The 283,308-nt window shown below is 37.3% G+C and overlaps 7 protein-coding genes, 1 long non-coding RNA gene and 1 other non-coding gene across 34 annotated transcripts; 5 read left to right on the forward strand and 4 right to left on the reverse strand.

The window, feature by feature from the left end:
- Window positions 1–5,221: 5,221 nt before the first annotated feature.
- On the reverse strand, window positions 5,222–8,284 carry LOC105355770 (uncharacterized). The gene is made up of 4 exons (XR_013647955.1): window positions 7,611–8,284; window positions 6,639–6,800; window positions 5,500–5,670; window positions 5,222–5,387 (listed from the first exon to the last, which is right to left on the reverse strand). It is a non-coding gene; the product is annotated as an uncharacterized LOC105355770 (long non-coding RNA).
- A 14,591-nt stretch (window positions 8,285–22,875) lies between these two features.
- Window positions 22,876–30,118, reverse strand: nphp1 (nephronophthisis 1). Of its 4 annotated transcripts, none has more exons than XM_078932504.1 (20): window positions 29,766–30,118; window positions 29,354–29,415; window positions 28,770–28,830; window positions 28,324–28,457; window positions 27,968–28,151; window positions 27,170–27,271; window positions 26,891–27,027; window positions 26,691–26,730; window positions 26,503–26,590; window positions 25,957–26,051; window positions 25,746–25,874; window positions 25,593–25,667; window positions 25,411–25,521; window positions 25,227–25,309; window positions 25,050–25,126; window positions 24,866–24,962; window positions 23,868–23,983; window positions 23,720–23,793; window positions 23,547–23,591; window positions 22,876–23,334 (listed from the first exon to the last, which is right to left on the reverse strand). In XM_078932504.1, the coding sequence occupies exons 1-20, from the start codon at window positions 29,829–29,831 to the stop codon at window positions 23,044–23,046; spliced, it is 2,067 nt and encodes a 688-aa protein (XP_078788630.1). In that variant the 5' UTR covers window positions 29,832–30,118; the 3' UTR covers window positions 22,876–23,043. The 4 variants fall into 4 exon arrangements, with proteins under 4 accessions (XP_078788630.1, XP_078788631.1, XP_078788628.1 ...); XM_078932505.1 differs by having other exon boundaries at window positions 23,868–23,980; window positions 24,863–24,962; XM_078932502.1 differs by having other exon boundaries at window positions 26,691–26,733.
- A 1,903-nt stretch (window positions 30,119–32,021) lies between these two features.
- Window positions 32,022–36,170, forward strand: zgc:65997 (C-signal). Of its 2 annotated transcripts, none has more exons than XM_078932506.1 (4): window positions 32,022–32,440; window positions 32,624–32,801; window positions 32,929–33,023; window positions 35,113–35,352. In XM_078932506.1, the coding sequence occupies exons 1-4, from the start codon at window positions 32,114–32,116 to the stop codon at window positions 35,245–35,247; spliced, it is 735 nt and encodes a 244-aa protein (XP_078788632.1). In that variant the 5' UTR covers window positions 32,022–32,113; the 3' UTR covers window positions 35,248–35,352. The 2 variants fall into 2 exon arrangements, with proteins under 2 accessions (XP_078788632.1, XP_004077326.1); XM_004077278.5 differs by lacking the exon at window positions 35,113–35,352 and adding an exon at window positions 35,417–36,170 and having other exon boundaries at window positions 32,045–32,440.
- A 1,769-nt stretch (window positions 36,171–37,939) lies between these two features.
- Window positions 37,940–58,710, forward strand: pank1a (pantothenate kinase 1a). Of its 5 annotated transcripts, none has more exons than XM_023963123.2 (9): window positions 37,940–38,872; window positions 50,257–50,403; window positions 50,548–50,753; window positions 51,401–51,654; window positions 51,907–52,083; window positions 52,831–52,954; window positions 54,759–54,884; window positions 55,069–55,132; window positions 55,172–55,281. In XM_023963123.2, the coding sequence occupies exons 1-8, from the start codon at window positions 38,608–38,610 to the stop codon at window positions 55,126–55,128; spliced, it is 1,359 nt and encodes a 452-aa protein (XP_023818891.1). In that variant the 5' UTR covers window positions 37,940–38,607; the 3' UTR covers window positions 55,129–55,132; window positions 55,172–55,281. The 5 variants fall into 5 exon arrangements, with proteins under 5 accessions (XP_023818891.1, XP_023818890.1, XP_023818892.1 ...); XM_023963124.2 differs by having other exon boundaries at window positions 38,104–38,412; window positions 38,617–38,872; window positions 55,069–58,710; XM_023963122.2 differs by having other exon boundaries at window positions 55,069–58,710.
- On the forward strand, window positions 53,708–53,814 carry mir107 (microRNA mir-107). Its single transcript, NR_107176.1, has one exon. It is a non-coding gene; the product is annotated as a microRNA mir-107 (primary transcript).
- Window positions 58,711–60,914: 2,204 nt separating the features above from the next.
- Window positions 60,915–68,943, forward strand: LOC101175502 (monocarboxylate transporter 12-B-like). Of its 3 annotated transcripts, XM_020709418.3 has the most exons (11): window positions 60,915–61,037; window positions 62,502–62,596; window positions 62,771–63,051; window positions 64,409–64,512; window positions 64,739–64,882; window positions 65,097–65,192; window positions 65,337–65,493; window positions 65,675–66,382; window positions 66,454–66,515; window positions 66,640–66,713; window positions 66,893–68,943. In XM_020709418.3, exons 3-11 carry the CDS (start codon window positions 62,924–62,926, stop codon window positions 66,899–66,901), a joined length of 1,482 nt encoding a protein of 493 aa, XP_020565077.1. In that variant the 5' UTR covers window positions 60,915–61,037; window positions 62,502–62,596; window positions 62,771–62,923; the 3' UTR covers window positions 66,902–68,943. The 3 variants fall into 3 exon arrangements, with proteins under 3 accessions (XP_020565077.1, XP_078788551.1, XP_078788552.1); XM_078932425.1 differs by having other exon boundaries at window positions 60,922–61,037; window positions 62,504–62,596; window positions 66,454–66,713; XM_078932426.1 differs by lacking the exon at window positions 60,915–61,037 and adding an exon at window positions 61,791–61,885 and having other exon boundaries at window positions 66,454–66,713.
- LOC105355772 (uncharacterized) lies at window positions 64,216–219,352 on the reverse strand. 15 transcript variants are annotated; one of them, XM_078932435.1, is made up of 10 exons: window positions 219,114–219,352; window positions 200,023–200,072; window positions 163,782–163,945; window positions 163,302–163,620; window positions 161,382–161,494; window positions 139,525–139,552; window positions 117,490–117,546; window positions 111,172–111,260; window positions 89,653–90,490; window positions 81,312–82,583 (listed from the first exon to the last, which is right to left on the reverse strand). In XM_078932435.1, the coding sequence occupies exons 3-5, from the start codon at window positions 163,795–163,797 to the stop codon at window positions 161,446–161,448; spliced, it is 384 nt and encodes a 127-aa protein (XP_078788561.1). In that variant the 5' UTR covers window positions 163,798–163,945; window positions 200,023–200,072; window positions 219,114–219,352; the 3' UTR covers window positions 81,312–82,583; window positions 89,653–90,490; window positions 111,172–111,260; window positions 117,490–117,546; window positions 139,525–139,552; window positions 161,382–161,445. The 15 variants fall into 15 exon arrangements, 14 of the variants coding, with proteins under 14 accessions (XP_078788562.1, XP_078788563.1, XP_078788561.1 ...); XM_078932436.1 differs by lacking the exons at window positions 81,312–82,583; window positions 117,490–117,546; window positions 139,525–139,552 and adding exons at window positions 64,216–65,469; window positions 88,851–88,933; XM_078932433.1 differs by lacking the exon at window positions 117,490–117,546.
- Window positions 92,959–115,735, forward strand: LOC105355771 (uncharacterized). Its single transcript, XM_011484267.4, has 4 exons — window positions 92,959–93,285; window positions 95,384–95,772; window positions 101,859–101,989; window positions 112,549–115,735. The coding sequence occupies exons 1-4, from the start codon at window positions 93,269–93,271 to the stop codon at window positions 112,711–112,713; spliced, it is 702 nt and encodes a 233-aa protein (XP_011482569.1). The 5' UTR covers window positions 92,959–93,268; the 3' UTR covers window positions 112,714–115,735.
- Window positions 219,353–227,019: 7,667 nt separating the features above from the next.
- On the reverse strand, window positions 227,020–270,012 carry anapc1 (anaphase promoting complex subunit 1). 2 transcript variants are annotated; one of them, XM_011484270.4, is made up of 53 exons: window positions 269,783–270,012; window positions 268,968–269,207; window positions 268,646–268,810; window positions 268,394–268,433; window positions 267,693–267,790; window positions 267,453–267,535; window positions 267,159–267,232; window positions 266,938–267,083; window positions 266,714–266,868; window positions 266,216–266,341; window positions 265,840–266,058; window positions 264,884–264,979; window positions 264,624–264,714; window positions 263,345–263,410; window positions 263,083–263,220; window positions 262,763–262,906; window positions 260,692–260,752; window positions 259,177–259,232; window positions 258,849–258,980; window positions 258,615–258,689; window positions 257,461–257,583; window positions 256,420–256,589; window positions 254,994–255,085; window positions 254,574–254,722; window positions 253,284–253,362; window positions 252,452–252,488; window positions 252,038–252,111; window positions 250,839–251,017; window positions 250,269–250,355; window positions 249,997–250,136; window positions 249,729–249,847; window positions 249,275–249,405; window positions 248,241–248,381; window positions 244,991–245,143; window positions 244,836–244,917; window positions 244,546–244,637; window positions 242,913–243,047; window positions 241,849–241,931; window positions 240,760–240,838; window positions 240,560–240,634; window positions 239,488–239,540; window positions 239,258–239,411; window positions 238,939–239,132; window positions 236,564–236,650; window positions 235,696–235,813; window positions 234,751–234,828; window positions 234,601–234,668; window positions 234,008–234,146; window positions 233,246–233,332; window positions 230,685–230,780; window positions 230,121–230,310; window positions 227,704–227,835; window positions 227,020–227,572 (listed from the first exon to the last, which is right to left on the reverse strand). In XM_011484270.4, exons 2-53 carry the CDS (start codon window positions 269,181–269,183, stop codon window positions 227,424–227,426), a joined length of 5,946 nt encoding a protein of 1,981 aa, XP_011482572.1. In that variant the 5' UTR covers window positions 269,184–269,207; window positions 269,783–270,012; the 3' UTR covers window positions 227,020–227,423. The 2 variants fall into 2 exon arrangements, with proteins under 2 accessions (XP_011482572.1, XP_011482571.1); XM_011484269.4 differs by having other exon boundaries at window positions 238,939–239,135.
- Window positions 270,013–283,308: the final 13,296 nt, after the last annotated feature.

Below are 283,308 nucleotides of genomic sequence, written 5' to 3' on the forward strand. Positions count from 1 at the left end.
TCAAAAATCATTCCTAATGTAGCATAATTTTGCACATCTTTTTAACTTTTGATACTTGATGAAATTTTGCTATGAAAATTCCTGAAACAGTGTTGTGTCTACTTTACTGATATAGTATTATGTTTTATTCATATGAATGGCTTTTATAAGTAACATAATCTGCATATATTTCAGATGACTGATCTGCATTTGCCATGTTGATTTCTAAAATAGTTATTTTTGACGTAATACTTAAGTAATTCATCTTTGTCATGTGCTTTATCGATATCTTATGATTTTTAATTCTGTCTGATAAAAACTGGGAACCGGATATTGATAAATCATGTAATAAAATGGTTATAGTATAACGGGGTGGGATTATATAAGTTTGCTTCCTTCCACTCCCTTTCAAGCAATATTTATTAATGTTTAATTATCCTAAGTATGATTAGTTACTGTATGAATGTATAACTGATGTTTATATTGCTGTTGTGTATTATTTCTACCTAATTGCTTGAAATAACCCATTTCAAATTCAAAAATTCAAATTCAAAATTAAAAAAATTCAAAATCCCGAAGGAAATTTTAAGTGGCCAGCTGCCCATACTTAAAAACACAATCATTCCTAAAACAGATAAAAACACAATAAATAGATAAAAATATAAAAGGATAAAAAGAATAAAAGCAAGTATAAACAATTCCTAAAAACATGTCAAGTTTTCCAGAAATTCAGCTTAATCAAAATCAGAAGCAAGAGTAAAAGCCCTCAACACAGTGTTGTGCAGTCTGATGGCTCGTGGGACAAAGGACTTTCTAAGTCTGTCCGTGGTGCAGCGTTGTGATAAAAATCTGCTGCTGAAGCTGCTCTTCCTTTCACTGAAGGCGTCATGCAGAGGGTGTGTAACATTGTCCATAATTGCCTGAAGTCTGGACAATGTTCGTTGTTCAGCCACCCCCTCCACTGTGGCTAACTTCAGTCCCACATCAGAGCTAGCCCTCCTGATGATCTTGTTTAGTCGGGTCACGTTTCTCTTGCTTGCCGCACCAGCACACCACAGCGTACAGCAGAGCACTTTCAATCACCGTCTGATAAAACATACTGAGAAGCTTGGTGGAGACGTTAAAAGAAGCCAGCCTTCGCAGGAAGTACATCCTGGATTGACATTTTTTGCTGAGCAGGGTGGTGTTCTCGTTCCAGTCCAGTTTCTTGTCCATCACCACTCCCAGGTATTTATAGGACGTGACTGTCTCCACCAGGTCACCGTCTATACATATTGGCTGGGAGAGAGGGGGTTGTCTTCTGAAGTCCAGAATGAGTTCTTTGGTTGATGTTCAGCTGGAGCTGGTTCTTCTTGGACCAAAGAACAAAATCCTGCACCAGATGTCTGTACTCCACCTCCTTGTCCTCCCTAATGCAGGCCACAATAACGGTATCATCCGAGAATTTTTGGATGTGGCAAGATGTGTGCTTAAAGTAAAGTCCCACACCTAGGTGTGCAAAATTTGTTCTCCACATTTGACCCATCCCCTGGAGGAGAGGTGAGCTGTAGACACAGCTGCACTTAGGAACCATTTGGGGGTTCAACCCCCCAATCCAACCCCTTAATGCTGAGTGTAAGAGAGGCATTGGGTCCCCATTTTTTAAAGTCTTTGGTATGACTTGGCCGGGGTTTGAACCCAGGACCTTCTAGTTACAGGGCGGACACTCTAACCACAGGCCACTGAGGTGGATTTTTTTTAAAATAACAATGACATAAAAAAAGTAACATTTATAGTTGGAATTACAGTTTTTAGCTTTATAGCTATTTGCTCTTGTTTGGCTAATGAACAGACACTGCTTTTTGGAAGCAACGAAACTAGTATAGAAACGATTCATACCTTCGAAAAGCCTCTTCATTAGATCCAAACTTACTTTGCACATCCTTTACCATATGATCGACCTGTTTTAGGGAAAACACTACAGGAGCCGGTTTAGCTCGTGCTGGTTTGCGGCGCCTTCCGTCCGTGAAACTGGGGTTCGACTCCGGGCTGCTCCCTGTTCCCCTCTCTTCCTCTGCCGGTTCCAAGCCCAGTTTGAGAAGGTTGCGTCAGGAAGGGCATCCGGCGTAAAACATTGCCAAATCTACCATGCGACTCGTTCGCTGTGGCGACCCCTGATGAGAGAAGCCGAAAGTGGAAGAAGACTACAGAAATTGTGAGTATGTTTAATTGTATGGTATATGATTTTAAATAATAATAACTCAGTTGCTTAATCCAATGATCTGATCAGTGAATGCCTTCTAGCTTATCAATGATAAAATATTTCTTTGTGCTATTTTTCACATCTGCCTGCATCTCCATAGCTAAAATCGGACTTGTTAAAAAGGACAAGTTTACAGGGGTTTACTTTACATTTGTGTACCTAAATGCAACATGTAGACTTCAAATAAAGACTTGTTCCTTAACCTGCAAAACACTGCTTTTCACGGTTAGTTTATTGTCCACGAGAGGGTGCTATTATAAAACACACCTGCTATTTTAGTTCATTCACTTCTCTCTGGACAAGTTGTAACGGTCCTCTTCTTTTAACCCTCGTGCTATCCTAGGCACTATAACATTGGGAGTTGGGTCATCTAGACCCACTAGACAGGGCTCTGAACCTTTTTTCTTCTATGATTTGTGATCTGCACTGGTGTCCATGGATTACATGAAATCTTTCCACCTTTATCCACCTTTTTCATGGTAGGAAGAACACGCCAATGTAATGGTGGGGTCATCTAAGATAGCACAAGGGTTAAGCGGCATCTAGGCTCTATTTTGACACCATAATCACAAGTTGCTAGGCAACATACTGTGGCGACCTGGGGGTTAGCCCCGCCTCCAGCTCCTAAGACTCATGGGAAGTGGGTAATCTTGGAGGTGAAGCTGTGAGCAGAAGTTACGTCCAATGAGTTCTATCGCTAGAGTAGACATCACGTGGTTCCTCATGGGAGGGGAGCACCGCCATCTTGGTGAGGTCAAGTCACTGCTGCAGTGCATGTATGTGAACACATATTTTGCAAAATGCCAGTTCATGGTGCGGGTTTCAACTGCCAATATCAGAGAAACTAGTCCACAAAGGAGAAAGGAATAACATTTCACAGGTAGGTACTATATTTCTTTTCTTTTAAAGCTGCAGGGGCTTCATTAATAGTACACATGTTTTGTTTTAATAGTACACATGTTGACATGCATGATGCTGCAGGGCTATTATCAACATGCTGCATAATGTACGTATAATTTACTGTCGACATAAATGTACATTTTATTTTATTAAACCTATATACAGTATACTAGGACTAGGCTATTATAAAAATAAAGATTTATACATTTGTGACTCAGTGACTAAACTTTTCTTGCAGGTTTCCAATGCATTCAGACTTAAGGAAAAAGTGGGCTTTAGCTATCAAAAGAGCAAACCCAGATGGATCACTGTGGTACCAACTAGCAATACAGTCTGGCTATGTTCAAAACATTTTGTGGAAACACATTTTGATAAGACTGGCCAGACTGTTCGCTTGAAACTCGGCACCATACAATCTGTGTTTTTTAACGTAAATATTTTGTTAACTTTTGGACTTTTTTTTTTCGACTTATTATTATTATTAATATTATATTATTAATATTTATATATATATATATATATATATATATATATATATATAGTTAATTGCCACCAAAGGCAATAGAAAGCATTCTCATATGGGCGCCGACGACCTCACCGAGATCGCGTCGCGCTCCGTCACGTCCATGCTGTTTGTGGGTGTGGTTAAGGAGGTGGGTGTGGTTAAGGAGGTGGGTGTTGATGCCGGAAAAGAGATTACGCTTCCTCTCTTACTTCTGTTTTGCTTACCTCTTCCTCTCAGAGACTGAACTGAGTCGTGCTGTGCTACAGTGTTACAATACTCTTGTGTTACAATACTTTTGTCTAACTCATAAAAATATATTCCCTATTATTCATTTTTATTTATTAAAATAGTTAGATTTTTAGGAATTAAACATTGTTTAAATACAGAAGATAGGCAATGTTAAACGAGAAACAAATGGAAAACGATATAAAACGCTACTCTCCCGTCTTTAGGAACAAATAAATAATGTGCAGTTACCGCCCCCCAGTGGTCTGGAGTATGACATGGCCAAAAACATGTATGCAGCTGCGAGAAAAGCTGAAGTTACACTGATTTAAAATGAACCCTTTTAAAAATTTTCTTTATTGGAAAAACTTAATTTCATATAGCCTTTTTTTAAACAAACGCTATTTTGAAAAATCTTTTGGTTTTCACCTCATCCATATTAGTCTAACTAAACTTTTTTTATAATTAAAAGTAGTATAATTCAAAATATTCAGTTTTTTTGCATTATTTTATCTTACATTTTGTCAAAAAGATGGGGGGGGGGGGGGGTATTAAGCCTTTTGTAATGCACCGTCCTCACCTTAATTGTGTGCGCGTTGTAGCACACTCTGTTAGCCTGTTGCTCCTCGGCATGTTTCACTCACAAGACAGAGATTTTTTTCTCTTTAATCTTGCGGCTCACTTCTGACACCATGTGTTGTCTTGGTTATCTTCAAGTAAGCCAAGTAAGTCGGTGTAGCTGGGTTTCTAAGACCTTTTATTTAACAGTCTCTTTCAACTACACAGTGCAAGGCAATCTATCAACAGCGTCCTAGTGCCCTAGCACTGAACAGCATGTTCACCCCCCCTTTAAATTTGTGTACAGCCTAAAACCGCTACTGCTTGACCTAACGCACACAGCATTAGGATGGCTCAAATTGAGTTGTTTATGGTCATTTTGCTACGCTGCAGACAAAACACTGAGTTCTGACATAAATACTTAAGTCTTCTGGTATCCACGTTGTGATATAGGTGTTTGGCAGCAGCTCTGTTACACCGTTAAAAAGAAGAAACTGACTAAGGTTAGCTGTATGGGCAAATGCCTGGGGCACAAATTTAAAGGGGTGGCTAAGAAACAAAAGAAAAAGTAGCTCTGCCTTTGCTGATTCTATTTATTTTTGTTTTTGCATTGAATATATAGTCACTGATCCTTCCAACCCCTATTGTCTGATTAATATTCAGATATATGACATTTCTACATTTATGACATTGTAAATGTTCTCCTCTAGCCTCCAGACACAAACAAGATACAAGTCAACACAAAATAAGTTTTGTTTTTTTGAATAAATTTATAATTTGGTGAAAATGCATTTTTATCCGTAGAAAAAAAATAAAAAGAAAGTGACCTTTATTGTCTCAATTACAGTTAATGCCATTTTAATAAACAGTGTGCATCTGGTTTTGAGACGAGTTGTTTTCTTTTTAGGATCTCTTCCATCGAATGGCAGAAAAAATCCAATGGACGAAGTAAAGAAGAGTGGCCACAAAGGACGCAACCTGAAAAAGAACAAAGCATGTACTTATGGATAATTTTAAGCCAGACCTTATATGTATGTTCATGTATTAACATGAGGGAAGTTTGTGTGTTAGTGGGGGGGGTAAGATGTACCGTTGCAGCAATCCCCATGTTTTTGTGAAGGTCCGATCCTTGTGCAACATCCACTTGAACAATAGGGAATTTAAAAGAAAGGGAAAGATTGCTTTCCATTTTGAACAGTTGGACCAGAATAATTGATGCACTCAGGTAAAAAACTGCTGACAGAAAATGGTAGACCACGTCCTAGGACAGAAAAAAAGAGAGTGGAGTTAATGTTTTAGGTGATTTCTGCAAGAGTTTCAACAAAAGGAAATGGCACAAACTAAACAATGACTCCAGAAATCAATCTATCTATTTTCAGAATCTGTGGAATCCATATTGGGGTCAGTTGGTTGCTGGAGCCAACCCAGCTGTTGGGCAATTGAGTTTAGTTCAGTTTCTATTTATGTAACTTTTGCAACATTACTGAGCTGCTGACAGAAGCTGTGTAGGTGTGATAAATAAAAGCAATTCTTCCCCAAAATAAAGGTTTCAATAAAAACACGTAAATCCAAAGGCTACACACTACACACCTTTCATGCTTTCCACTTCTGAAGCATCCTCTTTGTATTTTGCTAAGTGCTGTGACTGGTTTGTTCCCAAAAAAACACAATACTTCTGTCTCTGATCTGCCTGCAAGGGTCACAACTGTCAAACACCTTGTGTTTGGAAACGCGCTGAACACGGATTCTTTATCACACTTTTAGCGTATTGCGTTCACACTGGACAGCCAGTTAGGGGTTTCTTCTTCTCTTTTTTTGCACTTCAATGAATTAAAGGGAACGTCATCCATTCATCACTATCTAATCCTAGTCCCTGATTGATCAAAGTTCAACCTGGCTAAACTTGCCAGGCGGAGTTAGTGGTCACGTGTTTTGTACATGGAGCACAAAAACGATCTTTTTTTCTCTCAACGATCGTAAAAACGTAAGAGTTTTGAACACAAAGGCCTGAAACATGCGATTATACATGTTAGGCTTTTCATTGCAAATAGTCTCCTGAACGCACGTTACCAAGGGTGGAGTGAATACCAGGGGCAGAACAAGTTCACTAAAAAGTGACACATCTGAGAGATTTTGCAGAATCAGATGATGCTTTGATCATGATATATTTCTTTGCCTAACTGTCTAGACATTCATCTATTTGACCACCCAAAAAAATGATGAACTTACCACGATTGGCCAAAATCTTTTCTGATGGCGTCCAAAGAAAAAGATGAAGAAGAAAAGTGCCGTTCCAACAAAGCAGAAGACAGATACAAACATCACCCATCCCAATTGTTCCAATGGAATTGTAGCCAATATCAGCAAGATCCACACCAAGCCCCCAAGCACCTGAAATTTCAAACAGGTATTTTATAAGTCGGCATGAAAACAGTTACTGTTCAGCTGTTTTAAAAGTATTTAATAGGTAAGTGCAATTTGATGTGATTATTATTTTCAGAATTAATCTTTAGTAAACCTTTGTTGACCTCTTCTTTGTTTCTGTGCCGACATGGGTTTATGTTTACAAACTGAGCAGTGATTTTCTTTTACTTTTACTCTAAAAATGCTTTTGAAATTCTCAGTCGCCCCCGGAAACCACTTGGTGGTTTAACCCCCCCCCAAGTCTTAAGCAGGATGGCATTTAGAGTCCTTGGAATGTCTCAGCTGTGGATTTAAACTCACAACCTTCCAGTCTTACGACAGACATACACATAAATATGCACTTATATGAATAAAACACATTAGTTATTTATTTTGTGGATACTTAAAGTTGTTGATAATAAAACGGAATAAAGCAAAGAAACAATCTACAGAGCTGTTTGAGAGCTGAAATCCAAAAGAGCAATCCAAAAGAGCTGGCTCTTAAAGAAGAGTCGGAATTCCCATCACTAGATTTGTTTTTGTTCTAAAATAGATTTTGGTCTCTTGCCTTTCTGTTGTTTTGAAAACATGTGTTTTCAAAAAAGAAGTCAGTCTCTTTTCACAGTGCCATTTTTAATAAAAAAGTGGAAAAAAAATCAATGATACTACTTTAAGGAAAAAAAGGATGCAGGAAAAATAACAAAAGAATAAACTCTTTTGGATATGATTGATTGCAATATTGCATGAAATGAGAAATGGCAAAAAAGGTTTGTTAAAAAAAAATAAAGGAAAACTCACAAACTCAGGGAAGAAGAGGACGTCAGGAAAGGTGGTGAAGACCTTTTTTCCCTTTGGTAGAGCCTTACTCAGAGTAATGGAAACCATTGTCCAAATGTTAGTGTGTTGTCACTTTAGCCTGAATGAAGGACAAAACCAGATCAAACGTGTTTTTAAAGGCAGTCTGTGTCTCCTCCTTCAGCACCTCCCTTTGCATCCTGCACTCCACCTACAAATTCCCAAGCAGCCAGGTGCTTTTTGTTTTGTCTTTGGATTGGTGGGTGTGATGTCTGCATGATGTTCTGCGGTCTATTTCATGACTTTTCCTAATTTGAAGGGGGTGGGGAAAACAACTATGCCCGCAAGAACTTTGGTACTTCTCCTGGTGTAGGGATGTGGGAAACAACTTGACTTGTGAACTCCTGCCAAAATAAGGAAGCCAATGTAGGCCTGTGAGTTGATCACATCCAAGTCTTTCCAACTACACATGCCTACCCTCTAAAATGATCATCTCAATGGCAGCCGTGGTGCAGTGATATGGCGGTCGACCTCGGATCGGAAGATTGTGGCCCGTATGGTGAAGTAAAGTGTCCTTGGGCAGGACACTGAACCCCACCTTGCATGTGGTTGAAGGTTGGCACCAGTGTTCGGCAGTGGAACCGGTGAGTATGTGAATGTGTGTGTCAGTGGGTGAACGGTAATGTAACTGTAAAGCGCTTTGGTACTTCAAGGAAGGTAGAAAGTGCTATATAAGTACATGCCATTCTTTTTTTACCATTCAAGTAAAATATTTTTAATTGATGCTTATATGGATAGCTTGAAAAATAACTTTGTCTTCAACATGGCTGACTGTGTGTCTGGTAGGACACACTCTTAGCAGAAGGTCTACCTTGTTTTACCTACCTGACGTTTATCACTTTAAATTAGTAAAGCGCACAACAACAAACAAACAAAAGTTATATAAAATTGAAGAGAGGCGACGCTGAACGAAGCTGAACCAAAATACATCAGTTCTAAAAAACAAAAATTGTTGATAGGTTTTAGTCATTAGTAAAAAAGTTTAGCACATATAACAGGGGGAATATTTTGCCCACTCTTGTTTACAGATCCTCTCTAAATCGTTAGGACTGGTGGGCTGTCACTTGGCAACTTGGACCTTCAGCTCTCTCTATAGATTTTCAGTTGAATTAAGGTCAGGAGACTGGGTGGGCCACTCCATGACCTCAACCCTCGTTTTATCCTCAAATATTACTAAAACATTTCACCCTTGGGATCAATTTGACCCCAGGGATATTTGCCTCCAGAAAATGATTTACAAAACTGAAGTCAACATCTTAAGAACAGGATATACAGTATTCACTATGCATTAGTGATAACGTTATCAACATGAGGGCTTTTAGTATTTGGTCTGATTTGATTTGATTTGAATTAAATTTGTAAAGGTTCCCTTTATTATTATAATAATTGCCATTTTCTTGTGTTTGTTATTTATTAAACCAAAAATAAGAACAATAAGAAAGATATCCCCAAATAACAAAAATTGAACATGTCAATACCAGGTATTTCTAGCATTGGCCGCAATGACAGCTTGACAGCGGCGTCTTATTCTTCTCACTAACCTCATAATTTTGTTCTGAGCCACTGGGTTTCACATGTGCTATACTCCCACTTCCTGAAGTCCAGCTCTGACAATTTTGACTCGATGTGGTGAAGCATCAGGATGCCTCTGAGCGGTAGCCATTTTTCCTGGGTACATTTTCACAAGCCAACTATTTTTTCCTTGGAAAGTCATGTAAGTTTGAGAAACAGCCAAGTCTTGTCAGGACAAGTGGTTGCCCAGCTTTTGCATGACAGTAATCCACATAATACAGAGAAGAAAAAAAAACTTAAGAGCTTTTATAAGCTGCAAGAACACATTCTACAAAAATTTCATAAGCTCAAAAACTGATGTTATTGATAAATTTGTTTTTACTACATCCCAGAAATTAAAACATTTGTATAGATTTATGGTATTTAATTAAAATTATTTGAATGAAGTGAAAAAGTTAGATACTTGTTCATTATCTGGAGCTGTGCTCATCTCTTACTAAGATGCACGATGATCAAATTTAACTTGCTTTTTTTTTAACAGCGTTAAAAAGAGTTTAAATTGTAGTCCTTGACCATGAACACATTTTTCATTAAAACAAACAATTCTTCTAGTTCTAAGTTGTCTTTTTAATGCAAAACTCGATCTCTTTCTTAAAAAAAAATTCTTGATAAATGTTTTACCATGTAGTGAGGTTTAAAGTTTAATTTTCTGTTATCATATTACCACTTTCCCATGAACTAAGTGATGTTTGAAGACACACCTTGCTAGAGTTCCTTGGAATTGGAGTTTGGACAAAGTCAGGTATGCCCACATAAAAGGCTGCTTTCGTTGGAACTGTGTCCCCACAGTAAAAAGTGGTACTGATGTTTGTCTTCTTAAGTTAGTATAGCACACAACAACAAATGAACAAAATACTATAAAATTGAAGATAGGCGACAGATGAAATCAAGGAAGCTGATCCAAAATACATCACTTCTGCAGCAAAATGTTGATCAGTTTTAGTCATTAGTAAAAGTAAGTGTGCATGCTTCGATGTCCTCTGTGATCTCTTCAAAAATAATCCCATTTTAAAAGCACTTAAGTTAGGGATTCTGTGAAGTTTCTGCTTCATCTGGTCCCAAACGTGCTCTATGGGGTCCAGATCAGTGGAGATAGCTGGCCATACCATATGAGCCACTCTCACTTCCTGAAGTCCAGCTCTGACAATTCTGACACAAAGTGGTGAAGCATCAGGATGCCTCTGAACGGTAACCATTTTTCCCGGGGTACTTTTTCACAAGGCAAATATTTTTCCTTGGAAAGTCAATAAGATAAGTTTGAGATACAGCCAAGTCTTGTCAGGACAAGTAATCTCTCTTGTGTTTTACTTTCAATTTAATAATATGTTACAGAACAGGACAAGCTGGATCTTCTGTGCTAGTGTTTCACAAATGAATCATAACAAATTTCTCGCATTGTTTTTTTTCTGTTTTCTGAGCTTAATGATGGCTCCTTTCACCTGCATGGAGAGCTCCTGCAAGCATGAGTTCTCTAATCAACTCCAGGCCTTTTATCTGCTTCACTCATAATGACATAACAAGCGAATTGCCCACACCTGCCCATGCAATAGCATGGAAGTCAATTGTCCAATTACTTACGAGCCCATTATAGTGTACGTAAGTTATTACTTTTTGTATTTATTTATTTTTTGGACATTTTGTATTTGTATTTTTGCACATTTTGAACACCCTTCATTCTTTTGCACATTGCTGTTGTTCTTCTTTTTTCTTTCTCTTTTTTGCACTGAACTGCTGTAGCAATTGAATTTCCCCAACGTGGGATCAATAAAGATCTCTCATCTCATCTCATCTCATCATCTCATGAAATGAAGGAATTGTGTTTGAAATATTGCTTTAATTTTTAACATTTTTATGCAAGCTTTTTGTTCAACCCGTGGAATGAAAGCTGAAAGTCTGTACTTCAATGGCATCTGAGTTGTCTTATTTAAAATTCACTGTGGTAATGTACAGAAACAGAATTAGAAAGAATGTGTGTGTAAATATATATATATGTATATTTATATGTATATGTATATATATATATATATATCACATCTTCCCTCTGTAAGTTGAGCTATGTTACCATCTGAATTTGTCAGTGTACAAGAAAACCAAAATCTTCTTCAAAAAGGAATTCTCAAAGGATTCAAATAACACAACTTAGATCAAACACAGCAAAATTTGCTGATGATTCATTTGTGAAACACTAGCACAGAAGATCCAGCTTGTCCTGTCCTGTAACATATTATTAAATTGAAAGTAAAACACAAGAGAGATTACTTGTCCTGACAAGACTTGGCTGCATCTCAAACTTACATTCTTGACTTTCCAAGGAAAAATAGTTGCCTTGTGAAAATGTACCCCGGGAAAAATGGTTACCATTCAGAGGCATCCTGATGCTTCACCACTTTGTGTCAGAATTGTCAGAGCTGGACTTCAGGAAGTGAGAGTGGCTCATATGGTATGGCCAGCTATCTCCACTGATCTGGACCCCAAAGAGCACGTTTGGGACCAGATGAAGCAGAAACTTCACCGAATCCCTAACTAAAGTGCTTTTAAAAAGGGGGATTATTTTTGAAGAGATCACAGAGGACATCGAAGCATGCACACTTACTTTTACTAATGACTAAAACTGATCAACAATTTTTGCTGCAGAAGTGATGTATTTTGGATCAGCTTCCTTGATTTCATCTGTCGCCTCTCTTCAATTTTATAGTATTTTGTTCATTTGTTGTTGTGTGCTTTACTAACTTAAGAAGACAAACATCAGTACCACTTTTTACTGTGGGGACACAGTTCCAACGAAAGCAGCCTTTTATGTGGGCATACCTGCCTTTGTCCAAACTCCAATTCCAAGGAACTCTAGCAAGGTGTGTCTTCAAACATCACTTAGTTCATCGGAAGGTGGTAATATGATAAGAGAAAGTGAAACTTTAAACTTCAATGGATGGTAAAAAATTTATCAAGAACTCTTTTTAAGAAAGAGATCGAGTTTTGCATTAAAAAGACAACTGAGAACTAGAAGAATTGTTTGCTTTAATGAAAAATGTGTTCATGGTCAAGGACTACAGTTTAAACTCTTTTTAACGCTGTTATAAAAAAAAAGCAAGTTAAATTTGATCATGGTGCATCTTAGTAAGAAATGAGCACATCTTCGGATAATGAACAAGTATCTAACTTTTTCACTTCATTTAAATAATTTTAATTAAATACCATAAATCTATACAAATGTTTTAATTTCTGGGATGTAGTAAAAACAAATTTAACATCAGTTTTTTGAGCTTATGACATTTCTGCAGAATGTGTTCTTGCAGCCTATAAAAGCTCTTAAGTTCTCCTTTTTTCTCTGTACTATGTGGATTACTGTCATGCAAAAGCTGGGCAACCACTTTAAATCCCGACACACTCCCAGTGATATGGCTTTTCAGTTTTAAAACTTAAAATCTATTTGCCAGCCTTAATTTTAAAACACAAGTCACTTATTTTGTGGTTTTATTAATATTAATAATAATAATAATAATAATAATAATAATAACAATAATAATAATAATAATAATAATAATAATAATAATAATAATAATAATAATAATAATAATAACTGATTTAATAATAATCACAATTGACTTCCATGCTATTGCATGGGCAGGTGTGGGCAATTCCCTTGTTATATCATTATGAGTGAAGCAGTTAAAAAGCCTGGAGTTCATTAGAGGACTCATGCTTGCATTTTGAAGATTTTGCTGTGAACAGACAACATGCGGTCAAAGGAGCTCTCCATGCAGGTGAAAGGAGCCATCGTTAAGCTGAGAAAACAGAAAAAAAAGCATGCGGGAAATTGCTACAGTATTAGGAGTGGCAAAATCAACATTGTGATACATCCTGAGAAAGAAAGAAAGCACTGGTGAGCTCAGCGACGCAAAAAGACCTGGGGGGTATTCCAGGAAGCATGTTTAAACTACCCTGACTTTAAGCCTGAACTCTGGCTGAAATCCTCCTGAACTTGCTTATGTCGGTTCCAAAAGACCGGATATGAGTATGAGCGTAATCACGCTCGACTTGGTAACCCTGGGTTAATGCACATGCACATCAGGTACATAAAGACATTCTCAATGGATCGGCGATTTCCCGAGTCACCATGGAAACGCGTGGTGAAAAAAAAAGAAAGCGCTTCAGTGAGACGGAGTCTGAGATTTCAATGACGGCGTATGAAGATTATACGCCCATCAAAAAAGTAAAACGGCTGCATCATCAAAAGAAAGAGTTTCTGCTTGTAGTAGAAGAACAGGCAAAGTAAACGCCCGAGTTTCTTATTTTTTTTTTTTTTTTAACTTGTCCTTTCCAACAGCTAGGCAGGCAGATGAGAGCTGAGGGACTCTTGTGTTGGACATATTTTACTTTAACAAGAGGGGTTATTAATCTTCAGACAAACCAAAGGTATGACTGAACAAACCCCTTTTGTAATTGAGGCCAAACTTTTATTCATTTCAACCATGATTGAAAATCTTTGGTGTTGGACCGGACGGAAAAGGAAAGAAGGGAAGAAGAGAGAGGGACGTTAGAGAGAAGGGGGGGTTAGGAGGGTGATAATAGGAGGGGAAGGGGGATAAGACCATGAAGCAGCATACAGCAGACAGGTTTACTGGTTGTTTATCATTACGGTACAGTTCAAATGTAGTACAAAAAGGGCGGGGCCTGTTCACACACACTCAAATATTATCAACACACCTGCTAGCTGCAAAAAAATGTTCACATGTCAACATGTACACAAAACAGATAGTGTTCACGAACGCATACCTATGCCTTTAAACCAACTAGTGTGAAATCTTTCATTCATTCAATCATGCAAACTATAAGTGCAAAGTGATCTAACACCTGTGCTCAGGTGAGTGTTTATGTTCTTCTAAAATGGATGGTGGAATGTGAAAAGAAGGAGGAGGAGCGCCCAGCCACCCCCACACCCAGACCCCCGCCACAGCAGCAGCGGCAGCCGGAATTCCCCCAACCCCACACGGGAACAGGCAGGGAACGACCGCCCCCCGGGCGACCAAGACCGCCACCCAGGCCAGGGCCAGCAGGACCGCCGCGAGGCCCCCAGAGCCAGACAGCAGGGAGGCGCGGAGGGAAAGAGAGCGCCGCCCCAGCCCAGCCAGGAAAGCAGCCCCCGCGCCGGAAGAGCCCAACGCAGGGCCCCACCGGAGAAGGACGCCCACAGCCCCAGACGAGCACCCCACCACCACCAAGGAGTTCCGGGCATCCCCCCGCCCCAACCCCAGGTACGAGCCAGGACCCCCCAAGGGAGACCCGCTCCGCACTCCAGGCAGCCACCCACCCGGCCCACGGTTGGTCCAGGGAGGAGCAAGGCAGGGGCCCGCCGCCCCCGCCCAGGAGGGGGGAACCCCGGGGAAAAAAGGGTGGCCCACAAGGGGTGTTATAAATATGGCCCGACCAGGCTCGGCCATGTTGGAAGTTTGGCGGGGCCCAGCGCTCAGGGGCAAGGACGAGGACCCACCCCCCAGGGACACGAACACCCCCGGCTCAGGTGTAATATGAACCCCCCCACCGTGCGGAGAGAGCACCGCCGGGCCCATGGAGCCGGCACCCAAGGGACACGGCAACCATCGCCAAGGGGCCCGCACCCCCCACCAGAGAAGGGGTAGGGGACAGATGGACCCAGGTCCCACCTTCCTTGCAAAATGTGTGTGCGTGTATGTGTGAATGAGAGGGTGTGTGTGTGCATGTGTGTGTGTTTATGTTGGAATGTATATATTGAAGGGGGAGGGGTGTGTGTACTAAGGAGAGTGCAGTTAAAATTGGCGAGTAGGGCACTAGGGGGACATCTCCTGATTACTCACAGTGATGTCCCCTCACCCTCCACACCAAGGGGCCTTAAATGTCTAAGGTGCGGTTAAAATTGGCGGGTAGGGTGCCAGGAGGACATCTGCTGCTTGCTTGCAGTGATGTCCAAGCACCCCCCCTACCAAGGACCCTTCATGTCTAAGGTGCAAATAAAACCGAAAGAGGGGGGGCCCACTCCATACGGCAACCATAGGAGGGGGGCCACTGCCAAGTAGCCACCCAGCCCAGGGGCCCCACCCCCGGAGGCGCCGACACCCCAGGCCCGGCACCACCCACCCCACACAGAGAGAGAGGAGCCAGAGAGCGCCGCCCCCCCCCCGGAGCAAGCCCAGGCCCCCACCCCCAGACGCCGGCCCTAGAGGAGCTCTGGTCAGGCCTTGATGGGACCGAGGAGGCCAACCGGCCGAGGCAACCACTGATTGCCTCAGCAGAGACCCCGACCCGTTAGCCCCCCCGACCCGTACCAATAATGCCCCCCCTCCCCCCTAGAACGCCCCCCCACAGGACAGGGCCGACAAACCCCCCACCCCACCCCACCCCAGACCCCGCAGCCGAAGCGGATGACACCCAGAGCGACCGGGGGCCCCGAGAGGGTTGTCCCGTCCCGTCCCAGAGCCAGGGAAGGGCCGCACGAGTTTCTGATCTTATTTCCATTTTCCTTGTGACGCATAAATAACTTATCGAATTTTTGCCAACTTAAATGAATTACTTCTATTGTTAACAAGTAATTGATTTAAATTTATTCAAACTAATGTCTTACTTCTATAAAAATTAGTGTTTATACAACTCAAATTTACATATTTATCTAACTAAATGTCATATTACTCCAATTCAATTAATCTTTTTTCCATCTTAATTAATTCTAGTTCTTGAACTCTCATATGTCTACATTTGAGCTGGCAGTTGTACTCATTTGTATAAAAATAAAAAGAATGAAACAATGTGCAAAAAATGCAAAATTTCATTTAGGAATTTTCAGTCATTGACATTAATGTACTAAATAGAATGGGTGCTATATAAATTCATCATCCTCTCACTCAAGGTGCAGAGACTTAAACATAGTAGGACAAAATAACTCGTCAAAACACGGCAAAACACAGTAAAACAGCTAAAAAACTAAACACATTTGGTCAAAAACCCACACTTAAACCCAAATCCATCCAGACAGGCAAAGGGAATGGTATCCCACAATCCCTTGCGGTGCTGATCTTACAGCAGCACCAAAGTTACACCTACTTAATTGAATTAATTTGAATGAAAGTAAATTAACTGTATGAAAACTACGTGTTATTTTTAAGCTGACCTAACAAAAAAAATGATTTCTCTTAACTGAAGCAAATTATTAAGTTAGATCAAAGTAAAAAAGTTTATCTTTTCAACATCCATATGTGGTCTAATCACCTTCTCATGGTGGAAAAAGTATTAACTGAACTTCTTCCTCCACTAAATCATCTTCAAATGGACACGCCATGCTGCTTCACCTCTCTGTAAACAAACTAACCTTCAACTAAACCTGCTCCGGACCAGGTTATGTTCAGAGCATGAGTTGCCATTGCAACTTGACCTACCCTGAAACATACCTCCATTTCTGGAACCGAAAGCTGAGGTTATCAACTTCCTTAGCCTCAAACTTACCGTGGGAGCTAGCATAACCTGCTTTCTGGAATACACCCCAGGACGTCCATGAAAGACAACAGTGGTGGATGATCGCAGAATCATTTCCATAGTAAAGAGGAACCTGTTCACAACAGCCAACCAAGTGAACAACACTCTCCAGGAGGTAGGCGTTTCAATATCCAAGTCTACCATAAAAAGAAGACTGCATGAAAGTAGATACAGAGGGTACACTGCAAGATGCAAGCCACTCATGAGCCTCAAGAACAGGAAGGCTAGATTGGACTTTGCTAAAAAGCATCTAAAAAAGCCAGCACAGCTCTGTTTTTTTTAATAGCGTTAATAAAATGAGTTTAAATTGTAGTCCTTGACCATGAACACATTTTTCATTAAAACAAACAATTCTTCTAGTTCTCAATTGTCTTTTTAATGCAAAATTCTATCTCTTTCTTAAAAAAGAGTTCTTGATAAATGTTTTACCATCTAGTGAGGTTTAAAGTTTCACTTTCTGTTATCATATTACCACTTTCCCATGAACTAAGCGAAGTTTGAAGACACACCTTGCTAGAGTTCCTTGGAATTGGAGTTTGGACAAAGGCAGGTATGCCCACATAAAAGGCTGCTTTCGTTGGAACTGTGTCCCCACAGTAAAAAGTGGTTCTGATGTTTGTCTCCTTAAGTTAGTAAAGCACACAACAACAAATGAACAAAATACTATAAAATTGAAGAGAGGCGACAGATGAAATCAAAGAAGCTGATACACTTCTGCAACAAAAAATGTTGATCAGTTTTAGTCATTAGAAAAGCAAAAATGAGTGTGCATAAGTTGATGTCAGAGTATGAGCTTGTAATGGACTAGCAAACTGTCCAGTGTCTACCTTGCCGCTGCCAGATAGCAGCTGTGATAGGCTCCAGCAACCTTGTGACCCCAAAAGCAGATTCGAAAAAGTGATGGATGAATTAACCAGTTTTTGAAAATTATCTATTTTTTGTTTAGTAGTTTTGTGTAGATCCAGTTTATTATGGTTTTCTTTTAAACTTTTTCTGAAACATTAAAGTGAATAGTATACCTGTTGATAATCATTTTATGTTAAAGGAATGTTGCAGAATAGTTTGTTTTGTGACTATTTTGTCAGCTAAATGCATAAGTCTTCCCACTTTACTGATGAAACAACCACAGCTACATATTGTCAAATGAGATTTTATTCATCAATAGGTTTGGAAACATAACATTTCCCCATCGAATCTAACTGCATTAGAATCGTTTGCACAATCTTCAGAAAAACATATATACACGGTCTTGGATTATCTGTCCAGCCAGTGCATGATTACTAGAAACCCACTTTTCTGCCTAAATGACTCCTCTTATTCATTCCTTGGCTATCATGAAAACAATGGAAACTAGATATGACTGTTCACAAGTTTGCAGTTTAAATTGGCCTTTTAAACAACCATATTTCTATCTAAGCCACTGCATTGTTCCTACCACAACATTTTTTATATTTAAAAATCTACAAAGGGGTTACGTTAAATATTTAATAAAAAAAATGCACCTTTAAAACTCCACAGGCATTACAAAGAAAATACTTTTTTGATCTTCAGAGACAAAAAACACCATTGCCTTGTTATTAACAGCTCTTGTTCAAAGTGTTCTAGTTCTTTTAAATATATTTTTTTCTCAAAAATCTGCACAAATTCTATCATTCTGTAACGCTAACGTAAGGGTTAATGGCCAATGAAGTATGCATTATCACTCTTTAACGCATGCCGTGGAAGCCTTTTAACGCACTTTGCTTCCGCGAAGTGCGTTAAAAAGTTAAAAAGGCCATTAGCCCGCTAATATCATGGTCACTTACAAAAGAAATACAAAGTAACCAGTCTTTAGTCCTTAATTCTTGTTTTTTCCAATTTGGATCACTTTTCTCACAAAAAGTGAACTATTTGTTACCTGCGGTTATCACTGTGGTTTATCACTTTTTAATGTGCACCCAGCAGCCAATCAGAATCGAGTATTCACCCGGACCATGGTATAAAAAGTGTTATACCACAGGATAACCGCATGGTGAAAAAAGAAGTTCCGGTTACGTAGCTTAAATGATTTGTATCACTGCACCGGATTCTTTAAAACAACCTTTTGCTTCATCATTTAAAAAAAACAAGTGGTAAGAGGAGAACTTTCTCTCTGAACTGATGCTTTATTCAATCCATTGGAAAGATCAGCATATATATATCGCCGAATCACTGCAGCGGTGGTGTGGCGCGACGCGGACTATTTGTTATGTGGTGCGGCGCGAAGTATGCACACTTCGTCGGCAATTAACCCTTACTTAACGCACACCCAGCAGCCAATCAGAATCGACTATTCAGTCGGACCATGGTATAAACTTGTTTAAACACCAATAACTTAAAATGTTCAAACTTAAACGTTGAAACACATATATAGTATTTGGTCACAATACTTTGTTATGTCTCATTTGTTAGCAATAACAGCAGTCAAACGTCTTCACAAGGTTTCCACAAACTGTTGGTGGTATTTTGGTCCATTCCTCCATGCAGATCTCCTCTAAAGCAGTGATGTTTTGGGGCTGTCGCTGGGCAGCACGAACTTCCAACTCCCTCCAAAAAGTTTCTATGGGGTTGAGATGTGGAGACTGGCTAGCCAGTCCAGGACCTTGAAATGCTTCCTTTGAAACCACTCCTTTGTTAACTGGGCAGTGTGTTTAGGATCGCTGTCATGATGGAAGACCCAGCCATGTTTCATCTTTGGCTACGTTCACACTGCAGGGCTTAATGCTCAATTGTGATTTTTTGAAAAAATCTGATTTTTTTTGCAAGGCTGTTCACATTTCCAATTAAATCTGAACTTTTGTGATCTCCTGTGTGACCGGGAAATGACCCAGAAGTGACCTGCATGCGCAGAAGAGTACTCAACAGTGAACGACGTCCCTGTTGTTTGCAGAAGTAGCTAACGTTAGCAATGGATGTCAGCAACATTGTTGTCAAAGCGGCGCTCTTTTGCATTATTATATTCATTTTCACAAAGGAGCCAGCACAATTACAATCTTCTCATTTTAAGAAGGCATTGGAGACAGGATCGTCTGTGTTAGGGAGGAAGGAGAATGGTAATAAAAGAAGGTTTCCCCCAGCAAAACTGCTATTGACTCTTTATCAACCCGTTCTACAGAATCTAAGGGTCAGAACAGGGAAGTGAACCACGGAGGAGGATCCGCCTTTGGTCCCCCGTGCTTCTGACCATGGTCAGAAAGGGAGAAAAAAAAAAGTAATCGCGGGAAAGGTTCAACACCACGCTCGGCCATTTTGCTGGGAATTTTTAAAAATACGCCCGGTTGCAATAAGAGCCCTCGAGTTTTGCCTGAATAGAGCTGTCACCCCAAATATTAATCAAATCGGTGACCTCGCTTCCCTTCCACTGACTGGTCTCAGCAGCATCTTCCACCATGGTTGATGTTTATGTTCTCGTTCCTGCCTACTTAAACGTAGAATGATGACATTTGTAGCATATCAATTACGTACGGGTCGGATACATGTGGCCGGGGCGTCCAGACGGAGGTCACATTTGAAAAGATCGGATACGTATCAGATTCAGGACCACATACCCAACTGGCCTGGGTCGCATTTGAAAAGATCAGATCTGTGTTGTTCAGACTGTCATGAAAAGATCAGATACAGGTCGCATAGGGGCAAAAAAAAATCGGAATTGGGTCGTTTCGGCCTGAGGTGTGAATGTAGCCTTTAATGTCCTTGCTGAAGGGAGGTTTTCACAGCTTTTTGGTCTTGGCCATAGCTAAGTTTCAAGTGTGACTGTTTGAGGTTGTGGGCAGGTGTCTTTTATAGATGACCAGCTCAAACCATTAATACAGACAACAAGTGGAAGACAGAGAGAGGATCCTCTTAGAAAAGAAGTTACAGGTCTGTGAGAACCAGAAATCTCGCTAGTTTTGTAGGCAACCAAATACTTATTTTCCAACATAATTTACAAATAAATTATTTGAATACTTTTTTGACTCCATTGTGTGTGTAGTCAGTAATTAGCATTTGTAAAAAGTCAGGTTGAGGTGTAGTTGGTGGAATTGTGTGTGTATTCCGTATGGTGATTGCCTGTAGAAAAAAGCCACCCTGCTGAGGCAGGGTGACTAACATCAATGTGCTGTTTATTACAAGAGAAATGAAACATGACTCTTTTTTTCCCCCTAGAATTTAACTGGAAAAGGTGCAAAGCAGACTGTGATAAAGGGTAAATATAAAAACAATTCCAGTGAAACGATGGAGTCACCTGGGGGGTATTCCAGAAAGCATGTTTAAACTACCCTGACTTAAAGCCTGAACTCTGGCCGAAATCCGCCTGAACTTGCTTACTCTGGGTATGTCGGTTCCAAAAGACCGGATATGAGTTAGCGTAATTACACTAGACTTGGTAACCCTGGGTTAATGCATGTGCACATCAGGTACATAAAGACATTCTCAATGGATCGGCGATTTCCCGAGTCACCATGGAAACGCGTGGTGAAAAAAAAAGAAAGCGCTTCAGTGACACGAGTCTGAGATTTTAATGACGGCGTATGAAGATTATACGCCCATCAAAAAAGTAACACGGTTGCATCATCAAAAGAAAGAGTTTCTGCTTGTAGTAAAAGAACAGACAAAGTAAAAGCACGAGTTTCTGATCTTATTTCCATTTTCCTTGTGACGCATATATAACTTATCCAATTTTGCCAACTTAAATGAATTACTTCTATTGGTAACAAGTAACTGAGTTAAATTTATTCAAACTAATGTCTTACTTCTAAAAAAATTAGTGTTTATACAACTCAAATTTACATATTTATCTAACTAAATGTCATATTACTCCAATTCAATTAATCTTTTTTCCATATTAATTTATTATATTTCTTGAACTCTCATATGTCTACGTTTGAGCCGGCAGATATACTCATTTACATAACAATAAAAAGAAAGAAACTATATACTGGTACTTGACATGGATACATTTATTTACCAATTTTCCAAAATTACCCCTACAGCACCTGTCAGTAGGGGTGCTATATAAATTCATTATCCTCTCCCTCCCTCACACTCATGGTGCAGAGACTTGAGCATAGTAGGACAAAATAACTAGGCAAAACACAGTAAAACAGTTAAATAACTAAACACATTTGGTCAAAAACCCACACTTAAACCCAAATCCGTCCAGACAGGCAAAGGGAATGGTTTCCCACAATTCCTTGCAGTGCCGACCTAACAGCAGCACCAGAGTTACACCTACTTAATTGAATTAATTTGAATGAAAGTAAAATAACTGTCTGTTAACTACGTGATATTTTTAAGCTGACCTAACTAAAAAAAATGATTATAATACTTAAGTTAGATCAATGTAAAAAAGTTTATTTTTCCAACATCCATATGTGGTCTTATCACCCTCTCGTGGTGGAAAAAAGTATTATCTGAACTTCTTCATCCACTAACTCATCTTCAAATGGACACACCATGCTGCTTCACCTCTCTGTAAACAAACTAACCTTCAACTAAACCTGCTCCGGACCAGGTTATGTTCAGAGCATGAGTTGCCATTGCAACTTGACCTACCCTGAAACATACTTCCATTTCTGGAACCGAAAGCTGAGGTTATCAACTTCCTTGGCCTCAAACTTACCGTGGGAGCTAGCATAACCTGCTTTCTGGAATACACCCCAGGACGTCCATGAAAGACAACAGTGGTGGATGATCGCAGAATCATTTCCATAGTAAAGAGGAACCTGTTCACAACAGCCAACCAAGTGAACAACACTCTCCAGGAGGTAGGCGTTTCAATATCCAAGTCTACCATAAAAAGAAGACTGCATGAAAGTAGATACAGAGGGTACACTGCAAGATGCAAGCCACTCATGAGCCCCAAGAACAGGAAGGCTAGATTGGACTTTGCTTCAACTAAACCTGCTCCAGACCAGGTTACGTTTAGAGCATGAGTTGCTATGGCAACTTGACATACACTGAAAAATACCTCCATTTTTGGAACCGAAAGCTGTGGTTATCTGCTTCTTTAGTCTCAAACTTACCGTGGGAGCTAGCATAACCTGCTTTCTGGAATACCCCCCAGTACTAATGTAAACAAGAACAGTACAAACAGATTCTGAGGCATGTCATGTATGTAGCAAAAGACTGAAGCCACTTACTATCTGAAAGTGTTCTTTAATCAGTCTGGCAACATTTTGAGTTCAAAAAAAAATCTGCCAACAAAAATCTCACTGCTTCTGTCTTTTGTCTGCTATTACAGATTTTAATAATAGAAAAACAATCATTTATATCTCCAAAAATATGATAAAAAAACAGAAGAGACTTATTCTTGGTTAAAGACAGCTGCCTGGAGGAGATCAAATGTCATCTCACTTATTTCAAAAGCCAGATGTTCCTGTGTTGAGTCAGAGAAGATGTCTGCATTTCCCACTTGTCCGCTACTCTGTTGGGAGGTTTGGAGAGTGCTTAGAGTTGAATAGATGACTCTGGCTCGTTGCTCCTCTGAGGGCTGGTCTGTCCAGCAATAACTGGGCAAGGATGGCGAGTGAAGCAGGAAGTATGCAGATGACAAGTAGACTTTAGTGAACTCTTGCTTCAGATATGAAAGATCTCTCTGAAAAATATTTGACAGGCAACAGTCCATCAACAATGCCCAGCAAGCACTGGGATTTTCATTCTGACAGCATCCTCTGCAGGCCTGTGATGTTATTGCACAAACAGGCTTCTACGTTTGCTACCACACTAAATACTAAATGTGGAGATGTATTCCTCCCTGCTGAAAGAAGGGTGTGTATATCTCCTCAATAACGGAGGAGGAATAGTCACCTTCTGCGCTTTGCTCATGCCGTTTTCAGCCTCCAACCAAGCACTCTGAAAGATTTGAATGTGAGAAAACAATTACACTTCCATTCAAATACATTCAAAACTACTACAAATGAATGCATCCTATTTGCAAAGCATTTAAAGGCAAATGGGTAAACAAAGTTCTCCCTTCAGACCCTGAGAGCGTCCAGCAGGTCCGTCTGGTCCAGCAGCACAGGAAAGCTAGAGAGTATCGGACTGCACATCAGATCTGAAACAGAGACAAAGGAGGACCTGGAGATCCCGCTGAGTCGTGGGAATGTGTGGAGATCTGGTATGCGGTACCTGCGTTCTGGATGGAAACGCGGTCCATCAGCAGAGCCTCGGCCAGCAGCTGTCGGTGCAGAGCCAGGAGGTTAACGCAGCTCAGACAGTGCAGAAGAGTCTCTGGAAGCACACTGAAGGAGGAGGGAGAAAAAAGGACTTTATAATTCCATTAACTGTTTAAGTAGTAGTAAGTTTATTTCAAATCAAATCAACATTTACCTGGAAAAAGAAAATATAAGTCAATACATGACTTGGAAAATAAGATTTGAAAGGGGGTTTAAAAGCGTCTTGTCTGGGTTTGCTTCAAATCATTCCCTTAATGTTATCTGATTAAAATAACAAAAAAAAAAACACTTTGACTTCTATGAGACGACATAACAAGTGACTGATGGAACCCATTTGTTTAGAACAGGGGTCTAGAACCTGAGGTTCTGGGGCCATGTGTGCCTCATTTATCCCTCCATTGTGGTTTTGAAGAAAAATGCTAACAGTTTGAAAAAACAATAGGTTTGTCAGTCAGTTAGGTTTTAACATTTATGGTCTGTAAAAAACTTGAAAAATGGCTCCATTTATGTTAAAGATTGCAGACCCCTGGTTTAGATTATATCAACAAGACAACTATATGAAGGAAAAGAAAAGCAGGAAAGTGGAAGAGAACATCTGGGAATGGTAGAAAAATGTTGAAATTAGCGTGTTTGAAAAAAAGTGCAAACTAACGTAGACGATGTTTTTACTATCCTGTTAAAAAAGCCAAAATCTGAGTTGTATTTTGTTGAAAAATAACACATTTCTGCTATGTTGTAGAGTTAGACCAATATAGTTGCACCTAGCTTAGCATGATACAGTAAAAACCCAAAATCGCCTTCCTCTGATCACTGCAATTATTTGGACTCATGTGAGTCAGTAATGTGTGCGGCTACACCTAATAGGAATTTGTTGATCCAGCATCAGTTCCCATGATCTACTGCATGCATTGAGGCTTTGCCGTAGGCTTTTGACATTGGTCCTCCCACCATAGTTGCGTTCTGGTTCGACGATTGGTCGATTTCATCTTTACAACCAGTTTGGGCAGCCGCCTGGCATTGAGCATCTGTTGGAAAACACTGCCAGGGGCTTAGGAGGAGAGAAGGTGTACAGTTTGCACTCATCAGCACAGTTTTTCTGGCGTCATGACAACATTAGACTTTCTGATGCTCTTACATCCTCTTGAGACTGAAGTCTCCAATGTGACATCTTTGTCGTACGGAGTGCCACCATTCACTGGCAGCTCGTACGTCCTAAACACATGAAACGACATTATATGGTGTTTGTGACAAATGACTCATAGCATACGGTTATCATTTAGCTGGTATGTGTTGAAGAGTTTTGTGTTTCTACTTGTTAGAGAGTGGATTTCCAGTCTCGTCGAATAGTTTCAGGAAGGCCCAACCACAACTCAATTCTCCTTTCTCCCCTGTTGACTAAAAGCAGAGCAACATCAGACAAATATGGCTCCACAAAGTCTAATTTCCCAGTCCTGTGGCAAAAAAAATTCTCTTTTTTATTTTGCATTAACTCTTACATTTCGAATAAAAGTGACTCCAAGCTCAAAGAGGATTCCTAGATTAGGAGACACAGAGTTGCAGCGCAAGAAACAGTCTCCGTCCATTAGGACGGGCAGCAAGCCGGTCATCTGCAAAAAAATCAACAAATAAGTACTAATACTCTTTTTAGATGATGGGACATAAAACTGGTTAGACATACCTTTGGAGAAAAGCTCCATGTCTTGGGGTTCTTGGGGTTGTATGCTGCTCTGACTGTGTGGATGTTACTCAAAACCTAAAACACAAGGAGTTTAATAAGGAACATGAATTTCCACTTCTCTGCCACTGAGGCAGGACTTACTTAAAACTCTACCTGTGATCCATCGAAGGCACAGACACGGACGTGTCTGCTGAGGACCTGAACTCCGACCCCAGGAGTGGGAATCAACCTGCAACTCCACAAAGTGAAGCAAACACTGGTCTTGACCTGGCGAGCATGTACCTAGGTCAAATGAAAGCACTATTATGAGCCCCCACATCTCCACATAAACAGAGGAGAAAAAAATGGAGATGGTCACGCTCACCCTGCCGGTGTCTGGGTTCAGGAGGAGGTCTTTAAAGGAGAGCTGAGATTGGCTGAGCTCAGGTTTAATGTAGCGACTTGCCCTGTACGTTTCACCTGCGACATTACGCACATATCAAGAGCTTTGTTACTTAATCAGTTTATACACAGAAGATTCAACTGCAGCGGTGAGGAAGACTGCGGTTATCAACTGAAATGCCTTCACTCTGACTATCTTTCTGGCACACACACATCGTAAGAAATAACTGGAAGTGAATCCAAACACACAGGGAGACTGGTGAACACTTTCTATTTTATAAAATGTACATTAAGGTGAATTTTTAGAGAACTTTTCATTTCATGAAACATCGTCTACAATCGGGCAAAAACACATTAGGACAAACTGGTCACTAGTCTTGTCCGGTCCAGTTTTCTACACCAGAAAGTCGGATATCTGTGGTATTTAAAAAACAAAAAGACGGAAATAGTAGCTATTGTCAGAGTACCGTGATCTGCCCTGGTACTAAGCTCTTACTGCGTTCAAATAGTGCTGTTAGCAAAAGATTACCTTCCTCCTCCAGCAGTTTACCGAGAGTGGATGGTCTGAATCCCGGTGGAATAGCTCCCATGGCTGACAGCACATCAGTTGCATCAACCTGAAGCATGAGAAATTTCAACTTTAATTTTTAACTTTATTTTTTTAAAGCCGCGCCTGTTAGCTCTAAAAGAGGAAAACTAAATTTTTGTAGAGTTTACCTCTTTCAGAGCCTTTCTGACCGTCGACCAGTTGGAGACACTGCTGTCAAAGCAATTGAAGGACAAGCACAGATATTTGTTAGTTTGCTTTTTGACTGATTAAGTAAATGATGAAAACTATAAGAACGTTCTGTTCTTGACGGATACTCTGATTTATATCACAAAAGTTTTCTGAGATGTTCATCAAAGTTCAACTGAACCTGTTTTTGTCCTGTTCACCATTGAAGTCTTTGCCAACTTCTGCTTCTACCTCCTCATCTTCAGCTTCATCTTCTTCTTCGCTGTCTTCTTCATCGCCATTGTCTTCCTCATTGTCATCATCAACACCACAGCCAAACTAAAAGACAATGTTCACCTCCACAGTCTTTAATTTTTGTTTGCATTTCAGTTTATTCTTCTTCTCGGTGAAGAGCAAATATTTATTTAAATATCTAAAACTGTATAAATCTGAGTGAAGGTGTCTGAAATGGACCATGTACCTTCAGAAATGTCTTTGGAACCACTCCTCTGTTGCCTTTCGAGTCCTGAGCGAGCCACCAACCATCCACCGTCTTTCGGATGATCCTCAACACCTCTCCTCTCTGAAAAAGAGACAGCAATAAGACTTAAGGTTTTTGTTGGCCAGGAGCTACGTACAAAACACATTTTCACAGAAGCACATTTTTAAACACTGAATTAAATGAGGAGAATATGATTTTACAACATTAAAAAGGCTATAAATCTAAAAGCATGTTGATGGAAAACCTATTAAGATGGATCGTCTTTCATCTCTTGTGCTATCCTAGACACTTTAACATTGGGAGTTGGATCATCTAGACCCACTAGACTGTGCTCTGAACCTTTTTTCTTCATTGATTTGTCATCTTCACTGGTGTCCATGGATTACATGAAATCTTTCCACCTTTATCCACCTTTGTCATGGTAGGGAGGACATGTCAATGGTAAGCTTGACCCCATAGGATAGCACAAAGGTTAAACAAAGTACAACTATTTGCCATGAAGTGGCTATGGCTCCATCTTCTGATTTTATCAAGTACTGCATTCAAATAACATTCAACATTCAAATAACACTAATGCTCCAATTTTGCCAAGAATCAACACATAAGCAGTTCATTTAAAAGGTGCCTGGAAAGTGAAATAAGTTTTTATATTGCATGCATACATTGACACACAATTTAAGCTGATGTTCTTTTGCTACATTACTTTTAAAAATGCAAAGAAAGAAAAAAACAAATTCATAAAATTAGCTTCAGTCTTTCTGAAAAGGGGGGATTTACCTGAACTGACAGATCTCCTTCCTCTTCTCCTTTGAAATCACTCAGGACAGTGTAGATCCAGAGGTCTGATTGTAATGGTGGCTTTACAGCCTTTTTATCATCTGAGTCTTCATCACTGTCATCATCACTACTGCTTTCCTCATCTTCATTAGCCTCCCTTTGACTCTCATCCTTTGAAACGTCACTGTAGAATAAGACAAGATAGGAAGTTTAAGTTTTCCATCACACACACACAAATATCTCTGGTTCTGGGAGACTCTTGAAGTCTCAACAGCAGCAGGGATAATTGCAAATGGAACTTCTTGTAAAAAATGATGAGTCTGGAATTTGTTTCTCTATATTCTGCTGGAGCTGACCCGGTGTCACGACTGGGTCCAGGTGGTGAAAGATCCAGAGAAAGATCATTCAGACGCTCCACGATTTTCTGCAGCCGTCGCTCTTCTTCCTGTTTCCTCTGATCATAGTTACCCACAGGAGCTGGCTCCTCGGCCTGCAAAACAGTACATCACATTATAAAGTGACATCACTGACTACTTAGACTGTTGTCTTACTTTGCTGCACCTATTATCCCTTGTGCTATCTTAGATGACCCCACCCTTACATTGACGTGTTCTCCCTACCATGACAAAGGTGGATAAAGGTGGAAAGATTTCATGTAATCCATGGACACCAGTGAAGATCACAAATCATTGAAGAAAAAAGGTTCAGAGCACTGTCTAGTGGGTCTAGATGACCCAACTCCCAATGTTAAAGTGCCTAGGATAGCACAAGGGTTACAAATGACAGTTGGAGGCATATGAACCTTTGTGAGCTTTTGCAAAGTCTTTAGTGTCTTCTCTGCTGACATCTGCAGATCTTGACATCTGTTGGGAAATATAAATGCAACACAAGTTTAATTTAACACTTCTTGTTTGCGATAGTACATTTAAACTGAGAGTTTCTTTAAGTATTAATTTACTCTAATAAAAAGAGACAAAGAACTGTAAAATCCAACAATAAAATTGTATTTAAAGCAACATCAATATCCATCCAACTATAAAGATCACCACTGAAGGTAAAAATATGTATAGAGAAAATCTGGACAGACTTCCAGCCTTAAGAAGAGCAGAAACGATGTGATCCAATGATATTTTGAGAAGCTCCTAGTTAATTTGCTATTTATTGTGAAAGCTTTCACAGACGTGTTTCTTGAAAGCATAATGTTTACATTTTTACATGTATAATGGGTGTGGACTCTGTTGTGTACTTAAGATAACAGTGACAAAAAAAGTTAACATTTATAGTTGGAATTACAGTTTTTAGTTTTATAGCTATTTGCTCTTGTTTGGCTAATGAACAGACACTGCTTTTTGGAAGCAATGAAACTAGTATAGAAACGATTCATACCTTCGAAAAGCCTCTTCATTAGATCCAACCTTACTTTGCACATCCTTTACCAAATTATCGACCTGTTTTAGGAAAAAAAATTACAGAAATTGTGAGTATGTTTAATTGTATGGTATATGATTTTTGAATAATAATATCTCGGTTGCTTAATTCAATGATCTGATCAGTGGATGCCTTCTAGCTTTTCAATGATAAAATATTTCTTTGTGCTATTATTCACATCTGCCTGCATCTCCGTTGCTTAAATCGGACTTGTTCAAAAGCACAAGTTTACAGGGGTTTACTTTACATTTGCCTACCTAAAAATGCAACATCTAGGCTTCAAATCAAGATTTATTTCTTCTTACCCTGCCCAACACTGCTTTTTACGGTTAGTTTATTGTACACGAGAGGGTGCTATTATAAAACACACCTGCTTTTTTAGTTCATCCACTTCTCTCTGGACAAGTTGTAACGGTCCTCTTCTTTTAAGCGGCATCTAGGCTCTATTTTGGGTCTGAAGAAAGTCTCATTTGTTAGCCAAACGCCTAGCTTGCTAATATGACGCCAGAATCACTAGTTGCTAGGCAACATACTTTTGTGTAAATCGTTAAAAAATGTTACGTATTAATATTTTATGTATTAAAAGTATATTTTTATGTATTACGCATTGTTTGAATACTAAAGATAAGCTTTGTAAAACTAGAAACAAATGCAAAAATATCTGAAACGCGACTATCCCTGCTTCAGTAACAAGTAAATAATGCGCAGTTACCGCCCCCCAGTGGCCTGGCGTGAAACATGGCCAAAAAATGTAAGCAGCTGTAAGAAAAGCTGACGTTACACGAATTTAAAATGAACCTTTCTAAAAGTTTTCTTTACTGGAAAAAAAATAATTTCATATAGCATTTTTTAAACAAAAAAACCACAGTGATGTTTTTGGTAACTACAACGCCATTACTGAGCTTTCAATTGAAATAAATAATGTCCTTATTGAAAGTGTTACAGAAATCCAATTTTTAGGGGTTGTTATCGACGACAAATTGAATTGGAAGCAACACATCAGACACATACAAACTAAAGTCTCAAAAAGTATTTCAATGATAGATAAATCTAAATATATATTAGAATACGACAGTATATATTTATTGTACTGCACCTTAATAGTACCATATTTCACCTACTGTATAGAAATTTGGGGGAATAATTGTAATACCTCACTACATCCTCTTTTTTACTTAAATAACGAGCCATCAGAAATGTACATAAAGCCGGATATCTTGATTTATTTAATTTATTTCATCGATCTGGACTTTTAAAACTGTATGACCTTGTGGATTTTTACACTGCACAACTTCTCTACAGAGCTAGTCGGGAATCATTACCATTCAATATCCAAAAACAGTTCTTAGGAAGCTACAAACTGAGAAGATTTAGGAACTTTAGGATCAAATGGATAAGAAAAACAAAGAAAAGTTTCTATGTGTCGGTGTGTGGAACTAAACTTTGGAACGGGTTAAGTAATGAACTTAATCTTCAAATATCCAACTATTGAAGAATAGGTATAAAGAAACTTTGAATTCACAATATGAAGATAAGAGGAGTTAAGGATCAACACGTGTGTGAATAATTCCAAATATATGTGTGAACTTGACTGTGGTGAAATAATCATTACAACCAATGAGTATTAATGTGCAAAAATGATTACTAAAATGTTTGAATTACAATCAATAAGCTATTGATTTTCCTTACTTGATATGCAATGTGCAGCAATAATTACTGGTTTAATGTGATAATGTGTTCTAATAATAATCAATTGTTATTACATAATGGTTACCGTTACTGTTTACTGAAATCAAGAATGAATGTTTTCTGAAGATATTCAATCATTACTAGACACTGGATATTGTTCCTTGAAAAGAATCTATCGGATCAGAACTTGATTACAAAAACTATAAAACTATAAAATGAATTAACTCAATAGGGGTTTTTGGCTTCTTTCCACTCCTTTTCAGGCAATAAATCAAGCTCTACTTGACTTTAGTTAATCACTGTATTTATTTAAGCAAATGTGATTTAAGTGAAGTTTTGATTTTTTTTTTTTCTGTCTTTTTAATCTATGCATTTCAACATTTACGTAATGAGTTTGATAAATATGTGTAAATTATATATTGCTTTGACTAAAATGCTTGAAATAAATCAAAAAATCAAAATCAAAATCAATCAAATCGACGTTATTTTTGAAAAATCATTCATGTTTTTAGAATATCTAATTATTTACAAATATTCACTTCAGCCATTTTGGTCTAAATTTAAAATACTATATTTCAACATATTCAGTTTTTTTAAGCATTATTTTAGCTTACATTTGTTGGGGGGAGGGGGATTGTTTGGCCTTTTATAATTCACCGTCCTCACCTTTAATTGTGTGCGCATGCGCAAAATGACAGTTGTGTAAGTCTTTTTTTAAATGACCATAGGGGGCGCACTTCAACTGTTGTGAAACGTGTTGTAGTCAGGTTTACTTCGTTAGTTTCAGTTTTTTATAGATAGAAAGTGGACAATTGAATAATTAGAATATATTGGGTCACTTGTCAGTCTTACTGTCCATTATTTGTGGCAATGAAAATTATTTGAATATTTAATCCATTTGAATACTCTCACTTCTACGACCTATTTTCTTCCAAAAATTCTACTTTACGACTCCGTAGGTGTACTTGAAAGCAGCAAATAGTAGGTGGTACGTCGTTTCACAGTCCCACGTGTTGTTATTTTCTTGACATGGCTGCCCCCATAGCTCTCATTCAAGGTGCCAGCAGAGGACTGGGGCTTGCGTTCTGCAAACATATATTAAAAAACAACCAGTTCGCTTCCGTAATAGCGACTTGCAGAAACCCGGACGGGGCAGACGAGCTGCGTGGATTGATTGGACAACATCCGGCCAGACTCACGATGTTGAAGCTGAACGTGAACCAGGAGGATGATATCCGTGGAGCCGCAGAGCAGGTGAAGGAGGCCTTTGGGAGGCTTGATCTTCTTGTCAACTCCTCTGCTATGCTTCACCCTTCCGGAAAAGGAGAGACCAGCCTGAGGGACGTTTCTGCACAGGTACAGTACTGTACTCAAAAGGGCCATGCAATGTGAATTTCTATCATGATTCATTCATGAAGGGTGGAGGAAGGGAGGGAGCCCAATCAGTCATATAAAAAAACTAAACAAATGCAAAACAATAAAAGAAAAGATTGCTCTCTTATGAGTTTCCTTTATGACAATTGAAACTTTGCTTTTCAGGGGATCGTTTCCACTTTGACAACCAACACAGTGGGTCCCTTGGTCATGGCCAAATATTTCTCCCCCCTCCTGCAGAAGGGTGCTGGCGGTTTTGGTCAACAGCCTTCAGAGAAAGCAAAGCAGCACAGCGGCATCATAGTCAACATTACAGCCAAAGTAGGCTCCATTGGAGACAATGGTATCTACCACACGCATGTGTCTCTGAAGCCCTTTCTGTGGGTGTTTTCTATCTATGCAAACTTTGAGCAGAGAGAAAAAAAAAACAATGACTTCCTTCTGATCAAGTATTATTTTTCTCTTCCCAGGACTTGGAGGCTGGTATAGCTATCGAATGTCCAAAGCAGCTCTGAACATGGCCACCAGGAATTTGTCCATAGAGCTGGGCCGCAGTCGACCAAAGGTGTCATAGCTTTACTGTTTTACCTAAAAAAAAATCATCCATATATGCAGATTAAAAACTATTGGAAAAACACAAATGAAACGTTTAAAAACCAAAGGTAGGTTATTAAAAAAATAAGAAATAGCTTCCCATTTGTCAAAAAGCAGCCACTAACTCTTATTTCTGATTGCCTTTTAATTAACAATGGAATCTAAAGGTGCAATATATTTACTTTAAATATGTATTTCCAGACATTTTCACTTTGGAGTTTCTTATCCACCCCATAATATCAGAGCCATGTTAGCCAATAACAGAATACATCCCAAACTTAAGAAAACGAAAAATAAAATAAAATAATTTGTTACAATGCACATTGCATGCTGTAATATTCATAGTACCAATCTAAAAACTATAAAACTTGTTTGAAATTTGCTGAATACTACTGTTACAAAATGAAAGGAAAAATATTTTTAAAGTTTGTTTTTTATTTTTATTCCAATGCAGGTCATAAGAAAATGTTAGTGAAAGACCTTAAGCTGATTATTTCAGGAAGGTGATGATGATTTCGCTGTTCGCATCGGATGTGTCAGTTTTTGTTTACTTTGCACAGTTTAAATGACTGGATTCCTTCAATTGGCGCCCAAGTCTCCTCAGAGATGTTGTATCTGCAATCGTGATCCTTGACAGACTTATGCTAGCAAAGGTCAACTGCTTTTTGGGGCACAAGACTTCTGCATCCTTCAGCATTTTTCAATAAGTTCACCATCCGAAAATGTTTTGGATGTTTGCTCCAACTTGTTTGCAATAAGGTATCTAGGTGTCACTGCTCTATCACTGACATCACGCTGCAGTAAAAGCAGATGGTTGTTCTTTCAGTCCAGCTAATAGTTAGTAAATCTTCTCTTTTCTTAACTGCAAATGGTGAAGCTTTTTCTTTGTGATGAGTCTCATAGTGATGCTGAAAGTTATATTCTTTGAGCACTTTTTGATGACATACCAAGCATTCAGGTTTTGCATTCAGTTCCGTGAACAAATAAAACATTTATTTTCCTGGAAAGCTCACTTTCACTCCACTTCAACCTTTTTTCCTTTTTGACAACATTTTGGTCATTATGGTGTCACAACTGATCATTCTTATAGCAACATAACAGCGATGAGGCTAGCGCAGAACCAAATAACCTCTTATCCAGACACAGAGCTGTTAGGTTTCGCTTTTGGCACGTTCAAAGATATGCTGTTTCACCTGTTTTGCTTTTCCTTTACTCCCCCTAGTGGCAGATTTGCGCATTTCAGTTATGTCTTTAAAAAATCATAACTCGCCACAGGAATGGACTAGAAACGTGCTTTCTTTTTTAAACATCCTTATAATTTTTACTCTTCATGACTGGGCCGGATTGAACCATCTTGCGGGCCGGATACGGCCCACAGGCCGTATGTTTGAAACCCCTGATCCAGTGGGTCTAGGATAGCACAAGGGTTTAACACAATCCCTTCATTTCGTGGGTTAGTAAGTAATTGGACAATTGACTTCCATGCTATTGCACGGGCAGGTGTGGGCAATTCTCTTGTTATGTTATTATAAGTGAAGCAGATAAAAGGCCTGGAGTTTGCATTACTTAACATGAAATGAAGGGATTTTGTTTAAAAAATGCTTTAGTTTTTCACATTTTTATCTAATCTTTTTGTTCAACCCATGGAATAAAAGCTGAAAGTCTGCACTTCAGTGGCATCTGAGTTTTTTTATTTAAAATTCACTGTTGTAATGTACAGAAACAAAATTAGAAAGAATGTGTCTCTGTTCAAATATTTATGGTCCTGACTGTAGATGTGTTGGACTTTGGTGCAACTTGCGACTGAGAAGTCTCTGATGTTAACAGACAAACTTTCATCAACCCAAAGAAATGCATCCCTTTTATTTAGATTTATAATTCGGAAAGTATTTCAGGATGTATGCTGTAGGTTTGGGTATAGTTTAGCTGTGATCGCTGTTGCGCTTAAGGAAATGGTCAGATAATAGGAGCTTAAAGGTGGGATTGCGTACATTGTTGTTTAAAAATGTCAAATGATATTGTGTGTGGGCAGATTTTCATGGCAGATCTCATATTTGCAGTATGGAGGAGCACCAAGCCATGCTCTTGATCCGTATATCTCACCCAGCAAGTCCGCTTTTTTATGCCTGCACCTTTCTGTCTGCACACAAGGCCAACGTCCCCTTAAATCCACTCCTTGTGGGACTAACATATGATATGTTCAATGAGATTGACTTCATGTCTTTTATTTAAAAAAAAAATCAAATGACAATTGTTTTCTTATTCCATACCGTATATTCAGTAAAGTCTTAGATGATGCATTTTTAAAATTTTGCATCATAAATGCTTATTGCTGTTATTTACCTTATTTTGTTCTTCTTTCAGGTGGTTTGCGTGTCTTTACATCCAGGTACCGTGAACACAGAGCTCTCCAGGCCTTATCACAAAAATGTTCCAAAGGACAAGTTGTTTAGTTCTGAACAGTCTGTGAGCTGTTTAATGAGCATCATAAACTCACTAAGTATTGAAAAAACTGGAAAGGCATACAACTGGGATGGGACCGAACTTCCTTGGTAGAAAAACAAAGTCGGAAAACCAAAAGAGAAGTTACGCTTCTTGAACTGACTGTATAAGATGAGTGTCCTGAGATGAGCTGGATGTCTCAAATAACAGAACTGAAACAGGCTCTGAGTAGAAAATAAATAAACCTTATGTTCTGCCTTAAATATAATAAATGTCCTAATCTTGTTTCTATTCCTTTTGCTTAAAAAAAAGAGCAAAGGATTTTATACTAAACAGAAATACAAAACTTTGAATGGATAAGAAACATGCCTCAGTGACCCCACAGAAAATATACAGTCTCTAATGTTTATCATCTGAAATACTTTGGAAGAATGGGGAGAAAGCTGCATGGTTTATACTGTTACACGCCATCTAGACCTACAGAATAATTAAAAGTACAAACTGAGATTTTCTGTAAACCCCCGATACCTCGTTTTAAAAGTTTTTTTATAGAATGTATGCTGTTTAATTTTTATATTTGTAATCATTACATTTATGCAGTCCTGTGACTCACCAAAAAGTCGAACAGAATCATGTATTTGCATAAGAAACCATTAAAATATGCTGGAGGTTTGAAGTATTTGCTTGGTCATTTTACTAAAAATATGTTTGAAATAGGACTAGTGACAAAGAGGAACTTCCTTGAAAGGCAGCAAATGTTTCTGTTTGCAAAGATCCAAAGTGTGCTTTTACATTTCTGTGGAATAGGATTTGGTGTGACATCACAGTCCAACTTTGGTGGTTTCCAAACAGACGGTAACAACATTTAAAGTTTAACTTATTTCAATATATCAGATTTAAATATTGTTTAAGTAGGAGATATTCTCCCAGCAATTTTTTCTTACACTAATTGGCGTGATTGTTGTGCTTGTGCATGCCATGTGTGCAGCAGACATAGTAAGCTGGGGCTAATTACCAGGGTTGTCACTGCACTCAATCCTGTTAAAGGATGTTTGGATCTTACTGACCTGATTCCCACATCCTTTGGGTTACGGGTAAATACATTGGATTTCCAAAACATTCATTTCTGTCCTTGAACAGTTTAATAGTACATATATCTTTACCTAATGATTGTGTGGCATCAGATATAAAACATAATTCATAACTGCAACTATTTATTGTTTTGTCAATCTAGCTGTGCTTTTGCAAAACCTCATATTCAATCATCTTGCCCCAAATATCAGGACCTGATTTAGCCTGCCTCACTATGGAGTGCAGTTATCAGGGGGGGAAGTCTAAGTGTGCTGACAGTTTGGGGTGTCATATCCCTCCACTCTTCCTCGCGCTACATCCTCTGCATTTACCGGGCTTGGGACAGGCACAAACGGTTTGTGCCTTGTTTGTGCCGTTATTTTTTTTATGTCTGTACAATGTGTCCATCTGTCCATCCTAGTGTTTTTTTAGTCTTTTACTTTATTTATTTATTATATTATTATTATTTATCACAATCTTCCACTTTCGCCTTCTCCCATCAGGGGTCGCCACAGCGAACAAGTCGCATGGTAAATTTGGCAATGTTTTACGCCGGATGCCCTTCCTGACGCAACCTTCTCAAACCGGGCTTGGAACCGGCAGAGTTAGAGAAGGGAACAGGGAGCAGCCTGGAGTCGAACCCTAGCTCCTGCTGGTCTGCGGCGCCATCCGTCCGTGACTCCAGGGTTCGACTCCGGGCTGCTCCCTGTTCCTTTCTCTGCTTCTGTGCCAGTACCAAGCCCGGATAAATTGAGAGGGTTGCATCAGGAAGGGCAACCGGCGTAAAACATTGCCAAGTTAATCATGCGACTCATCCTCAAAGGAGAGGTTGTTTTGCTGTGGCAACCCCTGATGGGAAAAGCCAAAAAAGAAGGAAGCAGAAGACAAAGGCATTATTGTCCCCCCGCCTTGCCCATGTTTATTATCGACCATGTCAAATTCTCAATAAAAGAACCAATAGTGTTTTTAATTATTAATATGCGGTTTCAATCACCTTTATAATGCTTGCATTAAAATGTATTAAGAGTGTTTAGGATATCAGACTTTTTATTTAAAAGATGTATGCTCTACTAAATGTTTTAGTCTAGACAAAATTTGGTCATTTTTACTTAAAATAAAACATTGGGGGGAAAAAATAGACAGTAAAATATATATATATATATATATATATATATATATATATATATATATATATATATATATATATATATATATATATATATATATATTTTTTTTTTTTTTTCTGGTGAGGGATTGTTTTTTTAATTGAACCTTTTCTAATTTTCAATCTGCTTTCTTCACTAAAAAAGGTGACCGACCTTTGTATACTATTGATGGGATTTTTATCTAACGCCATGTTTGCTATTACTGACCAGACATGTGATCGCAGGTTTTGTAACGTTTTATTGGATGTTGCACTCTGGTTCTCACAGTTCACATGCGTGACCGACAGACTGACCGTGGCATGTCAACAGTGCGCGCACATATCACGCGTGGAAAGGACAGCTGGGAATGACTCGAGGATGATGACAGCGAGCAGCGTCGCAAACAAATAAGGCACCGACAGCAGCTGCTCACACCTCAGTCGGCGTCGGACACGTTTTCTGTGTCGACGATACTAGACGAGCTGGGTTTGATGTTGGGTATTTCATGAAGGGTGCAGTAAAAACCGGTCAGGGGAGGTGAACGAGTTCGGGTTACGGTTGGAACGGCTCGCGTGACGTAACAGTCCAACACTGACTGCTGCTGCTGCTGCGCCTGCCAGAACCTCGATGAGGGGGAATGACCGCGAGTGACCTCAAAGGAAACGCTGCATTTAGACGGTTTAAAGTATTCGATTTAAATAAGTAAGAGGAAAATGTACGCTATCATTTCATTCAATCTTTTACGGTGAAAAGACTTTGAGCATTTAATGGTTGACAGCGAAGCTAACGTTAGCTAGCTAAGCTAAAGTATTCCGTGCATTCATTGCTAGTAGCAGCCGAGCTTGTAGTCTTCGCCACCGGTTGATGCTTGGCTTGGCGTAGCTAACATCTCTTGTCATGGATAAGGCCAAGTCGCTGATGGACAAGAAAGGAGCGGGTCCTTTTCATGTGAACAACGGACCGAGCCATAGGGGGTTTCACAGCCATGTCGTGATGCCTGCAAACGGCAGCAGCGCGTATAATGGTCTGAGTTCGGGACCGAGCAGCAGCAGCGCGTTAGAGAGCATCCATCACTGCGGGGATGAAGGGGAATGCAACGGCTCCCCGGCTAAGAGGTCCCGGCTGCGGAGGAGGACGGAGTCGATCAGACGAAACCGACGTCGTAAGTAAATAATAGTAATAATAATATAATACTTTATTTAAATCGTGTGTACTTGGTTGTCACTGTGCTGTTTGTGTGACACATAGCAGCACTAAGCAGGAAAAGCGGAACAATTTATCTTCACTTTCTCCTTTTATTTACGATTTATTGTCTCAAACACAATCTCGATATCTTTTTTTCTGCTCTGATATACCTAAATGATTTTAGCAGCCTTCCGTTGTCACAGAAACCTTCCTATGTGTTTATTAACGCTCGTGTTGCCCTCAAAGGGCTCTGATTGGTCCGTTTTTGGTGGTGGAAAAGCTCCTGATAAGTGGGCTTGGCTTCTTTCAGCCAATTAGCAGGCGACTCTTGTCTACATCAGGAAGGGTGAATGAGCGGCCACACCACCCTCGATCCCGCCCCTTTGCCTCCCGATTGTTTCGGATGATGTGATTGAGACCTATCCTAGTTCAGTTTGCAGAATGCTGAAAAGTCTGGTTTTCTGCGCTCCGTGAAGTCTGCTTAAGATTTATCAAAACTTTCTGAACTGCTGACTAACAAGCGTATTTCGATCATTTTTTTTTTATTTTTGTAAACACGAGAGGGCTGATCCCTTGCCTAACGATGAGGCTTATAACTGAGAAGAAACCTGGTAAGAAATACACTGCACTTTAGGTGTTCTGTCAGTGTGTTGTTTGTGTTTCTTGCCTGCTTGGTCAGATCTCTGTGGGTTGAGACTGAACTGAAGGGATGCCATATTTAAACCACCAACCAAGTGATCTTATCACTAATGTCAGCTGTGGACATTGGAGCCGGTTTATTAAGCAGTTTGACAGCATTGTCTGAAATCCGTCAATGTTTGTTTTGGATGGGTTTTGAAGAAGGTAGTCATAGCAATCATTGTAGGCTCCTTATCTGTCACTAGTAGGGAGCCCCCCACAATGCTGAGCTTTTATCATAGCATTGATTCAGATCACACATGGGAATGGGTTGAATACTTTCTTCCTTTTGTTTGGGGGGGTTATCTCTGCATTTTTTATTTTGCATATCCATGCATCAAGATGCTGCAACTTTCTGTTACATTTTGTGCATTTATACATTTTCAGGTTACTGTTGCAGCATAGTACTTTTTGGGATGGAAAAAAACAATTGTTTAGATAATATAAGAAAAAGCTATTTAGCTACTACAGGCAATATGATCTGCACATCCTTGATGTGTTGCTGTAAGCTGGGACATCAACCTGTTGGAATTCTTTTGCTTTTTTTGCAGCCTAGCTAAAGAATGAAAGCTCTGACAAACAGGCTTGTTTCGAATTACATAATTACGGGACTTTGTATCAGTAAAGTCTGAAATGTCCGGTTCTAGTTCCTGTCCTTTATAGTTGACTTATCGTTGGATAGAGGCCAATTGTCTCCATAAACCAGCATAAAGACTCTAAAGTATTCCTCACCAAAGGATTGCACTGGAAATTGATCTCTTTGAGGATGAGATTTTCTCTTTTGTTCAAAGATTTGCTTTCTTATTTTCTTTAGTTGTAGTGTAAGATTAAAGTTAACCATAAAGTTAGATTATGGTTACAACCTTTGAGATCTGATTACACTTCAGGCAATTGTTCATATTTTACTGTAAATTAAAATAAGAAAAAGTAGTTTTTTTGAGAGAGAACAGAAAAAAGACGCAGAAGATGTATGGTTAACACTGACATCCCTGTTTGAGATCAATATTTGTATCAATTGAACATTTTCTGTGAAAAGTTTGTGTAGATGTTTCTTATTGTCAATGTAAGTTTATTTTTAAAACTGAAGCTTTATACCACATGTGTCAAACTCAAGGCCCGCAGGCCAAATGGTGCCCGCCATGTCATTTTATGTGGCCCGCGAGAGCATAAAAGTTTTTAATTTCTTGGAATAAAAAATAAAAATTGGTGTGTATTTATTTATATCTGGAGGAATCAGACTTGAAATATCACGATTGGGCAACAATACATTAGGACTTAAACACTGTCAATACAACCTAACCTGTCAGAATCAAATTTAAAAGGATTTATGCTAGAGTAACAAGCAAACAAATGTTTTCTATGCAACTGTAATTGTCACTTTAAAAAGTTGAGTTTTTTAAAAATGAGTTTTTAAACGTTAAGGAGTAGTTACAATTATTTTTCATTACAGTTAGTTACATGTTTAAATTATATTTGGCCCTTTGAGGACAGCCACTATGCTGATAAAAAGGAGTTTGACACCCCTGCTTTATACTGTAAAGTAGTGAAAATGTACCATAATCTTCCTGTATAAAAATAAAGATGTGGGTGCAAACACCTTTATTTTAACCTTTGTTTACACCCCAATGAGGGAAGAAAAACTATAATCAGTATTGTGAACACAATGCTGTATTTTTGTAAAATGGGACGCTGTGCCTCTGTCTAGTACTACATCCTGTTGTTATCCAAAACATTACCCGTGAAGTCTGCACTTTTTTTTCTTCCTGTTTTTAATTATCTGTGGAACATGCATAGTTGGGACTAGGCCTGCACAATATATCCCAAATTTATCGTCATCACGATATCAAACTGTGCAATACACACAGCGCAAAAGACGGCAAAAATTGCAATAAATGGTAACCTTAAATTTGCTAAAACAACCTTTTGGCTGCTTGAAGTATTTAATCAACACATAAATCCCTTTATGCAATCATGTTGTTGACCAATCGGATGGAGCCCTTTTATGTTAGATGTTCACTGTATTTAAATTAAACGGTTGCAATGACATGGAAATTATGTTTTTTGTTGTTTTAGTATTTGTTCATGTATCGCAAGTTATATCGTCATCGCAATATTGATCACTAATATTGCATGTCGCAAGTTTTTCTCATATCGTGCAGCCCTAGTTGGGACTAAGTTTCAGACAAAAGTTGCAGATACAAAGACAGTTTCTGTTGGGTGGAGCTGGAGGTGACAGTTTAATTTTTTGGCACTTAAAAAAACAAAAGGTGGAAGGTGAAGAATAAAAACAGCTATTCCTTTAAATAAAGATTACTGAGGGATCTGGTGACTTCTTCAGGTAAAAGAAAACAGAAGGTAATAATCAAGTTCTAAATACACCCAGCTCCTAGTACTCTGTGGCCAGTCTTCACAGTTTGAGTCTATTTAGTAACTCACAAAACCCCACTAAAAAGATCATGTCTCACAGGTCAGTTAAGTCGGTTCAGTTTGATATAGAAACAAACTGTCTCATGCAAATTAGGATAAAAAGATCAACCTGCTTTGCAAAAAAACAAAAACAAAAAAACTATATATATATATATATATATATATATATATATATATATATATATATATATATATATATATATATACATACATACATACATACATACATACATACATACATACATACATACATACATACATACATACATACATACATACATACATACATACATACATACATACATACATACATACATACATACACACTGGAAAAGCCCCTTTTAATGTCTGAAACTCTAAAAGCCATATACCGTAAATTCCGGACTACAAAGCGCACCCGATTACAAGCCGCACCCACCCATATTCACGTGTTTGACTGCTTTTATAGATACACAAGCCGCGTCAGAGTACAAGCCGTGCATGTGTTAGCCGATATTGTCATCCTGACAGATCACGCCCAGCATCCCAGAGTGAGTGCAATTTATTAGTACATTGTGGGTTGTGCCAGTTTTGCCTCTGGGTCATGTATTTGAGTGTATCGATATTTGTCAAACAGCATGGACCTATATTCTGTTCACAAGTCCCTCAGTTATGGTGTTTTTATTTCATTTTTTTTTACTTATTGACAATCTAGGTATTTAACATAAAATTACAAACAGTAACCATATAATCAACATTACATCCCTCAGTTATAATGAGGAAATTTACATCCGCGATTCCACATTTCCCATGAGTCTTAGGGGCTAAAGGCGGGGCCAACGCCCGGCTCGCCATTCTGTTGTACGTGTTTAAGAATTAGCAAGTAGCAGCAGTGCATGGAGGGGTGAACGGGAAAAGCTCTCCTTCCGCTTGTGTCGCAGCAGCGTTATGGGAGTAACAGGACTGGTTAGAAAACACAACGGTAAAATAAAGCAGCGGCGACTGAAAAGCGCGCGCCTCAGCGCGATACGCGCGCCTCAGTGCGGCGCGTGCGTCAGAATTCAGAAGCCTCTGCACTCCGCGGACGCCTCTGCGCTCCGCTCCCGCCCCGCGCGCTCCTTGTCTCCCCTTCCTATCTACTCCGACACCTCTGGCCAGGGCAGCTTCAAGGAGGAGCACTTCGTCCCCGTTGCGCCGGTGGATGGAGCAAATCGTTTCTGTGCAAAGCAATCGGACTTAATACTGTACGTTTTGTGTATGAGGGGCGGATGCGTTGTTACGTGTGGGAGCCATCAGACTGCCATCGGCCCCGCAGCTCAATCAGCAGGAGAAGATGTCTCCAGCTCACACGGAGGCTGTGAGTTTTTCAAAGCAAAATTCAGCTTTTACGGTTTCCTTAGAAACCGTAAATGGAGTGTAAATTCACTCCATGCGCTGTTCTCTCCGTCACGCAGCAAACCGGCTTTTCCAAACCCGTTGGTGACGGTGGACTTTTTTACGCTGCTTTTAACGATTGCTTTTAACTTGAAAGCTTCATCATAATGTAGCGGCGATCACGTGCACGTTGGGTCTAATGCCCCAAAGGATTCTGGGATGCGGCCGGGCATGCGTGTTTCGTTTTGTTGAACCATGACTGAAGTGTCTAAGACCTGAAGTCAAGTCCATGCTGTTTGGCTGCTAAGAGGTGTGTTGAATAAAAATGCCTCGTGCTTGGTGTTAGATAGAGAATTCAAACTATTCACTGAGGTCGAAAGTACGTACATGGCGGCCGCCAATTAAATCCATAAATTAGCCGCGTCACTGAATAAGCCGCAAGGTTGTAAGCGCAGGAAAAAAGTAGCGGCTTGTAGTCCGGAAATTACGGTATATCTATTATGAGAATACAATGTCTTCTTGTTGTGTTGCTGTTCCTAAACTGGTTCAAAAGATAAAGGAAGAACAGATTCCGACAGATAATTTGTTCATGTTACCAGACACTGAGATATTTGTTTTTACTCATGTAAATTGTACCACCAGGTTAAAGTTATGTTGTCTTGTTGAATAGCAAACAAGTTCTTTTACATTTTTTTTGGTTAAAAGTACTGAAGGAATATAAGCATTGATACATTCATCACAGTGGTTTTACTCTTTAAAAAGTCAACCAGAGTCAGTTAGTATTTTTTTTTAACTTATGGTATTTCTTTAAAATCTAAAATGGCATAAATCAAATGTATTTTTGCGGCGCGATCTAAAAATATTGTACTGACTGTTATTATAATGAAGCAGGGATGTACCCTGAAGATTGGGAGTTTGATTAGACGTACTTAAGCACACAGACTCATACACATAAAAAGCCTTTAATGCATAAAAATACATATGTTCGGGAAGTCAGTCACAGAAGTTAGATTCTATAATAGCATGTACTGTACGGTGTTTTGTCTTTCCTTGATCTTGTGATCCATTAAAAAAGATTCAGCAAATATTGGGGATCGCTGGTGTAGTCATCCCCTCTATTGAGGATGGCTGAGAAAGGATCTAGTCACTTTTTGACTGGATCAGAGCAGAATAAAGTAAGTTGGAAAATGTCTTCAAGAACAGATGGAGGATTTATAGAATCAGTTGTCTATTAATTTTAAATTTTGTAACAATCACTCAATTATTTTTGTCTTATAACGGCTATTATCATAAAATTTAGTAGTAACATATTCAATATTTAAAACAGTGGTAATGCAAAGGAATTCATTTAAAAGGAGTATTATGATATACCACTTGACCAGTCTAAAGAGTAAAACGTATAAATGCATGTTAAGAGCACCTGAGAACGATGCCTTGTTGTTTTGTTAAATGTTGATTGTTGTATCTTCTTTGACGTCAAGCTCCATACTGGTTTACATTCTTATCTAATCACAGACTGGCTCTTAGAACAGTACACTAAAACCTAAGACGAACTAAACAACCTAAGATGAACCAAACAACCAAACATGTTAAAGCAACTGTTTTGCTCTCTACTCAGCTGAGACGGCTCGCACTACCAGACTGAATCCATCATGTGGGCACGTTGCACACGCCAACTGTGTGTGGTGGGCCAAAGGCCTTTCACCTACATGGCTACAATTCACTCCTCATGTCCCAACCCTGTTCCTTGTCACTATGACCTTTGGCTGCACGCATAATACACACAGCACATTTCATGGCTTTGAGCTTTTTTATTGCAGATCTTGAAAAGAGACCCTACGTAAGGACTCTAGGATCCATAATAAAGGGGACCTTGCTTAAAAAACACATTTTGAATATGAAGAAAAATCTCTCCTATTTCACAGTTTCTCAGCAGACTAAAATCTGAGAAGAATGAACGACTGGTCATAAAAGACATTAAAAGTGTAAGAAAGAAGAATGGCTTTCCTTAGCACTTTCTAGGAATTTTATTTATTGTTCTGACCATTGTGTTATTTTTTGCTTACTGTTTATTTTTTTTTAATTCTTAAGTGTTTATGTGGCACATTGGCACCGCAGCAGATTCTTAGTCTGTAAAACTGCTTTGTTCACTGATAATGGCAATAAAAACTCTTTGAATCCTTGAAATAATTGGAGAAACCTTCCCATCGAGTTGTACCAATAATTTTGTTTGTCGAAGTGTTTTGGACATGAGCCATCAATTCTTCTTTTACTGCTGTCAGTGTAGAGAGGAATTTTACTTGGAGACCCATAATCAATAGATATCAGAACATCAAATGATACAGTGACAACTAAATCCACACACAAAGATTAATTGATTTACTTGTATATGCAGCGTATCTTCTACTTTTATTCTACCTTTTTTGTTGCCAACATTTAAAAATTTTAAGCTCTAATGTGTAATACTCCAGTTAAAACTGGTTTAGCAAAATGTTATTATGAGCAGAGTATGTAAATGTCCCTTAAATAAATAAAAAAAGAAACAAACAATTGTGCAATTTAACAGTAAATTAAATCTATGTGCCGCTTAAACTGTATGTAAAAACAGCCAAAATTTGGATCAACTCTAAAATATCCAGAAATCAGAGCTTAAATAAAGTATTCCAATGGCATTTCAAAGCACTGATAGTTGCTTGATATTTAACCTTTCTTTCTTTGGAAAGAGATAAGAATTTTACATGCATGTCTCATTTAGAATTGTGTCATCCTAATATTAAACACATTTATTTATGTCAAGAAAAAAAAAATCATACATGTTGATGAGCCAATCATCAATAAGGAATAGAACAGTTCCTCTCCTGTGATGGTAAACTGAGACGGTGGGACTAGTCTGTTTAAAAAATGCATAGTAAGCAGTAACTGAGGCTCTGCTAACATAGAATGTCAACGTACATGGAAATGTACTGAATGTCTCAGAGAGGGCTGGACCTGAGCTGGGGACATGCCTGGAACCCTTGAAGCTTGAGAACATTTTATTTCATCAGCCACAAAACATGCTGTTGTACGAGTCAAAAAACATGGTGGACAACATCGCACACCCTGCACCAAAAGTCTATATTTTATTGTCTTTTTTTATACATTTTTTAAAGCTAGAAGTTGAATTATTTTTGGGTAGAACCATCCAAAGATGACTGACAATTATTATCCCATGACTATTGTTTATTTTTTTATTAATTTAGTTTACTTTTTACTTGCTCAACACTGTTGCAGCCAAACCTGTAAAACTATATAGCAATTTTTTCAGATGACTTGGATTCTAAGCAGATTCTAAGCAGAGCACAGCTCTCCATCTCTGTAGAAGGTTGAATTTTCTTATGTGCAGTGATAACGTGATTACTATCTTTATTCAGCCCAAAACGTTTTGGGTTCAAATTCCTGGAAGGAATTGCCAGAAGCTACTGGATGATTTTCCAAACAAAGCTTTATAACCAAGTTAAAACACAATGTCGGCAATTCATATACAATAAAACAATGTATATGTAAACTGCAAAGAAAAGGAGGGAAAAGGCTTAAGAAAATTAAAATCTTTGTGGTACTTAGTTGATTTTTGTTATTTTTTAATGAAAATATTGCCTTTTTTTCTCATGAGCAAATGCTGCCGTTAGTATTCTTGTTTATTGGCTGAAGTGACTAGAGGAGAGAAAAAGATGCTCCAAACACCTTTTATAATCCTAAGATTTTTTTTTTTTTTGTTAGAAAGCCCTCTGCGATAGACTGGCAACCTGTCCAGGTTGGACCCTCTCTTCGCCCAACAGTAGCTGGAACTGGCTCCGGCAACCCCGTGACCCCAGAAGGGAAATAGCGGGTTCATTGGATAGATGGACATTAGACAGCCATCCGTTTTTGAGCTTTAATGGAAAGCTGATACTTTGAAACTCCTTTAAAGAAGAAGAGCTGAGTTACGTTATTTTGCATGAAGTGTTAGTAAATTAACGCTTGTCACCCCACCGACTATTGGAGGACGGTACACTGTCATTTTAACTTAAGGCGAGCACTCTCAAATCTTTGGCTCTTGAGTTCCCTTACGTCATGTCGTCAAAGTTTTTCTAAGTAGACGTCTAGAGCTGAGAACACTGGCCCTACATGCCACAGCACAGCCTCGCCTCAGCGTTGCTTTTTGCTCTCAAACGTTTTTAGACCTAGAAGGTGAAGCAGCAGAGGCCGTAAGTGAAAGATGTCATGGGAAATATGCCGTCTTGTTTTTGTAATGACACCCAACAATGGAATTCATTTCTTCGCTAATTTAAATACCAAATATGAACATTTTAATATTACATAATCTAATTTGCTGCCTAAATATATATATTCTTGAAAAAAAAACATGCAGTCTAAATATATCCAAAAATGTTAAGCAGTTTGTTTTCTTCTTTGTGCTTCTTCCATTGCAGTTGCTGCGGCATGTATGCTTTTAAATTCCTATTTACAGACACTAGAACAGGACAGTGGGTGAGAGGGGACAGCTTTGATAAAGATAGCAGCGAAGAAGTAAGCAAAATCCTTTTGAATGCAATGATACAGGTGGAGTGAAGGATAGGAGCTGTAAAAGTGTCAATATGTGGTATATAAAAGTTGTAAGATTTGTTAAGTTTTTGTATTGTACAAGTTTGAGTAAGTATCTTTGTTTTTTGTTTACAAAAGTTTATAGGGAATGCATGCTCTGATCCCATTGTTGAGATTTTTTCAAAAGAAGTCTTTTTGGTTTAACTGCAAGTTGAAAAAGTTTGCTTTTAAAACAGATGTCTGGGTTTCAAACTTTCGATTCTCAGTTCATCACTAGTAGAGTTTGTAATGATCAAGAATGTTGAAGTACTTCCACTTTCCTCAAAAAAAATACTTTTAAGTTAGTGTGATGCCTGACCCAAAGGGCTCTGCATTTTACAAAAATTTACCATAGAGGAAAATCTACAAGGAAGAAAAAGCAGAAAAAGCATTGCTTGTGCTTTGCTTCTTCTATCTTCAATGCAAGACCGATTATCTGGCAACCTGCGTGTGCCAAGTATATTTCTCAGTACAAGCATTTTCTCTGTCTCAAATTTGAACATGGACTTTGTGCCAATAAACCAGAAAGAGTCAGCCTGTTCTCTGTAGCAATCAATTGTGAAATAACTGTATCTCTTGATCCTCACGTTGATGCAATCTTAAAGCAAAATGGTTAATGCACCGCAGAGACTTCGTGCAGTTCTAGAGCTACATGTTGGTTTCTATCAGGCACTGTTCAACTATTTGATCAAAAAGGTAAAAGAAAAGTATTGTAGGTCTTTTGCCACTGAAACTCGAAAAAACAAAGTAAAAGTGCAGTGAAGTGCAGTAAACTATACTTTAAACGTTTGAGCTAAATATTATATCAAATAAGTGAAATAGCATACATGTTGATAAAGCTGTCTTGTTTAAAAACATCCTCGATTTCAACCAACCTTGTAAGATAAAACTCTTGATGAAAATAGTCATCCCTTTTAACAGGAAAATGATATCTTTAAATGATAGCAACATTGCAAACAGGAAAGTTCTACTGCCATTCTTCTAAGAATCTTTTTTTTGGACTTGGTTTCTTACTGGAAAAGTACTTAACATTTTCTTTCTTCTTATGGAAATTGCTGTTGTGTTTTGTATTATATCAACGGTGCAACATTTTCCTTCTTTTAGTCACCTGACACCAAAAAAAAGTTAGAATTATGACATCCAAACACCTTCCATGTTATACATTTGTACGCTCATTTATGCTTCAAATTTGTTCAATGTCACCCCTCTGTAAGACTCAAAGTGTAAAGCGTGGGGTCTCAGGTCTACATCCTATCTGACAAAACAAAGACAAACTTATGTTTTCTGAACATTTTTCAATTTTTTTCTCTAAAAAAAAAGATATTTTAATTTAGTTTTTTTTGTATTCATTGGTTTTGGTTTGGATTCATTTAGCTCAATGTCAGTTTTTCTCCTTCTCAGTTCTATTACTTCCTAGGACATCTGCAGTTAAACTTTGGACGCAGGTCAAGCTGGGCAGTGGTGGCTAAAATGTTCTGGAACAGGACTGATTGTACAGTTACCTGTCTGAACAGGTGTTCTGCATAAGTGAGTCTTCTCACATGTAAATAGATTTGGTTTTTAGTGCTCAGTGACGTAACCCCCCCAATAAGCATAGAGGGATTTAGTTACTTCTTAGTACAAACCTTTTATTATCAAGTACTGATTCGATCAGTGGTACAAATATTGTTAAAACAACTGCACTTGGTGTGTTTTTTTCATTACTTTTTTTTACATCACAGGACAATTTGCCATTATTATTTACAATATTGTTGTTACTTTGGTGCTAGCTGAAATGGTCAATCCACTTCAAATTTGAAGGGTAGATTGTGGGATGGGTGGATCAAAGAAGTGCATATGAGACTGCAATTGTGGCAAAGTCACACAAAATTATAAACAAAACAAAAAATAGGAGACTCAAGGCAGCCTGTGAGAAATGGAGGCAAGCGAAGATGATGGAGGGGGGTATCTTGTTTCCATGGCAACTGTGTCTCTTGGTTAGCTGTAGTGACCTTTTTTCCAAGCTCAGTTTTGGAAGATTGTGTCTCCTGACTTCTCGCCTTACTTCTTTGTGCTGCCTTTTTGAGAGTCTGATGGCAATATTACAATCAAAATGATCTTACCTGTTTTTTACAGATGGATGTCTTTTTGTTTGCATTTGAATAACCTTTACATTGATTACTATGCAGTTTATTTTTTTGTACGTAATCTCACATTTTACCCTCAATATGGTGCTGAGCATCACACAAAACAGGTGTATATCCTTTGAATTGCTGGATTGTTGTTTTATCTGTTAAAAGACATGTTTTGTGATTGTCTCATCAGCTTTTCCTTGGTTTGGAATGGACATTGGAGGGACGTTGGTCAAGTTGGTTTACTTTGAGCCAGTAGATATAACTGCAGAGGAAGAACAGGAAGAAGTTGAAAACCTCAAGTCCATTCGTCGCTACCTCACCTCAAACGTGGCCTACGGTATGTGCACTTAAACGTACCCGTCTGTGTGCTAGAAAAGCCAGTTCAGAGACATTTTTTGTGTGTCAGACTGTAAATGAAAGACTAAAGGATATCTATCCTGATCTTTCCTGTATTGAGAATGATTTCTTCTTCTTCAATCAGGGAAAACGGGCGTCCGAGACGTCCACTTGGAGCTGAGAAACCTAACCATGTGCGGCAGAACGGGGAACCTGCACTTTATCCGCTTCCCAACACAGGCCATGCCCCGGTTCATTCAAATGGGCCGCGACAAGAATTTCTCCAGTTTGCACACAACCCTCTGCGCCACAGGAGGCGGAGCCTACAAATTTGAAAATGATTTCAGAGCGGTATGTGCAAGTTCACAGCGCCTACTTTTTGAAGCATTCTTGAGCTGTTTGGTGATTATTTTTTCTCAAAATGTGCAAAAACTAATAATTTCTTGGCTCTTAAGAAGAAAAACAATCATTATTCTTTGACTGAAATTGTCATAATTTGTCTGACCAACAGCCAAATAAGTGACTTTATTTTTCATAGCCTTAAAGTTTAGACATAAACAACTACCCTAACAAATTTGTATTTCTTTGTTGTTAATCAATTGGCTAATTTTAGCTTCAGTTTTGTCAAAATGGACATTGATGTCTGTTTTTATGATTGAATATAGGTGCAGTTTCCATTGTTGTTGAACAGCTTGCCTAAGTTATTTGTTTGATTTTGACTTTATTGTTCTTTGATCTTTGAGATTTGGAGTCTATTTTTGCAGTGCTGTTGTGATTTCAATGTGTTGCCCTTTGGAAGTGAAAACATTGTTTACTTGAGTTCAATCACCCAGTTAAAGTACACGAGGATCAATGAACTGTCTCTGGGCATCTTAGAATGACCCAAATCTTCAAAAATGATTTTAAAATAGCTTTCAACCATCGTTCAACTTGTTTTTCCTGTTCAGTACCAACGGGCGCCCCCCTCAGTACCCTAATCCCATGAATTTGTTCTACAGATGGCCGACCTGGAGCTACTGAAGTTAGATGAGCTTGACTGTCTCATCCGGGGCCTGCTGTTTATCGACCGGATAGGTTTCAATGGTCACCCCGAGTGCTACTACTTCCAGAACCCATCGGACCCTGAAAACTGTGTAAAGAAGTCCTGCAACCTGGACAACCCCTTCCCAATGCTGCTGGTCAACATCGGCTCTGGGGTCTCCGTACTGGCCGTGTACTCAGAGGACAATTACAAACGGGTGACTGGAACCAGGTGAGGATTACTGGCTTCTTTTATCATACTGGAGTCGCAGTTTTTTCTGCCATGTTCAAGAGGTTTTGAAGAGTCCTTTTGCCATGTCACATAAAGGTGCTCCACACTTTCAGTTCCCAACTTTGTGCCTCTTAACAGGGGCCAAGTTTTGTTTTTTACCTGCCTTCTCCATCTCATTAGTGTATTTCCATTCTTTCTTTGGCCTCTCTTGTCGACAGTCTTTCTCTTAATCGTGCCTTGTCCTATTTTTAGTCTGGGAGGTGGTACATTCCTGGGTCTTTGCTGTTTGCTGACGGGCTGTGAGACGTTTGAGGAGGCTTTGGAAATGGCCAGTAAGGGGGACTCTAAGAATGTGGACAAACTGGTGAAAGATATCTACGGTGGAGATTACGAGCGCTTTGGCCTCCAAGGCTCTGCTGTTGCATCCAGGTGAGTGTGTTTTTGTTGATTTCTCATGTTTTCATTCTTTCAAAGACGACCATTTCAATACATTGTACCCACAGGGAAGTTGTGAAGCCATAGAGCATTGGAAGATGCATTTAAGTTTTTTATTTTTATTTACAACAGATGACGGTTTACTAAAAAAGGGGCACAACACTAATAATAGAAAAAGAATAATTACATTTTACCTGATTTCACTTAAATGTCCAGTGGATACGAGTGGTTGAAGTTGTGGATGTTCGTTTTTTTTATAGTCAGAAACTAGATACGCTAACCTTTACTCAACTGTTTGCCCAAATCAATAGATTATGTAAAAAAAGAAACACCTGTTTATACAGTTTTAGGTTTGTCACATTACACAACAACAGCTCAAATAATCAGCAAAATGTATGAATCAACAAATACCTGTGATCTGTTATGCTGTGATAGTCTCGTTTACATTTACACACCAAGCTATCTGTGTGATTAACATTAAACGTGCATGTGAGTTCAGAGGTTGGTCTATAAATCAAAGTCAAAACAAATGTTATCACAGCAAGAAGATTAGCATCAGTTCAGTTTGTTCTTATGGTGCACCTTAAGGTTAAACGACTGATCCTTTTTTAAGACATATCCCTGAAATGCTGTTAAAAGGATATGCATGTTACTATTGCATAATACACATTTTCCCCGCATATTATCTTTATTTTTTAGTAGATGTAATGAAGTGTATATGTTTGTGTTTTTGCTTTACAGCTTTGGTCACATGATGTGCAAAGAGAAGCGAGATTCCATCAGCAAGGAGGACCTGGCCAGAGCTACTCTGGTCACCATCACTAACAACATAGGATCCATCGCGCGCATGTGTGCCGTTAATGAGGTACACTCGCATGCACACGTCTCTTCTTACACACATATCACCAGGATAATATCAGTGTTACAGTATATTGAAATTCTAGATTCATGTAGGATTTTTTTTTCTCGTTTTCCTTTGTTGTGTTCGGAAACAACACTGAGAGTTTAATTCTTTTGTCCAAGGATAAGAACTTCAACTTGTGTTTTTATGCACACGGATAAATCATAATGCTTATTAGTTTTTGTCATAAAATGAGTGGAAGTGTAGAAATATAGCTGCTCTCAGCAAGTAAATACAAACGGATTCATATTTAGAGCTTTTAGAAACTTTTGTATTTTAATCTTGGAATATTTATTTACAACATAAGTTGTACCACATGTTTGTAATTGTTATGATTTTTCTTCTTAACTGACTAAAACTAAAAAAACATGCATGTACCTTCTTGCTTTTTTTGTTGTTGCTGTGTTTGTGAACTATTATGTTGTTAAAAGGAGAACTATAATTTTGTTTTAGGATGCTGAAGCATAAAAAAAACCAAAACTTTAGTTTTCAGCCATTACACTTTAAAAGTTCATCTGTGCTGCACTGTTTGTTTATGCCAATCAGCTGAGAGCTGCCATCAGTTAGAAGGTGGTGAGTAGTAATAGGGATAATGATGGTTTGTTGTGAATTATCATAATAATGTTCGTAAATCTAACTGTAAGTTCTACAAAATGGATCAAGTTAGCCTTGGAAGTGTCCCAGTGGACACAGAGCTTGCTGTCTGGAGTGAAGGATAAATCTCACATCTGTGTGCTGTGAGCTTCTTTACAGTGTTGCCTTGTGGCATGGCGATCAAGCAGCATTGTACAGGGCTATCACTGCATGCAGAACTGCAGCTGGTTCACACTCAGCCTCACTCTCATTTAAAGACCTTGTCACCTTTATTTGACATGATTTTTGGAGGAGTAATGCAAACAACATATTTCAGTGTGTCCTGCATGCAGTCATGTTCATATCAGTTTATCCAGCCAACAGTTTCCTCAACTTGGATTTGAGGTGAAACCAGAACATTTAAATAATAAAATAGGAGTTATGTCTGGTCATGAGCTAAATGTAATAATAATATTTTTACTTTTGCTTCATGTTTTGGTTTATATCTGGTTGCTACCTTCCTCCACAGGTGGTCACAAAACTTAATTCCAACTCTCTAGCACCACCCTGTGGCTGAGAAGAGATTTGTTTCATGTGATGCGTTTGAGGCATTGACGGTCAATGAGAACTAGATCGTGCTTTCCTGCCCTTGCGTTCGAAATAGGAGGTACCTGCTGATCCCAGATTCTCCCGAGATGCTCACTTCTGATTGGAGAGAGTGGTTGTCATAGAAATGTAGACGGACCAAATACAGCTTACCGAGGATGTCTGGTTCCAACATGGTGACGGACAAATTCGCAAAACAATGGCGTCTGAATTGATTCCAGTTGGTTGAAACTGGAAGCAAGTCATTTTCTATGGGTGATGTCATACGCATTTCGTCTAGTTATAGGTCATGGGTTTGGGTTTTTTTAGCGTGCTATTCTTATATTACAATATCACACTGTTAACATGTGACTGAAGTTGTTTTGTTTTTTTTTATGCTTTTCTTTAGCGTGAATTTAGCTCTACACGGACATAACGAATGTCATCAATGTTAGATGCATTAAAACTCTTATACATTCGGTAAATGTGGCTTTAGTTGACTAAAAAGTGAATAAGTTGGTGGGCATGACTTCCTGCAGTAGAGGTGCTTTACATGTTTATATTTTTTAATGTCATTTCTTCTCTTTTTTTCTTCTTCACTTCTTACCAGAAAATTGAGAGGGTGGTATTTGTCGGGAACTTTCTTCGTATCAACACGGTGTCCACAAAGCTGCTGGCCTACGCCATGGACTTCTGGTCTAAAGGACAACTAAGAGCACTGTTTTTGGAACATGAGGTGGGGCTTTGACTAACAGGCTGAATTCTCTTTAAGAGGGAATGTTTAACTAAGTCAAAATGTAAATGCAAATACTACATAATTTTTATTTCTACTTTCAATTTTGCGTCGCAGTACATTTCGTAGGAGCTTTGTTTAAAATCTCATTTAAGTTCATGTGTGAATTTTTGTTTTTCCAACACAGGGTTATTTTGGAGCCGTTGGAGCCCTGATGGAGCTGCTCAAGACAACAGATGACTCGTGAAATAGAGCTGCTCCCGAGAAGACGTCGCCTGGACTCTCTCGACGTCACCAACACTAAAAGCTGTGGCGTCATCCACTTCTGACGCTGCTGAAAGGTCCCATGCCAAGAGGCCACTAAGTGAACACTAAACTGGAGACGCAGACACTGAGAAAAGCCATTTTAATAATTTAACTTTTGTAAATATGAATAGCCTGTAACCGTCTTCTTAATTTCTTCTCTGTCAAAGAGGTCTTAAGTATTTGATCCTTAATTTATGGTTACATGTTGGTTCTTTTGAGTGCTGTCAGGAAACATGGAAATTCTTTTTTTTCTCCTTTGGATTTTATTTTTTATTGGAGAGTATGTGACTGTGTTGTAGCTGTCATACAAATCTATCCTGGGGACAGCAGAACACCGGGTAACTATGCAGTTGCTCTCCTGAAAAAGACTCCTGCTCAGAAAAGAAGACCCTCTCGAATGGTTTTTATTTCCCCACCAGCAGCTTACAGACAGTTTTTTGAACCTACAGAAAGTATGAATGGGGTTGGTGTTGGGAGACTGGCTTACATGTTTGCTGTGCAAAAAGTCACTCTCAGTGCTGCCGACTTTTAGGAAGTGCACTGCAGCCAAGTCCCGACGAGGTTCACCTTCCTTCTTCACTTTAGACCGAAAAGCGATGAAACCCTTTTTAAAAAATCTATTTCTTGTTCCACTGCACATGGCCTTTGCTTTATTATTTGTTCCTTGTCTGTCAAACTGTAGGCAAGACTCGCACTGTTTTATTGCCACACAGACACACACTTACCCAACCTGCTGAGTTCAGCCTGTGATGACGGGACCAACACTTTGTCTTCCAACAAATTGGAGCTCATTGTTGAGTTTATTCAGGGTCCATTCTGGCTAAGCAGCTCGCGGTTGTGATGTGTGGAGTTCCTCCTCTGGTTTCTTTGTTGTTCTATTTTTTTTTTTTTGTCATTTCAGCTAAAATAATGTCAAAGTAATGGGAAAAGTGGCATAAGATAAGTCCAGCCCCTCCCTGTAGATTCACATCATAACAAGCTTAATGAACTACAGGGACCATGGTGCCTTTTGCCTAACATCGACCTTACTGGATCCACTTGTGTTTCATTGCTAGTAGCAGAATCTGTGTAGCCTCTGTGTTCATGGTGCAGGTGTAGAGATGAAAAGTTGTGGTGGTTGTTTCACCACTATTTCACTCAGAAATGATTACTGTATTTGTAGAAACTAATATTTGTAGAGGTGCAACATTTTTGGTCAGAGTTAGCTGAAGAGCAGTTGGTAGAGCAGAAGCTAAGCCTAAAGTCTCACCTTTAGAAGGGTTTCTAAGCAGCTTTATGCCATTAATGCACGTGCCACCAGGGGGCAGGATTTGCAAATAACTGCAAAGAAAGAGCCTCAACCACTTCAACTACAGAAGATTATAGACCACAGGGTGGTAATGAGTATAACAAGAATGGACCACAAGTGTATTTATTCTTTTTATTGTTGTAAGGATCTTGATCCGTGGTTTCCCAATCCTGGATATCTGCCGCCTTTCACTTCTTTAGTCTACAAGCAGCAGGGCTGTGATGCTGGAGCGTGCAGTCTCTGCTGTCATCCGTGCACATGCCTTAGCGCTCCAGTGAGGAAACTCTCTTGTGTCGCCTTTTTCTTTTCGTCAGGAAGCCCATATCAGTTGCCTTGTCACTCTTGTTCAGCCTGCTTGTGTCGATGTTTGTGCCCTTCCCCATCTTTTTTTTTTAAACTTACCTCAGCATTCATATATTTCTGCTTCCTGTCAGAGATTTTTTTAAAATATCAAGTTTAGTGCTGCTGCTGCTGCTGGCCTGGATTCATTTGGAAGATTTCATACATTAATATTGTCAAAAAATTGAAAGTGTTTTTTACATTTTTACATGGTTCTGCCCACATTTTTTTTCTTTTGTCTGAAAGTTTTTTGTGTGTCTTTTGTTTTATTGTAATAATTTTTATTCCATAAATAATTGGGATACTTCTTCCACTACTGGACTACTGCTGTATTGATTCTCCCCTACTTAATGAAAGAATTCCTTTTCACAAACATTTTGGAGTTTGTCTTTGGACAAATGCTTTTTATTACACCCATATTGTATTTTAATTTTCAAAATTGGTGGCCATAATACCCCTATAGTCATTAATACACTCAGATATTTGTTTTTCAAGGCCGCGAAGCTTTCACAGTAATTCAAATCAACCCCAAACCAGTGTTGGTGACACTGAACTTTGTGTACTTGTGGTAGTTGTGGACCTATCTGTTGTACCAATGTGATCTGAGCTTTCCTATTGTCAGCTTTAAAAAGTGGTTGTAAATGTGTCGTTCAAAATGGCTTCAGGCTCCTCGTTCTGAGGAGTCTCGTGAAATCTACCCAACAAGCATAGCAGCAGCTCGCTCATCCAGCTGTCTCATCTCCAAACCCTCATGCTTGTTCAGAATTGCTTTTTTCATTTTAAAGAATATGCAAAGGTTTTAGTATTTCCCACTGAGAAGTCCTGTTTAAAACTTGAGCCAGTCTTTTTTTCCTGTTTTTAATCCTGCTGATTTTGTTGTTAAACCTGCCTAAGATGGATTTTGATGTCAGAATGTTCTGCAGATGTTCATGCTCACAGTTTGGGAAGCAACAGTTGTTTTTGCGTTTCCTGGTCATGGTTCAAATGCAATAATCAAGATCAGACCTTTTCTATACTAATGTATTCATGATTTCATCCTTATAATTATATGTCAATTGAAGCATGGATTATCATCATGCCTCATACGAGATTATCATTACCATGACCGTGCGTGTGTGTGTAATTTTCTTTTCTTTGAAGGTTGTCTTGTACTCCTCCGTCTGTTTGTCTGAGCTTGTCCTGATCTGCAGTATCTGGTGGGACATCCTGCTGCATGATCATATCCAGCATGTAAATCGACTTCTGGAAGGTGTGGCTGGCAGCGCAAATGTTGTCCTGTTTTTTTCCCTTTGATTTTACAAAGATTTGTAAATAACAATAATATAATAATATTATATTTTCAACACCAGCGCTGTGTCCGCTGTTTTTAACTGTTCGGTGACGGCCCAGCACTTCAGACAGTTCTGCTGTAGATAGAAGACGGATCGAGACCGACCACTGAGCCACTGTAGGAACTGATCAAACATCAACCAGAACTTTTTAAATTAGTTGATCACTACTTGAGTTGTATATAATGTGACATAGTTTTCAGGTTCTAAAGATCCTTGCCATCATTATATCATTTTTAGTTGGTTGACCTTAAAAAAAAAATCACACTTTTAGAGATTGGAGGATGATGTGGTGAAGAGTCAAGATGGCAGTTTTTCTGTCTGCAGGACTTCTATGCTGGTTGTTCATCTCAGCTCTCATGGGCCTGGGTGGTTTTGGGAAGTGCTGGTTGTTAGCGTTGGTTTTTGCTGCTGCTTTTAACTTTGGTTTTGGAAGAAAATAAAATATCTGACTTTTTTTTTTAAGAATGGCAGTTTAAAAAAAGGCTCCCTGCCTTGTGCAATGTGTATGTACTGAAGTGAGATTTTTTTCTAACAAAAAAATAAACTAAAAATGGAGAAGTGTGAATTTGAGGGTTTTTTGTTTTGTTTCCCTGCATATAAATGATAGCACCAAACCTATAAATGTAAAAAAAAAAACATTCCTTAAAAGGGATTAAAAAAAGAGGCAATAATTATGTGATGTAGACTTAAAAAAGCACAATTTAAACAGGTTGGATCATTTTTTTAAACTTGAAAAGAACGAAATTCATTTCAAACCAATGTATAATTTCCAAGATAAAACAAAAGTATAAAGAAATGGATTTTTTTTAGTCACTAAATAAGTTGGAATGTTTAGCATGGTGGGGTATCTTCACTCAATACATTTTCCAGCTGTTTTAACATATTTTTCGTTGAACGATGCATCAAATGTTTTCCATAGGTAAAGATCTTTATGGATGAATAGGGAAATCAACAACCAGACTGTTCTAGTGGAAGCCAGGCGGTTGTAAAAACTGTAGTATGGGATTCTGCACTGTCCTGCTAGAAGCCTTTTTTTTTTTTTTTAACCCTTGTGCTATCTTAGATGACGCCACCCTTACATTGACATGTTCTCCCTACCGTGACAAAGGTGGATAAAGGTGGAAAGATTTCATGTAATCCATGGACACCAGTGATGATCATTGAAGTAAAAAGGTTCAGCGCACTGTCTAATGGGTCTATATGACCCAACTCCCAATGTTAAAGTGCCTAGGATAGCACAAGGGTTACACAAATGCTGTCTGGAAGGAGGTATTAATTGTTCTGAAACCTATTAAACCTTTCATAGTTACTTTTAGGGGATGCAAGCTGCCTAACTCATGTGCTTATTCATCTCCATTCCTTCAAGAATTCTGGCCTTTGAACTTACTGATTTCAATATGAAGAGATTTTAGGAACACGAGTTATAATTTATAAAAAGATGTGCAGAAGCAAACAAGTCCATAAATCTTTGGCGTTTAGGTTCTGGGTGATGACTTCTGGTGTGTTTGGAATAAGCTCAGACCATAAAAAAAAACCTCAGAGCCTACAAGCTTGATGGTGGTTGAGGACCAGACTGTGACAATGCATCAATTCTTGTGGAGAAAGGGGTGGAGAAGGACCGGTAAATCCATCTGGAATGCAGAAAAATGAACATATTTAAGGTAGAAAGCATGATGGTGATTGGGTGAGAAGAAAAGGCAGGCTTTTTTTTAACTACCGGTAGTTACTTGGAAAAAAAAACCTCAGAAAAACCAGAGAAGAGCAGCATTTTCTTCAACAACTAAATATGGAAAAGGCAGGAAAGACAACAAAAAGCAGTAAAAAATGAATCATTCAAATGAAAGTTACTTTATTTTTCTGGTAGGAACTCCCTTTGCTGGTGGGAACACAAAGCAGAGACAATCATCAAGAAAATCAGCAGAATTAATACACATACACTCAATAAGACACAAACAATATAAACTCTGACTTGCTGACCAAATAAAAACATTAACCAAATAATAACTTAAAAGCCCAAGATGCCACTGACTTATCTGTTTAGCAGTTGAATTGTGGTTAGTACAAAACTTGATGTAGCCCTCTTTTTCCTGAATGGTTATGATCTGAACAAAGGTGTAGAAAGATGATGCATGATCCACTTAAGGTTTCTATCCCTTTTCCACGTTGTTTAACTATGTTAAGTTTTTTTGCATTAAGGGCGGCTGGGTAGCTCAGTTAAGGTGAAGGATAGCCACGCAGGAATCCAGGGATCGATTCTCGGTGGGAATGAGCTAGCAATGGTCCCTCAGGGGCCCTCACCACCCAGTGAGGCAAGACCCTTGACCTTACTGCCCACCTGTGAATGTGGATGAATGTCCCGGTGATGGTCAGAGGGGCCATAGGCGCCAACTAGCAGCCATGCCTCTGTCAGTCTGCCCCAGGGCAGCTGTGGCTACAACAGTAGTAACTTAATGAAACATTAATGAAAATGTAAAAAAATATTACAAAATGATTTTCTCTACATGTTTTTTTTTATTTTTTTTTATAAAATCTAAATTGAAATCTAAAATGTTATCTTTCCTAGTCCCTAACTGTTAGAGTTGAAACAGTTCGCACTCCATATCTTTGTGCATATCTTTGTTCGGAGCATAGCTATCATCTACAGCAATGAAAAACACCATAAAGCAGAAAAAGTGAATAAATATTGAAACATCTTGTCATATCTGTGCACATATTTGGGGACCTCTCCTCCCCCTGCTGCTGCTTTGCTCCACCTCCTGCCATATCTATAGCTTGCAGTTTGGCTCATTTGTGTTGCAAAGCACCCTGCAGGAAAGCCAGCAGCAGGAGAACTTAGATTTTTAACTGATGGCCATAAAGCTGGGACACAAAGGAACAGCGAGTGAGGCTGTTGTAAGTATGACACACTTGACCCACTTGAGTTTATCTATTTTATTGTTTCATTCCGTTTAGATTCTGAAACAAACATTTCAGAATTTATTTTGCAGATGCGAGAAAATGAGGATGTGGTCTTTCATTCTAAAAGACCAATAGATTGAAAATGATAATAGATATTCCACTAAACTCAGCATTGTTTGGTGTTTGGACCTTAAAAGGTGGCAGCAAAATGGAAACGTCCTGTAGCAAAAATTGCAAGGACTTGTTTTTATTTATAAAGATAAAGAGTGGAAGGTGTCAGGTTATTCAAAACATTAATTTTTAATTTTTCATTCTGGATTTTCTTTTCAAGGGAAAACATGGATTATCACATCAGCATTATTGGCCTCAAATATTGTGTCAAGCTGCACTTATTTGAAAACAAAGAATCATTTGTTAAAATCAAGTTGAGAGTTTTTTGCCACTCTGCTCCTTCCATTCTCATTTTTAACTTTGTAAACGTGGGATATTGAGTGTTAGAGCTTTTTTTATGGATGCATCGTGATCTTTTTTTTTTGTTAAATTTTGTCTTTGCTGCTCGTCGGATTGTATTTGTTGTTTTCTGATGGTAATCTTCAAAAAGATGCAGAATGAAACATTACTGATGCTACACAGTTTAAACTTTGCAGAGTAGCTTAAAGGACAAAACAGATCTTCGACATAAGTTCTGTTCTCCCTAAAAAATATCTGGATGCCTGTATTCTGATATTTAATAAGTCTTTTTTTTTACAAGATGAGAGTTGGATTCAGCTTTATTTCTTTCTATCTTAGATGAAGTTTCTAGCAATTCTACATTCCTCCATGATCCAGTTTCAAGTCATTCGGTAATGCTTTGAAAAACAACAGATTTTAGAGTGCATGCTTTACTCGATCTCAATGGAAAGACATTTTCTCATGTTCTGCTGAAAGCTCGAAGTTCAACAGCGCCCCACCGCAGTTTTCTGCCTTTGGACTTTACACTAAGATTTGCTCAGACTGAAGATTTTCACAATATCATTCATTCTAGATGTTAATGGTTCTTACTCAAGCTTTTTTTGCAAAAAAAAAAAAAAAAAAGTTTGTAATGGTTTTCTTAGCCAAAGCTCAAATATGTTAAGGACATTCTTTAAAAGAGTCACTTGCGTTTTATGGCACAATTAAATGTTCGAAAAAAAAACAGTCCTAAAATTTGCCCTGCCTAAGCTACAGTCAAATCTGCTAATGACTTATATTTAGGTCGATTAAATTTGGACTGTCAGAAGAGAAGTTATTTGCAAAGCCATAAACTTGCGTCTGTTCCGAGTCAAGATTTTTTTTGTATGTTCACTTTTTTTTTTTTGCCCTATGTTTCTGTGGAATGATTGGGATTGTTTTAAGGTTCAGTCAGAAAGGAATTTGATATCTGAGGTGAATAATGACACTTTGATTCTCACTCTAGTTCTGTTTTTGTTTTTTTTCAAGAGACCAAGTAAGCTTAACTGGAAGAGGAGCGGAACAAGCGAGACAACCTTTGGACAAAAACATGAGCAATTTGTTCATTCTTCATTTATCCATCTGTAAGTGATGTTTTGGGGTTTTGACTAACACATATAAAATCTACTCATTTTGTTTTTGTAAAAAGGAAAAGCATGAGGCTGTGGAGTGTAACTGTGCAAGACTGGATGTAAAAAAAAAAGTATTTAGCAAAAACTCATCAATGTTATTTAATGTGTTTTTTCCAAATGATGCAGAATAAGCTTGACCGCAAGAGGAGCATTAAGAAGTACAACACTGTCCTGGAAATAGTAAATGGAGTTAAAAAGAACAAATCCAGCCATAAAGACGGTGCTACACATTGAGAGTCAGGGGGGTAACCTCATCTAACATCTGGGAGGATAGCAGTTATGAAGGAGCAAAAGCCTAAAGGAGGCAAGAGGGCACCTGAAGGCCCAAACGCTCCTGAAGGAGGGTGGGGCTGGATGGTTGTCGCAGGTTGTTTCCTTGCTACCATCTGCATCCGGGCAGTGACCAGGTAAAGTTTCTTTGCATGCATTTCAGCCCGTAAAGTGGGAAGGAGTGGAAAGGTTCAATTTTAAAGCAGTAAATTTCAAACAATCTTCTCTTTGCATAGAAGGATTTATTGTCACGTTTAAGAAAGAAGAAGAATTACATTATATTTTATTATATTACATTACATTACCTTACATTACATTGCATTGCATTGCATTGCATTGCATTGCATTGCATTGCATTATATTATATTATATTGGTGAAATTGACTGGGGAGCCGGTTTAGCTCGTGCTGGTTTGCAGCGCCTCCCGTCCGTGAAACCAGGGTTCGACTCCGGGCTGCTCCCTGTTCCCTTCTCTACCTCTGTGCCGGTTCCAAGCCCGGTTTGAGAAGGTTGCGTCAGGAAGGGCATCCGGCGTAAAACATTGCCAAGTTTACCATGCGACTTGTTCGCTGTGGCGACCCCTGATGGGAGAAGCCGAAAGAGGAAGAAGATATTGGTGAAATTGACTAATTATAGATTTTTATAGTCAAAAAAATAAAAGAAGACTGATCATAAATCTGTATCAATATGTTATTACAGATGTTGTTATTTCTTAAGAAATAATTCCCAAACACAATGTGAGTACAGCATTAACCGAATAGAAACGTAAAAAAAAAGGTCAATATATAGTAATTTTAAAACATGTAAGAGTCATAAAACTTCCATCATAAGGAATCCTTACATAACTGTTTTTCTTCCACTGTGGGTTCAGTTCCTGATAAGAGGTGATAAGACTTAGGACAACAATCTACAGCTGATGTAGCATATTGTTCAAAGTTGTTGTGTTCTTTTCTTTGTTTAAAAAAAAATGTTGTAATTGCAAAATACGTTTAAATTGTACAACATGAAACCACGTGGCACAGTTTATAGAAGCAAAGAAGATTAGATGTTCCTTATAATGTGGCTGATAAATGGTTTTTGTTTCATTGGGTTCTTGCTGGAGCTTGATTCTGGGTGAAAGTGACCATAAAATAAAGTCACTGAGTGCGAGCTGTTCCAGTATTAGATTAAAGCTACAGCCATAAACGTCTGTGAATATCCTTCATCCTTGGTTTGTCAACTAAGAATCACAGTATCATTATGGCATTAGAGGAAGGTTCAAACTCTAAAGCAAAGGTAGCAATGAAATATCAATAAAATAATTTATTGTTGAACTTCTGTTTAATAGCAAACTGGAGACTCAATATTCTTGCCAATTATGACAAATTCTTCACAGGAACTGTAAAAGCTTTTCTAAAAGTATAATACTTGCTGTTTGGAAACAATTTATCAGAAAGATATGTTTGCAAATTTTCATGTTTACATTATTGTAACTGGCAGCTTTCCTTTTTCCAGATGTGTGTCCATGTTCTTTGTGGAGTTCCAGATGCACTTTGAGAAGGATTATTCCACAACTGCTTGGATCCACAGTCTGATTGACTCCACAACTATGCTTTGTGGTAAGAAAAGCATTTGTATTATATTCCACGTATGCTTTTGTATTTATGCTTAAGGTGGATTTCTATTAGATGGGAGACTAAAAGGTATTAAAAATAAAAACAAAGAAATGGAAAACAAGTTCTCAAATATAATCCATCCGTAAAAATACATACAAATGACAGACAGGACAAAAGTTACAAAGTCTTATTTTCAATTGCAAGTAATCCATGGAAACTTTTGTTTAAGCTCCTCTTGGCAGTTTCCTTGGTAACCGCCTCTCCTGCAGAGTGACGGTCATGCTGGGAGGTCTGTTGTCTTCTGCTGGCCTGGTCCTCAGCTCGTTTGCCTCCAGTGTTGAGTTCCTCTACATTTCTCTGGGTGTCATCACAGGTACAAACATCCACATCAGATTTCAAAAGGTTAATTTTTTATCTCTGCATAGGTTTTGCTCATATACAAAACCAAGAATTTAAATATGTCATGTGAATTAATTGAAATGTTAGCATGATGCAGGTGTACTTGGAGCTAAAATGCTAATCAAAAGTAGAAAACAGGTGAAGAATTTCTTAACATCCGTAACATCAGGTTTGTCTGTCCTCTACAGGGCTTGGCTTTGCTCTTAGTTTCACACCAGCCATAGCAATAGTTGGGAAATACTTTGTTGAGAGGAAAGCTTTGGCTTATGGCATCGCCTTGTCTGGTATTGTCATATTTTTTATTGTATTTTCCCATCTCCACTTCTCATTTATGTTTTGGTTGTAACCCTTTTTTATATAATTTCCCCCTTTGGTGCCTTTGTTTGTCCTAAATTTATGCCATGAATTCCAACTCATGTCATCTTCAGGCAGTGGCATCGGGACCTTCCTCCTGGCTCCAGCGGTTCAGTTGCTTATAGAGCATTACTCATGGAGAGGAGCTCTGCTCATCCTTGGGGGAATTGTTTCCAACTTGTGCGTTTGTGGAGCTCTGATGAGACCCTTAGAAGACATGGAAGTTCAAAAGTCAGTATTCAACCAGGAAGTGGTTGCCACATTTTTACTAAAAACAAATATCTTAAAAATGCTCTTTTAATTGTCTGTCACAAGGCAGATTAGGCAGCCAAAACCTCTGTTTAGATTAATTTTAAAAATAACTTTATTTATCTAATTGATTGCTATTCTCATATGTTTTCTGGCTTTTAAGGTTCTGGATGGACGATATGACAAATCTGGAGAACGCTCTTGAAACTGAAGTCAGTGATCACATGAAACCAAAGCAGCAGAACAAAGAGGGCTTCAAAGACACCCAGACGCTTGTTTTTGCTACAGAAACATTTCAAAGCATTGGATTTGACAAAGACAGACTTCAAGAAAACAGAACACTGTTACAGGCAATACTGAATGATCCAACATTAGCAGAGTCCAAGTTAGCTGAATGCATTTTGCTTAGTAACAAACTAAAAGCAACTGTTCTGGAAGACACCAAAGAATCTATTAAGAGCAGTGAGAGCTTGAAACTGCTGGAACAGTTGGAGAACATGAATTCAAAAACTTCATCAGCAAACAAGAACAACAAGACTAAAGACTCCGGATGCAATGAAGCAAGGCCGACATATCGCATGGATAAAATCCTCCACACAGAACCCTTAATAAGAACAAAACCTTCATCCAGATGCCAGAATTTCTGTCTTAAAACCAGGGAGTACTTTGGCTTCATTTTGATACCCAGTTTTCTCATCCTATCAGTATCGTTTTTGTTTCTGGCATATGGCTGCAGCTCCCCGGTTGTTTATTTGGTTCCTTATGCACTTAGTGTTGGGGTGGACCATCAGCATGCTGCTTTCTTAATGTCCACATTTGGAGTCAGTGGCATTGTTGGCAACATCACCTTTGGATGGATCACAGACAGGAAGTAAGGCAATGCTAAAGATTTTCTTTGATAGATACACACATTCTCTAAGCAGGAGACGTTTGTCCCTCCAGGTGCCTGAAGAAGTATCGAATGGCATGCTACATGGTGGCTATTGCCATGGAAGGCCTTTGCTGTATGTTCTTTCCCTTTCTCCACTCCTTTTCACTCCTGGTTCTGTTATCTTCACTTTACGGGTACTTTGATGGGGCCTATGTGGCGCTAATGCCGGTTGTAACCTCTGATACTGTGGGCTCCAGCTACCTCACCTCTGCTCTTGGTGTGGTCTACTTCCTGCATGGCATCCCGTACCTACTCAGCCCACCAATTGGAGGTAAATGTTTATAAACTTATTGTAATCATTTAAGAAAAATCTAAAAAAAGCAAGATTGTGATTTTAGCTTTAAAAAGCATCTTATTGCCCCTGGGACATCAAACAAGAATTAAAATACATCATATTTCACACTATGTTCCCAAATGTTGCTAAAACCAACTGTGTGTGTGTCCCTCCAGGTTGGCTAGTAGACCAGACGGGAACCTACATGACAACCTTCTTCCTCAGTGGTGCTTCCTTCATGCTCAGCTCCTCAGTCCTGGCAGCTGCCGTTTTTTTCAGATATGTGCTAAAGATGTGTGAAAGGACAAATGGTAAAAAGCAGTGCACACCCCCAGTCAATGTATCTGACTTTCTATCTTTCTTTCCAAAAAGAAAGAAATAAACAGATTTAAAGCTTGTTGACATTTTTGCAAGTGTGCCCTATTTCACTATACAGTCACAACACAAGGTGCAATTCAGGGAAACAAAGGAGCATTAAGCGCACATTGTGTTAGTATTTCTACATTATTAGTTTGAGGTTGGAAGCAGTTGTTGTTGTTTTTTATAGTTCCAAAGTGAAATAGTACAATTTTACAAAAGAAATAAACTTACAGGGCTACATGGTGGTGTAGTAGTTAGCCCTCCACCTCACAGCAGGAAGGCCCCAGTTCAAAGCTCAACTGACACATTTCTGTGTGGAGTTTTCATGGTCTTCTTGTCATGTATTCCCCAGCTTCCTTCTACATGCAGTTCATAAAACCTGCTTCATGAGTTGACTGGTTTCTCTAAATTGTCCCTTTATGTGAATTTGGGTCTGTGTATGTGTGTCTGTCCATCCTGGTCCAGGATGCCCCCCCCCTCACCCGACAGTAACTGGGATAGGCCCCAGCAACACCCTAACCCCAAAGGGATTGAAAAGTTTGGGAAAGCAGATGGATAAAAAATGTATAGTTTGTTCTCTGTGTGTTTTTAAATAAATAATCTTGTAAAATCTACAACATATCCAGCAAGTGACCATTCAGTATTAACCCTTGGCTATCTTAGATGACCCCACCCTTACATTGACGTGTTCTTCCTATCATGACAAAGGTGGATAAAGGTGGAAAGATTTCATGTAATCCATGGACACCAGTGAAGATCACAAATCATTGAAGAAAAAAGGTTCAGAGCACTGTCTGGTGGGTCTAGATGACCCAACTCCCAGTGTTAAAGTGCCTAGGATAGCACAAGGGTCAATGAGGTGAGGGTCATTAACACATATCAGTCAGCCAGCTGTTTTTCTCAATTTTTTGTTTATGTCCTCCAGACCTTGCTTGAACAATTGTTAGAACTGCAGGATATTTTTTTAGATAGTTTAATTCCTTTTAGTCTTTTGTTTGCTGCAGAGTGTCTGCAGGAAATGTTTGTGAAAACAAACTAAGCCAACCGGGATGCCAACTGTTTTACCAGTCCACAAGTCAATCTTGATGTGAAAGCTGCCTTAACCCTTGTGCTATCGTAGGCACTTTAACATTGGGAGTTGGGTCATCTAGACCCACTAGACAGTGCGCTGAACCTTTTTTCTTCAATGATTTGTGATCTTCACTGTTGTCCATGGATTACATGAAATCTTTCCACCTTTATCCACCTTTGTCATGATAGGAGAACACGTCAATGTAAGGGTGGGGTCATCTAAAATAGCACAAGGGGTTAAACATAGAGCAGCTCCAAGTGCCTGTGTTGGTATTAATGAAAGATGAGTGACAAGGAGCACTTTTTTTGTGAATGTTGTGAATTGTGAATCTTTATTTGCCAATGAGTGGATGTAGCTTCGAGTGTTAGAATTTTCTGAGGGATTAACCTAAAACACCACATCTGTTATTGAAGCACTGAGCTATTATTTAAATTTTTGGGACAAGACTCTTTGTTCGAACGGACTAACTCAATAACAAAATAGGATACAGGATAACCCTGCAAGCTTGTCCTTTAATAAAAATTCTGGAAAATGTCTGACCCTGCTTGGGGGGCCATCAGATAAGTTTTTACATTTCCCAAAAAGGTGGACTATCTGAACAAACAAACCAAATCAAACCTGCCAGTGTAAAAGTACACTTTTCCATTTTTGTGACTGACTGATGGCTTTAAATTGGTTCCTATAAGTTAAAGGTTTTTCATACGACAGCCTTACTCTGTTTCTTGTCAAGCCTAAGTGAATTCTGTCATATAAATGCCTCTCAAAGCAAAAAGTAAATAAATATGTATGAAGTAATATTGTAATTACTGAGTAAATCAGCTGCTCTCTGATAGAGTCAATGTGATTGCCGGAAGTGCACAAATGTCACCAGAAAGGCTGACATGTGGCTTTGGTGATTGCCTGTTGTGTTTGTACGCTTGTGTATATGTGTACGTGTGTGTTTACTTGTGTTTCTAAAACACAGGTTTCCACTGTAGGTGGGTGCGTGGGAGGCAGGCAGAGGAGAGGTTTCCTTTGAGGTTGGCATCCCCGAACACAGTAAAGAAAAGGACTTCCCCTTGCAATTACACACTCACACACATAGCCATCCACACACACACATGCACAAACACACAATCTGTTATTCTGCTTGACTAAAATTGAAATGAAAATGTGTTAATTGATAGAGAACACACAAAATCACAGTTATAAACTCGTTTGTCTGATTTGTCAATTTTTTAAATTTAGATTAAGGTCAAAACATGAATTGGTTTGCAATAATAAAATATTGACATCTTCTCAATACAGACACAACAAAAGCTGATCCACATGGGGGAGGCAAAGCAGAAGATAGTTTATCTAAGCATAAGAATTTGCTTTCATGCTTTTTACTAATCAGACTTTGTCTGCATGTTTCTCCTGAGTTGTTCTCAGAAACACAGGGACAAATTCGTTATTTAAAGTTTTTCCAGCCCTAAAATAAAACATTCTAGAATGTTTTTTTATCATTGATAAGAGCAGGGAAATGCTCTGGAGATGATAGTCAGTTATATTCAGAAATATGACATTTCTGGTTTTAAATCCAATTGTAATTCCGACTTTAATCAAAGATGAAGAACACTAAACAGCAGCGCTGACGTCAGCCGGGAAAGGGATCTCGTGTGTGCACATGCACATCCGAGACACCTGCATTGTTGGTTTAGACTAGATCTACTTTGCTGATAAAGTCTTTTCAAACTACAGCCAGGTGCATGATGCCACTGCATGTTTGTATGAGTCTGTGTTTTACCACATCAGTTACACTCATGCTTCGGTGGGGAGACAAACACGGAAAAAAAAACACAAGACACTCTAGGGGAAACTTAGTCCTCAAATGTTTATCTTATTCTTTATGTATCCTTTTTTTATCTTTCCAGAAAGCAATTAAACATTTGTGATTTCTGTCAGATTATATAGTCATAGCGCCGTAAATGAGTTAAAGCAAGGGTACAGCAGCCATATCTCAGATTGTGCTTGAATGCGTCTAGGGTTCTCTTGTGGTTTTAGCAAAAAATTCAGGGTTTGACTAAAAATGAATTAAAGAGACGCAACAGTTGAAAATTCCCATTTTACTTTGCACAAACAAGTGTTTAAACGTGTATTCCCAATATGCATGATCCGCTTATAATGTCAATTTTATTATGGTTTGTGTTGATATATAAACAATTTTTTAGGGTTGCTGTTCACCTTTTGGCAAATCCCATCAGGGGTCACCACAGCAAATAAGCTTACACTGATTACCACAGGTGGTTTGGCAGAGATTTTTACGCTTAATGCGCTTCCTGACACAACCCTTTATTTTATCCACGCTGGGGACCAACACAGGCTTGGGCCCTCTTGTGGCTATCTTGTTAGACAGTTGCACAAACGGACTTGCCCAAGGACTCACACTGGATGAAGCTCAGTGCACCCCCTGGGAATTTAACCCTGGTTTCCCATGTGCCTGTCCTGCACTTATTTAACTATAGGGTAAAGCTGTGTAAATGTGCAACACTGTATTTTTCACACTCTGCTGTTCTGCCAGACCTCCGGGAGTTCAAGCCCTGATTATGTCATGCCCTGTTGCTGACTTTTATTTTTAATGTGGGGAAATTGATTATTATTTCGACTTTAAAAGTTTCTTTTAGTCTCCTTTTCTTGCCAGTACTTCTTATTTTATTAAACGACCCAATAAAGAATGTTACTTTTAACGTGTGTTTTTAGGAATTTTCGCATTCACTAGGCTTTGTCATTTTTCACAGGCCATTGTCCCTCCAAGCTATGTTAATGGTTTAGAAGATAGGTGGAGGTGTATAAGTATCTTGGGGTCTTGTTCACAAGTGAGGAGAGATCGGAGCATGAGATCGACAGGATCGTTTGCTGCGGCATCTGCGGTTATACAGTCTTTGGACACAGAGAGATGTTGTAAATGTATTTCTTTTAAATAGGATTTTCTGAACCAGTAGTCAAAGTCATTTGTCAAAAGAAAATTCCCATCAGATTTCCAAGATCCAACATATTGTCATGTTTCTATCTTCTAAACATAACATTGTGCATTTTTATCTTTTACCTAATGAAACACTCTGGTAGTTGTATGACCTTTTTTTTTAAAAAACAAAAACAAAATAACTTTTGAAGAAGAAGCATGGCACATCCCAGCGTGGACTAATCCTAGACTCATTTATACACCTCTGGCAGACTCTGTTGCTCCTAATAAACTCAAAAGTAAAGAATTGCATCGCTGACACAATAAACTCTGCTTCATGACACAGCTGCTCCATAATTCTAAGTGTTATGAACATCTGGGTCATGTTATAGCATTAAAAAAGGTTTATTAATATCTGTCAAATATGAAACATCTTTTGTTTAATGGCGTACAGCTGAGAAGGTTTTTGTGGATCATCCACCCGGCTGGATTGTATATCAAACTTTGAAGAAAAAAAACTATAGAACTTAAAACACTGAGTCAAACCTTTTTCACATTATATTTCACAATATAGCTGTAATGATGATACTGTGGGCTGCATGGCGGCGCAGTGGTTTGCGCTCTTGGCTCATGGCGAGAAGGCCCTGGTTTGAATCTCAGCTTCCTTTCTGTGTGGACTTTGTACGCTCTCCCTGTGCATGCCCATGGGTTTTCTCTGGGCATGCTTCCTTCCTTCCTTCCTTACTTCCTAGGAACCCTGAAGTGTGCCTAGGTGTGCATGTGAGAGTGATTGTGTGCCTTGCAACAGACTGGTGACCTGTCCAGGGTGTGCCCTGCTAACAGTAGGTTGGCAGGGTACCAGACAGATCACAGGGCTCTGGCAACCCTGTTACCCCAAAAGGGATATAGTGGAAGAAAAAAGATGGATAGATTTTTTTTTGATTTTCTGTTGGCAAAGTGTTCAGACAGAGTGATTAAATGACAATCAAACCCTCCATGAGTCATTTTACAATCAGAATTTTTTTTTCTTATTTGTTGCAGAACAATTTCCACATTTGGTCTCATGTTTTTTCTGTTCGGCTTCAGCCATCTTCTGCTGAAACCTGAGTTTATTAAGCATCTACTACTAATGCAGACAAACCAGATTTTTCTTGCATTAAAGACAGATGGGAAAACTGGCTGTCTTGATCTGTGGTGACTAAGTCTACAACATTTGTAGAGATGCAGCGTTATAATTAGGTTAACGCTACACTCGCTTTTTCTCAATAAAAGCAGTCATGAGAAGCACATGGATCACATCTTGTGGCCAAGCGAGGGCACAATGAGGATGCTCATTGTTGATGTTGGAAAACACCAGATTCGCATGGGTATTCCAGAAATACATTATCAAAAAAAGGTCTGTTAAAAGGAATAAAAATCATTTTAAATGGACTTTTCTATCTACTCATGTGATCCCTGAAAGAATTAGCAGCTCCTTGGATCTTAAAATTTCCTTATAAGAAGATTCCGGCCTCTTGTCTTGCTTTTATTAAAACACTGTCTTTTCTCTCACTATCAGTGCTGACAATGTACATTTACATTAATAAAACTTGTTCCTTTTTAGGGGCTTCGCTGTTGCGTGACAGTGAAGCTCAATCAAATTAATCAAAAAAATATTAAATGGATTATTGGTTTTATGTATGATCAACTTTTTAAGAAACGCTTTGATGTTTCTGAAGGACTAATTCATTGAAAAATGGCAACCTATTTACCTAAGTTTAATCACATTCAAAGGATACTTTTACACCTGAAATCAACACAGTTTTCTAAAAATGGTCTCAAAGATAGATTTGGTTTTCTGTTGTCTTTTTCATATTCTGTTTTCAGGTTTTGCGTTTGACCCCGTGTCAAAGTCACATCAGGTTCTGGTTGTTAATCATCCACATGTGTCTTCATTTCAGGTAATGACCCTCAGTGTATTTCCATGCTTAGTTTTTCATTTCTTCCTGGTCTAGGCATCCGCTTTATTACACTTTTGTTGCTCCCTTCATGGTTTTCTCATCTCCAATTTTGTTTATAAAATGTTTGAGTTTCTGCCACCGAGCTTGGTATCCTATCTGTTTGGGTCTTTTGCCAGAAGTTCCACCAAAAAGTAATTTTATGGGCTGATTCTGCAACAGGTAGTGATGAAGAAACCAAAGCTTTCTGAACCACTGAACCAAAATGAATCAAGTTGTGTTGAAATGGTTCAGGGTCGTGAAGATTTGACACGCTGAAACTAGTGACATTCATTGACCATACTGCAAAATTGCATCAGTATGTAACACAAAAGACCAGCATGTCATGAAAGAGTCATTATGTCTTTTAAGTCATCTTTATTCATTCATTCAGTGAAGGAAATTCTTGCTCTTTTTTTATAAAACTGTTACCGCCCTGTCTAGGGCCATGTAAAAAAAAGGATGTAACATAAAGGTAAAAGGAAAAACTAAATTGACCAATGACTCAAAAACTCTCACAAACACCTATTATATACATATTTACAGGGAAAAACTACACAAAAACCACCAAACCAAAATACAAGGTCCAAAGCCTGGACGTCCACAGCCAATCAGGTGCTCTGGACACTTTGGGCTCCAATCTGCACACAACTATAGGAGGGGGAAAAGGGAAAGACAGAACCTCCCACTGCAGCAGAAAACAAAAGAAAACAGATACAGATCCAAAAGTGCAAATAAACAAATATTACGGCCACAGCTGTAACAAAACAGTTTCTTCTGGTTCAGCTCAATAAAAAGAGCTGACTCTTTCAGACCAATCAGCTATTCACATTGATTTGTTGCTTTAATTAATTTACTAACAATATAATATTATGCACAGAATAGATTGTTAATGTTAAAAAACCTGACATTAATGGATCTATTAGTCTGCAAGTGAATGCGTTAGAATGAATAGGGAGCTTCTAACCTGCCAACTGTAGATTTTACAAAACAGCTACAAGTTTTTACAAATGGCATTTTTTCGTCTGCTATTGATTCACAATGATTGGAATAAAGAAATTCTAAGAAATACAATATTAATCTTAATTTTGTTTATATGTGTCCTCCATCATGATTTTTTTTTTACAAGAACATGCTAAAAACATCAAATATACGATTTTCTTTGGAGTAGGTCTTCAAAGTCTTAAGCATTGAATTATGACAAGATCTAAAATGAAAGCAGTTTCACAAAGTGTGGCTTAGCACTATCCTTAAAATATTAGATGTAGAGCATTTTATTCACAAAACTGTAGACAGTTGTCCAAAGAACTGGAGATTTGAACTTTCTAGAACATGAGTTTAAAGAGCTAATTGGGAGACATATTGGCTAGTTTGCTGTACAACTGCATTTGATTATGTTTGGCTAGCAATTATTATATAGATCTAATGTATAATTCATTTGGAAAGCTGAACTAAGATGCTCCTGCGTCTTCAGTGCACACAAAGAACATGACATGTCTCAATTGCAATTTGTGCATCAGAGACATGTCTGTTATTTGTTTTTATATAGACTTTCATCAGAAAAAAAAAATGCAAGAGGAATAAGGGCTGAAGGGGAAAATGAGTGTAGGCCTTATCTGATCTGCAATCAGTTTTGTGCTTATGTTTGGCATTGTGGGAACAAGGGGGGAGGAGAAAAACAACACTACTTCACACCTTTGAGACCATCAGCCGTTTTGGCCTGCTCTGAATCTTCACACACACAGACAGACAAGAGAACTTTTAAATAGTCAACGAGGAATAAAACATTATAAGCCAGAATAAACACTAGCAATGTTAGCAAGTCAAATTATGAACGTTTTTTTTTTTTTTTTTTTTTTTAACAGCTGCTGTGTGAAGAGCAACTGAGTTAAAAGCATACAAAAACAACAGGAATGAAAAGGAGTAAAACAGAAACACAAAAAAGGTTTAAGGTGTTCTGCTTTGTTGTGGCAGGTGTCTTTGCCTTGCAGGCTGCTGTCTTTTCTGTACTGCTGTTTTATGTTTGCCACAAGAGTTCTGATTTTAGCTATAAATAAATATGTGAAGATTTCGCTTTAAGCCCGTGTGCCTCCTCCAAATGCAGATGCAAAGAGGGTGCAAAATCCATGGCATAACCAGTCTACAACAAATTTAGTGTTTGTTGGAAGAGTATTTTGGGAGTTCCTCCTACTTCATTTAACAAATGGAGCCCCTATTCCCACTCAGTATAGTTGCTGCACATCCTCACATCCTATTTATCCTCCATTATGGAGATAAATGCGGATGTACTGATGTTCTTGCTATGTTGTCTGATTGCAAAATTCTTAGGCTTCTATCAAACTGTGACTTTCTTTTGACGGCTCGTTGAAGAGTTGTGTGTGCCACTTTTTTGCACTAAATCACACATGTCAAAGACACAATGTATGTGTTTTTTGTGACACAGTATGTAACATCAACTGTGTATGCATCATGTGTGCCTGTGTTGTTATTTGTAAGTAAAAGCAGTTTTCCACTCACCATGTGCCTCACAGGCTTCTAGAGGAAACCCATAAGCTCTCATTTTGAGTCAGCCCACTGCTCTCTGTGGAAACTTCACACACCAACAAGGCTATATGACTGAACATGCTGTAAACATGTTTTGCATCATATAGTCTAAATGCAAAAAAAAAAAGTTGCGTCTCGTATGAGATTTTCCTGCTGGGTTTTTAATGTCGGCACACTATCTGGAAAAAAACAAAACACTTAAACGAGTTAGCTGAAATCACACCAGTAAGTTTTTTAATCTGTCAAATTTGAGATGAAACCATTATTTAATGTGCTTGTTTCACTTGGTGTTGATTTACCATTTACAAAACCAAAGGACACATTCGTACTTACTACACAGCCGTATCAGATTGTGATCAAAGTAAATGTGTTTCTTTACACCAGCTGCATGAGCAGCTCCTTGTACTGTTGGCAGTGGGCCTATGCTCATTAAGCGAGTTCAGAGTCTCATTTTCTATCTGAGTCGTCACCTATACTTCCTATGGCACGAGATTTTTTTACTTCTCCAAATACAAGTTTAAAGAAAGCATGTCTCTTTTCTTTTCTGTAAAAATGTACCACTTCAAATGCACTTCAAATTACCCCCCCCCCCCCCCCTTTGAGGGAAACTAATCAAGGTTTCTTTTTACTATTTCCTAATCTTCCATCTAAATACCTGCATCTCACATTAAAAATATTATTTCTAGTAGGCTTTTTCCTTTCAAATATGCACAGTAGTTGTGCTGGAAAAGAATGAAAATTTATTTTGGGATTTTTTCTTCTTCTTTATCAACATGTTATCAGAAAGGAACAGACCCTGATTACATACTTGTAATCAGTTTCTTTTCTATATCGTAGTTAGTCAATGTTTGCCATAAGTTACAAAACTCAAAGCAGCAAACTTGAAACATTTTTTGTCACTTACCTATTGCATTTCTAGCTGTGAAGCCTAGTATGTTGAAAATTCATGAATATAAATGTCAAATATACAAAAAAAAACGTATGAACTAAGCTTCTATTTGTACCAATATCAAATAGACAGAGTTTTAGGGGGCGGTTTAGCTTGTGCTGATTTGTGGCGCCTTCTGTCTGTGAAACCAGGGTTTGACTCTGGGCTCCTCCCTGTTCCCTTCTCTACTTCTGTGCCGGTCCCAAGCCCAGTTGCTTTGAGAGGGTTGTGTCAGGAAGGGCATCTGGTGTGAAACATTGCTGAATTTTCCATGCAACTTGTTTGCTGTGGTGACCCCTGATGGGAAAAGCTGAAAGAGAAACAACATTAAATAGACAGAGTTTTATTTGAAAAACAAATATGAGCAGAAAATTCCTCCATTCATTCATTTTCTAAACCCACTGCAATCCCGTGGTGCTAGGGTGGGCACACACCAGACAGTTAGCCAGTTAGGGGAAACCTGTGCAGCACAAATGTCTCTATGCCCATGAATTTATGAATAAGAAAGGTCTAATTTTTACAATGTTTAGCATTGAACAAAAGGGGAGGCCCAACAGAATAAAGTCTGATTCTGCAAAAGGCGTGGTTTGATGGAAGGAGCAAAACCTTAAAGCCAAGAGGATAATTTAAAATGAAAGAGGCAACAAAAATGAAAAACTAAAAATTAATTTCAGAAGATATGACAGTAAACACAACCCAAATCCTAAAAAGAAAAAGAAGTTTAGAATGGTTATTCTTTTTAAGCATCACAAAAACATGGATCCTAACCACTTTAACCCTTGGCTATCTTAGTATTTTTTTGTCCTCCTTCACGAGAAAAACAGCACAAGAACATATTAAAAACACCAAAAACATGATTTTCATTGAGCTGAGTCTTGAAGTTAAACAAAAGTCTAATTTGCTTCTAATGTGTTTTCCATGGCCTGTTTACTTTTTTTTTTCAAATCAACTGTCTATAATGGCTCCCTTTCATCTCCATTTTGGAGTCTTCCTCCAAATGAGACTAACATCTTCATTAATGATTGTTTAACCCTTGTACAATCTTAGATGACCCCACCCTTACATTGACGTGTTATTCCTACCATGACAAAGGTGGATAAAGGTGGAAAGATTTCATGTAATCCATGGACACCAGAAAGGATCACAAATGATGATTCTCTTTTGGCTTTTCCCATCAGGTGTTGCCACAGCGAATGAGTCGCATGGTAAACTTGACAATGTTTTACACTGGATGACCTTCCTGATGCAACCTTCTCAAAGCAACCGGGCTTGGGACTGGCACAGAAGTAGAGAAGGGAACAGGGAGCAGCCCGGAGTTGAACCCTGGTTTCACAGATGGAAGGGGCTGCAAACCAGCACGAGCTAAACCGGCTCCCCAGAGAGGATCACAAATCATTGAACAAAAAAGGTTCAGCGCACTGTCTAGTGGGTCTAGATGACCCAACTCCCAACGTTTAAGTGCCTAGGATAGCACAAGGGTTACAATAGATCACCACTCACTGACAGATTTGTGTTTACCTTTAATGTGAGTGCCGTTATTAATTTAGCTGCATTGAGAAAATATATTTGTGGAACTTTACGGAACAAAACGTTCCACTGTTTTCTATCTTAAGGTAACTTTTTATTTTTGAATATTCAAAAGAATATTCAAAAGAATATTCAAATGAATAATCTCTTGAATTTTGCTTCCTTAACTAAACTGCTGATGCTTTTTACCAAAGTGGATACAACGTAATCTCTGCTTTCCTTCAGATGGTAATGTGGTTAAAATTCTTTCATTTCTCAGTGTTGGGAATATAACCTTTTTTAATTTGTACATAAACATTAACCAAAGCCTGAGAAAGGCAGATCTACCTGAAAACACATGTGGTTAGCAGTTTCAACATTTATGTGCAGTATTGCCAAAAGTGAGATAATGAAGAGCTTCGTAGGTTAAAATCTTCATTTCATGCTTGTAATACATGGCACCTGCAAAATGTTCTGCCTTTTGGTTCATTTCTAGTTTTCATTTCATGGGAGGTCTTTCTGAATTCTAACAGAGATAAATTGGTCTGACCAGTGTTTGCGTGCTTCTGCCCACAGTGACTAACTGAGGTAACCAAGGTGCTGCAGATCAATCAAAGGCCAAACAGCCTCATTAAAGAGGTCACTTTCAGCAGCCCTAACTTTTTCTCACACAATTAAAAGATTTTAAGTTATGTCATGAAATCCAACTGCATCTAAGCAGGCGATGTGGTATTGTAGTTAAACAAAGCTGGCACTATTTTTGCAGCACACATTTCTACGCCTGAGGTTACAGAACTTGAATGACTTAAATATGTATTCATCTTGGCACACAGAGGGGAAAATGTTCAAAATCAGACCAGGCCTGGCCAAAACATTTTGCAGATCTTTCTCAGAGATAACGAGACAAAATGTACATGTGCACCGAACAGTACAGCATTTTTTCCACTCTTTGACTTGACCCCAGCAGGTATTACAACCAACAAACACAGTAGAGACCATCTTTTAAAGAAGCTATCTCTGTTTTTCCATTTCCTCTGTTCACACTGATCTGTTGAGCCACCTCACTAACCACAAGCTTTTCTGTTCCCATAATCAGAATGACTGTCTGTTCACAAAAGCCAGCCCATCATGTACCTTAGTTGATCAACTAACATTAGGGATTTTGGCTGTTTGAAAAATAAAATATGCGCAGTCCATTTATTATGTGGGCCCTTTGTGAAAATTATAGAAAAGTGTAACAACTGGACGGATAACCTTTGACGTCACTTAAAGGACTCTGCAGCAGTGAAGCTTGATGTGGCACGGCCATGTTGACTAGAGTTAACTGCCCCACTTAGCAAAGTTAGTGAAGGATTAGTTGGGTCCACCGACCTTCCAACAAGGTTTTCTTTTTTAAAATGACCCTTATTGTGCACAAATTTAGCTTTAAAACAAGAAAAACATAACCCATCAACTTCACAATTATCAAACAATGTTGCACTAAAGAGTGTTTAAAACCAGGCAGTACTAAAGTTTTGTGTGTGTGTGTGTGTGTGCGTGCGTGCGTGTATGTGTGTGTATAAATTTGGAGCTTTTTCTTGAAGTCATTGGTAAATTGCTCCTTTTCTAAAACCTGCTCCTGCTTCTGAGGAAGAAGGAAGAAGACAGGGAACACACAGGTGCAAGTCCATAATATGATCATTGATATTTTGTACAATGAAAGCACAGGAAGCCCAAACAAAGCAGCTTTAACCAGTATAGACCAAAACATGTCAAATATAAAATATTAAAGAAAAACACAACTTCATAAAAGCAGGTTAATGTCAATTCATCTAGTCTCCTACAACAGGACAAACAGCGGTTGGCTTTGAGAAAAAAAACAAAACAAAGACTGAAACACTTATTAGGAACACAAAAAGGAAATGAAAGTGTTTAGGTCTATGAACCCCAACAGGAAATTTGGCTCAGTAATTTAAGTCAATAGGAACAAAAAAAGCTCAAAGTGACAAGCTTTGAGCAGAAATAGATTTTGTTTGTTGGTTATGTTAATGCCTCCTGGTCTTGCTGCTTTGAACTACATTTTGTTCGTCTGTTTAAATAAATGAGTTACTCAACCTAAAGGATAAAATGTTACTTTAAAGTCATTAGTAATGCTATATATAACTTCATTATGGCAAAGAGAAATATTCTAAAAAGTACTTTTGAGCTACTCCCAACCTTGACTCAAACAGGTCAACATTGCACATTCAATGTTATTTAAAAACATGAAACTAATTGCTTTGGCAAAAGGTGTAAACACTACAAAAAGCAACAGAGAGTACTTATTTTATTTCATATATAAATTGTCCCATATTCTCTACATGAGCAATTCATTCTAACATTAGCTCAGGAAATAGTTACCTGAAGTTGTATGTTTAATTACTCATTAATTTCTGCTATTTTGCAGATGAAAATATTATTTTGAAGAGTTTTGCTTTTATTGTGCTCATCTCCTTTTCTGCATCTTTTAACCTTGTGCTGTCTTAGATGACCCCACCCTTGCATTGACGTTTTCTTCCTACCATGACAAAGGTGGATAAAGGTGGAAAGATTTCATGTAATCCATGGACACCAGTGAGGTTCACAAATCAGTGAAGAAAAAAGGTTCAGCGCACGGTCTAGATGACCCAACTCCCAATGGTAAAGTGCCTAGGATAGCACAAATGTTACTGTATGATTCCTCTGTGTTCCAGTTATCTGTCCTTGAAGAAAACAAGTGGTGTATTTTGCTCTGTTGGCAGCCCACCTGTCTTTTTTGCCCCGGGCAAAGCATCCTAGCCATGAGTGTTTTAGTCATGTAAACCCTGTTGGGTGATTCATTGAATTGATTTTGACTTTCATATTTTGATCTATTGTTAAAGCATTCCCAATAGTCTTTAAATTATGATTATGCCTCTTTTAGCTAAAATCTGTGACGTTTTCTAGGACATAGTTTCTGCAGAGGGATAGGAGTTTAGTAGAAATTGCCCTCTGAGTTCTGGGCCGAACTGTTGATGAGGAATAAGCTCAGCCACTTCCCATCATTCATCTATTTACACTCTCTCCCGCTATCTTACAGCCCCTCACAACCCCAACCTAACATTAGCAGTGCAACAGAAATGGTGAGCAGTATTGGAGCTATCCAGCTGTAAAGTTTTAAAACCACATACCTGTTCAGATGAGGAAAAGAAAGACATATATCGGAATAGCAGAGCAGGGAGCTTGTGGCACTTTTTTTGTCTGCTCCTCATTCACAGCATTTACAATAAAGAAATACTCAGAAATGTCATTTTAAGCGTAATTTTCTTTATATATGTCCTACAACATGAGAAAATGCCACAAGAACATCCTACAAAATCCCAAACCATCATTTTCAGTTGTCAACTAACAGAATTAGAATAATTCAAGCTGTTTTTGAAACGAAAAGCCTGAAAAGGGCTGTGTGACGTTGATGACTAATTTACCTTAGAATCAAAAAGCAAACAGAATTAGATTTTTTGCAGAATATTTACTGCCAAACTGTTAAAAATAGGCAGCAATCATTTCTACAAAGTAACAAAGTGACCATTGTGACACATTTGAAACATAAAAGATATAATTTCGGGCACATACAAGTGTTTTTTGAAGAGTTTTTACATACGCCTTTTACAAATACTTTGGTGAACAAAATATTTAGCAAAAGTGAAAACATTGTTTCACTTGTCCAGACAGTCATTATTTGTACTGTACAGCTGTACAAATTTTAATAGGCTTGTTTGCCTTTAATAAATTCCCCCCATATTCGAAAATGTCTTCAATTTTTTAAAAAGTGAATAAGCTCAAGTTTATAGCTCTCATATCTTACCCTAACTCAGTTAAAAATTGAAACATTTCTGACGGCATTGTTTTTAAAATCACAGTTGAAGTGATAAAAGATAACCACAGATCCAACTTTATCTGACCCAATTTCTTCTGTTTTTCTAAAATATATGCATGCAGGCTGACTCTAAAAATGATTGAGAACGCGTGTACCTGTTTGTGAGAAAGCATTTTAAACAAAACGGTTTTCAAAACCTCTCAAAAAGAAGGGTGCATTTTTAGGAATTAAACAGCGATAAACATAATTTTGCTTCATACAGGTTACACGTTTAATTGGTCAGGGGTTCACCTTGCAACCAGATGATTTTTTTAAAACGTGAAAACATTACTCTAGAAAAACCTTAATACCTTAATATAATTTAATTGCTTTGGTAAAAAAGAATAACATTTTTATTCTTGAAACTATCAAACAGCCTAAGGTTAAACTTGGGAGATAATAAAAGTAAAGTAAAGCAAAACATTTAAAATACAGTTTTTTGAACAATATTGGAATTCTATTGGAGAATGATTGCAAGTTTTTGAAATGCCTGTGTTAGCTAAAGTTGACTATTTTGGCAAGTTTAGGCGGCAAGTGGCTCAAGTGGTAGCAGGTCCTCCAGTAACCAAAGGGTTGGTGGTTCAATCCCCGCTCTCCCCAGCCATCTGTCATCTCCTGAGCACGGCTCATCTGCAGCTCACCACTCCCCCCAGGGGCTGGGTCAAACTGCAGAGAAGAATTTCCCCATTGTGGGATAAATAAAGTATCAATTATTTATTATTAAGTCAATACATTGAAAAAAAAAATTAAATGTCAGGATGTGAGACACTAAATTGTGCAAGAAATTGGTTTTATTAAACAGTCTAAATAAAAATGTGGGTTAACCCTTGTGCTATCCTAGGCACTTTAACGTTGGGAGTTGGGTCATCTAGACCCACTGGACAGTGCGCTCTTCAATGATTTATGATCCTCACTGGTGTCCATGGATTACATGAAATCTTTCCACCTTTATCTACCTTTGTCATGGTAGGAATAACACGTCAATGTAAGGGTGGGGTCATCTAAGATTGTACAAGGGTTAAACAATCATTAATGAAGATGTTAGTCTCATTTGGAGGAAGACTCCAAAATGGAGATGAAAGGGAGCCATTATAGACAGTTGATTTGAAAAAAAAAGTAAACAGGCCATGGAAAACACATTAGAAGCAAATTAGACTTTTGTTTGGGGTATCTAAGATAGGACAATGGTTAAACAAACACACTGATTAAACCACTGTCATGTTTTATCTCATATAGACACTCACTGCAGGAAACTTGAGGCAGCATTTCTGTCAATGTTTGTCTCTCTCTTTGAGGTTTATTTGGTGTGTAAAGGACTTGAAGCACAAACAAGCTGCTGAAAGGATTCGAACCCAACATGACAACACTTGCATGAAATGAGTGTGTGAGTGTAGGGCTGCGTCTGTCACTGCTGTGTAACCCTTGTGCTATCCTAGGCACTTTAACGTTGGGAGTTGGGTCATCTAGACCCACTAGACAGTGCTCTGGACCTTTTTTCTTCAATGATTTGTGAACCTCACTGGTGTCCATGGATGACATGAAATCTTTCCACCTTTATCCACCTTTGTCATGGTAGGAATAACACGTCAATGTAAGGGTGGGGTCATCTAAGATTGTACAAGGGTTAAACAATCATTAATGAAGATGTTAGTCTCATTTGGAGGAAGACTCCAAAATGGAGATGAAAGGGAGCCATTATAGACAGTTGATTTGAAAAAAAAAAGTAAACAGGCCATGGAAAACACATTAGAAGCAAATTAGACTTTTGTTTAACTTCAAGACTCAGCTCAATGAAAATCATGTTTTTGGTGTTTTTAATATGTTCTTGTGCTGTTTTTCTCGTGAAGGAGGACAAAAAAATACAGTTAATCTTAAAATTGCATTTATAAGTTTTTATTTATACATTGTTGTGAATCAAGAGCAGGCAACAAAATACCATTGAAAAAAGTTTGTAGCTGTGATATAATCGCCAGGCCAGAAGCTCCCTGCTCTGCTCCATTCTGATGCATCCACTTGTAGATGAATAGATCCATGTTCGTCCTCGTTTTCCTCGTCCAAGCTGACATCTGGCTCAAAACTGTACGGCTGGATAGCTCCAATACTGCTCACCATTTCTGTTGCACCTGTAATGCTGGGTTGGGTCATGAGGACCTGTAATCTAGCTAGAGACAGTGTAAACAGATGGATGATGGGAAGCAGGGACAGGTTTGCTCCACGTCAACAGTCCCGTCCTCATCTCATAGGCGAATTTCTAAGTAGCCACTGCCGCTCTGCAGAAACTATGTCCTAGAAAACAACTGGCTAAAAAGGGCATAATCATAAACAAAAGACCACTCGAAAGGCTTTTAGAGTAGATCAAACGATGATCGGAGTGGAACTCTACAGGACATTGGCCTTAAATGTCAAAAAAACACTTCCTGTGAACAATAAGGAAAGCAATTTGATAAAAATTGATAAGAGATTCAAACCCTTTGTACCAGATTTGAAAAAGTAACAATTTTAGAACCCAGTTTGTGGTGAAAGCAGCTAATCTAATACAAAATTTTAAATACAGTAAACACATTTCATCAACAAGTTCAAAGCAATTTCTGTTTTGTTAAAGGAAAACTAGACTCATTTCATCTTGTTATAAATTGTAAAGAAACACATTGTTTTGGGTTTCTGTACTGATTAATATTGGTTATATTTTTCATCTATTTTTTTAATTTAAGGATAAAACAAGGAGCTGTCCTTGATGTGCTTCGACTGCAGGAGTACAACTGGTGGTTGCTCCATCTTTTAACTTCACATTTGTCCTATTTAAAAAAATCTTATCTATCCACATGGATGACAAAAAGAGTTTGATTTTCTACTGTTTAATGGATGTGATGGTAAAGAATTGAATCATGATTCATAATTTATTCTAAATGGTTTCAGGCTGATTTTGGTTTTACTGTTCACACTGGACAAGCAGGGAGGGACTTCTTGTTCTTTTTGTTATTCTACCATTTAGTAGCGCATGTCCACCACATTTGAAAGAGGCTTGGTACAAAATGTCAAAGGGGGGCTAATCTTGCTCCGGGCTTTTTTTTCACAGTTCTATTCTGATACAGTGGTCCCCATCTGCCTGAAGACAGCCACAATCATTCAAATTCCCAAAACTGCCAGTGGCCCTGACACCGATAGTGAGGAAATTTTTTGAAAAACTCGTCATGACCCTCATCACAGAATCCATTGATGTCACCAAGGACCTGCACCAATATGCAGGTCAAACAGATACACAGAGGACGCCATCTCCTCTGTGGTCCACACAACCCTCACCTAGAGAATAAGAATTCCTATGTTCGCCTGCTCTTCATGGACTTCACATCAACCTTCAACACAATCATCCCCCAGACCCTCATCCAAAAACTGCACACACTCAGACTGAGCTCCACTCAATGCAACTGGGTCTTGGACTTCCTGACAGACAGACCACAGTCTGTGAAGATCTGTGACATCTCCTTCTCCCTGATCACCTTCAGCATGGACTCCCCCCAGGGCTGTGTGCTAAGCCCCCTCCTGCTCACCCTGCTCACGCACGACTGCACAGCGAGTCACCCCAGCTGTCTGATCGTGAAGTTGGCGGATGAAACAGCTGTGGTTGGACGCATCACCAACAACAATGAGTCCGACTACAGACAGGAGGTGGAACATCTGGAGGGCTGGTGCAAAGACAACAACCTCTGCATCAACATGAAGAAAACCAAAGAGCTGATCGTGGACTTCAGGAAGGACAGACACCCCCCTCCTCCCCTTCACATCGGAGGGGCCGCGGTGGAAGTGGTTTCTAGCTTCAGGTCTCTGGGCGTGCACATCTCCAACGACCTTACCTGGAGCACCAACACTTCCTGCCTGGTCAAAAAGGCACATCAGCGCCTCTATTTTCTGAGGAGGCTCAGGCGTGGTTGGATGGGGATCACAGTCCTGACCTCCTTCTACAGGTGTGTAGTGGAGAGCGTACTGTCCTTCTGCATCACATTGTGGCACAGCAGTTGTGTGGCAGAGAGAAAAGCTCTTCAACGAGTGACTAAAGCTGCGCAGAGGACTGTGGGTTGCAGCCTGCAGACCACCACTGACATCTACAAAATCAGATGCAGGAAACGAGCCTTCCGCATCCTGAAAGACCCCACTCACCCTTCACACCCTCTGTTCTCCCTGCTCCCCTCAGGGCAGGAGGCTGTGGAGCATACAGAGCAGGACCACAAGACTGATGAACAGTTTCTTCCCAGAATCGGTAAGACTGGGGAACTCTGGAAGATCATTGTAACACCCCCCACCTCACGGACAACTCGAAAAAGCAATGCTATGTGATAAACTCTCTTCTGTGCTTAATTTCGAGCAATAATCATAGGACTGTGCAATAATAATGGGAACTGTGCAATACTGTGATATATTCTCTTCTGTGTAATACTCAATTGGAGTCATTATATATCATTGATATGTCTCTTACTTCTTGCCTTAATCTCACTGTAAACGGCTGGCCCGGGAACACAGATACAAATTTCATTTTATCCATGTGAGGAAAGGACAATAAAGAATCCTTAATCCTGAATATAAGAAAGACTAAGTGTAGAATAGAATAGATTATACCATGGTCTGGGTTAATGCTCGATTTTGATTGACTGCTGGGTGTGGATTAAACAGTGATCTACCACAGTGATATACCACGCCTAAAAAAGAAGTTCCTGTCACATAGCTTAAATGATCTATATCACTGTGCTGGCTTCTGTAAAACAAACTTTTGCTTTATCATCTGGACAAAAACAAGAGGTAAGAGGTGAACTTTCTCACTGAACTGATGCTTTATTTGACCCAAAGTGACGATCAGCATATGTATCGCTTTCCTGTGCCGCTGCAGTTGAGGTCGGTGACATTACAAAGTGCAGCACCACGTAAAAAATAGTCCGCCTTTTGTAAAAAGAGTTATCTAAACTGAACAAACAGTTCTCTATCTGCTGTCGTGTGGGTGTTGGGGGGTTCTGGCTGCTGCTGCTGCTGCTGCTTGGTGTAGGGATGACTGGGCACTCTCCCTCCTTCTTTTTACATTCCATCATCCATTTTTAGAAGAACATAAACACTCACTTGAGTACAGGTGTTAGCTCACCTTTGCACTAATATTTGCGTGATTCAAAGAAATATTTCACACTAGTTGGTTTGAAGGCGTAAGTATGCGTGTGTGAACATTATTGGTGTTGTGTACATGTTGACATGTGAACATTTATGGAGCCAACAGGTATGTCTTTAACATTTGAGTTTGTGTGTGGACAGGCCCCGCCCTTATAGACTTGTATAACATCTGAACCTCACCGTAATCAGTATAACCATCCAGAAACTTGTCGCTTTATGCTGCTTCATGGTTTTACCCCCCCCCTGTCTATAATCACCCTCCTATCCCCCCCTCTCTAATATCCCTCTCTCTTTCTTCCTCCTTTCCTTTTCCGTCCGGTCCAACACAAAAGATTTTCAAATATGATTCAAATGAATAAAGTTTAGCCTCGATTACAAAAGGGGTTTATTCAGACATACCTCTGGTTTGTCTGAAGATTCATGACTCCTGTTGTTAAAGTAAAATATGTCCAACACAAGAGGCCTTCAGCTCTCATCTGTTTGCCCAGGTGTTGGAGAAGACAAGTTAAAAAATAAAATAAACGGAACAAACAACAAGAATAAAGTATGAAAAACTGACTGAAAATGTATTTATTTTTTGTAACCATGGTATAAGCGGGTTAATGGCCTTCTAAGTGTGCATTTTTAGAAATTAATGCACTTTGTGGAGGTTGCTTCAACGTCAACTGTTTTAAAAACATGTTTCAAAAACATCTTAAAAGAAAGTAAGATGAAAATACAATTAAAGGATAAAAAGCAACTCCACCGTTATTCCTGCCGGTGCCGAGTTTGCAGTTAAAAGTTATGCGGATGGTAGGCTGGCCATTTCCGTCATGCGGAGCCACTACCCCATGACAGATGGATGCCAACTACAGTAATATAGAGAAAAAAATTGCTTGATTCGCAAAAACATGCCCATAGTCCAATGTAGAGTAATACAAAATATATATATATACATCTTAATCAAAAGACATCAAATGCACATAGTTGACAGTATCACAATTCATAAAAGAACACAGAGCCACGCCAGAGACAGCTTCGAGTCGCACACCTGTTGAAACGCTCTCGTCTGAAGTAGTTGCATTTGGTCATCATACATTAGGTCATTGGCAGGGTACAATTCAAAATGGTTCATTTCTCCTTTTTGATCAATTTTTTTCAAACGGTTGGCACTTTTGTGATATAAAGAGGATATCATCCATTTGTTACTACCAAATCTGAGTCCTTGATTGGTCAAACTTCAACCTGGTTTAAGTCGAAGTGCGCATCCAATGGCCTTGCGTTATGTATGTGAAGCCAGAATACAGTCGTAGAATTTCGTGTAGCTATGCGTGAACAAAAAGAGTTTTGAACGCGGAACCCCGAAGTGCACATCTTTGTGTTCCTATATTTAAAGAAAGCACTTTGATTCTATATTTCTAACCAATTTTTTTTCATCAAGTCTTTGGCAGGCCATCACATTAAAGTTCTTAGTTGATTTTTTGTAACTAAACCACCATGATATAGGTAAATCCTTCCAAAAACAAAAGGGTAATTATCATAACGGTAAATTTACTCTGAATGTGCTTAAAATGGTCAAATCTTTCTCTGCTGCCAGATAATATAGAGACTAGTTAAAACTTGGAGAGCTTAAAGGAAACTATCCATAATTAAAATGATATTCGTTAAATGACTAAATGGAAGTGATCTATGTCCATCAGTACGTTTGTTCAGTAGCATACCATGATCTGATTGGCACTCTTAAAGAGTTTATAGGTCTTGTACTGTGTATAATAGGGTCTGTTGGAGATAGTAATCTGTAATTACCCAAAACTTCTCTGAGGGCAGCTTTATGATGCCATAAAGCGCTGCTAGGTTTCGATGTTCCACTGACTCCAGCAGGGATTTGCCTGTTAAGCAAATAAACTGTGAGCAACAGAGAAACCCAGAGGTCAACACTGTGAAAAGGAAACACTTTACTGTTCTAGACCCAAACCAGTAAAGCACAATGCCCTTCTCCTGTTGTTTTCTCTGGTCTTCTCAGCAGAAGATGTAGCTGATACATTGGTTTTTGGCCAGTTTTAAATGAGGAATATAGTAACTCATTAATGCATTAAATTGCAGCTGTTTTTATGATCATGAAATCTTACTCCCCAGGTCAGCCCCCTGAGTCTAATTTTTTAAATCTCATTTAAACGAATAGGAATTATTTAAAAGATGTTTTAATTAGTAACAATCTCCACCAGTTCTGACAGAATGTATTAGTAAGTCAGTTTTACATACTGACAAGGCAAACATTGTACAGTATGCGAATGGTATAAACGGCACCAACTTTTGAAGGTAGCCTTCACATGCGTATGCATGCATATTTTTTTCTTTAAATATGATTCTTTATGTTTTTAATCTTTGCATTACGTATTGTGATGAATGCATTCTACGACGCACTGGAATCCGTCGACCGGCTTCAGCACGTCAAATCGTTTCCTTTCTTTTAAAGTAAAATTTACAAAGATTTATTTATGTTTCTAATCTTTGCACTGTTATTTATTATGATTTTAATGCATTTTCATGTTTTGTGAAGCACTTTAAATTACTTTCTGTATGAATTGTGCTATACAAATAAACTTGCCTTGCTTTGGCTTCCTTCCGAGGCTTCCAATACTTCTCAAGTTGACATCATTTTAAGGCTACACTTTTGCTCTCGCCCTTTTTAAATCACATAAACACTGTAAAGAAAAAGAATACATAGAACAAATCAGAAACACAAATGGCTAAAAGCTTGAAAGCTGCCATATAGGTAAAAATGGTGACATGAGAAGGTGTGAGAGTATGTTGGATTATTTTACAATTGCTAGAGGGACTATCAAAATAAGTCAAAACCTTTTTAGGCAATAACCCCCCATCCCAATAAATGGGCATCTTTTGGATTTTATGGTTAGCCTTAATATAATTGATTTGCTCCTGAGTGCAGAGCATGAAAGTCAATCAGACTAAATTATTACAACAATCTTTTCAGCCTTGTTCTCCAATTCAATCCAACTTGGTTGACTTTTGTGGAGTGCAAACAAGGAAAAATCCAATGTCATTAAAAACAAAATCTATGAGTTATTGCCTGACAAGAACTAGGGAAGTAAAAAAAAAAAAGGTACCAATTAAAGTTTGGAGTTCTTTAGGGGGGAGCATATGCGATTTTCCAAATCACCCGCTTTAAGCAAAAGAAAAAACATGAGTTTAACAGAAACAACAAAAGTGTATACAGACCTATTCATGCACACACTTTCCCACACTCCCAGGGATTGACTAGTATTGATTCCATGTAAATGCTACTGATTGTCTCACACTTGGGTCTCTTGTATTGATTTTTTGTGTATGTGTGTGTGTGTGTGTCACTGTTTTGTGAATCAGATCCTGTTGTTGCTTTGTCAAGAGCTGAGGCTGAAGTGGAGCTCAGTGGGGCCTCGTGTCCCCTGATAAAACAAAAACAAATGTTTGTATCACACAAAAAAACCGATACAAATGTAAAACAGCATTTACATTTGAATTATATTATCTATTATCCATAAGTAGAACACAGTTTTTACTTAACCCCATTGGAAAATTGAAGTGGCATGTTGTGGCTTCCAAACATTGTAAGTCCAGACTTTAAAAACCTTAAAAACTTTTAGCTCCTCCCACCAGGACCATCATGTCAGAAACTCATAACGTTTGTTCCTTTAATTTAATGTCCTCTCATGGATTCGGCATTGTCACCATTTTGGTTCCAAACTGCTAAATCACAAACTTTGACCTTCCCTAAGTCAAGTGAAGCCTGCAGTTCTTAAGATGCTGTTGTGCTATTCTTTACAACCTCCACAATGAGTCAGTGTTTTCCTCTTGGAGTCATGTTGGTATGGAGGTCCTATCTAGGACAGTTTCTCACAGTTTCAAGCATACAAATTTATGAATGCTTCTTATCCATGTTTAGTGCTGTCCAAAAACGTAAAAATATAACCCTTTTATAGGCTCATAAGTAAGTAAGCAAGTAATTTTTATTTATATAGCGCCTTTCACAGATAAAATCACAAAGCGCTGAACAATAAACAATATACAATCCAGTAAAAGCAGAAAAACAATCAATTAGATATAATGTAAAGCAAAACTAAATTGATGAAAAATAAGCATAGAATAAAAGTAACAATAAAACTAGTCAGCTAAAAGCATTTTTGAATACGTTGACATTCGTGTGTCGGCCACACGAAGGGACAGAGGGAGGGCATTCCAGAGTCTGGGGGCTATTCCCTGGAATGACCGGTCACCTCTGGTTTTATACTTGGTCTTAAAAATCTTTAAAAGATTTTGATCTGAGGATCGGAGGGCACGGCTGGAAGCGTAGGGACAGAGGAAGTCTAATAAGTATTTTGGGGTCTGTCCATTTAAAGCTCTATACATGTAGTGACCTTGTTATGAAGTTGAAAATGGCAGCATTAATGGTTATTTTGTTTTATATTGACATAAAACACCTTTTTATCTGATTAAGTTTTTTCAAGTGACAAGTTTTCTCTTAAAAAGAAGCTGCTATGCTTATTACACTCTTGTTACACATTTTGCAGCTGTTATATTTTCTTCTTCTTTATAAAGTCATTACATTGCCAATACATTGTGTTACTGTAATATCAAAATACTGATTACATCTTTTTGACACCTAAGAAATAAGAATAACTTTTTTTCTAACATAAGACGTTGATACGAAAAAAGCTTAACTTTTTGTATGTTAAAGCCCCACTTCAATCATATTTTGATCAATTCCAAGTCTTCTGTTGATTAGACCTATGCCATTTTTAGCCCAAATCAAAAAAGCCTTTGTAGTTATCTAGGACATACTTTCTGCAGAGCTGCAGTAGTTCGTATTAAATTTGTTTCTGAGTTGTGGGTGGGACTGTTGGCACAGAGCAACCCCCCTTCCTCTCCCCTATTTACGCGGTATTGCACTAGCACACAGCCCCTCACACCCCAAACCTATGATGGCGAGCAATACTGGAGCTATCCAGCCGTACAGTTTTGAGCCGGAGATCAGGGATTAGGGAGCTTGTGGCCCGTCCACCGTATTTTCTATGTCACATATAAGCTCTTTTTCAAACTGCATTTTTTCATTTTGTACTGATTCACAACAATCTGAGTAAAGAAATACTCAGAAATGCAATCTTGAGCTTCATTTTCTTTATATATGTTCTCCGTCATCAGAAAAATGCCACAAGAACATGTTAAAAACACCAAAAACACAATTTTCACCGAAGTGGAATTACTCAGAAGTGGCATTTTACATTTCTGTCTTCTGACATTTATTTGTGTCTATGCTCTCTTCCAACACTGACACAAAAGCAGCTGATCTACTGTTGAGCTATGAGCCATGATTTCAAATGAGATGTTGAGACAAAATGAAAATCGTGTTCACAACATTTGCGAACCAAAGATGCTCATCAGGGCTTCAGAAACTCAGATATGGCTGTAGTTAGGTTTCAGAGATGATTCATAAAGCAGTGTGATATTGTACTCCACTTTCAGGTCAGCAGTCTTGTTTTAAGTCTAAGTGTCAGTTTCACCTAAATTGTCAATATGTGAAAATAAACAGAATTGTGAGTGTTAACATTGGGGTAAAGAAAATAGTTGATGGGGGATTTATTTTGAGATTTATTTTTCTAAACAAATTAATGGCTGGTTTGTGTTTGTTCACTCATCTGAGATTTATGGCAACTACTGAACTGCTTTGGGAGGTGAGGTTGCGCACCAGAACACGGAGGATTTGATGGACGGCTTCAGCGAGAGATAGGGGGAGTAAGAGAGCTTTCTAAAGCATCGTGGGCGGGTCTATTGTCAGGGGAAAAAAAAGGTGGTGGGGGGGGGGGGGGGGGGGGGGGCTGTGCGCCTTGTTTTAAATCGGCATATGCTCAGGAAGTGCATTCTGTAGTTTAGAGTCAGAGAGAGGGGAAGGAAACCCAGGCGCAGACAAAGAGCTTGCTGGAGTTTGTTTACTTCGTCTTCACATTCGCATGAGGTGGATTTTCCAACTGATGCGTTAGTTTTTTCCTTCATGCTTTAAAAAAACTGTTGGATTATTTCATTAAATAGTTTTTTGTCACTTTTGTGATCAGCTATTTTGGACACTTTGGAAACTGTGGATCATACTGAATCTGCCATTTCATTCCTGCACAATTAAAGACACTTTGGCATCAAGTCATCTTTGGAAGCGGGGATGTATTGCCACTACGATGTATAATTCCTCCAGGTAAGTTCGGACACGGCGGCGGGGAGTGCGTCAGCGCGTCTGTCATCTTGTGCCACCGGGCCATGCCGGCATGTCAATCGTCACGGCATGTCATTTTTCACGCCGCTTGCGTTTAGACCATAAACTGCAGGTCTAATATTTTTGATCAACAGTCGATTCATTCACATTAACAAAATTACGCGTCAAACTTGTATTTATGCCTTAATACATATCAAATTACAAATGGCATTGTTTTGGATCACAAATGATTTCGACCCAAATTATTGACTTTATGATGTTGTCCTAAAATGTTCGCATAATTTATTGAGGTTATTGATTGAGATGCTATGATATAACAACATTTCCTTTATGTTTAGTGAAAATGCCTATATTTGTTTGGAAGAGTTTGTTCAGAACCCATCTCTTCGCCCTCGCCGGTGCTTGGAAGCGCAGCGCGCCGTCTGGACTGGCATATCAAATGCGTCCTCTTTTGTCGCTTTTCACTCGGAATGAGGACAGTGTGGCGCCTAAATGACAAACGTTGGCCCGTCTGTCACCGAGGGCAGTGCGCATCAGGTGCGCATTATTAGCAGGTCAGAAAGGGTCAGGTAGCCATGTTTTCCACGATAATAACAAAGCCAAGTTTAAAGTGGCGTATTTATTGACAGGGTTGTTGGTTTTTTGTATGTTTATTTATGACCAAGCAAGCTGTCACTGCTTATTACAAAAATCAAATCTTCTCTTTACGCTCAGCCTTCTTGTTATTACCTCAAATAAAACTAGAGATGATGAGGTAATTGTGCCATATTCTGGTGTATACGCTGCCTGTGGGAGGCGCAAACGCACTGTTTGGGTCTGGATAAAAGAAACAAGAGCATAATCCAGCAGACAGGAACGTTCCACGTGACAGCTGCAAACCTACTCAAATGTATAAAGTCTAAAAATAGAAGCGAAGCTTTATTGTATCTTCTGAAAAGTCATTTTCTCTGTGTTATGAAAGTCTCCGTGCGCAAAGACGCTTCTTGTGTTTCTTATATAATACGTTGACGACGCAAAGTTCTTCTTGACGCATTTCCTTAAAAGTTTGTCTCTATAACTCTTCAGCACAAGCGGCTGCGTTTGCTTTCTGCCTCTGGCGTTGCGCGTTTCCTTCCCTTCTGTCTGTTTTCCTCTTGGCGCAGTAGCTTTGCGTGTCCTTACCATTTGACTGTGCGCTCTACACACGTACTTATCCCGGGGTAAGATCTCCAACGAGGCTGGCAGGAAAAGAGTAAAGTCTTTTGACTGAAGAGTCAGTCACTGTTACATATCCCAGTTCGCGTCCTTTCCTCGTCCTTTCCATGCGTAAAATGTGCGCAGGTGTTACTTTTTAACAGTAGTCGCCCTTTACCTCCGGGAATCTACTCAGTTCCATCTGGGCAAACAGGAAACGTGTTTTCAAATTGTAATCTTTAGGTTTTTCTTACAACGCTTTAAAATTTCTTTTTTTGACGACGACGTTAACACGAATTCAATAAGCACAAATGATTGCATTGCCTTATATAAACATGGTCATTTATATGCTAAAACTTTCAAATGAAAGAAATATGCTGTAAGATAGTAGAAATGACCCTCAATTTACGCGTAAAAAACCTCCAAATCTTCAAATTTCTGCCACTCTTTCTTTGTGACGCAGATAAGTGACCCTGGCCGCTTCCTTCATATGGAATACGATTGTTTTCATAGTTTAAAGACAAATAAATGCTTGCCTCAATTACACTTTTCTGGAGGAACTGACACGCAGCATTGGACGGGGAAAACAAACTCGCAAAACGCTCATAAAGGCAACAATTTAATATCAGCTGCTCTGGGTTGTGATGTTGGATAAAAGCCAAGTACAATGGAACAACATACTTCCGCTTAGTTGCTGTAAAAGGTCGGTGGATCTTTTCTGCCATGGGAACGAACAGGCTCTTTTTTTAAAGACATCTTTTCGAACTTTTCTTTTGTGATTCATTGGTGCCCCAAACGTGACAAACGGCAACGCGCATCCAGATTCAGCAGAAAAAGCGAAGCTGTAGGTTGTTCGGGCATAGAGATGAAAGCTCCGACTGACGGTCCCGCTCTACTCATTCAACAGAACACCGAATCCGTCCGATGGCTCGAGCGAAGTAAAGGCGACAGAAGGCAGCCGCGGCGGACTTCCAGCATCCGTCCGTGCTGCGCGACTCCCTGCGCAAACAACATCCAGTCTGAACGACGGCGGCGAGCAGAGCTCTGCGCAACTGACTTCCAGAGAAGAGCCAAACTTGCCGTCCACAAAAAAACCCAATTTGTCCTTCCCTCCCCCTCGCCGTCAGTCCAGTGGATATTTCTCCAACGATTCGCTTCCGAGCTCCCCGCTCCTGTCGAAGCCAGCGACGGCTGACAAAGCCACGCAAACACCGAGCCCCACCGGCCAGGTGATGGGCCACGCCTTGCAGTGCCTTTCTGGGGCCGGCAGAGGACCCAGAATGTCGCGGACGCACGGTGAGCAATGACGCTTTAAATAAAATGATCATCGGTGCTTTGAGTTCAGGTTTGTCGTATAAAAGTCCACTGATGATTATTAAAACTATAAAAGCAGCACCAGCAATCAGCGTAGTCATTTGCTTCTAAACATGCCACTTCTGCAATCTTTCTTCCCCTATGGTAACTAAAACATTCTTCATTCAAAATTATAGGATTATTAAGATCTGACTTCTAAGAAGTCAAACACTTATGCCTTTTAAATGGTACTCATCACAGCTATCAACTTGGTCTGGGTGTTACCAGTGGCTGCAGCTTCTGTGTGGGTGTGCAGCAAACATCAAACTTTCCTTTATCTAAGATTTGTGGAGGGGGTGAAGGGGGAGTTTGGTGGTGAATGTAACTGATAAAGATGCACCAATCATGCTCAGGATGTTGAACGGCCATAAAAACAAACACCCCTCTCTTTTCTGGATCCCTTTCAGGGACTTTTTTTTGTTGTTGTGGCTGGAGGCACAGCTGTCATCTCTCTGCCCCTCTCAGTTTTTCGCTCGGTCTGATTTATTATGTCGTATTTGGCACACCTGTTTGCGTTTAACGGCAAATCGGACATACAGATGTGATGCAGATGTAACGCAGTTCTGCCAAATCTGTCTATTTCCATGTGTTCAGTCCGCTGTCTGATGAATCCACTTGAACTGAAGTGAGTACACCCACCAGAAGTGTTGCTTGTGCTTAAAAGGAGTTTTCATCTTTTTGTTTTTTTTCGGGACTTTGATCTGGTTGTGAGGAACAGATTTATGCGGTGTGATAATGGCTCTGTGTTTATTCAGACCTTTTGTTGTGTCAGATGTCACAGCCTCAGACTTACAGCTGTCCTGACATGCAACTGAGTCAGGTTAGCAGAAAGGGAAAAGGAGTTTGACTACTGCCGCATCCATCAACACTATTACGCCAGAAATGCTGTGGGAATTACTAGGAAGTCACTGAAAGAAACTATCGCTCTGTTTTTGGCTCAGACATAATTAAGTAAAGGCCAGCCTGTAGAGGTGTGTTGGTCCATACAAGAGCACAGATTGCTGGACAGTTGCATGGTCTGCATCTGGTGTAAAAAAAGTGTCAGGGTGTGATTTTCCGATGACAGTGAATCAAAACAGCTCAGTGAAAAACCACATGATAAACTGAACAATCAAAGTGCTTTACAGGACGGACTCTTCTTTTGGCTTTCTGCTGCTCCTTTTAGGAATTGTCACAGTGAATCATCCTCCTCCATCTAACCTTATCTTCTGTACCCCCTTGCCTACACCAGCCACCCTCATGTACTCCCCAACTACATCCATTAACTTCCTCACTGGGTTCCTCTACTGTCCTGTTTGTGCTCTGTATGATTAATTTGGGGCTGGGTTTATGTTGAATGCCCTTGCTGACACAACCATCAGATTTACCAGACTTGGGACAGGCAGATCAAAGCACTGGATTGTGCCTCCTGGTGATTGCATTTCAACAGGACAGACTATAGATGAATATATAAATCACGCTTTCAGGTTCAAAGTCTTTGTGTTCCATTTGAATTGGTAAACCAACAAAAAAGTCCATACCACCTGCCAAAATCTCTACAAAAAAGTTACCAAAACAGACTGGTTTGGATGACCTTTGAGTAGTCTCTGAGACAGTTTTTGACTTCAGAGGCAGAGGCATGTGTCCTTAATCCTCTGACATTGAAAATGTGGCCGCCGATACCTTTAAGACATGGTTTACTAACGTAAGGTGTTGCATAACAGCGCAAAAACACCTTTCTCTCCAACATAATCAGTTAATTTACGATATTGCATAAGCACGTCACTCCTGTAGTGTTGCATATCAGCGCAAAGCTACTTTTCTGTGTTCCAGAATCCACTGAAATTACATCAATTACATGAAGGTTTGAAGAATTACGCTAATCAAAAGAATGTAAACACTGGAGCTAATTCTTCAGTGTAAAAGGGATAAAGTGCATAAAACGTGTTTTCCTTTCAAACTGAAAAAATTAGGAATGAGAAATGTTGCAAAAATAAAGTTTTAAATCATTTCAGTAGCACTCTCCTGGCATAATTTAAATGGATGTTCCATAATTTATGTTTTTTATTAATTATTTTTCATGGTACATATTAAATGTTTAGAGAAAAAATTGGCAAAATGTGAACTTTTAAAATGTTTTAGTACAAGAACATTGTTAATACTTTTTGTATGTGATATATTGTATCATAAAAGCCAGTTAATTACATGGCTTTCATTATTTGCCTTCAAACGTGTTTTTTTTCTGTCAATTTCTGCGTTTAGCTTTCAATGACATTGTTATTGATCCTTACATGGTACACACAAGGCCCATTAATGCCCTGTTACCTTTTAGTCTTGGAAAGACCAAGATCCACATCTAATTATTCAGCCAGTGAAATAAAAACTAAAAAAACACTTTCATAATTCATTGGTTGGCTCAGCCAAGATCATCATGATGATGGAGAATAAAAAGTTTTAACTACAAACCTATAAAGCCAGACACATCCTGAGTTTTCTGCTAGGAAAATTCAGAGATAACTGCTTTTCCAGTGAATGTGCACAAACGAACACCACGTTTTAAGCAAGACATATGGTGGTCTGTCCAATTTTGCACCTTTTCACTAAAAAGCGGGAAAAGGTTCCACACAGCCAAATAAGTCATGCACCAGTTTTTGGGTCTTTGGTTTTTCATTGAATTTGATTAACATGTTTTCCTCTCGTCCCGTTCAGGTTCTTTCCATCTTTGTTTTCTCCCACATGAAAATTTTGGTTTAAGTCGTATCATAGCAACGTTACAGAGCCGACTTTTTGATAGCTGGTGACCGGATTTAGTAAAAACTTATATTTACTGCTCTCTTGGGCATGTACAGTGTTTGTTCAACTGTTTAAGGAAAGAGCGTTCCAAGTCAAAACATTTCTCCACCAGCTTTAGGCTGTTTAAAATGTTTGCACTGAAAGTGAAAATAGACATCAGGTTTCTTTTCTAGAATTTGAAACTGTAGTGTCTCAGTTTCCCTTTTGAGGCTTGAAATATTCGCAGAGCTGCTCATTTTTGAACAATCTGTGGGTTTTGTGATGAGGATGACAGAAAATTAAAAAACACAACACTGACTGAAACGCATGACACAGGAAATAAAGAAATTCATGAGTCATTGACTCATTGTGCAAAATCTTGTGGTTGGAGCAATATTGTAATCTGGTAAGGACAAATGTAGACAAAAGATCTCTTCTTGACTGCAAGTCTTTCACCTGAGTGGAGACTTTGAAAGATTAAACAGAGCAGCTTTGTCTGAAAATCCCTCAGCTTTGCTGAAATTCCTTTTCATGTTTTTTTGAGCAATTCACACACATGAACAAAAGGGAACCCCTCCACCATCATGTCAGCTCTGGTTTTGTCGATGTTTGATTCAGCTCAGATGGAGCTACCAAATAGTTTGTGGAATTTTCATCACCTCCCACAGCCTGAATCTGGGTTTCATGCTTGCTGTTTACTTCAGGACAAAAAACAGAGCATAGCACGCAATCCTGTCACCTCCAGCAACAGTGATCAAAAATAGTGCTCCATTGGGCTTGTTTACATCAGCCGAACTTTAAAAAAAAGAAAAAAAAAAAGAAGACTCCAGTTTTTAACTGCGGTGCTGGCGGCTGAATTTGCCTATCCTGTTGCTTGGTAACTGACAAAAAATGTGCCTGGAGGTTTAAATATGGCACATAAAAGAACAAAATAGCGCACAAAGTTTATGCCCTCATAATGTTTGTATGTCCAGTTTTTAATGATTTGATAAAGTTTTTATTTTTGCTTCTGATTCGTCAAGTAGGGCATCAGGTTCAGGCACAGAAAAACACTCATGGTTGGAAACAGCAAATGAGAAATTTCATTTGTCTGTCATCTCCTCTGTTTTGGCCACAAACAGAACATATTTCCCCGCCGATGATAATGGAATTTTGTAGGCAAAAAACAAATAAAGAACTCTCAGTGGGCTGAACAATGCATCCGTAAATTTCTGGATATTGCAGTCTCTGTTTTTATCTTTCATTTTTCATAAAAGCAGCGATTACTTACGCTGATTACCTATTGTCTCTTTTATTTTCCCTCTTTGCAGCGAGACAGACTAGATAGCAGTCAAAACACTGTGGTGTACATGTGTGTACGTGTCAGTCAGTCATTAGGTGTGCATGTTCGGCAGTCAAAATAGGCCTGCAGCCCTTTTGTAAGATAGAGACAAAAAAACTACTGGCATCTCGAGCGGTCTGTTACATCCATGAAGACGCAGAGGAGATGGAAACACAAACAAAAGTTCCACATATTATCCATTATGTCAGCCCAAAAGAAACATCTTGCTATCAAGATACATTTGTCTGTGTTTGAGGACAGGCAAAGTGCAGAAAAGTTGGTGTATTTTGTTTGGTATTGGGGTTTGTGTCATATCACGTTCTTGCAGCATGCAGGAGAAACATACTTGAAGTAAAACAATGGACTTTAAGGAATTCTTTACTTTGGAATTCACCAGATTTAGTTTGAGCCAGTGGGCTGCTTGTAAGACTTATAGATTTTGCCTAAATCATTGAACCAATCCAAAAGAAATTTGCAATAGGAACTAAGCTAAGATCCTTAAATAGTTCAAATGTTATTGTTCAATATAGGTATTACTCAACAAGAGCCCTTAATAATCCATCTTTCATACCTCTGTGGATTAGTAATCCAAACTACAAGATGTTAGTTTGGCACTGTAATTAATTTTATTTCCTTAACAAACAAAATTTTGAGCAGGTTTACCCATACTGTACATTTATTTAGTATCATTCACTATTTTTACAGATTAAGGTGATGTTTGGGGTCTTGTTTTTCACTGCTGTTATCCCCATATCTCTGACCTAAAACGCTTTCAGTCTGATTGATTAGCCTTTTCAGTATTGTAGGATGTGAGAAATATTAAATCTGGGTTTCACAGACGTAATTATGACTCATTGAAGGGGATCAGCTAGAGGTCAGAGCCTTTTAGTCATACTGTACTTCCGACTAAAATCATAACAGATTAACCACAAAAACTCACGCATGTACTTACATATTTTAGGCCTACACATATATTCACCTTTTTTGTATGAAGAAAATAGAGTTGTATTAATGACAATTTTCTTTTTTTTTAAATTGTAAATTAAAGAATGAAGTTGTAAAGAAGATGAAAAACTTTTATGTTTTGACATTCCTAATAATTAGGTGTACTTTATCTGCTCTGTAATTTTTTTGCTTGCTATGTCTGTAATCAAATCAAAAGAAAACCAAAAGAACATTTCACTGTGTGGGTTTAATGTTTTCATTCATTTTCTACAGTTTCAGTTTTCTAATGTTTTTTGTTTTTTTTTACGTTACCACTTGATAGACTGGACCAAATTTCTAAAGTTGGTTCTGTTGAAACTTTCCATTTAAATTTTTAACTTAAGGGGACATTCTTGCACAAATGTACAACCTAAGTTTTCAAACTAATTCATATCAGGTTGTAGTTCGGTACAGTCAGATGTGTGCAATTATACATTCTTCTTAAGTAAATGCAAACAATTCCCCTATTAACAAATCCATTATTAAGCCCTTGAGGAATTTTAAAAATAGAAAATTTGAGCAACATTCATGGAGATTCATAAAACAATTGCATGTAACCAGATATACACACTGTTAAATGTGCCCTTTTTTTGTTGTTTCAACATAGAAATACACCAAAAGAAAAGTTTGTTCAGGTAGCTATTTTAACCTGTGTTCAAGAATCACAGCATGTTTTCCATATGTGCAGCCCTAATTTATAACTGAGTAAAGTAAAGAGTTAACATAAATGGCATGTTACAGTTGTAGTCCTATATTTACCGTACTTTCATACATTTTAGTTCCTCTGCTGTTTTAGCAAACGGTGCAAGGTATTCATTAAGTGTCAAGATATTGATAATGAGGTTTGAGAGTCTTTTCAAAGGCTCAGATTTTGTTTGATTCCAATATATATGATAAGCATCTGGGTAAATGTGATATATCAGATGAAGTTTGCAGATAAATGTGTCATTTAGTTCCCTGTTCTTTGTTGCAGGATTGTTTCCCAACCCCTCTAGGAGGCAGCGGGGAAACTTAGTTAGAGCCATGCAGGAGGAGCAGGCAGAGGCTTTCGGACAACAGCTCCGTTTAATCGGAGATGAGTACAATCGACTACTAATGCAACGGGTGAGTATTTACAGTTACCCTGTGCTTGTGTATGTCGGATTAAATAATGTGATTGAGACTGCCAAAAAAGTCATTTACAATGGAGTTCTGTGAAAAGCTATGACAGCAAAGCATTAGTGACCACTTTATTCTTTTGTAAAAAAGGAAAAAAAAGAAAACTCCTCTATGATCACGCCTCATACTGTAAAATAGCATATACCTTCAATTCACAGCTGATGATTTGTGTGTGGGTACTGAGTTGAGTTGATCATTTTTGACAGATTGAGGTGTTTTCAGATTCTGTGGTAATAAAAACATTTTATGCTTGACTACAGCTGTGTGCTTTGGATTAGCTTCAGTTATAAGTCATGCAGCCTTTTTTCTGGAGTTTAAGAGAATTACAGACTATGTTACTTTGCAGAGGAGATGATTGCCTTATCGCCCAGCATAAATCTTCCAAACAGCTGTAAAGTTGTGTAGCTGCATTACAACTTTATTTCCTCTTTGACTGTGTTTCCTTGGCAATATTTCTCCATGTTGCATCATCGCAGTTATATTTACCATCAAAGCCCTGACTGGAGCTTTTGGAAGATGAATAAGGAGAGGGAAGGGAGTCTGACCTAGTTTGAACTCACTTTAATCTCATTAGAGTGGGATCTCATGGGTGGGTTGGAAAATTATAGCAAAAAAAAGTCTAAAAGGACTTGCTGATTTCTGTAAGGAGTGGAAAATTTTCTATGTTCATATTAGTGTGGCATTCATAAATGTATGTCGCTGTGTGTAGTGATAAAAGCACAGCATCTCATTTTCTTTATTTTCTTTGAAATTACAGTCTTCCTAAATAGAACATGCTATGAAAATCCTTAAGTTTCAAAATATATTTAGTGATCATCTGTATATCTTTTAAGATAATCCCTGGTCCAGAATCCATTGCCAAATTTTCTAATATCATTAAAATTGATGATATGTCTGCTTTATATGATTCTTATCAGAGTATTAAATACAGCAGAACAATGAAACTGAAATTACTTTTTGACAATCTGACAGTCTAATTCATGTTTGTTTACTTGCAAAACTTTAGTTATTTGGTACCAAATTGTGGCTTTGCTAAGAAAAGATTTGACTTTTGGCTGTGGCCTTCCTGTCACTCATTTTAGCAACTTGTGCTTTTTCAGAAAAAAACCCCAATACAAGACAAAAATCAATATAGTGTGTAAACTTGGCATTGACTCCAGAACTGACCTAATTGTTTTTAATACTTAAAAATAATGAAACCAAGGATTAAAAAACAAGAAGGTACAATAAAACAAAGATAAATAAAAATGTTAATATGAACAAAATTACAACTAAAAATAAGTACACTATTTTAACAGCTGAATAACACTTCAGGAATTAGGAATAAAATAAAATACATTAAAGATATGTGTTAAAAACAGTGATTAAAAAGGTCTTTAAAACAAGGCTTAAAAACATCAACAATGAGGACCGTTCTTATTGGTGGAGCTTTTTCCGGGATCTTGGAGAACATTGAAATGTCTGTGACATTTATGGTCAGCGGTTAACCTTAAAAAAATTTTGCTGTATCATTTAGTATCGCTGAAACATAAACCAAACAAATGTAGAAATGCGCTTGGTAGTTGCTGGTCTTCATTGGCTGTGTGATAACTGAAAACTAAGACGACTGCTGATTGTTACAGTTTTAAGTTTTATGCAAACCTATTGGGAGCTACAAGATGAAAAAGAAAGCTCTGGTTTACTTTGAGTTGCATAAACACAGTGTGATATTGAAGTTCGTTGTGCATCTTTCTGCATCTTTTCAGGCATTACGTGACTGTGTTTATCTGAATTTCAAATTTATATGCAAAAAGAAACACTGTTTGGCAAATTAAAAATCGCCAATCCTAACATGACCAAACTGCAATTCATTCAGACTTCTGAATCTTGGAGTTTTGGTGTTGCCATTATTGTGTATTGTTGCTTCTTAAACTTTAAATTCCTAAAAATAGATTTGAAACTGAAACCATTAAGCATTTAAGAAATGTTGATCTCACCAATACTGATTATTACATTTACTTTACATTTAAAATATATTTAGTAATCTGACCAATTGGTGACCAGACGTAAAAAAAAAAAAAAAGGTTTTATACAATACACAATGAAATGCAAAGCAGATAGAGTTCATTAATGTGATAGGAGTCATGTAGACCAGGTACGCTTACATAGTGTTTTCAGCAGTCAAAAAAAAGAGACGAAGGGTGAAAATGGGAAACAGGTGAGCTGAAAAGGTGATAACCTGTGCTGTGTGCGCCTTTGTCTTAGTAGCCACCTTCTCTTGATTCTGCTTTCATAATTATCAGGATCATGAGTATTTGTGTTTGTGTTTGTTCGTGAAGTAAAATAGCGAGCTAGACAGAGAAAAAGTGTTGTACCTGCTTAGTCGTCGTACCAATTCTTGTGCTAAGTGCTCATGGTGCACAAACCTTTTTTTTTTAGCTCAATATGGTATAATTTAAAAAATAAAATAAAGGAACTGTGTTGTTGCATGCAAGTGGCTTAGCTGAACATATAAACTAGGGTCTCTGTATTTGGACATGGATACCTAAAAGTGTAGCAGCAGCTGTAGATCTCGAAACAACCAGTCTCTAGACACTAAGATTCTTATTCTTATCCTTTCCAGGAGAACCTGTTGTTGTTTTAAGAAATCTCATTGTTTTGTTCCTGCTCAAACAGAAAAAAACTGCTTAAAATAGTTTGATCAGGAAAACAAAAAGATAAGAGTAAAACTGTTACCGGTAAAGACAGAGACTTTACCGAGACGAAAAAATGTCCTTTGAAATCATTGCCGTCATCTTGCAGAAATTCCAAGCATAGCAGTTCTTTACTGGTTTAGAGGTGACAGGAAACATAAACTAAAATGGAATGATTCAGACATGTGATATTTGATGTGGCTTTTCTTCTTCTACCCTTTAACTGGCATCTACAGCAGAATATCTCCTTGACACAATTTCCTATAAGCGACCCAAAAGCAAAAAGGATTTCAGGTAAAATAAGATACGCTGTTTTGTTTGGTACACAAGGGTATCAAAGAGCAAAACAAAAGGTCCACTCTGATGAAGGGCAAAAGATTTTCTGAGACAGGAAGTCGCCTGATTAGTTAAAAAATTCTAATAAATGTAGCTAAAATAGAAGAAATATGAGGAAAAAGTCCATTTTTGTAGGGGCGGAGCTACAAGAGGGCAAGGGCGGCCAGCTACCCACACCAGCATAATGGTGTGAATTGTGATAAAGGTTTAGAAATCATCAAAACAACCGTCTAGCTCTGCCACTGTCTTGATATGATAAACCACTCAGCAAAAACAACACAGACAAATCACTTCCTCTTCATAGAAGTCAGATTGATCTGATTCAGATCAATTGAATTTGGGCGAAGATAACTATTTATTTTGGAGACAAAACCATAAAAATATCTATTATAACTTCCTTTAAATTGATTATTTACTTACCATTACAATTTGTGTGTCTCCAAAGATAGCAAAATGTCTTCCTAGTAGGACAGTGAAACCTGCTTTAAAACAGAGTTATTAGTTCTAACTACCGGTATGTGTGTCATCTAAGGGTAACAAAAGGCAGATTTTGTGTATTTTTATTGAGATAGGATCTGTATAAAAAGGGGGAACATGAGACTTTACCTCATTTAAATTGTTAAAAAGAAAAGGCTGTGTTAATAATGATAATAATGATGCGTTAATTGCTTCCGATCTCTCTTGTGTTTTATGAGGTTCTCACAATTTGTGGGTAAGAACTTCCTAAAGAAGTAAATGGGTCATGCCAAGCCTTTTTGCAAAAGTAAAGTCTCAAAAGGGTTTTAGGGATGTAAGGGGGTCTCGTTGTTAAAACCATTTCTGGAGTAACATTTGTGAGGAAGACCAACAAATGCAAAATAACTGGTGACCTATAAAACTAGATAATGACTAATTTAAGATTGGAAAAAAAAACAAAGATATTGAAATTGCTAAATTGTTGTGTGTTGGTTGTGTTATACTGTAGCAAGTGATACATTTTGCGACAAATTTATGAATGCCACACAATTCTGATCTAAAAGAGACATTAATAATAACACCAATTTTGCGGGATAAAAAGTGTGTACTAATTTACTAATTTTAAACCTCAACTGGTGTTGGGGCCCAGTGAGATAATGTTTTTTTTAATCAATGTAAAATGTTTTTCATGAAAAAATTCCATTTGATTTTGAAATGTATGAGTGTCTTCCAAGGTTTTATCTTTTCAGAGAACTTTTAGAACTTTACTAAATGTGTTATTAGCATAGATCCAATCTGACAAAGCTAAATCCTGGTTTACTCAGTTGTGCAGTGAAACAAACTGACTTCCCCATCAGTCCTGCTGACAGAAGAGCTTAGTTTGGTTTAGAGCCCGAAGAGTGACACACAGATGTGCAGAGCGTATGAAGAATGGCACACGAGACTGACGAAGCTTAAATATCAGACGGAAATACAGACGCAACTTTAATTGGTCGTACAAACCAACATTTTATTATGCCCAGAGAGTAACTAAAGGTACAATATGGGATCAGTTACTGGCTTTCATAAGTCTCCGTGTCTGTCATTCCTTTGCCCTCATTTCATTTGAGCCTCAGTAACTCTGTGTCTCTGTCTTAGTTAAACATTTGCACACTGGCTACACTATTATGTGTGTGTGTTTTTCAAACATCTGTAAACATGCTCAGCATGGTGCCTATGCACACATGTGAGCCAGTAAGTGTGTGTGTGTGTGTGTGTGTGTGTGTGACAGCTTAGTGTTCGTGACAGTGTAGTTTTTATTATGGCTCAAGCCTGTAGTTAAAGAACTCTCAGGGAGCAAAGCACAAGGTTTAATTATCCTGACCAAACACACACAGACACACAAACATGCAAACACACCCACATGGACACACACACACACTCTCCCTGTCATCTTTCAGTAAGAAGGACAATCCTTTGTCCCAAAGACTGAAATAACCATCAGGAACATTATGGAGCAGAAGGGTGTCACTGGCTGGCCGCTTGTGTGTTTGTTTTTGTGTATTTAAGTGCACGTTGAAAGGCAAATGGCGGGACAAAAACAATCTTTTTAACCCTTCTTTAGCCTTTTCTGTCAGCTAGTCCTGTGAATCTCATCTGTACTTCATGCAAGAAGCAGAACATTAAGAGGAAATTGTGGCAGGAAGTGATTGTACAGGTGGATTCACAACTAAGTCACCATTGCAGACCTCAGTTAGGTTGAGAGACAACTGCGTCGATTTTCAGGTTAGTGTGGTGGATTGTAAGGGCATGCTCCACAGCCACAATCTGTGTTTCCACAAAATCATTACATGCACGTTTTGAAATATAAAACATAAATGAGGCAAATTGCATACTTTAAATGGAAAAAAAAGTATACTGTCAAGAAGATTGTATGCAGCTTTGAGGCTTTTTTTGAGCTGTGGATAAAAATACTTGTGTAAAGAAAGAGATGGAGAAACTAGAGACAAGTAAGTTGTAGGGGTCATAATGATGACCCCTACAACTTGACTTGAAATGAGTCCAAAACAAATCAAAAGTTTACCCTTTTTTTTTTAAAATTATCTTTACACCATCTTTTACTTTTACTCGACCTGTGCCTCAGGTCGATGCCACAAATCTTACGATCAAAGCTGCAGCAGGTGATGATGACTTGTACTTTTGCAGGTGGAATCAGCATTAAGATCACAGTGGAAATTCTGAATATTAGTTATCATGAAAATGAAGCATCATCCTGTATGTATCCTGTAATGGAAAAATAGCTGCTTTTCTATGTGTGTGTTTGTGTGAGTTGCATGGAATTGTCTCCTTGTTCCGTTTTTGTTATAAAAAAAAAGCATTTTGATAAAGCACTTGAAAAGAAGTGCAGAGTTGATGAGGTTTCATTGTGCCTCCTAGAACAGGGTAGTAATCTGACAAAACTACAGTCCATTTGTGTGTGTGCATGTTCTTTTGAGGGCTGTTTTGTTTTGAGAGCTATTTTGAGACGCAGCATAGTAAGCTGTGGTAGCCAAATAAAATCACATGAGCATTTTGGAACTGGTTGACTCAATGTTTCCACTTTGAAAAGAAAGAAGGAAGAAATGCAAGAAAGCAAGTAGAGAAGGCACAGTCAGTTGTGTCACTTCAGAGTGTTTTTGGTGAGAGAACTATCTAACTGAGAAAATAATTAAATTTTTTGAATTTTAAGTTTATTTTAGCTCCTTGTTTGTCAGTATATATCTTAACTTTCACAATAATCTTCTTTTAACTGTCTACTGCATCAAACTTGCCCTAAAAGGTTGAAATAAATACTGTCACATCTGTATTTTAAAGTTTATAATCAATAATTAATAATTGTAATAATAATCTGCGGAAGCCTCAGACTGCTTGCCATCAAGCTGGTAGATCTATGTGCATTAACTGTGCTTTTACTTTAGCCCAGCAAAACATATTTTCTAAAATAAAAATCAGCATGATCCCTTGCATTACTTAAGGTCATATCTTTGGTTTGTCTGTGCACTTAAACAGTATCATATAGACTGTATGTGTTTGTGTGATGTATTATAGCTGGTTTTTCTGTTATGAGATCATGCAAGGGGTTGCTGAGGTCAAGGTTTAAAAGACCAGCATGTGTCAGCTTGCACATGCGCTTTGTCTAATCTCTGATATATCAGATTGGAACGTCAAGGGTTTTGGTGCATATCAAACTCTCAGCTTTGCAGTTTGTCAGCTGAGAAAAACAGCTGTTTCAAGTTGCTGTGGAAACCAAACCCCTAACCCTATATAAAATATATATAAAACATAACTCACCATCTCTGCTGTGTTTGTTAGCTGTAAGTTTCCTTCCTTTTTTATATATCAATGAAACAACTTTGAAGATTAACTTTTATTGATGCTTTTTATACCTATTATTTTAGCTTTTCACCTTTTGTAATCAACATTTATCCAAAATGTAGATCGCTGTCTTTTGGCTCCAGCTGGAAATTCTTGAATTTATGTCAACACTAAACTCTCAGGGTTGAATTTTTTTAGTTTTAGGTTTTATATTTTATTCCCCGAGTCTAAAAAAATAAATCAAAAAGAGGGAGTGCGGTCAGTGTTTTCATCTGGAAGCTGTATTTTCAATATATAGAATTTGAGACAGGCTTTATGAGCTCTAAAAACACAGCTGAGACAATAAATCACTAAAACAAACTGCAGTTTCTTCTTGTTTATACTGATGTTTTTCAGGTCAAACTCCAGCAGCTTTGTAATAGTAACCAAAGGGGTTAATGCCAACATTTGATCTGTATGATGTATTCTGCACTCAAATAAAGGCAGAGGTTATTCATTTTAGCTTCCACCTCAGTGTTAATGTGGATTTATGGAACACAAAAAATGCAGATATTAAAATGGAATTGCTAAACAATACAGTACTCAATAAGTTTCATTTAGACTAAAGAGATTAGTTTTTTTTTTATCTTTGGTTAAATATTTCTTAAGAGGTGTGTCCTCAGATGTTTACCTAATGTTGAAAAGTCTGTAAAGCAATGCTTACAGGAACAAATATGTTCTAACAGAACAGAAAGGAAAGCAAGTCCTGCCAAAATAAAAGGATTTTCCCACATATGCCTGCTAGGCATTTTTGCAGTTTTAAAAAAACAGAAACATATCTATTTTTTTCTGGTAAATATCACTTAATAGTCCAAAATTGCAATACAACGTCTACTCTAAATCAACCATACTAAGATTGGGATTATAATCCCTGCATCCCACCATCGCCCAACAGCAACCCCCTGATCCCGAAAGGGATATAGCGGGTTAAGGAAATTGATGGATTAATTAATATCTTTATTGTTGTTCTCCACTTTACAAGATGTATCCTGCATGTAGTGAGATCCAATGTTTTATTTGTGTGTGTGTTCCTATATTCATGTATTTTTTTGTTTATTACTTTTTCAGCTGCATACATTTTGGAAAATGTCAACTGAGATCAATTTTGAAAAGGTGTAATCACAAGGTTTGTTCGCTACTGCAGAATCAGCACTGTTCATTGTTTTAACAAAATTTTGAGCAGATGAACATCTAGCGGAGTACATTATGATGTTATATAATAATTAGATGGCAAACAAATGAGAATTGTTTCTAACAATAACACCTCACTAGGAAGTAGGTCAGTTGGCAAACAGTTAAAAGTCCCTGAAATCTCTGCAGGCGTCACAGGCTCAAAATTCTTTTTCATTTTACAGGAAATGTATTGCTTCTGGTTGGAATTGCATTACACGAAACTTTGTACTTCCCCAAAAAGTTATGTAAAATATTTGACTGAATTGGAAGAGGTGTGTTAAAAACTGCAAGCATAGCTTTTTACTAGCCTGGTGAAATTTGCATATTTTTTACTAAAAGGAACTGATCAAAACCTCTTGCCTTTTTCAAAAACAATTTACTGCGTTGAGAAATGGTAAGAGGCTAAAAAAGATTGGAAAAGTTGATCTTAAAACTTATTAGACAACTGTTCCTTTAAGAAAAACATTTGAAACATTCTGAGATCCTTACGACATTAGTTTTTTGCAGTTTGTCATTCATTTAAATTATTGCATATACTTTTGCCTGTCAAACCCATTTATTTTTATGCAGAAATAGTAAAAAAATGTTTGCAAAGTGGTTAATAATAGGGCTAATATTCTTCTGTTCACCTGCTTACTCCTCTGGAAAGAGCTTTCTGTGGTTTCTGGCACTCTGTTAAACTGCTTTGATTTGCCTCTTGCTGTTATTTTTAAAGATCCTGTTTTTAAGTGTGCTTTTACACCCGTGGGGCTTTTTTGCAGATGATGTGTTCATGGCAAGTGGAAAAACCTGATTTGGGCCTTTTTAAGATTCCATAGCTATTATTGTGGGAACTTTTAAGTACCAGGTTAAGATCTTATCAAAGCATCAGTATCTTAGACTTGTTTTTAAAGTCACATTTGAGAGCTGAAAATTTACATGATATCACACAAAATTATAACTTTCTATTTATTCATTATTTTCTTTGAATTAAAGAAGTAAAAGCATGCATTTTGCATTTGGAGATCTCTTTTCTCAAAAGCAGGATCTTTGTCTCTTGCATCCAATTTCTTTGTTCCCTGCTTTAACTTGGAGAACAAAACACATTCATTCATTCATTCATTCATTCATCTTCTTTACCGTTTATTCCTTTTCGGGGTCACGGGGTTGCCGGAGCCTATCCCAGCCACTTGGCCGTAGGCAAGGGATGCCCTGGACTGGTCGCCAGTCTGTTGCAGACAAAAAAAACATGTATATCTTTAATTAGATGTCACTAGGCTAATGCCTTTGCTTATCTAATTAAAGATATACAAAAACATATATATATCTTTAATTAGAAAAGCAAAGGCATTAGCCTAGTGACATGCTCTCTGGAGGTCGGATGCCAGAGTGCACAGCAAATATTAACTTCACTCACAAGATTACCAGTACTCGTATGAGAATAATTGTGGCATTGTAATGTAACCCTTGTGCTATCTTAGATGACCCCACCCTTGCATTGACGTGTTATTCCTGCCATGACAAAGGTGGATAAAGGTGGAAAGATTTCATGTAATCCATGGACACCAGTGAAGATCACAAATCATTGAAGAAAAAAGTTTCAGCGCGCTGTCTAGTGGGTCTAGATGACCCAACTCCCAATGTTAAAGTGCCTAGGATAGCACAAGGGTTAATCCCATAGATCTTTTCATTGTTTAATGCGAGAAAATTAAAAATCAAGTCAGCACAAAAGCAGATGAATGATATGAATTCTGACATGCTGCAAAATCAAATTTCAAAATAGATTTCACTTTTGATTCGTTATCTTTCTCATATAATTGTAGCCGCCGTTCTTCTCCTTTGTTTTTATAAGACTGTAAAATATGACATTTATTTAATGTGTTCGCCGATGCTACATAAAATGAAACCATGGCACAAGTGTGGAAAGAATAGAAGGAACACATGAGATGCTTTTTGATGAGCCCATATTCTGTGTAGAGAAGCAAACATGTATTCAGACGTGCATTCACACCTGGAGACGCAGAGAGTAAAGAGAGAGTTGTGGCAGGATGTCGAGAACTATACTTACCTGTTTCCTGTGGATGTAAACATTACAGTAAAGGTGCACCTTTCATTTTCAAACATCAAGCCATCCCATGCTGTTTATGTGAACATCTGATGTATATCACAAGGCGCCCAGTGTTATGTCAAATGGCTTCATGTGCAAATATCAATGCAAATTATTCACGGGGACCTAGACAGCTTTTGGACATGGTGTTCCACTTAAATGACATTGAATGATGGTGGACTAAAAATAGATATAGTTTTAGTTAAACATTGTTTTTATATTTATCTGATTTGTGAGTATTACAGTATTTACAGATTTCTTAGTAAATTATCTAATGAAGTCAGTAGGTGAGGAACTTATTTCTTTTCTCTAATCTGAATGAAAATAAGGACCAAAACTTCTGAAATAAGCTGGCAAAGAAGTAACTCGAGGGCAGAGACTTATGTTATTTTTTGTGATTTCTGTTTCAGAGGGTGGCTGCCAGAGAAAGAGAAGATGTGATCCCTCTGAACCTCCTGCGGCACATCAACCAGGAGCCTGTTACAGTGCTCTGCGTGAGCCTAATGCTCCTCGTAATCGGACGGATAATTTACCTGCAAGGCAGTTCAAACGGCCAAAACCACTCTCAGGTTTAGCTTTTGGAAAACCCAGCAGAAGTAGCAATTTTTCTTAAATGTGTTTTGTGATACGTTTTGATTTTTTTCTTAGTTTTAGTGTTGGGCAAACTTTTTTGACCTTGATCCCTCCTGTCACGGACTCTTTGTTTATAATGAACTCTAAAATGCTTGGATTTTTACTGTTGCACCGCTTTTTTTTCTCTTCATATTTACCAAAGATGCAAGCTTTTGCACTTTTTTCTAGCGCATGGGTGGTTCAGTCACCCACAAATGCCAGTGGACACCCCACCTATGGAAATGTGCCTTGTACAGTTTTGTGTTTACTTCACACATTTTTCTAAGGCCTATCTTTTTTAATATTTGGCAATAATAGCTGTCATAATTGATCAACTTGTCAGACCCAGGGTTGTTAAATTACATGGGTCCATTGTTTATTTTGTTTTTCTTATTATTTCTGTGATGCTTTATGCCAATGCACACTCTATAACATTATGGGAACCCACTGGACCAACATTAAAGTAGGGATCTAACATTTTTTGTACTATACCTAGCCCTTTTAAAGAGTACATCTCCACTTACTCATGAATAAGTGTGAACTGACCTCACCCAAAACAAAGTTTCATTCATTTTTTAAATTAGTTTGTCATCTTTTGTAAAGCAATTGAAGCAGTTTGCTTGATATGCAACAAAATCATTTAACAATTGCACGTTTAGCTGGCCAGCTAAATGGCAAATCTAAACCTTTGTTGTTAAAAGTGGAAAAACTTTCAGTCATTTTCAAATGTTTCCAGGCTAAAAAAATACTGCAAAGAAAAGCACGAAACCCTTCCGTATTTTTTTTATAACAGCATACATTATCTGTAATTACAACGAGGCTTGAACTTTTCTACTGCGAATGAGATTGTGAAAAGGTCTTCATAACTGTTACCAAACAACCCAGTTAGCCAAAAAGTCATGAACTGGTCATGTATATCCTCTTAGATTTGACATCATCCAGGCTTTTTCAAACCGTTTTCGTTTTTTTTCAAGCTTTTCTCATATCAGCTCATTAAATTTTTTATAAAATTTGGCTAATGGGGGGTAAGACAACTTATGGTTCAATGGTCGTCTGTCATTTAAAGACCACAATCACTGTTAAATTTGTACTCTCTAGTTGATCTCAAAGACAAAATGCAAAAAGTGCATCAAAATCCACCAACTGGATAATAGTCTTGGATAATATTTGTCATCAAAGAAGTGAAAAAAGTTTTGGAACTATAACGTCAGAAGTTTATCTCATCTGAAGAGCCTGTGAGAAAAGCCACATAACAAGCACATGGTGATGTTATCTGGCTCCATTTTCGTTTCCAAACCAGCCTCAATGAGGAAGTGTTGGTGTCATTCCTTTTTTGTAGTCTTTAGGCTTTGTTAAATCCTAGAGACTAGACATCATAGTCAAGATATTTTTTGTTTTATTAAGATTTTTGTACACTTGGTGACAAGATTGTTGCACGTCTGGTGAACATCTTTTATTGATTTATTTCTGCAGAACTTAAACTTTTGATTTCCATTTGGTTGCTCAAAAGTTGGAAAAATGAAATGACAAACATTTTGCTGTACAGAGTCTGTGACCTAACAAACATCGCTAATTCATTCTCACAAAATAGTCATTTGTTCCCTCGAAATAATTGTGACTTTTTATTTTCAACCGGAAATAAACTATACTAATTTGTGGGAGCGATTTAATTATTTTTTACCCATGTCAGGTCACAGTTTTGCTGTTAGAGTAAACACAATCTGGAGAATCAACTTTTTATTGAAAAATCATTTAAGTAAATGCACCTCTTACAATGTTACCAACTTCAAAAATCATCATGTTAAACCTCTTAGAGCTGGTCTAAGTGGTCCATAATTGCAATGTGCAATTGTATAAGTTTATATTAAAGTTATACCAACTGATTTTGTAAAATTTTGACAAGTTATCAAAGGTATATTGGAGCTGTTGATGATGAAACTCTCAGATTTTTTTATTTTATGTCATTTTTCTCAGAATCCACACTTTGATATGACACCATATTGAAACAACGCAAAAGTTGAAAAAAGTTGAATATTTTTGACACTGCGTGTCTTTGGAAATGCAAAGAGCAAGTCTTCCTTTCCGTTTAGTCTCACTGCTTCTCCTCCACTGTGAGACTATTCGTGCTGTGACTGCATCTTAATTTCTGATATTGTGCCATGTGAAACCTGCAACCTCATTTTAAAGTACTGTATTACAGCAGGAGTGTGAGAGGGAGCATGGCTGTGAGGAAACTGAAAGGTAAATTACTGTCTTTTGAAACTGATATGGAAACTTTGCTAAGTACTGATTTTCCTCTCTGATCTCAAGGCGTTTATGCACAGACACAGCTATGACATGCAGGGTTTTATTGACTTATCAGCACCTCTGGAGCTGATTTGCTCTGCTGATTTCAGGTTGTTCAATTTAATAATTAGTAAAGTTTTCTTTAAAAAAAATTTTTGTTTTGATAAAATGAAAAAAAAAAAAAGCATTGTAATTCTTTTATGTGCCTACGGTTATACATATACTTGAACAGAAGCATAAGAAAACTATTTTCTTGTAGTTGTGTTTTAAATAATATCAATAAATGCAATGTTCAACTGTCAAAAGAAGGAAATATAAACCGCAAGCATAAAAACGAATTACTGCCACAAATGGAAATATCCCTTTTTGTTATAATACCAGACCAAAAAAAAATAATAAAACGTTTTTGGAGATTTTTCAAAAATATTAAATGTCAAAAGTGGGAATGTTGATATGTGTTGTGCTTTTACTGAAATTGCTGTACAAAACTGCATCTGTATATATCTAACTGTTAAAAGTTAATATAGAAATGAATTCCAGATGACCCAGTAAAATTGTAGCATTACAAATTATTTACTGTTTGATAGCTGGCATTGTAATAATACACTGAATTTATGTAATTTTCTTGATTTCATTGCTTTTAAATACTGCCTGTATATAGCTTTTACATTTTTTGATAATAAAATGTCCAAAAAACTGTCCAATTTGTATATCTTTCAAATCTTTTTTTTTATTTTTTACAGTTATACTTGATGGATTCATGGTCATGAGCAGGACATATTCAATGGAAGATTTTTGTATTTGTTAACTTCTCCTTGGTGCCTTCCCTCATAAATCTTTAGTTAACTTTAAAACCTTGCTTAAGTTTCATTTTCTTTCTCTTTTTCTTTAAATATGTGTGTCTTTGTGCGTATGAGTGTTGTATTAGGAAGGTTGGAAAGTACAGTGTCTTCAGAAACACAAGTTTGCATAACTATATCTGCCACAGAAAAAAAAACATATCTGAAGGTAGTCGAGTCAACATTTTTGTTATAATTAATTGACTGATTGATGGACTGACTGATTTTTAGAGTCTTATTTGGTTTTTAACCTGGGATTTTAGGGGAAATTTCCTCCATTTGCAGCCTGCCTATTGCTCTTTTAAGGAACCGCAACATTTGGTATTTCCTGGTTTGAGTCAAATTTGGAAATTTATGTGTAGTTTTAGTTGGTGCTATACATTTACACAAATACAGCATGACTTTGATGCCAATCATAAGCATTTGCATCATAAATATTGCTCTGGATTTCTTTTTACTATTCTAAAGAAGGAACAGTAAGTGACTAGAATTTGGTAATAGATGACTTTATTTGCGCCCACCCACCCAGCCAGGCACCCGGCACCGGGAGGCATAGGCAAACCTGGCGTCTGGGCCCCCAGGCCACAGGATAGGCCACCGGGTGCCGGACACCGAGTGCCGGACACCGAGACGCGGGCCAAGGACGAAGCCAGGGCCCCGAGGACCCATGAGCCACCCTCCACCCAGCCGGAGCCCCGTCTCCGCAAGCCAGCCCCAGCACCTGACCCAAGCAGCCCAGAGATCACCGCGCAACCACAGCTCCACCCCCCACTACTATACCCGCTACGACCCCCTAAAAAATAAATTCAAAATTTTCAGCATGTCATTTAGCACACAGAATAAAGTTACAAAAACTTAGTTATCATAAAGAGGACTTTATGTGAATTATAGACTATCCACATGGTTTTGCATGACGTTTTTCATATTTTGGAATTTTTTTTTTTTTTATTGGCAATATGTCTAACTGACTTGTTTCCAATGTCATCCAGAATCTCTCTAAATTAGGAGTTGAAGCCCTTGCTTCTTTTTTTTAATTGGGTCTTTGGACTGTTACTTAAACGAGTTAACAGGAACACATACGATACAACAATTTTAGACTGAAATGGAACTCAACATTTTTCAATTTGTTTAGATTATAATATTTGAGCAAAGCCACCTTTTGCAGGAAGTACTTCTAAACTTGGTTTCACTTTGTCGTTTTAAAATAGTTTGTTTCAAGACCTGTCTCCTACAACTTACCACTTTTTACTGTTCATGTATAATTTCCTTACATGTACCTTTCACTAGTCTGTCTTTTTAATGCACACAGAGGGTGTTGAGGTCAAACTGAGGCATATTTAGGATGCTGCAGCCTCAGTCACTTGTAACACTGAAGTGACTTAAGTCACCCAATATACAATTGAACCATTTAATGTCAATTACGTTGGTATTTTAGTGGTTTTCTGAGACTTTTAAATTAATGAACAATTATGATAAATATGAAATGTTCATGTAAGTCTAAAAGGAACTCAGAGTAATAATGCTTGTAGGGGTGAGTAATCTCACCTCACAACCATAAAGCCAAAGTTGATGTTCTACCTGATTTTGCTCATGGGTTAGTGTGCAAGAACTTACCACCAGCTTGGAAGCTGGCAATCCAGATAGCCAATATTATTCAGGACCCAACAATAGCTGTCAAAAACAGAGGACAATGGGACAGCAAACAACATGTCAGAAATCCAAGAACTATGTGATGTGGAGTAATACAGGCATTTGCAGATTTGGACATCAGGTTGATTTAGACCAGGAGAGTTGAAGTTTTCAAGATTTCTAGATTTTGTGGACTAATTTAGATTTCCTTTTTCCCTCATTTTGCTGGAACAGATTAGTGTCCCACTAGGTAAGAGTGTGACAGATTTTCAGAGAGATGTCACAAGATTTCTTAAAATTGTCGGTTTCATGATAAAATTGTAGATGCACATTCAAGCAAATTCAAGCTACCACTTCCAATGAGAAGTCTTTAAAAATTTGCATAAATGAGTGTTTCGAGCTTACACATTCAGAACTCTCGCATTCAGGCATCACTATGCAAGTTTCAAGTCCGATTTAAGGCGGTATGTACAAAATCTGCTGTCATTGAACGCGCATTGAAAGTTAAACCAGTCGAACTTTGATCAACCCGGTTGGTAGTGATGTATGGATGGCATCTGTTTTAATTCTCATAAGTGCCAACCATTTATAAATTGATCATGGAGAAGAAATTAATAATTGAGGTTTGAATTTGGTTGGAATTCTATGACACCAAGTCTTTCATATATTGGAAAGGACGTGTGAGAGAAAAAGGCTGACGCAAGATTCGGAAGTTTTGCACTGCTACTGCTACAATCAAAGAAAGATTTTAAGAAACTGTCATACCAGCTACGAATTTCTCAAAAGGAAACTTGAGTAACTCTACTTGTCATTTCAGATAAAAAGGTGTCTATATGCAAAAAAGTAGGAATTTAATAATGTAATGCCGTGAAATACCCAAACTCACTTTATTTGCCAAAAAATAAATAACACTTAAATCAAAACTGCATGTACTGTGAAAAATAAACACTTTTCTAAAACTAAACTGTGAATAACAGTTATAAGATCAATTGGGCCTATTCTGCCGGACTTCTGGTAAGTTTTATTTAAAAACAAAAAATAAAATATACGAATAAGTTTTGCTGTCCTGAAATATTGCACATTTTAATTTGCCAGTTGATTGAATAGACTGCAGCCTTGTTGCATGACTGGAGTGAAGCAATTGTGAATGCCAGATTAAGTCACTTAAACCTACATAGGACATTCCAATGTTACTTGTTTTCCAGAATCATCACTGTTCTGACATCCAGTAAGACAGCGTGTGTTGCTCATCACCACAAAAATCCCATCCTTTCCATAGAATCCCATCTTCCCATCTCATTTGCAGACAAATCGATGAACAGTGTCCATGCTGTCATAACAGATACTATCTTCCAACTGATCATTCTGTCTTCACAGGAAACACTAAATGCACACAAACCTCATTTGTTTAGCAGCTAACATAGACGATCTTATCAGAATATGCCTGCTTCCGTAATGTAGGCATTAGAAAAAGCTAAATGGGATGTGAGCATTTAGGTTTTAACATTTGTTAGTAGCACAGTTTTGGCAGATGTGATGACTTTCAGTCATTCTTTTATGAAATATACAATTTAGCATTGTAATCATGTAATAATATGTTTTATGTTTTCTTACCTTCAAATTCTGCTGATACCTCCAAATTTATATCCAAGTCTTTTTTTGTTACAGTTTTTAATCAAATTTCAGTGTCTCGCAGTGTCTACTGTCAGAAAGGAGTCCTTCTCCGAATCTTGAAGGTGGCCACTTTATATTACAAGTTTGGTTCGAGTTTGTCAGTGTTTTGTGGTTAAAGTTGGTTTTCCGGGTACTTCCCATTGTCTAGACGCAAACAAATTAACAAATACATTTAAGTTTGCATTGAACCCTTCCTGTGTTTTGATTACTATTACAACTTGTTTTGTTTAAATTTAAAATTTTTATTTACAAATGTCAGAGGGAATAGAAATAAACTGTGAGAAAGTCCTAAAGAATTCTAATATAACATTAAATTGTGTAATATGAGTGCATTCATAAAGAAAACACTCTAATGTATATAGTTTTATGAAGTGGCCTTGTAGGCACAGGTATAGCACAGAAAAAAACCTAATTAAATCAATTTTAGTGTAATGTGTAGTAAGAAAATCACTTTTAAAGACCATTTAATGTATGGCCTTACTCATATTTAGTTTATTATTTTCAGGTTTTCATTTTATTTTACTTTCAATATTTAAGTGCAGCAGAGGAAAGTAGCTTGTTATTGAAAGTAAAATAGTGGCTTTCAGAGAGCGTGTGTGTGCATGAAATTTGAAAGCCTGTTTTTGTGTTGTTTCCTAGCATTACTGCTTACATGAGAGCAGCATTGCAATGTCAAGCCTCCCGTTGCAGGAACATGGTTTGTTGTTGCATCATCTTCACTGAGACAGATATGCGGATCAACTGCAGTTTATACATTTTAACCAGATTTGATGAGAAAAAAAAGCTCAATTGAGAAAACTCAACACACGGAACTTAATTTAGCAAAAATGCACCATAGATTAAATAGAACAAAACCATTATAACAACAGAAAAACAATAAAAAAAGGCATTAGGAAACGTGATGCAGGCAGTTAGTTGTGCCTGAATTTTTAAAGGTTTTGTCACTATAAGTATAAGTCAGTATAAGCTGTTGACCAAGGAAGTGAGATGGGTTATGACTAAACATCTGCATGTATACACTAATCAAGATTAAGTCAGTTTAAATCAAAGCGATTACAAGATTAAAACCAATTTCTTGATTAAGGAATGGTTTAATTCTATAATTTAATAATGCAAAGAAATATACAGTACAGACCAAAAGTTTGGACACACCTTCTCATTCAAAGAGTTTTTTCATGACTATGAAAATTGTAGATTCATACTGAAGGCATCAAAACTGTGAATTAACATGTGGAATTATATACATAACAAAAAAATTTGAAAAAACTGAAAATATGTCATATTGTAGGTTCTTCATAGTAGCCACCTTTTGCTTTGATTACTGCTTCGCACACTCTTGCCATTCTCTTATGCTACAGAATCGCTTCCATATTCTCTTGATGAGCTTCAAAAGGTAGTCACCTGAAACGTTGTCAGGTGTGAATAAGTGTGATTTCTTGCCTTATAAACAGGTTTGGGACCATCAGTTGTGTTATGCAGAAGTCAGGTGGATACACAGCTGATAGTCCTACTGAATGGACTGTTGGAAATTGTATTATTATGGCAAGAATAAAGCAGCTAAGTACAGAAAAACGAGTGGCCATCATTACTTTAAGAAATGAAGGTCAGTCAGTCAGAAAAATTGGGAAAAGTTTGAAAGTGTCCCCAAGTGCAGTCATAAAGACCATCAGGCGCTACAAAGAAACTGGCTCACATGCGGACCGCCCCAGGAAAGGAAGACCAGAAGGCAAAAGGGCCAACAAGTGCTAAGCATCTCTGGGAACTCCTTCAAGACTGTTGGTAGACCATTTCAGGTGACTACCTCTTGAAGCTCATCAAGAGAATATGGAAGCGATTCTGTAGCATAAGAGAATGGCAAGAGTGTGCGAAGCAGTAATCAAAGCAAAAGGTGGCTACTTTGAAGAACCTACAATATGACATATTTTCAATTGTTTCATACGAAGCCCCTGTCCTGACATGGAAAAAATAAAATATATTTCGTTGCCACAAACTATTATCTTGTTCCCACGAAATAATAATCTGTTCCCACAAAATACTATTTTGTTCCCTCAAAATAATTAGTTTGTGCTAACGAAATAATTAATTTGTGCGAACAAAAAAATTAATCACGTCATAAGTCGTTAATAAACACGGATATGCTCTCCGTCCTGCCGCAAAAGCCGCTTTCAGCGGTTACTTTCGTGTCTCTGTGACCCACATTCGTTCAAGAAAGGAAAAAGAAAAACAAGAATGATCAATTTATTATTGTCTCGATGAATATAAGAAAAATATCATAAGATTTAGGATGCCCAAGCTTTTTGCTTCGCCATACCACAGCGATTCACAGGACAAAGCTCCTAGCTCCGCTGCAGAGCTCTTTTGCTTGTCATGCCGGCGTTCGTGCAGCTGGCTGGCCGGTAGACGGTATGCGGTTGCGGTTTGGGATATTGCAGTTTAGGGTCGAATAGGAATAATAATATTCAGGAATTGTCTTTTATTAACATGCTCTTTAGCAGTCGCTTTATGTCCGAAGGTCCGAAGGCACACACACACATAAATATATATATAGGTGTGTGTGTGTGTTTGCATGTTCTCTCTGTGCATGCGTGGGTTATCTCCAGAGTCTCCGGCTTCCTCCTATAAAATGCTTCATAGGTCATAGGCCACTGTGAGTTGGCGCAGTTATACCACTGCACTGCACATTTGTATTACTCATTAAAATATGTATTTTTTAAAAATCACTAATTTGTGAGTTAGTATCAGTGAATGCATAAAAAAGATTGACAAAGTTTGTGGCAAAATGACCTTTTGGTTTCTATTCATTGTTCCTGGTTGTTATTTAGAAGTTGTCATCTTCTTGCCTGGATGTGACATTACTGAACCAAAAATGGACAAATGGCTGGTGTTTGTTAAACAGGACCATGTACAACAACTTATATCACCAGGGAAGATGTGCTTTTCACCTAATAATAGCTTAAAAAGTAAATTTCCGCCTAAGGTCCTTCACATATAATTGATTCAACAAAAAGCCCTAAATGTAACTGGAATGTAATTGTTGTAGCTTAATGTTCAACAATCACCTATGACTAAAATTTTATGTTTTAATTTCCAAATTGAAATACAAAAATACATTTTCATTTAAAAGATTTCCATTTGGGTCCCAATCAGCTATCAGGCTGTTTAACGAATCCGCCTGATATGAACTGCTATTTTATTTTATGAACTGTTATTTTATTGTTATTTATTTTGTGCGTTTGCTCTTTTGTTTTATGAACTGTTATGTTATTGTTATTTATTGTGTGTGTTTGTGTGTGTGTTTTGCTGCCGGACACCCGAATTTCTCCCTTGGGAGATTAATAAAGTTCTTATCTATCTATCTATCAATGGATAATAAATCTAACCACAGAGTTAAAAGAGTCAGAGTGTGTGTTTATGTTTGTTGTAAGGTTAGACCTTTCTAGATCGCTGTGAATGGGAATATAAATGCCTGTGTTTAAAAAAAAAAAAGCCAGTGATTAGTTGGTAAGCTGCAACAGCATCTGCCTCAATGCATCATGGGGGATGTTTACATTCTGATGACCCCTTTACAAATCATTGTGTGAACAGAAACTGACTCAAGAAATAGTTTCTATTTTCATTTGATAAAGGAATAATTGTTCACCTTATTTATCTTTTGGATCTTGAAGATACTGACATCTTTAGTATTGTACACATTCCACCTTAAGCAGGTAAGGAAATTACTGTCCTTGATCCACATCAGCTACTTACTAACCACTACGATCCAACCTTTTTTAGGGACTTGGAGCAAATCAGTGTGAAAGTGATGCTAGGTTTTCATCAAATTGTCCCATTTGAACCACAGAGGGCAGGATCACTGCTACACATTGCTCAATCTCTCTCTTCAATTGAAAAGTTTGACCATTGTAATATTATTCTCACTCCCAAATGTGATGGGAATTTCAAAAGTCAGTGGATGGCATAGCCCCGAAATCTACCAAATGAGGATATTTAATAATCAGAATTTGTGAATACACGCCTACATTCGCAATGGCCTGGAGTAGCCACTTATCACTAAGAATGCAAAAGAGCATAAGGTTGCTTCATACAGAGGACAAAGCTACTCTATGAGCGAATTTCTTAACAATATACAGTACTGGAAAAATATTTAAAAAAAAAAATAAAAAAAATGGATGTATATGATCAATAATAAATGTTTGCAGGGCAGTGGGAATGGCTCATTCAGAACAGAGGCATCAATGAAATCTGATTTTCAGTTCTTTTTATTTTTCAGCTTCTGAAGAAACAGCAAAACATCAAAGAGTGGTGGTGTGGCGATGAACACAACCACATCACAGTGAAAAGGTATAACCTTTTCTACCAAAGGGCCCCCTTCAGGGAGGTCAGAAAAGACTAAAAAAGATTAGAATTAGCTTTTTTTTTTGCAACTATTGGGATTTTACAAATAATATTGGTGAATAAATCAAAGAAACATGAAATCATGAAACATGTTAATGCAAACCACAAGTACACAACTTACAAGAAGAGGGATTTAATTGACTATCAGTTCCAAAGTAAATTAGAATAGAGAAGTGCAGATAAAGTTTTTTTTTAGTTGTAAACTCAACTGGACTTGAACTTTGTCAGAGGGGAAGCTTGTCCATCTTAATCAAGAACATTTCCAGATCTTTAGTTTAGTTCTGATTCAGAATCGGCAGGAGGCTTCTCAGAGTCTAAATGTTCTTAATCTGAGGCCAACATGTCGGAGATGTACATTGGCGCTTTACCATAGAGAGACATGAACACAATCAGGACTGTTTTAAATTCAGTTTCTTGGCTGAAGCCAGTTCAAAGACTTGAGGAAGGGACTGATATGGTTGTGCTTCCTGGTTTAATTCAGGATCAGAGAAGCAAGCGTTCTGGATGTACATCAAATACCTATCATTGCGTTTATTAAGTCCAATTAGAAACATGTTATTATAATCTAAACTCCTGGAGATAGATGTTTTCATAAGTCTCTCTAGATCTGGTAAAGACAGAACACCTGTAACCCTTGTGCTATCTTAGATGACCCCACCCTTACATCGACATTTTCTCCCTACCATGACAAAGGTGGATAAAAGTGGAAAGATTTCATGTAATCCATGGACACCAGTGAGGTTCACAAATCATTGAAGAAAAAAGGTTCAGAGCACTGTCTAGTGGGTCTATATGACCCAACTCCCAATGTTAAAGTGGCTAGGATAGCACAAGGGTTAAGTTAGGAAATGTTTTTTAAATGACAAAATGCTTATGATATAATAGATTTAATGAGATGTAAAATTCAAGTCAGTCTATATCATGCCTTCTGGATATACAGTCTGATCTGTAGGTTTTGGAGAAAGAGACTTAAAATGACTAAACACTGTTCTTCTGCCTATAGTGGATTAATAGTATCAATGGGTTCAATGGTCACCTGTTCAATAGGTCAAATGTTTCTGTTTCTGAGCACACAGATAGGAGCTGAAGGCCTCTTGTGTTGAACATATTTTACAGTTACAACAGGGGGTTCATGATCTTCTGACACACAAGGTGTGTATTTGTATGAACCCCTTTTGTAATTTAGACTAAATTTAGGCTTAACTTTATTTACATTGATTACATTAGTATCCTTTTTTTTTGTTGGACCGGATGGAAAAGAGGAAGAGAAAAGAAGGGGGGGGGGTATTGGAGACAGGGGGTGAGGGTACAGAAGAAAGGGGGAAAGAGGGAGTTAAGGAAATCTGGAGGATGACAGATATGATATAATCCCCGGTTCATGGTCCCACCAGAGAACTTTTCCACATAAAGAAAGGGGTCCACCTGGGAAGCCAGCACCCAAGGGACACAGCCCCCATTGCAGAGGGCCTGGTTCCCCCCACCAGGGATGGGGTAGGGGACGGATGGTCAGAGGTCCCACCTTCCTTGTGTAAGGTATGTGTTGTTTGTGTGTGTTGGAGTGTATATTTTTGAGACATAAGGGGTGTGTGTAAAGGGTGCAGTTAAAATTGGCAGGTAGGCAACCGAGAGGACATCGCCTGATTCCTCACACTGATTTCCAAACACCCTCCCACCAAGAGCCCCAAATTTCTAAGGTGCAGTTAAAATTGGCAGGTGAGGCGGTGATGTCCAAACCCCCCCCCCACACACACACACACACACACACATACATCACCACCACCATCTCCACCACCACCTAGGGCTCTACGTGTCTAAGGAGCAATTAAAACGAGAGGGGAGGGGCCCAATTCCATGCGGCAACCATGGGGGGGCTGCCAAGTAGCTCCCCCCTCCAAAGCGCATCCGAGTCAGTCTTTTAATGGCGGCTTTTGACCGCAGGAGGTTTATGAGAAACGTTTTCTTATTACACACAAGCACACACAAGATTTCTCTTTAACTCACATGACATACAAAAGACATTACAGTACCTAAAACCATAATAAAGACAGGTTGTTGAGGCAAAATATGAAGACAACAAATCATGAAAGAACTAACTCTACCAAATTCAGCATTTCCTGCTTTAAGTTGTTTCAGACCTCAGTATTCAAATTATTTCATTGAGAAAGTCAGCTTTGCAGAATTTTTTTTTTAAAGTTGTTAAATTTAACCCTATGTTTTTTAGCACTGATTCTTTTAGTACAACTTGAAGTCAAAAAATTTGTGACTTGGATAAAACTATAAGCAGCACCATTTTCTTTTTAGCGTTAATGCTAAGGTGTTCATGCTCAGTTATAAAAATGTAACACAAGCCTCTGTATAAAACATTCCAGACCTGTAAAAGGCGCTGATTTTTAAATAAGATAGTCCATCTATTGTGTTAACCAGCTATTTCCCTCAGTGGGTATGGTACACCTTAAGGGGGCTGGTGCTGCTCACACAGTGCCCAGGGGCAATTTAGAATCACCAAATAACCTATGAAGCGTGCTTTTTGACCATGGGAGGAAGAAAATGAGAAGAGTGTTCAGGCTCTTATACAACCAGGTTCCACCTGGGATTGGAACCAGGGCCTTCTTATTGTACGGCAAGGGCTCTAATCACTGTGCCACAATTCAGCCCTATGATATGAAATCAAGGCATCATGTCTGTTCACAGCAAGCTGTTATTTTTGTTTTTTAAATAACTTTTTAAGGAATGAAATAGTTGAGCAACACAATGCACCCTTTTGATCCTTCAACTATAATACATCAATAAACAGAATGGCCCTTTGGCAAGCATATACCAGCCATTAAGATTTACAAAATTACAACAGCTTAAACTGGTTTTGTGTTTGTGGTTTGTTGGTTTTTATTTCTCATTTCCCAGCTTCTGCATATAAAGTACTTTTTTATGAAAAAATCAATTTTTATATAATATCTCACGTAGTATTTTCTTTACATAAAATGTTTCATTGATGCTTATAAGATCAACCATCCTGAATTGTTTTCATACGTGAAAAAAACACTAACAGGTCAATTTTGAGAGACAAAAAGAGACGTGAGGTAAAAGCAATTCAGCTGAAGTCAAAAAAGGTGCTGAGGCTGAACATGCCCTGATGCACTTTGAGTTCTCAGAAACAAATTTGCACAAAGAGGAAGTAGTGTTTATCATCATGCATTACTCTCTCAGTTTATGTTGAAAACTGATTTCAGACTTGTGTACTGGTATGAGCTGAGGTAACAATGCACTTGAGTAACTTTTTTTTGTTACTTTTTTTTTCAACAAACAATACAGACACTACAATACCAAAAAAAAAAATAAACCTTGCTGATTTTACTATCAAATGTTTAAGTAGAGGTTGACTTGTCTATATACCGTTGAAATAATCATATCATCATCATAAAAAAGTTTTTTTTGCTGTCTCAATGAAAATTTATTGTTTTCTAAATTTAAGTATTGCATTATGTTTCTTACCAAATGAAGATGTGTTGGGGGAAACTTGTTTTTTCCAATAAGTAGGATTAGACGTCTAGCCAATGGGGTAACATAACTGAAAACATTTTTTTGTTTACTGTTTAAACAAATTCCAGCAGTTGGCACTTCCAAATAATTCTGCTATAGGTCCAATGGGAGTTTAACCTTAAATATTAGAGACAATTTTTCAATGTTTTTTCCAATAGGGAATGATTTTGATGCAGTCCCAAAATGTGTGGGACAGTGAGGCAGGAACATGTCCACAAAATTCACATGAAGGGTCCACTCCTGAAAACAATATTGATAATTTATTCCTGGACAACTGCAGCCTGTGAAGGATTTTGAACTGGATTAACCCTTGTACCATCTTAGATGACCCCACCCTTACATTGACGTGTTCTCCCTACCATGACAATGGTGGATAAAGGTGGAAAGATTTCATGTCATCCATGGACACCAGCGAGGATCGCAAATCATTGAAGAAAAAACGTTTGACGCACTATCTTGTGGGTCTAGATGACCCAAATCCCAATGTTAAAGTGCCTAGGATAGCACAAGGGTTACACCATGTCTGCTGCACACTGATGAGGAGTGAAATTGTTGCTGAGCTTTCATCCTCTGTTATTCCGTTATAATTGTCAAGTCCAAACTCCAGGCTTCTTTCAGATGGTCCAATGTAGAGGTAAATTTAATATTTAAAAGATTAGGATATATTGTAGAAATAAAGCCTTTTTTTTCCCATAACATTTTCCTCTGGTTGACTGGGAAAGGAGGGAAAAATTGCCCTAGTAAGGTCACAAATCTGCAAATTTTTGAAAAACTTTTGTTTTGTTATCAAGATTATATTTTTGTTTTAATTGGTCAAATGTAGAGAAGGTCTTATTTATTAAGAAATCTGCAACTAAGTGGATCCCTTTAGAACCCCATTGCTTAAATGTATCATGTGAGAGTAATTTGTAAACTTAATAGTTGGCCAGTGGCATTTTGTACTGAACAAAAATTCCACTTAAAATATTTTCTTACCTGCGGACCAAATTTAAAGGGACTGAGATACTATTGGGTTCTGGCATTTAAATTTAGAAAGATCTGATGTACAGTATAGCAGTGACAGTATTTGGGAAAAAAGCTTGATTTTCCAACCGTTCCCAATCAGGTCTGGTTTTTCCGTCCCAGAAGGACATACATCGAATATTACAGGACCAATAATACAGACTGAAGCTGGGTAGTCCTAATCCTCCCTAGAATTTTGGTCTTTGCAAAACATTTTTTAATTCTGGGCGTTTTTTGTTCCAAATAAATGATGAGACATGAGAATCTATTTAAAAAAAAAAACTTTTTGTGAATTATGATAGGGATTTCTTTTCCAAGGGATTTCTTGGAAAAGAAATAAACATTTTGGCAATACATTAATTCTAACTATATTTATACGACCAGCTAGTGAGATGGGTAGATTACCTAGTCGTTTAAATTTTTTGTCTGTTTGTTGATAGAGATAAAAAAAAAATGTTCAAAAAGTCCAGACATATCTTTTTTTTATTTAATTCCAAGGTATCTGAAATTATTCAAAACATCAAAAGGAAAAGATGTCAGTATATTCATGTTTGTACTTCTGAAATTTATGGGAAACAATATGCTCTTTTAAATATTAATCTTGTATCCTGCTATGTCGTCTCATTTAGAGAGGATAGTCATAATTGAAGGTAATGACATAAGAGGGTCTGAAATGTACAAAAGCAGATCATCTGCATATAGAGACACTTTGTGCTCTGCATTTCCTCTCACAATCCCCATATAGGTGTTAGCAGAACGCAAGGATATGGCAAGGGGTTCAATGACCAAGGAAAATAAAAGAGGAGATAAAGGGCAGCCCTGTCTTGTTGAACGTTGGAGAGAGAAAGGACTTGATCAAATGTTGTTTGTTTGTACTGATGACTTGGAAAGTAACTTTATCATAGACATATAGTTAGGGCCAAAGCCAAACCTAGACAGGGTTGAAAAGAGAAAATCCCATTCAACCCTGTCAAACGCATTTTCTGGGTCCAATGAGAGCAACACCTCCAACCCTCATTTTTAGGGCTATGGGTGTAAATAATATTAAGCAACCTTCTGATGTTAAAAAACATTTGTCTATCTTTAATAAATCCAGTTTGGTCTGGAGACACAACAGTTGGAAGAATGGTTTCTAAACGTCTAGCTAATATTTTAGCCAGTATTTTATTGTCTATAATTAAAAGGTTAATGGGTCATTAAGATCTTGGTTCTGTCGGGTCTTTGCCAACTTTATAGATTAATGAGATTTTAGCATCATATAAAGTTGGTGGTAATAGTCCTGTTGACAAAGCTTCATATAGACCTGCAGCAAAAGTGGGGCAAGCTGATCATTGAACATTTTATAAAACTCTGCACTATACCCATCAGGACCTGGGCATTTGGAACTTTGCATACTGTGTATTGCTACTTTTATTTCTTCTTTTGTGATTTGTTCGTCTACAAAAATTTTATTTTCTAAGATGATTGTGGGCAAAGGAATATTTGCCAAAAAGTTGTCTATTAAGATTGGGTCTTTTTTGGATTCTGAGGAGTAAAGTTTGGAATAAAAACGCTTAAACACGCTGAAGCACTGGAGTAATTTTTGATAAAATATTACTATTACTGTAAAATGACAATTTCTTGTAGCATGCTGCCTTTCATGCAGGAAACACTCCAGACAGATGCAATGTTAAGCACTTAACATTCAATTCTTTAAATATATGGAATATTCCACAGCCTTTTACAGTTTGGAACTAATTTTGTAACCACAATGGGACATGATTTATTATTCCACCGAAGCTCAAGCACAGAGCTCTGATGAAAATCTTGGATGAACCCCTGGGGTGGGCTGCAGTGCTGAACATTTTCAACACTGTCTCAATAAGTCAACTTGCTGGAATATTTTTTCCTAACACATTATGACGCAAGCTGCAAAAACATTATCACTCATATATTGTAAATGTGAATATAGGGAAAATGGGAAATGGAAATAATAGCAATTTGTCATCCTCTAGTCTTTTAGACCAAGGAATTCCAGTTTCCAGTAAAAGCCAAACATGAATCTAACTAGATGAACAAGATTGCATTTTCTCTATTTTGAGTCTAACTGTGTGATCCAAACTTGCCAAGGTACCAACAGTGATTTCCCAAACGCATGTGCAATTCTTTCAAGTTTTTTAACCTATTCTTTTCAGAAAAGACATGTGACAGCTTAGTTTTTCTACCATATTTGGTAAGAAGGGCAGCAATGCAAGATTGACACTGACTGACCTCTTTAATCTTTTTTTGTTTGTATACACCTATTGTGAGTTTGCTTTGACAATAGGATGCATAAGTAAAGAGTTTTATACATTTTACAGCAACATTCACATCAGTTTTCTTCTTCCTCTTACAATCAAATCCAAACATATGTCTTTCTAAATCCAAAATTTGACAAACTCAATTATTTTTCATTGTAAAAAAGACTGGTGTTTAAAAAATTCACAAATCACATATGACATTTAAAATTTTATTTTGTTTTTTTATTTAAAATTTTTATTTAAACTGTAACTCATGAAAACATAAGCTTTATTGTTGACACTTTTTAAAAAGCTATTGATGCATCTGAAAATCGTATTGTTGAAGTTGCTAAACCGGTTTGTGGGACTACATGATTTTTATGAGCATGGGCAAGCCACACATTTAAGTACACTCATAGTTGACACGGAGCTTACTCACTGCTAGCCTAAAACTCCAGGTACTTTCCACATGGATCGACTGCGTAACGACATCAGACAACTTTCCTTTCTCAGTTGAGACAATTTACAGCTTATCTTTTTTTTTTTTATCCAAATTGCACTTTAGGGTGTGTGAGATGAGTGATAGGTTCTAACTGAACCTTTAGACGTTTTTAGGAAACATGTAAAGTGAGTTTATGCAAAACTTTAATGAAAACTAGAATTTTACTTACAGAATAATAATATTTTTGTCACCCTTAACTTTTTGCTACATTCAGTCAGGTAATTTTTTTTAACATTATTATTCTGTTGAATATTTTTGAACTTGCTACAAATCCGTTTAGCTTCATTCAGGCTGCAGAAACACTAAATAACAGGAACATGTTTGTGATGTGTTTGGTCAGTTTAAGGAACAGTTGTTTAGACTTGTTCAGCTCACGTTTTCAGTTCACATTTTTTTCTTTGGTTCTAAAGAGATAAGTCACAAGTATGTTGAGGGAGCTTTTAAGTAAAAAGATAGACAGGACCACTCCTTTTTTGGGCTCATGGTGACAGAGGGTATACTGACGACAGGGTTTGAGTCACCTGTCTGTGAATTTTTGTTTAGCAATATTTGAGATTTGTTGCAAAGTATCAAGCTTTCAAAGTAGAGTCTTACATAAATGGCATAATATTAATGTCTACAAACCTGGTTTGAATATTGCAAAAAATAATTATATTGCAGCTTTGCTTTTAAATACTTTTAAATAAAAAATACAGCCATGCCCTTTATACAATTCAAATATTTTATGTCTCACTAACATCCTCCTTATTTTTGGAAGGAAGGACTTTCTTTTTACTCCTCCCTTTCCACTGAATCTGACGTTTGCTCATTGCCCTGCAGTTATGCAACTTTTTATTTCTACTGAAAGTACCTCAGAAAAAAAGAAAAAAAAAGACAAGAAAGTACCTCAGAGATAAAGGTGAATATGATTCAATAAAGAAATAATGGTCCTCTCTTAGCATGTGAAAACCTGCACTTGTGGCATTGTTTCTATCTCCAGGTTAATGGAGTCGTAATTAGTTTGAATCATCTTTGCTGTTTCTTGAAAGACAGTAAGAAAGTGTTCATGCTGAACTGGTTTTTCAGTTGCTATGAAAAAACTGAAAATCCTTCCTCATCTGTTGTATGAGTAATTTTAGAAAAAACTGTAGCAAAAAAAAGGTGAATTTGTGATCAGTCATCTAATTTAAAAAAAAGCATATGAAACACACTGAATATAGTCAATTATGGCAACAACAAAAAAGGTATCAATTAATATGGTTGACTCCCTTATATTTTTCAAAGTAGAAAACCTACATTTTCATTTTCATGGACTTTACTGAGCAAAGCCATAACCTGGCCCTGATTCCAGATTCCAGTTAGCTCGTCCGTGCCTCTGCATTTGGCTGTGGACTCTGACCGTGTTCCTCGTCTCTGCTCCTGTTCCTACACTTGGCTGTGAATCCTGCTTCTGGCTCTTCTCGCTCCCCCAGCCGTCCCCCAACTCCATCTGGATGAAGCCCATCTGCTGGACTATTTAAATATGTAGTCATAGAGTTAGATAAGTTAATTCTTCTCTAAGAGTTCTGGTACATCGCCTGTCCTTGGGAGGATCCCTCCTTCAAGTGGGCACCCCTTAGGCTTCTTCGTTTCCTGACTCCTTTTTTTTTCAGGAGTATTCCTTATCGCGAAGGAGGGTCTAAGGCCAGGGTTGCCCAGTTAAATTTAGTCTGTTTAGTTAGTTCAGTTCATAATTTTCCTATTGAATTTTATGTATTTATCATCCTTGTGATTTTGTGTTTACTTTACAATTACCGGTACGAAGCCCATTGAGACGACTGTTGTGATTTTGGGCTATAGAAATAAAACTGAATTGAATTGAATTGCCTTTCCCACTTCTTTGACTGGAAACCTGTGTGACTGGTATCATGACATCTAATGACTACCAAGGACCTTTGAGGCAGTACATAGTGACTAGTGTCAAAAACATGTCTCCATAGGAAGTTTCCCGGCAGGACAAAACACAGTTTTAAAGCACCAACAAATGATAGCAAACAAAGTGCGGGAGAATTTTGAAATGGTCACCAATGAGTGATAGAGCAGTGGACCCCAAACTACGGCCTACTATTCTATTCTACTCTTCTGCATTCTGTGCCCCTAACTGAAGGCCCCCCAAAAAAGGCTTAATTCACCCCTGTCAAACAGAACGGAAGAAAGGAAAAAAGGCTGGATAAGAGAAAATTTGATTCAGAATGCAGGGTATTAACCAGCAGTGGACAAAAAAATCTTTTTTTCAATGCAAACAAAAGGCTGTGGTGGTTTTCAAAGAATATAATCTGCACCAACACTATGAATCCCTGTCACAAAAATTTGTATGAGAGTTTGCAAGGTTAAATGCGAGAAGACAAACTTTCAAAGTTAAAAAAGTGGACTTTTAGCTCAGCAGAATGCATTTGTGTGCCAAGCTCTGCAGAACCAGTCATCCATTCGAGCCAGCTTTCAGGTTGCTCACCTGATTGCAAGCAGCGGGAAACCATTTACTGATTGAGTTTGTGAAGAAATGTTTGAATGTTGTCATGGAGAAGGTCTGTCTCAAGAAGAAGGAGATATATAGAAGAAATCAGAAGTAACGTGCCCAAAGAAGACAAGATAAATTGCCTTTTGTTCTTTAGCGCTGGACATTCAGGACACAGCACAGCTGCACACTTTTATTTGGGGAGTTAGCCATAGCTTTGAGATGTGCAAGGAGCTGCCAACACTCCAAAGTCTCAGGGGACGATGACGAGAGAGGATATCTTTGGAAAGTATGCCAAACCATGGAAGAGCTGGACTTGGACTTGGACATGGGGATTCTATGGTGGTTGCTTCTCAGGATCTAATAGGATGCATGAACCGGGAGATGGAAGAACGGGTTCTAACCGCCATGCTACAATTCCAGTGTCTAATTTACCTGCAATCTCAGTGCTACAAAGTGTTAAAGTGTGATTATGCCATGAAGGTTGAGGTGTCAAGCATAAACTTCATCAGACCAAAGGGACGTAACCCTTGTGCTATCCTAGGCACTTTAACATTGGGATTTGAGTCATCTAGACCTACTAGACAGTGCGCTGAACCTTTTTTCTTCAATGATTTGTGATCTTCACTGGTGTCCATGGAATACATGAAATCTTTCCACCTTTCTCCACCTTTGTCATGGTAGGGATAACACGTCAATGTAAGGGTGGGGTCATCTAAGATAACACAAGGGTTACAGCTTGACTCCTGGCATAACTTTTAGCAATAAGTTGATTTCTGCTTGGTGTGATGTCCTGTGTGTGTCTTTGTGAAACATATCAGAAGAATTTGATTTTTGTTTTTTAAACCTGTTATTGTGAATATCCGTTTTAGGTCTTTTAAACATTAAAAACTAATCATATAACTAACCACTGGGATTACTCCAATTTGGCATTTTTCCCAATTTTGTCCAACACCAACAGTAAAAATCCTCCAAAAAAACCTCAATACATTCATAAACAAATGATCTATTGTTTATTTATTATCTCAAAAAGCACAGCTGTTATACTGCCTACCTTACCTACTGTCTTGATGTCAAATAGGTTACTAACACCAACGAAACGACAGGCATATGTAAAAAAATATTTTTATGGAAAATAAAGACCATCCATCCATCTTTCTCCGCTTATCTAGGACCGGGTTATGGGGACAGCAGTCTAAGCAAAGATGCCCAGACTTACTTCGCCCCGGCCACTTCCTCCAGCTCCTCTGGGGGGGGACCCCAAGGCGTTCCCAGGCCAGCCGAGAGACGTAGTCTCTCCACTGTGTCCTGGGTCTTCCCCGGGGCCTCCGTCCAGTGGGACATGCCCGGAACACCTCCCCAGGGAGGCGTCCAGGAGGCATCCGGACTAGATGGCCGAGCCGCCTCAACTGGCTCCTTTCGATTTGGAGGAGAAGCGGTTCTACTCTGAGCTCCCAGCGGGAGACCGAGTTTCTCACCCCATCTCTAGGGGAATCCCCGCCCACCATACGGAGGAAGTTCATTTCAGCCGCTTGTATTCAGGACCTCGTTCTTTCGTTCATGACCCAAAGCTTATGACCATAGGTGAGTATTGGAACGAAGAAGGACCGGTAAATTGAGAGCCTCGCTTTTTGGCTCAGCTCTCTCTTCACCACAACGGACCGATACAGCGACCGCATATCTACGGACGCTGCTCATATCCGCCAGTCAATCTCACGCTCTGGTCTTCCCTTACTCGTGAACAAGACCCCAAGATATTTAAACTCCTCCACCTGGGGTAGGGACACTCCACCCACTGAGGGTGGCAAACTATCTTTCTTATGTCGAGAACCATAGCCTCAGATTTACCCTCATCCCAGCCGCTTCACACTCGGCTGCAAACCGCCCCAATGCACGCTGGAAGTCCTGACTCGATGAAGCAAACAGGACAACATCATCTGCAAAGAGCAGAGACGAAATCCTTTGATCCCCAAACCAGACCCCCTCCGCCCCCTGGCCTTCGAAATTCTGTCCATAACAACTATGAACAGAACAGGTGATAAAGGGCAGCCCTGCTGGAGTCCAACATGCACCGGGAACAAGTCTGACTTACTGCCAGCTATGCGAGCCAAGCTCTTGCTCCGGTCATACAGAGACTACAAACTATGTGATGTTTTAGAAAATAGAAAACCAAAAGTGCAGCAGATTTTATTTTATTTTTCCAAGTACTGAGCCCCCTCTAAATTTGCGCCCCGGGCAATTGCCCGAATGTCCCGTACCAAAAACTGCTTTTTTAAATTTGGGAACTATGAGAGACAGGTTATGAGTCATTCAGGAGATTTTGCTCTGAACTTTTACCTAGATTGTGCACAGCACAACAGAAAGGTAATGGGCTTCCATTTTTGAGTTCTTACTGATTTTTTTCTCCTATGTTAGTGTTGTCCCAGTACAAACAAAAATGAGAATGTGAATAGAAAAACATGAGCAAGTGGACACTTTTTCTGAGAGAAGTGTTGTGTTTTCTGATAAAACTGCAAGGGTGCTAAAATTTGTGGCCATGACTATTCATATATACACCCACACACATGATGTTTTGTTTTTAAACATGTTATTCTTCAGCTCAATTATAAAGTCTCACAGCAATAAAAAAATAGATGATTATAAAAATGATCTGTGAAATTTAAGATTTGAGAGTCTATATTTTCAGTTTAAACGCAGCTACGCAAATTACAATCTGAAAAATACATTTTTAGTACTAATTACACTAGCTGCAGCAGAAAATGTGTACTCTTGCGTAATTTAAATGCATGTACATCGTTCCGACACCAGCTGTCAACAGACTGTCTTGTGGTTGACCTGTCATATCTGTAGTCCTTTCTGACAATCAGGGAGTAGAAAACATGTTCAACTTGTTTGGTGTGATCTGTTTAAAGTGCATGTAACTGTATTTCACACACAATGCTGATGCTAAATTGTTTGAACAGAACACATATTTGCATTGACAAAATAGCGGAAATAGTGGCATGGCAAAGTGCTTAATCTAAAATCTTCGCCAAAAAAAAATAAAAACAAAAAACAGAGTTGATCCCTGAAAATACACCTCATGTTCTCCTTGAAATGATGGTCACTTTAAGTGTGAAGGATGTAGGCATTGGTTGACAAGTTCACCAATGAGGAACTGTTGCCTGGGTGGTCAACAGTCTCCACCAATCAGGTTTCTGCTTTTGCTCTGCCTCTTGCCCTCATTCTCCTATCATGAATGTGGCAGCTGAATCAGTCAAAGATTATGACTCACCATACTTCCCACTGCTGTGATTGGATGAACTATTTTTGAACAGATATATAACCAGACCTGGTGGGTGTTTAGGTTAGTAACTAGATTAGTAAGAAATCATGAAAAACGTTCTATAGGTGGCACACACGATGAACTGTTTTGAAGTAGAAGTACACAAGATCAGCTGTAACTTTTATTGCATTTCAACTTTGACACATCTCTGCATGTCAGTAAATAAGAAGCAAGTATCTTCCCAGATGAGACAACTATGATGAATAAAAACCTAAAAAAAAGAACTCATGCATTATGTGTCATCAGGAAGTGTGGGAAACTGATACAAAATACAAATATAGTTGACACAGTCCTCTTATTTCAAGTTTTCAGGAAGCTGTTTGCAGTTTTTGTTCGACAACTCATTTTCATTCTCTGTGATTGCTTTCACTGTCTCCATGATTGAGCTTATTCTGTTAAAAGGCCTGTTTTTTTTCTTTCCTTCCTTTAAAACAAAAGGTATTTAAACTAGACACATTCTGCAAACACAACCTGTTTATTTGTCATGTCTTGTTCAGGAGAATAGAACAGCTTAATTGCTTGTGAAGTATAGTTGATTTAAAAACAACAGTACACCTATCATGGAAATGTGTTATTTTATTTTAAAAAAGAAAACATTTACAAATCAGAAAGAGAAAAGAAATTAAAAAAAAAAAGCATTATCATTCTCAAAAACGCTAGGCTGCGCAACTTCCTGATGATGACTCACAATGACATCATTGTCTGTAAGACTGACTGGTTTCACATTTCAACATGCCAACTGATGTCCACCGAGAAACCAGAAAAACAGTGTTTCCTGTAATTGCCACACCCTGTTAGTTTTTGTGTTGACATTATCTAGAAACCTATTTTAACTATTGAGATTATAAACTGACAAATAAAAATTGGGTTTGAATTAGTTTATATGCGTCAATAGGCAGGTTAGTGTTTTATAATGTGATGAGACAGCAACTTTTTAAGATTAAGAAAGTAAAACTACAAACAAATTGTAACTGTTAAAACCATTATGGTTCACATTTTTAAACTTCCCTTTTCCTTCTTTACATAAGTCTTAACTGTAAAAAATTAACATTCAAATAGACATTAGCAAATTCATATAAAACCTATTAAATCAAAGCAATAAGGGGTTTTATTTTTTAGCTACTTTTAATGCCACACCTTAATTTGTGAATTTTTCTTCCGCTCGAAAGTAATTTTAGATGTCAGGGTTTGGTTCACTTTTCAATGAAAAGTGATTTAAGGGTTTGTCTGCACAGTTCCCTGCATTTCCGCAGCTTAAGTCACACCTCACGTGGCTGGAAAATTACTTTGGTAAGAACAAAAAAGATTGACTCTTGATTCACCACTTTGGTGGCGATTTTACCTCAGTTGGAGAGGAAGGAAAATAAGCGGGTGGGTAAAACTGTAAAACATATAGTAAAAAAACAAAAACAAAACAACTTGTGGTTTTGTGCAAAGAGACCATGGGTACTGTTAGGATTTACTCCTACGCCTCAACTCTCCCTATTTATGCCGAGCACATGTTGCAGATACTACTTTCAGCAAAGGGAATTCTTTAAGATATGAATAGCTAACAACCCCTTTTACTTAGAATATTGTAAGATGCTACACGGAAAGTGAAGACAGTCTGCACTAAGATTTAATGTTAACATTTTTCCCATTTCCTTCTGGTTTTATTATTATTAATGGTTATTAAATGTACCTGCTCCTTGTTTCTTTTCAGGCTTATTCACACTGGCAGGTGTTAGGATTTACATAAACTTGAGTTTGGAAAAAAAAGACTCTTGGTGCACTTGTGGTGCAGTTGCAAATGTGCATGGATTTTCCACAGACTATCGCAGCAAAAACTAAGCAAAGGAAGTAATTGCGCGCCCTGTATCAAGGGTCGGAGAGAGAAAAAGCTCCCTGTGCAAATGTGAATTCAAAATCTTTAATTTTACATTTACTTTAATTCTTAATTTTTAAGTGAGGTTGGGGGATTTTGGTTAGATTTTAGAGTGCAGAAGACCTGCAGAGTTTGCACTGCTGTGACCTGTAGTTATAGTGTTGCAGTTGTGCTTCAGCCCTCAGAGATGTTTGGTCTAGCCATTGACTGTGTATGAGAACTAAACTGAGTGACCCCTCCCCTCTGGGTTCCACATAGAAAGGACTCCAAGAACCCAAATTCCACATATTTCTATTGAGAAATAAACAGCCATTATTCAGTCATTATATTTTCCAGAATAATCATTTGTGTTCCGATAACTTTTTCCACTTGTTCTTGCTAATCCTATTTTTTTTTTCAGGATATTTTTACTGTACTACAAATTATTCAAGTTATAAACTAGCCAAACAGATGCCTTATCAAAAACATAGGTTGGCCTTGGTGCAGACGTAGAGGTGTTGAACTCTGATCAGAATATTGAAGGTTCTGTTCCCACCTTGCCTGCTCAAAGTGTCCTTGGGCAAAACACTGAACCCCACATTATTGCACCTGGTGGTTATGGGTTGTTGCCAGTGTTCGGCAGTAGAGTGTGCGTGAATGTGTGAGCATGGATGAATTGGGGCTGTAACTGTTAAAGTGCTTTGGACTTTCTAAGAAGGTAGTAAAGTGCTAAATACGTATACGCCATTTACTGACGTTGTCCAGCTCCAACATGATGTCTGTGTCACGAAAAAATTACCTTTACTTTGGTTCATTACTGCTGGAAGTGAGCTATCTTCCATAGGTGACATCACACCCACTCCATCAAGATCCCATACTGTCAATGGTCTGGCATGAGTCTAATTGCTACATAAATGCAGCTCAGAAGATTGGCATCTAAAAATAATTGCATTACATTATACGAAAAACCAAGTAACATTTTATAGAACTGATCAACAAAATTGTCCTTACCACTGAGTGTACGCCCAATGAGGAACTCCTAAAAAGGGAAAAACACAACCTGTGAAATGTGGAAGTAAAAATGTTTTTCTTTCTATTAACATAAGACTAACATCTGTTGTCTTTCCTTTGTGCAACTGGTGCACACAAAAATAACCTTTAATGAATTTCATTTTGGCAAAATAAACAACAAGTGAAGGTGAAACAGTAAAATATTTAACCCTTGTGATATCTGAGATGACCCCACCTTTACTTTGACGTGTTTTCCCTACCATGACAAAGGTGGATAAAGGTGGAAAGATTTCAGGTAATCCATGGACACCAGTGACTTCAACAATTCATTAAAGAGAAAAGGTTCAGCGCACTGTCAAGTGGGTCTAGATGAGCCAACTCCCAAACGTTAAAGTGCCTAGGATAGCACAAGGGTTACAAAGCTGCTCTTTTTTCCATGTGTTTGTAGTGTAAATCAGTCTATTAAAAAAATCAAAACAAATAGCGGAGAAATAAACATCAGCAGCCTGACAGGTGGACAGTGGGATGGATGTGTACTGAAAGTCACAGTAATTCAGGATAAACATTATTCAATATCAGCATCAACAGTGGACTGACAAACATGTCATGCAAATCAACTGAGCTTGGAACCAGAAGGCTAATCCGTCAAAGTCAGTTAAGAGTCCAGCAGTCTGATGGCCTGTTGGAGACAGCTGTTGAAGAAGTCAGTGGTTCTACATTTAATGCAACAAAACCTCCTTTTGGAGGATGATTGGGAAAACAGTCCATGCTAGGGATGAAGGACATCACTTTGGGCCAATGAGGAGAAGAATGGAGGAAAGGGAAGTCCAAAAACCCTCTCTGTTGACCTCGCCAATCTTCTCACTATCTTCCAGTCAGAAACCCTGCAGCCTCCTAATCAAATATATATAAATCTATCCTTTATCCACCTTTGTCATGGTAGGGATAACACGTCAATGGTCATCTTTGACCCCACAGGATAGCACAAGGGTTAACCGTAACCTGAAATCCTCAACTTAACCTTTCCTCTGGGTCCATGTGTCCAAGAAAAAAGTTCAGCACTGGCCGCACGTATTTGGAAAATTCCATGCGAATAGACCCTTTCTTTATGGCATTTTATTTCATTTGCTGTGCAAGTAAATTCAACCATTTTCACAGTTTATGAGACCAGCCTGTGTTGTTTGAGCCCTTGTGTCAAGTTCTTCACTCATGCAAGATGCCGCTTGCAGAAAAAGCGGATAGAGGGTGGAGCTACTCAGCTCAGCACCAATGGCCACGCCAATGTAGAGGAGATTTTGGCAACAGAGGTTTCAGATAATCATGAAATATAGCTTTTTAAGACATTTAGGTTGTGGGATTTTGGTTAAAAACTTCTTAATGATAAGTAAAACAACACTGGGAACGTTTTAGTAAAAAACAAAAAAAAATGTCATTGGGGGATTTTAATGACATCCAGGCTAGAGCAGCATGTGAAGACGTGTCTTTAAAAGTCCCAGTAAAAGCCATAAAAGCTTTCCCCTAAATTTCCACTCCTGAAGCCCCAAATTGACTCATCTAGGTTGAAGGAGTGATTCATTGCATTTTAAATAAAGATTTCTGCTTGTCAGCTCGCTGAAATCAAAGAAGTTTGTTGTGGTTACAGGCTATTTGATTATATGTTCTCTCTTAAAACCCATCTCTTTGGCTTTTGTTAAAAGGATTACGGGTATATCTTTTTTTTACCTATTTTAAAATGTTTTTTTTTTATGTAACCACATTCTACATCTTGATTTTTTTAATTAATTTTTTTCCATTAACATTGGGCCATTCGTTCAATTTCCTGCTTTTCCTGTTTACTTAGGAGGTCCCAGATGATTCCCAGTGATGAACTTCATCCAGTGTACCGGTTGCTCCTTGGGCAAGACAAGTCTGGGTTCTCCTGTGCTGGCTTCCAGCCGGGATAACATACAGGGTTGTGTCAGGAAGGGCATCCGGCATAAAAATCTCTGCCAAACCACCTGTGAATGCTGTGGTGACCCCTGAAGGGATATGCTGAAAGGTAAACAATGTTTTCTTATAGGATTGCAGGTATTTAAATAGTGTAATTTATGATTGTTCAAAACATTCCAAAGAGCAGGAATAGAAAGTATAAATATGTTTTAAAAGGGCCTATTTAAGTTTTTATGCCCAGAGGTTCTAATTCCACCCTGACCGAGAAAGATTTCTCAAAGTTTTACCTCAACTTTCACTAATCTTGCCAAGGAAACACATCAAAAGAGTATGGAGATTTGCACACAGCAAGGAAAAACTCAAGAATACTTTGTATTTTGAACTGTTTTACAATATTACCTTTATTGATTCTGTTCAAAGCTAAAAATAAAGATAAAATCACATTAAAAATCACATAACATTATTTGCATAGGTGTGATGCTAGTCTTAATTAAATCTACCAGCATGCGCCTCCTTCATCAGTGGAGCTGAACTTGACTTTATCTCCTCGTTACAGTTAACCACCTGAGCAGCTGGATTTCAACAAGTTCACAGTTAGATTGAAATTCTGGAAATGTTCTTTTTTTTTTATCCCTTACATTTAAACAGCATGCAGATTGAATGAGATTTCATTTCATTGTGTGTTGGTGTGTGTGTGACTGTGTGGCAGAGACATGTCTGGGCATATTCTCATTCACTGCTACCCACAGGCCTCAAGCAATGCAATAAGTTACCGATGCATGACAGTGCAGCCTTCAGTCTTAGTGTGTGTGACGAAGGGAAAAACAAATAGAAGCCAACCTGCTCTACACAAAACTGTCACAATGGGAAAATGAAGATTTATATTTTAAAAGTATAAATGATCAAACCTTAAGTGTATTTGCTAAAATAATACATTAGTCTGTTTTATTATCCTTGTTAGAGCATAGTTACCCTACACTACATTACTATTTCACGTTCAAAACAAATTAACAGTCTCTTTTAGGTGTAATATGCTCTAAATTAAAAGCTTTCCACAATAGCTATATAATTATAGCTCAACACACAAATGTATTTTTTCATTCAGGTATCGTCAAGCAACAATTTAATCTATTTTATGATATCTGAAAAATCTAAATGATATTTAAACTCATTATGTTGTATTAAATGTCCAATATATACACTACTCACAATAGGTTATGGAGATTGCAAAAAACTCAGTGGATGCCATATACACAATGTTTGTTTTACTTCACAGATCTTCAGGATAAGGAGGTAGTTGTATTGAGGTGATGGACTCACCTCATTTTGTGTTTTCCACAGAATGCTCCCACTGTGTACAGCGTGCTTTACTTTTTGGGGCCAAAGCCACATCAATTCTAAAAGATAAAGCTTTTCAATGTGACGTCAGTTCCAACTCTGAAGTCCCACGATTGACAGACTGCAACCATGACCAGAAACTATGAACCTCTGCACACAGACATGCTTTTGCAAATGCCACACACCAGCAGCCCTGCTTACCACATGTGAGGGACAAATCATCTGCCACCAACTCCACTGCTTTGACTTGAATGCCAGACAACTGTTGCAGATGACTCCATTAACACCAGGACCGCCATGAATGCTTGCAGTGGAAACAAGACCGCGTGACCTGGACAATGCAGCATCCCGTTCATTGATGAACAAAATGGTAGAAAATGGTAGAAAATGCCCACTATCGACATGGTGAATTTTGTTAATTGGTGGCTATTTCTATTATTGTCTTAATTTTAGGGGTAAAAAATATTAAACTAGTAAAAATGCTGTTTCCTCTTATTCATTATTAGTAAAATCAAAGGATATATGTACTTCATTCAAATTCAGACCAATAATCTGAAGGACTTGTTTCACATAATAAGATTAGGAATGTGCGTGCTGTCTTTGACAACAAGTCCAAGCCGTCAGTTTGAGAGGATGCAGAACATGAAAAAGTCTGCAGATGAAATACAAAACCCTCTAAACTGCAGATTTCGGAAACAACAGTGGGAACAACTTTGGGAACATGTCTAATCATCACTAAGTGAGAACAGAGTCTGTTCAGTCTTCCTGAGTCTCCGGAGGGAATGGAGAAGCTTCTGTGCTTTTTTGATGACCATTGTGGAGTTGGTGGAGGAAGACAGGTCGCCAGTGAGGTGCACCCCCAGGAATCTGACGCTGTAGACCTTCTCCACAGCAGCACAGTTTATGGTCAGATGTGAGTGGGGGTGATTGCCAGATGTCCTGAAGTCAATCACAATTTCTTTAGTTTTGTCCACATTGATCTGGATGTTATGGGATTTGCACCACACGGCTAGCTGCTCCACCTCCATTCTGTAACCAGACTTGTCATTGTTGCTTATGAGACCAATCACTGTCGTGTCGTCTGCAAACTTAACAATGTGGTTGGTGGTGTATCAAGCTGCGCAGTCATGCGTGAGCAGACTGAACAGCAGTAGGCTTAGGACACACCCCTGTGGTGTGCCCGTGCTCACTGAGATAGGCCTGGATGTGTGCCTGGCGATCTTGACTGTCTGCAGCCTGTCTGTCAGGAAGCTGAGTGTCAAGTTGCAGATTGCCATTTCCACACCTAGTAGCCTCAGCTTCTCCACCAGCTGCTGTGGAATGATGGTGTTAAAAGCCGAGCTGAAGTCGATGAAGAGGACTCTAGCGTAGATGTTTTTCCTCTCCAGACGTGACAGTGTGAGGTGGAGAGTGGTGAAGATGGCATCTTCCGTGGATCAATTTGCTTTGTATGCAAATTGTAAAGGGTCCATAGTTATTGGAAGACTGTTCTTAATGTGTTTTAGGACCAAGCGCTCCAGACATTTGGTCACAATTGGTGTGAGGGCCACAGGTCGAAAGTCGTTTGGGCAGGCTGGATTTGACTTATTTTGGACCAGAGTAATAACAGCAGTTTTCAGGCAGGCGGGTACAAATGCCTGTCTGGGTGAGGTGTTAAAGATGTCGGTGAACACATCTTTCAATTGGTTCAGAACCCGTCCAGGGATGTTGTCCAGGCCAGCCGCTTTGCGTGGATTGATGGTGGAGAAGACCTTCCTCCCCTCAGTGGTTGACAGCTGCAATGCTGTGTCGCTGGAAGACAGCGGGAACATCAGTGCCTGGATGGAGTTGTTAACTTCAACTTCTGGTAGAGAGCGGTTGTTCTGGCATATTGTTGAGGGGTTATAGTCCGTGATGTTCCAAAACCCCTGCCACAGTTACGTGAATCTTTCTTACACACAAAGTGGGTGTTCAGTTTTTGTGCGTACAGCCTCTTCGCTTCTCTAATCCCCCGTGACAGGTTTCTCCTTGCCAGACTATATGCTGCTGCATCTCTGGATTTAAATGCCTTGTCCTGGGCTCTCAACAGGGAACGTACCTCTCCTGTTAGCCAAGGTTTACAGTTTTGTTTTTTCCTGACGGTCTTGACCACTGTCACATCATCCACATATTTCTTAATGTAGTCAATAACGGACGCTGTGTATTCCTGCATGTCGGTGATATTATTATAGGTTGCTGCTTCCCTGAAAATGTCCCAGTGAGTGGTCTCAAAGCAGTTCTGCAGTGCTGAACTTGCTTCTCGCGGCCAAATTCTGATTTCTATGATTTCTGGGTTTTCCTGCTTCACCCTGGGTTTGTCGGCTGGGGTTAGCATAACAGCCAGATGATCAGAGTTGCCGAGGGTAGCAGCTTTGTATGCGTTTTTAATGTTCGTAAACACTAGATCTAGTTGTTGGATCCTCTGGTTGTAATGTCCACATGCTGGTAGAATGTAGGCAGAACCGATGTAAGACTTGCCTGATTGAACTCACCAGCCGCTATGAAGAAGGCGTCGGGATAATCCGTTTGAAGTTCGCTGATGTTGTTGTGCAGCTCTACCATGGCTTCCTTAGTGTTAGCGCTCGGTGGTACATAAACAGCTGTTATTTTACAGACAGGGACTCTAGTTGTGGCGAACAATGGGTCGAAACCACCATGGTGTCTGGGCACCATAGATTGTTGGTTTAATCGACTAGCCCGCCGTCTCCTTGTTTACCGTTAGCAAAGCTAGTCTGTCCGCTCTGTGCGTCGTTAGCCCCTTCAGCTGGATCGTAGCGTCTGTAATGTTCTCCTTCAGCCAGGATTCTGTGAGAACCAAAACAGTGTGGGAACTGCCAGCTTGTGTGGCTTAGCGGCTAGCCTAGCTTTAGCTCCTCCATGTTTGCCTCGTTTCCGCGTCCTGTCACATCGCTTTCGGTGCCTTCCTTGGGATGTTGTTCCAGAGTTGCCCACAGGCTTCTTGTGGTCTGCTCTTCTTAGGATTCCAACCTCATCCAGCAAACTGAGCAGATGTTTGTCGTAGTAGTATTCCTTGTTTCTGAGTTCCAAGAGAAGCTGTCACTGATATACTAGCCTCTCTCTCATACAATTTACATTCGAAACATTAAAAATTACATTAAATTTTACATTAATACAGGATTGCACTGCATTGTTGCTAGGAGAAGCCGCCGCGAGCGTCGGTCGCGCCAAGTTGGTTTATTATTCTGGTTTATTCAAACCAATTATACACTAAACCTTTAGTCTTATAGGATTTTGAAAAGCAAAAATTGAACCAGAGGTGTGTTGGGCAAAGTCATTCAACTCGAAAACATTCTGAAAATGGTCAATTGATCGGGACAAAGTAAGTTGTTGAGCTCACCAGCTAGGTAATCACAAACACACTTAAACTGCGCAAATAAAAGTTTCAATAAGAAAATCAAAATCAATTATCCAAAAATTGTGTGCTATCTGGTAAAATAATATTGAACCAAGGTTGATGAAATTATTGGCAGAAATAAATGTGATGCAATTTCAAACCTGTAAGGCATTTCATGGTCCGGAACAATCAGTTGATCACTGGACTGCACTATACCAACACTGGACCTCTGGGTGTCTGCTATAACTATGATAAGCTGGTTGTCTCAATGTAATAATGTGTCAAATGACAAGTTCAACAGAACAAAATAAGCATTCGCTGCAAAAGACAACATATTGGCAGGGCTCATTAGATCAACTCCTGTATAAAAAAAATGAAATGTAAATCAAACAAAAAGGCATGGCCCAAAGAAACTGACATAAAGCTAAATGCCTGCGGGTGTTCAAAATTCTTCTTTGGGTACATATGACAAATAACAATAAAAGCAAACAAATGCATGGATGAGTAAGCACTGCACTGGAAAAATATTTGCACTCACATGGAGACATCTAGGTGCCGGAGCAAAACCCAAAAGTACACATTGATGTGTATCTGCTTATGTACTGTCCTAACTGCTGTAGACTGAAGGTAGAATACTTCACTGAGACACATTTAATGTAATGTTTGGATAACATCCCACCAGAAAAATCTCCCTGTCCAACAGTTTGTACTTAACCTGACTCCAAGTGCTAGACATTTGGTTCTTTTTCCTTTTTATAAAATATATTTCAAGGAATCAGAATAAATTATATCCTGATATTATACTAGTTTTCTCAGATGTTGATGGATGACCATAAATGTGACAGATGAGTGGTGACGTAATTTACACTTTTTATTCTCTCGTGTAAATTCCTTGCTGTTTTAAAACAAAAATATGGAAATAGTAAGGAAAGAAATTAAAAGTAGCATATATTAGATGGTTTTAGTGTTCTGGCTGTCTGGCTCACCTATAATAAATACGCTTATATAGATGATAGATAAGACTAAATAATAACAATTAGATCCATCAGTGTTAGCTAGGTGTAAGAACATGACCAATGGGCATTATTTTGCTATTTTTGTTGTTGTTGAAATACCTTTATATAAATATCAAGAAAAAAAACATCTTTCTTTGAGTTGTGTTTTTTGTCGGCTTGTTTTTGAAAAGACAAGAAAGGAAGACAGTACATGACTTTTATATTGCATTGTTATTACGTATATAAATGTAACTTATCAAATTAAAAAAATAAAACGTGTCATTTTGTAAGGAAGGTGAACTGATTTAGACGTCGTGGGGATGAGTCCAGTTTAGATGTCTTCTTTGGTATAAAAAACAAATATGATTTATACATTTGGAGTTATATGCACAAACCAGAACACCCCCCTACCCCAACAAATGTCAGTGTCAGAGAAATTAAAATTACACTGTGGGCGTGCTCACAATTTCAGGCTTTATCAACACCAGCGTTTGTTTCAGAGCTCACCTGAACTTTGGTGCAGACAAAACAAGCAAACTTTGGTCTGCTTGAAAACAAGAGTCTTGGTTCACTAATCTTGCGATGATCAGTGAGCATGGTTGTGAACAAACAAATCTCCAAATTCTGCTCGTCATAGTAGCGCCACAAACACAACATCCACCACCGATGAAGGATAATGAAAGACCTGGGACACAATGGCATAATTAAATGTACTTTTTAAAATTATTTTTAGAACATTATGCCAACATTTAAAAAAATGTTGAACACTGTTGAAATGTGTCAGGTTGCTTCTGCTTTAAATGTTATAAAGGTACAAACTAAAAAGTAAAGTAGGTATTATGTTTGGAGTATTTTTCAGAGGATATCACCTGAATCTCCCAACTTCTTTGTGTAAGTGGACCATGATGAAGTCAGTTGTATGCACCAAAGCAACTGTAAAGCCACTCTCACTGTAATGCAGCTATAGAGATCTGCAAATCTTTTTTTTAACCAGGTGTCAAAGTAAACGGCACAGCAAAAAAAAAAAAAGAACATTTTTAGTCTCCATGTCAAAAAAAGGTTACCGTACTTGTTACTCTGACCAAAATTAAAATAATAATGAACAAAGATAGGTTTGAGACACCAGTACAAACCTCTTTAAACATATTAAAAAAAAAAGGTTACAAGAGTTGAGAAGCTTCACAAAACACTTGGGGAAACTCCCTCCCTTAAAAATGTTAAATATTCGAAAATGAAACTCCCAACTAGGTGATTAGAAACCGCTTTTCTACATTTTGAGCTGCAATGAACCCAATTAAGATGAAAGAAATGCTTGGAGGGGGTCTTTTCTATAAGTTCAAGTTTTAATGTCTGTTGGGTATGATCTTGCTCCATAGCTTTTCAAATATTCTTATTATTATTTTGTATGCTTTTTTAATGTTAAAATGAAACACTTGAAATTGTAAGAAATAGCATTTCTTAGTAAATATATAGATTCTGATGCTTTCTTTCAAAATTATTTTTTAAATACACTTTTTATGTTTGCTATTAAAACAACGATATTGATTTCTGGGGATTTTTTGTAAGGACAATTTGCAATGTATTTTGCAGTGGCATTTATAATGGTATGGTTTGTAATGGTTTTTCTTACAGTCAATATATATTCTGCTAAGTAATGCTTTATAAGCACCCAAACAAATTGTCTGGGTTCTGGTGTTTACTTAACACAATTATGCAAAAGACAGTGATTCTAATCTGGCTAGTGTTACATGAAACCCTGCTGATAAAAAAAACTGCATGTGTGACATCATAGATAATTCAACAGCTAGTTGTTTTCAACCTCAAAATATGTATTTAGTTAATTTGTATTTATTATATAGTTTTATGATGAGACATAAATGCATTATGCAAACAATAGACTTGGCTTCTTTACAAAACCTGGCTTCACAATAAAAGTTTTTAAAAAATTACATAAAAATTTGCGAACTGTGCAGCAAATTATTGTTTTGAGTGACATAAACTGTAACTACAATCTCTCTTGTAAAAGAAGGTTTTCTTAGAGGTATAACTCGTATTTTGAAAGAGACTTCAAAAAGATCCATGCATGTTCAGGCTCCTTTCCAATTTTTTAAATGAAAAACTATTTCCTGTTTAATTGTATATATTATTATATTTAGTATATCTAATAATGTTATAATAATTAAATCCTCATTTAAATTTGAAGGAAAATAAGTCTCTTCTTTTTCTCCAAAACCATTTTAAATCTTGTGCCTGTTCTTCTGATAAGACAATCCTGCATCCTTCATTTTGTTATTGAAGTTGCTCTTTTTTTTTTTTTACTATCGTTTAAGCGCAAAGCTTAAATAACCTTTCTGTTCACTTTTCAAAGTCCATCTATTACATTTATACCAAATTAGTGAATGTTTAACAGCTGTTGGAGGTAACTGCCTCAGGATCCACATTACAATTGTTGGACACTATTTTTTCTTTTTTCTTTTTGCAGTTGTTAGAAGACATTTAAAAATAAACTTTCAAAGTAAGATTAAATATGTATAAACAAACACAGGTTTGCAATAAATAACACAAATTGTAGTAGGATAAATAAAATATGTTGTTATGATAATAAATGCTTGTTCATTGAAGGGACTCTAAATTTACATGACTGTTCCTGACGGCTTTGGTATAAATACAATATGTACCAATATGTACCCAAAAAAAAACAACAAGAATTTCAGATCATCTCAATTAAAAAAGTATAAATGATAACTAAAAAGCATAATAGGTAAATCAAAACCAAAAGACTGGGAAGACATAAAGTATTAAACACAAGAAAGAGCATTATGAATTTAAATTAAATCAATTAGTGAGATCTGAATGTTTATTTTATCAAAAGAATCAAAAGTAGGATAAAAACTTCCTGTTCTAAAAATAGTAGAGCAAAACAAACCTGAAATGTATTTTTTCTTTTTACATTGCTGGTACATTCAGTGACATTCCATTTGAAATGATTCAGCCCTGAATCGTTTAAGTTATTTTAGATTTTTTTTATTTATTTCATAATGGAAATATGTGAGGAAAACTGTGTGCCACTGTCAGTATTTTTGCTTTATTTTCTTATATATTACAAATTAGTAATATGATCTTGACCATACTGCTAGCACTGTGAAATTGTGTTTTCCCAAACAGGTTTAGTTAAAACTAACTTAAAAAAACGTAAACGTAAATAAATAAAATAAAAACAATAGGAGGTGAAATAAAAACACTGCAAAATTCGTTTCAAACTAAAATTGTGAAAAGTTTGATATGACAGAAGAGGGGAAATAGCACAAAAGAGCTAAAGAGAAAAGACATGTTGCCTTACAGTTGCTTTAAAATGCTTTGTACCTTTAAAATATTTTTTCTATTCCTGCTTAGACATTTTTAAAGTTACTACTTTAAAAAAAATTCAAACTGTTGAGAAAAAAAAACCTACAAAAGCAAAAAAAAAATTAATAACACAAACAATACATTTCTGGGCACCCATTCCGAAATGTAATTCTGAGTAATGCTGCCCTGTGTTCATGTAAATTATGTAAAATGTGTATATTTTAATAAAGAAAAGTAAGTGAACAAATAAAATAATAAAAACATATAGCTTTTGAAACTGTTTAGTGGAAAGTTATATGGAGTAATATTATGAAATAAATCTATAAATGTGAGAGTATTGTTTTTTCAATTTGCATTATGCATTATCTAAGATTAGATTTACAAGAATTCCAGCTGTTACAAAATAAACACTAGTAACACAAAACAGTTTAAAATTAACTTTTTAATAAATATCAAACATCAGTTTTCTTTTATTATCTTTTTTTTTCCAACAGTCTTCTGCTAACATGTTATCATTTTTGTCAAAAAGTACAGTCAGGAAGAAAACAGAAGAAAAACAGTAATAAATATACAATAAGAAAAAATTATACTCCATGATAAGTTAGGCTTTGTGGATGTTTGCAGTTAGAAAATTATATTTTGAAAATGTATTTTTACATAATCAAGTAATAAAATTCTTGTTTTGAACACTTCCATCATATCAGATTCCCAACTATTCCAACACTGTATTCACAACAACAAAAATATTCAAATGAGAAAAGCCACAGATATCACGACACCTGTCAAATTAGCTGCTTCCTTTACACCTTTGAGGTGTGTTTTCTTTAATATATATGGGGAGATGTGTGGATAAAATCATATTTAATGACCCTGAAATGTCTTCACTTTGTTCTTTTTTTACATCTTAGATGAATTTCCCTGAGGCAGATTCACGGAGCAAATTTAGTTTACCAAGAACCAGCAGCTGCAAACCGCGAAACACAACACCACCTCGTCTGCCGCGGCCTGCAGTAACAAGCCTTCCCAAGCCATGATGGTGATGTCATGCTCCCAAATGAATTCAGCAACAGCCACACTGGAGGAAAAGCAGAAAAAGGACTCTAAGTACACAGAAAAAGAAAACAAAGAGAAAAACACACTGACTCTATTTAGGGTGTTTTTGTCCATGTAATAGACCTAATGATTGCACAAAAAGGAAAATGAAAAGACAACAGTCGATTGCTCAAAGAGCAATGGTTACATACTGACACATTCATCTAACAACTACTGGCCAAGAAAAAGTGAAAAAGTACAGTGCACCTTTTATGTCGACTTGAGGTTATTTATTTGAAGTGAAGTCTTGACATAAATGCTATCTATGGAAGATCTTTTGCTCCCACACCATAAGAACCTTGACTTTTCCACACTATCATTTCATCTATTGTTTTTCTCACTGCTTCAGTCCATTGGCATCTTCTGCCAGTCATTCTTCTCATAAATTTGATCACCTTTTCAGGCCAAAAGCAAAAGCTTCTTCCAACCCATTTTACATACAGAAGCATCGGCTCCAAAAACACCATCAGAATCTATATTTGGGGGTATCTTCACCCACTAGTTGTAAGCCTGAAGTTTTTTATGCTGTATTCCAGAGTCTAATTACGGAAGGACTTTGATTGTTGAATTTGCTCATCGTTCAGAATCCTGTTGTTTAACTAATCTCACTAATACAGATCTTTAGATCTCTTCTTGGTAAAATACATTAGAGAGACATCATCTTCAACTTTGACTTTTACAGCTTTGTTAGTAGCAGCTGCTTTGGACAGGGTGTATCTTTCAAGAAAACAGTCTTTCAGCTTTGAACTTTGCCCACTTCTAAACTACAGTGTGTAATGGCCATAAAGTTGTGCAGAGATAAAGATGTGACATCATTTTACAACAGTTCTAGTTGCAGAATATGAATACAATTTTATGCAGTAAGAAATATTTATTTCCACATACTTAATATTCACATTCTTTAAGTTGGCATTCACATCTTTTCGTTTTGGCATAAGGCTCTGTTCAATTCCATGATATAATTTTCCAAAAAACTTGCGGGTAACAAAAACCCCCTTAACGGAGCCCACAGGTGGAAGCCAGGGAGGAGGGAGGGTCGACGAATGAGCGCTAAAGGTAAGAAAGAGAATGAACAACTGCGCACCTGGGCTTCAATAGGACGCTGAGCAGGTGAGTTAATTAACTGAACCGCCCTAGGGGAGTAACCTGTAAAACACTGCCGAGTGTGTCTTCCAGAAATTGCGACGGGTCGTTTATTTTGCATATTTACGTGATGAACTTATGTACACTGATTATTTCTAATGTGGTCATGTAAACAAGAGCACAAAGCATTCGATAAGAAGTTTGCATGATGATGAGGTTTGGCTTCAAGGATCTTCCTTGAGCTGGACTCCAACTGCAGCTTTAGACGTCCCACTTTGGAGAACTTTTGTAGTGTCTGTATATTAGCATGACAGAATTACTCTGTTGGTGCTCAATATTAGTCCCTCAACTGCTCCATATGGTACACACAACTAGTGTCTGAGACTGTGGGTGGCAAAATGCAAATTAATAAACTCTTAAGCAATTAGTAACCACTGATTTTGACCATGAAACAAACAAGTTATATCAATAAGTAATTAATATCAAATTAAAATGGAGTTTTCAAAATTTTTTACTTGACAGTTTTGTTGCCTGTGTGTGTGACATAAATCTAAATCTGGTAGATTGAAATTGCCATGCCAATCAGTGTAAAGTAATTTGGTCAGGACAGGTCAAATTTTAAAACTAAGTGCTACATTAAGATAACAAACTGCAGTGACCAATAATGAAGGTCTGTTTGCTTAGTGGTGATGAGGCCACTTGTCCAGTTGTTTTATTTATTTTTTTAGAATATTTTACAACTTTGCTTATGCAACAAACAAGTAGATTTTGGGAGTTTGTGAATCACCAGAAATGCCGTCTGTGGACCATACCCTGCACTTTGCAATGTAAAGACAACTTGACTGAAACAATTTATTTGTTTCTATTTGCACTTATTTATCCCTTGTGCCATCCTATGACCCCACCCTTACATTGACGTGTTATTCCTACCATGAAAAAGGTGGATAAAGGTGAAGAGGATCGCACCATCTTGTGGGGTCTAGATGACCCTACTCCCAATGTTAAAGTGCCTTGGATAGCACAAGGGTTACAACAGTATCCCCCACAAGCTGTAAACCCTTCATTGTATCTTCAATTCATTGGTAGATGTGACCTTTAAACAAGCAGGCGTGGCCAAATGCATGCACTCCTACACATCTGCACCATCTGCAGAAAACAAAAAAAAAGAAATATGTCTAATGGTGGTTACTTTTTTACCACATGTTGATAAATATGACTAAAAATTGGCTTTGCTTGTGTGTTGGAAAAAGGTTAAGGTGAGGAAAAAGTTGCCCAGCATGAACAACATTAAACAAAGTAGAAAAGTTAGTTCTAGAACATAATTTCTTTTTTTCTTGTGCTACATTTGTGTGTTAGAAATAAGCACCAAACTCATACTAAGTCTGCAAGGCTTTGAGAGATCCAAAGTAGACTAAATCCAGAAGAGACACATTCAAAACAACCGAAAGCACATGCTTTATACTGCAGTCATTAACAAGACAGATGTCCCCAGTTATCCTCTGACAGCCTCTTCACAGGTAAGGATAAATGTCTTCAGTCCTCTTAAAGTACTACAGGTGGTCAATGTGATTAAAGGGAAGGGCAACTAGAAAAATTACAGTCTGCCATTTATAATCCAGCCTTTGTCCTCATATTGCAACTGCTGAACAGGCCAGAAGCCAGACAGGGAGATATTTCTTAGCCACTGTGGTGTGCTTAATCATTCCGTTAAGAGCTCAGAAGATGAATTAGTCGGCTGTCCTCTTTAGGTAGAGTATTACTTAGTTTCAGGATTGATTTTTCTGTGTTGAATGTTTTAATTCTACTAACAGCAGATATCAGATATGCTTTTTTTTCCTTTTTGTCGCTTTCAGTGCAAATAGTGAGTACCAGCATGAAGAAGTAGCATTGAATCTGCTCTGTGTCAGCTTCCCAAGGCATGAGAGGACTCTACATAAAACCAAAGTTTACTGCCAATGCCCTCAAGCTTAAACTGCTCACACTCTCAGCGGCAAAACCACAATCAGCTTCTCCCCAAAAGCAAACAACTTTATAAGAGACTGGATAAAACGGGAGCCTTCTTCTTTCACCTCGGGGATCTTTTTTTTTTTTTGGCGGACAGAGACACGCTATGATTAATTCGCAGGACGAACGAGACTTGATGAACCAGTCCGATGGATGACTCGGTGCTTTGTCTTCAATGTTTGATAGTGAATCTGCATTTATCACAGCTGATGAAAACACTGAGCAGTTTCCTTTATTGATGAAAAAAAACAGTGAAATGCCTGAAAGCTTGTTACCAATTACTTTTAGATACTAAAAAAGAACTTTTTAATAAAGACTTGTCAAGTTTTCCTGTCGCACTTTATTTATTTGATTTAATTATCTTATCCAATAGAAAAAAGTCAGGTAAAATTGCTTTTCAAATGCTAAAAACTGTAGTAAATAAAATTTTGAGTTTATTTTTACACTTCTTAATTCTCTTGTGCAACAATGACAGTCTCAACTATGATTATTGATAAACTGATCATTTTAGCCGGCACTCCAAAAAGATGATGTACCCAACAAGACTCTCACAAGTAAACCTATTTATAACTAGAATAAAGTAACACTTCATCTGTCACAGCTGACGCGTTTCTGAAAAAGTTCTCAGAAATATGCAAATGAGAACATTTCCTTACTTCAAACATAAACATATTATTCAGAATCTATTTAGAACCATTCAGAACACGAGCTTTCTTTGCTTTCTTTTGAATCAAGAGGGGTAAAAATTTCAAAAACTATTTGACTTGATTATTTGAACTTTCCATTTCCAATTTGTGGCATGTTTTCTCATAAAAGATGAATGAGACACTTTAACTTTGCCTAAAATCTAGAGCAATCTGGAAATGGTGTTAAATCTTAGACAGTTCTCACTTTTTTCTGTCTGTCTTTTTGTCTGTTGTAGAGCAGTGTTTTTCAACTTTTATTGACAAAAACTTTTCCTTGACAAAAATCAACAGTGACCAAAACTGAAGAACAAAAAGAGAAACTCTGTAGTTTCTATTATTGACGTTCCAGTCCCTTCAGGATCTGGTGTGGATTTTTTCTAATTGTTGTATTATTATTATTATTATTATTTTTTCTAAATCAAAAATGTAACTTTTACAAAAACATTTTATTTATTTTGGGGTGAAAAACAACTATTTCAACTTAGTTTTAGTTAAATGTGTCTGTTGGCCAGTTAACTTTAAATCTGTTTCTTTTATTTTGTTTTTGGCCTATGCTAAACATGATCTTTAGCTGTTATCATAACAGAGAAATTGAAGGAGTCATGTCCAAATGAGGGCATTAACCACATCTGATTGCTCAGCTTGATGACTTTCAGTATATCATTAAGCTTCCAAGAATGGTTGGTGGAGACAAATAGACAGTTTAACGGGTCAGACTTTTTCCAAAATGAGAGCAACTGGCCAAATTTTTGAAAAAGTTATTCTAATCAAAGTGTCTTGAAAAGAAATGAAATACGCACAGGACCAATGTGAAACCTGGTTCTGTCTGGATGAACACAGGGCTGAAATCGTGTCAACAGTACATGTGTTCTAGATCAATAGGTGGAATTGGATCATTTTCCACGGCACATCTGATTATCACTATCGGCACACTACACTGGTTGAAAAACACTGTTCTAAAAAGCACACCCAGACTGATGCTACAATCACCAAGTTATACTTTTAAACACTATTAATGAGATGATGCTTGGGGTCCTGTTTCATCTGGATATAACTAGGAGTTACTTTGAGGTCATATGTTCTTTGTAATCTAAAAAGTTAATGACTTATTTTGATTTTAAACAAAATACTATAATGAGTGAACAGCAACATTTATTGAATAACATTTTTTCTGGCAGATTTCTGGAACAAACCAGCATCGATTGTGCCAATATGAGCACGAAGTCTTCAAAGTATTGTCCCGAATGAGGGTCTCCGTCAGTTCTGGATGTCAAAACATTATCTGACATCTTTTCTGTTAATTTTGCACACTGGTTAGGGATTGAGGGATTTTTCTAAGACAATCTGTCAGTTCATTAGTGGTGAAAGGAAAGGAGACAGTTTGATGAATGGGAAGATGCATGTCTTCATGCCACTTTTGATAAAGAGGAAAACCTGCATCAGCATTAAACAGCTTTGAGTACTCACCAGCAGCTGTATGCATGAGCAGGGGATCAAAGGTCAGGTTTAAAAAAAATACAGTGTGGCACAAAAGTGTTGATCTTGGCAATGCTTGTTTTCTTTAGACGAGATTTGTTGTGTCCTTCAATTGTGTGGATTCATAGCAGTATAACAGTCATTAAAGCATCAGCTTTAGTTCATCATCCTTAATGAAGGGCAGTAAAATAATGCGGAGCTATGGTTACAAATCCAATTAAATAATAAGTAGATGTTTTTATTATATTAGCACATTTTGCATTAATTACTTTTTATGAGGAGGTTAACGTACAAAAAAAAAATATAACTATTTTAAACTCATCATGCAGAAAAAGCAAATAAACATTTGAACCAAGCAATAATGTTTTAGGATCAAATGAAAATAAGCCACCCACAACACCACACAGAAACCAAACATGACATTTAAGGGTTCAAAGCTTTCATAGCCTCTATAAAAAAAGACTTTTGCGTGGTGAACAAGCTGCAGTTACAAAATACACTTAACAGTCTGTCTCAGTAGTTATCACTCAACAATGTACCCTCATATAATTATCCATCCATTTTCTTAACCCGCTTAATGCCTTTTGGGGTCACATAACTATGTATGAGCATTTTTACTCAAAAGAGACTAACATGGCCTTGAGTGTGGTTAATTTGATAAAAAAAATTCAAACTTAAGAAAAATCTTTTTGTAAAATTCAGGAAACCAAATTCACCAGAAGCATGTTAAGAGTTATGTTAAAAACCAATCTCTCGCTTTGTTAAATAATGGATAAAATTAACTCTCATGCTTTGTTTTTACACTTGCTTACACTTTTTGGTCATTGTTTTGTGCCAGTGTGGTCGGCACGCTGACATCCCACACTAATGTCTCTTCACAAGGTTAGAATCCTAGAACACGTCTCTTAAAGATATTTATTGTGTTTGGACATTTTTACATTACAATACTTTTAAAGTTTTAGTAATACAACAGAAAATTCACTTTGCTTACCATATATTTTAGAGTACAATTACCTAATTTGATCATTTGTTCAGGAAATTCCAAATATCTAAACTTGAACCAAGTCAGGTGTTTTCTCCATCCAGTTTGCTCTTTATGATCCCTTGAACAAACAAAAACTCTGATACTAACTGAGATAGTTGCTTTATAAGGCAACTATCTGATCAACTTCTCTTTCCAATTTTCCAAAAGACAGACTTAACTACGTTGAGCCAAAAGGTCTGGCAATAACAGCTTTGTGGCAAAAACCAAAATCACAGAGTTGAGAAATTTAACAATAATTGTGATCTAACCATGCATGCCCAAACAAATACACAACTGTCAAATTAAGTTTAAGAACATATTCAATATTTCAAAGAAAAACATCTCAAATTAACATCTGCAATTTTGTGTCCAGTAAGAAAAGTTTCACATTATGGGGAAACGTGTTTATTTTAGTGTTGGAAACCAGATAGATGGATTTAAAAAAAAAAAAAAAAGAATTGTCCAAAAGATAATTGTATAGTTTTTGAACAAAAAAGTATGAGAAGTGTGTAAAGCTTGATGGTGGCAAATGGTAGTGAAGGTTGTTTCAGTGTGAGTAAAGCATTGCATGTGTTTGTGTTGTGTTAAAGGGTGGGGACGATTCACCTGAGAAATGTTTGGCCTAAACATGAACCTCCTTGGATGGTTTGCTTCGTGTGGACAGCTATGAAAGATCACTACATTTCTGGTACAATCTAAATAAGCCTTCCACCTAAAAACTTAGTTCTCACTCAATTTACTTGTAACATGAACACAAACAGCTTACACAGAGAACCAATCGCTGATGCTAAATAAAAAGTCTAACATCTTAGGTCCATTTTCACACAAAAAAAGGCCACGGAGCTAATCTATGATGATTCCAAACAACTTTTGGACAGAATGGAGTGCATAAATAAATACTTTCATATGTCATCATTCTTTGTACAAAAAGACTCCTGGCTGACCTGGAATAAACATTACCGATATTTAAAGGAAGCTTTGCAAATTGCATTACATAGCCTATACAGTTGTTTGTGCTATGAATTTATATTTTTTTTACATAAACCAAAAATTTTAAATACCAAGTGTTTTTAAGTATGACTTTGCAACATTTTCTCTTCCCCAAACTCAAAATGATTTTAACTCCACTTCTTAAATTTTCTTCTTGAGAAAAACTGATGTCAAGAAGTCTAAGTATAAAAGGCCAGGCCAGCTTAAAAAGGTAAAAAAAAATTGCTAAATTTTTTCATCAAGCATACTTCTATAGTTTGAAGGAAGTTTTATAAAATTTCTGTTCATTGATGCATTCAATCTTGATATATTGTGTGATGTTTTTCTCCAAGACATCTGTCACTATAGCAGTTTCGCATAGCAGTTTGGCACAACTGAACTCACATTCAGTTAACATAATAAGACTTATAGGGAATAGGCTATGGGCCTGTTTCTTTGTAGTGCATCTGCACTTTACTGTTGTTTATGTCCACGCACGGGACAGTGAGAAATGTAATTTCGATTCCTTTGTATGTCAAGCACATGTGAAGAAACTGACAAATAAACCTGACTTTGACTTTGATAAAAGACAATTTCACCATGTAATGCATCTTACCAAACTCTTCACCTGTTTCTTTGGTGTCCTTCTCTTATTTGCTAATGTAGCAGCAGGGTAGGGGTTGAGCTGAGGGCTTGAAATGAAATTCGGCTTAAATGTTGTGGGTTTTTTGAGTCAAATCTCAATCTCCTGCTAGGCCTTTTGATGACTTTGGACTGTTTGCTGAATCTCGACATTAGTGGTTGTATATCAAAAGGATCATTTGCATTCTGCTGTAATATAATATCTAAATACCCACTTTTTCAAAAAAGCAAATGTAACTTGTGGCATTGTTCAGCTGTTTCCAGGTCACCGACTTGCCTCCTTTTAGGAACCCCACTCTTTTAAGATTTACTTAAATCTATAGACCTCTGAGTTCTAAGAGGCAAGGCATGTGCTGCATTTATATTCACTGTGACATTAGAGCTTCAACCACAAAAATGTCAGTGTCCACTTGTTAATATTTTTAAAAAGTTCTTACAAAACAGATCAGATTGTTGAGGTAAGGGCACAATATTTGAAGGAATAATGATGCTTATTTTTTATAAGGAGTAAGATCTGTTAACATTTAATAATGTAACTACATTTGTGCTGAGTAGTTCAGTTTTTAATTAAATGTTTAACTATATTCTTTCTCCTCCAGCAGATGATCAATTTTCTCCCTCATTTGTTTACATCAATGCTGTCGAAGGTTCAATACAGAGTATAGATTTAGTCTGTCACCTCTCAGTCTACATAATTGTACTTAAATTACACGTCTGTTGACTGATTTTTCAGCAATGTCAAGATTCCATACTGGTCCAAAAGTTGATATGAGTGCTGTTATCATGGACCTTTGTCCTGCAGTTAAGCCCACTGTAGACTCGATGTTCTTAGTGGCTTGTTGCATTTCCTCTTTAGGAGTTGTTGCTGTTGTCAGGCAGCATGAGTACAGCCTCTCAAACTGACTTCAGCTTTCAACATAGATTTAGAAATCAAATACGACTGTTATAGCTGCATATTTCAAAAGAAAAGACGAATAATATGTGTATACATTTTTCATAATATGTGTGTTTTGGTTCCAATATTGAACTAAAGAAAACATATGGTGTGCCTCATAAAAAGGCATTTATTCCCAAAGAGTAAGATCTGAGCCTTCTGGTGGCGATGGAAGCATTTTACTCTGACGCAATGACATTTGGTGTATTGATGTTTTGCACTTTGATGAATGTTTGAACTCCACTCCGGCTAATTACTCTGAGCCGGTGCAGCCGCTATTTGTCAAACAAAGACAGAATCAACTGACGTGTAAACAGCCGGCACTGAGAGAGTAACAAATATTCTGTTTGCAAGGCTGATTTCAAACTACTTCAATGCGTTTGTGACATTTTTGCTTCAGTGATTCTAAAGTAGGTTAAGGATAGAAATAAGCAAATAACAGTTTTTGTAAAACCTTAAGAGCAGTTTGCTAAAAGGATTTAGATAAGCACCTGAGAAACACATCTAAATGTTATATTCCTGTATAGCCGGGTAAAAGGAAGTTTATACGGTTTCTTATTTTGCTCAAAGCTCTATAATAAACTATCTGTTAATGGATTGATTTTATTATTCAGCTAGGAAACGACAAAAAAACATAGAATTTCTGGTTAAGACTTAAATCAACCTTCATTGTCATTTCATCTTCATCGTCAGATAAAGCAATAAAATAAAGAAACTGTTTTGGAAAAGAAATCCAATTTCGTTAGTGAAGATCAACCACGAGATAAGGAAATGCCAGGTTAATCTGAAAATCACACAAAAAAAGCTCTAACTGTTTTGATGAATAAAAAATTCTCCATCAGGTTTTTGATTGCTGGACCAACCAAACTAGTAGGGATAGTTAGGGATCAGAGAGAGATGCATTTGAAATCAATAGTTAGATCAAGTTGTGGTTACAGTAAGTTTAAAATAAGTAAACAACTCCTACCAAATAGCCTAAGCTTTGCTGAGGTGGTTTCCCTCAAGCCGGGTGACTCTGGTGAAAGCCAGCCTTATAGTCCTGTGGTGAAGATGTCTTTCCATCCTGTCTGTGTTTTGACCCTGCAGAAGAAAAGGAAAAAATAATCCCCACTTTAACAATCCATCTAACATATAATGGAGTTCTGGAGACATTCTCCAAAACAAGCATAAAACTCCCAGAATACAACATCAGACATAGTTTAACTGAAAACAGCTGTCAAATGTAATATCTAATCTTTTGTGTCAGGCATTATGAAATCCTATCAATGATTCCTATCGCTACTCGTTGCTTAATTATCTTCTCTAGGAATCACGTAACATCATTTTATATTTTAGGGACATGCTTTCAAATCCAGTTTGGCAAAATATTAAATTTTGAGTGATACAAAAATGTTTTTGATTAATATTTCGTTGTGTTTAATTTAATTTTAAATCTAAGAGACTTCGAAGCCAAGTCAGATATGTTTTTTAAGTCACCAATATCATCTGTGCATTGTCGTGTGATATCACACTCTTTTCAGCTGACTCATAAAGGTCTTCGTATGAATCGTAAAGAGAAACATACACACATACCGGTTTTACACGCACAACCATGCCACGCTTTTGTGGAGAAAAAACAGTTACCAGACAGATATAGTGGCGTGAATTCTACATGTGCACGGCTGGGATCTGAACTGAGGAACAGCAAGAAGCAGAGCGTTTCTCCCTGTTCTGTGTCTCATCGTTGCTTTTATCATTGAAATCAACTGACTCTCAAATGTTAACCACTCAAAGATACTAAATGACTTCAAAATTGAATAAAACAGGACCTGCCATGGCATGATCCTGGGAATGTTTTAAGTTAAAAAAAGTCAAACAAAGGTAGAAAATCTGGTGTTTACTACTTGCAGAGCTTGATTGAAAAGCCAACTCCAGCCTTTAAATCTTTATGATATTACTTCACCCAAAGTACTTACAACACCTTAAGAGGATACGCACAGAAAATTAGGAAAAATCAAACAAATGTGGTGATCAAAAAGAGCAACCTTTAGTTAAGATTTGCACTTACTAAAACACAAATACTGAACAGTCCATCCATCTATTTTTCTTAACCCTGTATATCTCTTTCGGGATCACCGAAGCCTTTTTTTGCCTACTGTTGGGCAAAGGCAGGGAACACCCTGGACAGGTTGCCAGTCTGTCACGGGACACACAATCACTCACACACACCTGAAACATGTTTTTGGACTGTGGGAGGAACCTAGAATGCCAATAGAAAAACCCATGCATGCATGGGGGAGAACATGCAAACTCCAATAGCAGCCAAGATTTGAACCAGTTGCTTCTCGCTGTGAGGTGAAAGCACTAACCACTATGTCACCATGCAGTCCAATGCAAATTCATATTAATATGGATTATTGAGATCCTGTAAGGTAAAGGATAACATAAATAATTTAGGAATTGTCAGGATTTCTATCCTTGAGATTAACCGATCTCTTTAGACTGGGGTGATATTTCTCTTTCCAGTCTTCATTTCTGACTAAATTCGTTGTTGCCACTGGAGACCCAACAACGCCCTTTACTGGAATACATGATTATGCCCACAGGTTCTGCAATAATATTTCCTTAAGTTGAAATGATGCTAATTTGAGCAAAAGGCTTTGGACGATTTTGTACAAAAATAAAAATAAAACAGTGAAATGATGCTTATTTCATCTCAGATTGGTGAATTTAAAAAAAATAATTTTCATTATTTTCTATTCTTTTATAGCGCATTAAGATGACTTTAGCTCATACTTAAGTATTGAACTGCATTAAAATTAATTTATAATTGCCAAGAAAAAATATTGTGTTTTGTTTTAATTCTAAAAAGAACATTTAAAATCCTATTATTAATGAAAAAATTTACAGCCTCAGCTGGGGATGTAGAAGGTCGGACAAAGCCCTTTGCCAACTCTTCTTGGATGTAGGCCTGCATGGTTTCTGACTCAGGCTGGGAAAGCGGGAACACTCGTCCTTGTGTGGGCATTGCTCCGGGCAGGAGGTCGACGGCACAGTCGTGAGGCACGTTGGTTGTTGAAGGCCTCCCGCAAATCCTCGTATTGAACCAGCAACCCCTTCAACTTCTCTGTCGCGCTGATCTCTGTAAGGGTGGTAGCTGCAATCGTGCTTGACGGAGTAGTTTTCAGACCTTCCTGGGGCCTTCCATTTAGGGTAGTGACAGCCACCTGGGCGTCGTTGGTGAGCAAAGGGACACCATGAGACTGAGCAAAAGCAAGGTCAATTAAATTCCCCACCGCCCCAGAGACAATCATAGCCTGTGTTTCCACTATGTGTTTTTAAAGCATAGGGAAATCAGCAGAGCAAAGGGGAGAACGGGTTCACTCACTGATTTTGCAGAGCATCGTGGGTGGCGATTGGGACAAGTGTTGCGGACGTGACCTGGCTGGGCGTAGTAGAGGCAAAGGTTCTCCCTGAAATGGCTTGCTCTCTCCCTTGGAGACAGCTGGGTGGAGCTGAGTTACATCGGCTTGTGGTTGGAACCAGAGGGTCCTGGGAGAAACGGTGAGACAGTCATGACGTTCGTTAAGGATGGGTTATGAGTCTGCCGGGTCCTCAGCAGGTTATCGAGCTTAATGGTGAGGGCGATGAGTTGCCCAAAGGAAAATCCCTTGTTGTGGCACGCCAATTCCCACTGCAGCTCTGGGGTGAGTCCCTCTTGAAAAGCCGTCACCAGCGAGCAGAATGTGTGAGTGCCGCCAGAGTCCAGAATCACAGTGGCTGCTGCAGTCTGCCGCCCTGCTTGTATAACTGTTCCCCAGGTACTTTGCCATCCGCTGGATGGTTTAAAATCTCACGTAACTGATGTGTGACTGCAGCATAAGAGTGAAAGGGTAGCAATCCTCACAACCAGAGCATGGCTGGTTCTAATTACAGCAGGTTTATTAGCTTAGCTAAAAGTCCACAAAGCTTAATCAGGGTCAGGCAGAGAGAGGCCAGAAGCGAGCATGGGAGCATCAGAGAAGAGACTGGGATAGTCAGGATCCAAGCGAGATTCAGGGCATCGGCAGGCAAACACAGTCAGAGACAAAACAGGGTCAGGAAATCATAAGATCAGATCCAGATAAAACACTCGGTAAGGCAGGCAGAGTGGCACAAACAATCCTTTGCACTAAGTGAGTCTCAGTACACTGCTTAAGTATACTGTGAGTGATTGCAAATGAAAGGCAGGTGTGTGGCATCCAGAAACTGTGTGCTGGGATTGCTGGGAGATTTAGTGTGTTTAGAACTATGGAGATTGTTCCTGCCAATGACCAGAGGGGGAGACAGAGCTCTGACTTTGGAAAAATGTGAATCAGTTTTAAAACATCCAAATCTGAAAGAATTCCAACTTTTCCAGACTTGTATTCATATGAATATTTTTAAACAATGTCAAGAAAATCTAACCATTAAGACAAGATGTTTTTTGTTGTTTGTTTGTTTTGATGTCCATTCAGTCATATTCCATACCTTGGAATAGGAGTAAAACCTGATTTCCTTTATGCAAAAACAACATGTGTAATGCCTCGAAAAGAAAGACTTTACCCAAATTTTACCCAAGCAGGTTTGACTATCAGGTTTACTGTTTGTACACCTTTTGGCATATCCTTTCAGGGGTCGTCACAGCCAATCAGCTTGCAAACTGTAAAAACAATCTGTCTAAAATCCTGTTGCTGGACACTATGAAAGAAATAGAAGCAAACAGAGGACGAATGTCATAATGATCATATGTCATAAAAATTACTTTTAGGTATTGCTGATAAAGATGGTTGTCAAGCTACAAATACCAATGAACACAGTTTCCACATTTTAGCTGATTAATCATTAAATAAAACATTACAGTATCTGAGTGTTTTCTTGCACAACAATCTACTTTACTGTAGACTGGAATCATTTCTCACTAATTTTTCCTTTAACTCAGCTTTAACTTATAGATTTTTAGAATTTTTTATAGATGTTAGAATTTTAACCCTTTTCGTTTTTATGAGAATTGCATTTTGCACCTAAGTTAACCTTCACATGTGTTGAACAGTTGGTGTACTGTGATACTGTATATATGAACATCAAGGTAACAACAACATCATGTGTGTGTTGTTCCAGAGTTGCACGTGCTGAGCAGGAGACATCCTTTAACGGTAAATGCTGTCTTAGAGCGAAGAAAAGGCCTCCTGCAAAAATAGCAGGTTGGCTGGTAAACAAAGTGGCCTCAAAAAGGAAGTGAGATGTTTAATATCAGTGAGTGGCGGAGGCAGCAGAGCACAGGGAAAATCCAGAATCAATATGTTTCAGTTCTCAGTGTCAAACCTGCTGTTCACATTCAGATGTAACTGAGGTCTGTGTGCAGTTCACTGCTTATGTCTACAGCAGTAGACAATGGCAACTCTATAGCAAAAAATGACTAAGCTGAAAAGGTGACATGAGAAATGGTGGCAACCCAAATCAATGCAAAGACACGCAATACCTCCAATCTATAAAATGCTTTTGTTAGTCGACTATCTGGCTGTAGATAAGATGCCAACCTTGAACAGGTTTCCCACTTAACTTTAAAATTATATTCAGTTAAATCAAAATAGGTGGCAAAAAAAAAATCCATCTTAAATACTGAACAAATCTTCAAGACTCAATGAAAGGCACTAATTATTAAAGACATAAAAACTGAATGCTTACACAATTTTTCACTTCAGCTTTAGGTCCTCCTAACTGTGACATGGTGGTCTATGACAAGGTCACCTTACTCCTCTGTTCTTTCAAACATGATGATAGGCATCTGAAAGCTCTAAGGGCGCAACAGATGCTGTTGGATTGACTGCCTGAGCAGCCCACTCATGTTTTCTTGTAAGATAAATGTTGGTGAGGTTTTGTGTTGATCACTGCAGTAGGAAAGGTTGGAACAGGTTTGCGAATCTGCGATACAGCTTAGGTGACCTGCAGCAAAACATGCAGGTATACAGCAAAGGCTCATTACTGAGAATACAGAGAAATGAGAGTATCGGTAATTTGCTGAACGCCGAGCATGTGGCAAAATACAGCTGCAGTTTTCATCTGGGTGACAAAGTTTGGTAATATTGTATTTTGGGCTTTTGAATTATAAAAACAAAAAAATCACAAAAACATGTTTCATTAAGACGTAACACGTCACATCTTTGTACGTTTTATTTTAATGCGCTGGCATAGAAAATAATAATATTTTAAAATGCCTGAAGCATTAAGAATAGTATAATATTCCAATATGATAGAAGGGCTGTTGATATAAGTGGAGGTGGTTGAACTCTCATTGAAATATGAATATTGAAAAACAGCTTAATGTGTAGGCATTGTGGTTTTTACAGGTACCTCATGTCAGGCAGGATATGGTAGAGGTTTAGCATGTTTTACTTAAAAACCGTTAAACCCACTGTGAAAGAGTATGTGTGTAGGTGTGTGTACATGAGTGGCGGTGAGAGGGTTAAAAAAATTGTTTCACTTTGTAATGTGCAGAAAAAGTTCTGCAGCACTGGGTCAGCTGAGCTCAAGGTAATAAGATGTGGAAAAGTCCCCAAAATATACTGCTTTATTGCAATCGCCAGATAACAGAGCCCAATTCCAGAGTCACAACTTGAAACTACTCAACCGAGAATAGGATATTCTGAAGATGTATTCCAGACATGAATACATGCATATGTGTGTATGATATTTCAATTTCAGTTTCAGAGGTTGAAGCTCTTTTAAAAACACATTCATCTGAGGAAGATGACACGAGGACACAATTTGTTTTATGACATAGACATTTAAATTCCTTCTTTTACACAGTCACCATTATTCTGCGAAGAAAACATGTTTGAAGTAATAAAAGAAAGGAAAGATTCATAAAAGCTCAAAGAGCTTTCAGCACAACATGAAATGCTTGTATTCTACCAGAAGGGTTATGTAACCCCCTTGTCTTTTACTCACAATATAAATTTCTTCTCTTTATTTAGAGTTCTCTGGGACTTCATGCTGTTTACACTCCTTGACCTTTTTTGAACAAGGTGGAAGTTGCTCGTCAGTACACATTTGAGCAAAACATGCTACAAACTTTATCACCATTTGTTATTATCTATAGCTGTGGGTCAAGTGAGCTGAAATTCACCTCAAACAAAACAAAAACACATTAAAAAAAGTGATTAATAATTAAAAAATGTTCAACTTAGATTCTGAAAACAGTGACATGCGGCATGTTTAACAGTTAAACTCTTCCTTAACATCTGCACTTAATGGGCCTCACAGTGAGAGCCTGCGTCTTTGCATGATGTGACGCTGGTGATTATCTTAAACAAAGCATGAAATCTTGTCATGTGCTTCAAACTTCGGATAAACAGTTTCTGATTTGAATGTGTAAATGTCAGGCGGGACCAATGATGAGCAACAAGAAGAGGGAACAAACACTTGCACACATCCACCTCCATGTAAATAAATACATATGCGCACTCCAGTGCAAACACTCAAGCGAGATTTTTAGTGCATAGCATGCAGCATGGATGCTCACACAGATTTAATAATAAATGTATGATTTCACAAGGTAAAAAAAAACAAGCCATAGGAACAAAAGTCCTCATCATATCTGCATGTTTTGTAATCTTTTCTCCAAGTTGGAGTTTTTTATAAGACAAAGGTTTTAACTTTCAGAGGTGTGCTCGGAGTAATTGGTTCTTATCACACTCAAACCTTTTTGAAATATTTCTTGATTCACACAGATTGATGGAAATTAAATGCAAAGAAACGACAGTTGCTGTAAAACTCAGAAACACTTGAATTAAAAGCAGTAAACACATACTGCCAAGAGCATGCACTCACAGTTGACACCCACACTGCTGCAAACGTACTGTTGCAGAGCCCTGCATGGTTCTGGATGTCAACAATAGAAAAACACTTATTAAACTGTGTATGGAATATAAACAGCACATTCACTCAGACTATAGCACAATCAACAATAATAGTACAATTAAACTGCATTTATTTCTATATAAACAACTCAGGACTATAGATATTAACAAACGCAACAAGCTAAATTGCTGGAAGATGTCATTTGAAACACACAATCAAACAATTGTAGTATAATATCAGCCTGACATTATCATTTTACTATTATCACAATAATACACACATTATGACAAAACAAAAACATGTTTAGCGGTCTAATTTAATAAAAAATGTAAAATGATTGAAAGTGGCATAAAGAAATGCAAACCTTAAGCAAGCAACTGGTCGGATTAGATCATTTTAAATACATAGAAAAGTTGTCTTTGGGGACAATATTGTACAGCAAGAGTTAAAATGGCCATTTATGCTTCTGTGTGAATGCATCCAGGTGCAGTCTAAAGATTGCCACAGAAGCGGACATATAAAAACTCCCAAATTAACCCAAAAAAGGTCAAAGAAAAAAATTTCTCATAAAAGACTGAAATAAACAATCCTAGATGCGCAAAAAAATGCTGTAAACACTTTTTAGACACTGACTGTGCACACAAACGAGACTAGACAGCCACGCTCAACCTCAGATCCTAAATATGTACATTGATTAGAGAGAAAAAATCTTGCTGTCGTGCAAAAGCACACAGAGACACATAAAAGAAATTAAGTGTTGCTGGTGGCAACAAAGTGATGCCTCCCACGGACTTGCAGAGCAGAGCCTTTCTGAAACCATCAACATGTTTTTTATTTATTTATTGTCTCAATTAAGGTCACGCAGAATAACGGTTCAGTGCGTTGACGTTCAATGTCTTAATATTAATGTTGTGTGCAACACTTTCCAAAACCTTTGTTTAAGTTAGTGCGGATGGAACTAATCACTCCATCTGGTTAAGCTTATAATAAATTATGTATGAATGTTAGATGATGCTGAAAAACATTATTTAACTAAAGCAGAATTTTATTAAAAGCACAAAAATGATATTACCAGAACATTCACAAAGAGCAAAAAATGTACACAAAAAAAGTTGCATAACTCCCCGTCCATGTTCTTATCTGAAGTATTAGCAACACAATGTTGAATCAAATCAGTACTTCAGAACTACGACTTCAGTGAAACTCAGGATCTTAGCTGTGTCACCAGTCAATGAAATAAAATAAAATAGATCTCTGAAATATTCTGCGTCTCATTGTGAAACTCCAGATCTCAGTCATGAAGCAGAGAGAAGAGACCAAGCAGACGTGCGTCATTTAAAACGCAGATGCAAACATTTACCTGAAGAAAAAAAAAAGTTAAAGCACCCCATGAGTCAAAGTGTGATTCCAGATGACTGGGTGGTCCACTGAAATTTTTAACTCTTTGCAGCAGCATCTTTAATTGAAATTGTGTTTAATATTGGAAAATCAACAATCTGTTGGTTTTAGGCACCACGGCTTTACTTTTTTTTTTTACTGGCTTTTTTCAAGCACACATTTGTTGTTTCTGAAAGGTTAAAAAGATCTTTTTTTTTTTCCACACGAAACTGAGTGGGTTGTCAGAGAACTGAACATTTCACTAGGCAAATTTCCCCTGGTACTATGGTAATATTATCACTCCAAAGCATCATAGTTTCAGAATGACTTATGGATTTATTTATATGAAGAAAACAAGTCTGACACAAATTAACACAAAATAAACCCATGCTCTACATGTCAGCTTGACCAACACACATATTAAAACTCCAACAAGCTATTAATAAAAAAGAAAACTTTGTTTTTAAGATTCACTTTTTGCTCAAATAGAATATTTTATAGTCTTTATTTATTTAAAAAGAAAAAAAAACATTAGAACAGTGTACAAAAAACTGAAATAGATTTATTGAAAACCATTAAGCAACAAAAACCATCAAAATACATTTTTCAAAACTTTGAAATTTTAATAATTTTGATAATAAATAAACAGAAAAATTTAGAAAAGTTATGAGAAAATAACTGCAAACTTTTAACACTACTCCACCCACAACTCAAGAGTTTAGATGTCACCTTTAAAAGTTCAACGCTCAAAAGAATTCTCATTCTGATTCATAGTTTCAGTATTGCTGGCACCTTTTATTTATTAAAAAAAACACTAACTCAAACACAAAGAGAATAGAATCACACAATTACTAAGCATTCTTTTCTCCACACAATCATCCACACTTGAATAACTTTGTATTTTACTCTTAAAAGGAAGCGGTCTGAAGACTTCGGAAGGAAAAAAAAAAAACGCCAACATTTTGACGACAATTTCCTAGCATTAGGCAAACACGGTGACTACACAGTGAGATCAGAGCTAGACTGGACAATTTTTCCCCAGACAGCAGAGACCCGGTTCGACTCTGTAAGATGTAAACAGCTGTCACTGGAGACAGTTGTCTCCCCGACCCATTTTTCTGAATACACTCAGCAAATATTATCATTTAGAATGACAGCGTCACCTAAAAATACAAAAGGTGTATTAAGCAGGTTCACTATGAATATACATTTTTTGTGGAATTAGTCAGAAAGCAAAACAGCAGAAGCAGAGGCTGGTGTTTGATGTGATCATGCGTGGTCTGTGCTTCAAAAAAGTGAAAAGGAAGCTGAGAGGATGAGACAACGAACGGCAGAGCAGCACAAATCAGCTTTTCCTCTTTCTCTGCCGACAGAGTTTTCAAGTTAAAAAGAGCAAAAACTAAGAACAAAAGATCAAAAATGGGAAACAAAATAGAAAAATAAGTTAGAATATTTTTGAAAAGGCTAAATTAATTCAGTAATTGTGTAATCTAATCATGTTTAAATATATGTATGAAGAAAAATAAATAAATAATTTTAAATCCAATTTGAGAAACATCAGAAATTTCAGTTATTTATTTTTAGAAAAGTCAATTTTTTTAGTTAGAAGTAGAAACAATAAAAAAGATGTAGTCCTATGATTAAATGAACAGTAAAAATGCTTTTGAGAAAAATAAGTCACACTGAAATGTGATGTGAGAAACCTTTGATGTGTAGTTATAAATAAAACAGTAATAAATTCTGCATCACATGCTTTGGTTAGTTTACATTTCACAGTGAACCATTACTTTCTAAAACGTGGGTTTGTCTGAAAAATGTCACCTTTACAGCCTCATCGATCAAAGCAGTTCTCCTTTAGATTCAGTTTCACAGCAAGAAGCAGAAGAACAAGAGCATTTTTTTCTGTTGTGTACCTCAGAGTGTTTTGAAGAAAAAACACACTTAAGAACACAACAGAATAAAAAGTGATATATTTTTTTCAATTTAGAAAAAAAGGTATGATAAAAGCTGAAAAAGAAGCTGAGAAAGTCATAGTTGTGGGTTAAGTAGTGGTGTGTGCAGACTTGGCGCTCAGATAACAGAACAGGGATATGTGGGAGGTTGCAAAGATACCAAATAAAAGTCCCAGGGAGAGTGTGGCCTAAAAACAGCAGCCTCCATTTTGAGTTAAATGTGAAAACGACACCACCATCTGTTGAAACTGTTGAAGTGGTAAACAGACAGCCAAATACGTCTAGGCCTAACACACCTCCACACCAACTGCGTCTGTATTTAAGACAACTTCCTCCTTTGTGAAAACTTCAAACTTCATCTGTCTTTTTTGTTGAATGTTGCTCACTAAAAAATAACCCACAAAATGCTTTCTCATATGAAAAGTTAACCCGATTGAGCTCTAGCTCATGAGTCAAACCAGATTAAATTGAGTGATTTGAACCACAGACATTGTAACTAGCAATGTGAGCAGTCTGTCTCCAGCTGGTGTAATATAACTAGAAAGAATTGAGCTCAGGGGAAGAAAGTAAATGAGTAACACTGATCTGCATCCCACATGAATGCACTGTAAACTTCTGAGAAAAGCACATCAGACCAGCTCATACGCACAAAAAGTTGTAAAGCAGGTGGTTGCCCTGGGCAACAATATATTTAACACTAATAGCACCCCACTGAGAACAACCCAATTTACCTGAGTTGTTCAATATTATGCAGCTCATTCTTGTATTTTAACTGATTTTATAATATCTTTAAGGTAGATTTTCCTCAGATAAACCACAAAAAAAACCACCCAGTACTTTATTTATTACATCCTCCATGTGACAAATCAGTAGAAAAAACAAAGTGAACTGATGCTAGAGGAGACACAAGAGGTCACATAAGGAGTTTCACATTGATTCAACCTGAGAAAGCCCAACGCTCCCTCTGTGTGAGTGCAGGTAGGGTTATATGTGACATCAGGTCCCTCTGACATAGTTTTAGTATGAATGAAAATCTGACATAATTAGATCACATTTATGCAAACAGGGTCTTTAGAGCAACAAATACTTCAGTCATTGTTTTATTGCATCAATATGTAATAAATGTGGTAGTACAATAAAATAGGGGAATTTAATTGCAGAAAGATGTTTCCTCAACAATATTATTACAAAGCCATCTAAACAGGGGTTGTGGCTTAATTTTAACTAAGTATACTTTTTTAAACAAGTAAGCCAGGGATGTTATGCATTACACTTCTTCTAAGCAAAACGGTCTCACCCGAAAATGTTTTTTTTTTAATATCAACATTTTATATTAAATGTTTTTCAACACAAAGAAAATCACTCCATCTTATAGTTGTATTAATGCAATTCGTCTCACTCGTTTTCAACCACATAAGCACAGGCAGAGTTGAGAAAAAAGATTTAAAAAAGGAGCTGAGGTGATTTGAGTCACTGATATATGGCTGGGATTCATTGTTTGTCAAGCAAGGTACAAACAGTCGTTCCTGGACTGGAGAAATTCCTTAAATTGGAGGTGAACTGTATCTTTTTATGAGGTTTCATGCCCAGATAGTAACCACAGAACTACGTGTGTCTGAGCTCTTTTCAAGTTGCCTCGTGAGCCGTGACTATTTGGAAATCTGACTTCAAGCCAACAGCACCTGAATGGAATTCATCCGACGTTCACTCAGTTATATGATCCTGTAATTTACAGCACAGTGGGCCGCCGTGCAAACACCAGCAGAAGCCCAGATGTCAACCATAAATCAGCTTTTGGAGGTACTGAATTAATGTCTTATTAGAATCGCAAAGGAGACACTGTTAGGCGTCACTAGGTGCACTCACTGCTTTCTAAACCCCGCACATAAACCTCGTGCTAGATGTTAGTCACTGCGACTCCGTGGAAGGTCTTGAGAACAGTCATGTCAAATGTCCTCCAGGGCCTCCCACTCGTTTTCTCTGCAACTGAAACTTCCCACAGCTGAACGGTCCAGCAGCAGCAGAGACCTAAAAGTTAATTAGCAGCCCATAATGTTTACAGTCATGATCTTAAAAGGTGGGAAGAATTAACAGATTATCAGTAATTTGTACAAGAATATTAGTCGAGAATTTTACAGAGGAGTCACAAACCCATCTATATCCATGAAAGCTGTGCAACATAGTTTAAGCATACCATTTATTTATATACATTTTAGTCTCCAACCAACCCTTTCTATGGATTCTAGGGAACTTGCAGAGCTGCTGAACATCAGACACTATGCAAATGTTTTCATATGAAGGAGATGACCAACAGTATGCGCAGTTATGCCAACCAAACAAGCAGTTTCCATCATCATTACAAGGCAGTTGACTAAGTAATACTCCCCAGGATAAGCTGACCCACCTAGAATCAAATGCACATTTGTTGTGCGATTACAAATAAAGAAAATATCTGGTTCTGCACAGTAAATATAATCTACAATTCAGGCAAAAGTTCAATTGTTTGCTCCACAAAAAAATAATAAAAACTGAAGTGCAAAAGTTGTGGGGCTGATTATATTTTGAGTCATATCACTGATTGGTTTTCCACCAAGCACTTCATTCACAAACTTTCAGTTGAGGCAGAACAAATCTTTGACTTCCCAAATTAGCAAAAGGTTTTTATATTTATAGTTCTTAAATTGTTTCTCTCTTTGTTGAAATTTAAAATACAGAAAATAGAAAAACATTTTTGTTAAATGAAACTACCGGTAACAGGAATCTAAGAATCATTCAGAGCTATTTAAATATACAAACAAAAATATAAAGGGACACATTTTTTGTTTATTCATGTAAGGATGCATGATATATCCAACTGAATACTAAATTCTATTGCAAAGTTACACTAAACCTTTAAAGAAAATGACAAAGCTGACTCAATAGAAAATGAAACTGCTTGCTTTTTCCATGTTTACCAGAGTTTCTTACAGACTGCACCTCTGACTCCCACATTTTTTATTTGTTAGAATTGATGCTTCTGTTTAGTTTTTTGTTGTTGTTATTTAAGACATGTTTGGTGAGCAAGTTATATTTGATTTTTTTTTGTTACTGTGCTTTCTTCATTTCACCCGGTTTCATCTGTCTAGCTTTGTGGCTTTGTGTTACTTAATTGACCTCAGAGTCTGTTGGAGTCTGTAGAGAGATTTTAGTTTGTCAGTCCAAACTTCTCTCATCTTCACACTTTTGCCCTATAATGTTTTATTTTTTCTAGATTTTAAGTATGATTGTATATTTGTCCTTTTTTCATGTTCTAGGTTGTTTGATCCTTAAACAATGCAGTATAACTGCTTAAATAGCCTAGGTTTAGTCTATTTTTAGTGGACTGGAAATCTCTGACAACACCCATAAAACTTAAAACTGCTGCTGTAATCATTCAAATCAGTCATCCTAGGTGACAGCGGCATTAACTTTCCTGATATTTGTCATAAAACATTTTCCTGTGGACTTATGTTGCCTTGCTGTGGCTTCAGAGGAAAACAATGTCTTTCTGTGGGGACTGCAAAAGCTTGTTTGTGACAGCATAGAGGTTTTCCTCTACAGGACAGTTTGAGTTTTCCACAACAGAACAAAATGAGTATACCAACAATAGCACAACAATACAACCAAAGCTAGTCTTTATGTAGTTTTTCACATGGCAGCAGACAAATGTCATAGCTTGTGTTTGCAAAAACACACAGCTTATCTATTTTATTGGAAATAAGATCATTTGTATGAAACGCAGGGGCCATGAGAACAACAGGTCCTGCTGGCTGGGACAATTTATACTTCAAAAAAAGGTCAGAAGACTTCACAAAGGCACAGCAGTAGTAACCAAGATGGATGTTCTTGGATTGATTGAAGAAGACAAATGAATAAGATTTGTTGTAAGAACAAGTGATCCTGAGGAAACAAAAACAGAGTGTATGTTGTTTGACAAAGGTCAGATCCTGGCCGGATTATGTCGTCAAGCCTCTGTCTTTAACGTTTTTAACCACAAGCAATTTCAAATGTTTGTCCAAATCACACAACAGTTTCATACAGCGCAGAGGACAAAAGCTTTGCACGGATGACGCGTCAGAAATCAAACGTCACATTTGTCGAGAAACTTTGAACCAGTCTTTAAAAGGAGATCAAGACAAAGGCTCATCTGTGACAACCTAAGTGAGTGCTTAAAGACTTGATGACACGCTCAGATAAGTGTCCCATGAAGAAGGATGTAGACCAGACTTGCAGTGTGATATCTCAAACTGGTTTTGACCATTACTTTGAAGGGAGAAAATTCTCAGCAGCACCAAAAGTTATATAAGACATCCTCCTAATGTATTTATAGACATTTACTTAAGGAATGTTTGCAGCAATGGTATGTTTAAAAGTCAATTAAAAAATTCTTCCAAATTGAAAAAGTTTTCTCTCTTCAAACCCCAAACAAGTTTTACACATCACTTAAGAAACTGAACAGGTGACAGGGAGGAGCTGATATTGCTTTGACACAGTTGAAAGATGTTTTTTTCTTCTTGATACCTTACCCAAAAAAGTGTTTCTAGTTGTGCATCTGTGGGGTTGATGACAACCAGACAAGCTGTAGTGATAAGAAAGTCTTCAGTCCTCCCACAGTCTAGGAAGGCAGCCACAAGTGGGAAGGGTCTCACGCACAGACACACCACACAGCATAAGACTTACAGTTGATAAGACAAGGAGGGGGAGGGTATTGGGGAGTTTTTTTCTTGCTGCAAGTAGAGTTAATTTACCAATTTCTTAAAAATCATAAAAAAGAAGCTAAAAAATGAATAGGATCGTTACAAGAAAATAACTAATATGGATAGAGCACTGTATCTTCTTTTCCTTTGGCTTTCCCTTCAAGGTCGAATCAGCTTAAAAGTCTGATTCGCATATTTGGTTTGGCAAAGATTATATGTCTGATGTCTTTCCTGACACACACTCTGTATTTATCCATACTTGGGACGGGCACAAAGAGGCCCTGGCTTGGGCCCCCTTGTAGCTACATAATGGACAGAGCTCTATATAACCTCTAAATTCTTAAAAATATGACAAACTGTTGCATTTAAACAATTTTACTCAGTGCTGCTGAAACTTTGATGCATCTTTATTTGAACTAGCATTAAGTACATATGTGGTGCCTTATACACATAAAAGTAATTAAATATCAGTTTATATATAATCAAATGTTTGTGTTTTAATGAAATTTTAGCTTATTTTCTATAACATCTCAATGGGAAAAACTAAAACAGTCAATGCAAACCAATTTTAGTTTTCCCTTTTTTAAACATGAGTCAGAAATAACAGCGTTTTCACATCAACAAATGGATGCAGCTGACTGATAAAAGCGCAAGGGCCTGGGGGTGCGGTGCTTTCAAAACCTTTTAACTTTTTTGTGATTATAGAAACTTTTGTCATCATGGAACAGCAGAAGTGTGTTGGTTGAGCCTGAAGCAATTGACAGAGAAAACAGCTCAAATTAGACCAATGTAGACACCACTACATTGAGCAGTGGAACGTTTCAAGAAAGTAGACTTTAAATTCAGATGTCATGATTTAAGTTCAAGATGACAGTGTTGTGCAAAAGCACAAAAATAAAGCCCGTCCTGTTGCTTTTTTTGATGACTGTAGCAAGTCAATCAATTAAAAACATGTAATAAACAGGAAATATAGAATTAATGATGATTTACGTGTATATCTTATGATAGTTTTGTCATAGGTTAAATAAAACATATAACGAAGAAAAATAACATTTAATCTGGAAATTTCCAAAAAAGTATTGAAGAATCCATCTGAATGTCTACAACAGTGTAATAACAGACAACGATGTTTTCAAAGTTAAAGTTTGATCACTTTTACACCCTTCCCGAATATTAGCAAATACTCAAATGAAACTGCAAGAATCAGCTGTTTCGTAAGCAGCATTGCATTTTTCCCAGTTGTAATCCTGGAAACACCCAAGCAGTTTGACAGCTGCAGCCTCAAAAGATTATTTTGTATCTGTATGAAGTCCTTATTTCTTTCAGCATTTTGTAGTTTCTAGATGTCACACTGTCTACAAATATTGTGTTAATCTTTTATTCTAAAAAACATAATTCTGCATTGTACTGCTTTATGGTTGCCTTGACCCTAATTATGTAAAAAACACTGGATGGAAAAGACCAACATATCCAAAGAGTATATTTAACATTTAATCATTTTTCTCAGCAGGGTCGAGTTGTCATTAATGTATTATCTAAAAGCTTATCAAAATATTATCAGTTATTGACTATCCATAGATTTGATGCTGCGCTCTAGGACAAGAATCAAAGTTGACTGAATTCTAGTCCATATAATCCCAAAATTTTACACGTGTCCTTGTGAGATGCAACACACCTGCCTATAACATGTCTTCTAATTTTTCCAAACATGCGGAGCATCACCGACACCTAAATTTATCCTGCCTCCAAGGCTGTTTTCTTCAGTTAATTCTTTGTTTAAGATTAAAACCTAAAAAGCTAAATAGAGGGGGCTTTGAGTCAAGTTCTCAGCCACGAACAATGGGTCAGTTATCTGAGAAGACACTTGGGAAAAAGGGGGCGTATAAAGAAAACATACTCATTTCCTGTTTCATTGAGGGAAGCATTCTAGCAGACATCCAACAGGTGAGTCATCAGACAGAAAATAAGTGTCTAAAAAGGAAACCATTATTAAGCTGTTGATCCCTCTGGCTCTACTATATATATATATATATATATATATATATATATATATATATATATATATATATATATATATATATATATATATATATATATATATATATATATATACACACACACACATATTTATGTAATTGGTTGTAAAGCCTTTTGAGATGTAATTTCATTTAATTTTAGACACCAACAAAAAACAAAAAAAAGTTAACATCAATCCATGGCATGAATTCCCCCAAATCTCTTACTAAAGATTTTACTCAAGGTGCTTTGTAGTCCTTTGAAAAAAATTCAAAATAGGGAAAATAAAATATGGCTAACTCAAAAAAATATTCTAAAAATAAACCTAAAAGCAACACTGAAGAAAAAAGAAAAAGGCCACATTTTTGCATCAATTTGATCTACCAAAATTGCCTGTTAACTAAATTATTTTTAAAATGACTGCTTACATACTACATATTAACAGTTTGGAGAAAGATTCCCAAACAAGTTTAACAACAAAGAAGCAAGAGGCAATATTTCCAGTGTTTTCTGTAGAGTCTACCCTGGAGAAGGTATTTATTACGTACATTTTAAGACTGCATTAAGTAAAGCTGGGTGTGGATAACGGTAAATCAATCAGCGAAAATGTCAAAGGGTGCCTTCCTTTTTTAGTACAATGTAAACAGAACAGTAAATCGTCCATACCTCTCCCTCAAACAAGGAGCAGCACAGTGGTTTGCTTGGATAAGGTGCAGGTCAGAGCATCAAAATGGCCATCAATTTACTAACAGAAAAATTGAATATTAAAGCTTCAGCAAAAAGAAAAATATATACACTCATTAAATCATTATTCTCTCCTCCTTTAACCATATAAAAAGCAGAAAAATTGTAAGTGGCTTAGTCTATGTGGGTGGACATGAAAAAAGTCTGATCAAATCCTTTAAATTCCTAATTTTTCAGGAGTTCTGTTTTGCAACCTACTTCACCAATACTGTGTCCTGCCCTATGTGTTTTTCTGCTGAAACATGTGGGGAGTTCTGACAGCAAACGTGAGTCCAACGTCATGTTAAAAATTCTTTGTTGCTTTGAAAAATGCCTTTGATAAACTATTTCCCTGTTTTTCTGCTCAACCAAACATACTTAAGGGGACAAATTTTAGGCCTGTCTTTAAGGAATTGCCTTTAGTTGTGCTTCACATGAGCAGAGATTTGTTTCACTGGAGATCTGCTGCTGAGAAGATTTCTGGTCAGAACTGAAGGAAACCGACTGATGGCGAAGTCCAACAAAGACAGAGGAATGAGTTCTGCTTAAACCATGACACAGCTGGGTGTCAGTCAGAGGAAGATCAGGCAACAAACAACATCTTGGACTCTTATCTCTTGGGACACGAGATTACATGACAACCTAAAGTTAGCAGATTATTTGCAGGGTGACTGGCAGAACGGAAAAGTCTGCAAAAGGAGAACTCTGAGGGTTTCTGATAAAGAAACAGGTGAACTGCGGTGGACATGCTTTAAGCATACCAGGAAAGAAGAACCTCTTACTTCAATGCTTAGTCAGCTTTAAGGTGAAATAACAGCTTTTTCTTCCGAAAACCAAAACTGAAAAAAAGGTTCGTGGGTTTCAGAAAAGTTTTCACTCTTCGTGGAGAGATGTTGGACAGAAACCAAATGTTGTGAACACACAGAGGTTTTCTTTGCCTTAAAAACATGATTCCACCAAAAGACTGTTAGTTGAAACCATGTTGATACACACAGTTTTTTTGTGAAATTACTGTGTGCAAAATGAAATCTTGTACCAAAGGTTTTAATATCAAAACTCTACTACTTTAAAATTTACTCCAGTTGGTTTTTTTTTAAACCTTTTTAAAACGCTGCTATGAGGCACAGAAACAGAGTGATGCTTTTACAGTTGTGTGCAAGATTCAAATTAGTTTTTTTTTTATCATAATCATCAAAGGTCACGCTCAGGTGATGTAAATGCCATGCTCACAATGTGTGGAACATCAGGAAATGCACTAAATGCAGAAAGGAAAGTGACATTTTTTACACAAAGGTTGAGCCAGGTGGTAAAACTGATGAAATTGCTGACTGTGGGAAAGTAGAAACGAGAAAAATGTGTTGTTCCCACAGGCATAACTGGATGCAGTTGCAAAAACTGTCCTACATGCATGTGTCTGTGTCTGAAAAACGCATTAGGGAAAGCCGCTGGTGTATTTTCTGTCCTCATAAAAACCAGGTCTTGTAACCAACATAAAAAAAGATCTCTGTTGTAAAATGTAATCATTTAATTTTTTTTAAATTCAAAAAAAGTAGTGAAAAAGGTTACAAAACCGCTGTACTGAATTTGATATAATAATATTTAAATTAGGACATATATTCACAAGAAAAAGCATAGAAAATAAAAATTAAAAAACAACAAAATATCTGAAAGGGAGTGAAAAAAGGAAAAGCCTTATATATTCTCACCCTCGTGTCTAGTAGACCAAACCTGTTTCCATGTAACGTACAATGGAAAAACATTTCTCTTAAAACATTAAGTTTTTCTTCACAGCTACAAAAGATTATTATTCAGGAGTCGTGTATTAAAAAAAAACAAAATCACATATGCTGCTACGGAGTGCAGTGCCAGCTTGTCAGAATGTAGTGCAGAGGCTTTAACACTTTACATTGCACTTACTCTTTTGATCCCATCAATTTTAATACTCTCTTTTTCAGAAAAAGTATGCATGGCAGAAATGAAAGTCTAAACTTGGTTTATTTGACATTCTAGAGTGTTTAAATCCAGAAGCAAACATAGTTTAGTGACCTGGCCAAATTTCTATTTTCTTTTGGAGTTTCAAACGTGGTCTGCATGGTGGCGTAGTGGTTCCTCATCGTGAGAAGGCCCTGGTTTGAATACCAACTGGGACCTTTCTGTGTGGAGATGGCATGTTCTCCACATTCATGGGAGGGTTTTCTACGGGCAATCCAGCTTCCACCCGCAGTCCAAAAACATGCTTTACAGGATTTCATATTTAGAATGCCCCTAGGTGTGAATGGGTGGCCCTGCAACAGACTGGCAACCTCAGGGTGTATCCTGCCTTCACCGGACAGTAGCTGAGTTGGCTCCAAAAACCCAGTGACTCTGAAAGGATTCAGCGGGTCTGAAGATCGATGGATGACTGTGAAATGCCAGGACCACGTGTCCTTTTAATTTATTCCTAAACAGGACATATCATACCTTTTTAAGCCTTTATCATTACACCAGCATCAGGTTTTTGTCCAAGTTTACAAGTGCTTCTCCCTTTGTATGTTTTACACAGGGTCTCTTCCAAGATGGGCCATAAAATGGTTGTTTTGAAATTGGCACACAATAAAAAAGAGTTGCGTAATTGTGAGTTATGTATACTTTGTTATATTATTTTATAACAAACTAAATAAATGTAAAATAAAATAAATGTAGCTATTATTGTAGTATTAAAGTAAATGACGCAGCTCCTCACATCCATAACTTCTAACAAATGTGGCCATATCTGCTACAACAGATGTCAAACAGACTCGGAGCTTTTATCTCCAGATTTCTGGCTCCTTGAAACTCCTTAATTTACAGAGCAGCTTTGTGGCAAACCCGGCTTAACAGTGAGTAACATTAACAAAACCTTTACAGCCACATTTCCTGTTTCAACAATGTAATTGCATCCGTAGATGCCAAGTACATACCCAGAAATGACCAAATTCACACCTAAAAATGAAACCCCTTGGTATTTGATGAGTCTAAGAGGTCATAGCGTTAACCTGTAAACATTGGAGATGTTGCTGGTGACACCTAAGTAACACACGCTTTTTGACATACAGTAACTCCATGATTATGTCAACGTAAATTAGCAGATTCTGATGTGGAGAATAGCCTTTGCCACAATATACAACACATTACCAACGTAAAGCGTTGCATTTCAGCACAAAGCTGTTTTTCTCTGTTTCAGAATCCTCTGGAATTAAGTGCATAAATGGTTGAAGAGTTAGGTAGTCCAAAGCATGTCAACACTGGAGCTAAAGCCCCGATGTTAAAGGGTTAATCCCAGGCCCAGCGAACACGTTTTAGCTCGTTTGCACCACAGTGCATATGGTGCACAGCTTGTGCAATATCCCAGTGGAAGCTGTGCTTGGCACAGCAGTGTTTAGCTCTGCTCGTGCCTCTTTTAAGACCTCACCAATTCTGCTGTGCAAATTGCAATATCAAACACTCAGAAAGCACAACACCTGTGTTATATTAACCCACACTGTGTGACTCACACAGCCATGTGAGTCCGTGCCGTTACAGTGGGTGAGCAAATCGTTTCTTTTTACAAACAAAAGGATTTGAAAATCAGAAAACAGAAAATATGCAAGTATAGTTTTCTTTTGGTTATTTAAAACAAATCCTAATTACCGGTACTCGTTTAAATCCTAATTCATTATTTATCAGCATATTTATGTAAAAATAAACTGGACTGTGGCACAGAAAAAGTGGAACCAAACTGGAATGCTCTGGGTGCGGCATCTACTTGTGGTTTGCATGTAAAGGGTTGTCGCCGGTGTTCGTCCCCAGCCTAAACAGGTTCAGGGGACTGAGCTGTAAGCAGCAGAGCAGGTACATTTTGAATTTAACCAGGTGTATTTTTGGCAGAACCACTACTTGCTAGATTCATCAGTTTGAGATTTTCTTCAAAGCATTTTAAATAAACATACAAATCTTAAAAAAGTCTCCTTTCCAGTTATTTTTTTATGCTGTTGGTTTTGAATCTGTGGCAGCTGATTAATCTAGTGCATTCTTCTCTCTGCTTTAATTTTTTAGAACAACACGTGATCCATAATGGGTCCAGGCAATTCTGCATGAAACAATCATTTTAGACTTTGAAATACATTTTTAGACATTTAGACAAAGAAGAGGCTTGTTTGCAGCTGAGGTGAAGCTAAGCTTCAAGCCACAAAATATGCTGTCAATAATTGAAGGTGTAATTTTATATATATGGAAAGCTCCAATAAATATCGGTAAACATCTGCAGTAAAGCCTAGATTAATGGAGATTGAGGGTTTTTGACTAGACTCAGTGTATTCTGTGGCAATCATGCCTTCAAAAACAAGATTCATTTCTTAAATTTAAATATAACCACTAGGGCATTTCCTACTTTAATGAACAATCAAATTAAATGTTACATATGCTGTCTCAACCAAACAACTATAGAGAAAATGACATAATTTACATCTAAAAATACTCAGCGTAGGCTCTTGATAATGATAATAACATATCACAGGCATCATTTCTGCTCATATTTTTAGCCATGAAGGGACACGTGTGCCTTGCACTTTTCCCAGGAGGCGTTGCAAACAAAGCAATTAGGAGCAAGTGCAGCCTTTCGAAAGGTAAAACTGACACACAAGTCAATAAATTAGATTTTTGTTTTGGAATTGAAAGCTCAAAAAACTGAAGACAGCTAAAGTGGCCATGTCAAATACATTTGTCATTTTTATGCAACAGACCTTTACAAGAATTTCCAAAAGCTGGTGATTACGATGCAAAATAAAACACTCTGTCAAAGAAGCTGTACGGGCAAAGAATGCCTTTGTTTTTTTAAATTTTTAAAGAACATGGTTATTATTTCCATTTGTCAAAATATTTTAACAATAATTAAATAATGTTTTGTCTATTACGTTACTTTTTCCAATACACAGCTGCATTATTTAAACACAGCTGCCGCTACTTATAGTAGAACATTAAAAAAAAAGCACAAATGTTAACTTTTTCAAATGAAAGCAAACTCCGCTGCTGTTTTTCTCATTCACAAGTCAGATTACTCAGCCGAAAATTTCAAAGACTTTTGCACACTTGATCTGAGAAATATTTGAGGAGATTAGTTGTCACATCACACCTTCCTTTTGTGTAGGAAAAAGTTGATTCTTTGGTTTTGGCGTAAGCTTTTGAAGCAAAACATCAGCACAGTAGTTGCTCATTTGTCTGAAGCCGTTTCTCATACTTTTCAGAAAGATTTAAAATACATGACATTTTCAAAAACCTATTTTTTTAAGGCAAGTGCTTGCCGTTTAGAGCATAAGTGTAAGTAAATGTATGTTTTCAACACAACAACAGACTCATCATTTCCGAAGGGGCATGACCTTTAAGGCTGAAGGCTTTAATATTCGGGGCAAGCATGCAAGAGCTGCAGAAGGATGAAAGGCTGGAGCTCTGAGACATGAGTGGAAGAGAGTTTGTTTTCCTGCGTGAGACGGCATGTGGGTGTCATCAGTTGGGAGAGTGTGGGCGTGCGTGACGAGAATGGGAAAAGAGGGCTTCGCGATAATGATCTAAGTTGCTCCTGGTTTACAACAGACTCCTGATCCCCCTGCACAGCCTCACCTGACACGAACAGCAGGTTTACTTCCACACGGAGAATCGAAAGGATGTAAATTATGGAGATATTCAGCTAAAACCAAGACCTTTAAACGTGACCTCTACTCTAAGCAACAGAGTTATTTTAGGACAGCTTTGACAGCTGTAAACACCGGGATGGTGATGTTTCCTATTAATGCTGATATTGATTCAACATCAGCTCACATGGAGGCTTTACATAACCTGCACCCCACCAGTGTTCACACACACAAGGTGCCAGGACCCCGCCTCTTTTTCTAAACATAACTTTTTAAATTTTACACAGTCTGAAAATATTTAACTGACAAAACATAAAGCATTTGCTGAAACCATTAAATTCAAAAAGTTTAATTTGCAACAAATAGATGTAAAGAAAACAAATCTAAGTAGCTTATATAGCTATCAACACATGAACAATGATGAAATCATGCAAACGACTTTAACTTCCTCCTGTCCTTGTGTAATCACTCAGGAACAATAACTTTATAAAAAGGAGAAACGTGTCAAATGTAGTGCCTTTCTGTCATAGCTTTTACATGAAACGCTGTTTGCTGATTTGGTTCAACAAAGTGCAATCTAGAGTTTTACAACTTTTATTTTCCTCTTTTTTGTTCAGGGTATTGATGATTAACATGAAAAGTTGTCTTGGATAAAAGTACCTCAAAAAAGGGATTTTTTTTTTTGCTGTCACATAATATTCAAATGTCTTACTTTCAACATTTATGTAAAGCTTGTTGCCGACTTGTTATGTAGGAAAGGCTGAGGGTGTGGAAAAAAAAAAAATACACAAGACTGAAGATGAACGCTGTTAATTCAAAGACAACAGTCGAACTATTATTAAAATTGCTGAGCAACAGAACTGAGATAAGTTTGAAAATGTCTGAAACTGAAGGGAACAAAGAGCAGCTCATAACCACAGCAGCATGACAGCTCTACGCGGTGCCCACGGCACTTCATGAGGAACTTTTCCTCCACTGTGAGATGAACACAAATCAGGTGACATAACCCAAATTAATATTTCAGTTTTCGTTGATGTAAATCTTGTGTGAAATAACTTTTTTTTTTAAGCTTGGGAAATGCCTGCATTTGTGTCTTGTTGGTTTTATTTATCCAGTAAAAGCTGTCACAAATAATGAGGTAAAAATGCACTTTTGATTTCTGAAAACATAGCGTTTCTGTTTTTAAAAAAAGACGCTTATTAAAAGATAAAATTTAAAATAAACAGTAAAGTAGTCATGCTTTTTTTAACATTTTCTATTGTATTTTTTAATATTTTCTATTTTATTCTAAGGCAGATGTAAATTCCCCCCCCCCCCCCCCAACTACTCAAATTTATAAAATTGTAGAATATAAAAAAACACATCAAGCCATTTTAAGAATCCAGTTTGACTAAAACCACAAAGACAATTTCAAATTAAATTATCTGAACTGCTTCCTGAAATAAAAACATCAATAATTACATTATCCACAAGATATATTTCTGTCAAATTAAAAACTTTTTTTTTAAATATCAGAATTAAGATTCACATTAAAGTACTACAATTACTCCAGCCAAATCTCAACAAAAGTCTATAATCTTGACAACAAAATCAAATAGAGATTTGAAATCGGGCTCTTCTCACACTCATTTTCAGTTGTTTGTACTTCCCCGTTTATTTTTCCACTGCTGGGCACTAAATTTAATTGTTTGGTGGTGAGTTAAAGCAGCTGTTGGCACAGTCTTCTGGGAGTCAGAGCACCTTGCAAACTCCCACTTAGGCATTAAATAAGTCATCTGTCTGGGAGCCGAGCTGCCACTCGCCCCTTGGCATTTCTAATATCCAGTGACTTAAAGTGAGAGACAAATATCACCTTCCTCACAACCGCAGGTGACTCAGAAAAAAACACATGCACACACACAAGAATAAAGATGTGAAACTTTAGAACAATTAATTTCAAAGAAAATGAAATTCAAACACATAAGTTGAGGTGACTGCTCAGTTTGTGCTGTTTCAGATCTGTTTTGGTTTATTAACCTTTTATTTCTGTCGGGCTTTTATTTTATGAAGCAACTTAGTCAGGCTGTAGCTGTTTTATTCTTTAATACAATTTAAAATTGTACTTTCAAATGTTTAAATACATTTACATTAAAAGATGAAATTTAAAAATGTGTCAGCCTGCAATATTTAAAAAAACTTTGTTAAAAAACACAGTTTTTTTTTTAAAAGATTTGTTTTACTTATTTTCTGTGAGGCTTAGTAAAAATATGCAGAGAAAAAAAAAGAAAAATAATATTAATAATTACTACATTATGGACCCGTTGTGTGAAATTAGACTGATTAGATGAGTGTGTGAAAGTGAGAAAAGGAAAAAACAAACCCAAAATGTCAAATGTTTGCCTTTTCATCACACAGGAAGCTTATCTGCCTGTGACATTTTGATCGCCTGGTTTTTGTTGTCTTTTGTTGTTTACATGGTGTCAGCAGATGCTGTCCTCAACGACATGGATGTGTGTGTAAGCGTGTGTGTGCTGGAACGCGCGTGGCAGGGCCAAATTTGTTTGATAAAAATAAAAGCCAACTTTGCTCACGGATAAATCTCGATTTCCTGTCAAGGATATTTTAGATTTTGATTATGATTCTCGTTTGATTGAAAATGAAACAAATTTAACATTAGAAAGCTCTGGTCAAGTGTGCCTAATTAATCTTCAACGTGTTTACTTATTCAAATAAAACAAAGGTTGACGTTAAGAGTTACCTGCAGGGCGTTAAAGAAAAGTCAGTCCTTTATTAAGCACTGAGAGCGCAAAGGTGTATCGGACTTTGATTGCGCCATTACAGATGAATAATAGAAGAGTTCAAATATAGTTTTTTTTTTGTTGTTTTGTTTTTTAAAGAGGGCTAAAAAAAGTAGGCTATAGATTTGCATTTCGACTTCTGTGGATGTTTATTTCCTTCTGCAGCGGAGCCGCGGTGCGCACGGGACTCTCCATGGCAGAAGCGCAAATCTGCGGCTGAAATGCTCAGTCATTAAACCACGTAAATTCATAGCCTGATAATTACACTGAGCCATAAAAAAGTGTTAATTTTATTTTATTTTTTCCCTTCATTTGGAGTAAGAAAAACACCCACCTCAAAAACGAAAAGATTTAGGCAGTTTAATTAAAAGGAAAACAACCAAATTGGACTTTAAAAAAGCACCAAAAAGTATGCATTAACTAACTTTAAGTACATTGTATGTAAATAGCCAATAAAGGCACGTTTAAAGTATAGATTTGAGCCTGACGTCTACCATAGGAGTGGCGCAAAGCTTTAAGGCCTAACACTGCGTGCGCAGAGATAAAATAACTAAAAACAACAGACGTTTCCATCAACAACAGCGCAGGCAGTGAACCGTGAAAAAATTTTAGAACGAAGACATTTGATCTATTATCTCTGTTAAAATACTGGTTTTAAGCTCTGCCCGCGTCATCGAAGCAAAGGGCTGTTCTTAAACCACGAGATAGTACGTGTCGCTTCAATAATTCTTATAAAAACGCCGGCCAAAATCCCAGGATTGCTAATTTAGAACAAAATACAAATGTTAATACTTTAAAGTGGCATTTCTGACCAAAACACAATACAATCTTTGTTATTTTATATTATTTTCTGGCAGCAGAAATAGAAAAAGGGGGCAGAGGGGTTCATAAAGCACTTTTCTAGCTCCAAATTTAAAAAACCTGTCGCATAATTGGGCTTTATATTCTGCATCTTATAAAATCTCACCACTAAACTACTAAAGCTATATGTAAACAACACAATATGAGAATTTCAAAGGCAGACGGTTTACCATTTAAATGCTTAAAACCCAGGTGTATAATTAGTTTGCACACAAAAACTACACTTGTTTAATAGTAATGAAAGGTGTAAATACATGATGTGAAGATATTATTGTTTTGTTTAGAGTTTTTTCTGTTAAGAAAATTTACAACAGCAACAACAAAAACAATTTAACATTTCGTGAAAGTTGTTTTTAGACGGAGATGAAAAGGAGCCCAAACCACAGGCTGTTCATCTGTGGGAATGCGTCGCCCTCCGGTGGACAGAAAATGCAACTGCATTTAAAGTCTTAATATCCCATGACCCCACACTTTCATTGACGTGTTATTCCTATCATGACAAAGGTGGATAAATGTGAAGAGGGTTTCATGTAATCCATGGACACCAGTGAAGATCACAAATCATTGAAGAAAAAAGGTTCAGCGCACTGTCTTGTGGGGTCTAGATGACCCCACTTCCAATGTTAAAGTGTCTAGGATAGCACAAGGGTTACAGGCCCTCTAACTGACCTTCTTTTTTAAAATCTTTCTCAGTAAGTTCTGCACACACACACACATGCCTATGCACAGTGACATTTACAGGTTTAATAATGACCTCGTGTTTCAGTCATTCAACCTGCTGTCCTCTCTGTTTCTTGCACACAGACAGAGCTACAGTAAACACTGCTGGTGACACGTGATGGCTGCAGCGAGGCAGAAACAAGTCGAAGATTCCAGGAAAGCCAGCAACTTCAGAGAGATCAAAGGAAGGAAAACCTAGAAGAAAGCTTCCATTGCCCTCATAAGTCATCATCAGAACAGGAACCTGCTGAAACCCAACAGTAGACAGGAACCACAAACTATATTTAAGTTTTAATTTTTGATTCAGCAGCAATTAAAAAATTCCCAGGTTTGTTTGTAGCATTTGAGTGTGTGTGGACAGACCCCACCCCTTTTGACTAATATCTACACCTCACAGTTATGATGATAAACCTCCAGCATCCTGTTGCTTTGTGATTCTACCTTCTCTACTTCTGTGATCATCGTCTAACTTCCTTAACCCCCTTTTTCTCCCCTTTCTTTAGCACCCTTATCCCCACTCTCCTCTTCTCTCCTTTTTTTCCATCCGGTCCAACAAAACAAAAGTATACAAATATAATTGATATAAATAAAGTTCAGCCTCAAATATGAAAGTGGTTAATACAAATAGACACCTTGTTTGTCAGAAGAATCCCCTATTGCAAGACTACAATCTGTCAAACACAAGAGGCCTTCAGCTCATATCTGTTTCCTCAGCTGTTGGACAAGAAAAAAAAATCATGTCAGTGTTGATCTGAAAGCTTTTAAAAGAAACCAGAAAAAAAAAAACAGTTTATTTCGCTTGCCCCTTTTATTGTTGAAAATATAATACATTTAAAATCTGTCTATCCATCAGTCTTCATAATCTGTTGAATCCCTTTCGGGGTCATAGCGCTGCTGGACCTAACCCAGCTATTGTTGGGTGAAGGTGGGGTACACCCTGAACAGGTCATCAGTTCGATGTAGGGCCAAAGATACCACAGATCAAGTGGTCCACAGAACACTTTCCTAATGTCCTTTAGTTACACGGATGTCACCATGTGTTCTTATGGGTCAAACTTGAATACAAATAGTTCTTAAACCAATATTAAAAGTGCTCCTCTGACTATCAAACATAACTAAATTTTTGGACTTGGTTGAAAACCACACTGTTCTCCCCACTTGAACTAAAGACGGAACCAACACTCATCTTATGCTTTAAACAAGGTGATCATGAAGCTGAAACTATGTGGTTGCAGTAAGGAGGCAGAGGAGGATTCTGGAGGCTGTAAAGTTGTTATTTTTGGTGTTGCACAGCATTAAACCTGAACCGTATTCACAAGACATTTACAGCAAACTGAAAACAGAAACTTATGTAACACACAGTAAATCTGTGTTGGAGAATGATTTTTATCACATAAACCTAAAGATGTGTGCTCAAAGCTTTTGTTTGAAGCTTTTTTGTCTTTTAATCTACCTTTCGTTCTAATATTTGATGTAGAACAGCTACCGCTTAAATTAGGAGCTTCATCATTTTGTCAGATGCTTGCACTTTGTAGGGGGCATAAACCTATAAATTCAAAATAGTAGTCAACTATTTTCAAGTAGTCAATATTACTTTTAATGCTTAACCAGTTTAGTATTTAAACAGGTTAATTTTACATTTACATGTACTTGGCTGTTTTGCTTCAAAGTAACTGTTTCGATAGAATTTGTACCTTCTTTTCATTTTTACTTTGAAAAAATTAAAATACAAAAAAACAATAACCTATGACTATATACTCCAAGGTTTGATTATTTTGCAGTGAGGAAAAGAAAAGGCACTTTCCTTATCATTCAGTTTGACTTTAACACAGTTTCAAGTTTAATATCACCACAAGAAGTTAAGCGTTTTAAACAAATGAACCACAATATTTATTTATCCACATTGCCTTTTAGCAAATGTTCAAAAGGTGTATTTTTGTAAGTTAACATTTATATGAAATTATTATTTTACCCATAATCCATAAATAAATATTCAGAATATTTAGTCAATGTGAAATGATCTGGGTCTAAATCAGAATCCACAAACACAGCAACCCAGGGCAGTACAGCAAACTCCATCACCCACTAGAGGCTGATGAAGTCTTCAAAGTGCAGACACAGGAGGAACAAACAGCCGCCCGTAAGAACAAGTCTGTTAAGTAATTATTGGAACCCTGTGACCTCCACATTTCACAGTTCAAAAATTACCTGGCAAAAAAAAGAAATACTCATTTTGCAAGGGAGTGAGCTAAAAAAAAGTTTCAGAAACCATCAAACCTTAGTCAACAACTTGTGCAGCACAGTGTAGAATCTGAAAGTTTCTGTCATCTGTGACTCGCCTTACAACCTGCACATAATGAGTAAGGAGCATGGTGATGTTTGTGGTGTTTTTAGTCATTTACTGTATCTCACAGCAAAATTCATGAGTAAAGTTGCAACAGAACACACACAACTATGATCTGATGACCTACTACTGTTTTCATCTTGACAAGATTCTAGGTTTTGACATTTAATGATCTCGAACCTGACTCATGAGAAGATGTACACTAATCCAGAGGGTTACAAATGCTTACTCAGGGCTCAAGAGTGCAACCAGTCTGGTGGCTACCTAATTTCTGAATGGTGCGACCACTAAAAATCTCAGATCACCCCAGTGTGCCTAGCTTTTAGAGGTGTAAAAAATAAAGCATTGAAGAAAAAAAAAATCTCTGTGACTGAAAGTATACTGGTGGTACCTTGATGGTCAAGAAAATGGAGTTTGTGACATAGTAAATGTTGTGTTTGCTTTATTTTACTACATCTAAATATTTCAGAATTGTCAGTTTTAATGTAAATCAGTGCAGAGATCGAGGGGGGAAAATATATATATATGCATACATATATACATACATATATACATACATATATATGTATGTATGCATATATATGTATATATATATATATATATACACATATATACATATAAATACATATATATACATATATATAGACATAAAATATACACATTTATATATATATATACATATATACACACACATATATATTTTGTATATATATGCATATAATGTACATATATATATATTTTCCCCCTCAATCTCTGCACTGAAATTTACATTTAAACAGACAATTCAGAAATATTTAACTGTAAGAAAACAAAGCAAACAGAACATTTACTATATCACACACATACACACACACATATATATATATATATATATATATATATATATATATATATATATATATATATATATATATATATAAATTGTGTTCTAGGAGGGAAGTCAATGGTTAAACCAGTTTCTCTTCTCAGCTTCAAATAAAGTAAAATCATAAAGTAAGACTGATAAAATTTATCAAGCATTTTTGACTGTTTATAATGCATTTTGAGTGGAAACGCTGAAAAAGCTTAATCTTTCTGTAAAAAACATTTCATGGTGTGATAAATGTACTGCCAGAGTGCCTCCTCTCCCTTTTAGCCCCAGGTATCAGCAAATGAACAGCATTTAAGGAACAAAAAGTGACCCGGTAACATTGATGTGTTAAATGCAGTTAGAAATGTGGGTGCACCTAACCTTTGAACTGGTACACCTAGAAAAACAGTTACCTGCACCCTTGCTTCCAGAGCAAAAAGTCAGCCTGTAGCCCTGTAAGTGTACACAACTGCCCCAAATACCTCACAAATCTGTCACCCAAATGTATCCAAAAAGGCACACAATCAAATGCAGGTTGCTAAATCTTCTAGTTGTATAATAAGAGTTTGTATCCAATTATACATCAAGCACAACTCTTTCACAAGTATTATTCTATTAGGTCTGTGGAATGTGTAACAATTTCCTGCCTGACAAAGTGCACACTATTGATGCTGCATTTCTAAAAAGGGGTTTGTCTTGGTTTCATGTCCAGAGAAATTCAAATGAGTTTACGGTAGTTAAAAAGTTAAGAAAAAAAACATTCTCACATGCAAATGATGTATTTATGTAACTGCTGGCCTCACTTGTTTTTCTCTGTTTTATTGCAGCAGGTGGCACTGACAGTAAAATGTTCAGGAGTTGAAAATATGTTTTACTCAAGTTGAGTCAAATATGCTGTTTGACTTCACACCGTTCACAACTGTGCGGAGGCCACGTTCACTGCTTTTAGCCATTCTTTCAGCACTTTTATTAGATATCTAAGACTTTGTCTACATTGGTACATTACGTTATAAGCAGAATGTATTTAAAAATATATTTTTCTGATAACTGTTTAATCTTCAATGCCTTTGCTGATGGAGGGAGGTTTTCACTCAGAATCGGACGCTGCATGGCTCCATTCATTCTTCTCTTTACACAAATCAGTCATCCTGGTCCTTTTGCTGAAAAACACCCATAAAGCTCTAAGGGCAGGGATGCCAGTATAGCTTAGTCAGTTTGTTAGTTCATTTTAGTATTTTTCTATTGAACTCTTTGTATTCGTGATCCTTTTGATTTCATGTTTTACTTCGAAGCCCATCGAGACGACTGTTGTTGTGATTTTGGGCTATACAAATAAAATTGAATTGAATTGAAAAAAAAAATTGAATTGAAAAAGCATGATGTTTCCACCCCCATGCTTAACAGTAGGTATGGTGTTCTTTGGATGCAACTCAGCATTCTTTGTCAAAACATGACAAGTAGAATTCCTAACAAAAAGTATTTTGGTTTCCCCTGACCATAGAACATTCTCCCTATCCTCTTCTGGATCATCCAAATGCTCTCTAGCAAACTTCAGACGGGCCTGCACATGCATTGGCTTTAGCAGGGGGACACATCTGGCACTGCAGGATTTGAGTCCCTGGCAACATGGCGTGTTACTGATGGTAGCCTTTGTTACTTTGGTCCCAGCTCTGCATATTTTTCACTAGGTCCCCACGTGTAGTTCTGAGATTTTTCATCACCTTTCTTGGGATCATTTTGACCCTACAGGGTGAGATCTTGCAGGGAGCCCCAGATGGAGAGAGAGTATCAGTTGTCTTGTATGTCTTTAATTTCCTAATAATGGGTCTGACAGTGGATTTCTTCACACCAAGCTGCTTACCTATTGCAGATTCAGGGTGTATTCAGACTGGACACATTTAGTCCACTTAAAGTGAACCAGAGTTCGTTTTCCCCGATAATCCAGAACAAACATTCAGTCTGAAAACACCCAAGCAGACTCTGGCCCAGGAGCAACTTTTTATTTGTTAAAACGTTTATTTTAACACGCTGAATGTGCTTCTTACATGCTTTTATGTGTCTCATTACGCGGCATGCGCCCAACAGGCACTTTTGTGACATCATCCTAAACGCTACCTTGTAGTTCCTAACAAATTCTCCTAAAATAATGCAATAACACCATAACGATGAGACACAGCAACTCACCGAAATGTCATCAAATTAATTCAAACTCATCAAAACAACTTTTAACACGACACACATTGCTTCTCACAGTTTTCCCGACAATCTATTTGTAATAAACACTTATCAGCGAGCTTTTATACCCGATGTCTCCTCAGCACTCCAGTTTCTAGCATCCTCTAGGTTAAAGCACACATGGTATGTCTCCTTGCCAGTAACAGCTTTGCAGCATGCCTCCACTGTACCAAAGCAACAAGTAAAAAGTGTTGTTCCTAACATTCAAAACTGGTTTTCGAAATTAAAAGTTTTTATAGGTTAACTGTCTCGATATGAATTTTAAAGCACTATGACCCACCCTTGTAGTTCCTGGCCAATGACTGATGAGATCTTTAGTCACATGTTTTTTTTGTTTATTTACAAGGTTTGGTCTGTAACAGAATGGGCCGCTTAATGCCAGTCTGAATACAGACCAAACGCAAGGTTTGGGACTCAATCTGGAATAAATTAAGCAGACCCAACTGGAACAAATGATTTTCCCAGTCTGAATACATCCCTTAGTCTTCCCAGCCATAGTGCAGGTCAACAGCTTTGTTTCTGGTGTCCTTAGACAGCTCTTTGGTCTTGTCCGTAGTGGAGTTTGAAGTGCGACTGTTTGAGGTTGTGGACAGGTGTCTTTTATATAGGTAACGGGTAACGAGTGGAGGACAGACGATCCTCTTGCTTTTTTTTTTATTATTTTGTTTCTCATAGTTAAGGTTATCCTATGATGAAAATTAATAATTTAAGTGGGAGAACTTGCACAGTTGGTGGCTGACTAAATAATTTTTTGCCCCACTGTGTAGTATTTATGCCATTGTCGAATGATACAATGTGTAGATTTTATTAGAAAGAAAACTGTGATTTTGTCACATCTTTCCAAAGAGAGAGAGCAAACATGTTTTGGTCTGTGGTCAGGGGTCTGACTGCTCAGAAAAAAACAAAAGCAGGTAAAAATGGGAAAGGCATAACATGACAGTGAGGTGGATATAAACTTTTTAAACAATTATGGTATTATAGCAACAATTTATATAAATCCTCTACACTGTTTTTCACATTTAGTTCCATATTTTTTTCATTTTTTTAAAGTAGCCAAATAAGACCAAAAAATAATCTAAATTTGTCATTGCTGTTTGTCCTTCTGTGAACCCAGAGGACCTAAAAACTAAACAACTTGCTAAGTTTTAAAGGGGAGGTGGTGTAAAGTCATTTTCTACTCTCTTTTGTGCTCTAGCCCTCTTGATGACAAAAACCAGGTTCTCACTTTTGCAGAGACTCATGCTTGCAGAAAAACCTCCTTCAGATATATTATTGTAAGGCTCTGGACTCAGCAAAATTTAAAGTAAAAAGCAACATGCCCAGCTGTCCGCAGGATGATGTATTCACCTACAAGCTGTTTAGTCTCTTTTGGTTGCATCAAGGCTTTCCTGAACATGAATGTGAACATAAATAAAGACATTTTACACCATTAAAAAAAGTTCGATTTAATAGTTTCACATTTGCAACAGATCTAATTTCTAATCAGGTTTTAGTAATAATAACACAATTGTTGCACTTTTTTGTAAAACATTTATCGACAATCTAACCCAGAAAGATGATTGGATTTTTTAGAATTCTGTCATTATTAAACACAAAAGGTTACAATGAACCATTGTCTCAGGCATCGCTTAGGTTTAAAAAAGGGAAGTTAAATTATGATTTAAAACCCTCTTCTGTCTTATTTTCTAACAAGATAAACTAATTTTTAAACTCAAGGACAGTGAAAGCTGAATAATTGGATGATAAATATGAAATATATCACTTTTAGACTATGTTTAAACAGAAAAACACATTTTTAAAAACTTTTTTTTGCATATTTGACTAAAAAGTGTCTTCTATTTTCTATAAAGTGAATCAGAACATTTCTTATTTTTAAGAGATTTGACAGCAAACAAAGCTGAGATTGTGTGGCATTAACGTAACTAATATAATTTTATCATTTCTAAGCAATGCTATGGGAAAATAGAGGGGCCTAAGATGCTCACTTAGGTTGAAAAGATTTATTTAACCTTCAATGTGAAGAGATTAAATCAACTTTTGTCCCAGGCCTCATGGGAAAGACTGTACAAGCAAACATACAGCTGGGATCGTTTCCATTACTTGCACAGGGATCCATGCTGGTAGTGAAATATGGAAACAATCTACTGCACAAATAAGATTGGATCAGGTGGTAGCAAGCTCTAGACTGAAACAGCAGTCTAAACAACAGATTTCTACATTTCGGCATTAAGAAAAATAAACTGGCAAACAGAAAAAGTTTCCAACATTTTTTTCATTACTGAACATAAGATGGAAATCTAAAGGTTTGCCAAACAGCATTTTCTTTCAATACAAATTTGTGTATTTGTTTGTTTGTTTTTTAATTTGCACAAAGTTATAATTGACTTTAAGGTGTAATCTGCTTTCAGAAAACATTATCTAATAGGGGCTTTGTTTTTTTTGGTTTCTTTTTTTATGTAACCACATATGGACATCACTAAGTCTGGACAATAGTTGGATCAACCAAAAACTGTATTTTTTTGAAAACACATGGGGGTGGGAGAATATTTAGTGCTCCTCTAACTGGCAGCAGAGAGCTGAGTCATCTCTGTCACAGGCCTCCCACGCCTACCCACGCAGCACTGCTCTCGATCTCTGTTGGTGGTAAAGATGCAAGGCCATGGACTTGATACCAAAACTATCTGCATCACTCGATCCAGGCCCACAGATGATAAAAACAGTTACCGTAAACGGGGGGGGGGGGGGGGGGGGGCTTGGTGGAACGAGTTTGGCATATAGGACTGTGTGTTTTGTAAAGGTTGTATCATCGTCACAATTTACAGAAACCTATATCAATTGGCAAACAGCACAAAATGTGTGTAGACCGAAAAGTATGACTAAGAGAGGGAAAGATGTGTGTTTCTGTTTTGTCCAGCTCCCAAAGGTGTTGTACATGAGAATGACATTTAAAATGCCAACTTTTATCATGATGGTCCAGAAAATAAACGTTTTGAAAGATATTTTGATCTGATGTCAGCAGTTTAAAGGTATAGTTCCCTTTATAATTCTTTAATCCCAATAAATGTTTTGATGACCACTCGTTATCAGTTATCATTTGTTTTTCAGGCATCACATTCACCTATAAGCTCCAATTATTTTGGACTTTATCTGTCACTTATTTAAACTTGACTTATTTGCCAACAAAACTTTTTCGCTGTCTTGCTTACTCACACATTGTTTCCAAACTATGTGTTGGATTTGGGGTCAATGTAAAAAACCTGAATCTTTTTGTCTCTGCGATGGCAAAACGTTGGCTTATTTATATTTTACTAGGCCACCTAGTACTAGGTCAGTCAGTAATGCAAAGGGAAACAGATCTCTGGTCCTCATTTAAAATTGAATAAAGGTGGGGACACAATTAAGTCCAATGAAATGAAGGAACTAACAATTCACTTTTCCCACGATTCGATTCAAACTTTGAGATTTGGGTCATGATTTTGCTTAGGTTCAATAAATGATCTGTGTATTACAAAACAACAAAAAAGCTAAATAAATCAGAAAAATCCCTTTTAAAATTTGCTAATAAGCAAGTAACGATGTCGAAAATCCTTTCAATTGCCTTATACTAGGCCAGGTGTGACATAATGAAACAATAAATGATATATCCTTGTTTAATGTAGCACAACACATGTTTGACACTTTCAATGTAAACTTACTGGTACAATAATTCACTTTCCATATGATTTGGTTCAATGGTGTAACACACGGTTCGGTTTTAAACCGAGGATTGAGGCATCCCTAGAAAGAACTAAACTTATTCTCAAAAGAATAACAAGGATATTGAACTCTACTTCATTTTCTCAAATTGCCCAAAGACCTGATTTTGAATTTCAAACGACCTACAAGTTGAAAAGAGTATGTTTTTTGTAGAAAAAGGTAACACAAATGAACAGATTTCCATTAGAGGAGTCAATTCTTCCCACTGTCACACAGGGCTTGGCTTGCTAGAAGCAGGGCAGTAATATGGCCTTTAATGCTAATGCACTTAGAAGAAATAGTAAAGAATTTTTAAAAGGCCAACTAATTTTTCTGTTAATTAAACTTTACTGACTTTCATCCTATTTTTGGTAATTCTGAAATTTAATACAGCCGTTACGCATAAAAGAAAGTGACCCATGATGGTTTTAATGCTGTCCTTTATCCCCAGATCCTTCCGAAGAAATTAGATAAACACATACAGAGTTCACACTAACAGATGGGGGAGAAGTGTTACATTCAACTGTCAAATAAAGAGTACGGAAACTGTGTGCACTGTCATGCTGCTTTTTGTGCACATTAATTTTGTGAACAGGGTGTTTATATGCAACAATATTATGGTGCAATGTTATTTCCGAGATAATATGACCTTGTACTGGTTAAAGTTAGTAGAATAGCATGTCTATTATTTGGGACATAAGTGTATTCAGATGTGGTTCAACACGGTGATCAATGTAAATGTAATAAAAAAATGACATTAATTAGTTGGAAATCTCCAGTCAAACGGAATGGTCTCTTCTGTAGGTTATATAAAAAGCTATATATATATATAGCAACCAAAAGATGTCAACTGTCATTTTAATATAAACCAGAACCAACCTAAGAAATTGTTTTATTGTAATTTTTCTCAAATAGTTGTTGAGAATATTTTACGAAACTCACATTAGTGCACTATGAGACTCTTTGTAACTGATTTATTGCTAGCTCATGATTCAAAACGGAAACCTGAAGTGAACTGTTGTAGGCTTTCTATGAACAGTAACATGACACAACATGCAGGGGAATTTGATACATGGCAAAAATTCAGTCCAATTTCAATAAGAACCCAATTTTTTTATCTAAATAATTAAAGCTAAACATAGTAACTCTTTGGTGACCTTTCTTCTAATGCGAATAGCTTGTCTAATTTCACCAAAACACTGAAACAACCAAAAGTCAAACACCATCACTTTCACTTTACCCCTTCAAAGGTGCGGTCAGTGTGTCACAACAAAATGCACAACAAAGCTTTGGATTGTTAGCAATGTGCCCAAAATAGTCAATGTTTCCCAAAACCAAACAGACTGTCTAAGAGTTAAAAACAAACACGCTGCCTAAGAAACTCCACAGTCGGATTTCTTAAAGCATTTCCTACTTTTCAGCGATTTGCAACTTAGCTGAGACTCAGGGTCTGCATGTCGTGCCACATATTTCTATGAGAAAATCCCTGTTGGTGATAATCCACACAACCTTCTTTGAATGACTTAGGAAAAGATACTTTTATCCTAAATAACCTTCTTATAACTCTAAGTCTAACTTCTTTGAGGCTAAATTCTTCCATATCCTCCTGCATCCATTCCCAATCAACAAATCTTTTCTGATAGTTTTACCTAATGTAACATATTAGAAGAAACTAAAAGGTTTAAGCCAGTACATTATCAAACTGGATTTTGCACAAATTATAAAAAGAAAACTTTTTTTTCATAATTTCATGGGGGAAAAAAAGGTTTTTATATCATAAGCACAAGTTAAAAAAGGGGCTCAGCTTGATTCCACTTACCAGTGGGTCTCCCTTCATCCTCCTCTTCATCAGAAAGCCTTCAAAGAATACTGAAAGCAGAGACAGAAAGAGGAGAGAGGAAAAAGAACAGAGAGGGAATATTTTAATCATACTGAAGGAAGCATGCCATCTTCCCACTCACATTGCTGAGTGTCTACCTCACTCAGACATAGACAAAAAAGATAAAACACACTCACACAAACATTCAAAAAAGATCTCCCAAAGGTCAAATGAATCACAGGAAAAGAGAAATGGTGTTGGGTCAGAGGTTAAAGGAGTGACAGCAAGTCAGAAAATGAAGGTCCAGAGCAAATAGCAGGAATGAATAGAATGTTAAGAGAACAGTCAGGAGGAGGTGAACACATAAAGACTGGAGAGAAAAAACAGAAATGCATGGCTTGCCTGAGTCATCGTCAACCACCACTTCCTCCTGAGTTCTAAGAGCTCTACTAATGACTGGCCAACTTCTGAAACAGGCAGACACGCACATACACACACATTGAATTTCCTACTTATAACTTCACCCTGCGCAAACTTTAGCTCCCTCCTTTATGCAGACATGCATGTGTGCATGCACTGAGTAAGGTGACTTTTAAAGTGACTGCTTCTTTAAAAAGGAAACAGTTTTTTTCTGCTCCAACTTGCTATTGCAGGTTAGGCTGCTCTTGAGCATTTTGTTAGGAGGGAATAATGGGAACCAATCATCACAGTAGTTTGTATTTCTCTAAAAAGACGGGAGAGCTGGCTCATAAGCTGACCTCCCTGGGTGTGTCATGGGAAAAGGCTAATGCAGCTGGCCTGAAATAAACATTTTTTGCTTTTCCCATCATTCCCAGAGGTATGGGTTCTTTACTTCCTGTTTAATGAAAAGTATGTGACTACGATTTTGCTTCAAAATGGAAGAAATCAGATAAGAGCAAGATTTACTTGAACTGTTAAAATACATAATTCCCCCTTCTCTCTCTCCTCCTACTTCTCCTTTCTTATTCTTCATTTTGACCAAAACCATTTGGCTTGACTTGGCAAGAAAAAGTAGCAGAAGTGGCCCCATCATGTTAAACATGGCACCTATATAACACTCTGTTTCCCATAGTGAAAATTCTCCACTGTCCTTTGTATTTATGGTTGAGGCAAAATCATAAAAAGTTTTATTTAATTTTTGTTGCCACATCTAGTTAACAAGCACTTTACAGACGCTACTTGCAATTGAACGCAAGACAAGCATAGTATATTTTTGATATTCCTTTATGATATTATTATTCATTCTGACCAATTTAAAATGACAAAAAACTAAACAAAAAACAAACACTTTGTTTAAACCTTTCCCAGCACTGATTTTTAATCAGAAATTTAATAGATATAAGAAGGTAATTCTCATCATCCTCTTCTTCTGATGTAAAATGTTCTAAATAAGAATCTACTGACATCATATCTTGTACCACCATGACAGATGTGATGTTTACTGGACTTAAACGTATGTGTGACGTGGTGTTAGACTGGTAAACCTCAGAAATGAGCAGTAAATGTCTGCGAATGTGCCAGTTTCCACAGCTGGGGAAAAATGGTGCTCACTGAAGAATAACACATTGCGAATTTGACATCAAATGCTCACAAAGTTTCAGGTTTAAGATATTTTTGGCTGTGTTTTCTGATAACTTACTTTGCTTGCATAGAAATAGTTTCATTTTATGTCATGTGTTGCCTTTTTTTCTTCGAGGGGGATGGGATCAGAGCAGCTGAAACCGTCTGCAGGCTGACCAGCACTTTCAGTGACATTTAGCTCTTCACCGTGCCCACCATTGCACATGCTGAGGCAGTAAAGGTCTAACATATAACATTAAAAACAAATAGTCCATCTTTCTGAAAAAGCAACTACATCACTACTGAAGCAAGTTTAGATTTTGGAAGAACTGGTTTTAACATGGATTATTGAACAAAGACGGAAAGATGCACTTGTCTCCAGGAAAATTATCCACATGAAAGCGAAGACGATTTTTGATACAGATGTTGGTGATGCTTCAAAAAGAAAGGAAACGTTCGCTAATCATAACATAATACAATGCTCTCATAAATTCAACAGATCCTGAAATGTTCATCTGGTGTTTTTCTCTGCACCTCTTGACCAAACTTCACTGCGTAACAAACCCATTAGCCATCACCATTCTCTCTGTGATGGAATAAATGCCGGCTTCCAACAGACGCCTGTCTCTAATAAACGCCTGGCCAGCTGCCACAGTTATGGAACAAACGCTGATTTCTCAAAAGGACAAGCTCCAACAAAAATGTGTAGATCATTATTTTCTGCCTCTCCTAAAGGGCATTTCAGTTTGGCCACTAGGTGGAGCTCATACTAACATTACACAGAAAACTGGGTTTTAGAAGACAAATTGTTACTTTTAAAAAAACGTTTCCCTAAAACAGTTTGGACAATTCATGGCTGTGAGTATATAAAGCTGTTCATTTAGTCAGCAATATATGTTTAGGTCAAATAAGCATTAGTATTAGCCGTCCTATGGGGAATTCCATTATACGTTAGCATCAAGCTAGAGGACTTTGGCTGCTGTAATGCATTAGGTCACCAGAAAAAGGCATAAAAGATTGATCTCTACTTTTATGGATTGATTATTGATTTATTAAGCTTGGATCGATTCAAATTAGTTATACCATGGTCCTGGTGAAAACTCAATTCTGATTGGCTGCTGGGTGTGCATTAAGTAAGGTTTAATGCCCAACGAAGTGTGCATTATCACTTTTTAACGCACGCCATGGAAGCCTGAACTGTCTTTCCGCAAAGTGCATTAAAAAGTGATAATGCACACTTTGAAGGCCATTAACCCGCTAATACCTCTGTCACTTACAAAAAATGAATATTAACCAGTTTTTAGTCTTTACTTACTTTTTTTTCTGATTTGGATCGCTTTTTTCACGAAAAGCTGACTATTTGTTATGCGGCGCGTTGACACGGTAACGTGATAAGGTGCCGCACCACCGCTGAAGTCCAGATTCGGCGATATAAAGCGCTATATATATGCTGACCGTCCCGATGGGTTAAAATAAAGCATCATTTCAGAGAGAGAGAGTTCACCTCTTACCACTTGTTTTTGTCCAGATTATGAAGTTAAAGGTTGTTTTAAAGAGGCCGGCGCAGTGATACAGAAGATTTAAGACAGGTGACTGGAACTTCTTTTTGGGGCGTGCTGTTATCACTGTGCGTTGTCACTTTTTAATGCACACCCAGCAACCAATCAGAATCGAGAATTTACCCGGACCGTGGTATAAAAAGTGATAACGCACAGTGATTACCGCACCCCAAAAAATGAAGTTCCAGTCACATAGTTTAAATAATGTTTAAATAAGTCCGCTTTTTGTGAAAAATAAGAATTAATGACTTAAAACTGGTTGAATATTTATTTATTTTGTAAGTGACCACGGTATAAGCGGGTTAATGGCCTTCTAAGTATGCATTAACAGAAATTAACGCACTTTGCGTCAAATGCATACTTCGTAGGCCATTAACCCTTTCTTAATCGATTGTATTAACCCAGCCCTAGCAAATACCACCAAACGGACACTGAAACCTTTTGGCTTCTTCATTCTGAAAATGTGACAACCCAGTCCAGCACAGTTTTAATACGATCCCAACATAAAAAAGCATCAAAACAAAAGCTGTCAAGTTTTGGTAAAAACTGTATTTTCACTTTACTTTAGGAACCTAAAGGTTTTCTGGACTTCTATTTTAAAGATTCACTCGAACCTCTCTAAAGCAGCACAAAGTCCTCTGCAATAACAGATCTGTCCTTTGGTAAGAATCGGTCTGAGAACGCTCAAAGATTAAAGTGTAACCCAGCTCCTATATGTCATTTAGACATGCAGGCACGCAGAAAGAAAGTGATACTTTGACAAGTGCTGGCTCAGCACAGTGTCTATTGTGGGAGACTAAGTCTGCAGATGAGTCAAAGAGACCCATCACACTTAAAATCAGAACAGATGGGCCAGCAGGTTATATTTAGAGTACGTGTGAGAACCTCTGGCTGCTTATAAGTTAATTCTTGCACAAGTTTTAAGCTGTAAAGTTTTATTCAGTTAAATACACTTTCCAAGTAACCGTGTCTACTAATCTCACTTTGATCTTAGCATGAAAGAGTTAAACTTAGGGACTTTGTGTGACTAATTCTTTGTTTTGTCTTTGGCAGTGGTAGAGTAAACCTACAGCACATGAAAGGTTAAATCTAGTACGCACAATTCTGTAAAATTCCGTGTTCAAATCTGTGTTGGTTGTAACATAATATGGAACAACATTGAAACGTGATATGGTTTATGGTTTAAAAGATGTATTAAAACTAAACCTTCACTAATGGCTGGCTTGAGTCCCTGCAGCTATTTTAAAGGTCTGGAAGTACCAAATGTTGCAGTTCTCAATATGACCACTAGGGTCAGGTTTCCAGAGGGAGAAACTGCACTTTGTTTAAGAATCTTTTTGATTGAGTATGGGGCCATAGATGGACTTGACAAAACTGTCATTCTATCCTGCCTCATCAATAATTTTCAAAACGTTTTTTACTTGAATTAATTAAACCCCAGTCAGTATGGTTGCCCCTTTCTGGCTTCATTTTCATTCTTCAGAGTCCTATGGGTGATGTCAAGATCATGTCTTTGGCACAACTCTACTATTCTATGAGCTTTGGTAACAGATTCTTCACAACAAACCTGTCAACTTAATTTAGCCACTGGTGATTCTCACTAAAGTGGAAATGCTTATATAAAGTGAGAACAGCCCCTTCCAGAAAGAATCTGCACTGCCAGTACTTTACCTAGGCTACTACACACATACACACTTTCTCAGCGGAGCTAGCGGTGTTTGGTAAAAACTATTTCCTTTTATATGCACAATATGCACATCCATCCTTGCAAAAGTTTGTTTTTTGTTTGGTTTTTGTGGACAAGACGCAGACACACTGGTCAACTCTAGTTATGAAATAGGCGGCACCCACAACAGACCGAAAGCCGGTGCCTCAGAGATCACGTCGTCTTACTTCCGGGTTGAAAAACTCAGGAAAATAACTAATATTTAATTAAAAAAAAAAATCTTTTATACATGATTATTGTTTACTATGAAAGGCTTAGGAATAGTATGGTATAGGTCGTTTAAATCGGTCACAGTAATACTGTAATAAATTATTTCTCATCCAGATTTTATTTTTCCACATCTAAAAATGTACTGTCTGAATGACATGTCTTTGAACATTTGCTGGATAATGGTAAATGGCGACTGGCTAATATTTATGTAGCACTTTCCTACGTTCAATAAGACCTAAAATGCGTTACAGCCACATGTCCCATTAACGCACACACACATTCACACACTGATGATGGCAGTGCTGTCATGCACAGCGCTTACCAGACTACCAGAAGAAATAAGGGGTTCAGTGTCTTAACTGAGGACACATCGACACATGAGCAGGAAAAGTATCGAACTTGTGACCTGCAGAACAGAAGTTCAACCGTTGTACCTTAAATATGACTAAAAAAATAATGATTTATGAAATGTTGAAATCTTTTGCAGTCATGTAAGATTTAGAGTTTGCATCGGGTGGGATTGTTGTGTGAACAACCTTCATAATATGAGCTACTGCAAATTCAAAGATAATGTTGGAAAAAAGATGACTTTTCACACAAAACAAAACAGAGTTTAGACAAATAATTACTTTTGTTTTTCCTGTTTTTCCTAAACGTTCACTTGGAAACTGTTAATTTGATTACATAAGACACATGTCAAACTCAAGGCCCCGGGGGCCAAATGTGAGCCGCCATGTTATTTTATGTGGCCGGTGAGAGCATAAAAGTTTTTAATTTCTTAAAATGAAAATTTTCTTTAGTTGATTACATAGTATTTATGTGTAGTTGCTGTTGTAATTATTCAATGTTTGCAGGTCTTATGTCTTCATGCAGACAAAATGTTACACGTGTAATACATGTTCTTTCTAGCTCATTTTTATGTTATTTTTCTTTATTCACTTGGACAGTTTGATCTTTCATTAATGGAGTTATGTGGGTTTTAATAAGCGGACAAAATTTAAAAAGATTCATGCCAGAGTAACAAGCAAACATGTGTTTTCTATGCAACTGTAATTGTCACTTTGAAACGTTGTTATAAATGAATGATGAGTTATTTAACATTAAGGAGTAGTTACAATTATTTTTCATTACAGTTAGTTACATGTATAAGTTATATCTGGACCTTTGAGGACAGCCGCTATGCTGATGTGGCCCTCGGTGAAAATGAGTTTGACACCCCTGACATAAGATAACCAGGTTGGTTAAACTGAGAAATAAAAAAGAATCACATTTATGGTTGATGCTCTAAAAGTTTGTTCTGTTGAGTATCAACAGAAATAATATGCTCCTCAAAAACATGTTTTCCATAGGATATATTAAAGTTTAGTTATCCAGACATTTTATGACAATAACAGTAGTCATCTCTGAAGTCTATTTCAACCTTATTCCTAAATATTCTTATGAAAGAAGAAACACCAGGTGTAAACATGTATTGAGGACACCTCAGGACAAATTTAAGACTTTCCAGAGGGATGACATCTAATTTAGAAAAAGTATACCAAGGTGGATTATAAACTGTGCTCATGATGTTAGCTGGGATAAATTGATAGTCACAGAAAGATGGAAAAGTTACTAAAATGTTCATTTATTTTCAGCAGTGATGCTTATTTCAAGTAAAAGCCTATAGAAATGTGGAAACTTTAATGTTTAGCTTTCTCTTTATTATTTTGTATGTTTAGTGGCAGAACCAATGCAGGTGTAATAATTTAAGATTAGGTTTTGTGACACATTTTTTAATCAGTTTTGAATGATAGCAGTGACTATATGTTTAAGTTAATCAAAGGAAATAAAGTTATGCTACTGATCTATAGGACCAAATGCTGCATGTATAAAGATTACCAAAATTAATATTTATTTTCAACCTCATTTCCAGGAAGTTCAACAATTCCCTGCTTACATTAATTTAGCTGATTCAAAAAAAAGCTTTTGCTTGATAGCAAACGTTTCCATCGTTTCATTCTTTGCCACTCCTTCCATCTGTGCAAAACAACATTCGCCCCTGATCCTCTTTACTCTCAATTTGCCACAAATGCTCGCTCGTGTTTTTGACATCGGTGGAACAATTTGTCTGGTGCTGTTCAACAGTGGAAACATTGTTCAGAAGAACAATTAAGATTTGACAAGTGGGGAATAGAACAGCACCCACACATCCAGTGTCTGCATTTCAATTTTAAGTCCACTGAATCCCTCTATCTGTACAGATTTTTTCCTGTTTTTGTTTTTTTCTTTTTGGTACATGCAGGTTAAATAATTTCTGAAAGACTCCTTCACTTTCCACTACTGTCACTAAGCCAAACACTTGAATACAATCTATGTGCAGATTTTTCTAATCATAACTTCTCAATTATTTGTGACTTTATTTAGAAGTCAAACCAAATAGTTATTGACAACAAAAAAATAGAAACTTGTTGTCCTGTAAGAGAACAAACGAGGATGACATTTATCAACACACAATACTAATTGTTTCCTGTTAAAACCAAAGTTCTCATGGGTTCATGTTAAAACATCACCTTTGTTTAACTTGCAAAGTTAAGCCGGTGACATGCCTTATCCTCTGAAATCCATCCCAGACTGAAGACAGATGAGTCACGAGGAGGATCTGACTCACCTCTTCAGGAGTCTAAACATCATTTCCCATGAAGCGGTGCACTGAGAGGCTATTGTGCATCTGATCATCCAGATGTATGAACATAAGGGGAGAGTTGGGAGAAGCGGGGGTGCCTCTTCCCTGGAGATACAGTGGCTGCCAAACTCTCAGGAAGTATAGTTCCTCAATGTTTTCACCCTCTAAGCCACATCAATCAAGGAGGAAGTGAGTGTATCCATGCATTTTTGAGGGTTAGGGCCAAAAACGACACTGGAGGAAGAAGCCATGTGTCTGTTCCTTTAGTGATTACAATCTGAGCAGGACCACCAAAGCTATAACTGCCTGCAACAGCGCTGGATTTTTAATTTATACTGTAACTTACTTAAAAAATAATACTAATAAATAAAATAACTGTTTTTGCATCTTAACACTTTACCGCCTCTCTCTATCATTGTTTACTTTTAATAAAGTCATTTTCTTTGAACAAAAATCTAAAGCATCTTTTTGTGTGATTTACTGACACTCCACTTGACAGAAAAAATAATTATTTAAATTAAATTTTCAAATACAATATTTTACCAGGAAGAGCAAACAGTGTTTGTGTAAGGACATCTCATTTCCATGCTCTGGTAGAATAAGAAATAAATAAATCCTTTTATGCACAAAAAAAACTCTTTCTTGACCAAAAGTTCCTCCTAATTTTTTGCACATTTTCCGCTTTTCCATTTCACTGAATTCTGAAAAACAAAAAAGAAGCTGCACTTTGCACATTCCCACAAAAATATTACTAAAAGCACTCATCCAACCCAAACTGGAAAAAGCATCTTTAGTTCAAAATTTCTTGTTGGAAACAAATTAAACTCAAAGTTTCCAGATTATGTCAAGGCCCAACTTTCAGATTTATTTGAAAAAATTAGACTTTCGGTCAGCATGCTAGATTCTCAAAAATGTTTATCTTACCAAACATCACATGATAGGAAATATGTGCAGATGTAAGATTAAAAATGACAAACATGGCAACAAAAAGTAAATAAAAATTTCTAAATGTATACTTCTATCAGAGCAACATTTTCTAATCAAAGAAAATAAAAACACCAGCATCATATGGAAATGTGTCAAAAGAACAGATCTGGGTTTTCCTGTGGTCCTTAGTTACCTGGTTTGACCTTTTTATTGAAGTGGACTCCGTTTCTGCACTCATTAGACCACAAATGAAATGCTAAAGAAAAATGCACAAGGAGAAGCATTTTAAAGACTTTTTTTTATTTTTATTTTGAAAATCATTTAAGATTTTGTTAATAAAAACAAAATTGTGTTTCATTTTGCAAAACATCGTTTCCTGGCACATTCAATTACCATGTTCAATTACCAACCTGTTAAAGGGGTAAAATGAAATCTGTTGCATCATAATCTACGCAAACATAATCTTGTAGAACGTTATAGAAACATGATATGTTTCAAAAGTTTTTCCGGATGAATTTTTTATAGGTTATCCAACTTTGTTAAGAATGTTGCTTAACCGTTGGATGCCTTTGATCAATAATGATTATGTTTGAATTAAAAATTCCATCTATGGAATTAATATTTATGGTGAATGTTTTATACTTATGTTTATACTTATATAGTGCTTCTTAAGTGGCCTAAATTGCTTTATAGTCACATTCACCCACACATTCATGTTTGTTATTATGCACTTCAGGTGAATTACAGAAATAAACATATTTTTTAAAGAATGATTTAAAACAAATAAAAATTTGAATTGTTAAAAAAAAAACTAAGTCCTCCACTGTAGTGTATGCTTTAATGCATCTTTACACAGCATAAAGAAGACCTTTTTACAAAAAAAACAAAAAAAAAACAGATACTTGGGTAATGACCCTTTACATTAAGCACAGAGATTGATAGAGTAAATATCTTCCTTTTCTTGCATTAGTGCTGCAAAACGTCACTTAATCAATATCTACTAGAAAAGGGTTCTATTTCTCGTGTACACACGCACCACAGCATGCACTAACACACAGTAAGCCTTATGAAATGCCCCAGCTGCATTTACTAAGCTGACCTGTGTGAACCAACTCCAGGCTGTTTCTCACTGCTTTCATGTCATTGTTGTCTTCAAGATTGCTTATCGATCAATGAAGCCAGCAGACAGCAGTCAATCAGTCAATAATTCCAATCCCAGGGGGTGGGGGGCGGGCAGAGTCTCAGCTGTTAAGGAGCAGGGCACCAGCTGGAGCTCCAGCATGGATGTTCTCGGTTGGTATGGCCTGCAACACATTGCCCTCTGCTGGCCATATTGAAAAGCTGCACTAGAGGTCACATTTTTTTGGCGACCAGGAAGGAGGTCCTGTAGTTGTGACATGTGATTGGATTAAGACTTGAATTCTAAATATTCACTTTTTTTTATTAATTATTCACAGTTTTCTTATCAAAAGTGTGTATTTTTCCCTTTAGATGGGGACTATCAGGCTTACAGTTCCAATTAACAATCAAAATTGTATCATGCTGTCTGGTGACAAACCTGGCATAATACCATATGTAGTTTCACTCCAAGTCATATATTGATTGTCGTGTCCACCAAATATATTTAGGGTTTTTACATCAAAGAACACAAAAAAGATCACAAAAAATGCTTCCTATAAATTGTATTTCCTCGTCATACATGCAGACCTTTGCTACACAACTTCATGAAAGTATAGCAAAGACAAAGAAGACACAAGATAAAAGGGCAATCAATTCATGAATCATTTAATTAACAAAGGTGTGGACAACACTGAAGAACGTTTAAGACAAAGTAAAAGCTTCATTTCATACACTGGACCAAACTGACTATCAGCGGCTTAAATCTTATGGAAGCGATTGTGTAGCATAAATAAAAAGAAAGTGAAAACCAGAAACGCTTTTTCTTTTTCAAAATGAAGCTGCATTTTTTGACTCAAAATTAAAATGAAAAAGCAATCCACCAAAATGCTTTTTCATTTCCTTCCTAAACACTGCTTATTCTAAGCTCCCGACCATGATCGCTGAAGGCGGAAATGCTGCTACGATCTGAGAAACCATCATATGAATTTGTGTTTCCAGTGGTGTCCAGAACAAAAATAAATACTGATGTAATTCCCACATATTTACAAATTTATTTGCAGTTTCGCGCTGAATTTGCTGTCTGATGACAGCTGGAGCCCCATCAACTGACAGATTTCTCCATGCTAAACGTTTGCTGGTTGGACAAAAAACACTCACTCAGCGCGAAGCTGCAGGAGACTATCTTCATAATGTGCTCTTATTCCAGTTACGATTATATTTAAGGGCCTGCTTTATCATATGTTTTTAAATCGGTGCAGTCAGACAACGCTGAAGTTGGCTTACGATTCACAGCTTCTGATTCGCAAGGGCACTAAAGGAACATTCCACTGCATTTTTCGCATTAAGATCACCTAAAACCGGGTCCTGTTCACAAACCGCTGGACCTGGACTGCTCAAACCTGGATTCCTGGATCTTAATGCGAAAAATGCAGTGGAATGTTCCTTTAGTGCCCTCGCGAATCAGAAGCTGTAAATCGCAAGCCAACTTCAGCGGCCGGACACACGGAAAAAGCAGTGACGTCATCGCCCCGCCTCCTCGCTGGAAATGCTTTTTCTAAATGAATATTGAGACAATGTTCGCAGGTGTTGATGTGAAGAGGCAAATGCAATCCCCTCTTTGCATTTTCATTATAATTATGACACACAATAAGCGGTTTTAAGTATAAAATGAAAAAGCATTTTGAAATATTACTTTTTCATTTTAATTTTGAGTCATTTGATGCAGTTAGATTTTGAAAATTAAAAAGCATTTCTGTTAATCCATTTTAATTTTCAAATTAGACATTTCTGAATGAATTATGCTACACATTTACTTGATAACTTTTTGAAAATGAAATGTCAAATACCATTTTCATTATCATTTTAATTAAGTGACAGAATAAGCTGTGTTTAGGAAGGAAATGAAAAAGCATTTTGGTGGATTGCTTTTTCATTTTAATTTTGAGTCAAAAAATGCAGCTTCATTTTGAAAATGAAAAAGCATTTCTGGTTTTGACTTTTCTTTTTATATATGCTACACAATCGCTTCCATAAAATCTGGGTTACTCGGGGGACAGCTAGAATCAACCACTTGTATGACTACTATATACAATTATATATACATTTCAAGTGACAAACAATACAGGAATACAATCTCTATTTCAGAATTAAATACGTTATTTGTTTATTGAAAAATGCTTTAACACATGTTGTTTTATCTGACACTTTAATCTTTCAATGTAAGAGCAGTGCAATTATCAGGTCAAAGCATTTGTGAATTAAAGCTAAAATCAGGTGTGCTGTAAATGTTTTTCCACTAGATGGCACCCTAATTCTATGTAAAAAGTGATAATGGTTTACTTTCATCTTAACATCCAATGCTTTGTTTAAAAAAGAGAAAAAGCAATATCAAAACTTTGTTGACATATGTTCTGTTTGTTTTTTAGCTTTCAAATCTAACACTTCCCTGTCTGAAATAAACTTACACAAATGATTGAAAAAATGAAACAGTATGGCCTGTTTGAGAAATGGGGGCAGTACATAATCCTCTAAGAGTATAATCGTTTGCTGCAACATTTGCCTCTCCTTTCTTTAAATGTCCTCTACTGCAGGACAAGAGTTTTAAACAAGTACACAAATTCATAAAAAGCGTAGAGTAGTAAAAACAAAATTTTTTCATTGAAGAAGTTCACAAGAACAGGCAGAAGGCCGGTTCCAATTGCAGCAGGTTTATTAGCTTAGCTAAAAGTCCATAAAGCTAAATCAGGGTCAGGCAAGGGTTAATAACGAGCATGGAGGGCATAAGAGAAGAAACAGAAGTCAGGATCCAGGCGAGATTCAGGGGAGGCGGCAGGCAAACAGAGTCAGAAACAAAACAGGGTCAGGAAATCAGAAGATCAGATCCAGATATAACGCTCGGTAAGGCAGGCAGAGTGGCACAAACAATACTTCGCACTGAGTGAGGCTCAGTACACTGAGAGTGATTGCAAACGAGTCATGTGTGTGTCATCCACAAACTGTGTGCTGGGGTTGCTGGGAGATGTAGTGCATTCAGTGCTCTGGAGACAGTTCCCGCCGGTGACCAGAGGGGGAGACAGAGCTCTGACTTCTGACACTAAGGATTAGACTCGTCAACCTCTTTCTGAACGTAGTTTCAGACTCCACCACCACTTCCTCTCCTGTGAAGCCACTGGGTGCAGATCTTTACTGGAAACCAGTAGCTGTGACTAAAAACACCACAATAGTAGTGTATGGCGCGCTTGCGGCAGCCGCTAGTTACCGAGTGCACGGTGTAAGACAGTTCACCCCTAAGACGCATCTTCGCAAGAACAGTTACAGATCCTCCATCCTCCCAGCCACACTGCATGTTACTGGAAACCAGTGATGTTAAGGGGGAATTAATTCAGTTCCTGTTAAAGTTTGGCAATTTTGACTTTTAGAGTAGTTCTAATGTTTTCAAAAGAATACTTTAAAATGTATGCAAACAGTGAAAATCCATAGGGATCTCTTTCTCCAAATGAGCAGAGAGATGTGTAAATGAATAAATGGTACAAGGACTCTCAATGAGAGCCCAAATATATCTGCAGAAGGAGCTCTGTTTACCCAAATCTTAAGGTTTTCTGTGAAATGCACCAAATGGGAAACGACCTACAATGAACACAGTTTCTTAGACATCTTTTGATTATTCTGTAACTGATTGGGTAGGAGAAAAATAAAGATAAAGGCACTAAAAATTTCCTCAGAATTTCACTTTTACTGCAAAAAAAAAAAAAAAATTAGCAGACCATACACATACCCCACAGACCTGGTCTTTAGAGTACTTTAAGTGCTTTAGACTCCAAAAGGAGAAACATTTACCTTTTTTTTTTCGAAAATCTAGCTTCTCATCAGCTCTAAACCTCAGAATTCATCAACTGATGTGAAATGTACAGCACGCTGTCTGTCAGAATGAGCAAACAATGCTGCCATTATTAGTTCCTGAAAAGTAAAGATGTTGGAGATAAAAAGGTTGACCATAAGAGACTGCATGAACACGGACTGATGACGCACAAGAAATGCAAATTGCCTTTTTTTAATGGTTTTTGCAAGTAGGCAAAGGTAAAAATGTTTGTAGAAGCAAAGCAGGTGCTTGGTTAATAAAAAGTAAACATTGGTCCTTAAAATGAAAGACGGAATGATAGTTTTACAAATCTGCATGAAGTAGCTTAAAAAAGGCAAAGAAAGAAAGAAATGGAACAGCTAAAAGTTTCATTTCATTTCAAATTCATGAAATGAAACTTGATATAAAATGTAAGGCCAAAAAACAGGAAACGGTTTCTTCAAGTCCATTTTGTGGTGCTACGATTATCTGCAAAGAACATTTAGAAATAAAACATGCTAAAGGAAACTCCACCAGTAAAGTGTAAGAAAAACACAGCGACAAAACCGATAAGGTTTGTAGAAAAACAAGATAAAGTGAGCATGCAGCTCCAGCTGCACCCAGTTAAACAGATATTTACTGTTTAAACGCATACAGGGAATCTGAGAAAAGCTCTGCCTTCTCAGTTGTGATTCATTTTAAGCCAAATTCAGCAACATGCAGCAAACTGAATGACCCATGCTGCATTAGCATATATTCTTCCTGTGCACACTATGATTAAAGCTGAATTTAAATTACTATGAAGTACAAACGTGACAGTGAGATGACTCAAGTGAAATTCTCAGTTTGTGTGCAGCCTGGAATGTAAATGCTGCCTACTCATTTGTTTATGTCAGTGCATAAATAGACATAAGGGTTACTTTCATTTGAATGAGCCATTTGTGGTTTGCATTTCTCTCTGCAGCATGAAGAGCAGAAGAAGAATGAAGACATGTGCTAAATGCATGCTCAGAAAAGTGATGCAACCAAATTACTGCTGCAGTCAGTTGAGGCACAAGTTTAAGCAACACTTAAATATAGTCGTTTTATTGGTTAGTAGTAGAGTATACTCAGTTTCTGCACATTCATGTAGGAGACCCATGTCTTCAAGGGGTTGGTTTGAAGACTGTGCATTGTGTTTTTACCACCAATCAGCAAAAATAAAAAGGCAGTTTCTTTCATACATTTGTCATTACTCCATGTCTGGAAATTGGGCAACTAAATGATTGCTGGCTAACATGTTCATGTGTGAAAATACTGGAATGTATTGCCCCCAGTGGCAAAAAGATACATTACATCAGCATGTGGAAGTGTTTTGGGAAAAAGGTTTAGGAAAGCAGGAGCGAGATAGAGTTTTTAATCTGACCTTTTAGATTTAATTTTGATAAGGCTATATATTTAATCATTACTGTATTTGTAATAGATTATTTCTAAATTGGCATATTTCTCCCCTGAATTCGACAAACATAACATTTTGGACAAGTCTCCCTAAACCATAATGGTTGGTTTGTTTTGGAATTGCTTTATATAATGTTTCCACTGTGACTTTTTAGATTGTGTAGATACAAAATACTTTTTTGTTTGTTTAATTACTTTTAAAATTGATTCTGAACTGGGCTGGATCTCACCTGGGTATGCCAGACCAACCTGAATTTTGCATGACCTTCTCAAAACGTCAACATTAATGCTGAACAATTTCCACCACCATTTCCATAGCAACACATTGGATGCACACTTCCCCTAAATTTATCTTCATGTTGAGCAACTCGCTAACATCGGCCTGTAATTGGTCAGTTCCTGCTTTGACTTGTTTCCATGTGTACTAACCAACGAAACAAAGGGGGGAGTGTTACAGAGCATAGATTGATTTACAGTATGTTTAAATAGCAGAATGTCTCACTTTTAAGATGAGTGAAGATTCTTTTTACTAAAGGTTTGCAACCAAAAACAACAATCTGAAGAACTTTTCATTAAAAAGTATAATATTAAGACGTCATGCAAAAGGACATTTCATGTTCAGTAATTAAATTAACAAAAGCTTCAAATATCCACAATAAAGGGATGGAGTTGTTTTATAAATAATTGTTAATACATTGATCACAAATATATTGTGCTAATGCAAAAAAAAATTCAATGTACATAATATTTTCCTTTGCTGGCTAATCAATATACTAAGGAAGTTTGCTGGCACATATTGCAACAAAATCCTTTATTTGAGACAAAGTCTCCCTCCGAAGCTGTCTCCTGATTTGTTCTTCTAAATTTTTCCCCATGAAGTCTGAAGCTCGAGTTGAAATGTATTCTAAACGTGGAACTCCAAAAATGTCAGCTAGACTCTGTCTTAGAAAACAAAAACAAAAAAACTAGCATTGAAACTGGAGATGTACAAAGAAAAGCAATCCCATTTGACTTTTTTCATGTAGTTGTTCCAATCAGACCCGCTCAAAACATATAAAATTATTGATCTGGTCATTCAGTCTTTATGCAAAATTAAAACTAAATGGTCTCCTCTAGAAATCACCGAGTTCAAACATGGAGGTATAGTTTAATGAAATCTTTGAATGGGATAATTCAGGTCCTTTCATCCCTGCTAGATATTCCCGGGTCAATTAGAGGTGAGATCACTAGAGTCAGTATTTTCGGAACAGCAGTAACTCAGTCAGGAAGCAGGAAACCATGTAAAGCCACAGAGCAGAGTAAACGACTGCTGAGGTGCATACATGTCACCAATGATCTTCTGATTTAAGAACTGAAGAGTTCTGAGCTTCCACTGCCAATATTGTAAACTCAAAAACTGTGCGGTGGGAGCTTCATGGTATGGGATTAAAAGCCTAAGATTTCTGTGTAATCTTTACACTATTTTTTTAAATATTCCTGTCAGAAGTCTGGATTTTACAAAAGTGTTGGCAACAGTGAAGTTTAATAAAGAAGGGAAGTGTGTGTGTGTACGTGAGTGTGTGTGTGGGGGGGGGAGGGCTTCCTTACTTCCAGTAAAGGGAAATCTCAGTTTGTCCTCCCTTTGTGCCATGATTCTGTACTTTAATATAAAAAGGAAGGCCTTTTCTTTTTGAAAATGACTAGTCGGAAGAGTTCAGAGGAACTTTGGGAAACTTCTGAAATATTGCAGAAACTCTTTCAGCTAAAAGAGGAAGCTGTCACTGCTGCAAAGTGAGACCAGTGTTAGCATGGACTTGTTAGAATAAAGGTCAGGCTTCCCTGCATTTTGACCATAGACTACTGAAAAGAATGTTTTAAAGTGTCCAATGTAATAGACATACAGTATATTAAAGCCACAAACTTAAATCAATGCAAATGTTCTTAAAAAGGTTGGAAAAGTAGTTGGTTGTGTTTTCAAATTGAAAGTTTTTGCACAGTGCATGTTTTATATAGTCTAAATGTTCAACTTTTTATTAAAGCATGGTGCCCTCTCTGGATTACAAGCAGCTAAAGAAGGATAACTACATTACTTTTAAGGTACCTTCATTAGATTTTTGACTTGCAAAAGGTGTCTAGGTCACAGCTTGTCTCGGACTTTACATATTTGTTCACCTTAAGTGAAAACTAGGAGAAAACAGGAACATTTTGGGATAAACTTTCCCTTTTTTAAACTTTATAAAAGAATGTTACCCTTTAGGAGAATTTTATTTAGAGGAAGCGTTGACAAAGAGAGAACTAAAAACTTAAGAGAGGATTGGATATCCCTTTAGAACATTGGCCTTGGTAGGGGAGAACATTCTCTGCATGCCTTTCTGGTTTCATGGTTGCTTAGTTTGCATTTTTGGATGAGGTTCTAATTTCCTCTTACATCCATATCATATATGCATGTGTGTGTGAGCTAGTGTGTGTGCACGTGTGCTGTGCCTGACTTTTGATTTTGATACGGTTCCTGTCTGAATTTATCAGTGTAACTACTTGTTATTTCAAACAAGTAGTGGGAAAGCACTACTTGTTATTTCAAAGCATCTAGTTTGGCCTCTGTGAATGCAAAGTCTCAAGAGGAAGTTAGTGCTGCACACGTCACACGGCAACCCAGTGAGGAAATGCACAAGCATAAAACATGACAACCCCATAAAAATTTCAAAAAAAAATCTCAAATGCTGAAACATTTCCTTCGGTCTGTCCCTCAAACTTTCACACAACTAGACTCGTTTTCACATTCATACACTCATTTTTACTCTCTCTGCTTCTCGCTCAATCATTAGCACATATATGGGTTGACAGCTTTGCACATCTCAGAGTTTGGCCACATGAATGAAGAAAGCAGAGACCGGGAATCCCAAAGCAACTCATAATGAAACTCACAAACAGTGCAATGCCACACACAGTTGATTTTCACTTATAATCACACTTGACAAAAGATAAGAGGTTATAAAAAAATACTTGCTCTAGATCAAAACAATATAAAGATATCAGTGACAATATCATATGGTGTCTCTGGAAAGCTTTTTTGTGTTTTTTTTTTTTTTGTGCACCATAGAGAGCTATATCTTTCTTTAGAATACTAAAACAAGAAGAAATGCTTCATTCTTAGGAGTAAAGAGGATTAAAGTTGCTAGACTGTTAATGAATTCATGCAGGGCTGAAACCAGCTTAAACCAAAATAGAAACCAAAATCTAAAATCAGCAAATGACTCACCTGAACTTCAGTTTGTTTTAGGTTTTTATTGGTGCATTTTTAAAGTGTATCCACAAATCTGAAATATATCCTAAAAAGCTTAGGCTACTGTTAGCACGGATTCTTTTAAGTCCCAAATACTAAAAATTTTGGTGGGAAACTGACAGAACAAACACTCGTTTTTCCGATAGTCATGAACGCAGCAGTGGCTTCAATTCCCCGAGCTCCCCCCCCACCCCACCCCACCCCCGGCAGTGCGCCTTGATACTTAGAAGCGCGCTCTGCGATTTGGTTAACCTTTTTTTCCCAGGAGGTGACGCTCGCAAATCAAACTTGACACGTTGAAAAATACATAAAAGAATTTCAGACTATTTACAAGAACGTTTGTTGTAATTTGATAATAATTAGATTGTGCAATGATGCTACAGTAAACGGAGAACAAATGTGCAAATAAACTAATTTTCATTCAGTAATTTAAAAGAAAACTAAGAAGAAGCCCAAATGAATCTACATATAATCCTGTGCTTCCTTTCACCTTTGTACAACCCGCCTTTTACGCATGAGTGCGCGCTGATCGGCCCACAAACTCATCTGAAGCTCAAAAACTAAAGTAAGTGCTTTTCTCATTACTATCAAGCAGTGAGTAAGAAAAGCACCGAAACACTGCTGCAAACATTTTCTTTAAGTGAATGCACTTTCATCAAAGTCACAGGCTGCTTCCTCATTTAGACTTTGAAGGGAGCGCACAGCTGTGAAGTGGAAAACCTATCAGACATTTCAGCGTTTAATTCATAGAGTCAAACTGTCACACTTACCCCACATCACTGGCAGTCAGACTGGTGGGCACAAAGTCTTTTTTTAATTAACTCGTGTCATGTTTGCGCGCATTTGCGCCAACACGATTTTGACACATTTTCCTGTAGAAAGTTTTGCAGCGCGTTAACATCCCGGGCATTCTGGAGACCGTGTGTGCGCACTGATCCAGCTTTGCACCAACTTTCTTCACTAAAACACTCATGACTATGTAGCTCAAACATCCACTCTGGGCTGGCCTGGAGACTTGCAGAGTAATACATTTTTGTATTTTGGCACACCCACCTTTCTTAGTCCTCCTCCCTCTGCTGCACCAGAGGAAGCTTCGTCATGAATGGAATTCACCCGTTGACAAATATCACACACTGTCAAGTCGGACTTACTTTTTCTACTGCACAATAAAACTACAAAAAGCCAGCTTTGACTGGCTTTTTATACAATTGGGAGATAGAATATGTTTCTCATGTTGAAATTTCTAAACTTAATATAAAAGTGTGGTTCATTTAACCCAGCATGTAACATAAGAAAACCTTGTAAGATCATTTTAATTCATTCTATCAAATAAGGGTGCAAAAAAGGTGGTATTTTGATTAAAGTTTATGGTAATTTTCAATAAGATTTTTTGTTGAGGTTCTAATGTCCTCATCACATGATAAAACATTTTCTACCTTACAGTCTTGTGAAATATTTTGGTCAGATATGGTTTAGAATAAAAAAATACGCCCAAAGAAGCGTGTCGACATCTGCACAAAAAGTTTTTGATGGCCGCATAAAACCACTTTTCCAGTTTGAATAAAAGCCTCCACTTCCTGTTCATAGGGTGGACATTGCTGTCATCAGAAGAGCAGCACTAATGTCATCAATGCATGCAGACTTCTGAGTCTAGACTTTCACTGGCTCTCCTACTGAGCCATGTGCTTGTGAGGTGGTTTAGTTTCCCTTATACAGTATGGTAGTCTATGCACTCTGAAGTACGATAAACCACACATAAAAGCTTTCGGTTGGGTTGGCCTATTCTTAGAGTAAACCTGTTTTTTGGCCTAGTTTGATACACATTGAGATCATTTGCATCTCCAGGAAGCTTATTATCACAATCCTACCACTTTTGCTTTGAAAATATAACCAATTTTAATACAGCATTTTTGCCAAAGTGAATGCTATCTTCCCATATATGATAGGTGGGTGGGACCTTCAAGTTTATTCATTTAAAATTTAACTTTCACTTTACCATTATCACAGCTTCACCGACTACTCGCAATGAGATTTCTCAATTAGAAATACATTTTATTTAAAATTTTAGGAGAAATTGAAGAAAAAAAATCACCAGATGTCATACAAATTATAGTAAGTCAAGTTTACTAATGGAAGCCATGCTGTGCAGTGCAGTGTGCAAGCACACATCTAAAGAGGTTCTGCATGAAATAAGAGGGAAATGCATCACATTTTCATGAACAGAAAGGAAGTAAAAGCAGAAGTCAGAGCACAAGCTGGGGTGACTTCCCTGTCGCTCGTTTTCATTTAGGTTCTTATGCCTTGCTCAAGAGCAGACAGATTATTAATAGCTGTGAGCAGATTGCCTGTTTAAGTGTTTAGGGCAGGTGGCTTCCTCTGTAACCAGTTGCTTTAGTTCAATTGAAATTCTAGTTTTCCCAAAAAGAAACACCTTTGAATAAACATACCTGAATGAACGAATAAATGATTATCTAGTTTCCACTTAGAAGCTCCAGTGTTGAAATGCTGAAGAGACAGCAGATGTGATGCAACCGCTGGCTCTGCAGAATAAACATACTGGTTATACAAGAGGGAAGTACAGATGTGGTGACATGTCAGGAAGTCCCTCTATAGACGATGATTTAATTTAAAAAAAAAAAAAAAAACTCACAGGGGACTCCCGCTCAAAAAATGTAAGCATTTAGAGGTTTTTTACTGTGAAATAAATCTGTTTTCCTAAAACAGACTAAAAGTTCACTAGCAGAAAGGGTAGTAATATTTTATTTCAAAAGGGGAGAGCAAAAACTGTTTTTTAAAGCTGAGTTTGTGCTAAATCATTATAAAAATTAAAATGAAAAGGAAAAAAAGTCAAATGGAGACATCTTGTAGAAATTCCCTTTAAGTCCTTCAATTTAATTAATTCAAGCAGACCAAAAAGAAATGTAACAGGAACACGCCATTTAGGAGGTGGAATCAAAATGTAAAAACCTATCTCCTGAAGATTTTTACACACGAGTGACCATTGGCCAAACCAAAGGATATTCAACCAAAACTGAGCAAAAAACAGACAAAAGTAAAATTGACCAGTGACAGTACTGACCTAAGTGTGAAACGGAACAGACTAAAAAAATTGTAGAAAAAGATAAGTTAGGTTTCTGTTGATTAAAGTGTAGCGTGAAAAAAATTTCAACAGGAAACAATACATTAAATCTACTTCCTGTTAGGCCAGGAAGTGTTGTGTTAGTGTCCCATTGCCTTTAAAGACCCACTCCAATGAAAATTATGTTTTGGGGTGTTATCAATGTAGCATTTCTGAGTATTTCTCTATTAACAGTTTTGTGAATCAGGAGCAGATGAATAAATGTTGTTTGAAAAATATTGTAATTGTTACATACAAACTACAATGGCTAGGCCACAAGCTCCCTGCTACGCTCCATTCTGATGCATCCACTTGCAGCCACATAAATCAATATGTCTTTCTAGTCCAAGCTGGAATCTGGCTCCACATTGTACGGCTGGATGGCTCCAATGTTGCTCACCACTTTGTTAATGTGGGGGGTGTGAGGGGTTGTAAGTTAACATTAAAGTGTCAACAATGGGATGGTGAAAGGAAAGCTTTCTCCGCACCAATGGTTCTTGCCCACAACTTAAAGGCAAATTTCTGATGAACTCTGCAAAAATTATGTCCTTGAAAACAACAGGTGTTTTGGTTTGGTCTAAAAACTGCATTATCATAATTGAGAGACCACTGAAAAGGCTTTTAAAATAGATTAAAAATGATCAAAGTGGGATTTTATTCAACTGTGGGATCAGTGACCTGCTTCTGTGTACAATCATGAAGTCATTTTTTAAATAAACAAAAATAAAAAAAGTATTCATACAGATTTGTACTTCGTCGGTGGTCCTCACTCAAACTTGTTTTGCATCTATGACAGAATTGTTTGCATGACACTTGAAGCTAAATGCCCCAAATTCCAAGGCAAAGTCTAGATGTGAGAAAGGGTGTGTTCACTGACACAGATGCACTCGTCTATTGTGGAAACAGACACAGCAGCATTTTTTTCAGCACTCCTTTAAGCTCCATAGAAAGACTTTTTTTTGAACTACATTCTATCAGGGCTAGGTTTCTCACTAAGTGCCTTAGTGTAGTCTGGAGCATTATCTGATCTCATGTCCTGCAATTATATCTGATTCTTTTAAGCGGTTATATTTTATGGGTATGGAAGCTTCTACACTGTGACAGAATGGCAAAACCCTCTGGGACTCATCATTTTTAGTATCAATTCAGGTATTTTGTAGTCAAACAGAAAACTTTTTGGTTGTTTTCATAACTGTATGTACTTGCATTTGGTTGGAAATGAGCTCTTTCTACAATTAAATTATATTTGATTTTGAAATAGTTTAACCCTTTGGAAGCTAAATTGTACTACAGTCTTTTTTTGTAAAACCGGCATCAGTGCCCCACTACACAAATGTGTGTGCAGTGTGACATATAAAACAAAGTCAGAATATTATGCCTTTTTTCATTTTGTGGAGAGATCTTCTTGTCTTTAAAATGTCTGCAAATACATACATTTTTTTGCCTGCATGATTCCTCATCATAAAATAAAACAGGGACACAAATTTCCTTTTTATCCTTCAATTGCTTCCGTGGTGGCACAAAACTATGTTACAGAGGGCAAAAACTCATGTCATTGCCATTATACCTCCTTCAATGCAACATCTATAAAATACAATTCAATCTGAAGAAGAAAAAAAAATAAACCTTTTTAAAAATGTTTGAAATGCTGCAAGAACAAAACAAAAAACAACTCAGGCCAAGTTGAGAGTTGTTGTGGACAACAGGGTGGGCTGCAGGGTGACTCCACAGGCAATTGAAGTGAGAGCAGTTGGGAACAAAAAAACATTTTCACCCAGACCAACATCCCATACACAAACTGTTACCAGCTTTATGTTAATGAACGGAACTCCCACAATGCTTGCTGAAATTACTTGAAACATACAAGTAACATAATTACTGTAATTGACTTCTTAAAGTTATTTTCTCTCAGACACGGTTTGGGTTTGTCACATATGTGACAAACCCAAACCGGGTCTGAGAAAAAATAACTTTAAGAAGTCAGTTAAGAAGTCAGTTAACTTTGTAGACACAATGAGCTTTATTGAATAATTACTGTAATTGCTTTTGAATTGATGTGCAACAGAATCCCTTCAAAAAAAGACTAATTAAAGCGTGATTGCTTAAAAAAGTGACTATTATCTTCTAGCCAGTTTGCCGTTTAGGTAACAAAATGTGGAAGATACTGTTAGGTTTAATTTTAGCATTAGCATTGACCCTCATAAGCCCAACGGATTTATAAACAGTGCTTTTCCTTGTTTTTAGTTTACTCTGCAACTACAACTTTGACCTCTGCAAGATGACCTGCAATACTGTTTGGAGATCCTTCAGGGTGTTTGGGACAGGAGCATTAACTCTGACTCTTACATCAGTAGACACTTACTGCAGGCTTGTTTCTCAGTTATTATGACGACCTTGCAAATGCATATCTGTTCTGCAAGATCATCCAAAGACCCATTTTTGTCACACACAGAAAACAAAATCTGTTATTCATAAAATTCATAAGAAATAGATCTTTAGTGGTTTAGTTGACGTAAAATGGCAAAAGCCACATTTTTCAAGACATTCTCTAAATCTGCATCTTGAAACACTGAAATCATTTTCTAGTCATCATGAAGAACTGTTTGGCTAAAAAATGTGAAATGTTTGCTCTCTGTTGTTTACTTTGCACACATGTGGCCCTTTGGCGTCACAAGAAGAGGCACTTGGAAAAGCTTTGACTAAAATCCTCAGTGGAGTCCACAGACCAATTAAAACAGCAGACTTTGAACATCTGACACCCCAGGCAAATCCAGTTCCTGTTGGCTCACTTTACTGGTCTACATCATGTGATGTTTCCCTGAAATATTTGCTAAGATACGTGGAGCACGGAGTGTTTCCTGGAAGCCACATGGAGATCACAAGGCAAATGTAAATGCAGCAAGATCCTGGATATTGTACTCTTTAAATTGTCTATTGATACAGGCATGGCAAGAAAGTATGAAAAGTATTTAATAACCTGTGAGATACTCAATATCAAGCAATTATATCTATAAATCTAACAGCCAAATGAGCTTGAGAGGTATTCCTAATTGTACTTAACAACGATACTTGGCTTGAGGTCAGAGTTTTGAGGCCAAAAAAAAAGTCTTTCAATATAGAATCGGTGAAAGTGAAAATGGAGCTGCAGTCAAGACTTTCGTCATTTAAAAAAAAAAAAAAATGTCCCCCTTATTTCAGCTGCATTCATTTCATGTCCATTTAGGAGAAAATCTAACCCCACTAAGAGTTATAAGCTGCCTCATTCACACATTTGAGTTTCTGTCATTTGTTTCTGTCTTGGAGAAGTGTAGAATAATAGTGGCCTTTCTTGGAAATGCAGTCCTCTTCAGCTTGTAATTATATCGCACGTTAAAAGAGGGTTTGCTTTGGGTGGACAAAAACATTCAGAGAAGATCTCTATGAGAAGCTGACTGTCGCAGCTAATTTTCATTTTGTTCAATGTCCATTACATAAAGGGATGACAAACTGACATGCCGCCATTTCTAGGCACTCAACTACCATAACCAGTGTATGTATCCAGTCGTGACTGATGATCAAAGCTAGGAAGCAAGACAACAGCATTAACCACAACTGTCGTAAATTAAGAACCATGCAGACGTGGGCCTTAATGTTTATTTTAATCCATAAAAGTGTAGTGAATCATGTCTGGTTGCTATTTTAGGGCCTTTTTGAGGTTAAAACACTCCAGTATTTAGTTGTTTAGTGCTTTATGAAGCAGACAGCATAACAGTGCTTGAGTATGGGTGGTTCTGGACACAACAGATGCAAAAGAAAATGTTTTCACCCAAAACCAGAAAAACTAGGCTTAGAATAAGGAGTAAACTTGGAAGTCCATAATAGGAGACATAATAAAAGACTAACTTAAGTGCAGTTTTTAAACATGCTTTCTTGGAGTATGACTTGGAGAAAAAGTCTCCAAACATAGAGGTCAGTTTTTATCATGTGAAGAGTGGGTCTGGAGGAGCCGCTCTCTGTGCTTCAGCTCTGCAAGCAGGGTGTGGACCACTTGTTTGTTCGGATGTTTTCCATTTGCTTTGGAATGTTCTTAGAGCTATTGGTTAGAAATATTCTGAGACTGAAACCTAAACACACACAGCTCACCCTCCCACACCCCAACCACAAGATACGAGGGTTTCCAAGCCCGGCCAGGCATCGAAATCTAAGCCTCTGCATTTTCTTTAAAGACTAAAGGAAGGCTTTCATTGAGAAACACTTCCAAGACTACAAAGCAGAACAATATGAGCAATGTAACACTCTACTCTGAAAGGAGCAAGAGTGGCATTAGAAGTCTTTTTTTTTTTTAGTTGCTGCCACATCCACTACTTAAGATTCTTTACATTTTAAACTGCTCATAGTTTCATCATACATAGTGATTTATAAGCTCTTGTGACTCAGTAATTACAGAGACTGGAATGAAGGGAAACATCTCAAACTTGATAAGTATTCAGGTGCGACCATAAATGCTTTGACTAAAACACAGCTGAGGTCAACAAACTGGGTTAAAAGTCATGATCAGCCTGTTGAAAGCAGAGGTCTGGGATGCATCCGCAGCTTCACATACAAGAATAGGACCAAATCTAAGGTTTATATTGCTTTGTGTGTTTTGAGGCAGCAGCTTTTCATCGAATCTCATCTTTCCTCTTTAGGTGTTGTCATCATTCCCGAGTCCAAGACATTTTACCAAACACGACATTCCTCTGTGACTACTCTACAGCCTCAACACACATCCAGATTTCTACTTCTGTTTTGTTTCTTCCTTATGTGAATCTTTGTGCAAGCATCCGTCACCTTTTTATACTTTAGTTAACCAAATTGATTAAGCCTTTACGACAGTATTTAAAGTGTAAATATGTGGAAATACCTGCCAAAAGTTCCTTTCCAATTATGAAAAGGCTCAAATAAAGCTCCATTATTGTATTTAAGAGGTAAACAACCAGTTTGTTTAATTTAATTGATTGGAAAACCTGAAGGGCTGCATAAGTCATTAAATAAGGTGGCGACATTTTAAGTTAATTTTGAATCGTGAGTCACATTAAAGGCAAACAGCTGGATTAACTTCAGACTCAACAACGTGATTTTGTGTCAACCTAAGAGACAAAATACGTACTTGAAGGCCAGCTCCCCCTTCCCCCCATGAGTAAAAAAATCTATTCTTCACTGGAAGCTGAAGGAAAGCCTTTAATGTGGGAAACCACCCAATGCAGCACAGCACAGCCTGTTTGGAACCTACACTGACTTAAAAGAAAACTCTGTATTTACCACAGGGATGCAGCAATCACATCTGTGTTAAACAAAAAGAAAATATAGATGAAACAGAAGAAAGGCTAAACAAAAGGGCTCTGCTCTTTAGCTTTTAGTGATACGATCATAAAAGAACATGCGGGACAGACTGTCTTCTTAAACTTCAAAGTGGAGACCTACAACGAAGAAGAGAAAATAGGATAGAGGCATTAACAGAGCAACTGCATAAATGAGCTTTTTGTGTTAATTATTATGTTGTTATGAACCACAATAATCGTGAATTCTCCAGAGACGTGTGTTTATCCTGTTTTGGTTTATTAACAGTCAATGACAAGAATCCTCATTCACATCTGCACTCAGCAGGAAGAGGATGAAGCTGCCTGTGAGTTTTTCTAAAAGTCCAACCTCAGGTTTGTTGTTACACAACAATGGCACATAAACCTCATGATGACTGCACCAGACCTTTTTAGAACTGTAAAAAATCCTATATATAAGACTATATTACACAAAAACTGTCATTTCTGTTCCACTTTTAACAAGCTTAGAACAAGACAGTTTGTAGCCACATCCCCACTCAAGGCTACATAAACTTTGCATCATACTAGCAACATAGTACTACAGACTGTGTGTTGAACTCAATCCCATCTGAAACTGCAACATTAATCTCTGAGTCTATTAACCTGCCCATCAGTTAAATAGATCATGAAGAAAATGCCTGCAGAGGGAAACCCAGGAGACTGTGGGATCCAATAGGAGAGTCCAGCAGAATGGGTACAAGCCGGAGCAAGTCTCTCAGAGGGATACCCAGCTGGCTGCCGTGGGACACCAAATCCCCAAATGAAGTGCAGCCTGTAAGCAGAAAAATCACTGACGTGTTACTATGGTTGAATTAAAATACCCAACCGATCGCCACAGTGCAACTGCGACAGCATGAAGGAGACAACATTGTACCGTTTTGTGTGAACATCTGTTGGACTTACCCTCCAGCTGTGTATGCGAGCTCTTTAGAAATGGGATGGAGCGATAAATCAGGAAGCAGGCCAGCATCAAGGACTGGGCTTCTCTGGAGGGAACCTGCCCCCTCATGTAGGACCTCACGACAACACTGTTCTCTGCAGAAGAGAAACCACAAGGGTTAGCCTTTTTTTAAACAATTGAAAGTGTTCAGCAAGCCATTATAACAAGTTAAACTGTAGTGCCCCTTAAAAAAAAAACCTCTTATTCAACCGCATTACATTATAGAGAATTAGTTTTTATGTGCCGACAGGCTTCATTGAAAAAGTGTGCTCTAAATCCCCCTCTATTTCATGCCCACACATGGAGTGGAACATGTTTTCATATCAGTGAACCTCACAATTATTGTCTTTTAGAAAATACAGGATCAGTGAAGTGACACAAAACAATGTCAACTATAATGGCTTTTAAAGAGGCAGTTTGTCAGCCTTTAGTCTCATTTTCTCAAAGACAACTCCACCCTGACGGATCAGCTCCTTTATCAGCTGCACCCAGTTCAGAGTCAATAATTTTATAAGGGCGGTGTATTTGGTTTACTCTGCAATGCAGCAATAACCAGCTGTTTAAAAGGTGAGGGAGCAGCTGCTTAGCTTAAAGAGTCACAAACTTGTCACACAAATCAGTGACCCAAACAAGCCCCACCCATGATTTTGGGAAATACTTTAAGAGACTGATAGAAAGAAGCTGCATTATTCAGCCACCCAAACTCTGCTGAACTGCTGGTCAAAAATCCCCCAAATATGCTGCAACATGTGGCCTTTATAAAGAAACAACATAAAGAAAGCCCTTCTGATATATTTAGAACAGCATAATGAAAGACATTTAAGATATGATGTTTCATTCATGAAATATTTATTTAACCTGACTGTGTGTAACCAGAGACATTCCTGTTTTAATGCCCTTTAGAAAAGGCACTAAAATGTGTAACTTATGTAAAGTCTTCATGTTTGAGTTGCAAAGTTTTGTTAGATAAGTTATTGCCAAGGATGCACTTTTCTTTTGGTTCCTCAACAGAAACAAGTTAAACAAAACAATGAAACAGAAAGGTGAGTTAGAGATGTTGACATGATCCCTTCACTTGCTTCCCACGCTCCTAGGAGTGTGTTTTGTCCTCCAAAAACGTGTTTGTGTGTGGAAGGTTTGGAGGGTGTTTGTTTGGATTTATGCACAGTCTGTTTAACATTGAAACATGAAATTAATACGAAGGAAACAGCCTTTGCATTAAAACCAGCTGAAACATGTTCAGCTCATGTCATTGAAAATAGGTGTGTTTTCTCAAGCAACATGCAGTTGTCAAAAAAAAAAAGAATTTTTGGCATCTGTCCTTCAAGTCAAAACAAGAACCCTCCCTGCCAGAAGATTACAAACATATTTTTCTCTCAAGCACCACAATGTGTTTAAAAAGAGCCAACTGACTGCTCAGCTGATACTCCTCACATGCTTTTCTTGCAGATTGAAACTCCAGTTGAACACACCTCCCTTCACAGAGGACAATGCCTGTTGCAAAGGCTTCACAAATGTCCTGATGTCGACACTTTTAAAGGCTAAGCGTGGGACGGCGTACGCTTTCTACTACGTCTGCATTATCTGTCATCATGGCATATTTTACACTCTTGTTTACACCTTTTGAGCCGGAAAAAAAAATGGGCCAAAATGCAAAATCACCTTTTTTTTTTTTTAAATCAGTAACTATAAAACACTTGCATAGTTTTACTCATTTTAACTCAACTTATTAATTCTTTAGCTAAAGGGATGGCTTTTTTGCACGATATTTATAGTGTGGGCAAGGATGTATTCAGTAAACCTAAAGAATTTTTTTTTTCTTTATGTACTTTTTGCAGCAAACAGTTGCTAGTAAGCATTAAGAAATACTACAAAATATTATTATAAGCACGTGTCTTACACTGCCCCCCCCAAAAAACCGTAAACTGGAGCAAAGAAATGTGACGCAGAGGAGTTTTCTATGTTGGCATCATGATAATGGCAGCAGTTCCCACGAGTCTCAAGTCCTGCAGAGTAAAGATAATCTCTGGATGGTCCATTGGGTCAGCTGAGGAGTCTGTAGCCATCAGAAACAAGAATGCTGTTGTTTTACCAATTAAACAGCTTTTTGGCATGTAAAAAAATATCCATGCTATTTGTATTTCCAGTGAGAAGTCTTCAAAGTCAGTATTTCTCAATGCTGGAGCCCTGCATGCTTCACTGAGATGAAAAGCTGAATCCAGGGACCTAGTTTAAAAACAAAAAAAACAGGTGTAGTGGACCAGACGAACATGTAAAACATGCAGGATAGGGATCCTTTAGGACTGGTGCAATTAAAAAAAAAAACACCCCACTGACTTTGACTTTATATACTGTATTTCTTTGTGCTTCCCATCCTCACCTTTGAGCCAACTGTCCAGAGCCACATCCACAGCATTCTTCATGACAGGCAGAAACTCTGATGTCAGCAGAGTGTCATGGCAGTTGCCAGGACTTCGGAGCATTCTGCTGTCCCAGAACTCGATCACCAGACGGAGCTGCCACAAGGGAAATGTCTGCTGCACATCACTGTGGCGCATAGCAGTCACTGCCTGAGGAGTAAAAGCAAAGACCCTCAAAGTTCTGAGAGTGGGCTTAAATGTTACTGTACTTTGTTTAATGTGCTAGCTTTCCCAATGTTATGTTTTCTCTGAGTGAAAGTCTGCATTCTAATCCAAACATGGCTTTAGATTATGATTAGCATGACGGAAAGTAATACGGCAAGCAGAAGCCAGAACTTCTTAGCTTTACTTTTTATTGTATATCTGATCTGTCTCATTCATTGACAGGAAACGTATGGATAAAATCAGCTTCTTTTTTTCAAAACTGTACAGAATAAACATTTATCTATCCGGCCAAAAGGTTTTAATCTGTCTGAGATTTTTTATTGAAGAAATTATTTTTATTTTGTTTTTGCAAACGTTACCTGCTCAATAGCGATATATGTGGGCAGCATCTCTGGACACTCCTTTGTCACGCATTCATAAAGCATTGCAGAGAACAGCAATTGAGTATCCTCTTTCTGTAAAAGAAAATAGTAAAATAAATAAATGCCATCAGATCTGTTTACCAAATGTACATTCTACTCATTCCAAACTACTAAAACAATATTTTTCTAAATATTTATATACTTGCTTAATCTTTTGGTGTTTTTATACTTTTAAGAGTCCATATTTTACATCATTTTTTACCTATTCTTGTGGAAGAATAGGTAATGAAACATTGTAAGTACACAACGACTGTGCACAATCCTTTATTACTATTTCTTCGAAATATCTTCCTCTGAAGGCCTGGTTAAAAACTAAGGTAAAAATGTTTTCTATTCACTCACAGACATACTTCACATGCTCATCTGATTGTGACCACCTTATAATATAATTAACCAATCTCTGGATAATCTGTTTTCACAAACTTAAAAAAAAGAAAAAATAAGAAAAAAAACCAAGACGATCATCCTGATAAATGTGCACATCTGTGAACTTATTTCATGCCAAGAGAAAGGCGGAAAATGAGCAAAATACAGACAGAAATTCCAATTACTTGTTACGTCGCCCAAGTTGGGATGCAAAAAGGCATGTAATGACCAAAGTGATGAGGAATCAGAGGCAGATGTAGGGTGACTGAACTAATACAATCAGCTGGTAAAATTCTATAATAGGCAGCAAATTCTAAAGTTGTTGTGGAGGCGCTCACACAGACTCGTAGCCTCGGCAAAAAAAACAAGAGACAACATCCATATAACATTAAGATGATTAAATTATATTAAAATCTAGAATATATGTGCAATACATTGAGATTCTTTATGTTCAAACAAAAGCAGAAGCCTGACAATGACTTTTTGAGGGCTTCAATTGCAGTTTTCAAAACAACTTGGATTTTCCTGAAACTTTGTAATCAGTCCTTTCTGAGGGGGAATTTCCCAGTAAGATCCCTGTTTCTTCCTTACCACTGAAAGAATGTGGTTTGGAATTAAAGGCCTAAAAACAAAGACTGAATAAACTGGCATGAAATGTAAAAGGAGAGACGAAAAGAGACGCATTTATAAGATGTGGTGTTCCCTTTGGCTCACTTGTGTATGCTGCTGGAATTATGATACACAACTGAATATCTGCAAGTCCGTCGAATATGAATGCAAACTCTCACTAACATGAGCTCAAGTAGCAGATAAAATGTGCTCAAACTGTTTCCAGCTTTCATATCACAAAAGATAAAGTTAACCAAAGCAATGACAGCAGTATGACACAAAAAAAGTGAAAAGACCATCATGCTTTTTGGTGCCCATTAGAAGAAAGATCTGATAATGTATGTAGGAAGCTGAGAGAGGCTCCAACTGTATTTTTTTTTACATGCTGTTATCTCGATTTACAACTTTTTTCTCACAGCTCATTTTGACTTAAGGCAGAGTTCTTCTACCTCATTGCAGCAGATGAAAACACTCAACCTCGTAGATCTAAACTCAGGATGGTCTGTGAGGTTTAAACAAAGCATCAAATTTGAGTAGAAAGCTGATTTATGAGTCTGAGAACATGGCGTGGTTGTTGTTCTAAGACAAGCTGCTCTGAGTATACAATAAACTATACTTCTGAGTTTTTTTCTCTTTTAATTTAAAAAGTTTAATAAAAATAGTTTAAGATAAGTCAAAGACACTTAAAACACAGTCAATTGTTAAAAGAGGGTGCACATCCTCTAACAGCTGTTTTAATAACACGAGAGATCTGACCTTACCCAACATATCATCCACATGCATACAGAGACCTACACTGAAGTTCATCTTACATTTTCTGCTATTTTTTGGGGTGTATTCAGACTGGACACATTTGGTTAGCTTCAAGTGAACCAGAGTTCGTTTCGCCCCAAAACCTGGAACACATTTTCTGTGTGAATGCACCCAAGCGCTCTCTGACCCATCTTTCGGGTGGTTTCGGTTCATTTCCAATTGGATTGAGCTCTGGTTCACTCTGAATAGGCGGCAACCTCACAGCGGAACAACTGAACCAAAACAGCCACCGTGGCCAGGCATTACGAAATGTATTCAGAATAGGAAGGAAGCAACCCATGAGCAATGGGGAAACATGGAGCAATGACTCACAGCCAGAAGGCCCTGGTTCAAATCACAGCTGGGTCCATTCTTTGGGAATTTGCATGTTCTCCTCGTGTATGTATGGGTTCTCTCTGGGCACCCCAGCTTCCTCCCACAGTCCAAAGACATGCTTCATAATTGAATTGTGTGTGGTTATCTCTCTTTGTGTTGCGCTGTGATAGACTGTCAAATCATTCAAAGTGTACCCCACCTTCACCCCTTAATAGTGGCTGGGATAGGCTCCAGCTACCCCGTGACCCTAAAAGAGACTAAGCAGGTTTGGAAAATGGATGGACAGAGGTCTGTGAGTGAAGTTGGTTATAACATTTTTACACTAATCCTTTTAAGAAGAAACCCAAAAGCAATACAACTGTCTAACAACATCTACTTTGGGATTTTAAACTCACATGTTTCATTCCTTCTGATGTTTTACAGAAGAACTCAGCGAAGGAGATGAGAACAGGTTCCGAGGTAAAAGTAGAGATGGCTTCAGGCTTTAAGAAAACAAAACAGAAGATAATCAATCTACATAATGAATCAGGGGACTTTAGAAACAAAGACAAACATGTTGAACAGAGTTAGAACAGATGATTGACAGTAAAAAGAAAAAATAGACGGGGGGGTTGGGGTGCAAGGACAGAGATCAACAAGGTGCATTTTTCACGCTTCAGACCAGCAGGTGTATTTGCAACGTTTGGAGGCTAATCAGAAACGCAGTGTTAGTCTTTACGCCACGCAGCTGAACCTGCAGTGACAACTTGGCATGACTGGGCCTCACAGTGGGCAGGAGGTCAAGCTTTTTCTCTAATGTGACGCTCTACTTACAAATTCAACCCACATGTTTATATTGCTATTTGCAATGAAATGGTGGCGGCTTTCAATCTTCTTGTAAATGGGAACAGTGTCGATGAAGACATTCTATTCTACTCTATTCTTAAAAAAATAAGGAAATCATCACATGATAAATCAGCTACAGAAAGATGTCCTAATACTGAACAACAAATGCACTTTTCAAGCAGAGAATTTTTCAAAATGAAACAGTCACACAGCTCGCCTTTAGTGCTTTGTACTGAACAAGCCAAGCAGAATTCAGCAGATACTACATGCAGTGGATGCATCATCTCAAAGCCAAATGTGACTCTCAGATACTTCAGCTCTAGAGAGTTTACCTTAAAAGCCCTGACTCCAGAGTTCAAGTGGTTGATGGCTGTGGCCAGAAGGCTTTTCCAACCCTGAGGGTCATCTTTGTAGGGCAGCTGACCGGCCCGAAGTTTGACGTACAAAACCCCATCTCTTGACAGGATTGATCTAAAGAAAATACATCTGATTACTTCATCAATACTTAAGAACATTTCAATGTAAATTCAAGGAACAACCAGAAACATGTTACAAAACAAAATTGTGCAATGTTGCAGACTTGTGTATAAATGGCGTATACTTATATAGCGCCTTTCTTCCTACAAGGACAAAGCGCTTTACAGTCACAGACCCATTCACCCAGTCACACACACATTCACACACACAGTCACACACTGGTGGTCGCTCCGCTGCCAAACACAGGCGCCCGCCTACCACCAGAGGCAAGGTGGGGTTCAGTGTCTTGCCCAAGGACACTTCGACTCATGGGCGTGCAAGGCGGGAATCGAACCTGCAACCTTACGATCATGGGACGACCGCCCTACCGCTGCACCACGGCCGCTAAATGCGATAAAACAAACCGCTACATTTATATAAAACTTCCAGCAAAGTTTACTCCACTCACTTCAAATGTTGTGTTTCTTTGCTGAGATCGACAGATAGTTCCCAGTATCGTGGGCCCTTCACCTTCACCTATGGGTAATATTGCATTAAGATTTTTAGGCAGGTCTTCTTATCAGGTTTGGGTGCCACACAGAACTGGAATCAGATTTACCCGCTTCAAAAGATGCAGCTCAGGAAGCAGGGTGGGAGCCATCAGCTCCACGGTTGTTTCCTTGTACCACTTGCTGTCCTAAAACAACAAAAACCAGCTTTATCACGTGACTCATGTCCACACCGTCTGTTACCTCACACTCTGCACTCAAGTCAACATTAAACATGACGTAAAACTATTGTTACCAATTCCCTTTTACAGAACAAAACAACAAGAGCCCAAATAAATCATTTAAAATGACAATCAGCAATTTTTCTGACCCCTACACAAAAGATTAAACAATAGCGGTTGGCGTTAACAGAATCAAGCTGAGCCGTCTGCTGAGAGCTAAATGAAATTCCAGCAGGAGCATCAACCTTCAAGTATCTTTCATGAGTGAAGACCTGAACTAGCATGTAAATTCAGTCCAGTACAATATTTTATTGCCCTCAATTTATACTCTCTAAAATAATTTAAACTAGTTGAATGTTATGTGCTCCAACTCAAAAACAGTAGACTTTTGTTAAAAACAAACCATAAAGTGAGAATAGGGTGAAAAATGTATTATTCACAGGTGACAGGTCAAAAAAGGCCCAACAAATTTGCTTAATAATGAGATGACGCATGAAGATTCATAGTGGAGTGTCCAAAGAGGCTGGAAACAGGCTGACGCACAGCTCAAAGGCTATGTGCTTTTGTGACTGACAACTTTAGAAACAGTTTCTCTAAAATTAATGTAAATGTTTTAAATGTTCTAGTTTGCTTTGAAAGGGCATTTCCACTTCCTCTAATTTAAAACAATAGTGTTTAGAGGGTGTTTAGATTATTTTTTTTATTTGCATGATAAAAAAATGTTTTGCTAAAGGTATTCTGTGAATATTTATAAATCAAACCACTGAGTTTTAGCATACAATGATTAAATGTTTTCTAGTGTGTTCTTTTATTATTTTGAAGGTAAACACTTACCTTATAGGTGACTTCCAAGAGGACATAGCAAGGTTTTAAGGAATCCACATCTACAGGAACCAGCAGGCGCGGCTCAGCAGCCAGCACAGCGAGGTGCCTCAGGGCCTGTAAGTGGTAACTGCAGCAGCAACAACTTTAGGTTTGCCATCATAAAAAGCAGGGGTGATCATTACGTCGATCGACTGTAGATGTGACGGTAGATTGTGGGTCATCAAAGATAAATTACAACAAAATAAAGAGATATTTGAAATAAAACCATCAGAAAATCAAAACTTGATCGACATGCAGAACAGCCAAGCAAACGTGCCTCTGAAACATACGTCCCTTTGTTTAACTACTGAGGACACTTTCTCTGCGTGTATATACGTATACATTTATATATAAATATATAAACATATATACATACATATTTATGTATATATTTATATACATACACATACATATATACCGCACATTCATATAGAGGTAGATCTTTTGGAGTTTGTTAATCCAAAAGTGTGGGCGCCCCAGATATAAAGAGCATCTCTGCCCTGCTATTTCCTGATAAACTGTCAACTTTTGAGGAAACAATATTGTTTGGATGATATTATTTAAACCTATAGCAACCAGTAGAAACAATACAATCCAAAGTGTACAAAAACACTTTTTTACTTTTTGCAAACTTAATTAAAAAAAAAACAAAAGCCACAGTTTCACTGTGTTATTCAGCTCCTAAAGGCAGGGGACGTTTTAGAAAGCTATATATGATTTTGTGTAACTTGCATGTTTCACTTTCAGGATAAATCTGGCATATTAGTAGTTTAAAATGATGCTGTCTAGCATGTTTATTGTTATTTTTGTCAGTTTATTGTTGCATGTTTTGTCTCACCGGTTGTCTGTGCTGTGAGCTGGAAAATGAGGGTACAAGGCACACAAGAGAGCAGCGATGGCAGAATTGGAGGTACTCAGAGTGTACCTAAAAAAAAGAAAGAAAAGAAAAAAAGTCATCCCTCTAACTTAAGCCCACAGTGACAGAAGAGGTAAATAAATGCTAACATTTTCTGTTTCCCTCTGAAAATATATTGTTCTTCACAAAATATTTTCTAGTTTTAAAAAACTATGTTCACAAAGTTAAACACTTAAAACAAACCCACAGTTCTGTTAGTTAAATTACAGATGTACAATCTGGACTCTGTCAAAGGGCAGAACAGAAGCTCTTAAACATAATAGCTGACAGCTGAATGAGTCCTTTGACTAATAGGGTGATTATAATAATGTTGGGTCAAACAATGAAGGCTGCCTGTGCCTGGGAGGTTACTGATGAGACCACTTGACAGACGCTTGCAGCACAAGATGTTGCCCTTCAGTTTAATGACTGCCCGTGTCATGTTTAATGTATTTAAGAACATTTAATTCCTTTAGCGCACATTTATGAGTCGAAAACACGCCATTGGTGACTGTCATTACAGAAAAGTGTCTTCTGAGGGAATACGGCTAAATTTACCAACATTAATGAATAACTTGAAGTTACAACTGGTAACAGTAAACCACTGATATATTCTCTTAGTAAACTCTATTTTTTAGTATTTCTGGAAGAAAACAGGTCTTTAGAATTCATTTGATTAAATCACACATAAAAATACACATGTATTTTACCCAAACATGTTTCAAGATCCACTACAAGTCTGTAGCAGTTTACACAGAAAAAAAAAGTATTATTTTCCTATTTAGAATACGATTGTAATTTTAACAAAAAAACAATTCCCTTTGTGCAGCAAAAAAGTAATTTTTCTACTAAATGAACAAATTAAATCCAACAAAAAATATAATTTTTGAAAACAGAAATTGATGAATTGTCACGAATGCTGATCTGGATTGTGCATCGAAAAAAAATGTTTAAAAAATTTAGCTTTCCCTTTGTTTTCCATTAAAAACTAGGAGGGGAAAAGGAAAGAAAGAAGCAGGACGAATGAAAGAAAGAGAAGTGGAAAAAACAGGAACTATAAGCTGGAGATAAGCGATGGAAAACAGGTGAGGGAATGAAAGAGAAAAAAGATGAATGGCCGCAATGAGGTGATAACAGTAAAATGTGCTGAAGGGAAGTATGAATCAAGAATTTGAATGCTGAATGATCGATAACACAAGGTGGAGGACAGAGGAAAATGAAGCAGTGGGACGTCCCCGTTCTTTGGTTTGACCTGTGACCTCAGCGGACTTGTGGTAAAGCACACAAACTTGGGTTTATGTCTTTTGATTTGGCTAAAGACTTGCACATGGCAAGTCTAAAAAAAATGACCTCATTCAGATCAAAAGGTTGATCTGATTATGGCTGTAGGTGGAGACACATTTGCAATGTGTAATAAGAGAGTGGAAGCTCTTTTTTCTTTTCCAATAAGCACATCTCAGTCAATGGTTTGGGAAACCTGGTCTCTTGAATGCCTGTGTCTGTGTGTGCATGAGTGAAATTCAATTCAAAGCTGTGTATTTATGCGACTAACACACAAAGGATATGTGTGTGTTTATGTGGTACCTGGTCCTTCCCAGAAGCAACAAACCCAAATCTAGTGGGTGTGTTTTTGTTTGTACTTAGATGTGCACAATTTGTGGCCATACAAAATGCCTCTGGCATGTGCTTTGCATGTACATAGTATATAATTAAATTCATGACACGGGTCAATGAAGTTTGAAATTCACGTTAGCAATTACTTCAGGCAGCCGCATCATGTTTTGCAACAAAATATCAGCCTACAAGTGTCCAATATAGGGAAACCTTAAGATAGCCTTAGGAGTTTAGATTGTGTAATCCCCTTGTTGTGAAATTTTAGTCAACAAAGTCAAGGAAGACGAAAGAAAAACATAAGCCTAAAAAAGTATACTAACAAACACTACCTGTGCTTTCAGAATCCGATTGTTTTTTCTTTCAAAAGTAAACAGATCTTGTGCTTTTTTTTTTTTTTTACTATGACTGACCATTCAAAAATGTTCAGTTCTGATCAGGAAATGGAACATTAACATGGAAACACAGTAATAGCTGATAGCAAAACTATTTAAAAAATGTTGCTGAACATAAAGCAAGATCCTAAGTGGGTTTTTTCACAGCTTTTGAGTCGTGTGAAGAAAGAATTCCTGAAGCTGCACCACACGATCCTTTCTGTCCAATCACGTGTCATACCTTTGAATCTGCTAATCACCAACATTTTCTTGTGTTTGTTAAACTCACATTCAAAACACACAAATGAAACCTAATAAAGAGTTTTGCCTCACCTGCCTCCTCCCAGGAAAAGCAAACCGAGGGCCATGTGATGAGCCATGTGGAAGCCATAGTTCATCTCACCACCGGTGCGCTTGTGGAGGAAGCGACACAGCTGCAGGACCTTCAGGTCTCCAGTTCCAGCCATTATCATGGACATGGCCAGAAGAATCATTGATAGGCCCGTTTGCAGGTTGTAATAGCTGGTCTGCTGGAAGAGTCGGAACAATGTTTGGACAGACAGGGAAAACAACGACAAGATACATTTTTTATATAGCATCTGTCATGAAATTTGAGAGGTCAAACTAGGAAGATCCAGAGGAAATCACTCACAGCGCCAACAGGAGCTGTCCCAGCAAAGGCCATGATCTTCATGAAGGTCTTGGCAAACTCATGAAGGCAATCAAATGCATCAGAATTCGCAGAACCAGCAAAGCGTAAACCTAACGCCATGCAGGCTCCAGCAGTGATGTAGTCTTGAGCTTGGCTGATGTAAACAAAATGTTACGTTTAGTGAAGTAGAAGGCAAATTACCGAATAAAAAATGTTAGAAAAACACTCACGTCATTGCATCCATATTAATGTCCTCTGAAGGGTCAACATTTTCCCTGATTATCTACAACCAAAAGAGAAAAACAGGTGACAAGTTTCAGCAGTTGTTCCACTGCTGAATGATGTTTTTGATCAGTCAGAATATAAATAAAAACATATGCAACAGTACAGTTGATGGAGTGAACATTTATTCATCTAATATTGAAACAAATACTTTTAGAGTTTTATAACCAACAGGTTTTACATCCAACTGAAAAACCTCTGTACTTTTTCCAATAAGGAAAATTCGTGTCAAGTTAGTGATCTTCCTTCCTGAGGGTGAGATCCATTACCCAAAAAAATAAGTATAAGATTCGATTCACTGCCTACCTTCACTTCTATAGACTATGGGAGATTAAAAATTGTCTTTTGTGAACTTATTTATCTTAAACTATTAAGGAGTTCTTCAGGGGGTTTATCCCAAAGGAAGAGTTAAAATTTAATAAAACCATAGTGGACATTGATACTAGAGATCAGGGTTTTTTGGCCCTGATTTGATTCTAATTCATCTGATTTTAAGAATTTGGTGATACCAATTACCAATCGGATCCTTTTGTAACACGTTTAAAAGAAATGAATAGATTTAATAAACAGACCCAGGTTTTTCTCTGTTTTATTCACCTTCTTTTATGATTTAAAAGTTAAACAGAGAAATTGTGCGTAGTAGCTTGAACAATCAAGCAAAGATAGTGCAACTATCAACTAGAAAAACAGTTAACTATTAACTAGTTGAAATAGTTTATAGTCATGTAAAAACGTTTAGTGACTGTAGCTTTAGTATCTTCTATTAAAAATGAGTGATGAATTTCTTTAAATTCCTTGTTGTAGCATAAATATGAGCTAGTCATGAAAACTCATCATATCAATGTCACCATTTATTAGCTTTTATTGTTTGAGAAGTTACAGATTTTTCTTCTTTTTTTTTTCAAATCACTGTTTTTTGGAGCTAGCACTCTGTAGTCGGTCCCACATGATCAGATTGCAACATCCCTAACAGGGAAAACGGATGATTACATCACTACTTCTGGGTGTGTATTATCTCACCTGGGGTATGTTACTCTTGACCCATTCAGTATTAGGAAGGATTTCATCCCACATGATTATACATCGAGCAAGTGTCTAAGGAAAGACATAAAAAAAAAGATACACCTGATTCAGAGAAGGGAAAAAAGAAACGAGCAGCACCTCACTGTCACATAGAAAACCTCATATCCACACAAACAAACAGCCGATGGCACACCAACCCTCAGCAGCAGAAACTCTGGCTTAATGAAGTCCAGCAGGAACCAAGTGTCTGGAGGTTTCAGCCAATCAGCAATCGACCTGTGGTATAGAACCAGAACCAGAGGATGTGTTAATATCTTCCTTTAACACCTTCTATGCCAAAAAACCAGAAAGCATTAGATGAATCTTGGAGGAATCAGGAAGTTCTTGACTAGTAGACAATCGTGAAGTGGAGGAGTCTGTGGAGTGTTTTTGTGGTGGAGGTTACGATGCTCTGATGTCCACAGACATGGAGATAAACAGAACAAAGCTCAGATTCATGATACTTAGAAAAAGCTATGGATTGGATTGATTTAATACACTGTAAATAATTATAATATAACTTCATTTGTAAATGCAAATAATTTGTTTCAGAAAATAAATGTTAGTACAAGAAATCTTATAACTATAGATTTAATGATTTGTAGGTATGGTGTCAATTGATAAATGTATGGACTGCAAACGTGTATGGTTTGCATTTTCTACTACATACATTACCATAGGAGTCCTACGCCTATTTGATAACAAAAACGTATGTATTGCACAAAATATGAAAGAACATTTGTCTATTTTTGGCAAAGACTTAAGTTAGTACCACCACTTTTAGAGTTGTGCCTCAGTTATTATGCTTATAAAAGCACATTTATAAGTTTATAAACTATTTTATAATTTAAAATTAATTTAATAAAGGATGGAAACATTATATTTTGTTCTTCTTTAACTAATGCTTGATGAAATCTTACACTTGTACTCTAAGATCTGCCGTAAAACAGCAGGGCCACCCTGGAGATGTTCAGGAAGTTCTTGTTTGTGAAATAAGATGCTGGTTTCCACATCAAGGGAGGGGAGGAAGTTTGCATAAGCAATAAACAGATGTGATGGTTTAACGAGTTGATGCACTGGTAACCAGGGATGAATGCTCTGGATGTTTTGGTTTTGGATTTGCAAAGGAATGTGTGCAAAAAGATCATTAACAGTACAATTACCAGGTCACACAGGTCTATTAACTTTACCAAAATATTTTTTTAAAGGCGATAAATGTTGTATGAGATTTGATTGTCTCTTCTCACCTGTTATTGGTCTTGAGGTAGATCATGGCGAGGGCCAGCGTCGCCCCAGGACATGTCACATCCACATTTATGGTGTCACCTTCCTATATCAAACGTCTCCGTTTAAATCTCAGTTTATTTTGGCGTATTTTATTTTACTTTATTTCAGCACACAGCACCGGTTCCTAACACAGGTCATGGCAAAGCAACATGTACAGGCTGCAAACAAGTTCAATAAAAGTCTGGATTCTCAGGTTTATTCCTTTTCCTCTTAGATCCCACTTATCTTTTCATGAAAGCAGTTTTTGCCTTTAGAAATCTTGACTGAAACAATAAAAAGAAATTCAAACAAAAAAGAATCAGCCATGCCACGCAGTCTCATATTAATCCAACTGGAATATAAATCAGTTTGATCAAAAAAACGAATCAACAAAATTCATGTAAAAACTAAAACCGATTACATTTAGGTTAAAGAACTAATTTTGTTAGACAGGGACAGAGAAGGTTTGGAGTAATAAATACTCTTCATAATTTGCGTGTGTGTTTACGGTCTGGCTCTTCTGTTAGGTTTGTAGGTTAATAAGCATCATAATTTATAACGTTTCATTAAGACTGTATTTACTCTGTAATTAAATCAGATTTGCTTATAACAGCCTTTGAGGGTTCTGATAGAGTTTAGATTATTTTTATTGTTTAATTTAAAAAAGCATATTTTTTTTAACTTCATTCTTAAAGGCATTTAGGTGCAGCACTGTGGTCTTACGCATTACAGAAGAAGAACAGAAATTGTTCTAAATATTTACCGCCTTAAAAATCTGGAGTTCAATGAATCCAATTTTAGAAAGAATTATTTGCAGCTGATTGTATTTACGCTGCACAACCAGTGGTTGTTTGACAAATCAGTAATAGTGTTTCTGCGAAATGTGAGAAAATGCGGCTGCTAATGGTTTCTACACAGTGCATTTTTATTACTTAAAGTGAGCAGTGAGTGTAAAAAACTAAATTCAATAACTTTAAGAGACTCATGAAAAATTAACTATTCATAGGAGAAAGGCAACATATAGCTATAGAAACCTTCTGGTTACCTTAATTTGGTAGCTGGGAGACTTGTGTCGCTCCCGATTGGCCCCAACTTGAGCTCTGCGATGCCCCCCCACCATGTACTGATACAACTGCTCAGGAACATTTAGGTCCGTCATCCCAATAAGGTTGCTTCCATGCTGGAAAAATACAAAAAAAAAGAAGAGGGAGTATGGACCGAGAGAGAAAAATCCCATATGATAGAATAAAATTGATATGAAGACAATTTTGAGATAGCAGAGTCCCAGAACATTTTATACAAAAAAAAAAAACACTTGATATAGGAAAAATTAAAGGTGGTGAATAACAGAAAGACTTAAACTGGATTAAACAAGTGGGACAGAGGCACAGACTTTGTGCTTTACAACTGGTGTTCCTCTAAAGAAAAACAATGTGATGATTTCAGCAAATTTCAACAGTCTGAAATAAGAAACTGTTTAGTTTTAAGAAAGAATTTATAAGTCAATCCTCGTGTATGTGACTAGATCTAGACAGATTTCAGATTTTGCAAGAAATAGTGGTTTGAAATATCAATGGACAAAAAGAGAAGCTCAAAAATAAAACGTGACTTGTGCAATTCCAATGACATAACCATAATTTGTATTTAAACTTCTGACAACGTCTACATTTTCCTCTAAAGAGAGGAAAGACAACAAAAAACTCCACTAGCTTTTATTGTTAACAAAAGTAATACTAATAAAGTACTAAAAAATCGTAACCTTTTTTATCTGACTGTGTACCTATTCGGATTTCTGATTTATGATAATTGGATTCCTCCTCATTGGAATCTGAGGATTTCTGATTTATCAGGCAGTCTGGGAGCGAAAGACGGAGAGAGGCGATTCGTCCGAGCTCTGTGGAAGGATTCTTCAGGGAGGAGAGACTCAGTACGAGAAACTTTCACAAGTGCTTGTCTTGCCCACTTAAGCAGGATGCTCACGATCTTTGAACATATGCAGAAGATGGATGCCAAATGGGAGCAGGTTTCTGCCCGAATTGAGGCCAGTCTTGTCCAAAGTGACCACTTTTTCTGATGAAATCTGCCTCAAACTGCAAGACCAGTCAAGGACTCAGCCGGCAGAGAAAACAACCTGCTGGCGCCGGGAAAATCTAATCAGACCCCCCCCCCCTCTGAGCTGAGGACTCCTGTCCTTGGCTCCAACAAAACAAGATATTCGCTTCCAGAGTGTGAAAATCGTTGTTGTGTTGAAGGCTGATGCTGCTTCTCACCCCCCCCCCCGACCTTGGCATCACCCTGCCCCCTGTGAACACTGCCTGAGACGCGCTTAGCACTGCCCCCCGCACCACCCTCCTCGTGTACTGTGTTGTCTTGTGAATATGTGTTTAAACGGTGTCGTTTTTTTCTTGTATCTACACATTGTAACAAACAGTGTTGAGATCCAACTTGTTTTTGTCACCAATGCCCCCCACCCTCCCCATTCGTAACCCATCTACACCCATCCTAGTAAGGCAGCACATTTATTGCTGCAGCCTCAGTCAACTCTGAACTGTATATGTGTATTTGTTGATCTTGTTCGGGTTGTACTGGAAAGTAATTTCTGTAGGTCAGTGTAAAAGCTGTGCAAACGACAATAAAATGATTCTGAGAACCCAAGTTCTTTTGTTTGTGTGTCTTACCCCCAGACAGACCATGCCCAAAGCCAATCCAGCAGCAAGTGAATAGGACTCTCTGTCAGTGCAGTACTCCATCTCTGGGCCAGGAGGCCGGCCTGACAATCACATATGGGGATAAAAAAGGATTTTTATTTCTTTGTTGATGCATGATATGTTTGGAAGCATTCTAAAGGATTTATCATGAGTTAAGGTCAACTAAACAGCTTAAGGGCAGGGGGTAAATTGCAAAAAATAACCTTAGCTTTCAAAGGTTTCTGTTTTAAAAGTGACTGTAGACATACATAAAAACAGACCTATCTCAGAAAGTAAGACTTCTGCATTGTGTCTGTGTCCGGTTCCCTGATACACAAGCCCAATGCCGATGACAGCAGCGACCTAAGAAAAGCAAGAAGTAGAATTTAAAATGGTCCAGTTTGGAGTGTTATGCCAAGTGCCCCCAGGCTCGCACCTGAACGTTGTGAGGCACATCCAGCTCAGTGGAGGTGGGTGGGAGAAGGGCAGGGATGTGGATACTGAGCAAACGAGTGATTGACATATCCATGGTGCCCAGTCTGGCGGAAGACACACCCAGCAGGAGTCCAATGCTGGTCATCTCATGCCCCTGACATCATAATGACAAAGCAGATGAGACATATAACAACACAAACATACAACGTTATTGACACTTTTATAACCACTAAAGGCTCCAAAATAAAATTAAAATAAATTCAATAATTATAAGACATTTCATCGATAAGTGATTAATAAAACCTATTGTAGAAACAAATTATTCCCAGAGAAAATGACCCCAACTAAAACTTTGTTGTCCAAACTGAAGGTGACAACTAAAATTCCAAATTGTGTCACAATGATTAAGTTGCGCTTATGCGCACCTCAGTACACTGACAAAATAGAGCTGAAAGAAGAGTTACGTATTCATTTTACATATCAATTGTAATTGTGCACAATCTGGGTGAACCATTAAAGAAAGGTTTTATCATAATTAAGGATTAACACAAGGATCATTCAATGAAGTGATATTTATGCCACCACATTGCAAACAAAACTTTCTAAGTAGCAGATAAAAACCTTCAATATTTACTTTAAAAAAATATTTGTGCGTCAGCAACACAAATGTTTTCACATGCATTGTGTCTCATCTCGCTTTCTTCCTATCTTTGATATTGAAAAATATTTTTTGAAAACCAAAAAGAGGTTTTTAAAAGAAAAACTAATTTTTTGGAAAGCAAATATTTAATGTTTTTATCCGCTACTTAAAAAGTTTTGTTTGCAATGCGGTGGCACAAATATCACTCCATACATTCCTTTTCAAGTTATCATATATTTATTTTCTCTCTTCAGACAGCAGGGGTCACCCTTGGCGCCTCTCTTTACATTTAATATATCTGACCAAAACGGACAATGATATCAATCAAAGCGGACCTTTGTTCTTATTATTTAGGTCTTTTTTTTAGTTTTTAGTTTAGTTTATTTCAAACACAAGTGAAAATTCAACACACATTCCTTTTAAAAGACATAAAATAATACAGTGTGCATGAAAAGGTTGGGTTGAAGTTCAATCTTGCTCCCACCCTTTTTTACAAAACCTGATGATGTGCGTATTCAACACGCGTACTGCTATTTACATATAGTTACAAAACATTTACAATACAATTCTGCATTGCAACTGTGCTAAAGTGACATTTTTTGTTTAATTAATCATTTCTGGCCTTATACAGTACTATTACTGACTTCTTGTAGGTTTTTTTTGAATGCATGTAAACTTTTGGTTTGTTTTAAACCTTCATCCAATCCATTCCATAAATCCACACCACAATTAGATAGAAACATTTTCTTTTTTGCTGTTCGAATGCACTGCTTTTTGAAATTCAGTTTTTTTTTAGATTGTAACTCCCGTCTCTGTCTTTGAACATTTGCTGTAAGTTTATTGGAAGTAAGTTGTATCTGGCTTTGTACATGATGAGAGCTGTTTTCAGTTTTTGTTTCGGTGTTCACTTAAATGTAGTATGTGTAAAAGATAATCACATACTTAAACTTTAGGCATTTACTTTATACAGTTAGACAGTTAAGTTTTGCCTCATGTAACATTTTAAAGTTTCGTTTACCCAAAAGTCTCTTCATTTGACTTTTCAAAAAGGGCAAACATTTAAAGATTTTATCAATAAATCTTGTGGCAGGTTTGACTGTTTTTGTCAAATTATTTACAAATATAAATTGCTATTAGAGATCAATTCATTCAAAAGTCTTGAATAAATATTAGACCCTTAAAAAGTAGACAATTTTCTATTTATATATAACAATGTCTTCCAAAAGTGATATTTATGAGCATGTGCACCACCTTGAAAATATAAAGAAATGTACCTATGTTTTCCATCTATAAAGGTAAAAATAAACAAGACAAAACAGATCAAATACTATGTTTAATAATCTAAACATTAAATTTCCAGCTCAGATTAAAATGTCAAGACACAAAGGGGACATTAAATAAGTTTTACTGATTTAGTTTGTTTAGCAAAACCTCCTGCTGGATGCTTTGCTGGAAAGAGGCACCTTTTTCATTGTTAAAACAACAGCAACTAACAATTCTAAAGAACCGATCACATTTGCATAATTTCACTCTTACTGCGAGAGAAAAAAACCACCAGCTATGAAAAAGCTTAAAAGTTAGCCAGTTTATAACTCCTGTTCTCACTGCAGGCTGTGTGTAACATGAAACCTTTTTAGCATTCATCCTGTTCCATGTCTCTCAAGTCACAAAATCACTAATTAAACTTTAAAAAATATTTACTATATTTTTTTGAAGATATCAGGGTGGGTTTTGTGTATTTTTGGATAGTACAAAAAGCAATTTACTTTATGCTGATGCATTAGCCTCCATGTCACAGCAATTCACTAAATACAATTAAAAATGACTTTATAGATAACCAATGGCAAACTAAATAAAACCTCAGAGCTAATTTGATAGTATAACCTGCACAATTACATTTGTGCTCAATTGAAATACCAGATAAGAAGGGTTTTAAATCTTTCAAGGCTAAACCATCAATTATTGTCAAACAACAAATAATTTTTTTCTTATCTTGCATCACTGAAAAACAACCGATAAGGAAATATTTTTAAATTTCCAATCTCTTTAAAGACGTAAAGATTGATACACCGCCTTTAAGATAATTGGCAAAAAGTGAAAGCAACGCAAATTTAAAAATGTTGACCTCAATTTAATCAGTCTTGAGCGTGTACTTCACGTCATCTTCTTCATTGAGCATAAATGAGATTGGGCTTGCAACATCCTGTTTTCTCACTTGAAAGTAGGAAAGGCTTATCTCACTTCAAACTTCTCAGAAGGCTGAGTTTCACTCTGACTGAATGCCAGGGCTTTTTAACCTCATTTACACTCATCTAGAGAAAGGTGTGCATATGGTTTTGAATTTGTAAGATAATTAAAATAAATCAATGTGTATTCGCATAAAACGTAACTTAAAAAGCTGGTGAGTCCTTGTGCTGTAAACTACAGCAATTCACGACCTACTTTAAATTAAGCACTAAGGGAGCTCAGATCAACCAGCATCTACTTTTGGGTGCCAGTTGAAGTAAAATGAAAAAACATAAACTTGTTCAATTCTTTATTAATTGGAAAAACCAAAAAAAATAAGACAGAAAGAGTCCTATAGTTGTTGAGTGTTTGGGATTAAGCATACCTTGGTGAGGTAGTCGTGAATGTTTAATGTGGCCAGTTTGGTGAGGTGTCCATTGAGTCCCAGAGCCATGAGGAAGCCAGCGTATTCATTCGCCAGCTCAGGGGTCTTTGGCTTGTTGTAAGCAATCCAGGCTGACTCCACCTTGGTAGAAAAGAATAAAATTTATAAAAGAAAGAAAGAATTTTTCTTAATTTAAACAACTTCCTATTTATATATAACAATATCTTCCAAAAGTGTTATATTACGAACTTACAAGCTAAAAAACATACGGAATAACCAATTCAAAACGGGCATGCGCATTTGAAAATCTACTAATGAAAAACAAACCCATCAGCTTTATAGCTGTCATTCAGACTAAATCTCAACGTAAAAACAAAACAAAAAAAAGACTGAATGCTCTCATGATGCCTGACATGTTTACCAAAGCTTTTGGAAAGCACTTCGAAATATATAAACTTGATTTATCAATTCCATTCGTGTCTTACATCCATTGCGAATGAGAAATACAGTCCATGCTTTCGTGAGGCTAAACATTTGATTTGACATGCAACAGGAGTGTCTAGTTTATGAACACATTTTTTGGCAAGTACTGAGCATTAAATTTGACGAGCATCAAAACAGAAGCATTAGATGTGAATTTGACACGTGAATGGCGTTCAGTGTGAAAGTGGCATTACACCTGGCTTGGTGGATTTGTATAGAAACATTACATTTTTTCTCCTAACAGTATGACTTATACTCCACTACGACTTTATTCTTCATTATGCTGTTGCGGCTCATGCTCCAAAGTGGCTTATTTATAGTCAGAAAAATATAGGTAAACATAAATATGTTAAAATCTCAAAAATAAAGTTTTTTGACGGATTAGAGCCCAAAGTTGAGGACAAAGTACCGGTACTACGATAAGCATTGCCAAAATAAGACATTTACAATGTTTGTAATTCATTTTGTGTCTTTGGATAATAAAGTAATCTTTAAGGTGACCATAGAAGTTAATGAAGATGAAGACAGTGCAGCTCTGGTTTCATGCTGACCTGTGAAGCAGGAGCTATTTTGAGACCAGCTGCTACTCCGTTGTGGAAGCTGGGCCAGCTTGTCATGTTTGGAGGAACATCTATGTTTCCACTGTTAAGATCTACCATGGTGTTCCTGGGAGGTGCACGACCTTTAGTTGCACAATGGACACAGGAAAACAATTATACAAAGTTTACAAGTTATTACAGCTATATTAAATGTAACTTCAGGAATTTTGTTTGTCCTTTTCCCTTCACATAACTTCTTTGTTCATTCTTTTAGACTTAATTTTTCTGTAGTGTTCCATGTAATTTATGTGCAAATGCATCTATTTATCAATAAAACTTAATAAAATATGGCTTAATAAAATGGTTTTAAGATAAGATAGTGGTAGTAATAATACCATAAAACTATATCATGACATTAGTATAACACAAGGCGAGAATTTTTGTAGTTTTTGTATCATAGTGTTACCTGTAAGATTCAGTTTCGGCACAGGCAAAGGTTCAGTGGGAACAGGGTGATAGGAAAATAGTGTGAAGAGGCCTCTGCCAACTGGAAGAGCCATGGTTCTCTGACATAACTGCAGGAGTCTGAGGTCAGGAGACAAAACAGAACTAGCTCAAAAAATGAAATTTATGGAACTTAAATCAGCTTAAAATCAAATGCAACTAAAAAAAAAAGACAGATTTTTAAATATGTATTAGAAAGGGGGAAAAGAAAGTGCCTTATTTTTACTCACTTGTTTTCTTTTTCCTCTATGTACTCATGGTCAGAAACCTCAGGTAATTGGACAACACTGACTCGTACCGGTCTGGAGCTCTGAAGCAGCCTTCTAACCTCCTGGACCCGAAGATCCTGACTCCAAATTAGTCCTGTGACCTGAAGACAGAAAAGGGTAGAAAAATCTCTCAGAAAACAGCATAATTTACAAAAAACATGCATACTCTGCAAAGCTAGAAAAGAAAATATCTGAGGTAAGACCAAAGACTTCATGTTCAATGATTCAATTACCTCTTGAATTATGTCTGACATCCCATCTTCTTCCTCGTCAGCCTCTGTTGTAGCAGGAGGCTCCAGTGACAGCCCTGAACCTACAGACTGGAAGCAAAAACGTCACATCTAAAAATGCATGACGTAATGCGTACAATCATATGTGATGGATGATTTTCTAGAGAAAAATACCATACATTTTTGTCTATGTTAAATTATATTTTCTTAGAAATATGTAACTGATACGAGGGCATGGTAATTGACCATTTTATTGGTAAAAATCTGTTTTTTGTTCCTATTTAGGAAATTCAAAAAGTCATAACATTAAAAAAATGTTGTTGTTTTTTTTAAAGTCTTTTGCAAACACTTTAAACAACATTATTATACATCAACACAAACATTGTTTCCCCTTATTAAAGTTTAAGAACACAGCTTTTAAGATGAAGGCATATCTATGTGAATGTGATCGCTTTTAAATTTTGGTTAAGTAAATACAGCTTCACTTAGAATTTTATGAGCAGTCAGAAACATACTGCGTCTGCAATGTTACCATTAAAATTACCTGAAGATTTAAATTCACACCAAACTTACAGGTTTAGTCTTGGCTAGAGTCATGTTGTGAGCTTGTTTTGTCAAGTCCTGTCTCCCAATCAGCAAACAGACTTCCTCTGACCAATCAGAGCGGGGCTTCTCTCGACAGCGATAGATGGCCTCTCTGATAGGCAAAGCCACACCAAAAGGGACAGACTCCAAGTCTTTCAGTGTGAAACCTTGCCAGAGACAGAGACAGACAACATGTAGCAGCTGATCTGGACATCAAGAGGTTAAAAAGAAATTAAGACATGTTTAAGTTTGAAAAGCTATCGTGTAGCAAGTTTTGCTTTAAAACATTTCAAAATCAGCAAACTTTTATACGTTATTATTGTTTTTAAATTGTATATGTGAAATTATAAATATTACGACATAGTTTTAGGGCCACCAAAAAAAAGTAATATTTCAAGATTTAAAGTCGTAAATATACAACGTTTTTCTCATAAATATACGCTATTAAAGTGAAATGAGCATATAGTGAAGCAAGTCAGCAGACAGACTAAACTCAATTGAACAGGTAAGCTGAATGTTTATTGATTTATTACAAACGCGTGGAAGCTCTTTGGTTTGATTTACAGCTTCCAGAATCTCTGCAGCCTGTTGATGAAACCATCGGTATCCCTGCAGCTGTCCACTTCCAATCCTTTCTTCCTCCACGAAAGACAAGATCTCCTCCGAGTCTGTGTGATGCTGACGTCTGAAGAGGGCCAGTTTTTGGCATTTTGAATGTTGTTTGCTAATACAATAGACTATCTTAATTCCTTTTTGTTGTTTTGTGTTAAAACGAAAGGTTTCCTTTGGAGGAGGAGACGTGTGTAACACCATTTTCATTCCCCTTTGGTGTTTCTTGTGCACATGACGGCGAGCGAGCCCTTTGTTTTTGAAACATATCTGGAAATAAAGCTTCACAAAACATTCCACATCTCTCATCTTCGAGCATGGCTCAGATAAACAAAAACTTTGGTGTTTTTTCTCGTAAATTTAGGACTTTAAAGTCGTAATTTAAAAAAAAAAAATGGTTGAAAACTGGACCTAAAACTCCATCGTAAAATATGGCCATGAATACTTAAGGTTGCTTACATGACATTGAACAAGAAATGGTCCTGTGAACTTCAGTTTAAAGACAACTTTTACTGAAACATGTTGAATTTTAAAACACTGTAGTATGATTATACTAAAAAAAACAATGCTTCTCTTACCCTCTGAAGTGAGCCACACCACCAACTGCTCTGCTAAACCTTCACTGGAAACCCTAACTTTCACATTGTTCTGTCTAAAAACAAAAGACAATTAAAACAGTGAGCAGATGAAAAAAAGAACTAAGCAACAGTAGGAGATATCCCCTTTTACAAATTTGTCCATCTTAGTTTAGTTGATAACAACCCTGACCTGTCACTTCATTCAGATCATTTAACCCAATAATATTCAGTAAAAAGGCTTTTTCTTTCTTCTTAGTCTTAACTGATCTTTTAAGAATAAAAAAGAGATATTTTAAAACTATCAAACAATAAAACTAGCTTTAATTTCATTGCGTATATTTATTACATAAAACTAAAACAAACAAAAAAGATTTCTTAGTTGAGCCTTTTTGCTTTTTGCTGAGTCTTTCTTACCTTTTGATGTGTGGTTCACTTGTGCAGAACTTCAGCCCTAAAACAACAAGAATTAAAAATACATAAACAGAAAAGAAAGAAAAAGAAAGCAGTGTAGTAAGCAGCTGTGTTTTTTGGCTCATTGAGAAATACGAAAATATCAATTTTCAGTTGTCAAATGAAACCATTTTCATGAAACCCTCAGGATAGCAGGGCATTTGTTAGTTTTGCCACTACAACTCCATGAGGGGGCAACCATGAAAGTCGCTCCGGGTGCACCAACGTCATGGAGTGACAGGTACACTCTGGTTCAGACAGAACCATGGCAGACCAAAAAAATACCGGCAGCAGTGACTGTCATTCAGTTATTGCCGTTTTGTCACATGGAAAGACAGCAGTGCTAGCAAGCCCTGAAGCAGGGAACCATAACACTGCCAGGTAACAAAAGTTGTTTGTTAAGATCATGCGCTTCAGCTGGCATTGACATTAAACAACAAGGGGCTCCTTGATAGCTATGCCTAAAAGCGTCTGATGTCGAACTAGTTTTAGTCATGATACACTTATTTACCAATTATTTATCTCAAAAGCTTGTGTTATCACCATTCTACAGAAAGTCTTGAGAGTAGATTCTTTTAGTAAAAATATGTTGTTGTGTTTTTTTGTCTTTTTTCTGGTTGGTTTCTATAATTTTGCTTTGTATGTTTTTTTTTTGTTTTTAACTTGGCTAAAATCAACATTAACAAACATTTACCATATAATAAGTTTGGTGATATAAAAAAAGAGTTTTGGTGGAGGAAAAGGTTACTTAACTAGCTGAAAACTTTCTGTGCTCAAAAACCACAGTAACACATACCTGCAGAAGCCTTGACAATGTACTTTGATACATCTGTTGAGGTGGCATTTTCATCTCCATTGACATATAGAGCATAACTCTGTTAGAAAACAAAGGGGGGAAAAGCACAAAGACAATTATCATATTTGTAGCTATTGTACAAGTATTGTATGTGTCAGTTATATTTGTAGAACTGGAAATACATTTGTAAAACGTATGTCTGTCTTTTAACATCGTAGATGGCATTTATATTCCCAAAAATAGTCACTTCTAGATTTGTAAATCACCATTTTGTGGCAAATTATGTTTATTTGCATGTTTGCATCAAATATAATAAAATTCTCCACTTTTATATTGTGAACATTTGTACATTACAGGTTAAAGCAGCTGTCCTTCTTTTTCACTCAAGGGAGTCAAAAATCTAAAGAGGTTAGAAAATATTGACAGCCAGGTGTGATGCTTGTTTGATGTGTAAAAAAAAAAAGAGCACATTGATGGGATGCACATCTTTTGTTCTTTGGTGGTGTGACCACTGCAGAAACTGAGCTTTACGCTACATTCACACCAGTTCAAACGACCACTTTCAATGAAAGGTGTAAGTAAACGGGCGCATGTGCATGTTTGAGATTCTGTGTTCAGAACTCGTGTTCGTGAGCAAAAAAAACCTATGCAGGTTTTTTAGGTTTTCAGGGTCCACATAAAAAATGCACGTCCACTGAACGCACGTTGAAAACGTTTGGTAGTAACCTATGGATGGCATCCTTTTTGATTCATGGAAATCTTTTTTAATTCAAACGGATCATGGGGGAGAAATTCACAATTGCGGTCTGTGCCCGGCCAGAATTGCATGACACCAAGTTTTTTCATATGGCGAACTAGAGTGGGGGAAAAACAAAGCCTGGAGCAAGATTTGAACCACTTCAACGTTTCACACCAAGCCTCCTCCAACTGTAGGTGTTTGCATTAGTAGTGAGTAGCGACAGTCCAGAGTGAACACCATTTGCTAAAAGCATCTTCAAGAATGCGCTTTTAGAGCGTTCTTTTTTTAGAGCGTTCCGGTGTTAACATAGCATTAGAGCAGAAGGAACAAGGATCAGTGTTAACCAAGTTAAATCTAAACAACCATAGAATCAGTTAATTAATCAAACACTAGCCGGTTTTACTTAAAAAGAGCTTTTTAAGAAAGCAGGTTATTGAAAATGTGTTATCTATACATGTTTTTAAAACATGTTAATTCATTCCTGAAACACTAGTGGATGGATTTCTGGATTTCTTTGATTGCTTATAAAAACAAAGACGCATTGACCGTACCAGAACCAACAGCCTGGTCCGCTGACAGATGCCGGGCAGGTAAGGGAAGGGAGGGTTTTTCACCCCTCTCAGGCAGTTACTAAGCCAGCTAAAAATGCATGGAGGCTCAGAACTCATTGATGACGGATGCTGCATCTGACCAATCAGAGCTGAGGAGGAGTTTTTTAAGAAAGAGGGAGAGAAAGTCAAAATAATGCATGAAGAAGCTCCATGTTATGAATACAAACTTATTCTCACAAAGACTTAAGCAACTCCAAAAAAATGTATGAAAACAATCTTACTGGTCGCACATATAGGTTTAATTTTGTTGATAAAAACTACAATTAATACATAAAAGCACAAGAAAGCATGGTAGATAGTTAATCATTTCTTATTTTACTTAATATCTTTATTTCTTCGGCACTCATTAGTACGTCTTACCCTGGTCAATGACACAGCTCTCAGTGAAACAGCTGATTAATGATGGATAGTCTCTCCAGTACAGATCAAGATACTCATCCATCTGAAGGTCTCTGAAATAACAAACAAAAACAATCATGTGTCACAAAAATAAAAGAACTTTGCAGGTCATCCATCAACCATATATAATTGAAAAGATTGTCAATGAGTGACTATTTTTATTCCACTAACACAAACATCAGTTTTACTCCATGTCAGATGATGTATAGTGTCTGTGAATGAACAAGTGGTCACTAAGATGCAGCAGACCACCGACAATAACCCAAAATAGCCTGACATTCTCAAACAGCATCTGTGACATTTAACTTGTTTGTTTTTTCTTTTTGGCTTCAACAGAATCCAGAAGTTATTAGCACCAGTGAATCATTACTATTTAGCCACTGATGTAAAGCTGAATAGTTTGTAAGATTTGTTAAAAGCAGGCATTCAGTATTAGTAATAAGCCCTTTGTATCCGCAAGCTGTAAAATTACAAGAAATTAACAAAAGAAGGGTTGCTTAACTTTTAGACTTAGATGACAAAGTCTTTAACCCTTTTTCACTTTATTTTGTTTCAAAGATTTAAACCTTTCTGCAGCAAGAATGCTGCAGAAAGATTTAAATCTTTGCTAGTTACATGTTTTCAACTGGAATATTGTGTCTCACTAAAGCTAAAATGGAAAGAGAAAATGTTTTTGATGTGCTTGTTGAAACAGAACTCAGTCAATTTACAAATCTAAAACCGGACACAGCAGGCGCAAAACTGGATAGATGAACAATAATAAAAATATATTCAAATGTAGACAATTTAGAGCTCTGCATGTTTATGCAAGTTGATGTTGGTAAATAAAACCAATGTTTAAATACAATGATGTCTCCCATGCCATGAACTCATAACAATAACCCCCCATCTTTAACAAGTGAATAAAGACTGTAAAAATCCACAGCCAACCCACACACCAACAATACAGGCCAATTACCCTGAAGGGTGCTTCACTTTCCCACTCCATCTATTGTGTTCTTATCATCATCACCAGTCCCAGTGGTCACTTGACAATCTGTTGAAGTTTATTTCACAGCATGCCCCACTAAAGAGCCGGGATTTTGTGTGACAGTAAACCCAAAACAATGAGCCATGTTCCACTTTTTTTGTTGCTGCAAAAGTTCAATGTTGTAAGGGGAACAATTGAACGGGCTGTATTTGTTTTAATTACTTGCACAGTTCCCTCGCTGCCTGGTAACATTTCGTGTTACCGGAAGTGTTGTTTCTTTAGTGTCCGTGTTCGTTTGTAAACTTGGAGTTGAACACTTGATTCACTGTTTAGTGCCTGCCAAATGCAATTTTTGTTGCTCCGCAATAGGAGAAACAAATGTTTCTGTGCTCTGGAGAAGAGAGCTGTGGCAGTCACCTGGCAAGCTGTTGAAGCAGGCAGACTAGAGAGGCAGCCCTGGCACGGTGGAGTTCGTCCAGCTGCAGCTCCTGATAGAGCAGGTGGAGTACGTAGAAAAGTGCCGGAATGTGAGGGAAAAGAAGAGCTGAACTATCCAACTTAAAAGATTGACTGGAGGGAGAAGATGCCTAAAGGAAAATGGGAAGATATTGGAAACAAATAAATAAACAATGGGAGAAGGGGACAAAGCAATAAAATATATACAACCATTTTGAAATTTAAATAACTCTACCATGAAAATATATATTAAAATTTGTTTCTTTGAGATAAAGACGAATAAGTTCAAGAAACAGTCTAATATAACAAAACACAAGAAAATAAAGAATAAATAATTTTATGTTGTTCGTGGGCAAAATTATGCAAAAAGCCTCGACTTATACTCCAAAAAATATGATGCATTTCAGGGTGTCAGCCATAAGAAAGATGTATATAAACTTTGTATTAAGTACGGTAGATATGACAGCTCATTTAAAATGTGATAAATAGTGGCACCAAAAATCAGACCAATAGGTAAAAAAATAAGAAAAACCAAGAACAAAATGTTTTATCTTTCTTCTTTTGTTGTTGTGTATATGTACCTAATCTTTATTTATGTTTTTCTTACATTTTATTTGTTTTAAATTAAGTTTTTAATTGTGTAAACCAAGGTTTGTACATTTTGCATTGCGTCATGTCTTGTTGCATGATTCAAACCAATTCAGCAAAATTGAAAACAACAGACTTTAGATTTTTAAATAAAAATCTAATCAAAAGGTTTTTTCTTACATTCTTAGGTCTCTCATTGGTTAAAGTAATTCCACTTTCAGAATATTTTAAAACAATGCAGGAGAAAAATGAAAAATGAGAGAAGAGGTAAAATGATTTCCACACAATAAAAGGGAAACAAACTACCGGTAAATCAATTTCCTTCATGGCTTTCCCCTAAAAATGTAAAAACCTTGCCATCCTACTGCGTAAATACAATTAAAGTACAAAGATTTGCCAAGAATGGATACATACAGGGGACAAGCTATCAGTGTCTGTGCTGATGCTATTTTTAGCCCCGCTGGTTTCTGCTGCACCACAAGCAGACTGGGAAGTCATCTGCTGGTGGTAATGGGAAGCCATCAAGTAGTCCCAGTCCTACAGAGAAAGCAGTTACATAGTAATAAGATTAGTTCTCAGACAATACAACTGAAAAGAATTGTAATTTAAAAAACTAAACAATATTAAGAAGATGGATCACAAATGATAAATGAAATTAAGTTATAAATGTTAATCTTTATGAAAAAGAAACCAAGATAAAACAATATATCATAATGGGTATGATATATCAATTTAAAAAATGCAAATAATAATCACAAATGCAAATAAAATTAATTGAAAAATGCTTTTTTTTTCATGTTCTGAACAAGAACTTTAAGTTAATGTATTTAACTTTAATGGTCAAAACATATTCTCTCCTTTTTGCTTATCTGGTTTTTAAATCAAAGGATGATAAACTTTCTTTTTCTCTTCAAAATATTATAATGCAGTTTTGACAAAAGGCAGTGATTATGTGGTAATTATTCTACACTTTCCTATTAACGATTAACAGACTAATAGTACTGCAGTCATTAAACACTAATCGTGTTTTTGGTGTTTTTAACATGTTCTTGTAGCATTTTCTTAAGGTGGAGGACTAAAGAATTTAAGATTAAAACTGAGTTTCTGAGTATTTCTTTATTTAAATAGGGATGAATCATGAGCAGACGGAAAAGTGCTGTTTGAAAAAGTCCAGAAACTGAAATGTGCAGGCTTCAGTTTCTCTACTTCATGACATTCTGATGCATTCAATTGCAGACAAATACATCTATTAACGTCTTAAATTTTCTTCGACCGAGCTGGCATCCAGCTTAAAACTGTACATCTGGATATCTTCAATATTGCTCAACATTTCTGCGGCACCACTAATGTTAGCTTGGGGTTGTGTGGGTCTGTGAGCTAGCAGGAGAGAGTGTAAACAAAGGGATGATGGGATATCAGCAGAGGCGTGTTTTATTTTGGCTAAAAACGGCATAATCATATTAAAAAAAAACACTGGGATCTCTTTTACAATAGATCAAAAGATGGTGGGTGTGGTACTTTAAATGTAAATCTAGTGTCATATATAGGATTTCAGTTTGGTGGCCAACCTCATCAGATCCTCCGTCTGAAGGTCGAGCCTTCTTGGCTGCGATCACAGGTGAAAGAGGAACTTCAAAATGCAGCTGGGAAGAGAGCAATGCACAAAGAAGATGATCAAGGCACAAGCTGTCATATAACAGATGAAATTAGACTTATGGTACACCAGCTGCAAATAACATATGATATGCTCACAGCATTGAAAGCCAATTGAGATTAAAACAAAATAAAAAAGCCTGACTCACATGCTGGGTCCACGAAAGGCGTTCTGTGTTGTAGCCCATCAACGCCATAAAACATGTGACAAACTGGTTCCATTCTGCATGAGCACTGGGACCACCGGGGGCATTGTAGATGTTGTACCACTTTACCAAAACCTGCATATTTTACATACAAGTTAGCAAAGCACCCAAAAACACACTCCTCAAGGAAAGCTTATTGAACCATTAAGTTCTTCAGAAAACAAAAATTCTTTCCTCCATATTTTATGCACAGTGGAAGTTTTGATGATTCAGGATAGACCAAAAAACACATTTTAGTCAACAGTATTGCAGCAACTCAAATTCCACTGACCTTCATGGCTACTTCCTTGGGAAGAATAAAGCGAATCACCTGAAGGCAGTTCCTCACTGAAAGACATTCAGAGCAAAAAAAAAAAATTGGCAGAAAATCAGACAGATTCAAATACTTTAGGTTTATAGGATTCTTTATGTTTGTTTCAGCAATACTCAGTTTTCTTTCCTAAAAATGCAGTTTGTTTACTTTAGGGATTTGAATTTTAAGTTAGTGTTAATATAGAAGTTATAAGCCAAAAAACCAAATATCCATCCAGATAGGGTGTGACTTTCTGCCACCTCATTTCAAAAATGGTCATTCACATCTTATTTTAAAGCTTAGCCATTGCAGATTTTGTGTTAATGGTACCTAATTTATATTCATTCAAAGTTGGGATTTATATGTCCAGAAATTGAAAATACCATAATAAATAACAAATATTTAGAATATATAAATAAATATACATAGAATTTATATACACAGAGAGATTTTAGAATACACAGTTTTTGATGACATCCATTCAGTTGTGCCAAAAAATCTAAACCTAACTTTGAGATAAAACAAAAAAAGGAAATTGAAAAATTATCTCCACAAGAATAATTAGACAACCTATGTCCCCTTACATCTCTGACCAATCAGTTCTGTAGTCCACATTACCCGGCTATCTTAATTAGACGCCCAAAGCAGGAAAGGTCAAGGGATAGGTGGATAAATGCCATTTAATTAAAGGGAGGAAGGTTCATCCGCACGATCGATTACTAAATAATGAGGCACAGTGCTTGGCAAGTCTAAGAAGAATGTAAGGATGGCAGAGACAACAACTCAAAGTGACCAAGAAAGATTTTAAATGAGCATGTACAAACCATAGAAAGTATCTTTTCATTTATTTAATTGTGATTTTACCATCTTTGTGTATATGCTTTTTCAATTATTTTTCTTTAAATTGCCTAGAGTGCACACACATAGATGTGCACACATCACAGTGTTTAATAAAGATAATCCATTGATAAACTATCACCCAAAGAGAGTAACAGTGATTCAGATACGGGTGAACATTTCAAAATATAAAGGATGTACCTATTCTATAAAAACAACAACATGTGATCATTACCAAAAATATAAGTCATTTCATCAAACCCAAAAACTATACAACAGCAAAAACGTTCTTTTTTTGTAATAATGATTAATAATTAACAGTAAAAGATGTGACAGTCCTTTGTTAATTGAAAATTATCAGAGATATGGACACTTGGATTGTGCATTAATCATTAATAATGGTTTGGTGCATGCACATCTGTGTTTGTGTGTTAGAGGCTTTTAAGGGTATCCTCAATATAACAGGGTTATACGTCATTTTGAAAACACAGAGCGGCTCTCAAACCTAATTTCAATGACCTGAGTGCTGTGACTCAGTCATGTAAGTGTGTGGTCACATGGAAAAACTAAACATTTTAACAACAGATACCATTCCCAACCAACAAAAACCAGTAAGTCTAAAATACATCTGTGTTCCCAGCGTGGGTGTTCGCTTACCCAAATCAGACGTGGCAATCTCAGGGATGGAGATCCTCAGCATCGAACCACTGCTCAGTTCCTTGAAACATCACACAAACGCAGATGAGTTTGCCAAGAATATTTCAGATTTATAACAATGTCATGACAGGATAATTTAGTTTCTACAAGCAGCATGTCACAGCATTCTGCTTTTTTAAAAGTGCAGCCCGTAACCAAAGCAGCTAAATTGAATTATTCCTTCCTCAATTTGATTTTAAACAATTGTCCTTTTCCAATTGTGACATGAAAAATGAAATGTCTTGTGTAAGAAACTATCCGATTGGATGGCAGATGGAATACCACAGCATGAAAACAGTAGTCAAGGCTTTTATAAAAAACATTTATGTGTAAAATAAATCTTTAACAAGGTAACAGAAACAACAATTGAAATAAGATTTTATTTAAGACATAATTATGGAAAAATATTGCACATAAAGTTCATTTGGCCACCCATTTGGTAACCCCAGCTGTAGTTTCACTGATTTTATAGCTGTTCATTTCTTTGCTTTAAGAAGCTTAATGATAATTTCTTATCACAAAGTAATAACTGTTCTAACTACGGTAAACTGTTAACAACCCAAAGGGGATATTTTACTGAATTTATAAATTTCTGGTGTGATACTACTTTAAAATACATATTTCAGTGAATAATAGAGCAATGCTAAAAGTTAGCAGAGAGTTGGGTTATTTAATGAGAAATGTGGATGTTTATAAAATAAAGAACCAAATTAATTCGTCCTAACATTACAGAAAGGACACTTTGGATCCTAAAGTGTCAACATTTTATGTTTCCGGCAATTTAAACCAAGCAAAACGAATGAATCCATCTGCAAAAATTCCATGCTCTGAAAATCCCAACTGAGTTGCACTGGCAACAATTAGTCATCAGATTGATGTGTCAATGCCTCAAAGAGATGGCAAATAACAGAGTCAAAAGAGCAAAAGCCTGAAGACTGTTTGACAGTTTTTCACTGAAGATTTTATGGCAATTTGTGTGCGAGCAAGAAGTGTCAGCGTCATTTTCTACGGTCCTGGGGCTTTAAGGAATGAATAATGACTCAACGAACCCAGAGGCCACAAACACTGATTTGTTTCCTGGTTCTCATTCACAAATTGGTCAGAATTTCACATGAATGTGCACGTGACACATGGTGCTGACGAGAGAGGAAACGTTGAAAAACTACTGTTTTATGTAGGTTGTAAAATAAAAAATATGGGAAATTCCCCTCCTTTGGTATAGTCTAATTTTCACTACTACTAAAATACTTTTTATATGTACATGTTTATGAAGAAAAAAAGGATCAACCTCAGTTAAACATTTCTATTCCAGAACATAACAATTAACTGAATAGGATGAGTGCAACAAATACTAAATTTGGAAATAAATTATATCCTTTTAAGAAATATAAACAAAGCTATGAAAAGTAATAGACTTAAGTTTTTAATAGATAGACAACTATGCAACTCCCCATGGCACATCAAGATAAAAATAAAAATAAAGAAAAAAAGAAACTAGATATAGAAATGTATTTGAAAAAATAATTGTTTTGATTTCTTTATGTCTCTTGTTCTCTTCTACATTACTTTTACTTCTTCCTTAATTAAATTGCTACATCTGAAATGAAATGAGAAATTAAAATAACAACATTTAATAAAACAATTAAAAATACAGCCTTGCATTGTCTTGTTTTCGCCTGAGGAAGTCTGACTAAATACTGAATCAATTCAAATTTAATTTCAAAACCGATAGTTAAGTAAAGCAGATCTTATAACTAGTTTTACAAACAGACCAAAGCACGGTTAGTTTAAGTAACTAGTAATTAGGAGTTCTTTCCATACAAACAAAAGTTTGTCTGAAAATTAATAGAATTATTTCAAAAGTAAAAGTAATGCATAGCTTGGTTTCTAAGATCTTAATGATATTATTTGGCAATTTTTAGAAAATAGGAGAACTACCGTAATTAATTAAACTCTCTGGGAGGGAAGATTTTTTAAAGAAAATAAAAAATAAATGATTTTATACTAATCCAAACAACAAAAACAGATCTACCAGAGTCACTCTGTTGAAGACAGGATCCCGCAAAGTTTGAATGTTAGGTGTAGCTTTCTGAAAGATGTAATCTTCTAAAAATGAAGCCTCATGGTGTTTGATGTTTGGACCTCTACCATCTGATAGGGGTGAAGGCATGTTGTCCTAAGAAAAACAGACATCATACCATTTTAATAATATTTAGTGACTTCAGAGAAAATAACATATACATAAAGGAAAAGATTAATCAAACTTCCATACTTTAATTCGTAACTTAAAAGAAAAAAATCCAAAAGCATATTGGCAAAACCAAACAGTAAAATTGCAGCATAAGCTGGTACCTCTTCAAGTCTCTGAATGTGTCTGTGGCTGGAATTAGCAGGTGTGCTAACATTTTCCAGAGGTGTGCTCAGATGGGGGGTCTGGCTACTTAAACTGAAAGAAGGTGACAGAAGGCCAGGGACGAACACTTTACTGACCTAGGGGGCACAAAACCAAACCAAACTTAAGACCACAACACAGAGATCCCGTCTCAATGATTTAAAGGAACGGTTCATATGTGAGCATCTTTGTATTAAACTGCTATCATGTAGCAACACTTACCCTGGTGATTCCTGTGTAAAGAACCAAGCTACCACAGGCCTCCAGAACCAACATGGCATTTATACTCTGAGGATGAAAAAGAACATGCAGTTCTCAAAGAAAGTCAAACAATCTAACTTAGTTATCAACACTTTAATGCAGATTGTTCAGCTCAGGGGTCTAAAACATATACATGCAGAGCCACATGCAGCTCTTTTATCCACTTATTGTGGCTCTTTGGCTTTAAAGAAAAATGCAAATAATGGGTCTGCAGTTTTGGTTAATTTGTTTTTGGTTAATTAAGTTTTGCCTTTTGTGCTTAGATTTTTAACATGTCAGATAGATAACTGGTTAAAAGGTTTAATCTACTATTGAATTGATTTATAATTAGAATAGACAAACAGCGCACAATCTTATTTTCTGCTGCACAACAGTATCTAGTTAATATTCAGAGGAAAAGTTCTTAAAATACATACTGTAATTGTATTTATATGTATAGATGTTTTTTAAGAATTCTAACTGTCATTGTTGTTTTCTATAGTAAACAAAGATAAAAGAATGGCAGCACACCAATGTCATAAAAATAAGAAAATACCATGTTGGACTCGCTTTTTCGCATTTTTAATTCAAGTAAATCTGCAGCAGCAGGAGGATCTTATTTGACACTGGGTGTATTTTATTTTGAAAGGAACCTGTACGCGCTACTTTCAAAAGTAAAACAATTTTAAAGTCTTATATATAAAAAAGTCTAACATTGTTAAAATGTAACTATTGTTTATATTTAGAAGCTTTATTTTATAAATAAATTGGCTACAAAAGAATTTAAAAAATTTTTAATGGTGAAGCAGGATTTTGGTTCTGGTTGGGTTTTAGTGAGAAAGTGGCCTAAATTGCTCCTTTATTAGTGTTAAAGGTTTTAGACTCCTGGTTTAGTCAAAACCAATTCAACTTTTGAATTTCAACAGTTACAAATTCTAATCAAAAATTGAGGATAAATTACTTAAACCCTTTCACCTCATTCCATCAAAACCAAAGTAGAACTGTTTTTATTGATGTTTTCTACAGGCCACATGGCACGGGCTCGTGCTGTATTAGGAAGAATTGTTGAAGTACAAACCAAGCATCAGATCAGGAAACAAAGGTGATCTTATTCACTTTTAAAGTACCGTAGCATGAATGTTAATACCCTCACCTTAGTCAGTAACAAAGCAGGTATAACACATGTTGAAAAATACATTAAAAAGAAGGTGCAAACACTGATCATATTTAATTCAAATTTTAAAAAAATATGAATTCATACCTCCAAAGGTTCTGCATCCTTGGCAGGAATTGCTGTGACGAAGGGGAAGATGAGTTGAGACGAATCGTTGCTTTCAATAAATTTTACGCATCTGTGGAAAAAAATGATAAATGAAAGATACCTGATTAGGGGAAGGATGTTACAGAAGTTATTCATTTTTAATCAAAAAACATTTTTGTATTTTACCATTTTCTCAAAAAATTGCCTCTAAGGTGCAACAGCAATGAAAATCTTTAGGATGTAAAGTTGTATTTGTTTACCTGAGCTGCTGATGAGATTCCACCAGGAAACAGAGGTAGTGGTTTTCACAGAGGTCAGAAGTAATAAACACTTTGGATGCTTGGCTGCTCATCTCCCTGGACAAGGATTATTCATTTGAGACAACAGCACCATAATTGTACTATAACAGCTACAAAAGGAACCCAGAACCTATAGAGGAAAATAAAAAGGTTGTGATAGAAGACAAATGCTTGTTACAGTGTTCCCTCGCTTTATTGTAGTTCACTTTTCTCGCTATTTCACAGATTTTTTTTACAATGTGCTTTTGCGAGCTCTCTTTATTCCACAACAAACTGTGTTCTCCATCCTGATTGGCTGTAGGCCTTGTCAATCAATTTCCTCCATGCTCTGTCTCCTATTCAGAATGTGTTCAACTCGCCAGAGTTGCATTTTTCAAACACAAAGGTTTGAAATTTGAGAGTTTAAACGAGAAAGAAGAGTAAAAATGTTAATGTCTGTCTTAGAAAAATGCAGTGTGTAGTGAAGGGTATTACAGCCTTAAAACATATATAATCCTACTTTGCATACACCTATAGCACATCATCTTTAGAACGTAACCACCATGATAAACAAGAGAACACTGTACTTATTTTTGATCTATCTTTTGCCCTTAAAATTTGTTTAACTTAAAAAAATGTATGTGTATGATAGTCTGAGAGTTACCATATGTAATGGTAATTGAATTATATACATTATACATATGTATAGATAGAGAGAGAGAGAGAGAGAGAGAGAGAGAGAGAGAGAGAGAGAGAGAGGTATTTTCCCTTGAGTTTATGTTTAGGAGGAATCCGCATCTGGAAAAAGCTACTAAGAAATAGTAAACAATCCATCAGAAGAAAAAGATACACTTAAGATACACTTAAGAATTGCAACTAGTAGCAGTCATTGCCATAAATTAATTAAAGGCATGTGAAGACTGCACTGCTGTTCTTACCTGTGACAGCCTGCAGTGACAGTCTCACTCCACAGCTGCTCCATGCAGAGGTTGGGTATGATGGGCTCCATCTCCGGCACCAGCATTGACTCGTTCAAAGTGCTGTTAGGAGAGGGTAAACAGCCATGGTGCCCCCTGGAATTTGGGCTGTTAAAGGACTGGCTGAATCGAGCCGCCCCCGTAAAGGACGGAGCTGCCATCCCTGGAGAGTGGGCACGGCTGAGATGAAAGGACATGGAGAAATAATCAAATATTTAACAAAAATAAGTCAGACACATGGGAACATGCTTGACTTCCTTATTGTAAGAATACTTGCTTAACGTTTACCCCATCAGCAATTATCTGACCAATACATCCAAAATTAAGTTTCAATCACCTTAATGCAGCCATGTTGGAAATGTTTGGGGAATGTACTCTGGAGTGTATTCCAGGTGAAGATGTCACAATCCTGCTCTGATGACTGTGCAGAATGCTGTAGTGCAAAGGAGAGCCAACAGCAAAACTGGACAAACAGCAAAACAAGAAAAATTAGACATGCTTTTAAGGGTCAAACATAAAAAAAAATTGTCATTAGAAAATTTATTTAATTTTCATCATCAAAGTTAAAACAAGATCTGCCTCAAAACCACAAACGTATAATTTCCATTCTGATACCACAACATAAGATACACCTGTTCACGTGTCTCCAACAGAAAATGTTAACAAGGCAGCAAATCAATGCATCAGCATGTAAAATTGGTCAAGACAACCTGCTGCACTTCAAACTCAGATCCAAGTACTGCTCAAAAAGATGGTCAATCCAAACAAAATGTCAAAAACACAAAAAAGATTGCATAAAGTTTCTGAGGTATTTCCATGATTTCCTTTTCTGTACCTTGATCCTGTTCCTGGGCCGCCAGCTGCCCCACAGCCACCAGGTGAATCAAGGCGAGACGTGTTACGCAAGTGAGAGGTGAGGAATCCGGAAGCCATTAGACCCAGCAGTGTCCCACCTGGTTCTGTTGGATATCTCAAGACTGTAGAACGTTCCTGATAAAAATAGTCAAATTAGTAGCAGTACAGATTTCAGTTTTCATGAATCTCAGAGAGATCCCTTACATCGTGTGTAACTTTCCGCAAAGCCCAGACAGAGTGTGTTCCCTGCATGGGGTCGTAGGATACAACCATAGAGGGCTGGCTGCTAGTGAACAGGACCTTCATGGTGGAGTCACATGCATACTGTACACAGGAGCCCTGAATCAAGCCTGCAATTATTGTGTTAAAATAAGTCATGATTTAAGAAATGAGGAGAGAAACAAGTTAAGATTGTGTTTACCTACCTCCAGACCTACACACCACTGGTGCAATCTCATCTAGAGGATGTAGCATGCTGAATAATGTAGGCAAAGCTTCTCTGTAAGACAAAAAACCTTTATATGTGAGAAAATCAGCAGCAAAGAAAGATGGAAGTGCATGCCTGCGTTTTCAGAGTATTCTGCAGTTTAAAGGCTTTTTTACACATCGTTTGAAATTTTGAATCTAACAGCTTGTGTAGGTGTTTGGATAACCATTCTTTTCCTGTTTGCCTTAAGCTTGTGCATTTAAACATTTTGAGTGTGCAGTGCATTCATTACCCAGGAGAGCCAAGTTGAGTGTCGTTTGCTGTGCTTTTCCTCTCTAATAACAAACCAAACTGTGTTGCCCAAGCGTTTGATACCTGGAGAGAAGATGAGAAATACATACAAAATTTAACTCGTCAAAATCTGCCTAAAACTACTGTAATGCATAGTTAATTTAAAAAAAACAACGTATAAATCTAAATAATTTGCTAAATTGCTGATGATTTTAACCCAAAAGGCAAGTCTACCCCTCACCTGAAAAGGCAGTGGTGAGAGGAAATCCTTTCCAGTCACACTGTGAACGTTAACACAGCTGCTCTGGACGATACACACTGTATGTTCAAAATCTTCTTCTGAAGAAAAAAAAGGTTTTAGTTTGCATAATAATGGGAATATTGACACAACAGAAAAGGCACGCCTTTAAAGACCTATCCTGATGAAAATTATGTTTTCAATGTTTTTAACATAAGAATTGTATTCTTCAATTCTGCTCCCTTCTAATCATGAAAATGTTCAATATGTGAGACAAACATGTAAACATTTGGACATCAATTTTCATGAAAGGAACAAATAAATAAATGAAAATGAAATGAAAATGAAATGAAAATGAAATGAAAATGAAATGAAAATGAAATGAAATGAAAATGAAATGAAACATCTTCTTGTGGCATTGTTTTGACGATGGAAGACCTATATTAAGAAAATTAAGCTCAAAAATGCATTCCTGGGCATTTCTTTATTGAAAACATTGTGAGTGCCAGTAGTCCCCCCCACAACTCAGATGCTAATTTCTAATGAACTACGTATGTCCAAAAAAATGACAGTTTTTTTTCTTCTTTTTTTTTCTTTTTTTACTAAAAACAACATAATCATAATTAAAGACAACTGGAAACACAATAGATTAAAATATGATCGGAGTGGGTCTTTAAAAAAAAACATCTTTAATGATACAGTACCATCAGTGCTGTGAGGAACTGCAAAGTTGCACCATAGAACCTGCAGACAGTAAAACAAAGCATTAACCCCAAAATTTAAAAAGGCCACACCAGAGAGATTAGACAAGAATTACATCTGTTTGTGTGCATACCTGACAGAAACTGCTAGTTAAGTTTGGATGTTGTGAGAATATGTAAATATTATTTAACAAAGTTTAAAACACCTGCTAAAGGGTTGGTATCATTGGTCATGAAATAACTTAAGTAACTGACCTGCTGCACTGGGCTATCGACAGTGAAGGCCTTGTACACACTGGAGGCTTGTGTCCGACTTCCTTTGCTCCAAACAACCACATTGCCTGCCGCATAGAGCTCTTCTTCAAACTCCACATCATCTTCTTTGAAACCAGTGCTGCCTTTTCTTAATTGCCAGTGTTCCTATTATTTACATCACATCAGTTAAGATGCACAAAACATGAAATATTATAAATTCAATTGGTGCAAAGTTAAGAACTATATAAATATAATCATTAAAATATTAATAAAATTAACAAAATTGAACAAGTGCAAAAGAGGGATGACCATTCAATCTCACCCTCTCTCTTTCTTGCAGACTAACTTCCTGCAGGGAGCCTACCAGGCCAGCGGCACCATCTGATGACCAGAGCTCGGAGGCAGGTTGGAGCTCTCTGAGCTGCAGGTTGAAAGCATTTGGATGGTTCCTACAGTGCTCACGGCCAAACGGGACAAACGACTGCAATTCCCCTGCGGCAATCATCGTGGCTGTCTCTTCATACACGACTTCCGACATGAGTTCCAGATTTCAGCATTATTTCTGAGACAGTGAAACAGTGAAAAAAGGTAAGTTTTCTTTTATTTTAATAGTATTATTATTATTAGTAGTAGTAGTATAAAATGTATTAAAAAATGTGTCAAGATAAAGATGATTGGGGTGTAGTTAATTTTACTAAACCCTAATAAAAATAATTTGAGCTCTGCAACTGTTTACTGTCAGATTAAATTGACAAAGTACAGTTATAAAGACTATCGTGATCATTCAACTTAATATATTCATAAATCATATGTATATAAAGTAATGCGACCTCGATTAAAAGCTAATTAATAACACTAACGAATAAAGATGGCATTGTTACAAAACAACTACATGATTAGCTGGACACAAATGTTTCACGTAACAAACAAGGTTTTTAATGAACCTGTTTATTGCAACGTAAAAAGATTATTTATGTGACTTTAAGATGTCAGATTTGAAAATAATTCCACTGCAACCTAAGCTAATAAAGGTAAGAAAACATGCTGAACGCTTCGCATATTCTCTGTTGGTAGCACACAAGCTAATACTAGCTTCCGTTAGCTTTGAGTTTTCTGGAAGAAATTTTAGCAGCTAACCTGATAATACGGAATCGTCTGGCTCTTGCAGTGGAGTGCTCGTCTTTTCCTTTTGTGGGGTTTTCTTGAGCACAATATCGCTACCTGTACAAACATAAAACCGAGCCGGTTGAGTTACAAAAGTACGGATTTAGGCAACCGCAAGTTTTCAAACATGCGCGGACATCTTTGCGGTCCCAGATTCCTCTTCCGGCCGGACGCAGCCAATCAGCGTCAAGAAAGGGACGAGCAAGAGCATTTTCTATTTTGTTTTTTAAATAAAGTTTAGTCAAAATTATTTTCTGAACCAGAAGAGCTTTGAAAATGAATGAGAAAGATACAAAATAATAGTAAAATAATTTACTTGAAAACTGGTATAGATTGCAGCACAAATTTGTGGTTTAAAGATTTATTTAAGCACCCTTTAAGATTGGCCAAATGAAAATATCCCTTATAAAAACAATAACAAATCAATTGTAAATGAACTAAATAATCACTGAATCAAACTAATTAGTTGAGTAGCACAACCAAATTACAGTTAAGTGAGAAGTGTAGGTCTTGTGTCGATGGATTTTCTTTAAAAAATTAAATTTGTCAACATTCACAAATTAACATATGTTTTTTGACAGTAAGACAAAATGTTCCTTAATTTTTTTTAATTATGATTACATAAATAAAGGAGACAAAGGAAATCACACTTCAAAAGTTTAACTGTTTTCTTTAAAAAGTTCTAGAAACCCTCATTTCAGATAGTTTTCAAAATATTTTGGGCTGATTTTAAATTAATCTATAAAAGGTAAAACAAATCATAACAATCAAATGTTCTATGTTTCAATGCAGGAAAGCAGTTTAACATGTGAGTGGTGAATTAAAAAAACTAAACTAAGCTGTGCAATAATTGCATAAATCCAACTGATTACTCATTATTTCACAAGACTTTCTATTCATCGCTCCACCACTCCTCACAATCCTTTACTTTCCCACCTTTCCCCTGTAACCTAATGTGTCCACATGAGTCTCTCATTTACACACAGAAACTCTCTTGGGCTGACTTTTTTTCCTTTCAAGAGCAAACATGGACGTTCCTCCACCTGCTCCCTGCACTGACAATGGGATGTCATCTGCAAACATCATGGTCCATGAAGATTCCTGTCTAAACTCATCTGTTGGTCTGTCACCACAACAAATAGAAGGGGCTTGAAGAAGATCTTTGGCTTAGACTCATTTCAACTTTGAACTCCTCTGTTCAAACACCTTACCGCTCTTATACATATCCTGAAAAACTTCTTCATACTACTCTGCTGCTCCAGATTTTCTCATACAAGCCACAGCTAAATGTTTTGTACCCTATCAGACATTTCCTTGATCTACAAAGACACAATACAGCTCCTCCTGACCTTCTCTGTACTTCTCCAGCAGCATCCTAAAAGCAAAGACGTAATCTGATTTAAACTCTCTAGGTCTGACACCATATTGTTGCTCACAAATGCTCACTTCTTACTTCTGCATATAGCTTTCACTATGCTCTTTGCCATAACTCAACGGATTTATTTCAAAACTAATTTTCTTCCGTAGTCTGGATTATGAAGAGTGTCATGTGAAAAAGTTATTCAAACTTTCCATTTTGTCGGCAGAAGCCTCTTATCTTTGACAATAAACAAACATGTTTTTGGTTCATGGATCAGAGGAAATACAAAGTGTATATGTTCTGATTAGCCAACACTTCCAAAGTAAATCAAGTAAAGTAACTTTAACAATGAAAATATTGTAAGAGTCATGTTGTGCAACAAATTTATTAAAGTATGACCAAAAGGAATGACCAGTTGAGAGTTGAGAGCCCTGCTGCGAACCATTTGTTATCATGAAGTCATATTCAGCACAATGAAAAATCTTAGCGCTGGAGTGTGTGTGGTTGTGGAGCTCTTGGATATGATGAATGTCACATGACAACCAGATATTACCTGACTGAGTTTATTCCTGCAGACAATATGAGAGGAGCTCTCTGGAGTGTAGCTGCCAGGGTGAGAATAAGACAAAGTGGCAGGGTATCTTGCCAATTAAATCTATTACAAAACTAAAAAGGGCTTCACCTCAAGCCTCATCATAAAAAACACTCATGGTTTCAGAATGAGTTGGCCCCTTTTTTTAATGAACTTCCAGCTGTTTTGACTTATCAAGATGCTGAAACCTGAGCATCTGTTGAGAATAACTAAAGTAAATAAGCTACTTTAGGAGATCAACAAGGCAAAAACAATGGTTCAATTTTGATTTTAAAAATACCTTTTCTGCTACTTATGCATAAAAATTCATTCTATTTTTTATGATGTACAGCAGCAGCCATGACACTGGACTTACCTCACTGCAGGCTCTTTACAGTGAGGTCATTGTGCCATAACAGGTGCTTGGATGTCATTACTGCAGGCACATGGAAGCATCTGTGAGAAACAATGACGCACTGAAGTCCTGAGTTGCTCTCTGGTAATGAGATTCATATTATTTGCGAGAAATGCCTTAATGCTCCAAGGGGGATTTTTGAAAATGTGTGGCTTCAACTCTTTCCACAAAATTCAGTTGATGTACCCACATGACATGATATTACAGTTTTTCTCCATTGGTTTGGCTCATTTCATGAAACAGAAATTACATTCTGAAAATTCTAAGATCATTTGGCAAAACAGTCTTACAGTTCAGCACAACACTATAGCTCACTTGCAAAATCTAATATATCTCCCGATATCTTACAGTTTTTCTCAGTCGCTTTAGTACAATTCTCAGATCAGAATGAAATTCCCAAAACTATTTGTTCAATCTTCACATCATGATGTCACTTGTGAACATCATATAAGCAGTTTCTCACTTCTTTGAACAAGTTGCAATTGCTTTGGTACATCCATGCAAATGATTCTGTACAATCCTCTGCTCTTTCCTACATTATCAATTGTTTATGTCATGTTGATCAAAATGTATTATATAGTTCACTGTGCAATAGTCTTACTCCTCAGAACACCTAGTCATTAGTTCATCGTATAAGTCATTAACTGCAAAATGGTTGACCAAGTTGTCATAATGTGACAAACATGTTTGGCTGCATTGCAAGAGAGGATATTCGCTGTGATGTGGATGAGAATTTGTGGCCTAACATACAGGAACGACAAGAGGTGTAGGAAGACCACACCAATTCCTACTGCACTGCATGTACTGTTGTACAGAATATTGTCCTATCTTTTTTTTCCCTTTGTGTTACTGTTTGCAGTTTTTTTTTTTCTATGTTGGTGTGACATGGTCTGTCAACAAATTACAATATGAACAATAAAAGTGTAAATGTGAATCTTGACCAGTCTCTTGCAATCAAACAAAAAAGGTGTAACTTACATTTTACAATAATTGTCATCAAAACTTTAGCCATAGTTTACATCAGAACCTCCCTCTAAAGTACACAGTTATATTGACAACATGACTAAGTAATTTGACTGTCTTGTTCGTAGACAATGACACAAGGATTTGACATTCTGATGGCACTGACATGTTCAATGACACAAAGACTTAGTTTTGAGAGATGAACTAAAGATTTTGAGCAAGTTACAGGCTTTTGCAAGAAATCCATAGTGTTTTGCTGTTGTACAAATTGTTTTGAGAAATGCACACACGTATTTGCAAACTTCAATTCTGATCTGAGAATTGTACTAAAGCGACTGAGAAAAACTGTATATATCTTCACTCATGCTTCAAAACTAAATTCCTTTCCCATGTAAAGAAAGAGTCTGTGCCACCAAAATGGCAAAGACCCTTCTCAATTGCTTTGGCTCAATTCTTGAAGCAGACCGGACGTTCTCAACACTCTTGGTGCTTTTGCCAAAATAATGTGGATGGTTCGGCACAACACCATGGTTCACCTGCAAAAGCTCATATCTCTCTCAAAACAATTCACTTATGTGTCAAAACTAAATTCCCTTTTCATTTAAACAGTTAGTGCCCCCAAAATACTTCGTCCCTTTGGCATTGTGTAGGCACTGCAAGTCAAAATGATTAGATGTTTTGTCACTATAGAGGACCATTGACATATCCCACATGTCCACCTTTCAGTCTAAGCTCAGTCCTTTATTGACAATGGTTACTGTACTGTTTTTGTATGGCTAACAGAATACAATTTTGTATAAAACTGAGAAAAAGAAAAAGGATTTTAGGGTAAGAGTAGCTAGCCTCTTACGTAATCACAATATGTCGTTTATAATCTTCAGGCTTTCTGGATTCTTTTTTAGATGAACATTTAGAGCCATTTAAAACTGTCATTAGTCCCTGTGTTTTCTTGGAGTGCACTCTTGAAGGCTGCTGGTGATAATATTTTGTGCATCTTTGAGGTGAAAGAAACTAAATCGATGAACGTATATTTCTGGATTTGTTCTAGAAAATACTACATTAGCAGAAAAGAAGAAGAACAAATATAATAAGTTGCTTTGTGGCACATTGAAGAATATTTATAGATGCATGCACTACCAGACAGTAAGGAAAAACCTCAAGATTAAAAAAAAAACTCCATACACAGTCCTTCTTTTTGAATGACCTTTCTTAAAAAACCAAAAAAAAGTAAGGCTATTCCGATGGCAAAGGAGCTTTTGCAGCACATTTTGACATGTCAGAGCAGAAAGGCTCGGTTGCAGCTAATGACATCAACAATGACTTCACTTCATCCAGGTGTGCTGGTGACCCAGCATGCACAACAGCAGCTCAATGGGATGGAGCCTTTATATTGTTATCACTGCTGGGGCTGTTTGTTGGGTAAAATGTCTGCAGTGAAAGAATGAACGTGTTACAAGAGATGGATGGATGGATGGATGGATGGATGGATGGATGGATGGATGGATGGATGGATGGATGGATGGATGGATGGATGGATAGATAGATAGATAGATAGATAGATAGATAGATAGATAGATAGATAGATAGATAGATAGATAGATAGATAGATAGATAGATAGATAGATAGATAGATAGATAGATAGATAGATAGATAGATGGATAGATGGATGGATGGATGGATGGATGGATGGATGGATGGATGGATGGATGGATGGATGGATGGATGGATGGATGGATGGATGGATGGATGGATGGATAGATAGATAGATAGATAGATAGATAGATAGATAGATAGATAGATAGATAGATAGATAGATAGATAGATAGATAGATAGATAGATAGATAGATAGATAGATAGATAGATGGATGGATGGATGGATGGATGGATGGATGGATGGATGGATGGATGGATGGATGGATGGATGGATGGATGGATGGATGGATAGATAGATAGATAGATAGATAGATAGATAGATAGATAGATAGATAGATAGATAGATAGATAGATAGATAGATAGATAGATAGATAGATAGATAGATAGATAGATAGATAGATAGATAGATAGATAGATAGATAGATAGATAGATAGATAGATAGATAGATAGATAGATAGATAGATAGATAGATAGATAGATAGATAGATAGATAGATGCAATGTGATTGGTCTTTATGAGAGCCAGACACTGCTGCCTTCTCAGTAGAAATTTGCTGGGTAATGAAAGCTAATGATGGAAATGTGTGTGTGGTGAATGTGTGTGTTTGTGTGTGCTTTGCTCCAATTAAATGTGCAAGATGGCATTGCTGTACGTAATGTCTGCCATGGGGCTGAATCCAAGGCAAATGTATTTATGTATTTAGTTAATTTAGGATGCAATGAAGAGCTCTGGTTGTCTAATTGATCCATACTGCAGGCAAACACACACGCACACACCAAAAACAAGGGCTCGTTTACAGGAAGCTACAGGGACCGAAGCTCTGATGAGCATGCAGAATGTGTCACTGCATGAGAAGAAGAGGACAAAAAAGTCTGATTTTATAAGTCAAAATTGTCATGAAAACAGACAGAAAATGATGCATTATTCAGAGAAATAAATACTGAAGCATATTTTGTTTTTGTTCTTTTGCTTTGTTTAGTTAGTATTCTATGCCAGTGTTTTTCAACTAGTGTGCCGCAGGACAATAGTGTGCAATGAGAGATGGTCAGGTGTGCCGCAGGAATTTTCTAAAAACATTTATCATCACCAGAATTTTGGCTCTGTGTTTATCAAAGAAGGCCCTGGTTTCACACTGAGTAGTTTGCCGACAGCTTTGTGATTTTGGAAGTCAAAGGGATGTGATGCACATTTGTATCAACAGATATCAAGTGGTTTAAGTTACCAGTGATACCTGAATATTGACCCAAACTTTGTTCAATAAAGTTAAAGTTCAGTCAAAGTTAAAATGTTTATATTTTGATCATTTAACTTTTACAGTTTTTCTCAATTGTTAACACACATTTTCTGAAAGCACACTTCATATTCTCAGAACTCTACACACAAATCCAAAAAAACACACACAATGGGCAAAACCCCTCAATTCTCCTGCAAAATCAAACTTTACATTAAAAAACAATGTTATGTCCTCTCAAAATGGGATTGTGTTTTCAAATGACACATACAAACCATCATGATAGACATTTAGAAGAACCAGCTGAACACTGATGCGCTCAAAGTAAAACACTATGAATGGAAAACACTTCTTCTCCAAACATCATAATGACTTAGGCCTTTTCTTGGTTCAGTCTTACACTTACTACAGACAGTACATGCATAAGTGTGTTGTAAGATATTTAATAATATTATTTTTATACTCTGAGCACAGAGACATAGTAGTAGTGTTTTTCTTGCAAAACCAATGTGCACAGTATACATCCCCTCCATTACGGTCCTTGGCCTCCCTCGTCCTCATCCTCATCCTCCCTGTCCTCCTCCTCTTACTCTTTTACTCCTCTGGCTCTGCCTCTGTTCCCAATGTTGCTCCAAAGCAGAATAGCACACCTTTTGCCCTTTCATGCAAATGCTCTGAGTGCTAGTTGTAAAACTGTGTGACAGGGATATGCCCTTGTGATGAGTCAGTGTGCATATTGGAATGGCAGTGTGGTCCTTGTGAAAACAAGATATTTTCTGCTTGAAAATTGTGCCAAAAGCAGAGAATTGTGTGTAGTGTTTTGAAAAAAATGTGTTTTAGATCTGCAATTTTAGTGTAAAGCAGGAACTTTGCTTGTAGTTTAGCAGAATTGGTTCAGGGGGTTAGTGAATGAGTTACACGTTGTGGTTAGTGTGTCTCGGGTATCAAAATTTGTGTTTAAACCTTTTGAGAAAAACTGTAATGTGAACAACAATTTGAGTACCAACAATGTGTGTGAATAGTTAAACATTCTGTGTAATTTACTGGGAGGCAGTTTAGCTCGGGCGGTAGAGCAGGTCATCCAACATCCGAAGGATTGGCAGATGGATTCCTGCTGTCGCCCCCCGAGCGCGGCTAGTCTGCAGCTCACCGCTCCCCCCAGGGGATGGGCCAAAATGCGGGGAAGAATTTCCCCATTGTGGGATAAATAAAGTATCAATTATTATTATTATTATTATTAAACATTTGGCTATTAGAATATCATTAGCAAAGCACTATTTTGTGAATCATAGCATAACTATTTCTTTACCTACTTATTATCAGATGTGGCCATACAGTAATATGCTCATCACAAACCTTTTAATATTGATATCTAAAGCTTCAAGAATACAATAAGAATATTCCTGACAATCTACAACAAAAGGCTCAAATGTCTGCAGAATCTTCTACAGCTCTGCTACAATTCATGAAAAAGATGACATTTAAACTCCTCTAAGGGAAAATGCAACTTTAATGAATGCACAATAACTAAAAAGAGCACTCTGACTGTAGAGTATGTTTCACTTCAAATAATCATTTAAAATGTATCTTTTGTTGAACAGGTTTAAGATCTTAAACAGATATCAAAATGCCAAATTCAGGTTTGGTGTTGACACAAACATAATTTAAACAACCTTTATAGGTCATTTTGCACACTAACAATTGTGATCAACCCTTGTACAAAGATCCATACATTAAAAATGATTGTCGCTTCATTGGGTTAGTTAGTCGTTACTCATTACAACAAAAGTCCCTCTTGTTTGTCTTGACTTTGATGTTAGTCATTTCCCAAATTTCAACTGGAACTTCTGATTTCTTGTTCCATTTACAGTTCTGAATGCAGCCTGCAGCACACCAGGTTTGAGCAAGAGAAGAACTCAGCTGCTGAAGTACTCTTCTGTAGACACAAAAGGAAATCCATCGGAGGGTTCTGAGCCGTGAAGATGTAACCCCACCTGGAAAAGAAAACACTCTGTTTGACGTGGGCACCTGTCATGACAATGCAAACGGTAGAAATGACTCGTTATTTATGAATGGCTCCTCTGTTAGAAATGAGAATTGTTAATGTTGTCTAATTTTTGAATTAAATAAAACTAAAAACCTCTGTTTGAATCAACAATTAGACCACGTTCAAACCAATTGTGGTTCAGTTTGTCCCAACTTTTAGATGTCTTAAAAATTTTGAGCAAATGAAAATTCATGTAAACAATTTGATCTCTTCTAGTTCTGTTTTTTTAAGAAGCATTTAATACATATACTGGTACTCATTCTATTAGTCCTTTCTTTGCTCTGTTTTTAACTTTTCTTTCTGCCACTGATGGCACAGGCCTCTCAGGCACACTTATCCATCTACGCCTCATCTCACCTCTCTTTTTAGTGCATCTCTCTACCTGCCACGTGCACAGTGAGCCCGAGCATCAAAGAGACCCTGGTGGGTCCTGTCAGGCAGACAGGAGTGATCTGCCATCATAGTCCTCAGTCTAATTGGATAAAGTGGTGGAGAGGAGGTACTTAACAAGCCAAGGGATTCCCCACATCATAGCCACTGTATGGGGTGGGGGAGATCATGATGCAGACTCTCTTTTTACTCCACTGGATATCCTCAAATGATGGATTTTGTAAACCTATAACTGCAGCAATTCAACTATGCCACCTTTTGTCCGAAGGTTTTTGTGGTTTTCTTCAGCTATCTTTGCTTTCAGTCTGTATTAGCGTCATTTTTAGGCTTCTTTTTATTTTATGTGCCTATTTGCTCTTGTTGATTCACACAGTAAGCCCTCACAGCTAAGATTTTGGAGTATATTTGACCCTTCATGTTTTTCATTCAAAATTGAGGCCACATTTTCAACATGTACATAAGTTGTGCTGTAATTGTAATGTTAATACACAGTAATTTTAGCACCAGTGACACTAGCAATTATTTCAGAAACTCAGTAAATAAACAGAAACAAATGCAGAAAAAGTCAAACTTAAACTAAGCTCAACCAGAAAAAGAATAACAGAAACTTGACTTGACCTTAAACATTAATGAAATGAAATACAGGGAATGGTGTTGGGAGCAGCTGAAACTATGCACTTAAACACACAGAGTGGGCAATTAAGTGAAACAGAAACAGCTGTGGTGGGTAATTGATAACTTAAACCAGGTGTGAACGTGACAAACCTGGAACAGAAGGCCAAATATATCAACAAGATGAATAAAAATTAAGTCTAATAAACAATCACGAGTAAGGTAAACCACACAAAAAAACCTGTAGATTTAGACATCGCAGACGGTGATGGACCTGACTAGTAGGTTTTCTACAAATCGAATCACCATTTTAACAAAAGTAAACCTTCCGACTCTCCTCGGCTCATGATGCAGTGAAATTTGTGTATAAATATAAAATGCTATTAAATTACAAATTAGAATCATCATTATTCCGAAGGATTTTCTTTCATAGAACATTGATGATTTTAAGCTGGATTTTACTACCGGTACTTAAAATCTCAGTTTCTGCCTACATTTCTTTGTGTTAAGTATCAAGACATTCCTGTAGACCTTAATTTACTGGTATTGAGAAATATATATTTCCTCTAAATGAGTTTTGCCCCAATTAAAACAAAGGTTATTTCAAGAATTTTTATGTAAAATCTGAGATAGAAAAAGAGAAGAAATTTCTTTAGGTTTCCTAAAGAAATGGCTATAATATAATAATAATATACAATTTAAAGTTGTTCAGGAGTCTTTCTATGATTTATTTATTTTTACTAAAGTTCCTTAACACATGTCTATCTGGGGATTTGTGCTGGGGGTATCTAGTTTCTATTCCTTTTAACCTGCAGACAAAATCCTAACCATTTCACATTAAAGTTAAAATCTTCAGTTCTTTTGAACTCTGTTGTAGTGGGAATAGGATGTTATAACCATGTGAAAATCTTAGGAGGGTTGTGGAATCTGTGTGTAAAGCCTCACATAAAAGTGTTCTCAGATAGATAAAAAAAAATGTGTAGACTTTGTGGAAATTGTATTAGAGATGTCAGAAAGAGGTTGTAAGTTTTCTTTCTAATAAATTTGTGGGACTTAAATGAAATGATTGTGCATTGTTAGCATTTCTTCATTCTGTGGACACTTCGCATTTAGTCCTCCTGCAAGTAACTTGAAAAACAGTAGTAAAATACAAGTTTTGACTGTGTGCGTTCTATTAGTCATCATTTCAGAAACATTATACATGTGGTTCACATTTGCATAATCACTTATTTGTAACTGAACTAAAACTTCATTTTGTTTTGACTGTTTTGCCACTTGTTGCTTAATTGTGCCGTTTCACATCTAATCCTCTGAATAGGACAAACTTTCTTGGGACTAAAGTAATACAATAATTTTATTTTAATTTGTCAAAATGTTGTATTGAATGTTATATTTCTAATGACTGCTGCCTAAATAGGCTCATATTGACTTTGTGGAAGTAATGGTTTGTAGCACAGAAGTTCAATTTAAAATGTACATCTGCTACTTTGGTGAGCGGGTGCCATGGGTGCATAACCCAAGTGATGTTCAACTTACATCTAGCTAGCATTAGACTCAGCACCATCATGCAGAAAACTGTGACTTTGAAATACTTTTTTTGTTACAAGATTGCAGTGAATGCAGTTTTTTACAACAACTAAACGAGAAAGAAATCATTTGAAGTCACAGAGCATTGAGTAAAAATTACTGGTAAGGCGAGTCAAAGGCTTCTGTGTCATCCTGAGGTGACGTGGCTTCATTCTCCTCCATAGGAACGTTTCCCTCTGTACATTCCATCAACATAATAATGTTGCTATTTCCTCCATCGGCTTCCTCTTCCTGCAGGGTTCTGTCTTCAGTCACTGCCCCCAATTAGATCAGCTTCTTCTCCCATGGACTTCTGCGTAATTCACTTTTTCTTTGGACTGATCACATTAGGACTCAAGTAGTGCCATCATGACTGAGAAAAGGGAGGATTGGAGGAAGAGGGTGAGAGGTTGGTTGGGGTGGGGGCCATCTGCTGACTGAAAGAAGATCTAAAAGAGCAGACGTTACCCTCATGATGCAGAGGCAAATACAATTTTTGATCATTATCTGGTGCACAGCCGTAAATGAAAAGAAAAAAAAAAGGATTTTTCCTTTTGCTTCATGTTACAGCAATATTGTTATTCCTGGGAGGGAAAAAATCAATATGCATTGTGTCATTGTAAGCTGAAAAGTAATATTTTTGTGATTAGTGTAAACTTACAGTTTAAGACCAAATGCTAAAATCACGTGATAATTACGTGATATGTTATATCTGTCTTTATTCAACATGAATTGGGTTCATTTAAGTCTGAAAAACACTTCATTTCTGTGTTGAAAATGTTCAAAGTACATGATTATTAACCACTTTTGGTTCCTTTAGATTTTTTTTAGATAAATGTAGAGACACCCAGGAGGTCATTAACCTCTTTTTGTTCATTGAACATGGAATCCTTGAAAACATGTCAGTGATCAAAATGTTGCTAAAATTTGTCTCCAAGCTGTGTTGATTAGGTTAAACATTCAAGTTTTTACCAAAACGGGTTGTATTGATGGGTTCTGAGCCTGTCTGGAGTACCTAACTAATAACAGTTTTTTTTATCACCATACAACACTGCTTTAAAAAATCAGATATTGCAATGCATTTTTTATGCTTTTTTTTTTTAACAGAGCAAAATTGTGTGAAAGGGGGTTTTCCATCTCAGCGGGCAGTTTGGAACAGGCAGGGTGAGTGACGACCCCCTATGAATTCAGCAGATAGAGGAAGAGAACTTCCTCAACTTGATTAAACAGAAGGGGAGTATTTTGGTGACCTTACAATTGACAGACTTGAAGGGGGTAATCTGCAAAACAGGCTAGCAGAAGAGGAGTGTCCCAGCAATCTTTCAAGAACAGACAGAAAGAGAGAGGTGTCCCTACTTTCTCCTCAAATAGGGACACAGGACAGGATAGTTCTGCAGGTGACTTAGCCTTGGCTGATGGGGTTTGATCTGGGCTCACAAAGTCAGGGCTGTCAAATGAGTCTTATATGATAACTTTTTTCCAGACATACCTTTTAGGTGAAATGTGAATGTGTAGAACATTGCCATGGTTGCAAAACAACCATGTTCAGCTTGTTATTGAGCTAAGCTGTTGTAGACACAAAGCAACCAAACATGAACTGGAAAACATGTCGGGCAGCAGCTGCTGCAAACGCAAAATGACTTCTACGCCCATCTGCAGAGCTTTTCTGCAAATTTAACTAATTGTGTTTTTTTTTCTTCCGTATGCCATCTGTTTGATACCAGGAAAATTCAGAACAACTGAGCTTTGAACAAAAAGACTAAAAATATAGTGAAAAAGAATAACAGTATAACAAAATGTCACCCCAAAAGAATCAGGAGTTGGTAAAGCAAATTCTAAATGATTAATCATATTCACTTGTTAGGTAACAAGGAGCACAGCATGTGGCCTTCCAATATGATGGAGATGCTTAGGAGTTGTTTACCTTCTTCACACCTGTCCTTATAAATGCTCCCATTTGGTTCAAACATATTGGAATTACACCTGGGAGGCTCACAACCATATTTGTGGTCAAAAAATACGTTTGTGCAATGGAGTGTCAAGTTACTCCACATTACCCACATGTCAGATTCAACAATTGCAGAATCCAGATAATTGGGATCATGTACTTCCCCGCTGCAAACACCTTACTGGGATATTCTGAAGTTTGTGAAGGACCAGAATGGAGAAGACAAGAGTCATACTAACTGAAACTTTAAAAAAGAAGAAAAGATTGAATTTAAACAGATAATGACATATTAACTTTGCAGAACAACCCAATACTATGGACTAACTTATTCAAGAGGAATCCACAAAAAACGTGGTCATGGCAAACAAAAACAAGGTGGGAAGGAACAGAGACAAAATAAAGGACACCAAACTGGAATTATAGAATAAACTAAGAAAAATCCAAAGAAAATGAATTAAAGTACACATTTTATGGCACTCTGTCCTGAAGCTTTCTGTGCTCAAATATAACTAATATTCTAGTCCTTTGATTTTAAAGAGCTTTTGTATTTTCCTTAATTTATACATTCATTCATTGCAAAAATGCATGTTTTAATAGGAAAGGACTGAATTGCAAAAGTGTTTGTCACAAGTAGCCTACTTTTACATGAATAAAGTCTGCAGAACATTCTAAAATGTTTAACAAGGTCTCAATTCATGAATTTGAATATGTAAAGTGAGGATAGTTTCCCTTTGCCTGG

This window comes from Oryzias latipes, chromosome 15 (assembly GCF_053564925.1).
Source record: "Oryzias latipes strain Hd-rR chromosome 15, Olatipes_Hd-rR_3.1".
Taxonomy (NCBI): Eukaryota; Metazoa; Chordata; class Actinopteri; order Beloniformes; family Adrianichthyidae; genus Oryzias; species Oryzias latipes.

Excerpts from the sequence above, each read along its gene's own strand:
- LOC101175502 (XM_078932425.1), top strand. The coding sequence starts at position 62,924 with ATGAAGGAGCAAAAGCCTAAAGGAGGCAAGAGGGCACCTGAAGGCCCA. Across the intron at positions 65,494-65,674 it reads GAAGACATGGAAGTTCAAAA|GTTCTGGATGGACGATATGA; the intron begins GTCAGTATTCAA and ends CTGGCTTTTAAG. Across the intron at positions 66,714-66,892 it reads ACTCAGCCCACCAATTGGAG|GTTGGCTAGTAGACCAGACG; the intron begins GTAAATGTTTAT and ends GTGTCCCTCCAG.
- zgc:65997 (XM_004077278.5), top strand. The coding sequence starts at position 32,114 with ATGGCTGCCCCCATAGCTCTCATTCAAGGTGCCAGCAGAGGACTGGGG. Across the intron at positions 32,802-32,928 it reads AGGCTCCATTGGAGACAATG|GACTTGGAGGCTGGTATAGC; the intron begins GTATCTACCACA and ends TTCTCTTCCCAG. Across the intron at positions 33,024-35,416 it reads TGGGCCGCAGTCGACCAAAG|GTGGTTTGCGTGTCTTTACA; the intron begins GTGTCATAGCTT and ends TTCTTCTTTCAG.
- nphp1 (XM_078932502.1), bottom strand. The coding sequence starts at position 29,831 with ATGCCGCTTAAAAGAAGAGGACCGTTACAACTTGTCCAGAGAGAAGTG. Across the intron at positions 26,734-26,890 it reads GGTGAACAGGACAAAAACAG|CAGTGTCTCCAACTGGTCGA; the intron begins GTTCAGTTGAAC and ends TTGCTTTGACAG. Across the intron at positions 25,668-25,745 it reads GTGCCTTCGATGGATCACAG|GTTTTGAGTAACATCCACAC; the intron begins GTAGAGTTTTAA and ends CTTGTGTTTTAG.
- LOC105355772 (XM_078932437.1), bottom strand. Across the intron at positions 161,495-163,301 it reads CTACATCCCCAGCTGAGGCT|GGTCAAAACACAGACAGGAT; the intron begins GTAAATTTTTTC and ends TTTCTTCTGCAG.
- anapc1 (XM_011484269.4), bottom strand. The coding sequence starts at position 269,183 with ATGTCGGAAGTCGTGTATGAAGAGACAGCCACGATGATTGCCGCAGGG. Across the intron at positions 245,144-248,240 it reads TTCACGACTACCTCACCAAG|GGGCATGAGATGACCAGCAT; the intron begins GTATGCTTAATC and ends TTATGATGTCAG. Across the intron at positions 233,333-234,007 it reads CTGGAGTCAGGGCTTTTAAG|CCTGAAGCCATCTCTACTTT; the intron begins GTAAACTCTCTA and ends GTTTTCTTAAAG.
- LOC105355771 (XM_011484267.4), top strand. Across the intron at positions 95,773-101,858 it reads CAGAATGTCGCGGACGCACG|GATTGTTTCCCAACCCCTCT; the intron begins GTGAGCAATGAC and ends TCTTTGTTGCAG. Across the intron at positions 101,990-112,548 it reads ATCGACTACTAATGCAACGG|AGGGTGGCTGCCAGAGAAAG; the intron begins GTGAGTATTTAC and ends TTTCTGTTTCAG.
- pank1a (XM_023963122.2), top strand. The coding sequence starts at position 38,608 with ATGGATAAGGCCAAGTCGCTGATGGACAAGAAAGGAGCGGGTCCTTTT. Across the intron at positions 52,084-52,830 it reads GGCTCTGCTGTTGCATCCAG|CTTTGGTCACATGATGTGCA; the intron begins GTGAGTGTGTTT and ends TTTGCTTTACAG. Across the intron at positions 52,955-54,758 it reads GCATGTGTGCCGTTAATGAG|AAAATTGAGAGGGTGGTATT; the intron begins GTACACTCGCAT and ends ACTTCTTACCAG.